The sequence below is a fragment of the Perognathus longimembris genome, chromosome 3 (assembly GCF_023159225.1).
Source record: "Perognathus longimembris pacificus isolate PPM17 chromosome 3, ASM2315922v1, whole genome shotgun sequence".
NCBI classification, from domain to species: domain Eukaryota; kingdom Metazoa; phylum Chordata; class Mammalia; order Rodentia; family Heteromyidae; genus Perognathus; species Perognathus longimembris.
The window spans coordinates 47,822,594-48,092,629 of NC_063163.1; the positions used below are offsets into that span (position 1 = coordinate 47,822,594).

At 39.5% G+C, this 270,036-nt stretch overlaps 1 protein-coding gene across 1 annotated transcript; it reads left to right on the forward strand.

The window, feature by feature from the left end:
- The first annotated feature begins 7,925 nt into the window (after positions 1–7,925).
- On the forward strand, positions 7,926–214,451 carry Lhfpl6 (LHFPL tetraspan subfamily member 6). The gene is made up of 4 exons (XM_048341460.1): positions 7,926–8,221; positions 10,292–10,876; positions 186,155–186,253; positions 213,334–214,451. The coding sequence occupies exons 2-4, from the start codon at positions 10,492–10,494 to the stop codon at positions 213,450–213,452; spliced, it is 603 nt and encodes a 200-aa protein (XP_048197417.1). The 5' UTR covers positions 7,926–8,221; positions 10,292–10,491; the 3' UTR covers positions 213,453–214,451.
- The last annotated feature ends 55,585 nt before the right edge of the window (positions 214,452–270,036 follow it).

Genomic DNA, 270,036 nt, shown 5'->3' on the forward strand with positions numbered 1-270,036 from the left:
ATTTTTAAAGATTTCCTCATAATATAGTCTCATAATATAATATGTTTTAAACATTTATTTAATTTATTTTTGACAGCGGGAATAATTCTCTAAGGAGAGAACCACTGTATGAAATTCCTAGGGCAGAGCCTCTAGGTTGGAAGACACTAGGTTCTATTTTGGGTGTATGGTATTGATGGGCTGACAACAAGCCCTTTCCCTTGTCTAAGCCATCAGGAAAACTCCCACTGGGTGTTGTCTCTTCCCTTCCAACAAAAGAGAAGTCTTTCTTCACTGGAGGTTGAGCAGGAAACTGAAGGGAAATGGACATGGGAGCCATAGCTCAGTGAGAAGCGGCCAGAGTTTCTCTAAGACATCCAGAAGTCTTTCGTACAGATCTAGTTTGACCTAGAATGAGGCCTGGGAAACCTGACAGTCTAAAAGATATCAAAGCAGCACAGGTGATTTTGAGTCCTTCCTCCTTTTCCTCCACCTTCCCTCCTTCCTCCTCTTTTCTTCTTTCCCCTCCCCCTTCTATCCTCTTTCTCTTCCTCCTCTTTCCTTTTCCTCCTCTTCCTTTGCCCTTTTCTCCCACCCTGGTGTTGAACTGTAAACACAGCAGAAGCACTACGTTTTGTTTTGTTGTTGTTGTTGTTTTTAATATTTTACTATTGTATCATATGCATCCTAGCTTGACCAATAGCTTTTTTACCACACAGAGATATTGATCTTCCAAAGACTAGGGAAATCACCTTCCCTTCTTCTCATCCATCCACTCATTCATACTAGTTAGCAAGTCAATAAGTATACTATTTCACATTTAATCTTTGGAAATACAACTCAATGTTTCCTGATTAAAAGTTAGTATTCGTCTTTTTTGTATGGTCCATTAGTACAATCCTGGTGTTGCTGGTACACTGATCAAACAAAAAAAGCAATGTTTAGTTAGTATTTTCGTGTACATGGTATCATGTATTTTATGATCATTCCTATTAGGGCCTCTGGATGGAGTCAGTAAATAGCAGTCTTCTTTCTTATCTGCAGCACACATTCTGTCTTACAGAGGGTGACTACTGGGGGAAGTGCAGCATAGAGATGGGAACACAGACTTGAGGACAATCACCCAGAGAAGACCAGAGTTCACGTGTGCGCATGAGTATATGTCTGTGTATGTGTGTATGTGTATGTGTGTGTGTTTCTGCTGGATTCTCCTTTTGTCCCCCAGTTCTCAGATGACAGAACAAGGGCCAGGGTGTCCCAAATGAACACAGAGCACTGGGCATAGCTAGATTATTTACTTCAGGAAATTTAGTGCTTGTTAAACCTCTCTCAAGCTACCTTGGCACATTTAGTAGCATTTATCTAGCAGGAGTGAGGCCTCCCAGTATTACAGACAAAAATTGTAGCATTAAGCCATGTTTTCCTTTTTCATATCACTCAGTTAGTGCTTTTGATCTGTTTAATGTACTTTATTTTGGTGATGGGGAGATTTAAGATTTTAAAATACTATAGAATCAAATCTTTGTGCACTCCCTTAAAAGCTGCATAGTGATTGCATGCATGAAAGATAATTCTTAAATTTTTGTAGTGCTCATGACAGACATTTGTGTGTGTGTGTGTGTGTGTGTGTGTGTGTGTGTGTGTGTGTGTTTGTCAGTCCTGGGGCTTGGACTCGGGGCCTGGGCACTGTTCCTGGTTTCTTTTTGCTCAAGGCTGGCACTCTACCTCTTGAGCCACAGAGCCACTTCTGGCTTTTTCTGTTTATATGGTGCTGAGGAATCGAACCCAGGGCTTTGTGCATGCTAGGCAAGCACTCTACCAGTAAGCCGCATTCCCAGTCCAACAGATAATTTTTTTTAACATGATGTGAGAAAATAAAAACAAAAACACGGGCTGGGAATATGGCCTAGTGGCAAGCGTGCTTGCCTCCCACACATGAAGCTCTAGGTTCGATTCCTCAGCACACATATATAGAAAATGGACAGAAGTGGTGCTGTGGCTCAAGTGGCAGAGTGTTAGCCTTGAGCAAAAAGAAGCCAGGGACAGTGCTCAGGCCCTGAGTCCAAGCTCCAGGACTGGCAAAAAAACAAAAACAAAAACACAAGTTAGTCATGATACAGAAAAAAAAAATCTGTGGTAGTTTTTGATGCTGGAAGGAAAAGTTAAAATAATTTAATAGTCACTCAAATGTGACACAAATTCAATACTAAACATAATCATGTTCTACAGTGAAATGCATACTGGGTCATGAAGCAAAAGTATGAATTATGGTCCTTTTCCATATAATGGCTTAATGTAAATATTTGTTATATTAAATGTGATTTGATGCCATACTTTTTCTTCTTATGAATAAGACATTGATTTAAAAATGTGTATGCTACTGGAGTTTATAAAAGAACACTATGTAGATATTATATGGCACTTTATATTCCCAAAGCAATTTTCTAATGTTGACTGAGTAACACAGACATCACTACTGGGAAAGGTCACAAGCAATGCAAGCTTATTTCCATGGGAATTCCAAGAAAATACATTCATACAAATGACAGTGATTAGAAATTCTATGTAACTAGGCAAGTACAACTTCTAAGTGCAAGGGTTTCTTGTGTCTATCAAAAAACATAAAAGAAAGTTCATAGAAAATGAAATAAGCAACCCCAATTTAATAGGATGTTGTAGTAGCTGTGATAAATATATGTATGTAAATATAAATATCAACAGGAGAATTAGCATTCAGAAAGTAATACTTTTTCTCTCTCATAGACCAAAAACCCAGAGGTCCCTTGTCACTCATTGTGTCTTTTCCTGTATATACCATGACATAGTGAAATATCATAGCATTATTTATTTAAACCTATCCTACAGAGAGATTTTTTAAACCTATCCTACAGAGATCTTACAGAAGGGGAAGGGTAATTTAGAAATGAAGGAATGAAGAAAATGGCAAAAACACATACCACACCAGAACTTACCATGATCTCAAACTACTTATTTTAAACCTTGTTGGCTACTTCCTTTCTGAGAACTGTGTGATGGTCATTTTTCCAATAGTGGATCATCAGGGAAATTATCTCCGCATCTGCTGAAGACCTAGCCATCTATTTCCTCATCAATAAAGAACTGATGTGCTTCACACCAAAGAGCAGCTTTGGGAAATCTCTCCTACCTGCCCCTATTAGAATCTCTCTTTTGTGAAACACTGGCTCCCTTTTGTACCTTCCACCTTTCTTCATCTCTCCTGGCAGTCTATATTTCAGAGAAATCTCTTGGTATCAGACTATTTTTTTTGCCAGTCCTGGGGCTTGAACTCAGGGACTAAGCACTGTCCCTGGCTTCTTTTAGCTCAAGGATAGCACTCTACCACTTGAGCCACAGCACCACTTGTAGCTTTTTCTATATATGTGGTGTTGAGGAATCGAACCCAGGGCTTCATGTATAGGAGGTGAGCACTTTACCAGTAGGCCATATTCCCAGCCCCCCAGACTATTTTTTCTAATAACTGTCTCTGAATTGCCAAACATCAAGACATGAAGAAACCATTTTCATAGCTGTCCCTGTTTCTATTGCTACATTCTGTGTACCAGCCACATTGCCCTCCCCCCATGGTCTGTCTCTAAGTTCTGTGTCCAACCCATTCTAATCAGGCACTGGTCCTTGTCTGAAAGAACAGTTAGTAACAGTGACCTAAATACAAAAAGGTTATTGATTGCATTCAAGAATTCCAAGGGTAACCAAACAACCTAACGAAGGTATTGAAAAAAGCCCTGGATTGACTCCTCTCACCATTTTACTCCTTCATTCTTAGTAGGTTAACTTTGTCTTCATGCCTGTCCCCTTCTGCTATAAGAGTCCATCACATTATTTTTTTTTTTCTGGGTAGGAAGAACAAGGAAATGTGTGATGGTTCCAGCATCCAGAATATGAAGAAAGACAGCCAAGGTGGTGAGAGAATTGCCCTCTCATACTTCCTATTTTATCAGACAATATCATCTTCCCAAAAGGTTTTAGAAGACTCCTTGGCTAGAGAGGGTTAAACCAGTGACTATTGGCTTTTAGGGAATCTCCAAAGAGTGTCCAATGAGCAAGAGAAAAAAGAATTAATATTAGGTAGTTAACCAGGTATACTATCATAAAAAGTCTTCCAACTTTTCACATGCTTTTAAATTTATGATCTCATCTTATGACTCAATGAGACTGCTATGCAAGCATACTAGAAGCCCAAAACTAGAACAGGAAGCACAAACAACATCTGCTACATGGGGACTTCTGGCTGAGAAGTAATGTAATGATCCTCAGAAGGTGTAAATTTATTGCAAGGATCTTAGAGATATCATGTATCTTGCTTATCAAATATGCAAGCAAGACCACCCCCCAAGGTAATTCGAAGATTTTGTAGTTTGGGAAGATAATGAAGGAGTGGAATGAAAAGAGGAAGCAAGATATATGAACTCTGGCCTCTGTGTGGGGTATGATAATAGAAAAATACCTAGTCTGTTTCCTCATCTATAAATTATGTACTTGAACAAGATTAGATGATGTGAAACTCCTTTTCCAAATATAATATTGCCGGTAGAATCATCAGACTGAAAGTCAGGAGCTCAAGTAGCATGAAAAAATATCCAGCTCAAGCTCGTTTTTTTTTGTAAAATGAGGTAACTTAGGCTGAGCATGTTACTGTGTAAATGTACTCATGCAAATTAGAAATTTGGGTCTCAGAAGCTAGCACATGGTACTTTCACAAATAATTGATATTGTTTCCCTGAGAGAATTAAAAAAAATTGGTTTCTTCCTTTCTTTTTTTTAATGTTTCGCAGAATCATTATGTTGTCATATATTATAGCTTCATGAAAATACAAATGATAAGGTTTTGTGAAGTTCTCTTTTTATCTGTAAATTTGGGGGTAAATCACTTAACTTGTCTATACAATAATAATTGTACCTCTTTTTTACTTTGTGTATAATTAGATGATCTATTAATAAACCTTCGTGTAGTGACTAACAAAGTAAAGACTAAGTGAGGTAGCCATGATTGCATTAACATCTCCCCAGTCATCCATCTCATGTATTTAAAGCTTCTTCAAGCTTGAGAAAATGTCCTGGACCAATTTCCCTAGTGGGTTGTGTGGGAGTGAATCTGAATCTCACTATCATTAGTTTGTCTTTAATACGATCCTATCTCCTACCTTCACATTACATAGATAGGAAGACTGTGTAATAACAAAGGGTGTGGCACCTAACTGGAAGGCAGACCAATCATTATGCTGCCACCCAGCTCAGTAAGCTGGTGATTTGAACTGGAATTAAAACAACTGGAATTTGAAAAGACAATCCTTAAATCAGAGATTCTGAAGCTGGGATTCATGGGTGGGCTTGAGGTATAGAACCATCTGACATTTCATTCAAATGTCAAGCCTTCTCAAACTTGCACTATTGACACTGGGCAGGCTCACGATGGGGGCTGTCCTATGCAGTGAGGTTATGAGGATGGATGGCCGTTACCCACTAAACGCCAACAATTCCTCATCAGCCAGAGATCACAATTCCCTAGGGTATCTCTAGATTTTGCCAAGTATCATCCAGGGCAGAGTACTGTGATAAACTTTTAATGTGTATGTGTGCAACTCATTCCTTTCCTTCCCATTGATCCTCCTCCTCCTCCTCCTCCTCCTCCTCCTCCTCCTCCTCCTCCTCCTCCTCCTCCTCCTTCTCCTCCTCTTCCTCCTTCCCCTCCTCCCCTCCTTCCCCTCCTCCCCCTCCCCCTCCCTCTCCCCCTCCTCCTCCTCCTCCTCTCTCTTCTTTCTTCTTCCTTTTTTGATGGCACTGGGAATTGAACTCAGGGATTCTAACTTGCTAGGTCTAACTTGTGTACCATTTGGGCCTCTCCTCCAGCCCCTTCATCATATTTTTAAAAGGTTTATGATCTCAGAGACATTTGAACAAATCATTTAAAGCCTTTCAAATTAATTGTGAAAGAACTGGTATCTCCAGGTACAGCAAACACACAGCTCCAGCTGCAGTGGTGGAAAATAATGTACACTATCATGGCTACATCAATGGTGTGGTTTGAACATTTGTTATGAGATACATACCTACTATCCACTTATTGCTTGCAACTACTTTGGAAAGGCACACCATTGCAAAATCTGTACTTGGGAAAGTGTCTACTTCAAAAAGTGCTATTCCCAGATGGTTCAATTCTTAAAATATGATCTTCACAGACTCCCACACTCACCTCCTCTGACTTCCAAAGGAGTTAGTGCTAATGACAGGTTTCAAAAAATGAAAACAAAAACCCTCAAGTCCAGAGAAGAAATCAAAATTAGTTGTTTTCCAGAAAAGAAATCCAATGGTATAGAGTGAAAAACAGATTCGAAAGATGGATGGGGAGGAAAGGAGAAAGAAATGAAAAGAGGAGATGGGAAAGGGAAGAGGAGGTGACAGGGGGGAGAGGAAAGGTAGGGAAAAAGAAAGGACAGAAGGAGGAAGAGAGGGGGCAGGAAAAGACAAAGAAAGGAGAGAAGAGGGAGAGGGGAAGGAAGAAAGGAAGAAAAGAAAGGAGGGGAGGGAGGAGAGAGGAATGGAGAGGGAGAGAAAGACAGGAAGGAAGGGGAGGAAAGGGATGAGAAGGCCAAGAAGGAAGAGAGGTAAGCAACAGGGAGGAGAAAGGAAGGAAGAAGAGAAGGAAGGAAGGGGGAAGAAGGGTGGGAGAGAGAGGGAAAAGGAATAGGGAATGCAGAGAGAGAAGAGAGAGGAGGAAGAGAGGAGGAGGAGGAGGGGGGAGGGGGAGGGGAAGGAGGGGGAGGGGGAGGGGAAGGGAGGGGGAGGGGAGGGAGAAGGGGGAGGAGGAGGGGGAGGGGAGGGGAGGGAGAAGGGGGAAAGGAGGAGGGGGAGGAGGAGGGGAGGAGGAGGAGGAGGAGGAGGAGGAGGAGGAGGAGGAGGAGGAGGAGGAGGAGGAGGAGGAGGAGGAGGAGGAGGAGGAGGAGGAGGAGGAGGAGGAGGAGGAGGAGGAGGAGGAGGAGGAGGAGGAGGAGGAGGAGGAGGAGGAGGAGGAGGAGGAGGAGGAGGAGGAGGAGGAGGAGGAGGAGGAGGAGGAGGAGGAGGAGGAGGAGGAGGAGGAGGAGGAGGAGGGAGGAGGAGGAGGAGGAGGAGGAGGAGGAGGAGGAGGAGGAGGAGGAGGAGGAGGAGGAGGAGGAGGAGGAGGAGGAGGAGGAGGAGGAGGAGGAGGAGGAGGAGGAGGAGGAGGAGGAGGAGGAGGAGGAGGAACAACTCATGGGGGAGATAGGAGGGTGGGGAAGGAAAGAAACCAGAGGCAAAGGGCAATGTCTTGAAGCATTCCCAAGCCCAGCATCTGTCCCTGGGGAAAGGAGTTTTGGCTGGGCATCCCTGGCTTCTCCCGGGACAGCCCGGGAAGGCAGCTTGCCCGCCGGAATCCTCCGGCCTCGTGCCCCCTTCTCCCCTCACCCCTCAGCCTACACCCACCCGGCGCAAGGCCTTCGGAGTCCGCACTTCCCACGACCCCCTCCAAGCTCCGGGAGGCCGCTCCCGAGGGCCCTCCTTCCCATCCAAGTCCCTGATGGCTCTGGGGACCCCCAGAGCTCGCAATCCAACTACTTGTCCTAGACAAGCCGACAGCATCGGGTCTGGTTTTCGTGGTCCTCGGGGAGCATCCGAGTAACTTTGGTCCCCTACTTTTTTTTTTTTTTTTTGTCTGTCTGCCTTCCCCACTCTCCCCTTTTGCAGGGGGAGGGCGATGAGAAGGGGAGGTGGCGGGAGGGAGCACCCCTAAAAGCTGCCCCCCCGAGATGGGTGGACTTGGGGCCGCGTGGGCAGCGGGGCGAGCCCGTTGGTTCCCCCCCCTCCCCGCCCCCTCGGTGCGCGCAGGGTCCCGCAGGGCGAGGGGAGGGGACGGCGAGCGGGGCGGGCCGGGCCGCCGGGTGGAGGCGGTGCGTGCCTCGCCTGCCAAAGGCGGAGAGCAGTTCTGCGGCGCGCAATCCCGGACTCCCCGCCGAGCCGCCGCCCCACACTCGCGGCCCCGGGGAGGTGGGAGGGGGGCAGCTTGCCACAGCGATCCCGGGCAGCCGGCACCTCCGCGAGACCCTCGGTCCGGGAGGCTGGCGGTGGCGGACAGCGGCGGAGAAGAGAAGGTCAGCGGTGGATGTGGCCGTCCGGGAAAGATCGCAAGTTGTGCGTGCGCGTCCCGGACCCCGGGGAAAAAGGTGGCTGGCGCCCCCTCCTCAGCCATGTAAGTAGAGTGATCGGCTCCCCAAGCGGGCGGGAACCCCGCTTCTTCCCTTCCATCTCCCCCGATCCACCCTTCCCCGGACACCCGGAGTTGAATCGCTCCGGCTGTGGCTGTGCCAGCCGGCCGGGTCCGCTGTCGGCGTCGGCCTCCGGGGGGTGCTGCCTTCCCACCCTTATCTCCTCCACTCATTCCCTCAGAGCCCGCTGGGGTGACTCTGCTTTCCCTCCCTTCTTCAAAGGAGGGCTCATTGTGTGTCTCCTGGGTGAGGTGGGGGGAGGCAAAACCCGGGGGCCTGAGAATGAGCTCGTGTTGAACCAGGGCGCCTCACCCCAGCTGCAGAAGAAGGGACGCCCTCCTCTCCCCCACGCAGCTCCGGCGGCGGGTCTTCCCCAGCCGCCCGGCCCAGACACACCAACTTCAGCCACTGCTCTCAAGTTCTGTGTGAGTGACATCGAGACCTGGGGATAGGGCCGTCGACGTGTGGGGAGAGGATAGGTAAGGACAAGGGGTTTTCCGTGGGCTTCACGCTGGAGTTAGGAAGTAGCTCTGGGGATGGAACGCGAGGGCGCCCGGGGCTCTGGGCTTCTGTGTCCATTTCTTGATGGAAACTGCAGGCAAAGGACCCCCACCCCCACCCCAGAGCCAGGTTTGAAGCCTCAAGAGTGGACATAAATGCACCTGGAACTATTTCAGTGACGCGGGTTCTAGGCTGAGTAACTGAAAAGTGTGGAGTACTTATCAGATTAGACGGTTGTTCAGCAGGAGAAACGTTTGGCCACGTGAAATCCTCGGAGCCAGTGAGTCAGAACAGCTGATGTGGAAATAAAGCATGCACGCACAGGCTTTCTTTGACATTAGAAGATAGGTGTCAATTCTGGAAGAATTCTCCAAAACTGTGGATGGAGTACTGGGAGCATCTGATAACGGTTTTCTCCACTGGATGTGCCTAGACACTTCATGTTTGTTAAATTTATGGTGCTTTGCAACCATGAAAGATTATACTAGTTTTTTTGTTTGAGGCTCATCTAGAGAGTTAAGGCGCCCTTAAAGGGGCACACACACACACACACACACACACACACACACACAGTTGCTACAAACTATGAGGGTGAACTTGCCAGCCAAATAAAACATGATATGGTTCGTCTTATTTTCATATCCCGAATTACATTGACTGCCAGTAAATATGCTACATTGCTTTTAATATGAGTGTGTGAAATGAATTCACTGGCTTGGCAAATAGAAGTCATGCATTCCTTTAAGTAAATAGCTGTCAGAGTTAATTTGGGAGCATTTATAGGCGATAAAAACATGAAGAGGCACTGAGCAAGTTTGATAAAACTTGAACTTATCAAAGAGTGTATAGAGAGAATCAGTTCTTTCCCTGTTTTAAAATTCACCATGACAGTTGGACTAGAATGCATCTTGATCAGTGTCACAATCCCTTCCATCCTTCTCCATGCATCTCTTTCCACTTTTGAAATGTTGAAGCAAGTTTAAAATGTTTAATTTTTTATTGTCTTTAAGTAGTTGTACAAAGGAGGTGCCATTTAATAAAGCAGTTTATGAATACAATACATCTTGATCAGTGCCACCCCTTCAACATTCTCATCCCTCCTTTTCTATTTTTAATTTTAAAAATTTAATTATATTGTCAAAGTGATGTACAGAGGGGTTACAGTTACATGCATACGGTAGTGAGTACATTTCTTGTCAAACTTGTTACCCTCTCCCTTATTTTTCTCCCACTCTCCCTTCCCCAGCTTCCCCCCCCCCAAGTTGTACAGTTCATTTTCTCACCCCTCTTGACCCATCACTTCCATTATTTTTCTTAATTTTGTGGTATATGCAATGAATTCTTGACTATATTCTTCCCCCTCCCTCCTCCATTCAGCTACCCCTTTCCTCTTGGCTATACCTCCCCTCTTGCATATATCCCTTTCCAGGTGCTTATTTTGTGGGGCTTTGATCTAATCAAATTTTTCATAACTGAAAAATTGTAGAGTGACTGCTATGTGTAACGGCTTTTCTAAAAGTCTAAAGTTGTAATATTTCCTGTTGTTTTACCAGGGGTCATCATCCTTGCTACAGAAGATGGGAAGTTGACTTCCAGTAGGACCAAAGGCATCCCTTTTGCTAAGAGACATACCCTCAACCTGGTTCAAGGAGTGTGGATTACCTACGGGCTGCTGTCCTGACTTCATACCTTCATTCCCTCCAGTGGACCCTGAACGCTTCCTTTAGGCCCCCATTGCCTTGTTTGGTGAAAGATGGCCTCCAGCCTGACATGTACAGGTGTCATCTGGGCTTTGCTCTCCTTTCTCTGTGCGGCCACCTCTTGCGTGGGGTTCTTTATGCCTTACTGGCTATGGGGATCACAGCTGGGCAAGTCCGTGTCCTTCGGTACTTTCCGGAGGTGCTCCTATCCTGTGCATGATGAGAGTCGACAGATGATGGTGATGGTGGAGGAATGCGGGCGCTATGCCTCCTTCCAGGGTATCCCCAGCACCGAATGGAGGATCTGTACCATAGTGACAGGCCTGGGTTGCGGTCTGCTCCTCCTGGTGGCGCTCACTGCACTCATGGGTTGCTGTGTGTCAGAGCTCATCTCCAGGACCGTGGGAAGAGTGGCTGGTGGAATTCAGTTTCTGGGAGGTAAGTGACTTGTTACACTGGAGTTGTTTATCGCCATCCCAAAGCTATATGGAAAATGACATGTTCCATTTATCTCCTGAGATGACTGACTTTCGATGTGTCAATCATGAGAAGTAGATATGAAATGGTGCTGGTGACGTCAATGATTTTTATTGGCATGCTTTATAGCTTTGAGGGCTCGTCATTTGTGTACATTGTTAGACTTATATGTCTGGCCTCCTGAATACCACTAGGGTGAAATGGTAACAGTTCGGTTGTAATGTATCCAGAAGACAGCTTCTTGTTGGTTCTGCCCAACAATAGGCAATTGAATTATCTTTACTGGAATTTTGGGTTTGGGGAGGTAAAGGTTTTGTAGGAAAGTACAGAAAGATTTTTATTTAAAATGTGATCATGAGTCTTTTTTTTTTTTTGCGTAAACCCTTAGTATTCCGTGGTGGAGGTAAAATTGACCCTTACTCAATAGTAAATTGCATTTCTAAGTAAGTATTACTATTCTAAATGGGAGATGTGTTTTATATAAACTGCTGGGGTACTGGTGGGTCATGGCTGTAATTCTAGCTTCTCAAAAGGCTGAGATCTGAGGATCACAGCTTCAAAGCTGAGTTTAAACCCCAGAACAGGAACAAACAAAACAAACACACACACACACACACACACAAGACCCCCCCCCCCCCCCAGCCCCAAACCCTATAAACTTCACTATGCTACAAAGACAACTATAGGCTAATTACCATGATAGGAGCTAACTTCCCTGTGTGCTTTTGCTTTAAGGCTAAGAAAAGACACTGTATTTAAGGAAAGAAGAATGCTTGTCCCAAATGGACTGGATAGTTTCACTCACACCAGAAAAGGTTTGATTTTTACTTGGCCTGCCTCCAGCAAGTATTGCCTCAATATCTCTGGTCATATGGTTTTAATTGCACTTCATGTGTTTCCCACTGTTCCTTTCACCTCTATTCTTCAACCTGGCTGGCTGAATTTGTCTGATTTACAATCTGCCCCAGTGAAATATGACAACCTCTGAAGATAGTGCAAAGTGACAGGAAATAAGAAGCCTGGAAAACTTTAAAAAAAAAAAAAGGATTTGTAGTTCATGACAAAGTACAAGTCTCCCATTTGGTGTTTCCTTACAGTCTGTTGCAAAGAGTTCAGAAGACAAACCATTAAAAAAAGGAATATTTCTGATTTCAGGTTATTTAATATGAAAGTTTCAAGCAACATTTTATGTGAAATGTGCTAAAGATACAAAGGAAAAACTGGCCTTTGGAAACAAGTGGTAGATTTGTGTGCAGTTCTGTTTCTTTATCTTAAGTGAACTGGCTTCTTTTTACTGTGATTGTTGCATGTTAGCCTGCTCTGGGAGATGTGTTTGGAAGAGAATTGGCTAGCAGTCTTGCCCTTCCTGCTTTAGTATTTGCCACTGACAAAAATCTTTCCTCTAATATGTATATTTACACAGATATACAGCAAAGTTATTATTTGTTATTTATGACAACATAAAGAGGTTGCCATTGTAAGTGGAAAGGACAGAAATCCAGGGTTTTGAAAGCTTATTGGCACCACAGATTTTTTTAAGGGGGGGGCATAGAACTAGTGCCAGGAGTATTTAACTTAAAAAAAATACACTGGGTTTGCTTTTGTTTCACTTGGCTCAGGAAAAATGCTTAGGCAGTTTGATTTTCTCCTCTTATGGAAAATATTACTTTCCATTTTTTCTTCATTTTGGAGCAAAGACTGCTCGTCTCTGGCAGAATAGAAAAATGCTTACAAGGAGGAATCAGGTTTTATTGATTATCTTGAGACATATAATGAAGGAAGGCAACAGGAAGTGGATCTGAAGCCCAGGAGATTTATACTTTCCTCTTGAAGCTATGTATAGATTTTCGGGGGGCATTATATAGAGCTAAATGTTCTACTTACTGAATCCCAAGGGAACAGACAATTGGAATAGTGTGTGTGTGTGTGTGTGTGTGTATGTGTGTGTGTACACACACTTTATCTCTATATATGCTTTTGATGAAGTCTGTCTGGCTTCATAAGAGTTGCTGACCTAAGTCAAAGATATAATTTGTTCCAAGGAGTTGATATTCTCTTTTTTTCCCACTGAAATGTCTATCCTATCAGGCAAAAATAATTCTCAATTATTAAACCTCAGAGATAAATGTCTTCTATTCTAACCTCTTAAGAGCATAAGTAAATGCATATGCCTATTAACCTGAGATACAAGTAAATTTAAATTGAAAAATTAACTTGCCATTTGGAAAAATGTTTTTGAAAAGTTGCCGTTTATCACTCTCAGGTAATAATTGGCCAGATGACCAAACAAAAACCTTCCAGAAGCTCTTCTCCTATTCTTTGTGGCATCATTGTGACCAGTCGTTTGGTTTTCCTAAAAGTTTGTTGTTAAATGGGTGGATTTTTACAAAGACAGAAATGTCAAACCAGTGAGTTCTGTGTCTCTCCTCAAGTGCTTCAGAAAAGTCATCTGCAAACAGGGTAGGGTGCAGGAAGCTGAGTCTCTTACTAAAAGCAATTCTCTCAGGAGGATTATGTTTAGCTCAAGTGAGGGTTGCTCCAGAAACAACAGGAAGCAGAAGAATGGTAAGACACAGAGGCATCCTGCTCAGCCCTGCCTGCTCTCTCTGGAGTTTGCACATATGGTGAAGCATCAGGCAGGGGAACCCCTGCAGCACTTTGGAACAAGTTAAGGGACAAAGTGTCACTGTGCATTTTCAGTCTTCTTGCTATGGTTGGGTAGAGGTCAAAATGTCACCTGTCTATGGACAGAAAACATAAAAAGAGATGGTTGTATAGAGACATTGCTTCTTGTTGCAGGACTGTCTTAAGGCATCTACAATGTCCACCTTTCCTGGGGTGACTGGTGCATGAATTTGAATGCTGCCATCTCTGTCTCAAATGCTAACTCTTGTCCATGTCATTAAAAAGCAAACAGTATGAATTGTTTTATCCTTAATTGATTCATTGTGTGTGTGTGTGTGTGTGTGTGTGTGTTTGTGTGTGTGTGTGTGTGTGTGTGTGTGTGTTGGTCTTGGGTCTTGAATTCAGGGCCTGCATTTTTCCTGAGCTTTTTGTTGTTGTTGTTCAGTTTTAGCACATCTGTCATTTGAGTTGCTGGCTCTACTTCCAGCCAGCCCCGGCTGGCTTGGAACCATGATCCTCAGCTCTTCAGTCTCCTGAGTAGCTAGGATTATAGGCATGAGCCAACAGTGTCTAGTCTTAATTGACTTTATTTTCAGGAATATGGAATGTCTTTGGGAAATAAAATGTGTAATAAAAATGTTAAGTCTGTGTACCTGGGAAGTATGCTCTGAAAACATAGGTTTTAAAATTTTTCACAATATAAAATTAGGTGTTTCCAAATGCTGTTTTAGTCTTTATAAAGTTCATCAGAGTATTTGTATGTGCTTTTTTTTTCTTTTATGAGCCATTATTGCAACTTGAACTCAAGGCCTTATGCTCTCACTTGGTATTTTCACTTAAGGCTGGTGCTGTACTTCTTGAGTCACAGCTCCACCTCTAGCTTTTATTTATTTATCTATTTTTATTTTCACTATGTTCACTTTGGGGGATTGAACTGGAATCTCTCTCACACACACTAGGCAAATATTCTTCCATGGAGCTGCCCGGCTCCTGCTCCCAACCTCAGGACATTAACAGAAGTTTATAAAAATAACATCAACTTTTTTGGTCTATGGATTATAAGATGCTGTATGTCTACAGTGTGAATGGAAAAAGTAAGAACATTGTAGGTCCGTTAAATCTGTTTGTAAGTCCTATCTGTTTAGTGCTTGTTAATGTCAGGACTTGAATTTGTGGATTTCCCCTTAGGAAATTGTTGGTGCTGTAATGAGGGAGTACCAAAGCCAGCCCCACCGTTACAGTATTCTGTGTTCAGTTTGAATGTGAGTGGTATGTGTGCATCATATGTGTGTGGATTGTTAACCAGACGCAAACTCAATCTGCCCAGTTCATACTGTTCTGTTCTAAGTCAGAGGACATCACTGCCTCAGCTAAGTGACAGAGATGTGCTGCTCAAGACATTAATGATGGGTTGTGTCTTTGAGCATCCTTTTCTCTGTGTGCAGAAACATCCTTGCCTCTGTAGAGTAGTCTCACCGCAGAGTCTCACCTGGGCATGTTTTTCATCCTGTTAGAATGAGGATAGTTGCCTGGACTCTCCCTCTCTTGCTTTACTTCAAGCCTGACCTGTCATCCCACGCCATGGTGTGCTTGCCATTACACATTACATCAGGCTGTCTGGGAAGTGACCACCGAATAATTAGATGAATCATAAGTGTCAACATACTAATGAAGTAGTAACAGAGTCATAAGAAGATCTGGAATTCTTTGGGCCAGTTGGGGAAGTAGGTATGAGTGCATTTGCTGCTGCTGCTGCTCCTTTTCTCCCCTGCTGAGGCAAATCTCCAATCCGTTTTTGCACTTTTGTGATTGTAGCTGCAATGATAGTAATGTACCACCAGGCCTACCATTCTTTCTCTGAGTTTGAACCTCATGGACTTTTCTGTCTGAGTTGGTCTGAAATTACAATCCTCTGATCTCAGACTCCTGAGTAGCTAGGATGACAAACTTGTGACATTATGCCCAGCTGTTAGTTAAGGAAAGGAGAGTCTTGTGTATACACCTGGGCCATCCTCAAACCACAAACATCAGGATCTCAGTCTCCCAGATAGGTAAGATTACAGGCGTGAGCCTCCAGTGCTCAGATCTTTTTGTTTCCCTTTTAAAAATTGTGTCTTGTAGATTATTATTTTTGTAGATTATTGTTTCATCTAGATACCTCTAGTTTATGATATAAGGTGTAAGTAAGCTGTCTGGAATTTGAAATCAAGTGTTTTCAAACTTTAACACATATCAAAATTGCCTGTAGTACTTTTGACTGCTTCTTACCAGAATGCTGGGGTCCATCCAAGAGATCCTGAATCAGTAGGTTCTGTGGGAGATCTGGGACTTCTAACAAGTTTTCAGGTGATACTGATGCTGCTGGATCTGAGGCCAAACCTTGTCCTTAGCTGAGAAAAACATGACTTTTGGCATGTGATTGACCTTCAAGTCTTGTGGTCCAGTATATCCTATCTAATGGTGTATGAAAGAGTCCCACCACTATAGTTTGGTATTGTTTGGGCACACAGTAGTTCAATTCCTCCTTATTCTCATCTTCTTGCTCTGAAGTTCTTTCTCAATACAAACGATACATGTATTTTAACCTATCCATTACATATAAAATTTCCTTCCCTTTACTATTCCCTTATGCCAGAAGCATTTATGGATAGAACACTTAAACCCTTATTCCATCTTCTGTAACTTTCAGGCTCTGGGTTTCCAGTAAAGAACTGGTCATTGAAAGATAGGATGACCGTGTGATAGGCTCCAGGGATGGGCTCATGTGGTCTGGGGGCAACTCCATCCAGCCATGGACATCTTGGAAAAGCTGAACTTGTAGACAAAGAGGGCAGCTATGACTTTGCTGTTAAGTAGGATGTTACTCAAATCGACTCTGACTAGCCAAGACAGGTCTCCTGCCTTAAACAAGGAAAAGGTGAGGTGCCACTTTCTTGTCAATAGTAGTATTCTGGAGGGACACAGAGCAATTCCTGTATCATAGCTATGTGTGACAAAACAGAGAAACAAGTTGGAGCTGGTGGCCTCATTAAGGCAGCCACAGGAGCCTGGCTTCACCAGGTAGGGATGAGAAACCCTCATGTAGCAGCAAAACCAAGGTCGCCACAGCAACCACAGCAAAGTTCACAGCTTCCATCTCCTCCAAACTCAGTTTACTAAAGGCAGGCTTGGCCACAAACTAACAGAACTTTTATAAAATCTGGAACACTCACCTGGGTGTAAAGGTAAAAACCTATAATCCCAGCACTCAGGAAAAGGAGGCAGGAAGACCACAAAGGATTTCAGGGCCAGTTCCGGCTACATGGTGAGACTGTTGCCAAGAACAAAGCAAAGCATGAAAGGAAATCTAGGACACCAAATTGCATATGCTTACATTGAATAGTGTTTATAAATGGCATTTCCAGGTATTCATTGACAACAGGTTTATTTATTTATTTAGATACTTTCTTTTTCTAGAAGAACTGTTCTTTTTTGTTTAAGCTTTGATCTATGAAATGTTTTCATTTTCATACTTTCCTATGAAGGTCCCAGGTTCTTCATATTTGGACTCAATGTATGTCTTCTTTGAATTCTCTAGTGGGCATAAGTATTCACTGGAGAGATGGCACCACACAGAGAGCCCAGGAACCTGGACTGGAGACTGTGTTCAGTAGTTCTGGTGGAGTACTTCCTGGTGCTCTAGACTGAGATGGTACGCAGACTTTATTGTGGAAAACAAACCAATGTTATGTATTTCAGGACTCATATCACATGTCAGCCTAAGAAGGAATCATCAGACTTGGTGTATCATAGCTGTTATTGGGAGCAACGATACTGAAGGTGTCAAATATCAGAATTCATGGGCATGGACCTGTTAATATCATGGTTGGTTTCTTCTTTATTCTACCTGATTGACTTTTGGCAATGGCTAACCTTATGTAGATAGTCAGAAAGCTGCAAATAGTTTGTATCCTTTCCCTGGAGATAATATGATATTGGATGGCTCATGTTCAGTTAGAGTGTCCTCACTGTACTCAGTTGTTTTCCTATTTTGAGTTACTATGATTTTTCACTTTCTAACACACAATCTCTGAAGTCAATTATGAAATTTATTTATCCATTGGATTTGGGTCCATTACATTAGCAGGTCTGCAGGACTTTTTCTATAGAGTTATTTCCCTTTGTTTGTTGACCTGGCCCAGTCCTCCATTATACTTTTGTAGAGCAGCGTCTTTCCAAGAGAGTCTTCTGAATTCTCACCTCCTTCCCTTTGTCCTCATAGACATAGCCAGAGAAATGCTGTCATCAAGGTTGTCATGAGTAGTCAGTTTCACCAACACCTAGACTACAACTTGATTAGTTGTCATAACAAAACATTTTACTAGTCACTGGGGGATATGAATCATGACCACAGAAGTAGAGAGAAATCAAGAGACACATTCAGGAGGTCTTTACATTGTTCTATAGACTAGTACAAGATGCATAAAATTATCACTCCACACAAAGTTGTCATCGTACACTATCAGGACTTGAATGCTCCCACTTGGCGAGGGTGACTTACTGTGGGTGTTCATTATAAGCAGAGAATAAAAGCGATTGCTCTGGAAGTTATTAGAATTGATTGTGTGGCTATATTATGGTGGCTCATTTCATCCTGAAGTGTGTTCTGAGGAGCACTCATTTTGGAGTCTACCAATATGTGGTAACAGGTTGAAGAAAAATTGTTGTAGGAAAATATCTCTGAGAAAGACTCAAGTTGATTTGGATATAGTTATCTGTGATACTTTCATCTCCAGTTAACCACCAAAAGTCCATAAGTGGAGCTATGGCTCAAGTGGTAGAGTGCTAGCCCTAAGAAAAAAAGTAGCTCAGGACAGTGCCCAGGTTCTAATGTCAAGCCCTAAGGGCAGCACCAAAAACAGACAAAAGAGAAAAGAAGATGAAGAAGAGAAAGATTGAAATATAGGAATGTTTCCTGAACAAATTTGAGCTTAGCAGCCAGAAGAGGCCTGTGAATCAATTTTCCTTTCACCTCAGGAAGTAAGAATTTAATCCTTTTAAACAGATGACAATTCAGTTTGAACAAGTGATACCCAGCTTATGTCATTAGTTAGCAATTGAATTATGAATGTTATCACCACAATGTTAAAGTGTTTGTCAAAATTCTACTTTGCATGATATTTGAAATTCAGATCTTTTGTCTTCTCTACACAAGTGAGTATTATGATTGTGTCTTTTGCTGTCAGTTTGTGTTTCTAGTACTAGAAACACCAATGATAATAGGAAATAGCAACTTTGTGACATTTTTCAAAAGAATGTACTACAGTTTCATGTTAATAGTGCAGTGTATAATAGAATAGTAAATTCTCCCATTAGTGTAGAATGCCAAAACAAATATATTGTCTTTTACAAATTATTCAGAAAAGATTGCATACTGGTCAATTTTTCTCTTGTCAGTATCCACTGTAAAAGATCATTGCAGTAATCCTTTCTTAAGTCTGCAGATAATGTAAATACAAGAGAATACTTACCTTTGTTTGCGGTTACAGGGGTTCAAACTCAGTCTCAGGCAGGCTAGGCAAGGTCCCACCATGTGAGCCTAGCCTCCAGGCCTTTTGTTTCTATTTTGCTTTTGAGATAAGATTTTGCTAACTTTGCCTGGACTGGTCTTGAACCCATGGTGCTCCTGCTCTGCCTTCAGTGTAGCTGAGTTTACAGGTGTGCATTACTATCCTATTATTTGATGCATTATTTAGTTTTAATCATTGATCAATCATGCTTCTTTAATGAAAGCATAATCTTATTCTTCTGTATCTCACAGGAACATTCTGAAGACAATACAATGCTACTGTGGGATATTGAAACACTGGCACTTTAACTGACACTCATTTGGAGTGCTAACTCTTTGAATGAAAACATATTCTGTAGTTGTATATGTTGAAATGATGCTGCATAAGACATCTTCCCTCTCCAAGCTCATTTTAATAATGGAATAATTTTGCAATTAAAAAAATCAGCTAAACTTTGTGCTTCAGGAAACAACTTAGCAATGGCAGAGTCCCACTTACCTGCAACATCTGCGAATATCTCTCTGAATTAATGGCCATTGGTATGAACATTGGGAAATGCCCAATTAAAGCATGTTTTAAAACCAGAAGATTGGTGGTGGTAATTGGCCTTTACTTATTAAAAGACTACTATTCATTGAATAATGTGGTAGCAATTGGAATCAAAGCTAGACACTGTCCTGCTGTTGCTAAGCTCATGGTCTTATGGGGAACCTAATACATGTGGGATATAGTGACCATCCACAGGACTCAGGATGTGTAACAACACACTTCCATGGTTTGCTTAGATAATGATCATCTCCTGAGGCTCACTTAAGCAGCCAAGTGTGGGGCTGTCAATCCTATACATTGTGTGCCTGTTGTTTTCCATTCTACCCTTCTTCTGCTTAGCTGTGTATTATGAGGAACCATAGGTCCCAGATGCCTCAACATAGGAATCTGGGTAGAAGTAGACACAGAGAGAGGCTTTAGGGAGATGCGAGGCAGGGAGAAGCCAGGGTATTCTTCTTTTCCTGTTCTTCCCTGGGAAGTATTGTGAGCATCAGTTGTCTCTCCTCCTGGAAAGCTATTTTTCCTGATCACCATTAGAAAATCTCTGGCGTGATGCCGCCCTTATCAGAAAGCCCCATTCCTCCACTCACTAACAGTGCCATCATCTTCTACCATCACTGCAGTCTAATGGACAGCATTAGTTTCCAATTACTCCTAATTTCTGAGCCTTTTTTCCCCAAATTGTATGTGACTTTTTAGTTCTCCTAACTTTTGTAGAGCCCAACTTTTTATATTAAATTCTCTGTATTTGCAATACTTTGGATGGTTTGTGCTTTCTCAGGTAGATCCTGTCTGAAAGATGATATATCATTCAATTTTATCCCTCAGCCAAATGAAGGGTTATAAGCTTTTTTCCCCCTTTGTTGAATAGACAAAAATCACAGATGTTTGCTCGAGGAATTTTCAGGGTCCACTGAATTTTGAACAAAGTACTGCCTGCAGTTGTATGAGTGCCGTGCTGTTAGGGAAATCTTTGTAGCAGAGATGCTTTCTGAGCCAAATCTAGAAAACAGGAGACTCCCTGGGCCTTGGGGCAGGAAAACACTCAGTACTCAAAACCAAGGAGCTGTGAAAAGATATGATGTTCATTTAGGGAATGGCCACAGATTTACTGCAGAGTATTGAGCAGGCGTGATAGCTAGGGATACTGGAGGAAGGGACAGAAGGAGGCAGGTTGTGAAGGTCTCTGTTTATATTCATTGTTATGGATTCTAGACCTCATTTAAGGGAAGTTTTTCACTAGCTATCAGTAAAACTGGCTTAGGAACTACATAATTTTGTAGCAGAGAGGAACAAAGATTGACTTGGGAACAACCAAAGCCAGAGAGGACAAGCAATTAGAAGTCAATTAAAGCTGTACCAACTCTCTCTGGCCACCAGGGTAGTTGTGACCTCCATGAGGCAAGGACTAATGAAACAGAAGGGTGTTTGAAGATGTTTCTGAAGTGAGGTCAACCATGCTTTGCAGCACTAGGAATATTTTTAGATGAATAGATGTGTGGTTCAGTAGTTTTGTTTCTTTTTATATAGAAGAACTATATATATATATATATATATATATATTCCCTTTCTTTTCCCTCAAGTTAAAAAGAAAAGAAAATACAAGCTGCCAACAGCTGTGTTTTTGCTTATGAGAAGTTATTTTTCACTGTAATAAATATTGCGACCATTCTCTGTCACAATAAGCTGCAGGCTGCGTTGTAACTTTACAAACGCTTTACAATGCAATTTTTCTCTGACTTTCTGGTCCTTTGCCTCTTTCTCAGTGTGTGAGTGCAGGTAACTGGTCACCCAGCACATGGAGGAGGTGGGAACCGCCAAGGTCATTGGGATGAGAGAGAGGTAAACCACTGCTAGTGTCAAGGAATGTCACTGGCTTGGGGTACGTGGGGATTTTTCCTTTGCTCACCCTAAACACCACAGGAAATGAAGTCTGTAAATATGTAAACAATAATTAGATGGAAGGTTAATTTTATACCTCTCCCTTTCAGAAAGTTTTGACATTTTCAATTATGCTTTGGTTTTTATTTGTACAGAAGTAAACAAGTATTAGTGATTAATGAATGTAACTGACAACTACTAGATCTTGTAGTTGAAAGTTTAATAGATTACTGTCATGGCTTGTGTTAGTCATGTTACGGTTGTATATGTAAGTAAGGAAAATAAACTAATCTGTTGATTTGCATTCCAAGAGCAATTGCATCTAAGGTCATACATGATTTTGTTGTTGTTGTTTTGTAACGGGTTGTGGAGACTCAATCCAACTACTCAGGAGTTGGAACTACGAGGACTGCAGTCTGAAGTAGCTTCCTTAAATGCCTGAGATACTATTTAAGAAATAAATTGGCTGGGGATATAGCCTAGTGGCAAGAGTGCCTGCCTCGGATACACGAGGCCCTAGGTTCGATTCCCCAGCACCACATATACAGAAAATGGCCAGAAGCGGCGCTGTGGCTCAAGTGGCGGAGTGCTAGCCTTGAGCGGGAAGAAGCCAGGGACAGTGCTCAGGCCCTGAGTCCAAGGCCCAGGACTGGCCAAAAAAAAAAAAAAAAAAAAAAAAAAAGAAAGAAATTGAAGCTGGGTAATAGTGGCTCATGCCTGTAATCCTAGTTACTCAAGAGGCTGAGATATCAGAATGGTGGTTTGCAGCCAGCCCTGGTAAGAAAGACCTTCTATCTCTAACAAACTACCCAAAAGCCAGAAGTAGAGCTGTGGCTCAAGTTTTAAAGCATTAGCCTGGAGCAGAAGAAGCTCAGGGAATATGCCCAGACCCTGAGATTAAGCCCCAGGATCAGCACAAAAAAAGAAAATAAATAAAATGAAAGCAGAAAGAATGTGTGGCACAAGAGGTAGAGCACTAATGCCAACAGTTTAATCCTTAGTACCATTTTTTTTCTCATCAATCCAGGGTAATTTGTAGTTTCTTCATATTTGTTGCATCAAATGTTTTACAAAAGCAATGGGCCTTTATGCTCTAAGGCCTTTAAGCTCTAAAGTGTTATAATTCTGTGATTGACTGTAATCTGCATATGATGTGTCCCTCCACCCAAATGCCAGAATTTATATCAAACACATAAACTTGATGTCATCTTACCGTGAGGTGAGGCAGCTTGTCTTCAGTAATCTACCAACATACCCTCGATGTAGGTGGAACATTGCAATGTGTAATGTTGGAATTAGACGCTGGATCTTTACAGGAAAACACATCTCAGCCTATGTGTGTCTGGGAAAGGGGAAGCATGGCCCAAGTCACATATCTTTGCTTACTCTTGGTAACATCTGGCTCCCATCACAATCCAAGCTGCCCGTATGATTTCTCTTCCTCTGCTAGCTATGTCTTGGACAGAAAGATATTTTCCATGTTCTTTTAACATTTAGAGGAGAACTCTTTATTCTTTTCTCCTTCCTTCTCTCCCTCTAACTTTCCTTCTCCCCTCACTCTCTTTACCCCTTCCTTCTTTTTCCCTCCATCCCTTCTTCCCTTAATTCCTCCCTCCCTCCCTTCCCTCCCTCCCTTCCCTTCCTCCCTTCCCTCCCTCCTTCCTTCTTTCCTTCCTTCCTCTTTCTCTTTCTTTCTCTCTCTTCTTTCTTTATTTTCTTTTATCCACAGTGAGGAGGATACTTGGTCTTGAACATATCGGGCTAACATTCTGCCATTCAACTACATCCTCAGCTTTCTCTTTCTTTTCTCTTAAAAAAAGAAAAATATGGCTTTTAAATCAAGATACTTCCTTTTACATTTGGCTACCCTGTTTTAAAGGTGGCTCCGCGCTGTGTCTCACTTAGTGATCAATTTTCAGTGTCCACTCTGGCGAGGGGCAGCTGGTTGACAGTTACCCTGAAGTGGACTAGGCATGGGAGAGGCTTGTACTGTATAGGGATGCCCTTTATTGTCTGGAATAAAAGCCAGGAAAAATCTAGAATCAAAGATGCTGAGTCACAAATAGGTGCATTGAGGAAAGCAAGCATCTAGAAGGACCATGTACATGCACAGAAACAGAGTTGCAAGGGGTGAATACTTGAACATCCTTCTCCTCCCCTGTTTGGTCTCATGCATAAAGATAGCATGTTATTCTGATCACCTGGTGGAAGAAAGTGGGTTCATTTATCTCATTCCCCCTACTGATGGCTCTCCTGATTATAGCCTTCTGGTAGGAACCACTTAAAATTCAGTTTGGTTGCCTGTACCTTCTGTGCTAAGAAGGCTTCATTAAATTGCGCAACAACGAGTTCCCTTTCTGTGGGTGGCATCTTGTGATCAGCATTTGACTTTGGTGTCATTTCAGCTCTGTCTGTCTTCTGCATTTCCCTGATTGGTTTGTGACCTAGTAATACTCATAACAGCAGGTGCTCTGGAAAATATTGGTTGTTAGATGTATTTGACACTCACTTGGGATGTGATATAGTTGTCTATATGGATACACTCAGTGCCTGCCAACAGACTTGTTTTTGTTGTGTTTTACATCTTCCATCATGTTTGGATTTTCTTATTCAAGGTGGCTTTAAATATTATCTGTTGTATCTATAAGACTTCCTTCCTTCCTTCCTTCCTTCCTTCCTTCCTTCCTTCCTTCCTTCCTTCCTTCCTTCCTTCCCTCCTTCCTTCCTTCCCTCCTTCCTTTTCTGGTACTGGTGGTGGAACTCAAGGCTTCAAGCATAGTAGGTGAATGCTCTACTTTGGAGCCATATCCTTTACCTGTGACCCTTCCTTTAGCTCCCCATCTCTCTTCCAGTACATTCCCAAATATGTATAGCCTGGCTGTTACTTACCAGTAAAATTTACATTCTTACTCTTTTTTATATAAACACAGAGATTAACTGAGGAGTAAAATGTGTTCTTTAAAATTCTAAGTCATCCAGTGTCCACTACTTTTAATATAGCTCTTGTATAACATATGATACAATTTCCCCATGTAAAGTCAAGATTGTCTGTATGTGAAACTATGACAGATGGAACATAAGAAGTAAACAGCCCAGGTAGGAGCCTTGAAAATTTTATAAATTTATTGCTTTGGTTACTAGACTATTTCTCTTAGAAACAATTATTGTTATCAACCAACAGCAAGCTTCAGTTTCATGTTTGAGAGCCTGCCAGGGATATTTGTAGGTGTATATTACAGCAGCGATTAAAACTCAATTAGAGTTTTTGGGAGCTTTTGTTTCTGATCCTTGGGGGAATTGAGCAAAATAAAAATAACCTATGTTTGATGAGTACATACAATTCTTTAAAAACTGCAACAGGCACAACTGAGAGAGCAACAGAGTTTTTGAAGTTAGACATGTGTCTGAAAAAGTGAATTATTTTGCCAGGTGCCAGTGGCTCACACCTGTAATACTAGCTACTCAGGCGACTGAGATCTGAGTATCAAGGCTCAAAGCCAGCCCGGGCAGGGGTCTGTGAGACTCTTATCTCCAATTATCCACAAGAAAATCAGAAGTGGTGCTGTGGTTCAAGTGATATAGCACTAGCCTTGAGCTGGAGAGCTCAGGGACAGAGCCCAGGCCCAGAGTTCAAGCCCCATGAGCAACAAAAAAAGTGAATTATTTTGAAGCCAGAGGTCAGGTTGTGTAGAATAAGGAGAAGTTTTGCTCTGAGTATAATTTGTGATAGTTACTTAGTATTATATGCAACTCTATATAATTCAAGGCTTCTTACAAAGCCATTTTAGTTTTAAATATTGTCCCCACTTAGTGTCATGATTCACTAGAATAGTCTTGATTTCAAAATGTCAAGAGACATGACTTGGATAGAGGTTACCCAAGTATCCTCCTTGGCTCCCTTCCTTCATGTTTTCCTCCCTCCTACTCCTCCCTGAGCTTCTGGTAGTGATTGTGTCTCTTCATGTCCATGCCTTAGTTGGTTCTATTGGATGTAGACCTTCAGTGAGTTCCTTATTTTGCCTTCCATGTTGTCCAGACTAGGCCTTCTATGTTTCCTTGTGTCTTCTGTACATCCTTTCATGTGCATGCTTTAACACCTTCATTTTTCCTGTCTTCATAGAGCTAATTGTACCTGCCCTTATCAACCACCTGAAAGTGCTGACTTCTACGTTGTGTCTGCTTTACCTGCACAGCTTGTAATAGTCCTCTCTCTCTCTCTCTCACTATCTCCCTCCCTCTCCCTTCCTCTCTCTCTCTCTCTCTCTCTCTCTCTCTCTCTCTCTCTTTCTCTCTTTCCCCCTCTCTCTCTCTCTCATTCTCTCTCTCGACTCCTGTAAGATCATGGTCTGGGCACTGTCCCTGAACATTTTTGCTCATGGTTAGTGCTCTACCACTTTGAGTCACAGTGCCACCTCTAGTTTTCAGATGGTTGATTGGAGATAAGTGTTTCAGCCTTTCCTGCCAAGGCTGGCTTCAAACTATCATGCTCAGATCTTAGCTTCCTGAGTAGCTAGGAAGGTAGACATGAACCACCTGTACCCAGATTAAGTCCTGTAGGATTTTTATCAACATTTTCTAATGGGGATTGAGAAGAGCACTATCTTTCTTGAACAATTGACATACCCCACTGCCGTAATCTCTCAGTATACCTTGTGCCTGCCACTATTTTTCTTTGTATTCAACTACTCACCCCTATATAATTATATAGTTCTGGAACATTTTGCATACATGTACTCATCTGAGCAAGAACATGACATGCTCAACCTCTGCCCCTGATGTTGTGTTGTTCATTTCCCACCTTTCTCTTGGTGACTTCACTTCATGTGTCTATCTATCACTCTCCTACCTCCTTGCACAATGCAAGTGTAATGGAGGATTTTGATTTGCCTGTTAGTAGCTCCATGCTTACAATGAAGACTTGTTTAAATGGAAAGATTTCTGATCAGATTAGTATTCAAAGATGGTCTATTATCTGTTCCCAGAATCAACAGCTGGAAATGCTCCTTAGACGATGGACAGGTGTGATTTCATACTGATTCCATCCTTCTTGTCACTAGTCTTAAGCAGTGCCTTGAGGATTGAATCATCCATTTGCTTTAGACAAAAACTAACTGGGCTACTCTTTTCCTGAAATAGAATAAAGAAAAATTACCAGTGGTATTTGTTGAGATTTTTTGTTTGTCTTTGTCTAAAAGGAGGCAAATGCAGTCATTGTTGATTGATCCCATGTCTTTCGCAGCAAGTGGCCAGGAAAATCCAATCTTTTGTGAACTGAACATTTCTATTTCAAAATCTTTGGAAATCTAGACAGCACTACTGAGTGACTGGAAGGACATCCAAAAGCCATCAGTTCCTTAATGCTGGGACTCTTGTTCTTTCATCAGGATCACTATGCCTTACATCTTCAGTGGGATGATAAATATACATTTCATGGAGCACTAGCTCATGAGGGTGCTTGGGACGACTTGGTACTTTGGAGAAGAACGGAACTACTGAAGTATGTGCATTGACTTGTATTCTTTTAGCTTGTACTTGGACATACTTATGCTCCTTTCCAAAATGACAACCTTACCAAATTTTGATGATACTTTCCAAGAACTGTTCTACAATGGACCCTCAAAGACTTACTACTTCAGGTTTTCTATGAGCATTGCTGTTGTGTCTCTTGATGTATAATGTGGTACAGAGAAAAAGTACATGGGAAGACTAAAGGCACAGCAGCAATAAGTGGATTTGCTCTGTTTAGGAATGTGTGCACTTCAGCAGCTGAGTAGATTTTTGTTGCTGTTCAAGTTTCTCAGATCAGCTTAGGGATTCTATCATCTAGCTCCTTAAAAATGTGTCTTGTCTTTGGTCTGTTAACCCCAGGGAGGTAGTGAGTATGCCATATGTGTCTAAGAGGAGTTTTTGGATTTCTAGCACACGTAATTTGTTGACATTAGTCCACTGATTGATTAATGAATGGATGGATGAACAAGTGCATTCTATTGCATTATTAGAAATGGAATCCTATTCTTTGGAGTAGGACAGATGACATCATTTGGGAGCCTGAATATGAGCACACAGGGACCTTTATTAAAAATTACAACAAAATGGCCATGAAAGAGCATTAAAAAGAAAGAAAGAAAGAAAGAAAGAAAGAAAGAAAGAAAGAAAGAAAGAAAGAAAGAAAAAGAACAGTTACCTTGTGTGGCTTCCAGGTTGGACCCCTGAGGCCTATTCTTCCCTCATGCTGAACAGAAGCAAAGGACTAGCTTTTCATCTTCTATATTTTCTTGTGAAGTAAACATACTTTCTACTTTGATTTCTAGTTAATAGGAAGCTTTGCTTCATGGATTCATAATATAACAGAGGAGTGAGTACTTAATACTAGTACCTGTCACAGCACAAATTAGAGTTAATGCCTAATTTACCGTCTTTGAAGTCAGCCTCTGCCAGTTTTCATAAGCACAAAATTTTAAGCAGTTAAAGCTTTGCCAACCTAAGCAATCTATTCTCATTTACCACTCAGGTATTTTTTTTTCTTTTTCACAGATTTCTAAATGTGCTGTACAAATAAATCATTTTAACCCAAATCTAGTCAGTATGAACTCTGGTAAAAATGATTATAAATTAGAGTAGCAAATAAATGAACTGATTTCCTCTCTAGTTTTGGAGGCAGAACAAATTTAAAATAGAATTTTCAGAGTCTGTGATCTCAGGCAGAAGTCACAGGAAACTTCACTGTTAAAAAACCAATCCCGCCCAAGGGAGGTCTGGTTTACATGTGAAATTGAATTGTAATAAAGCAGAAGGAAGAGATGCCTCCTCCAGGGCTACTTGCCTAGTACATAAACCTGAATGGAAGGTAAACATTGGGAAAGTGAACTGAGAATTTCTAGTCTGACCCATTGCTCATCCTTAAGCCTTTGATAACCAGTGTGAGAGTCAAGAGCAGGGCAATCAGAGGCCTTTGGCCTGCTCTTCCTTGTTTAGAATGGAGTCATAAGAGAATCATGCACACTAGGCAGAAGGGAAACATAACCCACCCAAGAGAGAAACTTGTTTCATACATCTTAGACCATCCTTCATATGTGTGTATACATATATATATAATTTCTTTTAAAATAGTTGTACAAAGGAATTGCCATTCAACAAAGCAGTTTATGAATACCATGTGTCTTGACCCATGTCACCTCTTTCAATGTTCTCAGCCATCCCTCCCCTCTCCATCCCCTTCCTTCTCCTTTTCTTATATTTTGTAGGATATGCATTGAATTTTGGATTGGACTCACAGATTACTGGCTAATAATATCCTTATTACTTCTTATCCTTGAACTAGCTGCTTGTATGCATGTCATTCGTTACTCAGAGGGCATTTGGAATTCAAAGGAAAACTAAAAGCATCGATCTGATCATTTAGACTTCTACATGCCTGGACGTGGAGAGTGAACTAAAATGATAGTTTTAAATTGTTTGTGGATTTTCACTGTATTCATTTTTAATTTATGAAGGCTGGCACCTGGGAAAATGTATGCAAAAATAGTTTTCTGTCTGTGTGCTAACACCCCAAATGCAAGTTAAATGTACCCATAGTTTCAAAAATGATGGCATTGCGGGCATTAGCACAGTCAAAAACCTGTGTTGATTAGGGTATCATTTCTATATCTTTGCATGGTGCTCTGCTAATCCAAAGAAAAGCCTTACAGCCATCACTTAGGTATGGTCATGACTTGAATTTTCATTTGATGGGGTATTCCATGGAGCAAAGACAGCTGGGAGTGATGGTTGAGAACTGGGGACCAGCTGTTTAACCCAAGCAAAATGTTGGTGGTTATTTCTTTAATTCCAGCTAGGCAGGAAACAAAGGTAGGAGGATTGTGGTTTAAGGCCAGCCCAGGCAAAAAAACAACAACAAAACCAAACCATGATCTTAAATTAAAAAGTACTTGGTTGGAGGTATGGCTCAAATGGTAGAGCATTTGCCAAGACAGTTTAAGGACTTGAAATCAAAGACCAGGACTGGCAAATAAAGCAAAACCAAAAAAAAAAGTAACTATAGTTGCTTGGCCCTAGATACAGGCATTCAATCCTAAATTTAATAAGTTTATTTATTTGGAGCAATTTTGGGGCTTGAATAGTTCTAAGGCTTGGACTCTGGGACTCTTGGCTTGCTTGTTCACAGCTGGTGCTTTACCACTTGAGCCATGCCTTTAACCCAGTTTTTTCTAGTTATTTGTAGATGGATTCTTAAAGACTTTTTCTTTCTCTGTCTGATTTGGCTTTGAATCTCAGTCCTCCAGATCTTACTCTGCTGAGTAGTTAGGATTACAGGTGTGGGCCACTAGTGCTAAGCCACATTTCAATATATTTTGATGATTATTGATCCTTTAAAATGACTTCCTGCATTGTATATTTTCATTAAGGTTCTCTACAAGAACAAATTCTACTTGAAAAAATTTTCTTAAGAACAATCATTTAAAAAATACTTTTCTCTAGGGGGCTGGGAATATGGCCTAGCGGCAACAGTGCTTGCCTTGTATACATGAAGCCCTAGGTTCAATACCTCAGCACCACATATATAGAAAACGGCCAGAAGTGGCGCTGTGGCTCAAGTGGCAGAGTGCTAGCCTTGAGCAAAAAGGGAGCCAGGGACAGTGCTCAGGCCCGGAGTTCAAAGCCCAGGACTGGCAAACAACAACAACAACAACAACAAAAAGCAACCTTTCTCTTGAAGACCCATTGAAAGATATTCATATTTAAATTGTAAAATAATCTATTCCAGATATTTGGCAATTTTTTTGCCACTTCGTATTTTTCTGGATAGAAATCAGTGTATTGAAACAAGAATGCATCTTTTCTCTCCCCATTTTTCACCCATATGATAAAGGGAAAATCCTCTCAGATTTGTTTAGTATTCAAAATACTGTATTATTTAGAACTATATATCATATATTTTTAGAAACTTTCAAACAGCAGTATAAGTTTATAGTTCTCATGGGGCTAAATCTTTTTTTAATTTTTGCAAATATAAGCTTAGACACTTGGAGTAATCAAACATTCTACTATTGGGCTCAATATATATATATAGTGGCCAGTCATGGGGCTTGAACTCGGGGCCTGAGCACTGTCCTTGGCTTCTTTTTGCTCAAGGCTAGCACTCTACCACTTGAACCACAGTACCACTTCTGGCTTTGTTTATGTGGTGCTGAGGAATTGACCCAAGGGCTTCATGTATATGAGGTAAGCACTCTACCACTAGGCCATTTTCCAAGCCCTGGGTTCACTTTTAACCTCGATCTATTTAGTCATTACCTCCCTGTGAGTTTAGATCCTCTTACCTGTAGCCTTTTGACCCATAATACTTGAAAAACCACAGGACCCTGGCTGACTTGGAGGAAGGACAAAGAGCAAAATGATTACTAACAAAAATGTCCCAGACATCCTTCTACTGGGGGAAAGATGGCTTTTTCCACCGATTTTTTTTATAGACCCCAAAGGTTAAGATGCAGCTATTTGTGTAATGGTTGAAGCTTAAAGTGTAAAGTGACACAATCAGCAAATAGTGGCTAAGCCAGGCAGGCAAGAAGAGCTCAGACATGGGATGATCATCAGCCCACTTAGGAGGAAGTAAGTCATAATCTTGCTTTGTGTAGAAAATTGGACAATGAGGTGTTTTGCTTTTCTAAAGCTGTGACAATTAGGGATCCATTTTTCACATCTTAGTTAGGCTTTGGAAATAATACAGACACATAGCTGTATAATATTATTTACTGAGCATAGAGCAAGGACCTCTAAATTAGGGTTTCTTGTTTTATGCTTTGTAAAGAGCTGTGTCAGGACTCGATATCTGTGCTTGTGCTCATAGCTGTGGAATGTGACTTATCAGTTCATCTCTGATTCCCAGGGAATTCTGTCATCTGGGACACAGAGTTACAAAAAACACTACTACCAGATGCTGGTGACACAGGCCTGTAATCCTAGATACTCAGGAGAGTAAAAAAGAACTAAAGATCATGGTTTGAAGCCAGCTCAGGCAGAAAAGCCTGTGAAACTCTTATCTCCACTTAACTAGCCAAAAAGCTAAACTGGATCCATGGCTAAAGTGGTAGAACCTCTGCCTTGAATGAAAAACCCAAGTGAGGTCCCCAAGTTCAAATCCCAGAGCTGATGACACACAAGTACACACACACACACACACACACACACACACACACACGCACGCACACACACACACACAGAGTGCTTGGCTCTGTTGACCTAGTTGTTGTTTTTTAAACTTTTTATAGACTGAGTTGAAAATGATAGGTAGAATCAACATTTTCAGAACCGAGCAAGTCACTACCCTGCAAAAACAAAAACAAAAGACTTGTGTGAAGACTTATCAATGTTCATATGCCCCAGAAGAGTGGCTTCCTACCTAAGTTTCTATTGAATATCTTATTGTGGGGCTAGACTATTTAAGCTTCACACTGCAGTTCTCCAACATTTCATAAAGACATTATTGCCCTTTCTCTGCTCTTATAAAGACTATGAAAATGCATTTGAACTATTTTAAGAAATAAACAATTGTTTGGAAGTTTTCTCTACTTAACCCTAGTTTTATATACAGAATTTATTACGTTTGATGTATATGGTATTTAATGTACAAAAAATAATTAATTAATTAGGAATATTCAATCTAATTCTTCCTATAGTGGAGAGGGATATAGAAAAATGATAGGTATAAAATTCAGTGCTTATCTTACATTTTCTCAATATTTTAAATCACAGGTATGATTATAAACTCCAATTTTTCAGCCAAAGAGACCAAGGCACAAAGAAATTTAGTAACTTATCCAAAGCAATAGCCAGATAATGATAGAAACTGACTTTAACCTATGTTTGGGCAAATCCCTCCAGTAGAGAGAGGTTTTAGTCAATTTTCCTTCAATGTCATTCAAGGTGAACTCTTTATTTCTTAACACTGCACCAATCTCAGTACTCTTCTACAATTGATGCTGCAGAGATAATACATAGTGAAAGCCACCCATACATACTTTCTAGGAATTTATGAATATCTCACAATGATGCTTGTAGTGTATCAATTAGATAAAAAAATCCAGCTGTCTAAATAGAATTTAATAACAACAAAAAGAGAGATTTGAAAATGAGCAGTCCTGTGCCCCTTGGTTTTTCTTTACAGCTAAACACAATGTCTACTCCCTTAAATAGAGGGTGGATACCTATTAGAAAACATCTTGTTCCTTTTCCTTCCCACTTTTTCCAACAAGGTAAAGTCATGTTTAAGCCAGATACTAGTATTTCATGCTTGTAATCTGAGCTGTTCAGGAGGCTGAGATCTGAGGATTGTAGTTCAAAGACAGCTGGAGCACAAAAGTTTGTGACATGCTTTCCCCCAATTAACTAGTAAAAAGCTGTAAGCAGAGCTGTGGCTCAAGTGGTATAGTGTCAACCTTGAGCTTAAAAGCTAAGGGAGAGCACAAAAGACTTCAAACTACAGTGTCAGCACACACACACACACACACACACACACACACACACACACAATCATGTCTGGTACTTTGAACTGAAACATACTTTGCCATAAAAAATATTTAGTTTCTTGTTTTCAGAAGTCCCTAGTATATTTGTTTGCATTTATCTGTCAATTTTACCTTGGGGCTTAATTTCAGAGTTGAATTAAATATTAACAAAACAGCCTTATTGCTTTTCTTTTTCTTTTTCTTTTTTTTTTTTTTTTTGCCAGTCCTGGGCTTGGACTCAGGGCCTGAGCACTGTCCCTGGCTTCTTTTTGCTCAAGGCTAGCACTCTGCCACTTGAGCCACAGCGCCACTTCTGGCCATTTTCTGTATATGTGGTCCTGGGGAATTGAACCCAGGGCCTCATGTATATGAGGCAAGCACTTTTGCCACTAGGCCATATCCCCAGCCCCCTTATTGCTTTTCTATTGTTAATAATACCTTTTTTATTTTATAGCAAACTTTCTTATTGTCTTATTTCCCACATAACTCTTCTGAGCTGCTTGACCCTGCCTGGAACTCAGAGACAAAGATAGTGAGTCAAGGACTGAAATCTGCACATTGCAGGGACAAATTCTCACACAGATTCTTCCCAGACTCTCAAAAGAACTTGTCAGCTTCATACTTTCAAATTGACTCTGCCAGGAATTTACTTTGCTATTAAGTTATACAGAAAATTCTTTTTTTCTGAAAGGTAAGTGTTCATTCAGAAATAACCTCAGTCATGCCAATGGAACCCCTCAGCCCTTCTCTGCAGTTCCTTGCAAACACGTCCATTGTGTCCTTTAGTCATCTCCTTGCTCAGTAGCTGACTTTTTTCCTGTGTGATAGCTACCCAGAATTCCATCTTACTTTAACAACTACACAAATATAAAAACCACAGCACCAAAATTGCAGTTGGAACTCTCTTTTGTACTATTTCAGAACTGTATGTCATATGTAATTTGCAATAAACTTGAACACAGTGAAACTTAGAGAAGCTTTTTCTGCTTGTGTTGTTTGGAAGTGATATTCTTTCTGACCAGCTAGATTTAATTCTTTCTAAAGGACACTTTATTACAAAAGAGGCAAACAGTCACTAGCCTAATTACGTTTTGTCTTTCTCTGGCTCTACTCCTGCATTTTTATTATTTTTCTTCCTGATTTTCTCTCTGACTCTTGGTGTGTATGTGTCTGTCTCTTACCCTCCCTCCCTCCTTTCCTCTCATAATCATCTTGGCTTGGCTTCTAGAAACAAAAGGACTGATAGACATCTTATGATGTCTTGTTTGCTCTAGAGTTTTGTACTGCATAGATCCCTTACTGTATTAAAAATGTTAATGTAATGGGTACATACTAGGGGCTCACACCAGTAATCTTTGCTATGTAGTGGTAGTGTTCACAAGGATAACACAGATAGATACATTTGGTAGATCCCGTCTTAAAAGTAGCTGGACATTGTGTTGTGTGAATGCCATCACAGCTGCACAGAGGCTGAGATCAGGGGGATCATGTCTCAGACTGGCCAAGGGAGTAAAATAAATCCCAAACTCAAAAATTACCAGAGGAAAAAGGTGTAACTCAAGCAATAGAATACCTGACTAGGCAGAACAAAGCCCTGAATTCAAACCCTAATTTCCAAATGAAGATACACAGGACTTACTATGTATTTTACAGTCTGGATGGATTTGAAATCAGTAGAAAAATGACTTTTGTATTTATTGTTTCCTTTTTTGATTACATTTGGAAAGAATCCAAAGAGATAACCTTATTTATTCCTGTCAGTACACTTTACCAAGTTTTAACAAATACTTATTAATAAGCTTGTTACATCTAGAATGCTGGGCTGCATTTCATATACAAAGTATACTGACTAGAATTTGTGCCTGGACTTGTCTATTTATTTGGTCAAATCTTTGCTGTTTCTTTAAAAAAAAAATTAAAAACCAGTTGCGCAAAAGTCATTTTCTTATACTGTTCTGAATTTAATGACTCTTGATGAGAGGAATCTTTCCAGTGCAGGGTAAGCACAGCTCATATTTATCCAGTGCTCACCATATCTCCAACATGGCACTAAAGTTTCACGTACATAGTACATGGTCCTGATTGCTTTGGGGAATCCACGGTGAATGTGTATTCTCCTGCATGGTAGACCTATCATGTGCAATATCTACTAAATGTGTTTGACAGGGGAAAGAGCAGAAGCCCTGAAGAGAAAAGAAGCATGCTACACCTGGTTCTTAATTTTGTGTCCAATCCCTCGGGTTAGTACTTTTGCTTTTTATGAACTGAAATCGTGTCTATAATCTACTACCCTGGCAGGAATAATAACACACAGAGACATGACAGTGGATTCATAAAGAAATGATGAAGAGCGAAATCCTCCCAATCACTTTATGAAGTGCTGCTCCCAGGAAAGCAGAATCTATGTTCCAATTCCTCCACCTCTACTTGGTCTGTCTGCTTCATTCTCATTAGCCAAGAAGGCATTAAAATACCAAACAGTTCTGCTCTTGAGAATATCTCTATATTCCTGACTTCCAAGCTTTGCCATCTAAGAATGTTTTGGTCCCACATCTCATTACCTAACACTACATTGAACTGCCTAAGTCACTTATCAACTCCTTGAACTCATTTAACTTTCTAATCACTTAAAAATGTGTTTGCTTTTTCTTTTACACCAGGTATTATTCTGCATGTTGTTTCTTGTCAACAGCAGATTCAGTGATTTGGGGGAGCATGAATGGTTACAAAGGAGTTTTCATATATGACTCATTCTTCTACTCGAATCTTTCTCGCTTTGTGCTTTCCATATGCTCTTCATGGTTCCAAGTTATTTTATCTCTTTCTTTTATTTCATCCTGATTTTCATTTTCAATCTATGTAACTCTGAAAATTTAAATGCTAAGCTAATGTGTGTATCTGTGTGCATGAGTACATGTATAGAGTGTGTGCACAGCATGTGTGTATGTGTGTGCATGTGGGAATGTATCTGTGTCTGAACATGTGTGCACAAAGAAGTATGTGTATGTTTAATATTTCCCCTTGATCTTTATAACTCATATAATGAAGAATTAAACAATATGCTATTATTCCAATTTCATTATCCTCCAGTTGCCATTTCCTGTCTGCATAAAATATCTTTCCTTTAAATACCCTCTATTTCCCCTCTGTAAGGAACTTATTTTTCCCTTGCTTCATAGGGACAAATTCTGTTTATAACATTCATTGCTGATAATGGGAAGAGTGTGTAAATCTTTGATGCACTAAAAAGGAATGATGCCCTGGTGGATCTTTTGCTCTTTTACCTTTTGAGAGTTTGTTGTGCAGTAGGCTTTGTAAAGTGTGTGTGCCTTCGGTTGTGTAATGTGTGTTTTATTGTGTGTATGGGGGCATGCCTGTGTGCCTGAATGCAGGCGCACACATGTGCACACACACATGTTTGCATGCATATGAAGCATGATACTTCTCACCCTGGGTGAAGACTGTTGCCTATTGAGGGTGGGAGGTAATTTGTTTTTCTCTCTTCTTTATGTTTAATACTGAGCTCACAGGAGGAGCTCAGTAAGACTTCAATGCCTCCATGAACACAAAAACAAGTGACTGCTATCCTAAGCAAAATGCTATTGCTAAAATAAGTGCATTTTATGGAAGTTGAATGCATCAATATTTGCTCTTATTTATAATGCATGGGACAATGTACAGAAATGACAAGAACAGAGAATTTGAATGGAGAAGCTTTGGGCTTCATATTGCTATTCATTGGCTGTGCAGCTTAGGATGTTTGTTTTCCAAGTTTCTTCGGTTTTCTCATCAGTCACAAGATGGAAGTAACAGTTCCTAAATCAGGACCATTGCCAGGATCCTGGGAAAGCACATCTTCATTTTGGCTCAACAAACCACTCTTGCACAGCCGTCTCCTGGGGCTTCTATACAGCATTCCGAGGTTAAGACTCCTGACCCTTTATCCTGATTTCACAGACTGAGTGAGAAGCTCTTCTTAAAATCTACCATACACATACCTTCCTGGGGATCATGTTAACAATGTCAACTATGAGGCTGTAAGTTTTGGAATGGTCTGAGATTCCTGGGTAACCCTAATGCTGTGGGTACACAGAGCACAGCCTGAGGACAAAAGATGTAGGGCAAGGTGAGCAATAGATCACAATGATGAGTGGTAAGTGCTGATACCGTGTTTGTGTCCTGAAAGTGGAAGTGCCTAGAGGTGTCATTCCATGGCAGAGCATAGCATGTACTTAGCAGGCACGAGGGCTAGGTCCAATCCCCAGCACTACTAAATAAAATAGAACATAAAAGCAGAATGAGACAGCAAGGAGGAGGCACCTCTGCTGGGAAGAGGCGACAAGGCAGGAAGGCTTCCTAGCCAAGGGCAATGGATTGGTTCACCAGGCAGAAAGAGATGGGCTTCGGTCAGCAATGTAGGTGTAGGCAGGAGCTGATTCCAGGGATGAGACTGAGGAGGGTGGAAGGAGATGGAAGAGGCCTACTTGGGACCTGGTGAGGAAGGGTTAATCTTCTTTTCCAGGCTAAGACTAAGATTCAATGCTGGAGTCCATAGGAAAACATGAGGTGCAGCAGACTCAACCCATGGTGTATTTAAATCATCTTAAAAAAATTCTATTTATTGGCTGGTTACCAAGTAGTTGCACAAAGAGGTTTGAATTCTATTCGTCAGGTTATGGGCACAATGCATCTTGATCAATGTCTTTTTTGAGAGTGGTCAACACAAGTGCATTGTGCTGTAACATTTTCTTAAAAGGAATAAGACTAGGGTGAATGTCTGAGCTTCCAGAGGCCTTGGAGAAAGAAAGAAAAATCATTGAATTCTGACCTACTGTCCTCTACCTTGTGATAGTTAATTTTTTCTACTTTTCAGTACTGTGGTTTGAACTCAGGACTTTTGTGCTTGCTAGGCAGAAGCTCCACAACTTGAGCCACATTTCCACTCATTTTTGCTCTCATTATTTTTGAGATAGGTCATGCTTTTTGCCTGGGCCAGCCTAGAATATGGAAGTCTTTATTTGACCATGGAAGTCTTTATTTATGCTTCCTGACATAGATGGAAGATGGAGTTTGGGGAACTTTGTTTGCCCAGGCTAGACTAGAACTGTGGTTCTTCCAATTCCACATTCCCATGAAAATTGAATGATAGGTTTGAACCATTGTGCCCAGATAGTCATTGAGATAGTGGGTGGGACTCCCAAGTTTTTACCTGGACTGGCTCGAACCTGTCTTCTTGATCTCAGCCTTCCATGAATCTAGGAAGGACTGACTACAGATGTGAACTAGTTGTGATGGCTCACATGATTGTCAATTTTATTGTATTGATAGGCTCCTACAAGATTAATAGAACATGCTTCTGATGGTGTCTGTGGGGGTGTTTCTAGAGCAAATGATTTCTCTCAAGGGGCACCATACCTTAGGGTATCAGTAAACAAAAAGAGGGGAAAAGAAGATGGTACATACAGATATACATTTCTCTGCTACACCCTCCCAGCTATAGTGTCCTTAACTAAAATAAATCTTCCCTTCATTTCAGCTGTTTGTAAGGTATTTTGTCACAGGGACAGGAAAAGCTAACTAACTTATAGCTGTATATCCGTAACAAAATTAATTGACTTTGCAAATCTCACTTTTCTCATCAGCACGGTGGAGGTGATAAATCTATGACGTGTTCTACACCACAAAGTAATTGCAAAGATGAAACAAGGACATTCAATTAATTTGTTGAAGGACTTTTATTTATTGATTTATTTATGGTCAAAGCATATGGTTTGGCATTTGAGACATAATTATTATTATTATTTTGTAGTAGTAGGGTTTGAATTCAGGTTCTCATACTTCTTAGTCAGGCACTCTACTACTTTAGCCATACTTTCCTACCCTTTATTGGCTTAGTTTTCTTTTGGACAGGGTTTCATATTTTTGCCTAGTGATGGCCTCAGATTTAAGTCTTCCTTCCTGTGCCTCCTATTATAGGTGTGAACCACCACTCCACTGTGGTCGTTGAATTAGCATCTTGCTAACATTTTGCCTAGATTGGCCTACTGTGATTCTCTCAATGTCCACCTCCTGAAAAGCTGGTGTTATAGGCCTACCTCACCATTCCCTGCCTGAAATCTTATAATTATTAATAAGATTAATTTGGGGCTTATGTACATTCTTGCCTAGTATATAATCTGGTAGGTTTATATCGACTGAGTTCATAGATTGCTGAGTGGATTTTCTATGTGGTCTTCTGAGACCAGTACTCAGGCAGTTTGTGACTGGGGATCAGATCCCACAATGCTGAGAGAAAACTTAGAAGGTGCTCAGTAAAGAGTAGGAAGAACTTTTTTATGTGTATGTGTTTAGTGGTAAGAAAATCAAAGAAATGTTTCCTGTCTAGGGAAGACACACTAGGCTACAGTCACAGTACTGCCTAGAGTTGCAATTGAGCAAAGAGTTAAGAAGATTTTCCTGAATTAAGCAGATGTAGCTTAGGTAGTTTCCTGGTACTCTAAATTAAGCAGATGAGCAGATGTAGCTTAGTAGCTTCTTGGTGCTTGACACGGTGACACTGTAGAACTAACACTTTCTGCCTCCTCTGTTAGTTTGAGCTTCCTAAGGTGGAAACAGTTATCTTCCTGTTTTTGATTTCTCGCTGCCTGGAGCAGCGACAGACGGTTGGTTTTCAATAAGTGCTTTGCATGTTCCTGCTTGTTCTTTAAGTTACATTCTCCTTGCTAGCAATGAGAGATAGTGGGAGATTGGGATTTGAGGAGCCCCATCCTATTACTCTGGGAATCAGTATTGCTCTTGGGGTCCAAAGGACTTCTTTGAAGACTGTACTTCATCTGTATTGTGCGCCCTGGTCATTAGGCAGTCACATTAGAGTGAAGAACTTGTCTCCTCCTACCAACTCTTGTTCTCAGAAACCAGACCTTGTTTCTTAATTCTGGCCTGAGGAAGGCAGTCACACGTGTATGTTATCACATGGAAGGTGACTCCACTCATACCTAGGGGAAAGGTATTCTCTTGGCCTCCAAACTGGTCATTCCCCTGCTGTTCCAGGCTGCTCTAGGCTGCTGGGACTTCCAGGGGCTGCCCTTGCCGTCTCCTTGGAGGTGGTAGTAGAACTCCACTCAGCTGAAGATGCAGTCTCTGTCCTTCAGTATCTCTCCAAGGGGGGATTTTGGCACCACAGTCTGCTACCTTCTAGTCTGTGTTGCTCAATTAAACATGGATGGACCAATACCAAGGTATTACTCAAACACAATGTTTCTAAAGTGGGATTGGTTTCTTGGAATGTCCCTTTTGTTTTCTAATAAAAATTTTAAAAGGTTAGTCCTGGCTGGGTGCTGGAGGTTCACCCCTGTAACCCTAGCTCCTCAGGAAGCCGAGATCTGAGGACAGAGGTTCAAAGCCAGCTCAAGCAAGAATGTCCATGAGACTCTTATCTCTAACCACCAAAAAGGCACAAGTGGAACTGTGGCTCAAGTGGTATAGCACCTACCAGCCTTGAGTGAAAGAAAGCTTAGCAACAACTCCTAAGGCTCTGAGTTCAAGCTCCAGGATCAGTACACACACACACACACACACACACACACACACACACACACACACACACACACACTTTTGCTTAAATATATGTGAAGGTGGTAGGTAGCTTTAAGAAAATGCTAGATTCTTCTCTTCCTAAAACAGAATATCTTGCCTAAAGCTGGAGAGAGTAGGCAGATCAGGGCTTCTACTTTCCACAGTGTTTATATTAACCAAAGATATTATTAGATATGGCTTTACTATTTATGCACCAGTACATAATAATTTAAGCCAAACTTGGATCAAACTGATTTTATGAATAAAATAAGTTCCTTAGCAAATCTATGAGCAGAGGAGGCAAGTAAATTCAAAGAAATCACTTTCCATGAGTGTGTGTGCCTGTGTGTTAGGGCTCAGCTCTTTGGCCCACAGCTGGTGCTCTACCACTTAAGCCACACCTCTAGTCCAGCTTTTTGCTGGTTACTTTGGAGACAATGTCATAAATTTTCCTTTGTGTCACTAGACTCCCATAGTCTCCATGTTTATTATTATGAACATTTGTTATATATATTTTTGCAATACAGTACTTACTTGCAATAAAGTCATGTTTAAAAAACTCATTGAGGTTGATTGCTAAGCTAATTTTTGACATTCATTTTATAGATAAGAAAGTAGTGACTCAGAGAAATTAGGAGACTGTACTGAAGTTCACTGACTGTGCTTATTTTTAGAAGAATACTGTCTGTGTGATTCCAGACCTCTCTTCTGAATGTAATAATCCATGTCTAAAAGTAGCTTTCAAGTGAGTCCTGGTAGCAAGAAGATGACTTCTTTCTTCTCTATAGAACTAAGCTGGGGCAGGGGAGGGGGAATATTTAACAAGGCTTGCTTTACAGAGAGCTGTTTTTCAATGATTCACTGTAGTCAGAAACACCTTCCCCTTCTCTGATTTCCACCAAATATGCCAGACAGATAAGACTGAGGATAGAAAGGTCTGGTAACATTTCTGAGTCTCGATTCTAACTGAATTCAACACGGTTGTCAGTGGCAGTTTGCTGAGTGGGAGTGAAGCTGCTGCAGCTGTTATTGTGATACTGAAGTTCAGGATTTTGAAGGAGCCCAAAGCTAACATACTGTTGTGCATAACTTTCCATTTCGATTGTGAGTCAAAGGCATTAATTTGCTCTACATTTTGCTTTATTTCTTGACCAAAAAATGAAATTCCTTCGGAATAAGTCTCCTCTCTAGAATTCCAGAATTGACAGTGCATTGCCTGTGTGAGATGGAACCTTGTGCTTTATGTATGAGAGGAGCAAAGATTCCCTTGCTATGCTCTGAAAGAATTTACAGCCTTCTAGCACTTAGCCAAGTAAGGGATAAACAACCATGTGAATTACCATAACAGAAGTACAGTTAAGATCTTAAGAGAGGAAGACTTGTAATGCTAGCTACACCAGAGGCTGAGATCTGAGGATCATAGCCAGCCCAAGCAGGGAAGTTGGTGAGACTCTTATCTCCCATTATCTAGCAAAATGAGCTGTGGCTTCAGTGGTAGAACACCAGCCTTGAGTGAAAAAGCTAAGCAATGGCACCCTGGTTCTGAGTTCAAGCCCTAACACAGGTGTACACACACACACACACACACACACACACACACACACACACACACACACGGAAGATAAATCTACTCAGGCCCCAGGAAAGGGGATGGGTGTCAGGGAGGGCTGCAAACCTATTGGAAAACAGTATCAGTTGAAGCAGCTCGCTAAGAAGCCCAATAACTGGGAAAGAGAAGGGAAGAACATTTTAACGCATAGAGGTGTGAAAGAGCACGGTCCACATGGGTGCCGATCCTAGTTTGATTGTGACTGAAAAGTGTGAGGGTTGTATTTGGAAACAGCTAGGAGGAAAAGTTGGAGTCAGATGATGTAACGTCTTGAGTTCTATGCTAAGCTATTCAGAATGTTCTGTAGGAAACTGGGAACAATTAAAGTGTCTATTTTGTATTTGTGAGCTATGTCCTGACATACAGTTTAGTAAAACAATGGTTCTGATTTAGTCAATTAGTGACTACAGAATGTATTAAGGGGGAAACTTGAGAAAAGAAGAAAGAGTGTGACTCACGGCAATCTATACTAGTGGGGTGGCAAAATGAATAGAGAATACGAGTGAATAGCTGAGATCCACTTCTATGTGGAAACTACCAGGTAGGTAATGGGAGGTACAGAGGCTAGGGAGACCCAAGGGTATTGATTAATTAGAAGTCATAGAATATTTGTAACTGAGAACAAAAGGGAGGAAAGCAAACGTTACAGAATAAATTGTAAGGAACAATTAGAGGAAATTGTACCAGCCAAGTATCATGTTATGTAGCAAACTACCCCTAAAATTTGTCATTTCATGTCTTTCTTATCTATCTATCTATCTATCTATCTATCTATCTATCTATCTATCTATCTATCTATCTATCTACTTTTACCTGTCCCGGGGTTTGAATTCAGGGCTTCATACTCCCTCATCTTGCTTGTTTGAATGGTACTCTATCACTTGACCCATGCCACTAGCCTGTTTTTGCTGGCTCTTTTGGAGATGGAGTCTTATGGACTTTTGTCCTGGGCCAGGCTTACAACCATGATCTTGTGGATCTCAGCCTCTTGAATAGTGAGGTTTGCCACCATGAGCTACTGCAACATGGACTATTTCACACCTTAAAACATCCACATATTGATCGAACTTACAAGTTTATGGCTTGGTGGAGTGGTGCTGCATATCCTAAGAATCACCTGCTCTTTTTTTTTTTTTTTTGGCCAGTCCTAGGCCATGAACTCAGGGCCTGAGCACTGTCCCTGGCTTCTTTTGTGCTCAAGGCTAGCACTCTACCACTTGAGCCACAGCGCCACTTCTGGCCATTTTCTGTATATGTGGTGCTGAGGAATCGAACCCAGGGCCTCATGTATACGAGGCAAGCACTCTTGCCACTAGGCCATATTCCCAGCCCCCCACCTGCTCTTATTTATGAGTTGGCAGTCTATGGAGAAGGCGGCTGGTGATTGGCTGCTATGGGATGGCCTGAGCTGAAATGGCATCTTTGCCTGGTTGTCATCCCCATCCAGGCCTGTCTTCATGAAAGTGCAAGAGTCCAAGGTGTGCCTGGTCTTTTTCAGATCAGGTCTCTGGACTGACTTAGTACCTGTTTCCAGTTCCTGGCCTAAGCAAATGGCAAAGCCAGTGTGATTTCAAAGGGTGAAGCTGCAGATTCACATTTTCAGGTGTGTGGGTAGAGTAGAGGCAGGAGTAGAGAATGAGAATCTTGCTATAATCTGTCTACTACAGTGACTCATAATCACAGAGTATGATCAAAATAATTTAATAATTATCTTCTGTTATTCGTATTCATCTCTTCCCAATCAAAATTTATTTATTTTTGTTGATTGTGGGGCTTGAACTCAGAGCCTGGACATTGCCCCTGAGTAATTTTGCTCAAACTTAGCACTCGACCCACTTTGAGCCACAGCACCACTTCTGGTTTTCTAGTGGTTAACTGAAGATCCATGATTCTCAGATCTTAGCCTCCTGAGTAGCAAGGATTACAAGAGTGAGCCCCTGGTCCCAGTCCCAATCAAAATTTAAAATGAATATTGTTTAATGTAAACATAACATTGTTGAAGTCTTTGTTTAAATTTCCCTTTTTCTTGGAGTTACAGGAATATTCTACTTTCCCTTTCTTTGGTGTCTGCAGCTTTACATTTCTGCCCTTAATTGCATTAAAAATATTAATAAAGTTTTTTCCCTTTATTTAATGTTACTCACAAAAGAATAATAGTACAAATACACAACCAGTTCTCCAGTTGAAATATCTCAAAGCATTATCCCCATTCTTTTTAGTCTTTACTTTGCAAAGGGCACTCATTAAATGAAAACATTAGAATAAAAGGGTCATTGGGTCTTTACTGTCCCTTGATGGAGACCTTCCTTTCATGGCTTCAAAGCTTCCTTGTCTGTTTTGGCTCTTTTGCTGGTGCCTGGTAAAATGTCACCATGGGCAAGGTATGCTTTGTCTCTGTGATTCTCCTACATCATTCTTATTAATGATGTTTTGCTAACCCCATGCAGAGTCTTTAAATTGCTGTCCCAGAAAAGACCACCCACGGCGAAAATATTAAGCCCATCCAGTGGACTCAAATGTGTCTCTTATGAAATGGAATCTTTATGTAAAGTAGACACTTGGGAAGTAATTATTATTAATTATGGACCCTTTCATTGCGGCTTTTGATCCTTTACATGCACCAATACACTCTCCTGTATTCCTAATGGAGATACTGTGTCATAGCCTAATAATAGCTTCTGTGCCAGGAAGAACAAAGGGACTTTTTGAAAAATATTAAGTTTACCAATTACTGCCACAATCATAGGCTTTGAATATGGTCCTGTATATTCCTCTTAGTTGATGAATTCTTTCACAATACTGCTGGACTTTGCCTTTGTCACAGGCCTCCAGGGAGTGTCCTTAAGCTGCTCTATTGAGACAGAGATTAGGTGGCTCACATGTATAATTTATTTTGATCAAAAAAAGTCTGTGAATAAGATAAAGTCATGTATTTCTGCTCCATGAAGGGGACCACCCTGAGCACAAAGAATGTTTGAAATTTTGTGTCCTAATGAAATTTTTGTTTTCTGATGTCCAAGTAATAATCTTTCTCGAATAAAAATTGTAGGCCAACTATGTTAGCCTACTCAAACATAATTAAGAAAGTTAACTAAGGTATTTTGAGTCACTATTAAAAAGAGGAAACTTTAAGATACAAGGAGCTATCTGATGTTGTAGCTTATGTTAGTAACCATGTTGACTTTATTCAGGCATATATTAAGCACGTTCTTTTATGTGGGAGAAATTGACTTTGGGGAACGGAGTGAGGGATAGGCAAAGATTAGAAGAAAGATTCTAGAAATAAAAATTGTATTTCCCTTTAGAAAAAGTGACATATGTAAGTCTGTCCTTGTGTGGACAGATTCAATATGGTTACGATGAGAATCCTCTCAGCTGACCTGCAGATTAATTGCTTCCCAATCTGGATCCCAGCTGGATTTGTTCATGTTGACAAATTGATTCACAAATGTAATGGGAAAATAATGACACTAGAATAGCCAAAACAAGTCTGGGAGAGAAGTAATTTGGAAGCCTCATACTATATGGTTTTAAGATTTACTGGAAAGATATGTTCATAAAGGCTTAGTAAAGGAGACATACAGAGATCAAAGGAAAGGACTATCCAGTGCAGAATTAAACCCATATATAATAGAGAGCAAGCCACAATCCATGTGGAGTAAAGTCAGCAACACGTGAACCTGGGTAACCTGGGTAAATGCTACAGAAATGGCTGCATGACATTTTCATTGTAGCAGGTTTTTTGCATGTTTGACAATTTTTTTCTCATTTAGAAATCCTACTTTCTTAGTGGAGAAACATAATACACTTATAAAGAGAAGTACTCAGAACTGAAACAATTCAAATTTGAAACACTTCTCATAATTTTAGCAATTAAATTTCCCTCTGCACATGCTTCTCATGAATGTACAAAACCTATTGTTAACACAGTAAGCATATGTAAATGGAATTTATCTTATTCTTAAAACCATCATAAAGAGAGTCAGACTTAGTTAATAGCTTGTAAGTGTGACGGGAAATGCACATGACTGCATTACCTCATATTTATTCAAGAAATTTAGAGTATAGTGAAACCATTTGACTTATAAAAAATGCAAGCTAAATATTTTCAAGTTCTCTCCTTAGCAGTGACAACCCACTGACAATAAGGTATCTAGTGGCAGGTGACTAGTCCTACCATGCCAGCCTACATACTATACACCACAATATTTTATGACTGTTCTTGGAAAATACAACTTTTGAGTGTCAGGTTCAGTAAGATATTATTTGCAACAAAATTTACCCTTTTCATTTCAAAAAATCCAGATATACATCACCCTTGTAGTCAGTCCTACCATTCACTCAATGATGTGTTGTCTATTTCTATACCTTTATCTTTTTACCAGAATGCCTAAGAGATGAACCAATGAAATAGGTGTTATTTAAAAAATAGATGTAGCTTTACTGAGATAAGGTTGGATTCACATATAGTTTTCATTTGAAACTGTACAAATTCCAAGCTATTTTTAGCATATTCACAAAGTTGTATAGTCAGTTTTTGGAAATTTTTCATCCATCAAAAGAAACCTAATGTACTGACATATCTAGTTGATAAACCCAACTTAGAGATAAACCCAATTTATTGATAGATCTCTTTATTGATATTTCTATTGGCCTACTATCCCCTAGGATACCATAGCCCTAGGAAACAACTGCCGTCATCCATATAGTGGGAAAATGTTTTTATAGTTTACAAACACGCAGATTATCCTTCAAGGTGTGATTCTACTACTATTTTTGGAATTGTAACAGGTACGTATGCAGCTTTTGCAGAAAAGCACTGACTCCTTACTTGGGCCCACGAAATAATTAAAAGTAGGAGAAAAGCCTGATGGCCATTTCTGCCTCTATTTTGCATTTGTCTTTGCAATCACCTTAACCAGGCAAGACAGAATGAATCACCAGTACGTGTTTACAGGAGAGATGAAGGAAAATGACCCGTAGGAAGGCATCACCAGAACCTTTCTTGGATTGTGATAATGACATCTCTGTAACTAATACTTGTGACAAACAGTTTAAAGGAGGAAAGATTTATTTAGTCTTGTAATTTCATAGTGTTTAGCCCATCATGGCTTGCTTGGCCCTATATTAAGAGTGGGCAGAACTTCTTGACAGCAGGAATATGTGGTAGAGAAACTTCTTTACTTCATAATAGATAAGAAGAGAGAGACAATGAGGGACTCAGGACAAAGTGTAGCCTCAAGTGACCTACTTCCTCCTGCTTGGTCTTTCTTCTGAATCTTGCCAGAACTTCTCAAGTAGCACCATTGGCCCATGTGGAACTAAGCCTTTTTCTTTTTTGGATGGGTGGCAGGAGAGAGGGGTAAGGCCTCTTCATATCCAAACCATGGTAGTCTTCACTTCATTCACTCCTGGTTGGTTGTTTTTCATTTCTAGTTATCCTTACTTCCTTCTTCAAATAGAATTGGCTGATCTAAAAAGCAGTCTGTTGACTTCTTTGTCCAAACATTCAGAGAGGATTTTTAAAACCATGAGAGGCTGGGGATATGGCCTAGTGGCAAGAGAGCTTGCCTCGTATACATGAGGCCCTGGGTTCAATTCCCCAGCACCACATATACAGAAAACAGCCAGAAGTGGCGCTGTGGCTCAAGGGGCAGAGTGCTAGCCTTGAGCAAAAGGAAGCCAGGGACAGTGCTCAGGCCCTGAGTTCAAGGTCCAGGACTGGCCAAAAAAACCCATGAGAGTTCTTCTGTTGTCAATGTATACAAGCCAAAGCCATCTGCAAAATAAATTCTTCCTTTGTAAGAGAACTGGACAGATATGATTCCTCCTTCTTTTGCTGTATATTCACTTCACTATGTTTTTAGGGAAAAATAAGCCTTATTTCTTCTGTTCTTGAAAGATGGTAGCTATACAGTCTGGCTGTAGCTACAAATGATATCTTCCTTGGAACAGAAATGAAAGTAGATGTCTATGTAGTTGAAACATCAAGATGTGCACAGTGGAATTGTTAGAGAAGTGTAAATAAACTGCTTCCATTGATTTCAAAGATTTTTAGACATTATATGTGTCAGAAGCATTGAATCAGTATATTGCTTTGTCTGCTTTATGTTAATGGGCATGAGGCAGTTTCAGAACTAGACATTTAGATTGATTATTTTAGGTTATAGCCCCAGATTCCTGAGGCCCAAGGACTTGTGACTCAGTGTAGCTGTCCTTATTAAATCCAGAATTCAAGCTCATGTCCATTGACTTTCCAGGAGGCACCATTAGTATTTATCCAGTTAGTGCTCCATGACCCTGGGGTCCACCCTTGTTAACTCAACCAAATCACATATTGAAAAGAGTACATTTGGAAGAAAGAAATTGCTTCTCTACTTCAGAAACTATAGATACTGTTTTTTACATGTCATTTTTTCCTTCAAAAAACAGCTTTTTACATGACATTTACACTGTATTTGGTATTATAGCAAGTCAGAGATCATTTAAAGTGTGATGGAGGATATGTATGGGTTGTATGCAAATATGACTCCATTTTACATAAGAAATTGGAGCATCTGGAAACTTGGGTATCTGCAGCTGGTCTTGAAACCAATCCCCATGGATGGCAAAAGCTGACTATCATTTCATTAGTTATGCTTTTCTCCAGCCTTAGTAGAGTTCAATAAGTATTTGTGTCTGCAAGGGCTAGATGCTGCTGCTTGTATGCCGAGTAAAATGAGTGTAAGACCAAAGGTAGAGGCTGCAACTAAGTGGAAGTAACTTGAGAAAGAGTTTTCTCAGGTGACCTCAGAGAAAGTTGTTCATTCAATCATAAGCAACAATGGAGTGGGTGCTTATAATGATTAAACATGCCAGAACCGTATGATCCACAGAGAAGTTGAAGACATCTGTCTTTCTTGCGAAGACAGAGTATCATATATATTAGAGTTTGAGGTGGAGTAGACAGACTTTGGACAAAGATCTGCAAACTAGTAGACAAAAGTTGACATAATTCTCTGCTGCATAGTAAATGCAAAAACAGGACATAGTGAGCAAATAGACAAAAATGTAGTGTGTTACCAGCTTCAGGTGATTCATGCTTCTAATCTCAGCTACTCAGGAAGCTGAGAACAGAGAAGATTCCTGTTCAAAGCCAGCCCAGGCAGGGAAGTTTGTGAGATGCTTATTAATTAATTAACCAATTAACCATTTAAAAAATCCAGAAGTGGAGCTGTGGCCCAAGTCATAGAGTGCCAGCCTTGAGCAAAAACGCTAAAGGACAGTACCCTGGCCCTGAGTTCAAGCCCTGGTACTGGGACACATACAAACAACAACATCATAAAATACAATGTTGAATCTGGGAATATAGCCTAGTGGTAAAGTGCTCGCCTTGTATACATTAATCTGTGGGTTTGATTCCTCAGCACCACATAAATAGAAAAATCCAGAAGTAGAGCCCAATAGCTATACCCTTATGAACACAAAAGATGATGCTAAGTGAAATGAACTCCATGTTATGGAAACGACTGTTATATCACTGTTGTAATTACTTTCAACATGCGATGTGAAACCGTAGCTTCTATTATTGATGATCCTCTTGTATCCCCTTCCTGTGGTTGTACCTGCACTATCTCTGTATCTTATCTGAGTACATTGGAAACCGTGTATACAGGTATTAGAACTAGGAAACTGAAAGGGAATACCAAAATCGAGAGACACAGGGTCAAAAGGACAAACGATTACAAAAGCAATACTTGCAAAACTGTTTAGTGTAAATCTACTGAACAACTCATGGGGGGAAAGAGAAAGGGGGAGGAGGGAGGAGGGAATAAGGGAGGAGGTAACAAACAGTACAAGAAATGTATCTAATGCCTAAAGTATGAAACTGTAACCTCTCTGTATATCAGTTTGACAATAAAAAAAAAAGAAATACAGGCTGCCTAGGTGCTGTACACAGGCAGAAGCCCTTTAAAATGACAAAAGAAAGAAAGAAAGAAAGAAAGAAAGAAAGAAAGAAAGAAAGAAAGAAAGAAAGAAAGAAAGAAAGAGCCAAAATTGGCGCTGTGGCTCAAGTGGTAGAGTAGCTAGCCTTGAGCAAAAGGAAACCAGGGACAGTGCTCAGGCCCTGAGTACAAGGCCCAGGACTGGCAACAAACAAAACAAAACAAAATACAATGTCTGCATTACAGTGGAATGTTTTTTGGCATCAGAAATAAATGACGTTCTGATACCTGTCACAATATGGATGAATCTTGAAAACATTGTGCTAAGAAAAATAATCCAGACACAGAGGAAGAGATACTGTCTGGATCCACCTGCATAATCTATATCTACAGTCAGCAAGTCTATAGAGACAGGAAGTAGGATGGTGCCTGCCAAGGCCCTGGAGAAGGAGTGTAGTGGGGAATTATTTTTGTGGCTACAGTCTGCTTGGGAAGGTGAAACATTACAGAAATAGTAGTGGTGATTGCACAACATTGTGGTTAAACTTAATGCCACTGGTAAATGTATGTTTTGCCTAATGTACAAATATCTAGAGGGATGCCTTTTCAGCATCACAATACATTCTCTAGCACTTGACAAATAACTAGCTCAACTAGGGATTTAACTAAAAGGAACCTTGTGCCAAAGGAGAAGGAACTGGAAAAAAAATGTACAATGTATAGAATTTCTGGGACTGTAGAAATTTACAGAGATTTCACCTCAGTTAGGCAGACTAGAATCCCTACAACAAAAGATGGGACTGATCATGGGTTCCGAGGAATCACAATTATCATCATCAATTGAATTTATTGTATATGAGCTAGCATTGTGGCTTGGTCTTGGGGCCAGGTTGCTGTCCCTGAGCTCTTTGGCTCAATGTTAGCACTCTACCACTTGAGCCACAACTCCATTTTTGCCATTTTGTGTTTAATTGAAGAGTTGCATGGATTTTTTTTCCCTGCTTGGGCTGGCTTTGAATTGCAATCCTCAGATTAGCCCCAGAGTAGCTAGCAATTATACATGTGAGCCTCTACCGCCGGGCCTGAAAATATTATTCTTACTACATGATGAGGCTGGACCATCTTCCATTGGTACCAACAGGAAGCACCAAAAAAAAAATCCTGTATTAATTTGGATGTCATTTTATTTCTTTCACAGTCATTTATTCAATACATTTTTACTGGATAATTGTCCACACAACTACCATTTAGACGAAGATTTACAATACAGTCAGAACACTAGGAGTCTCCATAATTCTTCCTTCCAGTCAGCCTTTGCCTCTCTCTCATCTTTTTTTTTTTACTACCTTGTATTTTTCATAAAGAGTGAATATGGAAAGGCAAGTGTAGTTTGTCTTCAAGCTGTGGTTTTCAAGTGATTCAAACCAAACCCTACCTAGGTTGGTGGCCCATGGGATCCATTTATTCAGCAATGGCTCAGCTGGACTGTGGAGATAGAAGATGTTCTGAGAAGCAATCTTGGGCTTTGCAGAGGTAGTTCACAGTCCCCTGCTGCTCACATCATGGCTACCACTTATACAACCTCCTAAGTTAGTGGAGAAATGTACTCATTAATTTACTAATTTTGCCTAGCTTGTCTCATGTAGACAGTATATTTCTAGTGTGATTATTTCTCAGTACTTGTGATTAAAGAGAGTATAGTGTCTTCTTATCCATTTTTATGGTAAATGTTTTCAAAGAACAGATACATATCTATGTCTATATCTATATCTGTGTGTGCAAAGAACAGATATATGTATGTTTGTTACACATGTATTATGTATGCATTATATATAATATGTGTATTATGTATGTAATATATGCTATATATGCATATATAATATATACATATGTGTGTGTGCACATGCACACTCATGTACCAGTCCTAGGGCTTGAACTCAAGGCTTGTGTGCTATCCCTGAGCTTTTGTGTGCTCAAGGCTAGCACTCTACCATTTGAGCTACAGCTCCACTTCTGGCTCTTTTTTGTGGTTAATTGGAGATGAGTTTCCTTAACTTGCCTGCCTGTGGTGGTTTCTTAGCCTCTTGAGTAACTAGAATTATAGATGTGAGCCATCGGTGCCTGGCAAGATATTTCTTTAGCCAACTGTCCTTGATCCAAGTTGGTGCCAAGGAAAAAAGATGATCCCAAATTAGCAAAACACACATTTGATAAACTATTTTCAAGAGAGTTTACTTTTATTACATATTTTGTCATTAGCACAATTATTTCAGTTCTAGATAGGTATTGTTGTTTGATGGAAACCTATTTTATAGAAGAATAAATCTTTTATGACTAGCATATTAATTACCAACCCAAGGAACTCCCACAATGAGTTGAAACCTCATTATGTTAAGCAGACTTCATATATCCTATTTCCCATTAAAATCATTTTTCACTGCATTAGGACAGAGAGAAATCTCACCTTCTCTCAATACATTTCAAAAATATTGACATATATTTCAAAGCACAAATTATATTGTAAACACACCAGTAGTTCTAATAGCATGTGTATCATGCCCTGGGTAGATAAGTGATTCAAAGTAAGGGTTAAAAAATAATGTATTTCTATAAATAATTTTCTAATAAAACCTAAAGCTGGTCATTTCTTTTTTATGCTGTTTCTGGTCTATTTAAATTAAGAACCCAAATAATACTTAGAATTAATTAGAAGAATCAGATGCAGTATTATTTTTATGAGTCTCCTACTTTACTGCCCAGTTTGAACCATAAAGTATATTACCATGAAAAATGTGGTCTTATCGATGTATAAATATAGCTTAGTATTCTTTTTCAAATACTTTTATGACCTTGAAACTTGGCAGGAATTCCAACCTTCCACCTCTTTCCCCCATTTCCCAAGAATTTATAAGCTCTCCTAACTCTGTAGGTTTCAAAAAGAAAATCATTATTTGGTTTGCTTTTTACTAATATAGAATCTATACAGTGTGAAGTTTTACTCATTTTTGTATGAAATTCTTTGAGAAATGAAATCTATTTAACTTTCCTGACATTTCATATTCTATATTCTGTAGTTTTAATAGCAGCGCACAGAACTGAATGGAACAGAGCCTTCTATAATAGGTAAACCTTTAATAGGCAATCTGAGCCAATGGTACAACTTAATTAAATCTCTAAATATTTAATGCTCAGTTCTATATTTTTAATGTCCTCTTGAGGAGTGATGTGGGTTTGTGAGAGTCATTCTTGAGGACTGATCACAAATGAGCGTCTCGAAAGACAGACATGTCTGTTTTAATTGGCTCTGTACCTGAGCGATAAGGGGCCTTAATATGACCTCTGAAGCATGCAGGTGAACCATTTCACTTTCCCTGGTGGCTCTCATGGGCAGTTTACCCAGAACTACTGGGAACCCACGTTTACTCTCCCAGACCATTTCCATGGATAGTGCATTGTACAGAAGAAGAAAAATCCTGATTTTCCGACTAGTTCTGTTTCCCGAGAACCTGAAGGAATGAGATTGGTTCCAGTGGTCAAATGAGGCAAAGGCCCTTAAGACTTTCCAACTTACTTTCCTAAGCTTGCTGCTATAGCTCATCTCTGAAATATCCCTTTAAGGCCTGGGTGTTGAAGTCTGGGGCTCCAGTTTTGCACTGTTGAGATGTGTTGGACCCCTTTAGAAGTGGAACCTAGGATTAGGAAGTTAGGTCATTGGGGAAATTCCTCATAGAGGCTTAAGGGACCCCAGTGTCTTTCCACTGTCTTTCATTCCCCCCATGGAGTGAAAGGGCCACCTCTGCCAGGCAACTGCCATGATATATTGTGCAATCTGATCCTGGAAACCTGTGAGCCAAAGCAAACTTTTCTTCTTTCTTAGGAGTATTGATTTCAGATCTTTGCTATGATCGTGGAAAGATGACAAATGCACTGGTCAAGTGCTAATCAGCTCGGAAGCCAGAGATCCATGGTGCATTAGTCTATAGAAGAATAGTTTTTTTTTCAGAATTGAATTTTATTCCAATGTGATTATTTCATAATATGCAAAAGCATATTGCTCTTGTTTTTAAAATAAAATCTCTGAGACACATGATGATGAAAAGACTAGTGCTGTAGGCAAACACTTGGCAGACAATATAGATGTCAATGTGATAGAAACCATATGTTGCTGCTGTGCCAATGGAAAAAGGAAAAAAAAAAAAAAGGACTGGAAGACAAAGGTAATGTCATCTTGTGTACCAGGGCCAAGGGCTATATTCATCATGAGCCCAGGCATCTATTTTTAAGTGAGGGAATAGAGTAGGGGCTGGCAAACTATAGCCTGCAAGTCCTTGTTTGTTTTTGGAATTAAGTTACTATTAACACCCAGTTATGCATTTTCATGTTCTAATTGTCTGTGCTTGCTTTCATGCTATAAGGGTAGTGGTAGGTGAATCAAAATAATAGATAATCCATGAAGCCAGATACATTTGCTACCTTGGCCTTATCAGAGAAAGCTTAACAATATCTAGGATAGATGAATAAATCGTATTTTCCATTGAGATATTTTAATGTAAACTATAGACATCTTTACACTCTACTTCTAATTTCCTTCCTTCTTTTCTTTTCTTTTTCATTTCTTTTCTTTTGTGTGTGCCAGTATTGGAATTGGAACCCAGAACCTGGACATTGTCTTTTAGCTTTTTTGCTCAAAACCGTTCCTCTACTACTTGAGCCACACCTCCACTTCTGGCTTTTAGGTAGTTAATTGGACATGAAGTCGTCTGGACTCTCCTACCTGGGTGAGATTCAAATCAAGATTCTCAGATCTCCTGTGTATCTCAAATTACAGGTGTAAGACACTGGCACCCGACCACCGCTAATTTCTTTGGTAAACATCTCAAAAACACAGTATTCTATAGACCCCAGATCAAATTAAAATTATTATCCAAAGGATTAGTAGTACCACCTTAATATAACTTGATATCCTCGTATGAAAATTTCTCAATTATTTCTAAACTGATTTTTTCAAGCCAGAGTTTATCAGACTATCTTTGCATCTGGGGTCTATATCTCCCAAGTCTCGTTTATTTAGAACATAATGCCTTTGTCATGATACTAACTTCCTGAAAAGGTCATGCCATTTGTCTTGTGGATAGTATCTGGAATACATCTGATTGCTCTCAAGTGGTATCATCTAGTATGTTCCTTTTCACTCTGAGTTTACTTAAACTATAAGTTAGAACTCAGTTGAATTTCGGTTAAACAGGGGAAAGAATTTGTGAAAAATGATCTTCAAATCTGTATCAGTTCTGAAGATTTCTTCCATGGATGGTGACACTAAAATTGACCATTAACTTAGTCTATAAGTTACAATAATAGAAAAAAATGGCAGTCAGAAGGTGAGAAGTAAAACAAGGAAAGTGGAACTTGCCAGTGCAACCTGACCTTGATTCTCCATCACTTGTTCAACAGCTTTGTGCTTGAATTCTATTCAGACTCAATGAAATCCTGCTGTGGTAGCTTCATGGAAAGGGCTCAAGCCTATTTTCTTGATGATTGTGCCTTGTTTGGGTTCTGGTTTATGGAGAGTTTCATATTTGTTGCATTTATTTTCAAATGAAATAATATCAAGGGGACATAACAAAAGGGTAAATGATTCTCTATCTTGGTAGTCACATGGGGAAGAAATCTAAAATGTGGTTATGGAGACAGAAAAAGTAAGCAAGTTGTAAGTCAATAATTATGTTTAGGCAACTGCAACCACTATAAAACCTCAATGCAGTTTTAGAGTTCAGAAATTTCTTAGCGTAGCAGGGTACAGAGCCTGCACGTTTAATTGGTATGAAATATACCAGATGATAAAGGATCAATCTGCCTGAGGCAGAGACATGCTTGCACCTGCAATCTTGTTGAAAGATTTTTGATGTTTGTTAGTTTAGAATATGTTTCTGACTTTACATCTGTGCTTTACAGCCCAAGTTTAGATTTTGACACATTTTCCCTAAAATTCTGTAGCATAGTTTGGTGTGTACTCGAAGGACTGCAAACTTAAATGCAAGAGGAAGCTTTGAGTGAGAGATGATGGGAAGACACTGCAGGCAGAAGAATGGGTGAACTTAAAAAAAAATTCCCACCAGGTTCAAAACAAAGCTTCCACCACTGCTGGCAATTAATCAAAATTCCAGGCTCCTCTGAGGAAATATGCTTAACAGTACCCTCAGGACCTCAGGGAAATCGCCCAGCTGAACACCCAGGTCACCAAGCCACTCATCTGTATTGAGTTCAGAACAGAATTTAAGAGCAAGGAAAAGGGCTCCATAGAATGTAACATATGGTGATAGGAATTATAATATAGCACGGTAGGTTGAATTGTGTGACTCTTCACCCAAAAAAAACATAGTAAAGCCTGGACCTGAGTTCAGAGCCAAATTAAGGTACAGGGACAGGAGCTCCATGTAGGGTTCTAGTATAGCATTACAGGTGGAATTATGTTCTCCCCTTTGTCCCCCCAAAACAGCTTAGGCCAGTCGCCAGAAGTTCACTTCTGTAATCCTAGCTACTCAGGAGGCTGAGATCTGAGTATCACAGTTCAAAGCCAGCCCAGGCAGAAAAGTCCCTGTTGAGATTCTTATCTCTAATAAACCACTCAAAAATTGGAAGTGGTGATGTGGCTCAAGTGGTAGAGTTCTAGCCTTGAGCACAAAAAGGCTCAGGGACAGAGCCCAGCCCTGAGTGCAAGCCTGACAATCGGAAAAAGAAAAAAAGAAAAAAAAAAGCATAGTAAAGTCCTGACTTCGGGTTCCGGTGAATATGGCCTGTTTTGGAAATTAGTTCTGTGTACATGAAATCAAGGTAAGATGCAGTCATTTGAGTGCGTCTGCAGCTAAAATGAAAGTCATCCCTGTGAAATGGTATGCTTGGACAAAGTACACTGAGGAGTTAACTTTGGCCAGGTCATTAGACATTAGAGCATCAGACTTCCTTGTTTTCAGAAAAAGAATCTGCTGTAAAAGGAACTGCCAGGGACTGGAAATGTGGCTTAGTGGTAGAATGCTTGTCTAGCATGCACGAAGCCCTGGGTTCGATTCCTCAGCACCAAATAAACGGAAAAAACTGAAAAGGAACTGCCTACTACTTACTTGTGAGGGCTTAGAACCAGATTCTGAGAATGTTAGAACTGGCTGCATGACTGACTGGTTTGCTATTACCCTTATGTAAGCAGAATCATAACCCCATTCTGCTGATATTTGAAGATATGTGAAGGATTTGGGTAAGGGAAAGGAAGTGCTGGGAAAAAGATTGTAGGGGCAGGTGAAGAAAGCTGCTAAACCAGACTGTAGGCCTGCCAGTGAACTGAGGAGAAAGAAAGAAGGTTTGAGTAGAAACAGTATAGGCTTCAGTGTAGCTCTATGCAGTTCTTAGTAGGGAGTCTATGAGTAAGAGTTGCCAGTTGGGAGAATCTGGAGTTGGGTAGGAAGGTTCACATGTAGATCCTAAAAGAGCTCAGTGATTGGCTGGGGTCTCCTTGTAAGAAACATAGCAGGATATGCATGTGGAGTGCCTGGAGATGTGGGAAATGATGTCCATCTGTTTACTGTATGCCCCTCTTGGAAGAGAGCTGAGTGGTGTAACCCCATGACTGCCACCACCACCAATGGTACATGACAGCAAGCAAAGTCAAGTCTCTTTTTTTTCCTGCTTGAACTCCATGTCTTCACAGCAGTTACTTGGATGGATGAGTAACTGTGCTCAAGAATCTCAAAGAGTGACCTTTTGCATATTGCTTTTAACACTTCAGAAATCTCTCCAAAGGAAAATGTTTTTATAGTGCAAAGTTGCTACTTACTGCTTATGAATATGGCGCTGTCATCTGACAAACAGATTGATGTTTGCCAACCAGATGATAGACACTTAATGCACCAAGAGAGAAGATGAAATTACCCCATCTCCTTTTTCCTTTCCTACACAGTGTCAAGTAGAAAGCTGAGACAGGTAATCAAGCAGGCTTCATGTGTGGTTGAATCAGTTTATTCTTCTCCTCTCTATTTACTTGAATTATTTATTTAGAATGCTAATGGTTTCTGCCAGACCACAAGCCTCTTCTTTCTTAGGTTCTGAGCCTGACTGTTTATTCACTTTAATAACTGGGAACAGGTGATGAGGATGCAAAAGAGGGGTGAAATTATAGCACAAAGATGTTCTTTTGGTGCATTATAAATCTGTAAGTTAATTTATTATTAGCTTTAATTTTGCTATAAAATTTAACAGCATACCAATCTGTGTAGGTCAACTTCAGGCAGATAAAAATCTATTGTTAGTGAAACAGGGTGTGTACTCCAGTCCTTGAATTCATAAGCAACATATCAAGTACCTGATATTCTCATTTGGTGGTTAAGTAATGACCAGGTTAAAAAAAGAAAACCTGTGTTCTTTTGAATTCTTTTCTAAATTACTTTCTTATCAGAAATGAATTTTCAATTTTTACAAGGCCAACCAAATCTCTAAAGGAAGACAGATAATCTTCGGGTCACTCAGACACTATGAAAAACTCTTTGAGTTTAGAGCAAAATTAAGGGGCAGGGAAAGGAGCTTCGTAGAATGCAATGCATGGTGGTAGGGATTGTGGTCCCACTATGGGTTGAGTTGTGTTTTCCCAGAATATGTAATGAAATCCTGACCTAAGGTACCAATGGATGTGACCTCATTTAGAAATGAGGTATTTATGCCTGAAATCTAGCTAAGATGGGGTCACCTGAGTGCATCCTAATCTAAAATGAGTAATGTGCCTATACACAGAGGGAATTTTGTATAGCGAGAGAATGCTTCATATCAATGAATGCAGAGACTGCATATTATGCTGCCACAAATGAAAAGCCATCTGGGGTTGAAGGAGGTAAGGAAAGACCCTTCCCTAGAGGCTTGGCAGAAAACATAGTCTTGCCCAACCCTCGATCTCATAGTTCTGCCCTCCAGAAATATAACAGAATAAATTCTATTGGTTTACAATGCCCTAGTATGGCAGCTGTAGGAAAACGATGTAGGTGAAGGTTACATAATAACAAATACTTATTGTGCAATTTATTTGGATTGGTGATGCATAGATGTGCTACATCTTTGTTAGTGGACTATGCACTCACATAGAATGCTTAACACTTGTTTTGCAAACTACCATGTACCAGGTACATTGCGAATGGTTTACATAGTTTATTTAACTTGTTCGTGAGTGGAGGAAGACGGATTAAAAAGAAAGCTTCCATTTCCTCAGCCTAAAGGATATAAAAAGAAGTGTTTACTCTGGGAACAGGATCAAGTTCCATTTGTACTGTAGGCTCCTGAAAAGAATAAAAAATGGAAATTTTTATAGGTAGTCAGGATCACTGCCAAATGGCCTCAAGTGAAGTCTCATGTTAAAATACTTACTTCTTGTCTTCTACGTGTCAATACTGAAAAACATATTTCTTTGGTGTTATAAATAATGTCTCTTTGTACAGAAATTAGGCTCAGCAACAAAAAGACTTGCTTTGAAATTTTTGAATGCTCCTTGTTAAAATCAAAACACAAGTACGTGTTTTATGTTGAGGTTGTGAGCCATTATTATGTTCAGCTCAGTGTGTTGCCCTTTGTTACAGATTACTATGGCTGTCACCACCACACACTATTAGGCAGGGGCTCCTCTTTTCCCTATTGATATCTGTCCATTGGAAGAGTCTGGAATGTTGTCTATGGTGGCAAAGGGGAAGGGATGTATCTGTGACACTGGTGTCATGCTAGAGACACAGACATATAGAAGATGCTTCCCAATCTTCCGTAGAAACAAGTGCGTAGCCAGTTCTTCCAAAAACACATCAACTGATGTGGTGAGGAGTACTCTTCTCTAGTTTACTTGATTATATCTTTGTCAGAGACAAATGGTAGCTTAGACTGATGGTTTTCTATCAGGTTTTCTATTCAGGTGCTTCGCAGTGAATTGAGGTAGGTCATCAAGTCTGGCCAATGAGAAGTGGGAGTTGCAGAGAAGAGAGATGGCAGGTCCTGGTTTTCACTGAAGAAAAAAATCAGAATCTTTAAGAGAGAAGATTTCCTTAAGTAAAAGCTAGACCTACTAAAGTAGAAGTGATTGTAAAGCCATGGTACACTTCCAAAAGAAATGGAGGGTAGACAGGTTGATCAAGCTGTTAAATATCCCGAACCTTATTAGTTATGTTTATGGATGGGTTTAATAATCATGCTAAGGATATGCATGGAATTGTGGAGTTTTACAAGAAATGGAGAGCATTTCCAAAAACCAGGGGATGGTGAATAGTTTACTGAAGGAAGAGTCCTTAGAAGCAAGGTAGGGATTTGAGAGGTGGTGTGTGCAGGAAATCACAATTGTAAAGTGATAAAAATTGGGTCTATATGATCCTCTGAGGGGAAAAGCTCTGTTGAGATTGTTGCTGGGGACCACTGACTGGTATCCCAAGAAGTAGCTTTACCTACAGCCAACTGTTACTCCAGGACAATGATAGAGCAAGATACTTGGCAAAAATGTACCTAGACACTGTGTCTATTTCCTTGTCGCCGCTTCTTCTTCTTCTTCTTCTTCTTCTTCTTCTTCTTCTTCTTCTTCTTCTTCTTCTTCTTCTTCTTCTTCTTCTTCTTCTTTTTCTTCTTCTTCCTCTTCCTCTTCCTCTTCCTCTTCCCCTCCTCCTCCTCCTCCTCCTCCTCCTCCTCCTCCTCCTCCTTCTTCCTCTTCCTCTTCTTCCTCTTCCTCCTCTTCCTCCTCTTGTTCTTCTTCTTCCTCTTCCCTCTCCTCCTTGCTCTCCTCGCTCTCCTTCTCTTGCTCTCCTCCTCCTTCTCTTCCTCCCTCTCCCCCCTCCTCCTCCTTCCCTCTTCTACTTGCCTACCCATATCAGGAGACTTTTGTGGTTCTCAAGCCTCAGTTTAGTTACTTAATGCACTGGTGCACACCGCAGCTGCCACCTTGACCTCAAGAGAGAAGTCACATGTTGAATACCTACCATCCTGAATAGTCCTTAAAGGAGAAATAAACCTCTGGGTCTCATTTAGGTTCCTTTATTTGAGGGGGAATTATTTATTTCAGCCACATCAATTGTGTCCTAACAAACGCACGTGAATACCCTATGATTGATAGGCCACCTACATTTCAACTATATTTTGGAATTAAATATTTAACCTCTAGGTGACTGATTTTTAAAAGCAGCCTGCAGCTCAAAGTTGCAGTACATTTTCTAGTTTTTATTGATTCTGTTTCCTGTTTCAGAAATGTCTGTTAAAATAGAGACAGGTAAGGAGCAATGTAGTTCTAATAGTCTTTTCCAACATGCTTTTCAGAAAATTTGAATTAATAAGCAATTATACCCCATCCTCTCTTCCCCCCCCAAAAAAAAAATATGGAGTGGAATTGCAGTCAGAAAATTTGCAACAGTACTGGGTCTAATGACTTGCACCAGTTTCTTCAGAGCATTCAGTGCAATGTGAACACCCTTAATTTGGTAGCGGGAGGAACTGTTGTGCATGGTATTCTTATTACTTGGCCTTGAACCTCTCTTTGGAACACATATTTGTTTTGTGGAGCCAAGTGCTCCTTGTAAGCACAGCTCAGGATTAAACACAACCATATGGCAGTTTGCAAGTCTACAGAGTACTCTTTTCTCTACTAAAGACGACTATGAATCTCACCCCATTCTGGTGGATCGAAAACTTTAACTTATAGAAACAAATGGAGGAATATCCTCATTGGATCTCCTGGGCTATGACACAAGTCAATTACAAAGTACTAGTGTTGGTCTTTATGTGAAACAATTGACATAAATCTAAATTATGAGATAACATTGGGACAATAAAACATTTTACATGTTTTCTATTATTTGGTCTGTATGTAAGATTTTGTTGAGGGGAAATGTGCATTTGTGCAAGAAACTAAGTTAACTAACTAAGTTAAACTAACATCCTTGTTGTAGAGTACCATTAGATCCAAATACACCAATTGGACTGTACTGTAGAGGAGTGTGGATGTATACTTAATTTAAAAGGCATCTGGGAGCCACAGAGGGTTTTTGAGTAAGGTAGGAGTAAGGTTGGCCTTGTTTTTTAAAAATTACTCTGACAGAAGATAAACGTTTGGGGTGGGCAAATGTTAGAGGGATGCAGGATTTTCAGGCAGGTGGTTTCTAAACATCTAGGAAAAGGAAAGATTTTTCAGGAGTGATTTCCAGAATTTCCATGTTAGAAATGCCGTCATTGGCATTAAATTTCATGTAGATTTGAAATATGGCTTTTAGAGCCATCAGTGACGAGTAAGAGATTAAAAAGTCAAAGCACACAAACTACCTTTGTAAACACTTGTGTCCATAAGACCTTCAGGTCTGCTTTAACAGCTGTTGTCGTGGGGTTTGGGACGTGTCCCATGACTCTCTTTTCCTAAGTGTGCAAGTGCAGAAGAGTTGAAAGATGTCATTTGTCATTTGCTCTCCAGTTGAATTTCCTGTGCTCTTAATACAGTGATGGAACTCTGTTCAGGAAATCTGTCCAGTACCTAGGCTTGTGTTCTGGGGACTCTTGGCGACCTTTGGTTCTCATAAGGGGTCACATGAAGCCTTAGCAGCTTCCTAGCCCTCCTTCTCTCCTCCCTCTTCCTCTTTCACGCTTTATTCTTTCTATTTGTTTTCTTTCTCTTTTTCCTTTTTCTCTTTCTCTCTCTTTCTCTCCTTCCCCACTCTTTCTTTGTAATCTGGGCTAGCCTCAAATTCACAGTCCTCCTAGGACTGGGATTATAGGTGTTTGCTACTGTACCCAGCCTACACTTTCTTAAAGCTGTACTTCCTTCTACACTTCTTCCTAAATGTTAATTCGTGTGCTTTAGCTTCACAAAGATGTTTTGGCTTGTGTTGTCTGAGATCGTAACAGAGACTTTAGATACATTTTATTCATTTAAAATAACCTCTTCCACTGTACTAAAGTGCACCCTACATTTTTCACTGTTTTAAAGTGTTTATATGTTCAAAGAGGAACAAAACATAAGCCCAGTTATCTCTGCAGAGATAATGGAGCTCATTCATTCTCTTCTGCAAAACAACTCATTTCTGCTAGTGCAGTCTCTTCTTCAATTACAAACAGCATGCTATGTATTCCCAAAGATGTTTCCTAATAACACGCCGCTAGGGAATGGTCCACATCTAGATTGGTTTTAATATTTCCTCTGAAGTTCTGCCAATAAACTTTCCTCATACCAATCATTGGGAAAAGCTGTTGTTTGTCTATTAGCTAGGATGCCAACTCCTGGCATGAGTTAACTTAGAAATAATTACTCTGTGAAAGCAGCTGCAGTTAAATGTAGACTGCCCATGTTGCTTTAGATACAGGTGAGTGCTGTGCTTGTAACAAAGGTGAATTACCTGACGTATTTGCAACTGCAGGTACTGTAGGTCTATAGTTGGGAGTTGAATCTTCCAGTGAATTCTTGATTCTTTCTTTCAAGTTGATTCCTCAGGTTCAGTCAAAAGTCAAAGTACCATTTGTTTATCTTGCCAGGACTGTTGCCCACTTCTAGGGAGGGTTACCATTTATTAAATGGTAGGGAACTTTATTCTGGTAAGAGTCACTTGGATATTTATAACACCATCATAGACTATACAAAATGATTAGTATGGGCAGATTGGCCACAGGTAGCTGATGGAAAGCATGCCTGTCTTTCCTGTCATGTACCAAATGATTTTATGGGGCTTATGCAGCCTGTGAGCCTGACCTTCTCCACTCCTAGGTGCCTTCTGAGTTTGTGGAATGATGATACTGATCCCAATCGCACCCATAGGGAACTTTCCAGTGGCAAGATGTTTCCACATTGCCGGCCAAAATCGTTCAAGGCCCTAAGTACAGGCAGTTAGGATGCCCCAGTTTGCCCTGCCCTTACTTCTAGATGCTTCTCTTTCTATTCCTCACACCTTCTTATAGCTCCTGGAGGGGTCTCAGATTCTCTGAGATCTCCATGTAGTGACGCAGGCTCTTCTTCTTTTGTAATGCATTTTCTACTATATTCATCTGAAGAAATCCTACTGGCTGAATAAACTATTCCACAGTTTACTAAGTACCTAACTCTCTATATAATACATGGTGCTAAGTATGTACTCAATGCTCAATTACAGTTTGGGATAGGCTTGATTAATCCTTGAGTAAGCCTAGTTATCAAATTCCTGTTTGTGTACTGGAGATAAGAGCATCCAACAAAGACATATCAATGCAACACAGTCATTTTTCTTTGCGTTTGCTCTGTCCTTAGACTCTAAACATCACATATGAGCCCATGATTGTGTCCATCCATAAGTAATTCTCTCCTCCCCACTTCTTAAGACTTTGACAGTAACAGGAATGCTTGAGTATCTATTGAATAAAACTCATGGCACACGAGCTCTACCACTAAATACAGTTTTGGGTGGAAATGAGGGAATTGGCATGAATTTTGTATATTCTTTCTTGACATGGGTGTCTGTGCTGACTGGGCATTGGAAACAGTATACTCACTCCTCTGATGTCTTATACAGAAGCTGTTCTGCACTGTCTTGGCCATCTTTCTTCCTGTTGACAAGATACAGTAATTCTTTGAAAATCAAGTCATACATATTTTTTCCATTCCAAAGAGTTTAAGCAACACAATAAATAACTTTATTATTCACACTGTGTTGTATTAATCCTCCTTGCCAAAGGGGATAAATGAATTTAGAAGGAATTTCCGGAAGGATATCTGGGGACCTAAACATAAAAAATCATAGTTTTATTTTAAGCTTGTCAACAGGGTGACAAGTGCATGAATTGTAGCCCAGCTGTGCGGGAAGCAACTCATAAATTCTGTTCCCCACTGTGTTTTATCTTGCCTGCCACTTTCCCTAAAATGGAAATAATTTTTAATATCATAGAGAGAAAGAGATGGGAAAATTCTACTTTCATTGGTAGAAGTGACAGTGTAGTGGGCGTTCAGAGAGGCTGGTGGTCTATTTCGGCAGTTGGCCTCAGGGAGAATGGGGTGTCCTATAGCCTGCCTCTTCAGGATACAACTGTGCTTGTCTCTATTGTTGCTCAGAGGGTCTCTAAACTCTGCTTTTAGAGACATTTGGAGGTGACCATGGAACCAGATAAGAAAGTTTTTAGTTTTCTATTCTGCCCAGCTTGTGCAATATTCTGAGGTCAAGTTCTTTTCAGGCAAAGAGAAAGGACACGTTTGTAAGTTAAGATTGGTGTACTATGCCTGTTAAGAAACAGATCCAGCTTAAGATCTGAACCGCACAGGACGAGAGCATATACATATTCACAAATGTGGAGTTGGTCGGGGTTCCAGTGTGCCACGCTGTCCCTCTGCTTGAGTTCTGGCTTGCTTCATTCTGTGAACACTTCCCTTTCACCAAAGTCAAAATGGTCAGATCCCCTCAGTGGGAAGGAGATGAGACTGTGTATAACTTAGAACTAGAACATGATCTAGCAAATGTGTTGAAACTTTTTTTTTGCCAGTCCTGGGGTTTGAACTCAGAGCCTGGGCACTGTTTCTGAGCTTCTTTTACTCAAGGCTAGCACTCTACCACTTTGAGCCACAGTACCACTTTCAGCTTTTTCTGTTTATGTGGTACTGAACAATCAAACCCAGGGCGTCATGCAGGCTAGGCAAGTTCTCTACCACTAAGCCACATTCCCAGCCCTGGCTTAAAACTTTCTAACTGTGAATTTTGCAGAAATTAGATAGAAATTATGGATTAAATCAGAAACAGATGTAACTAGAAGGGCTTGAGTCTGTTTTTCTGACAACTTGGTTAAAGCTCTGTTATCTCTAGGGAGGTTTCTGTGATCAAAATGAAGAGTTGTGTAAGAGTAGATGCCTATCCTATGGACCTTCAGTTCTATTTGGGAAAGTCGAAAGCAACTGTGAAGGGTGAGCTACCAGCAAACAAGAAAAGAAATATATAACCATAAAGGCCCTTAGCTCATTGTCAGCATGAGGAAGATCTTGGGTTTAGTGCAAGATGTGAAACCTCGAATAGTCTACTCTGGCTACAGAGCATTAAGTGGCTTTTGTTTTGGGGGGAACACACTTTCTATGGAACTGACAGCTATTTGGGTCCAAATGTACCAAGGTAAGAAACAATCCCAGACATAGTGTCATCCCTTCCTCAAGGAGCTAAATTTAGGTTTATTAGGTTGTGCATTTACCTTTTCTTTTAAACAGTAGGTGAAATTATGTCATGAATAGTTCACAGAAGGACAGGAGACTGAAATCTATGAATATGAAGTCAGCCTCAAATAAAGCTATTTGTCTCTTCTGCTCAGTACTCTCCCAGCATTCCATGAAGAGCCTCTGGCAATTGAGCTCATTGCATGATATTATCTTGGCTTTGGTTGGTTAGTTGGATGCAGACCTCCTCAGGCAGCAGCCTGGTGGTCAAAGGCCTCTTTGTGAGGGATAGAAGTGACCTTTGGTGAGTTGGGGATCAGTTGTGCAAAGGAAAACAATCGGGAGCATGCAAATATCCTAAGTCCTTATTTAATGAGAAAGATTTATGACTGGAAAGGAAAAGAAGGAAAGCACAAAGCCTTTTTAAATCAGACAGTGAATTTTTTAGATATACTTTTTAGTGGCTTAAGTGTTGCTGAGATTTCCATGCTGGGACCATGCCCCATAGGGGCCAGTACTTTTAAGGGGAAGTAAGCAAGATTGTTATCTTAAGGAGATGGTAAGTGGGGGGGGGGCAGGCATGTTCAGGCTGAGATCTGAGAATCTGAAACCACTTCAGTCAGGAATTCTCCAATTAACCAGCAAAACCGAAAGAAAACTAGAAGTAGAGGTATAGCTCAAGTGTAAAACACCAGCCCTGAGCTTCAAAGCTAAGGGGCAGTGCCCAAACTCTGAGTTTAAGCCTCAGTACTTGTATAAAAATAAAAATATAATAGGTAAGGAAAACCTGTAGGAGAATTTAACAGATTTGTGAATAAAGTGATTCAATATGCAATTTTAAAATATGAGCGCCTATGTAACTTAAAGGTTAATAGAAATGGAAAAAAAATGTAAGGTCAAGGTGCTCTCAATATGTAACTGCTTGATTCTTGAAGGTATTCAACTTAAGATCATGCATATTTCAGCATCTCAGTTTCTGCCAATGGAGATTCACTTTAAGCCTTCAAAATTACAGATTTAAAATGAGGCTGCACAGAATTTTAATGGTGATGATTATTACTTTGACACAAGATTGATGGGTCCAAAGGCAGAGTGAGCTGGGTGGAAGGAATGTATGTCTGGCTTCATGAAATGCTGCCCTAGTCTCTAATCTTGTTGTGTGGAATCAGTAACTCTGATGGTAAACACTCATGTGAAGTAGCTGGTGGAATGAAAATGGATGCATCTGAGGGCTGGACAGGCAGGAAAGATCCAGAATGCAAACCCAGGGATGTTTCTCCATCCTCATTGAGTTAGTTGCAGGTTTACTTTCATTACTGATTGCAGTTAAAGTGCTTTAAAGCAATTCTCAAAGATGAGAGTAGCAGAAAGTGTTTCTAAAACATTTATGTTTATAGTGTAACTGGGATTTTTGTTTTCTCATTTGGATACACAACTGATATTCTCCCTTCCCCCTTTTTATGTGTACCTGTATCCAATATATGTCAATGTCCATATATTTGCCATAAGTCCTGAGGAAATTTGAAATGGGAGGGAACATCTTGTTTGATGGAGTAGAGAAGGCTTCATCTCAGTGAAATCCACATGCAAGCTGGACTTGAGAGGGGATGTGGAAGGCTGTCTAGGCCATTGGAACTTTGCCTGCACAGGTAGCTAGGACAGGTGTACACTCAGGTAATCACTGGCTATCTATCACAAGAGAGTTAATATTGACAGATTGGGTTATGGCTCCAATGCCAAATATCTTGGATTTGACTCTGGAACCAGCCTTCTCAACCTTTGAGTACTGTTGTACTGCTTATTAGTGACATACTTTTACTGAATTTACTAAAACCTTCTGTACCTCAGTTTCACTATTTGAAAGATGAGGTAAAATATTAGCTACATTTAAAGCAATTTTTGTTTCTTTTTGTTTTGATTTATTTTGTGCTAGTACTGGGGCTTGATCTCACCGTCTTGTACTCTTGCTTGGTTTTCTCCATTGGAGGCTAGCACTCAACCAGTTGAGCCACATCTCCACATCTGGTAATTAATTGGAGATAGTGTTAGCATTTCCCTAGCCTCAGGTCCTCAGCTCCTCCCACTAGCCCCCAGATCCACCCATACCTAATGAGCCACTCCTACTCACTACCTAACTACTTCCTCCTTTCCCCCCAGAGAGAAGCTGCCACTTGAATAAGATGCAGACGCTATATAGCTCCCTCTCCCGTGGGAACGATGGCCCCACTAATAAACCTCCTTATGAACCTTCTTCTCTTGCCTGTGATTATCTCCATATGGTCCTCTGGGATGTCTGGGACCTATGCTTTCAGATAAGAGTCTCTAGAATTTGTCTATTCAGGTTGGCTTCTAACTGAATCCTCAGATCACAGTCTCCTGAGTAGCTAAGATTATAGATGTGTGCCACCCACACCCTAATCTTTTAAGGCTTTTGAGAGGGGTTAACTGGATTAATATTGGTTAAATACTTGTACAGTAACTCACATCTGGTAAATAATAAGTGTTTGCTAAAAAGGTGGCAGATATATTTTGTCTTTAGAGGAAGAAAGTGATGTGTAAAAGTGAGACGGCCAAATGCTGGCTCCTGTGGTGACAGAGGATTGGAAGAAATCAGGATGTGTTTTGGAAAGGAGTAAGGTGTGGGCTATGAGGAAAGCTGATAGAAAACCAATGGAGTAACGAGGCAAGTATACAAGAGAATTGTGACAGGGTAACTTTTAGGATTCTACTCATTTTCCCTTCACTAATTAGCCTATCAATGTTGGTTGATCAGAATGAAGTCATATCACTTGCGCTCTTTCTTTCTCTCTCCCTTTTGTTCTCTTCTAACCTTCACAGAAAAAAATGTCATCAGAAAAATATTTTTTCAGGTTCTCTGTAGCAGGTACAGTGAAATATGCCATTAATATTTACATTGATAAGATTCCTTATCATAACTTCATTTTGCTTCTTTCTCTTCCTGAAAAAAAATTAGCAAGGATTTATTTTAGCAAGGAGGAATGGGGGAGGGAGGAGAAAAACATTTTCTGCTTTCCTGCAGCAAATGTGAGGTCAGATTTTACTTGCATTATCTGAGAAAAGTATTGTTTTCTGTGGAGGTTTGACTAATAAACAGTAGTAAATACACACACAAGACAAACCCAGCATGCAGCAAATCCTATCAGCAGTCCCACTGCTATGGAAAAATCTTGTAGTTGGTTGATCAAATGTTGTGAACCTGATAATCAAGCCAGAGATTGTTCAAATATTGTAGAGGTGATCTAATCTTCATTCTTAATCTTTAATCTCCTTTTGAACAGAGGAAAAATGCATGAAATACATATACAGCAAATCATGGGTTAGCAGTACAACCTCGATATGTGTAGTGTGTGATATTTCAGGACCCTCTGAAGTTCTGCTGGCTCAGATTCAATTCCAGATGAAAGGAGCACATAGGTATTGCACAGTGAAGCCCTGGATAGTGATGTCGTTAAAAATAGGGCATCTTCCAGCTCGGGAGAAATATTGACTGCAGCTGTGGGCAAGAGCCTTTTTTCTGATTTGTTTAAATGATCTCCCTCAAAGGCTGTAGGTAGCTTGTGCTACCCCAGAACTATGAAAGTAAGACAGCTGTCAGGGAAATGGAAAATAGTTGGTCTATTGGCAAAATCTTGAGATGATTAAAGTGGAAAAAGGAAAGGTTAATTTTAGCTCCTGGTACGCATGATTAGGTGAACTCATTGCTTTTAAGGCCTATAGAGAGGCACTGCCTCCTGGCTGAAGCAGATGGCAAAGCAAAAGACAACTCAAGTCCAGGAAGTGAAAGAGAGAAGAGAAAGGAGCCCGTGTCCTACAATCCACTTTGAGAATATACCAGTGACCTATGTCTGACTTCAACCTAGGCCTCACTCCTTAAAGTTTCTACAACTTCCGAATGGCATTAATTACTCTAGTGTCCAGGCAAGCCTTCACCACATGGCAAATAGAGAGCCTAGGGAGAACTAGCCGATGGTTGCTGCATTAAAATAAATAAATAAGTGGATTGATGGATCGATCTATTGATAGATAGATAAATATGATCTTCAGTAATATTTTGGCTTGAGATTTGTGTTGTTTCATTTCTTTTTTTTTTTTTGCCAGTCCTGGGGCTTGAACACTTCCTTTTGCTTAAGGGCTAGCACTCTACCACTTGAGCCACAGTACCACTTCTGGCTTTCTCTATGTATGTGGTGCTGAGGAATCGAACCCAGGGCTTCATGTACTCGAGGTAAACACTCTACCACTAGGCTATATTCCAAGCCCCATTTTACTTCTTGATAAATGGAAATATATCTGAGAAACTTATATTCACAGATGCTGATGTTTCTAGCTTACCTCTGTGAGGTTTTTAGAGGGTTATTTTGACCTTCATTCTTAGCCAATTCTTAGCAAATTAGAAGTATTGTTGCAATAATAACACATTTTCCTGTCACCCTAGCTTTCACAGCTATGTATATTGTCTTAAAAGTGAATAATATTTAGTTGAGAGCTCATGAATAACATATCTTTAAAATTCAGTTTGGCCTGATTGTTATCATGAGCAACGTAATAAATAAAACTATCTTTGTAATGTGAAAAAAAATTCAGGGTTAATTTAGAAAGACAGATTGAACTCCAGTTCCAATTTTCTCTTAACAGCTTTATACTTACACATATGGATGACCTCCTTACCACTACTAAATGCTTAGTATAAACAGGCATCATATTAGGATTATGTAAAAATTCAACTAGCTTACAATGCATGAAGAAGCAAACTTATTGTAAATAAACTCTAATAGATTTGCTTACATATTTTGAAATGCTGAACTCTGGCTTTACAAGCAGCTTAATTTCTAGATTAATTGTTTACCTTAATTTTGACTCTAAATTATTTTGATTTTGCTGGTTTGCTTGTATGCTGAGTTTTCCTGTCATGTACTAGATTCTAATCATTGCTGACCACTTTAGCAGACATACCTGTTCTTCGTTAAATTATAGGTAGGGGCACCTGAGCATCTATACTTTTAAAAGTGCTCCATGTGGTTTTAGTGTATTCAAAGCTGAGAAATGCTATCAGAGAATAATCTAATTATCATACAAGTGTGCCTTAATGAGGACATTTCTAGCCTAAAGATTTTTAACACATGGGTCTGATGTGGACCACCAGAAAGTTTGGGAAAGTATTTAGAAAACATGCAGTTATCGAAAGAGGAAAGATATTTTAAGAGAATTCCTTCCCATTCAGAAAGGTTTTTCAACAGGACAATTTCAAATAGGAAGTTTCTTTAGTACATTCAGAATATAGATGTACTAAAAACTATCCATTTGTTGAAAAATATCTCATGGTTGGTATACAGGTTTGTACAAATAATAATAATAATAATAATAATAATAATAATAATAATAACTGAGAGTTATAGCCAAGACATCTTGGATCATTTACCATGTGCCTGAAAGAACATTTTTTTTGCAACCTAAACCTGTTGGCACTTCAGCCTGGGAAAACTAACTTTTGCCACAATCATTGTTAATTAGAAAAGGCCAGTGTAGTTGTATACAACATATAAGGAGAGTTTTACCAAATGAACAAGACTCTAAAGCATTGAAACTTTATTCTGAAAACAGGGGAAACTATTGAAAATGAGGGTTAGATTTGATCTTATAAAAGATCACATGGAGGGAATAGATGAATGGGAGGAAGGGAAGGGCTTTATGAGGACAGGAAGTCTTGTCAGTGGATTTTTTCAGTGCTCAAAGCTAGTACGATACCGACCTGCCTATGCTGGGTATAGGATAGATTGTAGGAGTCAGGAGATATGAAAATGTGGAAATGGTGACCACAGAATTTATTTTGCCTATCCGGCTTATTGTGAAAATGAAAATAATTATTCATTAATTAAAAAATCAATTACTCCAGGACAAAAAAAGAATCAAAGAAACTGCCTTGGGCAAATAGCCACATGCAATGGTTCTCAGTAAAGTAGAGGGAAAGTAGAGGCAGCCTCTAGGGATTTGGATCAACACACATGGTATTTATAAACTGCTTTGTTAAACAGCAACCCCTTTGTATACCTACTTAGAAACAATAAAATAAATAAAAGTTCAGGAAATTTGGATAAGTATTTGAATGTAGAGGGCAGAAAAATATGCTTGGTCCAGAGACACATATTTGAGATCTTCAATGTAGATAACGGTGATAAAACAGGATGCCTGGATGACCTCAGGTTATATCAGATTTCGTATTAAAAAAAAAAATAGAAAGCCAAAATGCCAGTGTCTATTTAGGAAAAGAAAAAAAAAAACTCAGAACAAGGGAACAATTTTTCATTTGATTCTCTTACAAGTCTTCCATGCTTGGAGCATAAGCTTAAGCTCCTGTATCTACATTTGTTTTCTTTATCCATGCCATGGAATGTTCACTAGATGAATGAGTATTTATCTTCTCTTAGCCTCTTTGAACTTTATTATTTGTTTCCTTCCCAATCAGCAAATTGCATTTTAAATAGTCTAAATAGTCTGGGGTGCTCGGAACTAATTATATAATTTAGAGGTGTGAAAGTTCTCATTTCCCCCCTGGGGCCTGCTGCATCTTTCTTTGGAACCTTTTAGGGCAAGCATTGGGAAAAACCTTTCCCTTTAACACCATGGTGGAATTTCTTTGAAGCAACTTTTCAGAAAGGTATTGTTTGAGGGTCCCATAGAGAGATCAGCATTTTTAGCCTATTTGAAAACTACAAGACACAACATTTCCAGCATGAAAAAATTTTAAATTACCATCACATGGTATGCTTTCAATTAATTGAATGCTACACAGGCTGATGTAAGAGGCTTCATGTACTATATCGAACACCACTGATAGAACTCCCGCGTGTGTTGGCTCTTTGGATATATGCTTTGTGTTTTGACTATTGTCTTTGGGATTAATAAATTACACAGGCAAGCTCATCAGAGTAAATTAAATTCAGCATCCAATTTTCATCAAGGCTCTTTAATCCTTTTTCAGCTTCACTGTTCAGCTAATTGAGGCTTACCGAGGTCAAGTGCCTTGGCCAAGGTCTTCTGGTGTGTTAATGTCTTAGTGGAGACATGTTTTCTTCTTTTAGTTCCTGTTGTTGCTGCATTATATATGCATCTGTCTGTTCATTATCATCTTGTCTTCCTCATTGCTCTTCTCAACTGGCTATGTGCAACACCAAGGAGATCGATGGGAAGTCTGTATGCTTATGAGTTTATCTGAAAAATAAAGAATAAATAAAGATTCAGTATGATCATCTCCTGTGTGACAGGTATGGGAGCTCTCTAGGGATTTGTTACCTTAAGCCAGCATCATCAAGCCAGGGGATGCTCAGACTTACCACCAGGATTCTTGAGTGGAGTTGGCTGATACAGTGCATACTGTCTGCTATGTGAAGCTGAAGTGGTAGAAGGTAGAAAAAGGCTAGAAACAAATTACCTTATTCCAGAGGCACAAGGTCTTTGGCAGCACTAAAATTTTACATACATTTCCAAGAGGCCTCTGGAAGTGTAACATAGCTACTGCTATACTGCAGGCTGTTGCTGTAAGGCTTTGTCCAGAGGCAAAAGTTGAAGCTCACAGAAGTCAAGCTAATAAACTGTTTCACTAGGATTAGACAACTGGAATCTGTAATTAGTCTCCACAATCTTAAGCCTCTTAGGATATACAAAAATGCAAAAAGGCTCTGAACATTCCTTCGTTGAAACTTCATTAATGAAATTAAATTGCCAGCCATGTGTATAGGGAAGGGGACATTGAATTATATAACTTGAGAAATGAAATTATATAGTTTAAGAAATGAATTCCTCTAAAACTATATGTAAGCTGGGTTTCTTTTTTTGGAGACACAGTTTTCCCACAGTAATTTTTTAAAATTATATATTGTTATTGTAAAGGTAATTTAAAAGGGGTTACAATTACATAAGTCAGATAAAGAGTATATTTCTTTTAGACCATTGTCAGCCTTTCCTTTGCTCTTTCCCAATTTTTCCCTCCCATGCCCACCCCAAGTTGTATAGTTCATTTTCAACATAGTGCCTAGTGATACTACTACATTTGTTCACTCTTTGTTCCACAATTTCTGTGCCCTCTTGCCCTCCCAAAGACAGATAAACAAATGAGACAAAAGGAAATGCAAGGAAAAAAACCTTGTTTCCACTTCTTGGAGTTCATTTAAATAAAGATTATTTTTGTATAGTTAGATGCATATAACTATTGTGCCTATATGATCCTCTCCTAAGAATATCCCCCTTTGGTCTCACTGTGTGAGTGCCCAGAGATCTGTATAATTTATCATGCCCACGTGTATTTTTTTCCTTTTATCATCCAGTGTGGTTATAAGCACATTCCAGTTACTACAAATAAGGGAAATTAGGCAACTATGTTTCTTTGGGTCTGATGTACTTTACTTAATATAATTTTTTCCAAGTCTTTCCATTTCCTTGTGAATGGTACAATATCATTCTCTGTGATAGATGAGTAGGATTCCATTGTGTATATATTCCACATTTTCTTAATTCATTTGTTCATAGAGGGCCACTTGGGTTGATTCCACATCATGGGTAGATAAACAATGCTGCAACAAATAAGGTTTGCTGGTAGCTGTAGTGTGGCCTTGTTTGTGGTCATGTGGGTAAATGCCCGGGAGGAGAATTACTGAATCATAAAGGAGCTCTATGTTTAGTCTTTTGAGGAACCTCCATATTGCTTTCCACAGTGGTTGAACCAATTTACATTCCCAACAGGGTAGTAGTCTTCCTCTTTGACCACATCCCTGCCAGCATTTTTTATTGTTAGTTTTCTTGATAATGGCCATTGTAATTGGGGTGAGGTAGAATCTCAGTGTGTTTTTTATTTGCATTTCTTTTATGGCCAGAGATGTTGAACATTTCTTCATGTGTGTTTCTTAGTCTTTCTTCTTCTTCCGAAAGTCTTCAGGCCAACAATGAGAAGAGCAAGACTGAAATCAGGAAAGCAACTCCATTTGTAATAGCCTCAAAAAGGAAAAAAAAATAACACCTAGGAATTCACTTAACCAAAAATGTGAAGTGCCTCTATTGTGAGAACTTTAAAAATCTGAAAAAAGAAATTGAAGTAGATCTAAGGAAATGGAAAAAACCTTCCATGATCCTGGATTGGAAGAATTAACATCATGAAAATGGCTATACTGCCCAAAGCAATTTACAAACTCAATGCAGTGCCCATCAGAACCAACAACATTCTTCAGTGATATACAGGAAGCAATCCAAAAATTCATATGGAATAATAAAATACCCCAAATAGCAAAAACAATCCTTAGTAATGCTGGAGGAATATCCGTACCAAACTTCGAACTCTATTACAAAGCTATAATAATAAAAACAGCTTGGTGCTGGCACAAGAATAGGCCTGAGGCCCAGTGGAACAAAATAGAAGACCCAGAAGTGAACACACAGACCTACAGCTACCTAATATTTGATTAAAGAGCTGAAAACACAAGTTGGAACAGAGATAGCTTCTTCAACAAATATTTCAGGCAAAATTGGCCACCCACATGTAGAAAGCTGAAACTAGACCATTTTATATCATCCTGCACCACAATAAATTCTAAGACCTCAATGAAAGACCAGATATCCTGAAAATATTACAGGAAGAGGTATATGAAACACTAGGGCTTCTAGACATGGGTTAAAACTTTCTGAGTAAAGATGCATAATCACAATAAATCAGAGAAAGACTGGATAAAGACTGAAGGTTTCTATGTGGCAAAGGATATAGCTAACAAGATAAATAGAAAGCTCACAGACTGGGAGAAGATTTTTACCAGCTATGTATCAGACAAGAGCCTTATATCTAAAATATATTTAGAGCTCAAAAATTAACTCCCCCTCAAATAAACTCTCAAAGAACCCAATTAGTAAATGAGCTAAAGACTTAGAGAGACTTCTCATTGTAATTAATATTATTATTAGTCTTACCATTTAGTGAGTAGCATTTATTTTTTAATAAGCAATTCCTTCAATGTGTGTCACTCCCTCCTCTCATCATGCCTCATGTAGCAAGATGGCTGGAAAGACTTTATGTCACATAGAGACAATCAGTGAGCCAGTTAATCACCTTGTTCAGAAGTGTAGGAGCTGCTTCACTGTGGGACAGAGATAAATTAGAAATCCAGAGTGATGATTTGAAACAATGCCTTGAAATGATTATCAGAGGTAAGCATTTAGTGAGCTGTTAAGCAAAAGAGAAATCCCCAGAAAGGAGAAAGAGACAGTCTCTATCTTACACTAAGGGAAAAATGGTAAAAAAAAAAAAAAAAAACAGTCTCAGCCCAGACACATTTCACGTCAATTTAAATAGCTAAAGGCCAATTTGTCCCTCAGTAGGTTTGGATCCTCGTATGAAGTAAAACGCATGACCTTGTTTCCTGCTGCTGATTAATTGCTTGGTTTTTCCTCAGTTGAAAAAAAAAATCCTCCACAAAACAAAGAATCCTCCAGTTTTGATGGGGAAGATAAAATGGTAAGCCCCAAATAGGGCCAGGAGTCTGAAAATGTATGGCTTCTTGAAGACAAACACATCCAGGCTCGGCTTGCCTTGTAAGTAGAGCTAACAGCCAGAAACAGTATTGTGGTAGAAATAACCATGCAGTGTAAAACACAGAGAGCTTCTTTGCCAGGTGTTGTGGACAGAGCTGTCAGAAATGCACCACTCCATCTAGAACACATTCAGGTCTCATCAGGATCAAAGGAGTGCAGTTCTACAGCCCAGGGCTTCGATGAGCCTAAAGGGGACATTTGGAGGTGAGTTGGTGGTTATTTATTGATTTGATCTATTCCTGCAAATGCCTAGCACATTCACATGTTCCTCTTACACACTCCTTGAGCTTGTTTTCTAACATGTGACATTACTTGGGGGGATAGGAGTCCCTATGCTTGAGCGCTCAATATTTTCCTAATGGTGTTTTGGCTGGAACTAAAAGGTGCTCACCCATCAGCAGGTCCCTGGTTGCCTTCTTCTGTGCAGGGAATGTTCACATGCTCTCTTCTGTGTGTGTGTAAGGCCACAGTGCATTTACATTTACTCTGGTGCTTCCTTGCCCCCTCCCTGCCCCTGGTTCAGAGGGAATCTCAGTGCCTTTCTCTCCTTCCCATCTGACAGCATCCACTTATCCTTGTATGAATAATCATGAGCTACACAGGCAGGTTTTGTGGCTTATGTTTTCTGCGCAAATCTTTCCAATTGTAACATGGTGTTCTTGCTAAGATTATTGTGGTATTCTGTAACTAATTGAGAACAATAACCTGCTTTTTTGAGCAAGTACCAACACAGCACAAGGCAACAGACTGGATGCCAGGGACCCTGTGCTTTATCAGTTCAAACAGCCAGAGACTACAGGCCAGACTTTAAGACCTTGGACTTCAGTCCCTGACCTCTGACCTCCCAAGGCAGAGAGAGAACAGGCTTTTGCTTCTCTGCTTTCAGAAGGGATCCTGGCACTTAGAGTTTTGTCACTGTGACTCTACCTTCCCCTTACTCTTTTATTTCATACATAACCAGGAAAATAAGGTTGATGCTGAAAGAGCCTTAATTAGTCCTCTCTCTTTTATGTAGTTAACATATGAAGGGACTTAATCTTGTTACTTTACTTTTGGATGATTCAAATCATCAGTCAGTGCCTAAGAGAAGACCAGAATGTGGGTGTTCTAAGGCCTATCACAAACCTTCTTAGACTCTGTCATTCCACTTTTTACTAGATGATTATGATTTTATTAAATGAGCATGGATTATGATGATTAATTATTGGATTTCAAGACTTTTGTTAGAAAGAGTAGGCTCAGGATGGGCTCAGTGGCTGTTTTTGACATGTCCTCAGAGCTACATCAAGATCTAAATATTAACCTCTGTAACACTTCAATTTTTCCAAGAAAAATTGACCTCTAGTATTTACTGTGATAAACAGACACATAGATGTTTCTGGGCACATCATTTGTTTTTACTTATGCAGTTGGTTTCCCCTTGACTTCTACATTGTCTCGTATAAAATCAGAATGCTAATATTTACCAGCACAGTAAAAGATGATCTGAGCATGTTCACTCTGCCCTAAGTTTCTTATATAAGAAGCAGTTGGATATTTGGAATTGATCAAAACTAGTGCCTCTCAAAATGCTGTCTCCACACTTTCAACAGCAGCATATTTTGGGAAGTTATGACAATGCCAATCCCTGTGTATTTTCCATGACATAGTATATCACCATGGTGGAACAAGGTTGAGCAATATACGTGTGTGTGTGTGTGTGTGTGTGTGTGTGTGTGTGTGTGTGTTGGTCCTAGGGCCTGAGCCTCTTTTGCTCAAGCCTACTGCTCTACTACTTGAGCCAGAGCTCCACTTCCAACTCTCTTTGTGGTTAAATAGAGATAAGAGTCTCATGGATGTTTTTGCCTAGGCTGGCTTCCAACTGAGATCCTCGGACCTCAGCCTCCTGACTAGCTAGGATTACGGGGCCATCAGCATGGAACCTGCACTATGTTTTAATCTCAACTGATTCTAATGTATGCTGGAGTTTGAGGACCACTGATCTGAACAATTCTGCCTATCCTCACTTTAACGTAGAACACAGAGCTGTAACTTAAGAGGTTAAAAGAAAACATTTATAAGAGAATTATCTAAGGCCCACAGATAAAGAATTAGCCCTGAAACTTCATGAAGGAGAAACATGTGTTCTGTAATTTGAGGCTCTAGTTCCTAAGATCTACATCCAATTTATGAGCTTTGTGAGGCAGGGACCACACATAGAATATTCCCTATTAGTTGACCAGCATCCATTACATTATCTGGAACACACTTGAGTCTGGATATTTATTGAAGAATAAATGAATGAGTGAATGAGTGAATGAGCATTGAGAAGGCTTTCGCACTGTATTATAGTAGAAGACAAAGAATTCGACAAGGGACAATTCTAAAGTTTAGAGTTCGGTGCTTTTTAGTTGTGTAAGCATGCTTTTGTTTTATTTGCTCTGGGTATGAAGATTCTTATATTTTGGATGGTAGGACTGAGTTCAAGTGGACATTACAGGACTCTCACTGTGCCATTTTGTGAAAAATGAACCAGGAAGTAATGGGTGCTGACAGAAATCTTAAGCTCCACTAAGACTTATTTTAATTAGCTCTTTTCATGAGATTTCCCATTTCCCTATCAACATCTCACTCTTCCAACATATTGATTGTGTTTTTCTCTCTCTGCAAGTGTATTTCTCTCTTACCCCAGTGTTGTTATAATCTTGGCCCTTACTAGGAAAAATATATTCAGACTTAAGCTTCTGACAAGAGGAACAAAGTTGTATATACTATTTATTCAACAAAATACTTAGTATGGTTAGGATTCCACAACTCATAGTCCATATGTAGAAGGGCATTGTGTGAACTAAAGCAAGCATCTATATGTTATGGAGTCATAAAAATAGGGTTTTGATCTTGGCTTAGAAGATGAGTAACCTTTAACTATCAAATGTATGCTCTCCAAGTTTACTTTTCCAACTTTAAAATGGAAATAAACCTAGTTTATGGAATTATTATAAAGAATAACTGTGATGAAATGAAAATCTCTTACTATCGTGTCTGGAACATAGCAGGCACTCAGCCAGGTGCAACATACTTTTTTTCTTTTTTATTAATTTGGACCATTTCTCCATGACTTAGCTTACTGAGCATCTTGTCAAACATTTATACTTATTTCTTCTCTCTCTGGCCTTCCTTTGTATGGTTTTAGCCCTTATGAATTTCAGAATATAGTTTGAGAAAGAGACTCATTAAAAAGACTACTAGAATATGTAGAATAGAAACATAAGTCAAAACTTAGACTGAGGGTGGATGACACAAACTAGGGAATACTGAGGACAAGCAATGAAAAATCTGATGAAATAGAACAAGGCTGCATTAGGTCAGAATTCCACAGAATTCCAACAGCAGAGTCCATCTTTCTTACACAGCTTGAACAATTCTTTGAACAAAAAGTTACTTCATTTGGTCCAAAACTATCACTTCTCACTAGGACAAGCACTAACAACTACTATTTCTAGTGAATACATTTTAAGTTACCCATTATGATTTCATTCCTTTTGGCATTGGAACAAGAATGAGAATTTGGAGCTGATAAGAGTGTAGACATAGAGCCAGAAAAAATGATGAGGATGTTTCTTCTCCATAAATACTCAGCGCAGCTTGATAGGTCCTCATGGGTCCTAATGTGGTCTTCCTTATGGTTAGGCCCAGAGAGATGAAAGACAAAACAATGAGGCTGTGCTGCTAGATGTTCCCAGTCCTTTCTATCTAGGTTGCCCCCAGAACAAGGTGACACTTGTGGAAAAACAATGTTCTGGGAAAAGAGGTTTTATAATTGGAGAAAAAAAGATAAAAGAAAACTGGTTTTCTTGCTTTCAGGCCAGTTCTGCTCAGCATGAATAATGTGACAGGGTTGGCTCTGTCTCAAATGGATGGTGCCATCTTCAGTTCAGTTTTAATCTCTATCAAGGTACTCTGACCATGGAAGTGTCTAGAATACTGCTCATTTATTGTGTTACCTTTCACTGTTACCATCTGTATAGCAAAGGAATACCCCCTACTTGTGGGTTCCTGAGTGGCATCCAGCCTCCCTAATAGATTCTCATTGAGCATTTTGAGTTCATTTTCTTTCTTATAACCTGTAAGTTGTTATTTTAACATTGGGTGATTTGTGATTTGTAGCATTTACTTTGTTTTTTGTCTATTGGCAAAATTAGGGATTGAATTCTGAGCTTCACTCTTGCCTAGGGCAAGGTCTCTGCTACTGAAGTCATGCCTCCAGTCCCTTTGCTTTTATTTTGCTTTTCAGATCAGACCTCTTGCTTCCAAGCACTGTTCTCTTATCTCTGCCTCCCAAGTAGCTTGGATTTGAGACATGAACAACTACACCTAGTTTTGTTTTGAAGATGGATTCAATAACTAGCTAGACTTGAACCTGGACCCTCTATCCTCAAAAGCTACTATCACAGACATTCTTACCATCTTTATTTTAAAATCTTTTCTTTGCTGATTATTTTGATATTCCCAAATTATTTTGACATTTAATATTGTGATAATCAAAAACTTAAAAGTTGCAGGATGCTAGTGATTTATGCCTTTAATATTAGCTACTCAGGAGGCTGAGATCTGAGGATTGCAGTACAAAGCTAATCCAGACAGAAAAGTCTGTGAGATTATTATCTCTAATAAAACAGCAAAAAGTTAGAAGTAGAGACATGGAAGAACATTATCCTTAAGTAAAAATGCTTAGCTAGTCAGAAAGCTGAGATCTGAGGATCACAATTCAAAGCCAACCCAGGAAGGAAAGTTCATGAGGCTATTATCTCCACTTAACTACCAAAATAGCAAAATACAAGGTGGTCACATGCATAGGTATAAAGAACTCTGTCTCACAATTATGTTGAAACCAAGTAGACCAAACAAATAATACATATATTGTGTAATTCCACTTTGATGAATTTTTTTAACAGCCAAACTGGTCTATACTGGGAAAAAGGAGGATGGTGGATGGGTAGCAGAGAAGGAAGTAAGGAAGAACTGAGAAGGGTTCTGAAGAAAGTTGAACGAGTCACGAATATATGTGTGTGTGTGTATATATATACACACGTATATATATATATATATATATATGTTTATTGTCCTAATTGTGGTGGTAATCTGACTTCTGTACATATGTAGAAATTTATTGAATTGTGCAACTCAAGTATATTTAGCTTCTTTTATATTAATTATATTTCATTAATGCCGTTAAGAGAAAAGAAAGGAGACGAAAAGGAAGCTGAGAAAAAAGAGTAAAGAAAAGAAACTGCGAACTCAGTTTTCTTTTCTTGAAAATGAAGTTAGTATTATCCAACTCTGCAAGACCTATTTGTTATTATAACTGCAATTAACTATTTCACAGACAGATGATATAATGTTTAGTTACTTAGTGGCATTTTCACTGATTTTTTTGGGAGATATTTAGAGTTCTTTGAGATGGGAGGGGTGTGGGGAGGAGAGAAATGGGATGGGTGTCTCTTGCTGGGAGCTAAAAGACAGATCCTGAAATCGGTGAGACCTCCGATAGCATAGGAAATGCATGCCAGCTGCTTCTTTGGGGGCAAGGGGAGGGGTGGCTCAGGTCCCAGAATGCAACAGTGCAATTTAATGTGGGCCACAACATTCTGCTTGTAAAGACTGGCAGTTTTTGTGAGCTCCCCTCAACCAAGAGGACTTGAAGCACAAACATGCAATAAATTCTTAATGCATTGAACACATTAGGCCTCCTGTTATTTTTAAACAACAAAAAAGCATGCTATGCATTTCTCCCAGTTTGCTAGAATGTGTATGTTTACCCAAGGGTGACAAGCCAACTATTGCTTTGGATCACACCAAGCGCTTTTATAAGCATAAACATAATTATAAAAATGTTTGTTTATAAACATGGATACACTAATCAAAAAGTAAAGCATTGCAGTTTCTACCAAACATCTTCTTGGCCAGTCCCAGAGCATGGATGTGTAACGCACTAAGCCATTTAAAATCCAAATCAGACTTTAATAAGGGAATGTCATGTTTCATTTAAAAGCGTCTCTTCACCTCCTTTTCTTGTGCTGTCAAGTGAGAGAAAAGCTAGTTTTATAATTACACGGCTGCCTCAGGTTCGGAGTCTGTGTGAGCTCTCACATTATCTTTTCACATCTTTTCTTCCTTCTCTCTCTCTCGCCCCATCCCACCTTTTTCCTTCTCTGACATCTACCCCTCCTTCACCCTCCCATCATTCTTCCACTTCCTTTAATAAGGACCTGGCAGAATGATGAAGTTCTGTTGATTAAGCTGCTGAATGACAGTGTCTCTTATTAATTTAAGGGCGACAAGCAATAAATAAATAAATAAATAAAATGAAATAAATGACTTTAGTATGAAATGTTTCTCACTGTCGATTATCATGCTAGCCTGGCTCAGTTGAAAATTAGGTGATTTGGGTTTCTACTGCTCAGGAGAGCATGAAATCAGAGGGAACTTAACCGATAAATGTTTACTCTCTTCCCTTTGGCCTTCCTACTGCTATTCTCTGATCCTTCAGGCCCTCTCTCACAGTTGATCATAAGTGTCTGTCACTGAACACCATTAAGAACTTGAACAGGTCCCCATTCAGATGTGTTTTATGATTGCTTCTTATTTTTGTTTTGAATCACAACTATTAACTGCACTGGTGATCATAGAATATTAAGGAGCTGAATATGGAAATCATCACATTATTCCCTAGAGAGTGTTCTTGTAAGAAAGATAATACAAAATACTAGCTGTATCATTTGGACCTCGAATTTCCCCACAAAGTGCATATATACCTTTCAAGGGGAGGCCCAGAAGTGGAGGTAAAAAGGGTGAACAAATGCAGCAGTGGTACTCACTACACAGTATGTTGAAAATGTACTAAAACAAATTGTGGGTGAGAACTGTGGGTGGGAGGACTGAGATAAAGCAAGGGAAGGGGTGACACTGTCCAAAAAGAAATATACTGTTTACCTTACTTATGTAATGGTTACCCCTCTATACATCACCTTTATATTAATAACTTTTTAAAAACTTGCATGTCTTAAAGATGTGATTCCTAGCTGGTGGACCTCTTAGGACATAGTGAGTAAGACCTCTAGTGTTGTGCCTAGTGGGAGGAAGTTAAGTTATCGGGGTTGTGCCCTTCAAGGGGGTACTGGCTTTCTGCCTCCTCCCTCTTTGCTTCCTGGATATGATGAGGTAAACAGGTATCCTCTACCACATGCTTTTATATTGATATCCTGTACTACCACAGGCCCAAGGAACAAAGTCAAGTGACTGTGGACTTCTGAAATCATAAGGCCAAATTTATCTTTACTTCTTGTAAGTAATTTGCCTCAGATATTGTGTCATAGTGATGGAAGGATAACCAATATAATCTCAAGGTGCCGAATAAAATGATATCATCCTAATTCTTTTTTCTGAAACACTGTACATAAGGTTATTTTTTTGTGTGTGAGAGAGAATATAACACTGGTTTAGTCGCCAGTCTGCACAAAGGTCAGTCTTCATTGTAGACTGCATTGTAGGATGAGGGAAAGATAGTTCCAGAATAGGCAACACTGTGACTGATAAGGGCTGTTGGTAAGTCCTTTGTGATAGGAAAAGTATCATCTTGTATAGGTGGTGGTACTTTTATTGGTACTGTAGCCAAAATATTAGAGCATGTACAAAGTAATCACTGGCTTTTGCTCTATTTCTGGAAAGCTGTAGTAGGCATGGAGCTAACAGAAGATCCTTAGCTTTGCAAGAAGCTGAGGAAGTCATCTCATCTGTACCTGAACATGGCTCCTTTTACATCACCACATATATTATTTGACATTTTGAGCAAGTGGGAACTTATTACCTTCCTCTTAGTGGGTAGGTCTGTTAGAAAATCCATGCTTCTTTTTTTGCCCAAATTAACTTCTCCCCATACTAACAGACAAAACTGGACGGTCTGGAACTCTGAGAATAAAACAAATCCTCCTTTCCACTAAAGATCTTATTTCATTTTAAAGGCAAACAAACCTCACTTCTTGCAGTAGATCCTCTCTGAATCTCCTCCTGAGTTTTGCCCAATTCCTTTTCACATTGCAAGGAAAAGTGTTCTGATACCATCATATTCTGAATTCCACTGAAGTTGTACTGCCAACTGCATTCCCCTGGGACTCTGCCATGCAGTCTGTGGAATAGCAGCGATGCCTGAGATGTTTTGATGTCGATGTCATCTCTGCACGGTTCATTTTAAACCATTCATTTGGCTTCATGTTTCCCATTAGGTTGATTGGCAAAACTTCCCTTCCCTTTCTCTTGTTAATTTGCACCAATGCCCAGAACAGAATGTTTAGGAGAGAAAGACATGCCTGTACAAACCAATTTAAAATGAAAACCGAAGCTTGGGAGAACTGTGAATGCTTTTATTATCCCTAATTGAGATGAGCAATGAAAATATTTCTATTGTAATTAGTCAATTCACTTATAATTATTAGCCTGTTTATTTCTAATCTCATGAAGATCATATACATTTAATAGGAAATTCTGTAGTGCTCTTAACTTTTGGTTCCATAAACAATAGTAGATTAAGATGTAAAGGAGGGGCTGGGAATATGGCCTAGTGGCAAGAGTGCTTGCCTCATATACATGAAGCCCTGGGTTCAGTTCCCCAGCACCACATATGTAGAAAACGGCCAGAAGTGGCACAATGGCTCAAGTGGCAAAAAAAGAAGCCAGGGACCAGGACTGGCAAAAAAATAAATAAAAATAAAATGTAAAGGAATTTGTTTATTCTTGAGTGTGTTTTTAAGTACTAGAATTAGGAATGTTCTTAAGTTGAAATGCTACCACCTCTCATCTCAGGATATGCTTATGGAGGTGGTATTTAAGGAGATGGTTAAGTTCAAATGAAGTCATAACATGGTCTTGGGTCTGGAGTTCCCAAGATGGGAGATTAAGTCAGGTAGAAAACCAGGTAAAGACAGGGAGCAGGTAGCCATGAAACCCTACCAGAGAGTCTCAGAAGAAACCAACTCGCCCAACACTTTTAATTTTGACTTCTAGCTTCCAGGACTATGAAAAAAATGCCTATTCTTTAAACCACCTAGCTAGCATGTCACTTTGTTTTGGCAGCCGTTGGAAGGAGAAGATGTTTATAGAAACATTCTGAAATAAAGCCAGGTTAAGATTAAAGACCATATAAGTGACAAGATTTTACAAGCTAAATCTACAAATATTTGGTCACAAGTGATTGTGTTGGATCTACTGATCTTGTTTATCTGAATTTATGTATCTGAAATAAAACCAGTACTGCTATTTATATTCTGAAAGGAAAGTTTACAAGGTATGGTGATTTAACTGCATGCTTTAAAACATTAATCTGTTAAAACTAAATTAACATAAAGTAAAACATGTTAGAAGTCTTCCTGGTGATTGATGCAGTGTCTACTACACACACACACACACACACACACACACACACACACACACACACAATTATTTTCATTTCTGGGGGTCAAACCCAGGGCCTTACTCATTCTAGGCAAGCACTCCACCATTTATATTTATAGTCTTTTACAACTTTGCTATGTGCCATCAAGGCTAATTGTTGCCAAAGGAATCTTATGTCATAACTTCTAATTGTATCACTTCATTATATATCTAATTATCACACATTTTATTATCATATGTAATTGTTGACCTATTCAAAGACTTGTAGACGTTGGATTTTTTTTTCTCATTATATTTTTAATTGACCTGGTGATCTACACAGACACTTTCAGATCAGTGGGAGGATTCTGGGAATTCTAAACTTCTGGGTTCTGGGCAGATGATTCATATTTGTGAACTATAATAGATAATATATTTGTTACTGTGGATCTCTGGGGGGGGGGAATAAAGACTTGAAGAGATGGCTGTACTGTCAGGAATTCTGTAACTACTGTCAGACGGACCTTCTGTTTTTTAATGTGTTGGGAATACGTAGAAAGCTTTTTGGGACTGGTTTACTAAGCTCAAACAGTGACAAGAATCTCTTAGAGCTTTTCCAAGATCATTTTTTCCAGTCTTACCCCCAGACTAGCTGGATCAAAATGTATCTCTTTAAAAATCAATCCCCATGAGTCTTCTTTAATCAGGAGTATATGCAAGTCACTTACTTTTTGAAAAAATATCTGAGTTCAATTGCTGCTACTTCCTAGTAAAAAGACATTTGCCAGGTTACTTACCCTGGACCCTTCGCACCTGCCTGAAGGTGAATGGATGGATATGTTGAAGTGATCCTCAACAACCTACCAAACTTTCTGGAAACGCTGTGTAAAAGAGAGCCATATAAGTCTGGGGATGCTTTTATGGGTACCACTTCTGAGAGGGAATATCTGAGAAAAGATTCTCAAGGGAGTGCTTTACAAGAAGACGAACTCTGCTCATGCACAATTAGTCATCCTACAGTCTATTGGCACCCTGTTTCCAGAGCATTGCTTGGGTCTGATGAAATCTGTAACCCAGGTTCCCCTTTGATCTGGCTAATTAAAGTAAAGCATGAAAATAATGTTAATTGCTTGGTTTTTGGTGCATGTTTTCTTAGCATCCTGCCTCCTTTCCCTGACTTCCTCTGAGCTAGTAGCTTGTCAAGTTTTTTTTTTTTTTGGCCAGTCCTGGGCCTTGGACTCAGGGCCTGAGCACTGTCCCTGGCTTCTTCCCGCTCAAGGCTAGCACTCTGCCACTTGAGCCACAGCGCCACTTCTGGCCGTTTTCTGTATATGTGGTGCTGGGGAATCAAACCTAGGGCCTCGTGTATCCGAGGCAGGCACTCTTGCCACTAGGCTATATCCCCAGCCCGCTTGTCAAGTTTTTGACTCTGTAGTTGAAGACTTTTCAACATCTTCATCAGCGTGATCAAGTTCAGGCCTATGCTCTCATAAGGTAAATGGAAAAGGAGCAGAACACAATGAATAATTTATCATTCTTGGTTTCCTTCTTTTCTGTAATTTCCTCTTCCTCTCCTTCCTTTGCCTTCTCTTCCCCCCTTTCCTTCTTCCCCTTCATAATAGGGTTGAGAATCTCAAAGATAAATTGTATGAGAACCTCAACGTATTTTATAGGAAAACTTAAATATTGTTAGTAAGGGAGGAGAAGAAGGTATTCTAGGCCCAAGTACTAACTTTTTTTAAGGCAAAGAGTTTCTAAAAGTTTAATTTTCTTTGACTTAGTCAAGCTAAAGGAAAAAACTACATTCTATAGTATAAGGAAGAAATTCTGGGCTGTGCAAAGAAAGATAGTTTCCAACACACAATAGAACAGAAGAATAGACTAACATGTGGAGAAAGGTAATCTTAGAAGGCAGTTCTATAATGAGCTCACATGAAAGATACTGTGGCTGAGCTAAATATCTGGACTGGGACTCTGAACTGGGAATCAGGAAACCTTTGGGCTAGTTCTGTGTGAGATCTCAATTTCCTTTTACTAACAGCAATGATGCAACACCGCTCATAACTGTAAAAGCTGACTGTGTACTAAATATGTGTTGAGTTTTTTGAAAACTCTATCACTTTAAACCCTTCTCTGTGAAATTAAGTCCCATTACTGCCTCATGCTACCCACCAGTAAATGAAAGCTTTCTTAAACTTCTATATTTTTCCCTTTTGGTGGTACTGTGAATGGAGCCTAGGGTCTTGTGCATGCTAGACAAGCGCTTTACCACAGAGCTAATCAAAGACACCCAAAAATAAGATGGGGAGCTGGGCACCGATGGCTCACACCTGTAACCCTAGCTACTCAGGAGGCTGAGATTTGAGGATCATGATTCGATGTCAGCCTGGGCTGAAAAGTTCCTGTGAGACTCTTATCTCCTGTTAACCACTCAAAAACCAAAAGGGGAGATGTGACTCAAAGTGGTATAGTGATAGCCTTGAGCAAAAGAGCTCTAGGACAGTGCCCAAGGCCTGAGTTCAAGCCCTACAACTGACTATATATATACTATATACATATATATACTATATATACATATATATGTGTGTATATATATGTATATATACATATATATATATACATTGAGAGCATTGAGAGATGCAAAAGTGAGTTTGAGTCAAATGCTGGTGGCTTGCACCTGTTAATCCTAGCTCTTCAGGATGCAGAGATCTCATGATTGTAGATCAAAGCCAGCCCAAACAGGAATGTCTGTAAGGCTCTTATCTTCAATAAACCAGCAAAAGTTGGAAGTAGATGTATAGCTCAAGTGGTAGAGCACCAGCTTTGAGTGAAACAAACAGGAACAGTGCCTAGAGCTTGAATTTAAGCTCCAGTACTGGCATGTGAACAATAAATAAATAAAATTGGTGGTGGGGGGGAAGGGCAGGGAGTTGAACAACACTCTGAGGCAGGGCCTACGAGACCAAGGCATAGTGAAAAAGAGAGAAAAACTGACTCATTGTTAGGTAAAATGACCAAGTAGGAATGAGGGAAGAGTTTGGAAAGACAGCATCTCTTTCTTGTGGTGATGTTTTATTTTATTTTTTAAAAATTTATTTATTAATTAAACAAAAACTTTTTGACAAGGTGTTGTGCAAAAAGGGTACAGTTACATAGTAGGGCAGTGTGTACATTTCTTGTGATATCTTACACCCTGTTTTTCTTTCCCTTCCCTAGGTCAGGTAGACATATATACAATACACAATGTACCAAGAACATATACAGTAGCCATGGGGCCTATGCCAAAGAAAATTTGCCTAGGGCTTTAAATGTAATGTCGACATTAGACAATATGTGGACAGTAGAAAAGACAGCATCTTTGAAGATTTCTTCAGTTCAGGTATCTGTGCAATGATATCAGCCACAATCATTATTCTGCATGTGACAGCAAGCCCCTTCAAGGTGCCTAACCAAAAGAAGAAGAATGTATTGGCTTATGCTGCTGAAGCTAAGGATACCCTGGCCAAAGTCAGTGCTGATAGGTCCTCTTCTTGCCACCTCTGACCCCTTGCTCAAGGAGGTTACCATTCTTGTTCCCTCTGGAAAAGGGATGATTAGGGCAAGGCCACTGACTCCTAAGAGTGGTGGAAAGCTGGGTCCAAAGCCAACAGGGCTGTGGTTCTAAAATGGAGTGTGTCCTCTGGAGAGTCCACGCCATAGAAGAGAGGATCTAGGAAGGGTGGAGGGGCACCATGGAGGCTTCAGGGTGCAGGTATAGATTAATACAGGTCAGCATGTAGTCACTTCTGAAGTACTTGAGGACAAACTGACCATCCCTGTAGAGACATAATCCCCAGGACTTTTAGCAGCTCATTATCATGCTCATGATATAGGGAGGTGATTAGTTGGTGCTTTTAGCACAAAAGATGGAACTAAATTGGATCTTCCACAGTCACCCTGAGAGATCTAAGAGGAAGTTTTGCAGCTGGTGATATCCAGCAATGTGGAACCATGGGCTTCACTAACCCTTGCATCCTTTATCCTTGATTTTTAGCTGAGAGCTGAGTTGACAGTGATGTTACCCATGAAAATTTAGAATGTTTATACTTGTCTATCTTTTCTCAATGTAGCCATAAGCTTTAAAAAGCCAGCTAGGTTTGAGACTTCCTAACTAAAGCTGCAATACTGGAACTTTACAGACTTGCATTTAAGTTTGTGTTGTTAGTTAGTATAAAGGTGATATACAGAGAAGTTTCAGTTACATAAGTTGGATAAAGGGTACATTTCTTTTGAGACAGTGTCACCCTTCCCTTGCTTTCTCTCAGTTTCTACTTATTTTTTAGTCTGTCATTTTAACCTTCAAAATAAATAGAGATACACCCTCTTTTATATATAGATAGATGATGTGCAAATTATTGAAAACACTTTAACAAATGGGACATAATGAACTCATGTTAGCCAAGGGTCAGCTCAGCCTTTATGAAGCAGGTGCTTTTAAATGTTCTTAGCCATCATGCAGCAGCTGACCAAGAAATGAGCATGAGTTGAGCGCTGAGTAGTACCGACATGGGGAAATATGCTGATTTCCTGCAGGTCTGAATTAGAAGCGAGCCATTTACCCTGGATGGAGAGGTTTGGGAAGAATCACCAGGCAATAAAGTGAGACTAAATTGCTAACTGTGCCACATGGTAGCAAAATTTGAGAGCAGTCTAGAAACATGGATTTTAGACTCATGACTGATAGGACCCTAGGTGGGCTGATTTATGAGCATCATTTCATGCAGAGGCCTCAAGCTGTAGCTAAGCAGAGCAAAGCTTTGCTAGTGTGTCCTAGTGCTGAAATCAGAGAGTTGTCTTCATTAGAGTATTAATCGTAGTAGAAGTGGGAATTAAACTTGGCAAGATGACAAGGAAAGCTGACATTGGAGTTATTAAATTGAAAAGATTGCCACTCAAACCAAATCAGATAATGCTATTACTGTCATCTCTGGCACTCTCAACACTAAAGAGAGTGGAGCAAATAAGCCCGAAGTTAAACAGCTGTGCCCCTCCCCCTGTCTTCCAGACTGCTCTCAGAATCCCAAGAGATTAAATATGAAATAAAAGCAGGAGGGTTTCTCCCTGATTGACTCCTATACAAATACTACACATTCACTAGCTACAAATTGATTTTCCCCCATGGTTGTACAAAGTGAAAAAAAAGAGCATTCTACCACTGGAAATGAGATGATTATGCTACTAAATTTTAGCCAAGTATTCTTTTGAAAATGCCCACTTTGAGAGATAAGCTTGTTCCTTCCCTCTCTGTAGCATAAAATCGGCATGAGAAATGACACAAAATTCCTACGGAGAATTGGGCACTTTTGGGAAATAGAAGCATTCTGTATTCTCTCCTTGCTTTCCTCCCTAAATCAGGATAAAGACAGTAAAGCTTGCACTCTCTCACGGAGAGAGAATAAAATCAACTATCAGACCTCTCCCCTTGATCTTTCACCTCACTATGTTCAAAGTCAGTGCCAGTAACTAAAGCTTTTTGTGGTTTGTGATTACCCGGTGTCCTACTGACTTTTGTTAAGCATTACCATAAAATCTGACATCCATGGCCCCATCTGCCTCTTGTGGGGACTGCGGATAAGTGGGGTCTGGCTTAAAGCCCATTAGTACGTTCTGAAAGTCATTTCCTTGCTCAAGATGATGGGCAAAATGATTTATCACTGAATCCATGCTCCTTGTGGAAGATAACCATTCCATTTTACTTTCCTGGCTCTACCATTTACTGCCCACAGTTAGGACTGGTACAGACCTTTGCATTTTGGATTGCAGAGGGCTGTGGTTTGAGTGCAGAGGTTTCAGTGAGCCACCTGCAGCCTGCAGGGAGAGGCTGCCAATCTCTAGCTGTCACCTCCAGTGACTGAGTTACACACAAGTTTTGCTGTAATAATAACACTTGTCTCCCAGTGGTCATTACAAATCCCTCTGGCATGAGCGACTCCTGGATTTCAGTGGTGACCAGTAGAGCAAACATTTTCTGAAATGGGATGTAATTAGCCTTTTCTCTAATGCTGAATTGCCTGCCTTCCTGACTGTTTCTGGTTGAACCATTTGTGAAGCTGTGTGCTCTTTTCTATGGCTCTGTGCTGATGACACACTTATTCGGCCTTGTCCAAAAAAGAAGTCTCTCTTTTTGACACTCAGTCAACCTGACCTGTTCTGCATTTAGGAGGAGTAATGCCATGGCATGCATGACTTCTTGGAGGACTGGGGTCTTGTTACATTACATTTCATTAAACCAGTCTCATTAAGGTCTTGTGGTGTTATGGTCTGAATATATGTGTCACCCAACCCCTGTTAGAATCCTAACCCTCCATGATGGATTTGAGGTGAAGCCTTTGAGAGGTGGTTAGATGAGGACAGTGGAGCCTTTATGAATGTGGAGCATGCTTTTGTAAAAGAAAATTACCTACATTTCAATCATTTGCAGAACTAGTTTTTAATTATATTTTTATTATCTTTAAGAATTCATATAAAGGAGTAACCATTCAACAAATCAGTTTATGTGTATAATGGATCTTGGTTGAGTTTACCCTTTCATCATTCTCCCTCCTTCTTCTCAACCCAAACACTCCCTTCCGTTTTCCTAGTTTCATAGCATATGCTTTGAATATTATGGCTACACCCTCCCACTTGGGTCTCATCACTACCTTTGTGGTTCATGATGTTATAAAGAATACTTTAGAGAATTGCTGTGCTCTTCTTAGCATAGGAAGGCACAGCAAGTAGATGGGTTCTCTCCAACTTCCAGATCTGACGGGCTTAGCTCTACCACTCCATCCACGTGGAGGGTCTAGGCTTGTCTGCCTCTCCCATGTGGTCGTGTTTCGCTCTCTTGCTCTCTCGTGTCCCCTGGCCAGTAAGGATTAATCGCGGGAACGGAGACCCCAGGTAGCCTCGGTCAACGTGTGGTTGCAGGACCCCCCATGTCCTTCAACCAAGGAAGACAAGGAAGTGTGGGAGTCCCGGAGAAGGCCTCAGGGGCGTTCTGGTTTAATAAAGGGAGGGGCCAACAATTTATACCCCCAGAGGCGCGCGCAGGAGAGGGGCTACTGGATTTTAACGATTGGCTTGATGGACTGTCCATCAGGTGATGTCACGAGAATTTCTCTATGGGCGGAGACCACAACCCCCCATGGGCCGGGTTTCTGGGGTCCCCGCCATTACACATGTGGCCTAGCCGAGAGGCAGAGGCTGCTTTGCTTCTCTTCTGGTTGAAGCCGGAAGGTGGGGGGACGGGCTAAGTGGGCCGTCCCCTCTTAAAGGCACAGCTGTCCCCAACATCTGCCTCCCCCCTTTTTTTTTAAATTAGCAGGGGATGCTGTAAACATATGGCATATATAGGCATAAGGCAAATGGTGACATAAGACATATATATTTGGCTCAGTCCAGAGAAGTTGGAGTCCTTAGCCTGTTTCCCCGCCACTCCGGATAAGTGCAGACATCATTCCTCTTTTGGCGGTGAGGTAGAAGCAGGTTTAAGTTCTGGTGACTCTGGTAGTCCACTGCAGCCAAGGCACTGGTAACTTAAGCACATGTGGTTACTAAAACATTCTTTTTTTGTAAACATTGAGGCGAAGGTGCTAAACCTTTGCGCTTTTTAAAACATTTTTATCATGAAACATTGAGGTTGAGTGTCAAAACCCTCAGCTCCTATTTCCCTCTAATGGGACCCCCCTAAGATAAGCAACAGGGGGAAAGGAGAGGAATTAACATGGTGCAAAATTTCTTTAGTTTTTGTATGAAACTGCAAGCGACATTGCCACAGCGAAATATTGCGCCACGAGAAACGCTCAAGGAAGAGTTTAGAAAGCAAACAGATAGGGAAGGGAAGCTGGCTGCTTTTTACCGCTACTGCTGTTGTTCAGGCATGCTTTCTATGTTCTCTTGGAAGAGCAGAAGAAATCCAGTATGGTCCTTGTTTTCCTAGAGAAAGCAAGAAGAGACATTTCTTCAGAGCAAGTGCTCTGTGTTTAGTTTTTCAATCTGGAAAGGCATATACAATGCTCCATCCCACTGATTTGGGATGATTTAAAAAATTTTTTTAAAGATATTTCTTAAGATATTTAATATAATCATAACTATTTTTAATTAATCACGGGGGCTGCTCCTCCTCTTTTGTTTTTTAAAAATTATGACACAGGTGGGCGCCAGGCAGGGAGTATGGGTGAAGGTCTTTTCTTCTGGAGTTACTTCCTGCTGAAAGGGGGCGAGCTGGTCAAGGGCTCCTGGTCAGCCTGGCACCGTCCAGTGTGGCTGGCAAAAGTTCCCATCATTACCATGAAAATGGAACGGCTATGGGGGCCAATGGGTGTCCTGGTCTCCTCTGGGCACCCTGTAGTTTGGCACAGCAGTATGGAAAAGATGATGGCCTTGAACCGCAAGTTTCCAGGTGGTGACTTTTAGTGAGGGATGTTACTCTGTTAAAAGAGACTTTTGAAAAGATCAAGCAAAGGGTTGACAGGTTCTCAGAGCTAGTTGGCATGACTGACATTAAATATACCCTGGGCATAAGCCAGAAAAGTTCCATTTGGAGTATAAATCCAATTGTAAATTGAACAGGTATTATTTCTCTTGATTTCCCAGCTCTGATCAGTTTTGAAAGGGTGAGATAAAGCAACTCCATTTAGGATATGTCACCATTCTCCTCTCACTCCTCTCCCTTCCTGTTTTTCTAGACTGTCTGAGTCCTAGGACTTCAGGCGCTTATTGCTGGGATGGCATGCTCCCATCTGCATTCACGGGTTTTGAACTCGGGGCCTGAGCACTGTCCCCAAGTACTTTTGCTCGAGGCTAGTGCTCTACCACTTGAGCCACAGCACCGCTTTTAGCCTTTTGCTGCTTCTCTTGAGCCAAGCTCTCAGTCTGGCTCTTTGCTGGTTAACTGGGAGATGGAATTTTAGAGAGATTCTCTTTTGCCTGGGCTGGCTTTGAACTGTATCCAAGGAGTTTTAGACACAAGCCTTTTTTATTTCCAATTGAGCAACAGGAAAACAACAGAGATAATCCATTTGTAACTTGTTGAGAGCTGCTTGTTAAAGTTTTGCTGTAACACTTAGAGAACATGAGATCTATGTGCCATCAATCTGAATCACACCTTTTGATCTTACTGGCAGGTGAAAGAGAACACATATAAATGACAACCGAGGGCAAGGGGTTACAATCTGAGAGTCTTAGCTTTAGCCGTGGTTGTATCTTTCATTCCAAATTGGCAGGTTCCATGCCATGCAGTGGAGTCAGGCATGAGAGATCTGTGCAAGGCTGCAGTCGCATCTCTGGATAGACTGTCACATCTCCTGCTGGCTGGCCTGCAAATTCGACACAGACTGGTTAAGATATTTAAAATCTCCAAGCATTCCTGGCTGTTGTAGGCTGATGTCCTTCTGGTTTAAGCAGGGTAAAGGGATTTTCTTAATCACAAAATCCACATGGCCAGCTCTGTGACCACCAACATAACTATGATGTTTTAACCTGGAGTAACTGTTAGGATAGGACTATTATGAACCCAACTCTAATCTTAGGAGAAGATCATTAGTAGTGAAACCAGGCAGTTTGGGAACAGACTGTGGTGGCTTTTTGCCATAGTCCATGCAGCTAATATACACGTTGGATCTGTATCCTAGGAAGCAAAATGTTAATTTTGGGTCAGGAAAATTTAGGTTAATAGTCACATTTATATGAAACTATTCCGATTCCTTGATCTTAAGAGTTTATGAGAGCACAGGAGAGAAAAAAATGGGAAGGTAAATCTTAATTTATACCAAAGAATTGTCAGGACTAGATGTACAGTTTACTTTTAACATACTGAATATAAAGAATAACACACTGGTTTTATATCATTGTACTTATACCACATGCTTTATATTTGAATCTTTTGGAGTGGACACATTTGCTTGTACCTGAACATGACCGGTTTGTGTTGAAAACCTATTTTTGTTTTGCTTTTAAGTTTTACAACAGACAGACAGACATACAGACACATAGACAATACATATGAACTTTGAGCGCTCTTAAAATTGCTTTTCTGATTGGCCATTTAAGTTTTCTGGAATTCCAGTGGCAAATGGTATTATTTTACCCATAATAGAACCACGTGGTTGATTAAAACAAAAGGAAACCTCTCAGACTCACACAGATGCACGATGCAGACTCACAGTAGGACGCCGGGACGCTTTTCTCACAGATCGTCCGCTGGGCCGCCAGCCTCCAGGGATTTGGCACGCCCATCACCTGGGGTGAGGGTGGGAGGAAGCCACCCAAAACCCATCGCCCATGGCCACCAGAGGCTCCAGTGCTGCCGCATGGCACCGCTGGTCTCCCGCCCCCGCTGCCACCGCCGGGTGCTCCAGACTGCTGCCGAAGCCCTGCCTGGCGCCAGGAGATGCGCAAAGCTGCACGCCGCCCAGGGCTCACTTTGCGCCCATCCCCGCGGGCTGCAGAAATCCCTTGGCCCTTGGTCCGAGTGTCTGAAAAATCCGATTTGGTCTCTTGGAACACGGATGGATTCTGCCACACCATCTCTGCCCTGTGGGGTACCACACCTCCCGGAGAATTCAAACTCACTCCAATTTCCCGAGGGCTACCGACAGCTCCGGACTTGTCTCCCCGTGGGCATCAAGCCCCACATCTGGGTCGCCATTTGCCGGGCTTAGCTCTACCACTCCATCCACGTGGAGGGTCTAGGCTTGTCCGCCTCTCCCATGTGGTTGTCTCTCACTCTCTAATGTCCCCTGGCCAGTAAGGATTAATCCTGGGAGCGGAGACCTCAGGTAGCCTCGGTCAGCGTGTGGTTGCAGGACCCCCCCATGTCCTTCAACCCAGGAAGACAAGGAAGTGTGGGAGTCCCGGAGAAGGCCTCAGGGGCGTTCTGGTTTAATAAAGGGAGGGGCTAACAATTTATACCCCCAGAGGCACGCGCAGGAGAGGGGCTACTAGATTTTAACGATTGGCTTGATGGACTGTCCATCAAGTGATGTCACGAGACTTTCTCTATGGGCGGAGACCACAGTCCCCCATGCACCGGGTTTCTGGGGTCCCCGCCATTACACACGTGGCCGAGCTGAGAGTCGGGGGCTGCTTTGCTTCTCTTCTGGTTGAAGCCGGAAGGTGGGGGGGACGGGCTAAGTGGGCCGTCCCCTCTTAAAGGCACAGCTGTTTCCACCACAGATCCACCTTGACCTTGGACTTCCCAATTTCCAGAACTATGGGAGAGAAATTTCTGTGGTTTACAAGTTGTTCAGTTATAGTATTTTTGTGGCTGTCAGAGAAGACTTGAGATTTAAGGGATGAATGTGACTGAACTCTCTCTTCATTTTTCCTATTAGGTATTATAAATGATCTTATCAGTAATTTAAAGTATACAGTAGCATGTTTATAAGTTGATTGCATGCATGAGCACCTCAGAGGATTTTGGTATCTGGAGGTCCTGGAACCAGTCTTCTTTGGGTACCAAGGGACAACTGTACTTAGAAAAAAATGTCCAACACAGTTGTCAAAAGAAGCCACATCCATGTAGATGAACTCAAGTACTTTCTCTGTGGGGACCCACAGTGCTTATCTTCCCATTCCTACTCACAAAAATGGGTACATTTTCTTCTCATGCCTATCACTACAATGTTGTGATAACTCACTAAATTCTTTGAGAACTACAACATACAATAAAAATGAAAAATATTATTATTATAAAATGAAATGAAAATAGAAATTCTATACATGCCTGACTAGATTCACTGTCTCCTATTAAATGAGAACAATTGGTCAGCTTGAAAGAGGTTGTAAACTGGAATTATAACCTAACAAAGAGATTCTTAAGACCTCTCCTACAAAACCTGGGTGGACCTATTAATTTGAAATATCATTTTTCATGCTGATGAAATGTATTGCAAGGTCTCAAAATAATATAGAGTGAATATACTTAGTAAATCTACTTTTCTAAGTCTGTTCTATCTATAACCTACTTCTGAAGGCCTACTTTTCAAGACTAAGAGTTGATTGAGATTCCTGTTTCTTATTATTTCTATCTGCAGAAGGTCAAATCAGGAGAACATGAGATGGAAATGGGGTACAGCCATTTCATGTTGCTGCTGAATACCGAGGGTAGAGGTGAAATGGAGTGGGACATTCTAGACCTCTCATACTTCCATAGTTAAATAGCTGCTTCCAGCTCATGTTAGCAGTAGTCCAGGGAGTCTGTCAAAGGACAGAGGAAATTCTGATCTATGTAAATTAATTAGATAAGTAATACCCATATACTTAGAAAAATAATTTATTTTAAAATTCCATAAATATTTCTATTCTTCTGTGAATATGTCAATGCAGTTAAATGTAGCATATTTGAATTGACTCTTAAATGACTTGAACTAATTCAAGTTAAATATGCTAGCAGAGCTATAGTTTCTTGATGTGTGGCTACGCAAAGGCTTCTGTGAGTATTTTTAAGCTTTGGTATTATTGGGAGAACTTTTCATATTAGCTACAAAGTTTTTCTGTAAAGTAAGTATATGTACTCCAATCTGATTATGTAAATACTATTCTGAGCAAAGGTTAAGAGCTTGGTGGAGCTGTATGGAAATGAGGCTGGGAATGTAAACATCAGGCCCTGGAGCCCAGCAGTCTGGAGGGAAACCCCATCTCTAATGCTCCTAAAGGAAGGGACCTCACTCAGATAAGTTACCTTCTATGTCTTTCAACTTACCCTGTGTAAAATGAGGACTTTAACAATCTTTACTTGGCTATTTTTTTTCTTCCACAAAAGGGAATGAGTTGTGAAAACAATGAGAACTGCTAAGCAGAGCTCCTTTCTTCCAGACAGTATGAAAAGCCAAAAAGCACTAGCAGTCATCCAAAAAATGCAGCCATGGCCCTGGAGGCCAAAGTGCTCAGCAATACTTTCTCCTCTCCAGATGGGTAGTTGCTTCCACATGTGCTTATGACCATAAATAAACAGCACATGCCCAAAGTGTTGGGTTGGCGTCATGGAGGACGAGTGGCAAGATTCCCTACACGGGGCCTGAGTCTCTTTGATACAGCAATGTACTGATTTCTTTTTCTAATAGATTAAAGGATTATATGCTGCCCAAGGATTAAAGATGGGATGCGAAGACCTTGCATCCTCTCAGAAGCAGGATGAAAACATGTCCTGTTTTAACTCCTTTTGAAGTCTTTTTTTGCTTAGAAATCATGTTCACTTGCTATTCTGTATAGGTATGAGCAGAGAGAAAATGGACTCACAGTGTCCTAATCAATAGCAGGAAGTTATTGGATATCTTCAGGGCCCTTGCTGTCTTCCTTGAGCACATTGGTGGCAGTCAGAGCCCCCTATGTTCTTCAAACCATCATATGTTCCTGCTGGGAATGCGGCTTCAGTAGTAGAGTATTGGTCTAGCATGTGTAAGGCCCTGGGTTGAGTCACCAGTACCAAATACCAGAACACCCCACTGACTTATTTTGTAGGACTATTGAACGTGGGAAAGCAGGGCTGAGGGTAATGGTGGTGGTGGTGGTAGCAAATAAAGTTATAGTTCCATTGTGTGGTCATGAATATTAATTTATGTTAATGCATGCATTCATTTATTCATTCAGAGTTGATTGTTGCATATTTCAGTACTTGGTATGGTACTAGGGATAAGGAGAAGGAAAGATGAATGAAAGTGATTCCAGTCTCCCCACTGAAAGACACAGCATGAGGTATCTTAATAAGCACTTGGCCCATGCAAAAACTTTTGAGTAACTGCCAAAAGTAATGTAAGTTTCCATCTTCCGTTATTTCAGGAGAAACAGTCTTATTCCCCTTGATTTACTTGATGTCTTACCCATGGCTATACTTAATAGAGTGGTTGCTAACTACCTGTCATTTTCAAATTTTAAAGAAGTCAACATTTAAAAATGAACATATTCATTTCTTTGTTTCCCTGACCATACTTCAAGTACTTAGTGTCTGCCTCCTGGAGGCCACATTGGACAGGGCAGGTTGTATTGCACCATTGTGCCATAGGCGCAGGTGTCCCTGCTTTTCCACCATCCCCCACTCCATGTTTTACCAGCTTATCATATTGTAGAGAGAACCAGGTGTTTCCCTTGCATTGATCTTGTACTTCTTCATCAGACAGGTAATCCTTACAGAACCATAATGAATCTGTAGCTCTCCAGTTAAATGTTGTGGTTTGCTTTACCTCTTGCCTTTCAGATAGTATGCAGAACCTTGAGGCAAGGTTTCAGTCTTCTAAAATCTGTCTTTCACCTCTCCTTCAGGCTTTATCAACCCATCCCATCCCCCAAGCTTCTCTGGCTCCTTCCTGCTTTGAGTTCTCTGTCATGCTAACCCAGCTGTCAGAAATGTCATTTTCCTTCCTTGTACAGACTAGGAATTACTTCAAAGGCCATTTTGCCACTTGGGAATCCTTTGATCCCCATCAGAAGTCACCCCTTCCTCCTCCTTGTTGCCTATAGCTTCACATTTCTGACAGGATATTTGGCTCAACATTTTAAAAGCTTGATATTTCTGTGTATCGTTTTGTCATTCTCTAGATTGTAAGAGCCTGGTTTGTGCTTAATACAAGAGAACTTCACAAATCTTTGTTAACTAAATTTAGGGGCACATTGCAGCCATTGTCTTTATTTTCACTGTACCGTTTAAGTGCACAAAATAGCAGAGCAGTCTTCATTCCAGCACAGTTTGTGTTGATTGTCCATGTTAGAGAGCTAATGTTTTGCCCATTTACCTCATATAATTGGAAGTCCTGGGATTTCATACTGATCTTTTTATAGGACTTTCAGGGATACCCAAGTTCATTAAATACAGGAGAAATTTACATTAACAATAGAAACCCCAAGCCATGTAACTTGCAATGAGCATCGAAAAGCTGTATTTTTAAGAGCCCTCTTTTCCATACCTATTTTTTCAGACTCAATGAATGATTAAAGCTTCCTTAAGACTTTGGGGTTTTATTGTTTTAATTGTTAATGTTATCCATTCATATATCATAGTTGAAATTTTGTGGCAGATACTGAGCCATATAGCTAATAGCCTGGCCACAAATGTAGTAGTTTTAATCACACCAGCAGCAACAACTGACTCATTGTAGTCACAGTCTTTCCCTAAAGACTTCACCAATCAGCTTTCATTGCCTCCAACATCATATTCTTCCACAGTGGAGCTGACATAAGAGGTAGATGTACCTGAAAATATACATTATCATTAGCATGACTCAGACTTCCTTCTTTGGGAGTGTCCTACACCAGAGATTCCTGTTTATGTTCATCCTGCTTTGTTCTACTACCAAGCTTAGATGGGCCTCTCCTCTCTTCTTCTGCCCTACCTCCTCTTCTCCTACTCTCCTCCTTCCCCTCTTTTCTCCTACCCTTTCCTCTTTTCCCCTCCCTTCTCTGCTCCCCTCTCCTCTTCTCCCCTCCTCTTCCCTCCTGTCACATCTCTTGTCCTCTTCTCTTTCCTCCCCTCCCTCCCTTCTACTTCTCTTTTTTTTTCTTCTCTCCATCCCCACACCGCTCTGCCTCAATGGATTTGACAAGAGACACAAAGAAGCAGGAGAAACAGACTTCTTCCCCAGAACTACTTTCCTCCTCCTCCTCCTCCTCCTCCTCCTCCTCCTCCTCCTTCTCCTCCTTTTGTGTTATTAGTTGCTACTTATAATCAGCTTTCTAACTGCAGGTAAAGAATGACAATTTAGATGTGATTTAAATTGACACTTTCTTTTCATTTTATATCTACTGCATTTTATTGTTTGTTATACAGATTTTTGCTTTTGTGGATCTCTAAATGAAACTCTGCACTTTTCTCTTCCTTTATAAAAGTTGGATAGAGAGTTTAAAGTAAGTCATTTGAAAAAAAACTTAGTGTATTTCTTCATTACTTTGGTATGCATTGTAAATGAACATGCATATGAAGAGTCATAAAATCGAGCTCTTTCATATGTGTTAGGAGATTAGGAAGACAGTGAATGATCCTTGCCATTTTTCAAATCTTTTGAACTTTAGAGTTGGTTTGGGAACTGAAGTACTTTGTCCTAGGACTGCCCAACTTTCAGATCAGTGCTGCATTAAAAACATTTCTTCATTCTGGAAATAGAGGAAGCCATCATCATAATTGTGAAGCAATTCCTCAAGGGGTGTACCTCAAATTGGCTAGACCTTCCAATGTCCAGAATGAAGGCTTGAAGGCTTTACTATTACTCTTCAGTGACCTTTGTACAACATTTGTTTTTGTCAGTCATGGGGCTTGAACTCAGGGCCTCCCACTGTCCGTGAGTTTTTCTGCTTGAGGCTAGCACTCTACCACTTTGAGCCACAGCACTACTTCTGGTTTTCTGGTTGTTAATTGGAGATAAGAATCTCACACGCCTTCCTGCCTGGGCTGCCTTCAAATCTCAGCCTCCTGAGAAGCTAGGATTATAGGCATGAGCCACCAGTGCCCGTCTATATACCAGTTTTGGTGTGGACATCAAAGATGCCACAAAACCCTCTACAGAAAATAATGCATTGGACAGAATGCTTTGCAGAAAGATTTTTTTTTGTTTTTTTTTTTTTTACAAGAGAGGAGGCATTATGTTGCATAGATCAAGCATGAAAGGTCTGATAAAATGAGAGAAAACTCCACAGATAAAAGAAAGGAAGAGGATCCCTCTAAACCCCATAGGTTTCTGTTAAGAATATTTAAACTCATCATGAATGACACAGAGTGAAAGGTGATAAGGTCAAAATCATTTGTTGAGTCCAGGTGATGGGTACAGGCTGACAGTTTGCTTTTAGAGCCTTTTGCTATAATCCTTATCTAGGAATATTTTAAAGCTCATCAGTGCCATTTATTGCATAGCCCCAGAATTACAAAGCGATATACTTGGCTTCATGTTACTCTATGAGACACAGGAACTCTGGCCTTGCTCTTAAGCACTGAATATAACAGAATCATTTATCAACATAAGCTTCATTGCAGTGAACTATGTATCATGTGACATAACATGACACAATCACAGCTTGATTTGTATTTAAGATTTTCTTCATGTGGTGAGGAAGATTTGTCTGGTCTCAAAAGTTAGCCTTGAACGTTGCATCTCTGATGGGGAAAAGGGTAGAAGGTAGTGCACTGTAGGAGAGAAGTAATTGTGAAGGCAGGACTGAGGAAAAAATGGATTGCTGGGAATGAAGGAAAGATGTTTTTGTCATGTACCAAGTGCCTATTTCTTCTCAGGGATGGCCTGGAAACTCAATGGCTGACCTTTAACTTGAATGATTTCATAAGCTCATATTACGCTGGATAATGCATTGGTCTGTTCAGGGTGCTATAACAAACTTACTAAACATGGGGTGGGTTATAAATGACTTACATTTCTTTCTCACAGTTCTGAAAGTTGGGGACTCCAGGGTTAAGGCCTGGGCAGACGTAGCTCCAAGTGAGGTTACTATTCCTCACAGGTAGCACCTTCCTGTAGTGTCCTTGAATGGTAGGGCAAATAAACTCCCTTGGGTCTCTACTAACCCTATTCATGCAGATGGAGTCCTTAAAACCTAATCATCCCTACTGGCTCCATTTCTAAATACTACTCCATTGAACGCTAGGTTTCAACATACAAAATTTAAAGGACTACAAACATTGAACCATAGCATTAAATAAAGGTTTTTTAAAAATCATTTCTTCCTGGTCCTCCCAGGTAAATAGCAAAAGCAATTAAGAAAGGTATGTCTTTCAACATCACCGAAAGCATTGACCACAAAGTAACCTGAATGCACTTTACATTCCAAGGTCCCTGACGTAATTCCATGGACCATATATATTGCATTAATATAGGAATTTGCTAACTGTTGTCAAATGCTTTTAAAGCATAAAAGCATGTTCCAAGCCTGGAATGATTAATTCATAAAACACTTCAGTGAGGTATGGAGGTGTGCAGAGCCTTATTATTGTTGTTGTCATTATCTTTCTTATTTCACAGTTGGACACGCTAAAATGAGAGAAGGTTAAGTGCTTTACCCAAGGTCACTGAGGAAAGCTGTGACACAAATGGAGGAGGGCAGGACAGCCCTGTACTGGAGCATGATCCTTTGTCTACTGAAAATCAAGAGATTGCTCATTTTATAATCTACTAAAAAGTCAAGCCTAAAGTGTGCTACAGAGCTTGGAAGAATAGAAGACTCTCCAATCCAACACCATTTGTTTCTTGAATAATGTCAGAGTGCATACAGAATTACCTAATTGGTTTTTGGCCCATTTATCACCTTTAGCTATTTCCATAAGAAATGCTTTTCCAGAAAGGGCCTTTTTGTTTATGATAGTTCCCCAAACTTCCAAAATCATTATGTTTAGGTTGCAGGAGACAGCTCCTGTTTTCACATATCAATGACATCACTACATCTTCCTTTGGATTCAGAAGGTAAATTTCCATTTCATCAAGTTGCATTTTGACTCTTGGGCGAGATGTTGCTGTGTCAGAAGACAGCAGCATTTATACTGAAGTCTCTGACTTATGATTAAGTATCAGTGAGTGAACTCACAAAATATTTGAACAGCTTGTAGATTTTTTAATAAGTGGAGGCACGATTTCTACAGTCTTTTTTGCAGGGCTACCCACTCATTTGAAATATTATTAAGGCAGTTGAAGAGTTGAATTATTTTCTCTTTTATATGAATCACCTTTATATGCTAGTATTTTCTTCTAGTCTGTGAAAAAGGACCTCAAAATGACTCTTGCTTTTCAAGCTGGTGAGCTAGCACTTACCCATGGCAGTGACAGATTGCAATGCTTCTCTTAGTGGTAAATCTATCTTTGGGAGAAAAGCAAGACATCCTTACCACAAACATTGTACTGACAGTAATAGTAAGTGCTTCGGATAATGCAGTGTATACCATTCTGTTCTTATTTAGTGACCTGCAGTGCCTCTGTCTGCCTCAGAGATTTCTGGTGTGTGGGGAACCATGGAATTTATGTGTGTGTGTGTGTGTGTGTGTGTGTGTGTGTGTGTGTGTGTGTGTGGTGTGGTGTGGTGTGTGTGTGTCCTATTTTAAAATGATAACACTAAATTACAATTCATTTTAAAAATAATTGTCATAGCTGCCCTAATCTACACAGTTGATAGCTAGTGCCTGGCTATCTCCCCATAGAGTAACCGCATTGCCACAGCTATCTCTTCTGTGCTAGCAAAATGGCACTAAAAATAACAGAAATTCCCCAGTAAAACAGGTCCAGTCAATAGTGCTTTTTTTGTGAGCACACTACTGGAAATGGTGACTGTCATAAAGATAGGACCTCTTTCTCATCTTCCAGGAAATATTGTACCTCCACCCACGGATGCCAATCTCATTAAGAAAGAGAATAAGAAAGATGACACCAGGCATTGACAAATCTGTGTGGAGTGGGTTTGGAGGTCAGTCAGTCTTGGGTCCAAATCTCGTTGACCACTGGACTTTGTAGCCTTCAGCAAGTTACTTGCTTTTCTTCTAAATAAAAAGAGAGAAATGAATCCTGTTTAGAGGGATCCTGGTTTTTAACTACTATCTTGGAGGGGAGTTACAAGGATTAGAAACACTGCAAGGTATCTTAAATAGTCTAGAACTTGATAGCTTGAAAGGTATAGTTCTATTATTACTAACAATAACTCAGTGTGTGTTAAGTACCAAATTTCTGTTACAAGTAAAAACACTGTAGAAGGTCAAAGTGATTTAAATTTCTTTCACTATAATTTCTAGATGTAAAAATTGAGCTCATTCATCAATTCCTTTAATTCCATTCTGATTTCTTTTGTTCCTTGAAAATGTACTTGTTTTCCTAGCTGCCTTCAATCCGCTGGTGCTTGATTATGCACCGTGGTGGAAGCCAAGGAACATATAAATAATTGAAATTCCAAGGTAGAACATTGAGTAACCTTATTTTTTTACTTTAATTTTGCATTTACTAGAATTCTACAAAATACCAAAAAAAACAAAGTCCACTGATTTGCTTGAACTCAGGGCCTGAGTGCTGTCCCTGAGCTCTTTTGCTCAAGGCTAACACCACTTCCAGTTTTCTGGTGGTTAGTTAGAGGTAAAAGACTCATGGACTTTCCTGCGTTGGCTGGCTCTGAACCACAGTCCTCAGGTTTCAGCCTCCTAAGTAGCTAGGATTACAGGAGTGAGCAACCAGCACCCAGAAACACCCATTTTTATCTTGGTTGTGTTTCTGCCCCATTAATCCATGGTGCTTCTGTTGACTATGTTACAACTAAAAAGGATGGGAGAAAAACAGATTTGAACTGAGTTACTTGAGAATTATGCAATAAAGATACCTGAAAGATGACTGAAACCATTTCTTTGAAACTACTTTACAAATAAATATTCCAGAAAGTGTAAAGATGGGCATTGTTGAGTTGATATTGAGACCACAGAGTATGAGATACAGATGAAAACGGAGATTCCTAGTTGAGCTTTGAGTGCAATGTAATTTTTCTTCTTTTGTATTTTGATTAATCTGTTATTAAACATAGTTCAAATTTCCTGAGTAGTCATTGACTAATGAAGAAAAAGTGATCCAGAAACACATGAGGTGTTAGTAGAAACCTTTTCAGAACTGAAAATGCAATGGAAAATCTACAGGTTTACATGAGGATAATTGTGAATTGTCTACAGCTGAGAACACATGTGGTCATTTATTTCTATACCTGTAAATATTAGTAAGTTCCCTCTACCTGAATTACGAAGGGGAAAAGTTCATCAGTAATCTGAAAATTAAGACAATGGTGGGCAGTTGAACACACACACACACACACACACACACACACACACACGGCTACACCTCCCCCTCCTTCATTTTCTTTTCTTTTCATTCTCTTTTTTCTTTTTTGTACCATTCTTGGGACTTGAATTCGGGGCCTGGGATCTCTCACTGAGATTTTGTGCTCAGGCTAGTGCTCTACCACTTGAGCCATAGCACCTCTTATGGTTTTCTGGTGGTTAATTGGAGATAAGAGTCTCATGGACTTTCCTGCCTGGGCTGCCTTTGACCAGTGATCCTCAGATCTCAGCTTCCTGAGTAGCTAGGATTACAAGTGTGAGCCACTGTCACTCTACACCTCCTTATTTTCATATTTACCTCTTCCAGTAAAAATATCTGCATGTAATGAGACATCTTCCTGATTATTACAAATGTCCATGAAGTACAGGCTGATATTACCCAGTATTTAAAGTCTTCACAGCAGACTGCAGCCTCCTTGTATAGGTGCTTGATTTTGTTCATAGAAGTTTGAATTAATGAAAAGGAATTCAACAAGGGAAATAAATCAGCCTGTAGTGATGGCAGGGAAGAAGCAATAGAGGGAGGGAAAGAAGGAGAGAGAGGAGAATCTATATTGTTTATAAGTCTGGATCATGTAGTCACTGAAAAAATATTTGCTTTTTCCCTTATCAGCCTTGTTTTTTTTCTCACTAAATTTTCTAAAAACTACAACAAACTAAAGAGACAACGAGAATGAATTCAGAGTTTTGAGCTAAGGCAAATATCCAAATGACAAAGCCATATTCTGATGATAGCTAAGAAGGGAGAATGTGTTGGAGAGAACAAATATTGTAATTGGGGGAGAGGGGTGATGTGAACACCTCAGAGTTAATTGGCTACAGAGAGAGAATAGGATTGGCAAAACTAATAAGAATTATTGGTATATAGATGACATTACTTCTAGGTGGATAGCCTAAAAATAAATGTAAAATATAGAATATTCTTGAAGAGTCCGTTTTATAATGGACTTGTGTGTGTGTGTGTGTGTGTGTGTGTGTGTGTGTGTGTGCGTGTGTGTGTGTGTGTATACTGGGGCTTGAACTCAGCGTCTGGGTGCTGTCTGTGAGCTTTTTTGGCTCATGACTAGGGCTTTACCACTTGAACCATATCACCACTTTTTGCTTTCCCTGAGCAGTTTCTTGGAGATAAGAGTCTCACAGATTTCCTGCTTGAGCTGGCTTGAACCCCAGTTCTCAGATGTCAGCCTCCTGAGTAGCATGAGCCACCAGCACCTAGTCAAGTGAATAATCTTTTTAATCCCTCCCCCCATCTATTAAATAAAGAACATAAATAGTATTTCTTATGCCCCAATCAGTAATATTCTTCTTCCTTTTGGAAAGATTTTACATTTCCTTAAACACCCAAAGTCTCTTACAGACATTAAGAGGGTAAGTTGAAACTAACCAATCTCAAGTAATCCTCCCCTCTCAGCCAGACTCAGGAAGTGCTGACTGAATTATTTTATCCACTTTGTGTTTATCAGTCAATAAGCTCTTTACATTGACTGTTCCATCTTCTTTCGTTTGCATTGATTTTGGGGGCTTCAGTAAACTCCTAAATTGGGTCCACTTGGATTCTGAAGCCAATGGAGAAAACTACATCAGTATTTCATCTCAGGAAAATTAAAAAAAATCTATACCAATGTATTGTGTGTTTCATGACATCATAAAATGCTTTTGCCTGAGGCAGGATTGAATGAGAAGCAGAGGGGTGTGGTTTTACTTATTTATTTATTTTTACTGTAACCAAGAAGGCAGACATTGGGATAATCTAGACCTATAGTTTCTGTATGGGTGACATTTTTATGTTAGACATGAGTTAGGAGACACAGAAGTTTCATTTTCTCCAAGCTCCAATATTGATACTGTTGCCCATGTTTTTGCTCCACACTGAAACCCAAGAGGGAGGCAGGAAATCAGTGGTGAGCATTTGACAACTATGGAGCTGGAACAAGGCAGAGATTATTCCACAAAAAGTCTTCCTCTTTTTAATGGATCTTCAAATAAGTCTCATATGTAACCTTACTATATACACAAATTTCAACTATGTTTCCAGTGTAATTTTTAAGTCTCATTCAACAAATAGTGTTTATTTTCTTAATATGTATACATGGTTATGATTCAAAATTTGAAGAATTTTTTTAAAGGGTGTAAGCCGCATGCCAATGGTTCATGCCTGTAATTCTAGCTAGTGAAGAGGCTGAGATCTGAGGCTCATGGTTTGAAGTGAGCTCAGGCAAGAAAATCCATGAAACTCTTACCTCCAACAAACTACTCAGAAAAAGCTGGAAATGGTGCTGTAGCTCAACTGGTAGAGTGCTAGCCTTAAGCACAAAGAGGCTCAGGGACAATGCCCAAGCCCTAAGTTCAAGTCCCAGGACCAGAAAAAAAGGATGTAACACTAAAATTCAACAATAAGCTATTAGATATTACTATGTATACAAACACACACACATACATATATGGTTAGAAATACCTATCTTCTATCATCCATATCTATTCATCTATCTATCTATCTATCATCCATCTATCTAAAACAGAGAGAGAGAGAGAGAGAGATCTCTAATAGCCTATTTATTATTATATTTGCAGAATTAGGTCATGCCATTATAGAGGCTAAGAAATCCCACAATCTACCATCTGCAAGATGAAGGCCTGGGGCAAGCTTGCCATATAATTGTACTTCATGTATAAAGGCCTGAGAACTAGTAGAGCCAAGAGTTCAAATCTCAGTACATAGTCCAAAACAGACCTATGGTCCAGATCATATAAGCAAAAACGACTCCAAGAGAAGGACACATGAGGATTATACTGTTGATGTTATCTTTAAAGTTCTAGGTGAATTTCCTATGGTGTACCCTACTGTATATGATTTTGGTACACTGGATATTGTATATATGTCTACCTGATCTAGGGAAGGGAAAGAAAAATGAGGGTGTAAGATATCACAAGAAATGTATTCACTGCCTTATTATGTAACTGTACCCCCTTTGCACAACACCTTGTCAATAAAATTTAATAATAATAAAAAAACCACAGACCTATGATCCAGCTCAGGTATAAAAGCAAGAGTGAAAATTTCCTTCTTCTGTGGCCAGGATTAGGGAAGGCCACCTACTCCATGAGAATCCACAGATTCAAATGATAGTCTCATCTACAAACACCCTCACAAATGAACTCAGAATTTTTTATCAGTTAGAAATAAAGTTTAAAATGTAAAATATAAAGTATTTTTGGGCATATCTGATCTTATTTCTCATTTTTATGTCCATTAAATGGATTCAAATCCTGTTCAAACTCTTATCCACAGCTATCAACTCTTGCCTGTCCTCTGCTGTCCTCACCCTCCAGTTTCCCAGACATTCCGAGTTTGTGCTCACTGCCCTACTTTAGTCTCACAGATGGTTCTCTCTGCCTCATATGCCACTCCCGCCCCTTCTCCCCATCCCATCTGTCTGCTGTGTGGTGCTCCAAACAGAGTCCTGGGACTACTTGAATCAAGATCAAATGGAAAGCTTATTTGAAGCCCAAATTTCTGGGTCACATCTGAGATGCACTGCCTATAATTCTCTGGGAAAGCAATGTCGGACTCTATTTTTAACAAGTTTAATCTAAAATGTAAGAACCACTGAGCTCCAAAATGAATGCCTCCTTTGAAGAATCCATCCTACCCTGGTCCATCTAAGAAGCCCTCTCACTCCCAGAATACTCTCCAGTCTCTCCTCTGCACCTGTGTCTCCCACATTGTGTGTGGAATAGAATATACTACTGTTTGTGGTACTTGCCTGGTCTGGCCACCTGTCCATGAACTCCATGCGAGCAGGACATCATTTCACAGCTTCCTTTGAACTCTACTTATCTCCAGGCCTGACGTAAATAGACTTTAATAGGTGTTTGTTTGCTGTGTTCATTGCCAACTCAGCCTTAGCATGTCATGATATTAAATTAAGCTAAGAATAGCTTTTAAATTAAAATTACTTGACTCTGTGAGGGAGCAAAAAAGAATGCAAGAAAGAATTTCTCTTTCTTTTCTAAAGGAAATCCTGTTTAAGCAACTGAGGGAAAATGAAAAAGAATGGCACTTTAAATTATGAACCCAAAGCCAAATCTGAAAACAAGAAGTCACTATCAATTTGTCCAGTGAAATTCTCTTCTTGAAATGGGAAAAAACAAACAAACTGGTGTTTGTATTTTAAATGAAGTCATAAAATAGGAATGCTGTATATTGCAAGTAGATGGTTTCTCCTTTTCTTTCTAAAGTGATATTACTTAAAACATTCTCTTATTATAGTTTTCACAGAATGCAAGGTAAAGAAGTTTAGTATTGGATCATAAAAGAAGCAAATCCACAATGTATCTGTAAACAGAGCCCTTGTGGCAGAGTTTTTCTGCTGTTGCAATTGCACTTTTATTTGGGAAGATAAAGAACCCAATATGGCTCTCAATTCAATGGCTGTTTGTTGTATGGTTGCCATTTTTTTCAAACTCTGTCCTAATATATTGGGGATATTCTGTTTAATTGAAAATTTATTTTTTTTAACTTTTATTATCAAACTGATGTACAGAGAGGTTACAGTTTCATACATTAGGCATTGGATACATTTCTTGTACTGTTTGTTACCTCGTCCCTCATTCCCCCCTCTCCCCTCCCCCTTTCCTTTCCCCCTCATGAATTGTTCATTTACACCAAACAGTTTTGCAAGTATTGCTTTTGTAGTTGTTTGCCTTTTTTTTTACCCTATGTCTCTCGGTTCATTGGAAATTTATTAGAGGAGAATCTCATTCTGGGAAGGTTTTCCCTCCTCATTTCTCTGTCTTTCTAAAAGAAGAAAGAAAGAAGTTAGACTTGACATTCTTCATAGTCATATTAAAAGAAAAAGAAAGAAAATCCAAAGAAGATTTCAAAGTAACATTGATGGCTTAGTCCAGTTTTCAGGATACTCTTTTCCAGGAATCTAAGTTATACATTTCCAATTATAAATTGGTATCTGTGGAATTTTGTATTGGCCAAAAACTAGCCTAGGGATTATCCATAGGTATGTACCCTATGTAAGCACCATTTCTATTTACTACCGTCCTCCATCCACTATCCTTAGATCTCTCAGCCTTGCAAAGTGCATTTTATTTTACAGGCCATTAGCACTGGAATTGGACTAATATTTGGCGCTCATGGATTGTAAATAACGTAATTGTTCTGTTTTGTACCTTATACTCCTGCCCATTGAAAAGCTATTTCATGCTAGGCATGAATATTCCCAGCTCCTTAGGAGGTAAAGGAAACTTAAAGCCAACTGAGCTTAGTATAAGACCTTACCTAAAAAAATAAACTGAAAGATAGGTGTCCATGGATCATGACTGTAATTCTAGCTACTGAAGAGGTTGAGATCAGAGAATCATGATTTGATATCAGTGCATTGGGATGTTGTTAGTAAAGTAGAGAAGTTCACTAAGAAGAGAGAAATGTTCCTGTTCTCATGACTGAGCTTTAGCATTTCCCCCAGGAAATAAACCGAATAGAAGCTGTATGTGGTTCATCAAACCAAAGCATGAGAACAATGAACACACCAAGACAATGAGAAAGGCCACACCCTTGTTTCTATATTTGGACTCATTATAATAATCTACCTTTACTGGGGAAAAGATCCTTGAAGAAGTGAGTGGGAAAGGAAGGTAGGATGAAGTTAATCCCTGAGAAAGGAAAGGAAGTTTAGATTGGATTTAAAAGAATGAGTGATTTTCTTGGTCCTATTTGATTTTTTCCTCCTGTGCAGACCTGGGAAAGAATACACAAAGTAAACTACTACAAGTCTAGGGTCAGGGAGATAAGATGAGAGAAAACTGGATAGAGAGCCCAAAGAACTGGAAGTCCCAACTTCTAATCTCAGCTCTGTGATCCATTTGCTATGTGGTTTTCAGAATACTTCATTACCTGCCTGGAGCATTTATTCACTTCTTATGATAGCAGGTGAAGAAGAAATATATATATATATATGTATATATATGTGTATATATATATACATATATATATATATTTTATGCATCTCACCCACATCGTCTTACAGAGAAAGATTAAGAATAATTTGATGTTGAATTTGATGATGTAAATTAATCTAAATATTAGATTAGTTTACTGTTTGTGCCTAAGAAATAATATCTAACACCAACAAGATAATCTTGGTTAGTTCATCAGCAGGGTTGATCATCTGGTCTCTAATGATATAGTACATATGGTAAAACCCATGTGTGAGCAATAATACATAATGATAAGGCAGCTGAAATTCAATTAAGCCACAGATCTGTGTGTGTTTTTGCTAAATCCATATGCAAGACTTGGAGATGAGACAGGGAGCCTTGAAAAGAGTCTCTGAGACTGGACACCAACTTTATGGGACTTCCTGGGTAGGCTTTTCTGGCATGGGAGCTATATACCATGGCACAGGGACCAACCACTCCTTTCCATCTTCATTAGGCCTCAACAGGGTACCTGAAACACCTTGAGTAATTCCTTTACTTAGTGTCAGGAGACTGGAATGCAGCACTGGGTAGAGAGGATGGAGAGGAAGAAAGAGATTGGTATGTTCAAGGTATAAAGGTAGGAATGATAAAAATCTGTGCCTCCTTTTGGCCTGCACTTCTCTGTCTAACAGGCTTGCAAAATTCAGCATTGTCATCATTTCCTCCAGAAAATGTTCTTCCTCAGTTTGTTTGATGCTGCCCTAGCATCCAGTCTCTACTTGCATGGTGGTTGTCGGGTTTCCTGGCTGATCTCTGAGTCTTTATTAAACTCATTGTGAAACAAATGTTTTAAAGAAAATCATTCAATTTATCTTTAAATTTAACTTCCAAGCTTAGGAACTTAGAGGGTGCAGAATTAGGATTCTCTCTGTAGCTTGACATGTTTATCTACGTTATTAGCAATTTATTGTAAATAAATCTATATGACCTGGAATATGAAGTTATGGTAGTATAAATACTTGATGTTGGTAAATTAGAGGCATATACATGCAGCTGCATTATAATCATATCACCAAAGAAAATAACAGTACATTTTGATATTTTGTGATTTTTAAGAGCCTTTACTTGTAATTAAAAGTGTTATTTTTAAATTTAGTTCTAGTGTGTATGTACAATAGTAATATATACAATATAACTAATATACAATAGTAACTTGAAAGTTGAAAGCATGAAAATAGAATATGAAAAGAGAATAAATTGCTAAATCTTACTAAAATTGAAATGAGTCTGTTTTTGAAAATTAGCAAGAGCTTTCTCATCAAATTAAACACTAATGAGTTTCTCATTGAAATCCCACAAATACCTATGATGGATTTATTCCAGTAGCCCATATTTTTTTTCCAAATTTTTATTATGAAACTGATGTACAGAGAGGTTACAGTTTCATACGTTAGGCATTGGATACATTTCTTGTACTGTTTGTTACCTTGTCCCTCATACCCCCTACCTCCTCCCCCTTTCCCTTCCTCCCCCCGGAGGTGTTCAGTTCACTTACACCAAACAGTTTTGCAAGTATTGCTTTTGTAGTTGTTTCCCTTTTTTACCCTGTGTCTCTCAAATTTGGTATTCCCTTTGAATTTCCTACTTCCAATACCAGTAAACACGGTTTCCAATATACTCAGATAAGATTACAGAGATAGTGTAGGTACAACCACAGGAAGGTGATACAAGAACATCATCAATAATAGAAGCTACAGATACACATAGGACCTTGAAAGTAGTTACAAATGTGATATAACAATTGTTTCCATAACATGGAGTTCATTTCACTTAACATCATCTTATGTGTTCATAAGGGTATAGCTATTGGGCCTTGTAATGCTCTGCTATGACTTGCCTAAACCTGTACTAATTATTCCCTATAAGGGAGACCATAGAGTCCATGTTTCTTTGGGTCTGGCTTACTTTACTTAGTATAAGTTTTTCCAAGTCCTTCCATTTCCTTAAAAATGGGGCAATGTCGTTCTTTCTGATAGAGGCATAAAATTCCATTGTGTATATATACCACATTTTCCTGATCCATTCGTCTACTGAGGGGCATCTGGGTTGGTTCCAGATTCTAGCTATGACTAATTGTGCTGCGATGAACATTGTTGTGCTGGTGGCTTTACTGTGATTTTGTTTGTGGTCTTTTGGATAGATACCCAAAAGTGGGGCTGCTGGGTCATAGGGGAGTTCTATATTTAGCCTTCTGAGGAATCTCCATACTGCTTGCCAGAGGGGCTGAACCAGTTTACATTCCCACCAACAATGAAGTAGGGTTCCCTTTTGGCCATATCCCCTCCAACAATTGTTATTATTAGTTTTCTTGATATATGACATTCTTGCTGGGGTAAGATGGAATCTCAATGTTGTTTTGATTTGCATTTCTTTTATGGCCAGTGATGTAGAGCATTTTTTCATATGTCTCTTGGCCATTCTCATTTCCTCATCAGAGAAGTTTCTTTGTAAGTCTTTAGCCCACTTGATGAGAGGGCTATTGGTTCTTTGCGGTTTTGTTTTGGAAAAAGGTAATTTTTTTAGTTCTGCATATATTTTAGAGATGAGGCCTTTGTCTGTTGAATGTCCGGTAAAGATCTTCTCCCAGTCAGTGGGCTTTCTGTTTATCTTGCGAGCTATGTCCTTTGCCATGCAGAAGCTCTGCAATTTGATGCAGTCCCATTTGTCCAACCTTTCTTTGATTTGTGTTAGGTCCTCTCCCTGAGGGCTACATGCAGATGCCCCACCTCATTCAGTCTCCACCCAGTTACCTGGGTAACCTGCAGACCTGGAGGCAGTTACCTCCCCTTTCCCTGAGGTCACCTCCTAATCCACCTGGCCACACCCCGTGCCCCTGCCCTAAATAAAGCAGGGCTGGGTGGGGTCACTCTCTCTCTCTCCCTTCTCTCCGGCCATGGATCATCTTGGCCACAGGCCAGCAGTTTGGTAATAAACTTTCTTTCCTGCCTGAATACCGCGTGGCGTTCTCTTTTACCGGCTACCTACTTTAAAAACCTAACAATTTGTAGCCTTTCTGGGTCTTTGTTAAGGAAGTTCCGTCCTGCGCCAAGGAGCCCAAGTGTTTCTCCTACTCCTTCCTTTAGTGTTTTCAGGGTGTCTGTTTTGATTTCAAGGTCTTTAATCCATTTGGAATTGATTTTGGTGCAGGGTGATATATAAGGATCTAGTTTTAGTTTGTTGCATGTGTTGAGCCAGTTTTGCCAGCACCACTTGTTAAAGAGGCTATCTTTCTTCCATACTATTGTTTTAGCTCCTTTATCAAAAATTAAGTAGGCGTAGTTCTGTGGGTTCAATTCTGGGTCTTCAATTCTGTTAGCCCATATTTTTTGATGTGCTTCATTCAAGGACTGGCATCTACCACCAAGGGACCCTGCTGCTCACCTTCTCCAGGAGAGGCCACATTTCTGCCTTTTACCCCTAATGCCGACGCCCCTTGCCAGCAGGAAGCAGCCAGAGAGAGTCTTCATCCTTTTTCATTACTATTAAAAGGCTGGAATGTTAGGTCCTCTCCCTGAGGGCTACATGCAGATGCCCCCACCTCATTAAGTCTCCACCCAGTTACCTGGGTAACCTGCAGACCTGGAGGCAGTTACCTCCCCTTTCCCTGAGGTCACCTCCTAATCCACCTGGCCACACCCCTGGCCCCTGCCCTAAATAAAGCAGGGCTGGGTGGGGGTCTCTCTCTCTCTCCCCCTTCTCTCCGGCCATGGATCACCTTGGCCACAGGCCAGCAGTTCGGTAATAAACGTTCTCTCCTGCCTGAATACCGCGTGGCGTTCTCCTTTACCGGCTACCTACTTTAAAAACCTAACACTTTCTGGGTTTAGTTTTGGTCCTGACGCATACCTATTTGTTTGTCTTCACGCAGAGCTATCATAAGGAAACAACTGTGATTTGGGGGACAGAATCTTCTTAAACAGGGGAACATCATCTGTTCCACATTTTATATGAGTGAAATACAGTGAGGAAGGATGGATCTTACCATAAAGGAAGAAAGGAGCCCGAGGGTTGTGTGAACTATGCGGGTAAAGTGAGACAGGACTGTAGTGGGTACTTTGCAAAAGAGTGAGCCAGATGGAGCTATGAACTAACTTGCCCCCAGCTTCTGAATATTTCTCAACTGCCAAGGGCGAAAGTATATGTGTTCTAAAGTTGAGTATGAGAGATGGGTGGGTGGAAAGGAAAAGAATCTTCTAACAAAGTTGGGAGATGAAAGACAGAGTCTGACTGAAAGAGCTAGGAGCTACGAGCAAAAGAGCTAAGAGATGTCATACTGAGGAAAGTAGTAAGTTACAAATGAAATATGTTATGAGGCATCCTCCTAGTACAACAATTGGAATTGTGCTGGCCTGAGGCATCCAAATCTAGCTGAAGTAGTTTTTAGCACAGGAAATAAAACCTAGGTATTTAATTTATATTTGAACCTGTTACAGGTTTGGTTCTTACATCTGGACATTCTCCTGTCACATAACAGAAAGAGGGAGGCTGGGCATACCAATTAATTCCCTTATGAAATCAGGATTGAGCTTTGGACTTAGCCTCCTCTGAGAATTTTTATCCCAGGGAGAGAAGTGATAAGTGTCTGGTAATGAGAGTAAAATAATAACGTGGGATGTTTTCAATCAGGAAACAATATTCAGGTCGATTTCCTAGCGAGTAATAATCTTGATGGACTTCAGCGTGAAAATGATTACATTATTTTTAAGACCTGGTCAAAGATGAAGAACGTCTTGCTGGCATTATGCCAGTGACAAAAGTGGCAAGGTTTTATTTCATGGCTCTTGTCCCATATTAAGAAGTCAGCTAGCATTTCCCATCGTTAACTACTCAATACTAGGTGATCTGCCAGATGCTTAGTGCACAGGACATCAGATCTCCGCTGCCTTCACTCAGCTCACCTTTGGGAATCAAATAATTAAAACCATTTTATTAAATAATGAAATCCTGGATCAGTCCCAGGAATGTAGAGGAAGCCACCTTGGATCGTCTCTAGTTCAGTCTTCTAAGCAGTGTGATAGAAACTCATTTAAACACCTTACTAGGTCGTTGCTGATCTCTGTAGACCTTTTACAAGGAACTCTCCCATCAGGCAGATAGGTGACTCCTTTGCTTTCATGTTGATTTAAAACCAGGATCCTTTTTTTTTTTTTTTGGCCAGTCCTGGGCCTTGGACTCAGGGCCTGAGCACTGTCCCTGGCTTCTTTTTGCTCAAGGCTAGCACTCTGCCACTTGAGCCACAGCGCCACTTCTGGCCGTTTTCTGTATATGTGGTGCTGGGGAATCAAACCCAGGGCCTCATGTATACAAGGCAAGCACTCTTGCCCACTAGGCCATATCCCCAGCCCCAGGATCCTTTTAATGTACTACCTTTTCTCTTGGAAGTCACCCAGAAATCCATGTCTTGTAACTTGGTAGGATTAATCTCTTTTGAATCTCTATTTTCCCTCTGGATGACTATTTCAGGCATTTTTCAGGCAAAGTTTTTTGTTTCTTAGTTTGTGTTTTCTATCTGACCATTCCTAGTTATGTGATGGACCCTATTTTAACACCCCTGCCCTGGAATTCAGTGCCCAGGACTGGAAGCAAGAAGTTTGGTTGGATAAGATCAGAGAAAAGCAGAAATTTCACTTCCTTTTGCTTAGAATTTCAATAATTGGGAAGTAGTCATTTGAAACTTTGATGATTATATTGGGAAAGTAGTCCTTGGAGATCACAGAGATAGAGGCTTGAATTTTTTGAGCTGTAGTCCAGGTTTTGTACACATGTGACCTACTAAGTGTCTTTTTTAATGATAGGTTAGCATGCTACTAGCTTTTTTTGGTCATTCTAAAAATTAGTATTCATAAAGCCATTTCTTCAGATAAAAATCAACTGCAAAAAATTGTTTTCTACCTAGTTATGTTAGTTACATGCAGAACATATTCTCTATACAGTTTCTAATTCCTGTGAAATCCCATGAGAATAAGGAGTCTTTCTCTCTCTCTCTCTCCATATATATCTATATCTATATATGTATATGTATATATATATATATCTGTGATAACATCACCAACTTTTCTCTTATTTCCACAGCAACTAAGTTTGTTTTTACTTTTCAAATTTAGCTATTCAATCATGATCTTTGATTTATGCTGTTTGACAGTAGACAAATCCCTGAAGATTATTGATCCTACTCTTCTTTAGTAAGTGCCCCTATTAGAAGACAGTATTCTCAGATACAATATACAGTGAAATATCTGAAGGGCTGCTTTGGTATGTGCATCTGAGACCTCATTTCAGGATAATTATCTTGAGTAACAGTTACAGCCATGATTTTCCCTATTATATGTTATTGACTAAGACAAAACCAACTACACAATTCTCAGATTTCTGGCATAGGTCATCTATTTTATTTCCATAGTGACCAACATCCAAGTTAAGATGGTAGGTTTGACAAATGATTTTACTGATTTTTTATTTATTTAGAGTTTTAAAAATTGTTTAATAAAAATAAGAAATCATAGTTAACTACATGCTTAGCTGGCATGAATAGAATAAAATAAATCGCCATTGGGTCTTTGGGTATTAAAACATTATTGTATTCCTTTTTCTCTTATGTAATGAGTGACTTCAGATAATTCCCATGTTCATAGTCCTTAGCAACCATTATGGTGATAATACATCTTCATTTCTTTTGACTTTCATCTCTGTTTAGTTAAGTATTTTTATTTTGATGGTATATTCAAATGTAGAATGATAACTAGCCTTTGGTATTTTATGTAATGACCATTACCTAGTTTCCTTTCTCAGTTCATTATTTTTTATCAAAATTACCATTTGAAAGATTTAATTGATATAAAAAATCCATTCTGGTTTCACAATATTCATTCTTTTCTCACTGGTGTTTATTTTTTTATCATTATTTCATTTATCTTTTATTAAAATAAATTTCAGGGAGTAAAATGATATAGTGGCAAAATAATTTCAAGTTAAACTTTTCCTACTTAAAAATCTCACAATAGAGAGCTACATTTTGTAATGGGAAAGATTGAAAATACCTTATTGCTATTAATAATGTCATTAAATAAAAGAAGGTAATACAGTTCTACATACAGTCTTACTGGGAATTGAAACATGACACACAAGTGTATCATACATGAAGTTGTGCACCAAGGGGATAAAAATAACAGATTAACTGCAGGATATATCTGCATGTGTTGATTTTTATATGTGTTATTTGCATATGGTCAATCAAACCTGAGCATGGGGCCACAGAACCCTTTAGGAAACCAATCACTGCAAGAGAATTTCTTCCTATGAAGAATAATTAATAGCGAGGACCCCCAACTTCTTTCTCTTCTGTATCCTGATTTCCCTAATTGAATATTTCTAGCAGAAATCTTGAGACTTTCTCATCGAATGGTAAAGTCTCTATACTTACAAGGGAGGCTCATGGGTTGCTGTAGACACTTACTTGAAAATTAAGGTATTATAACCCTTAACAATACTCAAATAACTCTGTGTAATATATGTTGATAGGGAAATCTGATAGATAGGATCATTTCATATTGGAGATACTTTTGCTTTGTTCAATAGTTTTATTAATAAAAGTACTCTTCCACAAAGGCTCTCTGATCAGTTTCTATAAATTATATCAAAACCAGGGGAGTAAACAGTAGGGTTTAAAACAATTCTTAGTTCTACCTCCCTCAACCCATATTTCCACAATATGAACAAAGAATAGAATGGTTGTGTGGTTGGGGAATAGTGGTAGGGATGATGGTAAGAGACTGAGGTTATACAAGGTTAAACTAATTTTGTCAAACACATAAATGGAAGAAGGGTAATGAGCACTGGTTAATTATTCTGCATGTTGTCATGGCCCAGAATCTCTTCAACTCATCATTCTTTGTAGAATATCTGAGCATTGGCCAGTAATAGGTTGGATTATTATAGCCTGGTCTGGCTAATTTGTCTATAAAATGGGGAAAGTAATACCCACTCTCTGCTTCCTAGGGTAAGATTATAATGAACAATGTGTGACATTTATTTGTTGCTTAAGACAAGGTATGTTCCACTTCCTGAATTCCTTGAAGACATATAACTTTAGAGAGTTATGATAGTAGAATTTGGAAATATGTATAGAGGGAAATGACATTATATTTTTTGAAAATGACAATTATATGACAGCAAAAGCCAGATATTTTCTCTAAACATTCTGAGACAGTGTGTGAAATAAGGTAGCATGCATATTTAGTTTTAAATCCGAGGAAGATAAGGAAATGTTAGCTATTGTCTGAAAGAAACACTGTCAAGGGGATACTGATTTTTAGAGTCAAAGATGGGCAATAACGATTCTTCTATTAACACACTGATAATTAAACCCTTGGGGAAGTATTGCTAAGAGTTGACCAGCTCTTCTCTTCCTTATGAGGTGCTGGTTAGCACCAATGTCCCCAGGCTTATGAAAAGAGATGAGCAGGGAAAAGGGATCTGCTACAAAGAGCCTGTGCTTTTCCTCAGAGAGAGAATACATACTTCAGAGAGAGAGGGTGACCTCTGTTTGGCACATTTCCCAGTGCTCTTTGATGGACTAGTTTCAGGAAAGTAAGTCCTAATTCTGCTGTTTTGTGCCTTAAGATGGGGGCTGACTTCTCAAACCACTAGAGTATAGTGCAAGCCACAGGACTTGTTCTACCTCCTTTCTCCTCTCCCTCCCTCCTTCCCTTCCTCCCTTGCTCCCTCCCTCTCCCCACCCCTCCCTTCCTCTCCCACCACCTCTCTTCCTTCTTCGCTCCCTCCCTCCCTCTCTCCCTTCTTTCCTTCCTTTCTCTCTCCCTGCCTCCCTTCCTCCTTTCTTCCTCTCTTCCTCTTTTCCTTCTATACTTCCTTTGATCTCTTCCTTCTTTTCCCTTTCCCTCTCCCCTTCTCCCACCTCCATCTCTCTCCATTCTACTTTTCAGCTCTTTTATCTATTGTGAGAGATTTCTAACTCTAGGGCTGGGGATATGGCCTAGTGGCAAGAGTGCTTGCCTCATATACATGAGGCCCTGGGTTCGATTCCCCAGCACCACATATACATAAAATGGCCAGAAGTGGCGCTGTGGCTCAAGTGGCAGAGTGCTAGAAGAAGCCAGGGACAGTGCTCAGGCCCTGAGTCCAAGCCCCAGGAATGGCAAAAAAAAAAAAAAGAGAGATTTCTAACTCTAAAAATAGAATGGTAATTGAGGCCATGACAAATGCCTCAAGGAAGCTCATACTAAGGGAAGAAGAAAATAAGTTGAGTATACCATTGTACACTAGGTTGAGACTATCTTATTGATTGATTGATTGAGGCAAATACTTCACCAGCAAGTTTCTGGGTAAAATTTCAGTTATAGAGCTTGAACTCTGGAGCTGGTCATTGTCCCTGAGCCTCTTTGTTCTCAAAGCTAGTGCTCTACCACTTAAACCACAGTGCCACTTAGGTAAATTTTCATCTTGCCTTTTTCTAACTCTGTACATCTGTTTTTTTTTCCTATTGGTAAAACAAAATACTCAAGGCAAGGTAATATGTAAAGAAAAGATCCAGCTCAGTTTTTGGAGGCTGAAAGTCGGTCAACTGAGGCTGAAAGTCTCTGATGAACCTCTTATAAGGCAAATGGTCCTAACAAATAATCATAGATTTTCCTTCCAGCATAGAATATCCTATCTATCTGGATATAAATCATCTTCAGTGATATCCTGGCTGTAAGAAATAACTTGCTTCACAGTGATTTGTGATAAAGTTCTCCAGATTGGCAGTAGAATGGATGACATACTCTATGCATACTTGTCCTTGCATGTGTAACATGGTTGTGAACATTCGCAGATGAGAGAAAATTTTGTTACAAAAGCTCTGGCAGAACCCAGGAGAGTTTCCTCCACATGATGTTTCCAAAACACTATCTACTTCCAGGAATCTAGAAGTGAGAGGAGTTCAAGCCATTCAGTGTTAGAGCCTCAAAATTAGCCAACACTGTTTACATTTGTTTTGCAACAAACACTGTTCACAAAGTGCCCAGAAATGTATCCTGAGTTCTGTACCAAGTGTTTCAAAAGAAGCAATTATTGCTTTTTAAGAAACCATAATTCAGAATTGTTGAGAGAAGCTGTTGAGCGATAGGCTTGTTTATGTTGGTGTTATTTTTTCTTTCCTAATTGTGGACTGCAGTACTAGAACTAGAGTTCCTACAGGCCAGCACCTCTAATGTTAGGACCATTGTTCCTGGAGGTGGCTCCCCTTGGGATCTTAATGAGGTTTTTTTTTTGTTTTTTTTTGGCCAGTCCTGGGCCTTGGACTCAGGGCCTGAGCACTGTCCCTGGCTTCTTCCCGCTCAAGGCTAGCACTCTGCCGCTTGAGCCACAGCGCCGCTTCTGGCCGTTTTCTGTATATGTGGTGCTGGGGAATGGAACCTAGGGCCTTGTGTATCCGAGGCAGGCACTCTTGCCACTAGGCTATATCCCTAGCCCTTAATGAGGTTTTTGAACATGCAGGGAAATGATCTTAAATCACAATTCCTTTCCCCAAAGAAAAGATTTGTTGTTTATAGATTTGATTATAGGACTTTGCAAGGTTTTACTTGAGATAATCAGTCCTTGGGTTGTTGACCTTTGACTTGTGTAAAGGTAAATGTGAGCTTTGTTCTTTCTTGAGCTGGCCAGGTCTATTGGGTTTTATCAAGTGAATGACAAAATCTCTCATGCAAAGTTTTGATTGAAATGCATTTTCCATAGCACAAAGAGAGAAATTTCTTTTAATGCCCAAGAGATTCAGTAAATTGTATGAAGTGAATTCAGGGTCAATGTATAAAGGCACATTATCTTGTTATTTAAAAAAGAATCTGCTTCATAATTTTTTTTCTGATTAAAGGAGTCTTCTAGAGTTGAAGGTACACCAAGATGCCAACAGCAGTTAGTAGATTTTCAAACCTTCTCTGTGGAATTTTGTACACATCAGTCTTTGCCCCCCCCCAAAAAAAATGAGGCACATCTTCTGAGCATGCTTATGTTTGAATTGTTGGCGCTTTTGTGTTGCCATAAATGGTTATCTTTAAATTCACGATTGTGTTTATATCCTCAAGTACCAAGGATCCTTGGGCTGTCTCGTCAAGCTGAGTTTCAAAATTCCAAACTAAAATGTGAATGCATGACATTTAGTAAATGGAGAGATAAATAAGACTACATGTCCAGGAAAAAAAAATATGTATTGTGTCCAAAGAAGGCCTAAGTTCTCATGGGAAAGAAAGTCATACCTTTATACTTGAAAGGAATGACATTAGAGGTCAGAAATTTCCAAGTCACCTCTCTTTACAGTGAAACTATTAAAAGTTACCAACATGGGGCTGGGGATATGGCCTAGTGCCAAGAGTGCCTGCCTCGGATACACAAGGCCCTAGGTTCGATTCCCCAGCACCACATATACAGAAAACGGCCAGAAGCGGCGCTGTGGCTCAAGCGGCAGAGTGCTAGCCTTGAGCAGGAAGAAGCCAGGGACAGTACTCAGGCCCTGAGTCCAAGGCCCAGGACTGGCAAAAAAAAAAAAAAAAAAAAAAAAAAGTTACCAACAAGTCCAGATCTTGAGCCTAACTGAACCAAATATAGTTCTGTGTTCTTGGCAGTGCCAAAGGACCCAACCTACACACACACACACACACACACTCACACTCATACACACCACATACATACATACATACATTTACAGACACACTATGCATACACACATACATACACAGAGGCACTGACAGACCACAGACCGGGAACTAAACACAGGATCATCATTCATAATCTCTCTCCCTGCTCCTCTTTTGCTTTGCAGTGGGAAAACATTTCATAAGCAGTTTTGAAATCCTTAAAGAGAATTATTAAAATTAATAATCCTTGGAAGGAAAACCCTGTTTGGAGTTATTTAAGTTTAAAGGAGCCAAATAACATTTTGAAAGGTCCCCAAAGGCCACATTTCATAGATGAAAAAAAATTTTTTTTGTTGGAAACATTTGGAAAGAAATTCTTTCATTTATGTCCTTGGCATTTCCTCATGATTGCTTGAAGTTTACAACAAAATGTCTCGTATTTCTATCCAAATTTGGACTTCTTGACCTTTTTCAACTATTTTTTTTATATTTTCCCCATTTGACTCAGTTTCTGACTGCTTGTCTTCCAATTCTTTCATATGCTTTCTTACTTTTCCATTTCCTGAGCATTTCCATTGTCACCATTCAATTTTTCCTTGGCTTCCCTTCACCTGTATTTTTCCTTGGTTTCCCTTCACCCTGGTATTTTCCTACTGCTTTATTCTCATTAGTGTTCCTCCTTCTTCTCACTCTTTAGCTGTTTTCTTCCATTCTTTTCCCTTCCACTTTCCTTCTCCCACTCTCCAAAGATTACTAATGGCAGACTGTCAACTAGAAAACTGTGATAGAACTCATTTTTCTCCATTATGCAAGTGAATATACATAGAAACAGTTATTACTACTGTTCTTTCTCTTAATGAAACTATTTTGCAAGACAAAAGCTAGTTGGTATGACTCAGTAGCTTTTGTTAAATACTCTCTTTGTGCTGAATTTGATATTTTAAGGTCTGGATTTCTGATTGTTCTCCTCTCAAAATTTAAGTTGTATTATTATTACTATTATTATTATTATCGTTTAGAACTATTCTATGTTATTGTTTTATTCCCCTCTCCCACACTGTGGATAAATTAGAACATTGGTATAACTTTAATTTACTGAAGTATTGTTTCATATAATATAGAGTATCTATTCTAGTGGAATGGCATGATAAATTTTGGTAATATATACAATTGTTTAACTACCACCAAGATACAAAATAGTTTTCTCACCTTAAAAATGTTGACTTATAATCTTCCTAGTCAGCTTCTCCATGATACGTTTCTGATGTCCTTTTGGTTTTATTGTTTGCTTGCTTATCTGTTATTATTGTTGTTGTCTGGGCAGCACAAGAATTTAAACTCAGGGCCTTGTACTTGCTATTGCTAGGCAGATGCTCTATTGATGAGCCACACCTTTGTTTGTTGGTTTGAAGGATTGAATTTAGGGGCCTGTTACCTTTGTTTGATGGTTTTGCCATAGTGCAGATCTAAATTTTCATTTGTTGTAAATAAATCCCTTGGAATAAAGTTGCTGGATCCAGTAGTAGGTGTATTATGAGAAATTGCCACACTGTTTGCCAGAATACATGTGCGGCTGTGTGTTCTCACCAGCAATCTGAAAGGGTGCCTTGCTCCCCATCTTTGCTAGCACTTTTAACTGCCAACTGCCTAGTAGCTCTATAGGGATATCTTATTGTGGTTGTAATTCTATATTTCCTATCGAACTAAGTATGTTAGACTTCTCTGTGTACCTACACTCCATTCATAAACTCAATTTAGTACAGTGTCTCTCAGAATTTTTTGCTCATTTCCCATTAGATTGCCTTCTTGAATTATGACTTGTTTGTCCATTGCTGAATACAAAGCTACTTGTTGGACATAAGCTTGGCAAATATTTTCTTCGGTCTGTTGCTTATATGTTTTGTTTTCCTAACTCTATTCTTCAAATCATAAAGTTTTGCATTTTGATGAAATTCATTTTAGCAAAATGTTCAGAATTTGTGTTTGTTAAAAGAGTCTCTCACTGTGTCTCATTACCTGTAATCGTAGTTGCTCCAGAGACTGAGATCTGAGGATGATGGTTCAAAGTCAGCTTGGGTGGGAAAGCCTGTGAGACTCGTATCTCCACCTAAACCCAAAAAATCCAGAAATGGAGCAGTGAATGAAGTGGTAGAGTGCTAGCTTTGGGCAAAAAAGCTCAGAACAGTGCCCACGCCCTAAATTCAAGCCTTAAAAGTTTGCAACACATGCACAAAAAATTCTTGCCTAAACTGGTGACAGTGGCTCACACCCATAATCATAGATACTCAGGAAATTGAGACCTGGAGGCTCTTGACTCAAAAGAGCCAGCATGGACAGAAAAATCAGTGAGCTTCCATCTCCAATTTACCAACAAAATGCTGGGCTGGAAGCTTAACTCAGGTTGTAGAGCACCAGTCATGAGTTTGAAAAGCTATCACATACATTGTCTTTTATGTTTTAGCTATTACAGTGAGACTCACAATCCATTTAGACTTAGTTGTTGAATGTAGTTTGAGGTTCTTTGATTTTTAAATATATACACAAATATCCAATTGATTCATCACCATTAATCCAAAAGTCTATCTTTTCCCCAATTGAATTATCTTGACATATTCACCAACAATTTATTAACATGGTGAACTACATTTATTGCCATTCTGATTTCTGATTTAATTCTGATTTCTGAGATAATCCCCACTTGGCCACAATGTGTTGCCCTAACCATATATTTTTTTATTCAATTTGTAAAGAGTCTTCTTAGAGTATTTTGTTTATTGATCTTTGTATCTGCTGCGTTTTAGCTCCCTTTGATTGTGACCTTTGACTTATTTCCACATTAGGAGGAAATAACTTCATGAAGTGAATTCCTCTATTTCTAAAGGAATCTCTTAGGATTGGCCTCATTTCTCAATTTGCCTTTGCACTACAAACCAAAACCCAGTGAGAATGCTAATGTTGATATTCAATTCCTGCCAAACGGTTTACATGATGAGCTTCAAGAAAAAAAGTTGATATATTAAAATATAGCCAAGCAAGAAGATATCTTGATTCCTTGGCTTTTCCCAGTTTATCCAAGTGTATTTTCACTATCTAATGTCAACTTTTGTGAAATTTGAGAGTATTTATTTTTCTCTAAAAGGGCTCAGTAGTCTACTAGTCAGTAAGTTGTCCTGGAAGATGTGACTCCGGATGGCTTATAAGCACTTTCAAGAAACTGACATGAGTCCAAGCATATTAACAATGGCTTTTGCCCTTGAGAAGTTTGTGACCATTCTTGCTTGTTGCTAGACTGTTCCTCTTTGCTTGGTAATCAGGCTGATTACTGTGTGGCAACTTCCATTCCCTTCAGCCTCTGACAGTCAAATCTCTAAGAATCAGTGAATTTTCATCCTGTCTTTTCTATAGAAGAGAGCAATGTTGATTTCAGACCTTCCTTCTATTGCCCTATATATGATATGGCTTCCTGAAATGTAATCAAATTCCGGTGAATTATTTTTTTTGTATGTATTCTGTTCATTTCACAGTAATATTGGTTGTTTGACCTTAATGGGGTTAGCAAAACATCTCTTTTTCCCTTCTCACATGGTAATCTTATTTTTACCACTGATGACTAGAGCAGACAAAGTAACTGCTTCATAACATTTGATAAATACATTAAAGTTACCTCAAGAAGTAACAAGAGACCGGAAAGTTTGTCCCCAGTGAAATAAAAATCAAGTTACTGTTCTCCTAATTCCACCTTCTCCCCTAGGCTTCTGAGCAGTCTCCTTACTGCTGTGATTTGCATGTACACTGTCTCTGTAACTCAAGAAACTCTTGCAAGTTTAGACTACAAGCCATTATTTTTGACAGCTTTAAAGGAATGTTATACAAATGATATAATTATTATTTTTTAATGTTAAAACATGAACCGTATGTGGTAAGAAAGCCATATAGGCTGTCTTCGATGGAATTAGAGTATATATTTTAAAGCCATTTTTTCCAAGCATGCTGTAGAAACTTAGCTTTTGGGCATCCTTTGGTCTTCAATGACTCCTCCAGATTGCCATTCTGGGTCAGCTGCCTGTTGATGCTATTTGCTACCATTTCGCACAGCCTGCTGTACATACTCTGAGTGCTCTGTAAATTTTAGTTCATGCTTTAGAACAAATGAAACACACTAGACTCTTAGGAACACATTCTCAGAGTGAATATAAGAAAAGTAAAATGCCAGTGCTCTACAAAAATGCTATAGAAACATTTATTTTTCGAAATAAGCTTCCATGACAGCAGTTATATGCATGGTGACCCATAATAGGGTGAAAATATTCTATTTTCACTGTTTAAACAGTATCTTTTGGAAACTAAAAATGATGACTGTGTATAATCATACATTCATTTTACCTTCAAATGGCGCGCGCGTGTGTGTGTGTGTGTGTGTGTGTGTACATGTGTGTGCATGCATATGCTGGAACTGAGGCTTCAGCTCGGGGCCTCGAGCTCTCGCTTAGCTTTTTCACTTAAGGCTGGTGCTGAGCCACAGCTCCACTTCCAGCGTTTTGATGGTTAATTGAAGATGACAGTCTCATGGACTTCTCTGCTGCAGCTAGCTTTGAGTCACTTTGGAGCCCAGACTGGCCTCAAACTCATGTTCTCATGTCTCAGTCTCAGAGGTGCTGTACATAACCACTTACTGTCACAGCTGGCAGCATTCAGTCCTAAAATATGAATACCTAGTTTGAACAGTTTTATGTCCACTTTGCTAGTTTCTTCTTATTTCTTCCAGAAGAAATAGGCCTTGCAACAAAGAACTGTTAGATTAGAGAAGTGGTCTGAGATCCACTGTTTCCTAACTTTTCAACTTTATATAAGTTCATTTTCATGGAAGGAAGTAAAGTTTTATCATTCAAGATGGCAAAAAATGGGCTGGGGATATGGCCTAGTGGCAAGAGTGCCTGCCTCATATACATGAGGCCCTGGGTTCGATTCCCCAGCACCACATATACAGAAAATGGCCAGAAGTGGCGCTGTGGCTCAAGTGGCAGAGTGCTAGCCTTGAGCAAAAAGAAGCCAGGGACAGTGCTCAGGCCCTGAGTCCAAGCCCCTGAACTGGCAAAAAAAAAAGAAAAAAAGAAAAAAAAAAAGATGGCAAATAATTATGGAATCAGTTACATTTGCCTGGGGGAATGCAGTAAGAGGTTGTAATTGGACTACAAACATCCACGCAAGCACATGCAGACATTCAGATTTCCTGTCCTTAACATTGACTTGGCCCTCTCCTAATTCTCTTTTGCATAGATTAATATATTGAAAAGAAAGTTAGATTTTTTCCCTTTAACTACAATGTATAAAGAACTTGCTTGTTTAGTTTTGCTTTTTTACCCCTCAGTCATGATGAAAATCATTGTGACAATCAGTGTTCTCTGACTCATTGGTGTGGAATTAAAGGTGGGAGGAAGGGACCACTACCTTCCCTAGGAAAGGGAAGTGACTCACTTCTGGTGATGTGGTAAAGCAGAAATACTCCTTACCAACTGTATACCATGATTTTTATTGAAATTCTTTTTATATCAACTTCTAGTCCATAACTTGCCTCCCAAAAGGCAACTATTTTAATGAAAACCAAATACTAACATGAGTTTAGAAATTTAAGCAGCATAGGATACGATATAATAGTTTTTAGTTTTCGTTTTTTATTGTCTGTAAGTAGTTGTGCAAAGGCGATACCATTTAATACAGCAGTTTATGAATACAATAATCCTTGGTCATTGTCACCTCCTTCAACATTCTCACTCATCCCTCCCAAGCCTACCCTTTATCTCACTTTTCTGAATTTTGTGGTATATACAATGAATTCTTGACTGCATTCAGTTGTTGTTTGTCCGTCATGGGGCTTGCACTCAGGGCCTGGGAGCTGTCCCTGAGCGCTTTTGCTCAAGGCTAGAGCTCTTTCCAGTTTTTGAGTGGGTAATTTGGAGATAAGAGTCTCATGTGAACTTTTCTGCCTGGGATGGCTTCGAATTGTGATCCTCAGATCTCAGCCTCCTGAGTAGCCTAAGTCATTGGTACCAAGCATCCGTTGTTCAATTTTTTAATGTAATAGGTTTTGAAATTTTAGATGAAAGGCAATATGCATTTAAGTAGGGATCATGATTTATACTTCAAAGCTTACCAACAATAAAATACAACAATACTGCTATCATATAAGCATAAAGTTGAAATAGCCTAGTTAATTTTTCTAAATTTTCCCTTCCTTATCTGAATAAACATACAATGATATGCTGCTTAGATGTTTTATCTGTATAAACTGGCCTTATTTAAGACAGAATTACCATGTTATCACTTGATGTAGTTCTTCAAATAAAGTGAGTGGAATTGTGTTCTCAGAGATGGAAGAATGACTCAAGACCCAGGGTAAGTCTAAAACTGGAATGCCCCTGCTGTGTTCTCTGCGTAGTGTGTGCAGATGAGTAAAATAGGCAGGCTTCTTGTTCTCCCAAGTGTCCGTAAAAAGGTTGTAAAGGTCAAGATTCCAGGGAGACCTCTTTGTTCCTGGCATCACAGTTTTTCCCAGGCTGCCAAAGTCGCATGCATTTATTGCCTTTTTTTGCAGAGTAGCAATGAGGTCACATTCTTTTTGGGGGAATAAATTGGGACAGATGGACAAAACCAAAGGTTGGATCAGGAAGAAAGAAAACAAGACCAATGAGACAGGAGTGGCCATCTCAAAAGGAAGGGAATAAAATGTGCTTTTCTTTGCACTGAGTGGCTGTACCAGGTAATATAATCAACAGATATGCCTGCTTTTTTTAAAATTTTCTTAGGCATTTATGCACAGGCCTTGATTCCTGCTATTTTTCCTTCAGTCTAAATGATGTCTGCTTAACCCCAGCATTTGGAGAGACTTACAGGAGCAGCACAAGAGGAATGTGTGTGAAATGATTGTTATATGGGGACCATCATAATGGGACATGTCAAACTCTGTACAGTTCTTCTGTAAGACCACACTGCAATCGACATGTGAGACACCACTAGCACTTGTAAAGAAACAGTAGCAAGTTTCCCCTCTCCCTCTTCTACTTTATATTCTGAGAACATAAATCTGTGTGTGTGTGTGTGTGTGTGTCTGTGTGTGTCTGTGTGTGTCTGTGTATGCATGTATGCATGAGACAGTAATGGGGCTTGAATTGTGGGCCTCAAACATTTGCTTGGCTTTTCTGTTCAAGAGTGGCACTCTACCACTCAAACCATACCTCCACTTCCAACCATGCAGCATAATTGGCCATAAAAGCCTCCCACCAACTGTTTTGCCTAGGCTAGATTCAAACTGGGAGCCTCCTATCTCAGCCTGCCATAAAGCTAGGGTTTTAGGCATGAGCCACCAGTGCCTGGCCTTAAGGGTATTATTATAATATTGCTAATTGTGGTTTTGTATTTGCATTAACCAAAACATATGAAACCTCACCTCATTTTGCGTTTCTCAAGTTGAAGGTTCTATTTCTGAGGTACTGCAACTCATACTAAAAACTCTCACTGGCTTAGTATGTAAGAGTTTCTCTTTAAAGAGGAAACATTTCAAATATGAAATTCTAATAGCATTCCATAATCTTGGAGGGATGCTGATTCCTTTCCAGTGTGTGTGTGTGGCTATGTTTATTTCCTTCTTCCGTGAAGCTTTGTCTGGATTAAACCTCAGGTATCCTCACTTCCCTCTGCATTCCAGCGGGAGTGGGACCGGATGCTATAATTCTATTAACCTCTTTTAAGCTCTCTGTCTTAGGCTTCCTCCCTTTATCTTAAAAACAACAACAACAACAACAACAACTTGTTGCTGCATGTAACACATTTTCTATAGAAAGCATTTGCTCCTTTAATGTATAGAACTTGCTTGTTTCACTTGTTTCTCCAGTCATGATTAAAAACATGTGGCACTCTGAGCCACAATTGAACCACATTGAACCATTTTGGGGCTCTGTGACGTCCCCATTCATTTGGTTCTTGGAGCTTGTCTTAAGCCCACCTATTCTCAGAACAGTAATACACCCCCCACACATATATATACATATACATACAAATATTCCCTTTAGCCCTTTGCATCTTCTTTCTATAGTTTTATCACTGTGCTTTGATAGTATTTTTCTCCATTTCACAGAAATGGTTTGCACATACTTGAATCTTTAAGAATACTAGTAAAGACTGTAACTTGATGGAGACCAAAAAGGGTGGGTGGGGGGATTAAATCCACTTTGGAGACTGCTTGGGAAAAGAATATTAGCAGTGTGTACTGAAAAGATTAAACTCTTGTTCTAATACCAGGCTTAGTTGCAAATAGCATTTGCATACTTTCAAAATGTTCTCCTTTCATTTTTCTGAATAATACATATTTAAGTACAAAACAGCTCATTTAGTAGAATTCAGATATTCTGTGGTTCTTTGTGAGCAGCTCTCTCCCTTTGCCTAAGTTATGTAATAAGCTAAAAACAGGTCAGTTGTTTCTTCAAAAAGATTATCAGTGATTATAAATCCTGGTTTTTTAAAACAACAAAAAAGTACATTTTACTGAGAAGAAAATTTGCTTATAATAAAGTCCTAATGTCAGTGTTATTCTTTTGTCCATTGTTAATAACCCAATACCTAAATCACTAGAATAAAACAAAAGTTGAGGCATTTCATTAGGAATATGAACAAAGTTAATAATGTTTCCATTGGCTCTACAAACTAGAACTACTTTTGCTCCATGATAAAAAAAACAAACAAAATGAATTCCACACTTTCTAGAGAAACCTAACAATTCCCACTTTCATTCAGTGCACATTTCTGAGTGATCATAAACTAGCAAGTGGTGCTGACACACCTTGTAATCTTGTGGGTAGTAAAAACCAAAGACCCACACGATATAGCAGGAGTTAGGATTGAATCTTTTGTGGTAGGTTTATGGTATTAGAATGTCCTAATAGATGACCTCTCAAATGTTAGCAGGTTTCTATCACTATTGTTTCTATTAGAATGTTAGTCGTAATTTTCATGCAGACATGAGTCCCCACTAGAAAGCAGACTGACCATATACTTAGTCTAGTCTTCTTGTATATTTGAACTCTGTAAAATATAATTCAGTGAAAATATACAAATCGCAAGAAGGCCCATGATGCTTTGAATTGTTTTGTGTGAGCTAGCATCATAGGATGGTACTCATGTATGACTATTTTGGATCTTCCAAAGTGCCATTCACTAGCTGGGTATCGGGGTGGCTCATGCCTGTAATCCTATCTTCTCAGGAGATTTGAGGATCACAGTTTAAAGCTAGACTTAGCCGGGAAAGGCCATGAGGCTTTTTATCTCCAATTAACCACAAAAATAAAAGCTGGAAGTGGAGCTGTGGCTCAAGTGGTAAAATGTTAGTCTTGAGTGAGAAAGCTAAAAGACAGCACCCTGGCTCTGATTAGAAGAATTATGGCACACACAAAAAGAAAGAAAGAAGGAAAGGAAACGAAAAAGGAAAGGAAAGGAAGGAGAAGGTAAGTAAAAGAGAAAGAATGTCATTTGTTTATACCAAAACCATATTCTTTAATGATAAAAATGAAGACACTCACTGAGTATTATGGAGTGTATGAGCAGCACCCTGAGTGCAGGCACCATCACTTAAAGTACTGAGAATCTATGCATTTCTTGGTGGAGAGATAAATAGAGATGTGTAGCGGCTCCTTTATACATCCATAATTAGGTGGGTATCTCATCTCCACCAGTACACTGGCTTGTACATGCACACATGCATACACCTTCCCCACACCCTATACCTATACAGATTGTGTTAAGCCTTTTAAGTGGGTAGCTTTCTCAAACGAGTTAGTAATTGTGTAACATATTAAACTGCAGGGAACAGAACGAATCCAATATGAGATGAAAAACAGTTCTGCTATCATCTACTACCTGAGACCAGTGGGACCTTATTAGTTACATTAGGTCTATTGCTGTCTCTCTAGAACATTGTGCTTTACAAACTTTGGTTAGTTTTGGTGGATTTTCTCTTTTCTCTGTTAGTGTTGACCCTATCTCCCTGATCTCATAGGACATAAGGTAAGAGTTCTAGCCTGATTTACTCATATGGCTTTTAACCCACTTTGGATTTGGAAAACAGGTCACTAAGCTTATAATACTTTTTAGGGAAAGCATAAAAGCAAATAATCATTGACATGAGGATTTTTCCTTGAAGACACAGTAAAGAGTTTGTTTGCTTAATTTCTATGTCTTGGTTTATTGACTCTCAGTATGTTTCAAATATGCATGATTGAAATGTGAATATATTTAAGTAAGTAAGATGTCACAGTAGGAAATCCGAAATGAAAAATCTGATGCACAGATGTTGGAAGTAACCAATTTATTTCATTTGAGTCTGAAATTCCTCTTGTTCCTTCTCTCATGTCAGAATCATTGGGCCCTTTACCCATTGACCTGAGGGAAAACTGGAGATAGAGTCACACATATTATTATCTTTAGGTCAGCTTAGCACCATTTAATTTTCAGCATACGATGGATCCAATGGTGCCCACAGTAATGAAATCTTCATTGCTTGAATAAATTGTATCATTATCGAGCTAACATTTTGTCCTTTGCAAAGTTTCATCATATAAATTAAGGATAGGGCAGTGTGTTGTGTTCAGTGAGTTCATTTTAAAGTCTAAACTCTTGATGTGAATGTTAACTATTTCACAGACACAGTAGGTTTTAAATGAAAAAATTGTAAATTAACTTCTATAAGTGATTATAAGAGACAAAAAACAGGCATGGTGGTGCAGGCCTGTAATCCCATCACTCGAGAGGCAGAAGCAGAAGGATGGCAAATTTGAGAAGAACTTGAGCAACCTAATGAGTTCCAGTCCACCCTGGGCAATAAAAACAGGAAAAATGGGCTGGGAATATGGCCTAGTGGCAAGAGTGCTTGCCTCATATACATGAAGCCCTGGGTTCGATTCCTCAGCACCACATATATAGAAAAAGTCAGAAGTGGTATTGTGGCTCAAGTGGCACAGGGCTAGCCTTGAGCAAAAAGAAGCCAGGGACAGTGCTCAGGCCCTGAGTCCAAGCCCCAGGACTGGCAAAAACAACAACAACAAAACCAGGTAAAATAAGATAAATTGTTAAAGTCAACAGCTCCACATAGAGTGTCCATAAGAAAATTATTTAATAAGTGAGTTTTTAACCTCAGAAAATACTTTTTCTAGCAACACTACTTTTCTATGAATGCCAATACTTTGTCCATCTATATTCTGGACCATGACACAAAAGAGAACAATGATTATAACTCTCAACCTTTAAAACTGCAAAAGCCAAAGCTACTTTAATAATTTGTCTGACTGAGAGTTAGTTGTCAGTTTCTTCTGTCATTAAAATAATTTCAAATATATGGGCGTAGTTTCTATTTTACTATAACTGTGGGAAAAGAAAAGAAATATCCTTTAATGAACCCAGAAGGTAAGCCTCTAGTAGGTCTGAACTTTTATATTTAGGAGAGGTACAGGTATGAAGTAAAATTGGAAATCTCCCTCATGCTGTGACGTAAGTAGGCATTCCTAGCTATAGTAAAGCAGAGGGTAGAAGTAAGCTCCCACTTTCACATGCATGTAATTGAGTCAGGTCCATAAGGTGGCACAATGCGTGGGGATAAGTTAACACTTGATACATCTCTTCATGTTGTTTGCCAGCTTCGAACTGGCCAAATTCCTCTCAAGTTTTCTTCATTGTAAATCTAATCGTATTAGTTGGTTTTTCCCTCCTTTTTTTTTAAATAAAAAAGCATTACTTTTATTTTTGTGCTTGAATAAACACATCAAGGAACTCACTATAGTTTTCCAGTGAATTGTTTCTGTTCTAAGTACTTTAGATACTGCCAAATTATCTTGTTGAATTCACGTCAGAAAATGAATAGAATATTTCACCTTCTGGGTTGAATGTTTTCTCATGAATGATGCCTTAGAAAACTAAAAACACCATTAAAATTAATTAGTGCCATGTGGTTTCTCTTAGGACTACGTACCTCCCACACCTTTCTGAGATGGGATCTTGACATGGGTCCTGGATTTGAACTATAATCTCCTGTTTCAAATTTCTTGGTTGCTTGAATTGTAGATGAACATCACTATGCTCAACCTTTTCTCTTATATGTATCTCTGATCTCACACAAGAAATGATCATAGTGATATTTTACCCTAAGCAATATATTCCCTACAGGATATAAAAGTAGAGATATTGGAATGAAGAATGATTTCAATAGTGCCTAATGCCTGGTTTTATCTTTATATGCACAGATCTTATTATAGAACCTATTCAGATGTGTCAGATTCTTTAGATGTCATTGTTCCTGTCTCTACAAAATGCACTTCCCATTTTCCCACATGATAAATTAGTGTGCACAACACAGTGTAGACAAGGCTGCCACATAGGAGCAAGTTGACTTCCCAAAATATTTCCATCTGAAACTCAAAAATGTTACAATACGATATTTAGGCTACAAGGGCAACAGAAAGCTTATTTAACTCCAAAGATACCTTGAATAGTAGTATTTTTTTTCCAGTTTTAGGGCTTGAAGATGCATTTGAAAACCCAGAAGCAACAGGTTAAGAATGAAGGACTCCTTTGTCAGGCTCTCTGGGCTTAGCAATCTCCTCAGATACATGTGAGGACAAACAGGGAGTGGAGGCATAACTCAAGTGTAAAATGTCACAAGCAAAAAAGCCAAATGAGAATATAAGGCTCTGATTGCAAGCCCCATCAAAACACACACACACACACACACACACACACACACACACACACACACACACACGACCATCATTTAGGACACTAGTAACCTTTGTTGGATACTTTCCAACTCAGGAATTCTAACTGGTCTTGCTGGCTTTGTGGAGTTCAATGAATCTGATTGAAAAATTGGTTATTTGGCCAGAGTTCCTTTAAAAGGCCTGACTCCTAGGTTATATGTCTTGTTTTCAAAGCATAAATAGGTGTAGTAAAGCTTAGTCATTGTTAATAGAAGAGAATGCTTTCAAATGATAATTTCCCTTATAATTTCATCTTCTTGGCATACTCAGAGGGCCTGCAATATACAATACACAACATATTAAAAAAATCAGTGCATGTTAACTCTGTGCTCCTAAAAAGTCAGCTCAGATTTTCATTTTGAAGGAACTTGGGCTCTAATTTGTTCATTTAATAGTCTGTGACTAATTAACTGACTTGGTTAGAACTCAGCCCCAGAGAGCCTAAGGTCAAGAGTTCAATTTCCCCGGTGGACTAGTTCTAGTTTATCGTCTCTGTTTCATGGTCATTAATTGCACACCTAATCCCTATTCAGTGACTTGCAAAGTTATGTTATTGATTACAGAGAATTAAGTATGCTTAGATCAAAGCAAAGCCTTTACCACAGCAAAATTTTTACATAGAATTGACAGGTCAAAATGGCATGCTAGTTAATGTTTGCTGTTGGATTAGATCTCACCAACATCTTGGTTCTGTCTACTTTTACCAGAGTACTTAGGGCAGGACATGCTACTTTGCCAAGTCTCTATCTACAAATGGAAAATAGTAGTAGTTTATAGGGAAGTTGTGAGGGTTGTGGAGATTATAAGGTTTGTTGTTACATGGTGGAAGAAGTCCGATTCTTGTTTCCCCCAATTCAAAACTGCTTTCTTAGCCAGGTGCTGGTGGCTCACGCCTGTAATCCTAGCTACTCAAGAGGCTGAGATCTGAGGATCGTGGTGGTTCAAAGCCAGCTGGGGAAGGAAAGTCCATGAGATTTTTATCTCCACTTAACCATCAAAAAAACAAGTGGCACTGTGGCTCACGTGGTAGAGTGCTAGTCTTGAGCTAGAGAGCTCAAGGATAGTGCTCAGGCCCAGAGTTCGAGCCCAAGGACTGACAAAACAAACAAACAAAAATAACAACAACAAAAACTTGCTTTCTTCATGCTCTGCATCTGGGACCACTTCTGCCCTTATGTGTTCTGAAGATGCTATTGGCTCAACAACCCTCAATGTCCTTCCTGCAGCTGGTGCCTCTAGTTACAGACCAGAAGAAGGTAATTTGTTTCATGATTTCATTTGTTAAATAGCACCTTTAAAATAAATAGTTCTGAGTATTGGGAGTTTCATGGCAACAGGAGAAGATGAGATTTCTCCTAAAGACATATATGAAAGATGAGTAGAACCATCTCCTTGTAGAAAATTGTATGGATAGGTCTGGAGTTGCATGTGAATCCCCATATATCCTCCTCTCTATTGACCCTTTCCAATTCTAGTTTGTAGTCATTATCAAGTTTTTGTGTCCCTAAATAACAACCCTGTTCATTTCCTTATTTGTAAATTTGTGCATCTCATAGGAGAGGGCTGAAAGTAATAGGCATCATAAAGAAGGCCTGGCATGCAAATTATAGATAAGATCAATAAAAATATGATGGAATGATGCTATTTAATTCTTCATCCAAGATTATTAGCTCTTTTTTTGTGCAGAGAAAAATGCAAATGTGATGCTAATTATGGCAATCCATCTGTTAAAGTGCCACAAGGGGAAAAAAGCTTAAACTTAAAGCTCTTCTATAGTTCTTCGCCATCTTTGAAGACTCATTTTGGTGGGGCTATGTCCATTTCACATAAACTTTTGATGCCCTCTGAGATGGTGTGTTTACTTCAAAGGCTCTAAGCAGCCATTTGAAGAAGCAGGTTATTTTGACGGTTCCATTTCCTGGTTTTGAATTGCTTTGTTTTGTGGCAACTGTATTAGCTATACCAAATATCTACTTAATTGACAATAATATAACTACTGGGAAAGGGCTGAGAAATAAATTATGTAAAACAAGTCTTAGGTAATTGTGACTCCTGGAGTATTTATTCAGAATGTTTGCTTCTTTTAATATCCTACTCTGGCAAGGATTCCAGAGAATATTTTTACTAAAAGTTCTTTGAAATCTGTTCTGTACTAAAATTGGGCATTCTCCCAGTAATTTGGGGTAGGTCCAATTTAGTAGCTGGATGGGTAATTAATCTGAATTCTCTTATCCTCTGTGTGTGTGTGTGTGTGTGTGTGTGTGTGTGTGTGTTCCCTTTTTGTAAAATTGGCAAAGTTACTTTCCAGAGGATCTTTGTAAAGTCTTGGGTTAAAAATAAGTATTTGTTAAGGTCCCAAATCTGTGTTCTTTCCATTGTGTGGTCTGACATCATCTGGTCTACAGATAGTGATTTGTAGATTATCAATATAATGAGTTTAATGAAATATTCTTTATATTGTTAATTATCTGAAAGAAAAGAAATGGACTGGGGACAGAGCATGTGGGAGACTCTGAGTTCCATGGCACAGGCCAAGGTGGAGGGGGTCAAGGGGTTGAATGGACAGAGACACACAGCAGACAGAGCTTAATTTAGTTCATGAATTGAGCCAACCAGTCCTTGACTCACCATAAGAGTTAGAGTGAAGTTTCAAATAGTGTCAAATGAATGCTGAAGGAAAATCTGGTAGGGTAAAGAGAAAATGTCATAGTGCAAGAAAGAAATTAAAGGCAGATCTTTTTCTCCCCCAGAGTACTTCTGAGATCTTCAGATTCCACCAACAACATACCACAGAAACATAGAAACAGAGGTGAAAGCTACATAGCTAATAAATAGCAGATCCCAGGTCCATTCCACCTCCTGAGTGTAGCCCAGGGCTTCTCGTCCATTAGCATCTTCTCTTCTTTTGTCTATGCCTCTAGTCAGTGTCCATACAGACCAGACCCTTTGGTACATCCCATAAGTTTTTGTTTTTGTTTTTGCCAGTCCTGGGGCTTGAACTCAGGGCTTGAGCACTGTCCCTGGCCTCTTTTTACTCAAGTCTAGCACTCTACCACTTGAGCCACAGCTCCACTCTTTTTTCTATATATGTGGTGCTGAGGAATCAAACCCAGGGCTTCATGTATGCAAGGCAAGCACTCTACCACTAGGCCATATTCACAGCCGCCTTTCCCACAGTTTTTGTTAGAATGTTTTCAATATCAGCACAAATCCTTCAAGAAAGCTTATTTTTTCTTGTTCTGACAATAGAAGTGTTCAATATTTTTCTGAAAGCTTTCCCAAGAGCTCTGTGTGCTCTAGAGCTCACATATCATTTCTGAATAGGCAGAGAGGTGTTTATGGTAGAAAATAAATCTGTGATGAGACATTTATAACAATCTAATAGGATACTTAGAAAAATATTCATGTTTTTTAAAGACCCATTTCTCCTTAAATTATGGAAAAGTACTTGATCTTTGAGGCATTTATGAATGTTATCTCAGCCTAATATAGGTAGATCTTGGCTCAGTTAAGTACCAAGGACAGAAGTGGAACCCTATCTTGAAAATAAGTACAAAACTCAGGGCTGGTAGCATGATTCAGCACTTTCCTACATAAACATGAGGCCCTGAGTTCAAACCCCAGTACCATCCGAACAAAAGGAAAAAAATACTTCCTATTTTTCTCAAGAACTATGAATTTTACTGATGAGAAAATCAATAAGGATGGGTACCTATAACCCTTGCTCCTCAAGAGGTTGAGATCCAAGGTCTCCAATCCAAAGCCATCCCAGGCAGGAACGTCTGTGAGTCTCTTATCTACAATAGCTACCAGAAAAGCTAAAAGTGAAGCTGTGGCTCAGAGTGGTAGAGCACTTGCTTTGAGCAAAAAAAAGCTCCGGGACTGAGCCTAAATCCAAGCTCTAGGACCAGAAAAAGACAAAGAAAAAAAAATGAAGTGATATATCAGGAAGGGGAATAAACATTTTCTCCATATCAAAAACAATGTGTAAGTTGAACTTCTGTAGACTTATAAATTATTGTTTGGGATCTCTATTTTAATTCCTGTGGTTTTGGCTGGATGTCTGGGTTTTTGGTCTTTGTTGGGCCTTCTAAAAATTTCCTAGTTAGATGAGAGCCTAGTAACTAATGCCTTTAAAAATGAGTAACTAGATGTTACAAATAAAATTAAAAGGCCCAGTTATTTCATATCTGGTTTTCTAAACAGAATATAAACCACTCCTAAGGTCTGCTCTTACACCCAACCCAAGTTTAAACTATGGAATTAAGAAAATTAATCTTGTAGCCGGTACACTATTTCCCACCTCACTATGCTCTTTTGTTCTTAATGAGACTGATACATCATTGTGCCATCTTCCTGGACCCCTCTCTCTAAAGAGACTCCTGGTCTTACACATTATGTGGCCTCTGTCCCTGCCCTTTTAAGCCATGTTGCCACTTCTTCATCTAATGCTTTTCCCATCAGGCTCTGTGTATTCACCAATGAAACTTAAAACAAGTTATTCAGAGAAGTAGAGCTGGCTTCCACCCTCGATTTTCAGATCTGTTTTCTGCATAGCTAGGAATACAGGTGTGAGGCAGTGGTACCTGGCTGTACATGGCTATTTTTTCCAAAGGTTTTTTGTAAAAACAAAATCCATGGGCTCTTCATATTCTGTTATATGTGTGTGTATGCGCACGTGTGCACACGCACATGCACACACACGCTTATGTAGGTATTAAATCACCCACATTAGCTTTCATTTTAAATAACCTTTACTCACACATACTTTTAAAATATCATACATTAGATAGACACTTGGAAAAAATTGATTTACTGAGTTGTGTAGATCTTCCAGATTTTGGTATGTATCTCATTATATGTATATATATATATATATATATATATAATGATATTTATTGATATCACTAAATGATCTCATCTGAAAGGTTTAAATGTTGAGAAACTGTCAAGCATACTGTGACAGAAACAAATTTTCCAAAATACTTTTGTTTGCTTGAAAGCTCATATTTTAATCATTGGCAACAAATAACTGTCAACACTGGGCTCACTCTCCTCATTGTGAAGGAAATATCTGCCAAACACTCAAGTCTGAACAACAGGACTTTGTCGTTTATTGCTTCATGTAAAAATGACATTTTGTGAGTGATTTGAGACTAGTTCAGCTTGAAACTCAGAAACTAACTGCACAAATGCTCTATCTCAAGATAATCATCCAATTCCCCTGTACATTCTCTGTGTTTTACCAATCAGAATATTAAAGACCCATGCACTATAGGGTTGGTGTTAATAAATTTGGTTACCTTTACTTTGTCAAGGATGTTCTTGACATGGACATGTTTCTTCCATTGGAATCGGAGGGTGGAAGACTACATGGCTGTCATAGTTTGATGTCACTTACTTGGCTTATGCTAAAGAACATACAAGTTTACCTATCTCTGATTTTATGTCATCATTTTTACATGTTAGTGCAGTGAATATAACCAATAATATTTTAGTGTAAAGAAGGCACATATCACACTTTAAAAACTACTGTATTACATTGAAACTTCATCTTTATTTCTGTCCTTCCCTTATTGTTAGGGAAGGAGGTTTTTGTTTATTGTTAGAACTCCGAGGAGGGCCTTTGGGGAGTATATTTTTTAAAAAGGAAATAACATCTTAAAATAAATACGTTTCCAAACTTTCAAACCATATTGTTTGTCCTTTAGAATGTTAGGCACACACAAGAGCCTCTTAATAGTGCATGTACTTTCATACATTCTTGCAATGTCAGTATATGGATACCGTGCTTAGAAAAGTTAACATGGTACCAAACTGATGAGCACAGCTGTGTCTGATCAGCCACTGTATAATATGCAGAGGGGAAACTGGCACTGGACTCACTCATGCTGTAAATACAGAGAAACTGTCAGAGCAGAGAGCATGTACTCTGCTGTCAGTCCCCTTTGCTCTCTTTGTATATTTACTAGCTATGTGGCTTTGGATAAGTCATTTGACTTCTCAGCTTCTTTGTCTATATAAAGTTAAATTGTGTTTTTCTCACAAAGAGCTGGTGGAAGTTAAAAGCCACTACATGTGGAAAGTGCCTGATATATACTGCTATTACGTGGAAGCTCTTATAGTTTATATTAAGGTCATGAGAAAGAGCTCCCAAAACCCAGAGCTGAAGCCAAGAAGCCTCTTATCTAGAACCATAAGCATAGCTTTTAAAATTATGATTACCTTCAAATAGTTGTACAAAGGGGATTCAATTAAATAAATCAGTTTTTAAGTACAGTGCATCTTGATCAATGTCACCCCTTCCATCATCCTTTCCCGTCTCTCCTATAACTGCTTTAGAGAGCATAAGCCAAATGGGCAGATATAGTGGCAGGAACTGTGATGCGAAAAGAGAATCCAAAAGTCTGGTGTGTGTGTGTGTGTGTGTGTGTGTGTGTGTGTGTGTGTGTGTGTGTGTGTGTGTGTGTGTGTATTTATGAGTCCATCAATATAGGAAAAGACTCAGACATAGATTCAGAGAGTCACAAAACAGAGTAAGAAATTAAGGGGTTGAAAGGATTAGAGGAAAGAAAATTATCCCAAAGGAGACAATAATCCAGTAAATGCAGGATTATTCGAGCTATTTGTGGTTGAGGGCTGGGGTAGAACAGTAGGAATTCTTATACTTCTAGGTCGAATGAGAATATCTTTCCAGCATTACAGTTTTGAGCAGCAGGTTCATGGGCCTCAAATTACCAATGACATTTAAGGTCACTCATTTCTACTTAACTGGCAGATTTTTTTGTTATCCCTGTTGCCATATTGGATTTTCCATAATAATCATTTGTCATTGAATTCCAGATTGGTACTAATTCTTTCTCTTGGGTCTTCTGTACAGATCAATGACTTTTGAACAGATGTGCATGCCCAGATGTCTGCAGCTATCTCAGGAGTTCTTACTGGCTTAATTGCTGCTTTTTATATTTATTAAGTGTCCCTCAACCTGGTCGATCAGTAAAGAATTATATGTATGATGTACTTTTGACTTGCTACAAAGTGCATTAAATACAAAACTACACATATGCATCTAACATATAAATTATAAAACTTTATTGATTTATAGATTTAGACATTCATTAGTTTTGGCACAGAGGATCAAATCCCTGCCCTTTCACAGGCTAAATATTACCTGTATAACTGAGTTATACCACTAACCAAGCTATAAAATTCTTAGCAATGCGAAATATTTTATTAGGAGCTGTTCCTTTTTTGCTTAGTTTGTTGGTTAAATAGTTAGTGAGAGTTAGGTGAAGGTCACAATGAAAAACTACCATTTAAAAAGGAAGGATTATTCAACAATTAGTCATTTCTAGTGATTTATTTAGATTGTATCGGGGTTTGAACTCACACTTTCTAGGACGATGCTTTATCACTGATGCTTTTCCACCTCTGTTTTATGCTGCTTGTTTAAGATAAGATCTAATTTTCTGGCCAGGCACATGCCTGGATTATGATATACTTACTTCAGGCTTCCTTTAGTTGCCGAGATTATAGTTAGGGGTTACAGCATCCAGCTTTCTTCATGGAGATAGAGTCTTAAAGAACTTTCTACTTGGACTGGCCTAGAACCAAAATCCTCCTGATCTTGGCCTCCTAAACAGCTAGAATTACAGTTGTGAGAAAATGGTACTTGACTCACATTAGCTGTTTCTGATACATCATTATCAGATCATTATAGCAGGGAGGCTAGTTTAGTTGGTCAGTATTTTTAGTATTGCAAATAAATAGTATAAGAGGAAGAAGATGGATTTTCACACAGGTATGTAATATATTGGAAATATAATCTCTATAAGCTTGTGAGTGCCAATATATAAATGATGTCCAGCCAGATTTCTTAGGAAACAGGTAAAGACTTGTACCCAGAAATGTATTGGCATGATGCTCTTGGAATGAATACTAGGGGAGAGAAAGGAAACTGTTGGGCTGCAATAGATCACAAATACATGCTTCTACCAGTCCTACAAAGAACTCTAGAACTTGAATGACTGTACAGACCTTTCACAATTTATATCCTCTATTTTTAAAAGGTTACTTAATGTCCAAGAGTGTGACTTAAGCTGTGGTCAGTTGCTTGAAGGTGATAGGGAAAAGGCTGAAAACATCTTAGCCATCAACACTCCCAGCAGTGGGGCAAACAGGTGCTTTACTCATCATTAAGAAAAAAGACAAAAGGGCAAGTGCCAAAATACTAGAGCAGGTAGTATTTAAATCTCTAAGATGACAAAAGAAATGAGTGTTGTTAGATTTGAAGTTGTTTAAAGACTGAGTCTTGATCCCCAGTGCATTAGGAAGTGAACAGGTGGAGGTGATCTGGTGTTCTAAAAACCAAAGAGAGGATAAGCATGATGAGGATGAGAACTGACCTTTGGCTAGAGTTTGACAACAGAAGTCAGGTACCAAGACTGAAAGATAATTCATAAGAAAAAGAGAGAATATTTAGAGACCACAGTGTGCACTACTATTTTGAGGGATTTTATAATAACAGCTTACAATCAAATTTCATATAAGTGGTCAGTATATTGATACTGGAAAAAAATCACTATCAATGATAACATATTCAGGGCAAAGATTGTCAGGATGGATAACATTGAAAGGCATCTGTATGTAAGAAATATTCTCTAAAGGCAGAAATTCATTAACAATAAAATAATTTAAATATATATTCCAAAAATAATCAAAGGAAGACTACAATGGCTGTATTGAGAGCAGAAAAATTAGAGTAAAGAATGTCATAAGAAGCAGGAAGTTCATCTGAGGAAGAGAGGGATTGATTCATCAATATACCTAACAATACTAAGTATCCATGTGCCTAATAATAGAGATTCAACAGAGATGAGGCAGCATTTGGTAAAACTGTATGGAGAAATACAAGAATGCACTCTTGCAGTCAGAGGTTTCACTATCTAAAGAAAACTAGCAAGGAAATGGAAGGTTTAAATGATGCTGTCAATCATCCTGACCTAATTGACATTTGCAGACCACTCACCCCACAGAATGTTAGCAGAACACATTTTAAGTACAAAACGAACGTTTAATAAGACCATAAAACAAGTTTCAACAAATGTTAAAAGATTCAAGTCATATATTGTAAGCTGTTTGATCAAAATGGAACTAACTTAGAAATAAATAATACAGATATCTGAAAGTCCTAATCATTTGGGAACTAAGGTATTTCTAAATCACATACGAATCATAGATAAAGTCACAAGGAAAATTAGAAAGTATTTTGAACTAAATGAAAAGAAAGATAAATGTGTTGAATTTAATGGGATTCAGATGCAACAATATTCAGAGGAAAATTTACTTGAAAAAAATATTACTCTAGTCACACTTGGTGGCATATGGCTATGCTCCCAGCTACATGGCCCAAGGCCTGGGAAAAAATAAGAGAGTTTATCTGAAAAATAACTTAAATGGGCCTGATATATGGCTCCAATGATAGAACACTTGTCTACAAGTATAAGGCCCTAAGTTCAAACCCTAATATTGTTTTTTAAAAATAGAGTAGAAAGTGTCAAATCAGTTAACTCTACTTCCAAGTCAAAAATCAGAAAAAAAAAATCCAAGGTAAAGGAAAGGAATAATTGATTTATTTGAAAACAGCATGTATTTAGTGGAAGTTAGGAGGTGTCTGGGAAATATAAATCAAGAATTAATATAGGACTGAACTCTCTGCAGCTTGATAATTCACAGTTTTTCCTTTGTGCCAGTCTCCATATAGTCATGAATACTAAGGGTCTACTATGATCTTAGTTTCAGCTCCATGAGCATCTTGAAGAAAGCTTGACATTAAATTGAGGCCTAGATTCATCTTTAGGTAGGGGGAATGGAGGAGGCTGTGGCTTGAACTTGATGCCTAGGCACTATCCCTGAGCTCTTTTTGCTCAAGGCTAGCTCTTTACCACTTTGAGCCACAGTGCCACTTCTGGTTTTCTGGTAGTTAACTGGAAATAAGAGTCTCATGCACTTTCCTGCTCAGGCTGGCTTTGAGCTAAGATCCTCAGATCTCAGCCTCTTGAATAGTTGGTATTACAAGCATGAGGCACCAGCATCCCATTTTGGATTCATCTTCTGGTTTAGTATCCTCATTGTGGATCTAGCCTGTCTACTTACCTGTGTTTGGTAACTCAATGACACATTTAGCCACGTCTGTATGACCATGTAGAAGGTGGTGGTTATGTGTTCATATTGACAGTCTAGTCTACAAAACAGAGATAAGAATACTTTCACTAATAATCTAGGAATATAGTTTTCCTACTTTGGTGATGGACAGAAAGTACACAACTGTCAGACAGATACAACTGAAATTTTGGTCCCTGATAACCTGGTAATGAGGTAGAGAGTTCTATTTTCTGTTTAGTTCAAAAAATTGAAGATGATTGTGGTTGCCACAGATGCACTGACTATACTAAAAATGAAAAAAATCTTATTGGTACAATTCTTAACTATAGAAAGTGGCTGAAAATGGTACCATATATAGGTAGTCCAGGTGACCTTGAATATTTCATTGCATTGTGTATATGAAAAGTATGTACTCTACACATTTCTGAAGCAAGACTCATCTAAAATCATTTTGTATATGATAATGTTGCTTATATCCTGACCACATAAATCTTTGTACCATGATTGAGATAATCTGAGTACTGAAAATCTATTTAGAAATTATACACATGTAAACGATTGTTATATCACAGTTGTAACTACTTTCAACGTCCCATCTGTATCTGTAGCTTCTATTATTGATGATGTTCTTGTATCACCTTCCTGTGTTTGTACCTACACTATCTCTGTAATCTTATCTGAGTATATTGGAAACCAGGTATACTGGTATTAGAACTAGGAAATTGAAAGGGAATACCAAAATTGAGAGACACAGGGTAAAAAAAGACAAACAACTACAAAAGCAATGCTTGCAAAACTGTTTTGTGTAAGTGAACTGAACACCTCATGGGGGGAAAGGGAAAGGGGGAGGAGGGAAGGGGTATGAGGGACAAGGTAACAAACAGGACAAGAAATGTATCCAATGCCTAACGTATGAAACTGTAACCTCTCTGTACATCAGTTTGATAATAAAAATTTGAAGAAAAAAAAAGAAATTATACACATGTAAAATCCTTTGTTTAATTCTGGCTTCATTAAAAAGCCATGCAAATGAGGCTCCTGACCCAAAATAAATTGCTGGGGGAAAAGGGCTGGCATAAGAGCTTTCTAGATAAAAGAGTATGTTTTAATTAAGAACTTGTAGCCATTGCCCACTGTGTTTTCTTCTTGAGGTTGATCACACCAGGATTATTTCTTCAAAATTCACAATACCTACCATTAGAACATGCCAGGAATTCTGCTGCCTCCTCTATAGAAGATATCACAGGAACACAACTTCCTTTACAACTTTCCATATTCAAACTATGCCTCAAGGTTACTGATACATGATTATCTCTGACAAAAGCTGATGAAAAATTAAGCAATAATAATAACAACAGCAACAATAAGCTTAACAAACCTAAACCAACTATTTATACACATTCCATATTTTGTATTATTGTACAAGTCAAGAATTAAGACAACTGGTCTATCAGATTGTTCTCTATGATTATTCACATTCCTTGGGTTGGTTTTCTGTGTGTATATTTTGCCAAGTTCCCTTAAGGGAACAGAATTCATGTTATGTAAGAGGATTTGTTCATGTAGCCAAACTTCAAATTAAGTCTGTCTCAAAGGATTTTTTTTAACTTTTCCCCATCTTCCCTCAAAGCTCTTCTAATTGAACTACATTGAATAAGCTAAAACAGATGACAGCTATGAGCTTCCAAAATGGCTCCATCAAGTTCTCCATTGTTTACAGTGAGATTGAACTTGGAGCCTTGAATTTGCCAATCTATTAACAAGGGATTTCACCAGGTGAATATTCACTTGGAAAAGATGATAATTCTTAGCATGAAACATGCGATTTCATGCCTTGTAAAACAAAAAAGTGGAACAGCAAGCTGTCATTCACCCAATAAAATATTCTAAATGACATTGAGAATGTTATTAAATTATTTCAGTATGTTAGATCAGTTAAAATGCTATCATCTATTTTATCATATTATAAGCAATGTAAGACTTAAAGGTGTAGAGTTCAATATCTAGTAATTCTCTCCATAAATAATTTTTAAAATATTAGTTATATTTTTAAAACATTTGGAAGGCAATATTTTTATAACTGGAATTTTAAAGCAGGAAGTTAGCATAATAGCTAAGTATCACTTCACCATTTTTTGAAGTTTTACTTCTAATCATTTGGGCTTTCTCTATGATTGACAGTGTGACTTTTGAAGAATAAATAGGAGCATAATACTGGCATGCACATTTATGATTAAGGTTTTGTTATCTGATACACAGTTAATAGATTTTGCTACCATCTGGAATAGGAATGATGCTGTAGCAAGACAAAATAATAAATCACAATTCCTTTTCAATGATATTCCCAAACCATTTCATAGTTTTAAAGAAAAAAATAACATGCAAAATTTAGAGACAAGATATTGCTGTTTATCAGAACAGTACTATAGGAAGGAGGAGGGAGTTCTTTACAGCACAAACAACATCCAGACTATCAGAAAAACTGGACAAACTGCTGGGCTAACCCAGAGCATAAATTTCAAAACGCTTTTTCTGGGCACCAGCCACTCAGAGGGCTGAAATCTGAGGATTGTGGTTAGAAACCAAAATCATGATTACTTCTTTGGAAAAAGTATTTCTTAGTAATGGTTATAAAACAACACAGATTTTAAAAATATTATTAACATAAATGTTGTTAACTAACATTGTTAAGCCTGGCTTTTTGGAAGGACCTCTAGGAAAAATAGAAAAATGGTGTATGAATTCTGCAGACATCAAACATGATTCTTTCTTTTTCTTTGGGACTGGTATATGCAGAATTTATCATGTTTAGAATTTTTAATTTAAAAAAGGCTCTAGAATGTATTATGAAATCAGACCATTTTCCAAAACAATTAGGAACATAATAACTTTAGTAGAACATAAAACATTTTAATTAATTTCAGAACACCAGCCCAAATCTTGCCTCACAAAGACTGAATGAGACATTATTGTTTGTAAAGCTCTTTACTTAAAAAAATAACTTTTCCATAGAAGAGGATGAGAATACCAACTATGATTTGAAAACATTTCATCTACAGCTTTCTGTGAACATTTCTCCCTTTCTTTGTTGTACCATATGTAAAAGACTTTGACCTTTGACCCAGTGTGTCACACCAATGACATCAACTCAAACTAACTAAGGAACCATGGAATTATGCTTGCACTTTGCAAGATGAAACAGAGGTCTTTTCAAGAAATTCCAGAGGAGAGAACATTTCTAGTTATCTTTTTTCCTCCACATTTTCAGTGTTTATGGTTTTATGAGAGCCAGATTAGGATCGATACAAATGAAGTATGCCCTATTCTTGGATTTTGCAGAGCTGTCTGAGTAAGTTAAATATATGGATCCTCGACACCTAGCATTTGCCCGGTAGACTCATTCACTTGTCTGGGCATTGGGATTCTCAGTCTACAACATGTGCCACTTCCCAGACTTTCGGCTAAGTCAAGAGTAATCTACACCAAAATTATCTCTTGAGAAAAAGAAAAGAAAAGAAAGGCAATATTGCTAAGACAGTTTTAGAAAAGTAAATTTATTGAGTGCTTTCTCTGCTCATTGGTTATTATCTTATGTCACTAAATACTTGATCGGTTTTCTGCCTTTGCTAGACAGCTCAGGATGAATGAAACTCTTCACATGCTATACAATCCAAAGTTGCTGATCAGCTAGAGGAGAAATTTTATGTTAATTAGCCAAGTTTAGAATAAAGGTAGGAAAGGCAAAACTGTTTAAGTTTCCAAAGATAAGCTAATATTGTGGGGTTTCTGCAACCAAATCAGATATTTTATTTGTGTAACTGGAGACAGTGCACAGCTGCTATTGGAAGATTTAAGGAATTCTGCCTTAATGAGAGGTCTTGCAGATGTCTGTCATTTAAAGTATATGATAATCATTAGTGAGGCACATTCAAACTGATAAGAAGTTCTCCCCTGCTTTTAATATGCAGCTATCTTCTCCCAGCTGCCACTTGCATTATAAACAGATTCCTAGATAAAATGTACACCCTACACTGTTCTTTTAAAAATAATGAGAAAAGTAACCTACTTATTTTCCTCACATATTTCTTCTATTATATCTCAAAACAAACAACAAAGCTTCTTCTCCTTTAAAAAGCTTTGGTTAGTGATCAAAGCAGATTTCTAATCAATTATCAATGATTTGGCTTTGAATGTATTATATATACTTCATGTGTAAACTTTGGTGTATAAATGGGGAGACCTGATAAACATCTCTAGCACTTTTTTCAAATGCCATAAAAAAGAATTAACAGCTATTTAAGTATGTAACTCTGTAGTGCTTCTAAGAATGAGAAAGCCTAAAATTGAACATTGTCAAAAAACACATTTACTTATTTCATTGATTGATTCATTCATTCATGTTTTCATTTATTCGTATGTTTATTCTGCCTAGACAGGATAGTAGTGCTCAGAGGTGCTGAAGGCTTGAATTGTTTGTGTTTTAACGTAAGTATATTTTAAAAGATACTGTGAATTGTCATTTTGGCTTCTTTTGATGGGTAATCTGCCTATAAATAGAGTGCAAAGGCCCAAGACTAAACCTTCTGTCTCTTCCCTTATAATGCTCCAAACTTTCACCAATCTCGACTCCAGATTCTATGCCCTTGTCTTCCTTTCTTTCCCTTTGTAGACATGTCTGTATTATCAATCACACTTACACCTAGGCCCACTTGGAAGCAAAGGCCACCTCACTAAACTGGAATGCAGCCTACAAAGTCATCCCCAGCCCAGCTCTAGGAGCTCAGCCTGGCTGGATGAGCGTTCACTGATGTGTTGAATATCACAAAGACTTTAATTCTGCACTAAAAGGTTAAAAAGGAAGGGGTGGGAGGGCCTAGGAGGGAGGAATAAAGATGAGGTCTGTGAAGAATGGTTTATTCAGCTAATGAATTTTGCTGTATGGCTAACAATGAAAACTTTTGCTGAAAAAAAGATCAGTCAGCGATGTGATGCCTTTCTTTCTCTTTATCCTGGTGAGGGGGGAAAAAGTAAGAGGAACTGTTAGTTACATGATAGAGAGATACAGAAAGATGCATTCTGTAAAGGCAAAACAAAAGCTCCCACTTTGGCCTCCAATTCCAGCTTGAAATAGGGCAGCTCCTGGCTCATTTAATCATGCAGGTGGGTAACTTTGTTAGGCCTCACTATGACACACAAGTCCGAATTGTTGAATATCCCAAGATTCTTCTATACTATGTCTGTCTACAGAAAAGGCCTTCAGGAAAAGGGCTGGGTGTTTTTTTTGTTTTGTTTTGTTTTTTTGTTTTTGACAAGTCCTTTCTGCCTTGTTTCATCCCCAAACAGACATGAATTAGCCAGGATAATGTCATTGGTAGCAGAGACCCTGATAAAAATACAGTAATAACTTGCTTATTCTACGTTCATGTCTTCCTAGAATTAGGCATCATCTCTCTATATCTTTGGGCTCCTTGAAACCTGTAATAGTCTTACGTGTACCTGGAGGATAGAAGGAATGCGTACATGTCATTTTAAAACAAAATACTTTCATATTTAGGAAAACAACCTTGCGTGAGTGTATAAAATATATCCATCATTTGAATGTACTTTCTTTGACAAATATCCACATGCCTATTACCAGCAAGAAGATAATAATAGGTGCTGAGAGGAAGCAGAATTGAGGTTTCTAACAAGTTTAGGAAGAACATTTGGTTTACATGCCATTTATAAATTATTTCTGCCACCTCTGACATCAGAGTTATAAAACTTTTAAAAGAAATTGTACAATGACTTTATAACTTGCTGATGTTTGATTTATGCCCATGCAAGCTGTAGAAAACAGAAAGCTAGCTCTGTCTTTTCTCCCTTGCAACTAAATAATGCATCCACACATTAAGTAGCCGAATCTGATTCTTCACTTCTCCAGCTACAAATTTGTGACTTTGTTGCTCAGATATTTAAGGGATTGTGTGTGAAAGAAGCCCATGATGGAAAAATGATCTTTTTTTTAAGTTTTTCAAAGATCTTTTGCTCTTAATCTTTTTATCATTTCACTGGAAGTAGCATTGAGTAGCTCCTCAGTTGAAGGAAATGTAGAGCAAATGATGCAGGCAACTAATGTCCCTGGGGAGTTGAATGCCCCTTGCCCCCTGATTTTTTTAGATGTTAAGATTTTCAGTTCGTTGAGCAATATGGATCAAGCATCTATAGGTGCCAAGTGTTGCTCTAAACCCTAGGGATACATTGATGAACAAAACATGTCAGTTGTCCTGGGGTTTAGAGGCTAGGGAATGATCCTTGTATGAGTCCTTGCTACTAATTGCTTGATTTTTTCCCCCAAATATTCTCAAAATTCTTTCTCTCAATGAAGAACTTCAAGACATATGTTTCTCTACCATTCCCACTGATCTATCTCTATTGATCATCCAAGTTGCCTAGAATCTTATTTCTTTGGACAATGCTTCCTTTCTGAATATCTTTACCATAGGTCAAGGAAATAACCCAGTTATAAATAAGAAAATTTAGGGTTTCTACTCTTCTGGTTTAGAATGTAACCTATGAACATTGATACTTGTTTTAATTATTCTTCTATTTGTGCATTTGTTTGTTGATTCTTCATCCCATCAATTCTTGGTTAACACAAGCTATGTGCTGGGCCCTGTCTCAGCCACTGAGGAGAGCAAGGGTGTGCCTGACAGCCATTGTCCCCCAGAACTGAGACAGGTAAGGAACCAGATGCTTTCTTGCAAACAAAATTCCTGGCTAGAAGTCATGAAGAACTTGAATGTTTTTCCTGCCTGCCTAGGCATTTTAAGTGTTTTCTATGGAAAAACATCTTTGCTGTTTGAAGCACAGGCTGCTGACATGTTGAGCACAGATGGGAGTTGTTCAGCATATGCATATGCACATACATGGCACACACACACGCCAAGATTTATTGTTCCTCAACTTTGATGAACTATTGTTCCTTCCATCTAGTGAGGCAATATAATGATATACAAGTCTCCCTCCCACCCCCCCAAAAAAAGAAAAACAAAACCCAGCAGGATTCTTGCCCAATTGAATTATTTCATTCTCCACTCCATGTCAGTTCCTGGAAATTAACAATAGGCTTTTTCACTTTGGTCTTTGATCCCACCAGCCCAGTCATGGTATTTTTCCAGATGTTTCTGTCCAGGGTTGGTATTACAAAAAAGCATAGCACAAGTTAAAGCAGGCTAAGTTGGACTCTCCCCAGCTGAGGAATATGTATTCCACCAAAAACAAAAAACCAAAAAATCCTAGTCTTGTACTATATACAAGTTATAGAGAAGTGAAGGCTTTCATTTTTAAGAATTTCTTCAGATTGTCTTTTTAAGAAAATGACCCATGCTCAACTTATTTGTTTTATTCAAAGTCCTGCAGCTTCCAAGACATTGATTTGATATAGACCTAAGTAAATTATTGATGTCTTGAAGTAAGTCACCATGCTAATTTTCTCTCAGTTTAATTTTCTTCAGCCTCTCTAACACTCTCAAGGGTCTAAATACCAATAGGTATGGGGAAAACTTAATCATTAATATGCCATTTAGATAGCTGGGCAGAGATAAGACAGATAATTGGCAGCATTATGCTTCTATCAAAGTTTCATAAGCAAGACTGTCATAGCATGGTTAAAGTAAGTTCATTTTGCCTGCAGCTATATGAACTTGAAATAGCATTGTAGGTGAAGTTCTTTGACTAAACTAGAAATAAAATGAATGAGTGGATGCTGATCCTCATAGACTATTCTCAGAAAATTCATCTCACCAAATGCAGTGAGACACCTTGTTCTACCTGTGGTCAACCCAAACTGACCATGAGAACGCCTTTGGATATTTCAAGCATATACCTCAAAGCTCAGGGCAGTATTTTAAAAGTAGTTTTGGGGAAAATGACAAGAGCCAATGCCTATGATATGCTGCCACTGAACTGGAGCTAAAATTTCACTCTATAGTGAGTAATTAGAAAGAATATGTCATGGGACCATGGAAACGTCACAACCCATACCACTAAAGCTTTCTACTTTGGTTTTTCTACTTTGATTTGGTGCGGCATTTCACTTATACTCATCATCATTGACTAAGCATTAGTGAATGCCCACATCCAGTTGAAGAGAAGACAGAAAATGCAGTTGGACATTGTTTTCTGGGCTTACCTTTCAGATATGGAATATCCCTCCTATCATCTAGTATTGTCACTCCTCTGCGTATTCCATTCAGAATGTATGGACATATGACTGAAAAGTCATGAGAATATTCACAAAATTGGAAACCATCCAACAGGCTATCAACAGTACAAGAGATAAATTGTGGCATGCTCCTGAAACAGAACACTGCCACCATGTAAGCAAACCAATAATGATTACACTCAGCACTGTAGACACCTTTCCCAAATGTAACTTTTGCATGAACAAAGCCTTCACAAAGGAGTTCATAATTGATGATTCTATTATATAAGGCAAAGACATTATATAAGGGCAAAGACAGACAAAACCAACCTCTAAGAAGAAGTTAAGATAATGATTACTCTTAGAAAGGGGTGGTGATTAGAAACGAGCAGAGGGTGCTGGGTGCTGGTGTCTCATGCCTGTGATCCTAGCTACTCAGGAAGCTGAGACCTGAGGATCATGGGTCCAAGCCACCCAGGGCAAGAAAATCCATGCAACTCTTATCTCCGATTAACCAGAAAATTAGAAGTGATGCTGTGGCTCAAAGTAGTAGGGCACTAGTCTTGAATACAAAAGCTCAGGGACAGCACCCAGGGCTTGAGTTCAAGTCCAATGGCTGACAAAAAAATAAAAACAAAAAAGAAAAAGAAAGGAGTGGTAGGATGGCTTGTTTCTGGGACTCTGGTCAAATGATTTTGTGAATCTGAGTAAATGTTTCATAGTGTATTTGGTTTATGAAAACTCTGTACTGTTCCTTCATAGTACACATTTCAATGTGCATGCTAAGTTTTATTACATTTGTACAAATGTTAACACATGTTCACTTATAAAAGAGTCATGGCAGAAAAACTCACTTCAAAAGAAAAAAAGAAGTTCTGAGTTTGTTGTATAAATAGAAACCTAACTGATGAATTCAATCTTGTTTTCCTTCTTTAAAAAGTGGGATTTTTTTTCTGAGTGTATATGACTGGATACATTTTGTATTTATTATTTGACTACAGAGTCTTTGAAGAGTTGGAAGAAAAAGTACTCAATAAAGTATGTTGCATTGCATTAAAATGATCAACAAGTGCTGTTTTCCTGCATAAATAATTCCAGACTTCTTTCGTTAGGAATCTTCTCTTTGTTTTTTGAAAATCCACAAAATTTTTGTGTTACATTTCATGGTGCCTAGGTTGCTACTTTACATTGCTTTATATCTGCAGACTTTGTATTATTTTTGTAAACTCTTTGGGTAAGTTAAATCCATTTGTCTTCAAATCCTCTGTGATCTTTGCGGGGTGGAGTGAAGAGATTGAAGAAGTGCATGTTGGTGCCAGACTGCCTGGGCTCCAGCTCCCTCTCTGCCACTTACAATGTGTGATAACTTTGGAAGAACAGTTAGCCTCACTGTTCCTAAGTCTCCTTATCTTAATCTTGAGGGGGACAAATGTGACATTTATCTCTTAGGGCTATTGTAAGGATAAAAATGAATGAGCTTTGAAAGACAGTTCCCAAGACATGATAAACGTTCAGTAATTATTTTCTTTTATGGACATGGGGCTTGAACTCAGGGCCTGGGCACTGTTCTCTGAGATCTTTTGCTCAAGGCTGGCATTCTATCACTTTGAGCTGTTGTGCCACTTCCAGTTTTCTGGTGGCTAATTGGAGATAAGAGTCTCACAAACTTTCCTGCCCAGGCTGGCTTTGAACTGAAACCCTCAGATCTCAGCCTCCCAAGTAGCTAGGATTACAGGCAAGAGCACCTAGCTAAAGCTCAGCAATTTTTAACTGCTACATTTATTCATCTTGATAGCATCATCGTAATTCTTACATAATTCTTGAAAGAACAAAAAAAATGAAAAGAAAAGCATGTAAAGGACCCGGAAATAGTGAGTGGTCAGTCAAAAATTATTTGTAAAATACAGAAATGTTTAGTAAAGGTCCGTGTGTTAGTTCCTCAATATGATTTTCTGAGATATTCTTCAAATACTGTATATTAATTATTTGTGATAGAATATATTTCAACTGTTGTATACCAGCCTGGTCATACACACTCACTAGGCTTTATTTTGGTAAATGTTAGTAGTCTCCTGATTCAGATAGGTAAGCATAGGTAGTTTATGGTAACACATACAGCCAAGAGTGCATAATAGCTAAAACACAATGCTTTTTTCTAACTCGTATTACAGTTCCAGATAGATAGTCCAAGTAAGCTTCTCAGTGATGGATGGCATCAGCACCCAGGCACTATTGGTAGTATACTATTCCCCAGCCAACCAATGGGAGAAAGAGCGTGGGGGAGAAGAGACAGGTGAATCCACTTTTAAATGCAAGTAATGTGAAATGGTACTTGTCTCTTGGCTTCATATTCCTTGGCTGGGTGTCAGTTAATGCCCACATTCAGTTGAAAAGAGGCTGGGTGGTGTCTCTCTCTCAATTGCACTCTGTTAAAGTGTGCCCTAGCCTTTCTGTTAGTCTGTCTGCTTTTTGACTGTGTGTCTGCTTGTTTGCTTGCTTACCTACTCAGTAAAGCTCTACCGAGTTTTCTCACCAAACAAGCAAAAACATGAAAAGAAAAGAGGCCAGGAAGAAGTGGAGTTTCAGAATGTGAAGATGAAGTTGAGTTTTGTACAAGGGCTAGTAGTGCTCTCCATTACTGGGAGGTAAGTAAGGGTTGCAGCTCTCCTCTTTGAGAATTCTGCCGCAGATACAGAAGCATGCTTAGGGCAGATTACCCTTCATACATAATTATTAGTAAGCAGTTGTAATATCTTTTGTGAACCTTACAGAAGTTTCAGTTCTCTGTCCTTATATATACTCCAATCATAGCTGACACGTACATTCAATTGGCCAGGATTCAGTGAAGCTTAGAGGTGAACTCAGCCAATTTAAACCATATGAATCATAACTAGATACACTGGATTCAAGCTGGAAAACTATTCCAAAAGATATACCTCCACAACTCTTTTCTAAATTCTAGTATGTGCATAAAAGGTAGAAAATGTCTGTAGATTTTAACCAACTCACCTACCCAATGTAGTAATATATACTAACAAAGCCTTCATTTCTTTTTGATCTTTCAAATTATAAAAACTTCTTGAGTTCATGTAGACATAAAAGTAACTGAAGAGAATGGGCACCATGCTGGAGGGTAGCCTTTAATGAAACACTAGCTAACTATATTCAAAGTGCATATTCTTAGTATGGCAACTATATTTGAAATGTGTATATTGAAGTGTGCATTCTTCGTAGGGAAACAAAAAAATAGCAGGACCTAAACATATTATTCACAGTACATATCATATTGCCTATGCAAGTGTATTATAAGCAACATAACTTTATGAAAAGCAAATGTACCCCTTTATTCAAATTTCTCAGTGGCAGATATATTCAGTGGGAAAGCTCCATTTAATCATATTATGATGTTCTAACAATCATTGCTTGAAATATGAATGTTGACTAAAAAACAAGAAAGTTGTAGATTTCTACCATTATGATTTTCCCCTGAAAAGACTCATAAAAGCCAATGACTTCCTGACTCAAGAACTTCTTGCAAAAGGAGAGAAATTATAGAGTTCTTCAGAGACTTTATTTTTCTGGTAAGCATACATAAGCTACTATGGGCTGATGGGTGTTTTTTTTACAAAACATTCCTAGTTTAGTTGTACTTCAAGAATCTGCTCTTCTGATGTGAATATTACTACTACCTTCTTTTTGGTAAGATACTGGAAAATCCCTGTCTTTCTTGATGATCCATTGTTAGTTTTGTGTCTTTGTTACCAAAAAAAAATGGAGACAAAGAGAACTGTTCGTTCCCCTGAAGTAATATTTGAAGTGTGATTTTAGAGTCTAGGCAGAGGTCTTGTTTCTAAGTTCTAATATGGTTTTCAAGTTCGGTGGTAGTGACAAAGAAAACTACTGGAGACCACCCCACTTGTGCTGACGGTAGGCGGGGGACTGCTATCTCCATTCACTGGGATTTCACCATGGCAATGGGAATAGAATTTCCAGCTCTCTGAACTCTCTTCTTCTGTGTTCTTAAGTAAGCTTGCATAATACTTCTGGGGACAAAGCAGTTGCCTGCTGAAAGCCAAAGGAATGAATAAATTTTGTCCAGGATTTTTGAACTGTTGTGAAAGAGTTTTTGTTTCTTGGCGTTTTTTTTTTCTTTCTCCAAATCACAGAACATTCTTTTCTTCAAATGATATCCCTGTTACACAAATTGTGACGTGCATATAATTCAGTTAGATAAGCAATTTGAACACAAAAAATAGAGTTTGTAATATTTAGATACCTGAGCATTAATATCTAAAAGCATATATAGTCTTTTAAGAAACTGATTTTAAACTAAAGCTCTCCTTTTACAGTGTTGTGTGGCATTTAAAATGATTATGAGGAGGCTAGAATTATTGTTTCTGGATTAAAGCAATAAACTCTCTAGAAGCCAGCATAGAGACCCTGACAGGGATATGTGTAGCTTTGAGCAATACTGAATGATTATTTTTCTTGAGACTAGATCCAAACTGAGCCTATTACAGAGTTGTCAAATACATTATTATTTTTCCCTTGTCTTTGTTTTTTTATTTGTTTGTTTGGTTTCCTTTTTAGAATACTGGGAAATGAACTCAGGGCCTTCACCTCCTAGGCAAGTGCTCTACCGCTGAGCTACAGCCAAAGCCCTAGAACAAATTATTTTGTGTTGATTATGTGCCCTTACCAGAAAACATTGTAAGTCCTACCTGAATATTTTAATGGCTTCTTTAAGGAATGAAAAGAGTTACTACATGTATTGAACTATTCTGTTTAGGAAAGCATTTGAAACAACCAAGTCCTATTTGGCCCAGAGACATACACAAGCTCTAAAGCTCATCAGAGCTGAGAACATTATTACCATAAAGAAAGAGATTAGCTGGGTGCTGGGTGCTCCTGCCTGTAATCCTAGCTACTCAGGAGGCTGAGATTTGAGGATCTTGGTTTGAAGCCAGACCAAGTACTCAGAAAAGGACAGAAGGAAGTACTGCTGTGCTTCAAGTAGCAGAGCTCTAGCCTTAAGCAAAAGTAGTAGAGGGACAGCACCCAGACCCTGAGTTCAAGCCCCAGGACCCGTGCCTGCACAAGGAAATGTGTATGGGTGCACACACGTGCACACACACACACACACACACACACACACACACAGACAGACAGACAGACAGTTCTTTTTTTTAATCATATCAGTAAAAATTATTTTTATTATCACAGTACATTTCATTTTGAACTGCAAGGTATATATCAGGTCAGACGAACCAAGGAGTATGCCTTAAAAGGAAAATCCACTTAGAATTGTAAAGTGACAGCCATTTGCCTCTGAACGAAACTGGCTGATGTCATCCAAGTACTTACACATTCTTCTTTCTCTGTATTCTAAGCCACTATCCCACCCTACAGATGACCCACTACTCTTTTCACCACTGTGATGACTCCTTGCAAAAGACTGAGGTTGCTTTGAGTGGAACAAGCTAAACAAATGAAAAATTCTTACTCATAGACAACCAATTCAGCCAATTAGTAGTAATACAAAGTTCTTGTTCCTTCATTACTATTTAATTTTTTCTCTCAATATCATTTTTGGTTATGAGATTCCCCATCTGGATGACCTTTATTTGCTTTGGCAGGTAGCTGTTACTATCACAGAGCATGAAATCTTTGTCATAATCGACTTATATTTGAATTGGAATTTTTTTTAAACGACTCAAGCTATAGCAGTTCAATCTGGGCAGTGGGAGCAGAGGTTAAAGATAAGAAATATGTGTTTGGAGAAAAATAGAAGAAAGCATCATTACTAAAAATAGGACAGATACAAATTAAGAGAAGATGCATTATTTATTAGAGTACTTTAGTTTCCTGTAATGAGAACCGGAAACTCTCTGGATATTTATAATTGGTTGTATGAAAGCAGTAATCTGGGAAGATGTGTGTAAGGATAAATGAATTGCATTTAATTAAACTGATTATATCACGAACGTTGTGTCATGACTTTACAATCTTCATAACTATGGAATAATTCCCTGGCCCTCTGGTCTGACAGCTTGCGGTGAATCCTCCCTGCATTTAGACAGTTAAGTGTAATGTCTAGCAAATTCAACTACCCAGATACTGTCATGAATAAAATAACAATCTTACTTTATGTAGTGACTTTTTAATAAATTTACCTAAAACTCTGCTGTTTCTTATGACGTATTCAAGTTTTGACATTTTTAAGAATGCATACTTAACATTTTTGCTTGTTTAATTTCCATTGTATTTCAAGAGCAATGTGAGATAGTTGAGTGTAGACATCCTTCTCTGTACTATAGCAGGACAAAAGTGACTGAGCATTGTCTGTCCTTCAATTTATTTATTCAGTTGTCAAGCAATAGGGACAGAAGATTCTACTGATCACTGCCCCCGGACAGAAAGTCACCTCCTGTTCTCAAAGAGTAAGATCCCTGTGGCTTCCCAGAGGAATATACTATTGTTTATCTGGTCCTAATAAATAGATTTAAATCCACATTTGTTACCAATATTTTAAAGAAAAAACAAACAAACAATGAAACCAAGGTTAGCAGTGTATGTTTGTAACCTGCACCACTTTGGAGATGGAGTTTGGAGGATTCTGAGCTCAAGGTCAGCCCAAACAATATTAAGTGAGAACTTGTCTTGGAACAAAATAAAAGCATAAAGTCTGGGAATGTAGCTGAAGTGGTAGAATGCTTATCAAGCAAATGTGAGAAGGCCTTGGGTTTAATCCCAATTATCAAACATACAGATATAGGTGAAAGGTCAAATAGGAGTAGAAAGAGGAAAATCTGTGAAACCCAAAGAAAAAAATTATCTGTGGGACTCAAAGAAAGTCAAGTGAATACAATTGAAGTAGTAAAAGGTATTAGCTCAAAGCTTCATGGGGGAGGGGGGACAGCTGCAAATTTTGTAAATAGGAGCAAATTAAATCAAGACACAATTTTAATCTGGCAACCTGTCCTTTAAAAAGACTACCTGTGCCAGTGCTGGTGGCTCACACCTGTAATCCTAGCTACTCAGGAGGCTGAGATCTGAGGATCACAGTTGAAAGCCAGCCCAGGCAGGAAAGTCAGTGAGAGTTATCTCCAATTAACCATCAGAAAACCAAAAATGATGCGGTGGCTCAAGTAACAGAGCACTACTAGCCTTGAGATGAAGAGCTCAGGGACAGTGCCCAGACCCAGATCAAGCCCCCATGACCAACAAGAAAAAAAAGACCACCCATGTGGAGGACATGGTCTTGAGATCCTTGTTGATCTAATATTTCAAATATAGTTGCTTTGGTTGCTGTGAAAGCTATAAGAAAATTAACCAGTATTCCCTGCAATCCCAGAGTTTACCTCTAAAGCTAAAACGTACTGTCAATTTTTGACTACTCATAGGACAGAATGTGGCTTCAAACTTTTACTTGTTAGCACAACCCCAAAATTATTGAAGGTAATTCACTTGCTGTCATAATGAGACAAAATAAAATGCACAGTGTTTAAAGAAATGATCCTATAACACTAGTATTTGGAAATGGATATAGCATCTTAAGTGTTTGAGCATATGCATTAAGCATTTTGATTGAGTTTAAATTAGATCTTTGTTTTATTAACACAAAGTTGTAAACTCAACTTTGTAGAAAAAACTATTTACTTCTTTATTTCATGGTGCATGGTATTAAACACAGTCTTTTGCATGCTCATCATATGTTCTATCACTAAGCTACCCCTCAGCTTTTTAAGAGGAACTTTTAACTAATTTATAGACAATATGGAACCATTTGAGATCAGATACTGTATGTTTAAGCTTTACTCTCTTGTATTTACAGGAACTACTTATGTATGTAGGAGGGTTTGTAATGAAATGATGGAAGCAATTAAGGAAAACTAAACAATGAATTTATCAGTGTAGTTCCAAGTATTTAAGACATTTGACTCAACTAGTAGAGGTGACCAGCTATTGATCAAAGGTAACCTTAAAGAAACTGTTATTTCTTGTTAAATTTGAAGAGGATAACACTATTTATAAATTTGACTTAGAAACTTCATTTTGAAAAAAAAATTCTAACTTCTGGATAATCTTAACTGTGTGTACAAAGTCACACATTAAAACTCTCCTGGCTCAGTTCTTCCCCAAATGGTGCATTGTTTATGGAAAAGAAAAGGCTAACATAACCAGACAATGTTTTGCATAACAATCTCAAGCCCAGACTGGGAAAGACTATCTGCTTTGGGAGGGGAAGGACAGAGCTGGGCGAGGAGCCTGACTGCACTGAGAATGCCTTATTGTCATATTCTATTCAACCCTAACTCTGGGGAGCTCAGTTACAACACAGAATAATAAATTCATGTCAGTCACACCCAGGAAACCTCTTTAATGTTGTCCTGGGGAGGAGGGGCAGATAAATTGGACAAATTCCATCCTTTCCCTTAATAGGATGAGTTCTACCATTAAGTGTGATTTAGCTTCCCAAGAGGACTGTTGCTGCCCTCCAGCAACTGGGACTAATCTTCTGGTCCTTCATTAGTACCTCTACCACAAGTCTTATTCAGCCTGGAGCTCCCTAGAATTTATTTTCTCTCTTTTCTCTGTGTGTGTGTGTGTGTGTGTGTGCGTGCGTGCGTGCGTGTGTCTGTCTGTCTGTCTGTCTCTCTCTCTCTCTCTCTTTCTGATGAGGCCTTACACTTTTCCCTTAATTTGTTGCACCTGCTATGTTAAGAAGTATTCCCCCCCCCCCTTGGTCCATTTTTGTGTGTGTTTGTGTGTGTGTGTGTGTGCACACACCTCAAAATTTTCAAGAATGTGTATTGCTCCCTTGCCCCCTGTCTCCATTCTAGGTGCTTGCTCTGAAGTTATCTATTCATGTAAGCATGCAGGAACTCTAGTCTGTACCCAGAAAATGTTTACATCAAGGATTTGGGTGGAAGATAAGGATGTAGAGAGTAAATATTTTAGAACACATAAGCAAATCTGTTGCTCAGAGCACAACTCTGTGATTCATCAGCCTAATCATTTAAATATTATTCAAATTGCTTGATCAAAATGAAATAAGGCTGACTGCCAACTTCTAAAATAGAGCTATTGCTTTCACATTTTGTGGGAGAGTCTGGTTTTCTGACGCAGATAAGCAAAATCTGCAATTGTTGCATAAAGTTCAGGAGGACTTGCTGAGTAGTGAAATTAAAATATCTGAGAGCTGGGTGCCAGTGGCTCACGCCCATAATCCTAGCTACTCAGGAAGCTGAGATCTGAGGAGTGCAGTTTGAAGACCATTAAGTATTTAAGACTCTAATCTCCAAGTAACCACCAAAAGAAGCTGTGGCTCAAGTGGTAGAGTGAAAATGTTGAGCAATAAAGCTCAGGAACAACACCCAGGCTGTGCAGTCAAGCCCCAAGACTGTACAAAAAAAAAATCTGAAAGGCAAAGTTGCAGTTGAAGACGATAACAAAAACCTGGATCCTCTGACTTATAACTCAGTCTATGCTCAAGCTCACTCAAAATACCATGCAAACAAGTGTTCATGTGTTCAAATTACTCCTTATCAGCTTTGCCAACACTGCCATTTTATTTAAATAATTCCTTGGTTTTATGTATTCTGCCTTGTCCAGCTCTCTTCTGGGTAGGACTTTATGCATCAGTCCTGCTTACAAAGAAAGTACAGATTCCTTACTGTCTTTCTAGAGGTAATTTCATATTAAAAGACTGACCAAGAGATATTTTGTTGTTTATTTAGTTTTAATGAGTGAGAGTATCTAAACTCTGGAATTTATTGATTAGTGAATTTTGTACATTTTATACAAACACATCAAGGATCTCTTAGGCACTGTACTGTTGACTCAGATGCTGAAATGAGAAAGATAGATAAGGTTCTTGGCCTCAGAGTGCACAGTCTTGAAAGCCAAAACAAGGATGTCTCAATGAACTAAAAACTGAAACTCTTGGAGTGCTACGCTATGGAACAATGGCACTTACAAGACAGACTAAATAGAGTGACTAGAAAAATAATATTGATACCAGTGGTTTCTAGACTTGGCAATTTGAGGAATCACTTGGAGATCTCTTTAAAGAACAAGAAAAAGAAAGAAAAAAAAACACTATTGCAGAGTTCCTGCCTCCCATTGTTCTTACATTTTGTTGGAGTATGATTTGGGCAGAGGAACGTTTAGAAGCTTAATTCTAATATTCAGCCAAGTTTAAGCACCAATGCTTTATTTGAGACCGGAAGAGTGCATCACCATTTCCCCTGATGGAGAATGTTGATGGAATGTCACAGCCCACTTGAGATTGGAAAAACTGTACATCCACTACACCCAAAGAGGATTTGCTTGTTGGGTTAGAGTGAAAGATGGAGTCATTGCTCACATGTAACAATGATGATCATTTCATTTTTTTAAATTAACCTCAGTTGCTTAAGCAACTAAGAAGTTTAGAGTAAGTGAGAGAAAGTTAATCCATATCACCTGGTATCTAGGGTTTGTATGTTGTTTGGTGGTGTTATTTTGTTTTGCTTTTGTGACCAACCTGGAGCTTGAACTCAGGGCCTAAGCATTATTCTTCAGTTTTCTTGCTCTACCACTAGAGCCACATCTCTACTTTCAGCTTTTTGGTGGTTAATTGGAGAGAAGAGTTTCCCAGACTTTCCCATCCAGGTTGGCCTCGAACTATGATCTTTAGGCTCCTGAGCAGGTAGGGTTACAGGCATGAGTCACAGGCACCTGTATGGTACTGAGGTTTCAAACAAATGATATCACACAGTTATTTAATAAACAACTTGTTAGTAAAGCTGGCACCAAAGAGTCCATGTAGTGAATCTAAGCTCAAGACAGTTTTAGCTTACCTTGCTGTGTGTGAAAAGTTGACTTGGCCGGATTCCAAGCCTTCTGCTTGGCATCGGAAATAAGGAGTCATCCTAGACCAATGGCTGGCCCAGGTCCAAGTAGAGATCAAGATGTAGAAAGCGTATTTCTCCAAGAGGTGCAAAACCAAGTTGGCTGTTGCAGGATGCCAGGCTGCTGGGTACTTTACATGTTCTCACAATGGCAGGGGATGTCCTAACATATTTTTAATTCATGTCAGAAACTTTGATGATCATAAAGGCCACCTGATGAGAACTTGTTGTTAGGATAACCATGCATCTCATTACAATACTGCTTTCCTCCAATAAAACTCCACTGTTGATATTTATTTGCAATTGGCCAACTTTCTGGCTCTTGATTGGTACATAGATAATAGAAAGGATTTTGGCTGAATCGTACCTTGCCACGCAGGGTTTGGCATTCTTCACAGTAAGGTAGCTTGCTGACTCCTGGCCATGAAGGTTTAAATGAACTGGTATATGCACAATGTCACGGTGATTGTATTGAAATAATTTAAAGTAAACCACAGACTTTGTAACAAAGAAATAAATGACCTTCTCTGAGCCTGGAAATATTATAAAGAAGGCAAGGAGAATATTCTTTTTTGATGAGAAAGCAGATAGTGATTAACTCCTTTCCTTGCCTACTTAAAGAATACAAGAACCAGGAATGTGAGGAGGGGAGAAAGAGCTACGTGGATGTTTCATTTTCTACCTGGGATTTCCTTTACTATAGAGCTTTCTGAGTGACCTGAATTGTCACTTAACAGAATTACTTCCCCTGTGTCTTATATAACACACGGATTCTCATTTATCCTTATTTCTTAATATCTGAATATTTAAATATCAGCCAGGAAACTTTTGATGTGATTATTAAGTGACCCACCAATCTCCCTGGGTCATTGTTTATCCTGCTGAGGTGGAGGAGGGGTGTTGGGAATCCTTCCCAAGAGCCCTTGGCTCTTTTTCAATAATGAGGCTCCATCTTTGATCAACAGAAAATCAAAGTGAGGATTTGAGAACTGCGAGAGTCACAGCCCTCACCTCTAGTAGCCTGGGAGAGTTACTTTCCCACAGCCAGTTCAAAAGACAAGGCAGGGATTTTGAAAACTGTGTTTGATTTCTTTTTGATACTGCTCGATTATGCAGTGTTGGCTGCTGGCTAGGCCTTTATGTTGTTCTCAATAGCAGAGATATTTATGATGCCTTCTACAATTCCAGCCACTCTTTCTGTTGTTCCTGCCAGAGGATTCTTTTGCCCTCAATGCAGATCATTTTTAGGGTTGCTTTTCATGAGTCAGCATTGTCTCAGCTCTTTTGTGTTTCAGACCATGTCTGCAATCATGCCATACACCTGCACCTTCAATAGAAATCACAGGTGGACTGTGTGTCACTTAAAATTCCCCAGTTGCAATATTTAATAAAGCAGAGTCAAATGAACCTTTTAATCATGTTTTTTTGTGTAATCCAAAATATTATCATTTCAACTTACAATCAATATAAAAATGATTAACAGGTCACTTTATATTCCTTTATTCCCACATACATTCTTTCTGAATAGTAATTTTAATACCTTTAATATATTTCAAATCTGAACAGTCACATTTTATATATTTAATAGCCACCCACGGTTGGTTTCTACCATGTTGAGTACTACAATATGTAATGGTACATTATATAATGTATAATGGTAATAAGAAAGCCATTATCTAATAATTCATTCTGTTAGTATTTGAATAACAATTTGGTTTTTAAAAATGTGGGCTCTTCTATCCATTATTGATTCCGGGAAAGATTTAGAGTTGGGCCTTACATATGTCAGATGCTTGTTTAAAAAAATGTTGCCTTGGACTAGAGTTTATCTCAGTGGCTCAGTGATTTCCCAGCATGTACAAGGACATTGTTTTAATTCCTAGCAACACACACACACATGCACATGTGTACGCACACACATGCACATGTGTACGCACACACATGTGTGCTGTCCTCTACTAGAAGCTAGTGGCTAAATCTAGTCATTGGACAATATTCAAGATGATGAACTATTTGCCAACAATACTTATGAAGCTAGTAAGATGTATCAGCCCTTTGCAGAAGCCTTTTAACCCTTAGGCAATCAAGAAATATGTCATGATCCTCACTATTTGTACAACTCTGGAGGCAGGAAAGGAATTGAGGAGGAGGGAAGGTGGGAGAAAAATATGGGAGGAGGGAACAAGTTTGATAATAAATGTATTCACTGCCTTATGTATGAAACTGTAACCTCTCTGTACATCACTTTGTCAATACCTAAATCAATTATTTTTTTAAAAAGAAAGAGCTTCACAAGTCTTGCCTGGAGAACTCAATGTTCCATAATGTTTTTTTTTTCTTTCTCCAAAGAGCTCAAAGAAATAGAGTGTTCTATCACATTCTGACATTCGTGAAAGTCTTAAGGACTAGCTCAATAAGAAAGCAAAGGAGAAGGGAGAGTTAGGGACAAAATTTTTTCTTATGTTTCCTTGATTACTGCTCCAGTACATGTTCTGGTCATGCAGTCCTCAAGAACTGTCCTGAAGGAAACATGTCCTTAATAGTGACCAGATGTGTCTGATGAAATGCTGAGAAATTGCCTCTACTCTAAAACACCATCTGTCACCAGAGAATGGTCCATCTGTACTATTCTGCTTCTCACAAGGCTGGGTCTTCTCTCTTGGAATGCACATATCCAGGCATGCACATTCTGAGATTCCTGAGATCTCCAAGAAATTCAGGGAAGCTTTAAAAAGTGGTAACTTCAGGCTAGGCAAGATGGTGCACACCTGTAATACTAGAACATGGAAGGCCGGAGGATGGTGAGCATAAGGCCACATGGGGCTACCTAGTGAAGCTCTATCTTAAACAAAAACAAATGGAAAGTTAATTTCAGAGTAAATTGTTCCTTTTTTGACAAGCTTCAGGTAAAAAAAAAAAGCAATGGATACTATTTTTCTTCAACTAAGCAGGAGAATCCCAAAGAAATATGAAAATGTCATCTTCAAATTAAAAGTCCATTGAAAAAGGGAAAGCAACAATCCTGAAAAGGAGAATAATGAGGAGAACAAATGGCCAAACCTTGAAATTCTGAAGGAAGGAGGGATATATGACTCAACTTTACCTTCGTCATGGATGGCTTGCAAGGATTCATTAAGTAAAAGTCTGTAAATTTCTCCAAGCTCTTTGCATGAAGGAGCTATTTAAATATAAATGATGATTATGTAGTTTGCATCTTGCTTGTCAGGCATGCCTGGTTAGCTGTGTCTGAAATATAAGTTATGCTTTCTCCAGGTTGTAAAGATGAGGATTTCCCCCATCGACCTCTGTCTTTGACCCATAATATAAAAGAGATTTATGCTACTCAATGTAACATCGGGGCACAGGACACTTCTTTGAACTGTGACACCAGAGCCCCAATGTGTGGACCTCATGTTGGAGAGGGGGGGTGGAGATGTGGAATAGGAATTTATATTTTGAGAATAACTTTTTATGTTTTGTAATTGATTTTTTTATTGTCAAAGTGATGTACAGAGGGGTTATGGTTTTATACATAAGGCAGTGGGTACATTTCTTATCAAACTTGTTACCTCCTCCCTCATTTTTCTCCCCCTCCCCCTACCCCTCCCCATTTCCCTCCCCCCACCTCCGAATTATACAGTTGGTTTACAGCATATAGTTTTGTAAATATTGCTGTTTTACTGGTTCACCTTTTACCCTTTGTCTCTCCATTTTGATGTTCCCCTCCCCTTACTTTCTGTTTTTTTCTTTCAATTTCTTGTATTAACTTATTTCCCAAAAGAGTAAAACAGCATTAAAGCATGAGAGGTCATATCTTCTGAGTGGGTGTTTCAGTTTCCTAGGGCCAACAACCATGTAATGTAAAAAACAAATATTTATTCTTACAGTCCAGGAGACAAGAAGTCTGAAATACAGATGTTCACAGAATTCTGATTCCCACCTTACCAGAAAGAAAAGAGTCTTTACAGCTGGGCTCCAATGACACCTATAATCCTAGCTACTAAGGAGGCTGAAATTAACAGGCCAAAAGCCAGAAATGGAGATGTGGCTCAAGCTGTAGAGTGCTTTTTTTGAGTGAAAGAGCTAAGGGATAGTGCCTAGGCCTTGAGTTCAAACCCCAGGACAGGAACAAACAAGCACATAAAAAAGATCCTTCACTCGCCTTTTCTAGCTTCTGCTGGCTCCAGGAACGACTCAAAACTGCCCACTTCTTTAATGGTTGTCTTCCATCTGTGTCTGTGTCTTCATTTGGTTGTCTTCTTACAAAGATAACAGTCATACTGAGTTCAGGAACCATCCTCCTTCAGTATGGCCTCATCTCATTATAACACTTCTCCAAATAAGGTCATTTTCTGAGGTCTGGAGGTTAGGACCTTGATATATCATCTTTCCTGGGGAGGAAGGGATGAGTGAACTCTTCACACCAGGTTAGGGCCATCTTCAAATACTCTGAGGAGCTGACCCTTGCCCTCATATAAATTAGCATATGGCAGCCTCTCAAGAGAATAAGTCAGAGCAACCCAGCCCAGCTCCCTGGTCCTCCACTCCTTCAGGTCTCCTTGCTCCTTCCCACATGTGTGTGTATGCTCATTACACACCACAAGGAATTCCCACCCCCAGGCTCCATACCATAGATCACCCCTGAGTCATAGCACTAGGACTCCATGTCCCATTGGATCCCTTCCTCAAGTAAAACCCATGCCCATAGCAAGTAGTTTCAAGGAACATCAATCCTGAATATTTTCAAGACAAAGCCTGTGTGAAAGCAGTTTGCATTTTCTTTTATATTGGTTTTACCATATATATGGAAAGCAAATATCCTCCAGCATCCTCTTAGCAATGCCACCATCAGTCATTTCAGCAGAGCTGAGAGCCTAATATAGATAGAGGCTGATTCACCTCTAACAACTTTTGAATATGTACAAGTACTAGAGCTGAACCTGTCCGGGTCCTGTCACTGTTCCTTAGCTTTTCCACTCAAGGCTGCTAGGCTGGTGCTCTATCTTAGAGTTTTGTGGTGATTAATTGGAGATAAGTTTCATGGACTTTGCTGTTCTTGAATCTCAGCCTCTTTTTGGGGGTTTGGTGCCAGTCCTGCATCTTGAACTCAGGGCCCGAGCTTCTGTGCTCAAGGCTAGTGATCTACCACTTGAGCCACTGGCTCCACTTCTGGATTCTTTTGGTAGTTAATTGGAAATAACAGTCTCATGGGCTTTCCTGCCCAGGTTGGCTTCAAACCTGGATCCTCAGATCTCAGCCTTCTGAGTAGCTACGATTACAGGTGTGAGCCACCAGGGTCCAGCTTGCCCCAGACTTTTAACAGCTATGGAGAACTGTAGCATACAGCTCAGCCTAGACAATCTCATGCATTGAGAGGCTGGACTGAATTCAGAATCAGCCCCACTTGTTGGGTGGTGTCAGGTCCAGCCAAACCAAGTAGTCCCCAGTGGAAAGTCTGACAGAGGTCAATACAACCTCCACCATGAATGATGGCCCCTCAGTGACAGGAGTACATATCTGTGGGAAGAATGGAGACTTACCACTTGGAGTCTGTGCTCCCCAAGCCAGCAGGAATTGTAGCTGTCAGATTCTAAATCTTGGAAGAAGGAGGATCTGGGAAAGCACGCACAAAGCAGCTCAAGGGGGAGAGTTCTAACGATAACTCCTTAAAAGGAGGCTTTAAATGGTCTCAGCTGATTCATATTTTTAGAAAATTGTTTTGACTCAGCCTGCCTGACTGTAATACTATTGCCAGAAACAGCAATGAAAGGGAGATAAACAGTGCTGAGATCTCTCCTTTTCTGTCTACCAGGAAGCCCTGGCTAGTACAAATCACTTTGACAGCCTTTGATTAGCAGCTGCTCCTTCTACTAGGAAAAGGAGGCACACTTATCTGCAGCATGGTTTTCCCTTCATAAATAAGCTAGGAATTTGCCACTGAGGACAGTCCTCCTGGAGGAAGTCTGGCCACAGCCATCTCTGTCATACCTCTGGAGATGTTCACATGACAGCTTCCCAATGTGGAAGAGTGGCCGGCCGGGGAGTGGCAGGGCTATGGGCCCCACTGAGAAAGTCTTTGTCTCTTGAGAGATACACAGTGTCTCTGAATGTCATCTTACCTCAGTACATATTATGTGCTTGTTTTTTCCTCTTCTTTTTCTTTCTCTTGTAGAAAACATTTTGGAGAGAAAAGTCAAATTTTTATTCCATTTCTGATTCTTTTTTCCCCACCTAACTAGATGTCTCTAAATATCTTCAAATCACAGTTCAGATTTGTTCTTCTAATACCAAGTGATCCTTCCGGTTCAAAAAGAAATGGGTGTCATCTCCAAACACATAAAGACATGGCATAAACTCTAAACATCTTATTGGATTATCAGTGTTTCTCTAGCATGTAGAAGAAAGCCTGGAAAGATGGACAGACAGACAGATGGACAGATGGACAAATGGACGGACAGACAGATAGACAGACCAATACAGAGACAGACATTTTAAGGGATTATCTGTGGAACCAAATGGAAAATTCTATGGACAGTTTTCAAATAGATGCAAGAAAAATTGGTTTCAGAGGAGGGCTGATTTAAAGCCTGTTTCACTCTTCTTGTAGGAATATTTTGATGGCAAAGCTTGAGAAGCATCAGATCACATCATTTTCCAAGTCTCTTTCAGCTACTGCATTTGGGAATTCAAGCCCTAAACTTTAAGGTCTCTGTAGTGAATCAAATTGTTTATATATTGCAGCTCTAATTCCCAGTATCACAGAATTTTGACTGTTTTTGCATATTAAAGTAGTAACTAAGAAGATGAGGCCTGCTGGGTACCAGTAGCTATCGTGTGTACATATTACATATAAATATTTTTATTTAAAACTATCTTTCATTGTTTGAACACTGGGTCTGAATCTGTTCTGCAGGGTTTTATTTGTTTAAAATTTTGTACTTAGAAAATTAAGGTATCAAGCAATGAATGAGAGAGATGTAGCATTTATTCATTTTAGAGTTTGCTTTTACTTGTAGTTCACTATGCTAGTTAGGCAATCTATTTTTAAAAGATGTAAGTGGTTTCATTATGACTGCTTATTTATTATTATTATTGTTGTTGTTGTTGGCATTACCTACATTTGAACTCAGGTCCTCATATTTGCTTTATTTGCTTGTTTCACTGGCATAAGCCACTCCTTCAGACTAACTTTTTGCTGGTTATTGGAGATGGAATTTCATAGACTTTTCTCCCTAGATTGGCTTTGAACTATTATCCTCCATGTTTCAGCCTCTTGTGTGGCTAGGATTACAGGTATCTGCCACTGTCACCTAGCTATCACAGTATTATAAATAGAACATTTCTTTTTCTACTTATGAAATACATGTTAAACATACTTCAGTGTATGTCTTTAATAAATACATTTTATCTAAAAGGGAAAAATACCACCACTACTGATAGAATATAGTAGTTCCAAATTTTCAGTTAAAAAAGTAAAAATAGCAAAAAATTGACTGGAACCAAAATTCTCAAATACTTTCAGAACTTATTTGAGACTGATCATTAAGTCACAGATGGAAAAGTAAGAAATTTCAGTTCTCCTTGACATTTTAAGAGGGAAGGAAAACAAAAAGGAAAATCATTCTAGATGTCTTATAAGAAATGGCTTCCAAATTGTTGTCTGTCAGCTATTCCAGATGGCTGTACTGTTTTTTTTTTTGTTGTTTCTTTTCCTTTCTCTCTCTCTTTTTTTTTTAGTGAAATTGATGGTATTTTAAGAAAAGACCAGAGAAAAATAGCTGTGGTACTTTTCTTTCCTGATGTTCCAGAAGGTAAATGAAGAAAAAAATATATATCTTTAAAGAAGTCTGAGCTGAGTACCAGTGGCTCATGCCTGTGATCCTAACTACTCAGGAAGTTTGAAGCCCTCCCTGGCAGGAAAGTCTATGAGACTTTGATTTTCAGTTAACTACTGGAATGCAGGAAATAGAACTGTGACTTAATGTTACCCACCATGCAACATTATTGAGAGTGGATGTCAACAATCTTGTGATGGGTTTATATTTTGTAAATTTTTTTTTTAGTGGCACAAAAGGTCATTGGTGAATCTTGACAGTGAAAAGAGTTTATCCTAAGTTGAAAAGTTACTGGAAACTTACCACAAATATCATCTATGCTTGATTCAGACACATGGGAATATTTGCATTTATTATGATCAGATAATAACTGCAAACATATTTTATATATAATTATCTACATAGCTTGTTTGTGTGCTTATGCACATACACATATGCATATGCATGTGTTTACATCCATTCCATGGATATATTAATGCTTACTATGTATGTCTTTATGATAAGAGGGTTTTTTTCCCCTTATTTTCTGTTGAAGAAACATGCCCAACAGAAAGGCAAGAATATTTCCCAGAATTGCAGAGTCAGAGGAAAATGTGGTGCCAAGAGACAAAATAAGGACAAATTCAGTTAAAGATCTAGTTGGATTTTATTTGTGATCCCTGAATCAGGACAGCCTCTATTCAACAAAATAGATTGAGAATCCCTTAGAGCAATAGCAGAACCCTGTGTTTTGTAAGTGGGAACCAGAAAACAGAAAAACAAATTCATATCCAGGATTTTAGTTTACTTTCTCCTAGAATGAGTGCAGAGGAGACTTCTTTTTCATGCTAGCTATGTTGTGGTATTTGATTATCCTTCCCTCCAGAGTTCTTGGAAGGTCAGGAATGACTTTTTCTCTTCTTGGTGGTATGGAACTTCAGAAGGAGCCACTCTCTTTTATTCTGGTCTGTTGTTGCCTGGTGGAGGAGCTTAGTGTGAACCTGTGGTTTGCTATATGCTGTATTTAACAGTGGCCCCACCTCTACAACTGTGCTTTGAAACACCACACAGATATTGCTCACTATGGTATCCAACTGAGTAGAAAAGATCTGGATTTAAGTCTAGCCTCCCTTATGGTAGTTTGTCAGGACAAAAATACATACAATCTCAGCCGGGCAGTGATGGCTCACACATGCAATCCTAGCTATTCAGGAGGTTGAGATCTAAAGATCGGGATTTGATGCCATCCCAGACAGGAAAGTCTGTGAAAGTCTGTTATTAACCACCAGAAAACAGTAAGTATTGCTGTGCCTCAAAGTAGTAGAGCACTAGCCTTGATCAAAAGAGCTCAGGGATGTGTCCAGGCCCTGAGTTCAAGCCATATATATATATGTATATATATATATATATATATATATGCAATCTCATATATATGCATGAAATATATATATGCAATCTCATATATATGCATATATATGCATGAACTCTCATGCTTTAATTCTCTTGTTTGCAAGCTAGGGATTATCAGAGTATCTAGAGATTAAAAAAGTGATATACCAAAGTATGATATGTTTTTTACATTACTGTATAGTATCATTACTTGATATGCTCTACTTTACAATGTTGAAAATAGTTTTAAATTCTCTTTTCTACTTGCCAAGCTTCAAGTGGCTTCTTGTGACAGATCCCAACACTCAGAGATGATGGATAGATAGACAGACAGACAGATAGATACAATAAACAATATATATTTGACATCCTCCTTTAGTGTTGTGGTTGGGCTCTGATTAAATTACTTAAAGGACTTAAGGGCTTTAGAACTACATGGAAATGAATGAGCAGGGAATCTCTATCCTTGGGCACTTAATGTTCAGGGCCTTACAGGGGAGAATGGGTCTTCATAGATCTCCAGCAGCTCAGTTTCACAGTCCTCTCTACTCAAAGCCACACAGTCAACAATCCTGATTTAACCCACCCCAGTTCTTACAGGAAAGTATATGTGGCAGAGACTGTTCTCCAATGACTCTGCTGGTGCAATGCCTTGGTCCTTGATCCCATCACCAGTGATTATGATGTCAGTTCATCTGGGGTCTCGGAGAAAACTGCACAATGAGCACATCTGCATAAATGACCTTATTTCCCATGCACAGAGCAAATCACTCTGCAAGCCCAGGAGAAGAAAAGAAAGAGCCAAGATGTATGAGAACACTTTGGCTTGAACCAAGTCCCTACATGTCAGGCCTGGCTACTCATTCCAGTGTCCTGAATAAAGAGATGGGTAGTAGGGAAAGCAAAGAGAAGACTTTGATTCAGTGGCATGGGAATACTCAGGAAGAGGCACAGTAAACACTTCAAGTGCATCTTCCTGGGCACCAATGTGAGCTTTAGGTTTAAATAGAGGAAGAAGTAGGCAGTGAGTGAGGGGTATGTGTAATCCAACAGTTCTGGTCAAAATATGGTGTGGTTGACTGTTACCTCAGTTTTGTTTTTGTGAGGACTTCTAGAGGAGATGCCATTATCACGAGCCTCATTTGAGAGGAGTAATCTGGACCTTAAGATAATTGCTTCTGCACCAACGAGCAGCTTCTTCATTATCCTCTTTTGCGGGTTGTCTGTCCCAAAGACTCTGTTGGTCCTTTTTGGGGTTTCTGAAGGCTACTTTTCAGTCTGTCCTCAGAAAAAAAGTTACTGATCAGAGCTCTTTTTCCCAGAACCCAACTTGACTGCAGAAGAGAGACTCAGAGTAGGGGAGACAGGTAGAAACCAAAGGTAGAAATAGCATCTTTTCTTTGTTTTTAGTTAATTAATGAGTCCATATATAAAGTCAGTGCTTTGCTATTGTTTGTTTTTGTTTGTATTTTTGTAAAAGTATTGGGTGTAAGGCCTAACAAGATTCTTGATTTGACTCTTTTTGTTGTTGATGGTGGTCATAAAGATAACTCGTCTTTTTTCTTTTTCTGGTCAGTCATGGGGGCTTGAACTCAGGGCCTAGGTGCTATCTCCAAGCCTTTTTCGCTCAAACCTAGTGCTCTACCACTTTGAACCACAGCGCCACTTCTGGCTTTCTGGTGGTTAGAGTTAAGAGTCTCCTGGACTTTCCTGCCATGGGCTGGCTTTGATCTGCGATCTTCAGTTATCAGCCTCCTGGATAGTTGGGATTACAGGTGTGAGCCACCGGTGCCCAGCTTTGATTTGACTCTCAGTATTAAGTACTATTCTTACTATCTCATTTAACCATTGCCAGCATCCCTGAGAGGCAAATGTTCCCCCCAACACACACACTTTGAAGAGGAGGAAACCAAGTCCTGAAGAAGTGAAATGTAGAACTGAAAAGCTAGCAACCTCCAGGGCTAGAAGATACAAATTATGAAATCTCTCCCAATATTTAGTTGTTTGAAACAACTTTTTTCTATCAAAGATTGCCTGGGATTCTAGGAAGAGAAAGATGACAAGTCACTCAAGGCTGAAATTAGTTTGTGATTTTTTTTTTTTTTTGCTTTGAGATGAAGAGCAGGTATTCTTGTGCCTAACACATTATATCTAGTATATCTGTCTTTCCTGTCTTCTATCACATGAGCTGGAAAAGGGATAGAAATGAGACTCAATGGATTTTTTTGGAAAACATTTTAAGAAAGTCCAAAGTATACTGACTGTCTTCAGCAAGGTATTTTTTTTTCAGCAAAGAAAGTCACATGATGATTTGATAAGATATTTTATCAGCCAGGAAAGAACTTTATTTCGATTTTATTTATCAATGTTGAGATTCACTTCCTGATGCCAAAGAGCCCTGTTACTCTTCTTCATTCCTGAAGGTTCTTCATGGGTAGAACTCACAATTGGGGTTGACATTCAGGGACGGGGGATTCACAGGGCCCCCAGAAACCTATACTTTGTCATTGATTTCAGGCAGAAGATTGGCTAAAGCAGTCACTCTTGAAGAGAAGATGTCTTGAAATCTATCTTGATTTTCCTCCCTATTTTTTTTCTTTTCCATGTATATACAGACTTCAGGTCCTATATGAACATACAAAGCCCTAAGCTAGGATAATGAATATTTGGGGTGTTGACAGGTATTGGAAGACAGAGGATAGGAGCACTGGCTTAGGGCTCATATAGATCTGGATATGTCCTTGTATCTACCAGTTAGCAGAGTTATAAATGTAGGCCTTCTTTTGCTAAGCTTTGATTTCATCCTCTGTGAAAGGGAGGCAGTTGCATATTTTATGCTATCTGTAAGTAACTACTATATAATTTTTCTTAGGCTTTGGTAAGTACCTTATAATACTATTAGTACCATTTAACATGTAACAAATATCATACATACATGAGTTGAGTTGGATGCAAACAATTGCAGTAGAGTTTCAGGCCTCCCAGAGATAGAATGCATAGAAACAAAGTACAAAATGTCAAACCTCAGAAACAACAGAGGGTGCAGCACAGCAGAAGCCTGATGCTGGCATAACAGGGGAGGCTGTATGTTGAGGTCTCTAGTCTTTCATGGCCACTATTTTCAAGGTGGAGTCTGGTCCTTAAAGTGAGAGACTACTTTGTCAGAGAAAAAAGGAAAAAATTCAAGAAAATAATGGACCATCTCAAAAAAAATCACTGGAAAGAAACTCAGCATTTGTTATTTTCCTTGGAATGTTTTTAGCAAAGAAAGATTTATGCTAGGATTTAATAAAGTGTGTGTGTGTGTGTGCGCGCGCGCGTGCGTGCCAATACACAGGCTTGAACTCAGGGCAGATTTTTTTTTTTTGCTCCAGGCTGGTGCTCTATCACTAGACACAAACCTTTACAACCACTTTTTGCTGATTCTTTGGAGAGAAGAATCTCTAGGATTTGTCTGCCAGGGCTGGCTTCGAACTGTGATCCTCAGATTTCTAAATCCTTCAGATTTAGATTCCTAATTACCTTTTTAGAATGTTTATGACTCTGCTGGCCCTTGGTTGTTCTGTTCCCTTTCCTGCACTCCCTTTATTTTGCAGTTACATTTTGTAAAGGGACCCTTATCTGAAGATGAAAATGGCAGACTGCTGTGTGCATAAATTAGCATATGGAGACTTGGAGATGGAAAGGTGCCAACCCCTTTCAAAGAGAAGTCCAGATAACAGGCTACAAGATTGAGCAGATTTCCTGAGAACAGAAATGCACACAATTTCTCCTCAGTGCTCACCAGTGAAAGGGAGATAAAGGAATCGTAGGATAGATAAATGCATCCCAAAAACATAACAGATGAATTGATGGAAAACATTGGAGTGACCACTAGAGGGGTGATGGATGGAAAAAGCCATTCTAATACAAAAAGTAGTCATAAATAGTGGGAAAAGAATGGAGCAACAGTTATGGGAGAAAAAAAAAGTGAGATCACATTAAGAAAAAGAAAACTTTAAAAAATAGCCTGGAAGAAATAAGGCTTTATGAGTTTAACAGGAGAACTCTATTCTTACCACCTGTGGAGTGTAATTGGCCTGGGCTGACTGCAGGGTTTTTTTTGCTGTCCTTGTCTGAAGCTGGATTGTGATGTTAATACTTCGTGGCCTAAGTGTTTGGGGCTGAGTTGAATAGAAAGTGTTTTGCAGAAAAGAAAATTCCCAGCCCCAGGTTTGCTCTTAGACCACTGGGCTCTTTCCAGACCTCAAGCTTCGCACTCAAATTCTAAGAAACAAATAGTATCATGGCAGATGGTTTCTAACATTTTGTGAGAACTAAAAGGAACCACTACAAACTCTTGCTTGTAGGTGGTTTGTGGATGGGTAGAGTGAATCCATGCTAAGGGTTAGGTCCAGAAACTCAGTCTGAGCTCTTGAAAGAACAGACATCTTTTATAAGAGTTATCATGGCTCAGCTCTCAAGTGTCCACCTCTTTCCTTTTTCTTTTCCATTAACAGTGGCTTCCTCTTAAAGGTCATTCCACTGACTTGGCTCTGAAAATATGTTAAGTGTCCTGGAACACAGTGTGAGCCATATAGCCTAAGTACCCAGGAGGAAGTGGCTAGTGGCAATACATTATTCAATATTTTTAAATTTCAGAAGCACACAGTTATCAGATCCCTCCCTCCCTCTTCCCTCCCTCCCTCCCTCTCCTCTCTCTCTCCCTCTCTCCCTCTCTCTCTCTTTCTTTCTTTCAGATAATTACTAATGCATTATTTTTTTAATTTCAGAAGTATTGAGTCATCTTTTGGATTTCTCTTCTTTTGGGCTGGTTGTCAAATTTTTTTTTTTTTAACATTTTAGAAGTATTGAGTTTTCTCGTGGATTGCTTTTTAAATTTCTTTTCTTTTCTCTTACCAGTAGGGAATATCTCTCTACAATTCTCTTATAAAATGACCTTCCTCGGTGTTGTTATCTGGTTGCTGATTGGTGAGGCTGTGTGCAAACTAAACACTGAGCTAATTTGCAATTTCTGATTTACTCATGACCCCTTAAAAACTGCAGTCTTTGGGGCTGCACAAATAGATTGCCTCTTAATTGCAAGGGAGGGAGCACGTAGCTGCAAATGATGTCTCACATCCTCCAGTATCTCACCTCTGTTAGTGCTTTCTTGAAGCCCACACATGAGTTCACAGTGCCTTTCCACACGTCCCCTCCTACATGCTCAGGTTTTCAAAAATGGTGATAATTGGGGCTTTTTCCCCCCATGAAGCCTTTTAATGATGTGATAAAGAGAACTTGGCTAAAATTAAGCTCATGTGGTAACCACAAGATTATAAAGAAAATCCCTGTAAATATTATTTAAGTTAGTGAGTTCAAAATTGGGTTTGGGACACCTACTCCCCCAGGAATGTCTTAGGCAACTAGAGCTTTAAAACCCTGTCTGGAGGACCAGCACCAGTGGCTCATGCCTGGAATCTAGCTACTCAGGAGGCTGAGATCTGAGGACTGAAAAGATATGGTTCAAAACCAGCCCTGACAGACACATTTGAGAGACTTTTCTCCAGTGAACCAGTAAAAATGTGAACATGGAAGTGTGGCTTAAGTGGTAAAAAGTTAAGGGACAGTGTCCGGGTCCTGAGTCCAACCTCTAGTGCTCTTGAGGTCATGCACCACAAAAAGCAAAGCAAAGCAAAACAGCCACTTCTTGGACAATCACTTTAAATTCTAGAATATTCTGTAAGCCTCATTATAGCATGGAGCATAATACCCAAATAGAACATGACCCATGGATTTCTAAAATGGGTTTCTGTCCACTATTGATTTCCACATCATAGTCTGAAGTTTAACAGTGCTAAAACTGGACAATAGAAAAATTCTTTCACTAAAAAGATGTTCTCATCTGGAGATTGGAACTATGGAGTTACAAAAATTTTGCAGGGCTCCATGATTCTGTGTGCCAGCCAAGTGGGAAGCATAAATAGAAGGATGGAGTCTAGGCCAGAGACTCTAATTGAAAAATAAATAAAGCAAAAATATTTGATGGTGTTTCTTAGTGAAAGTGTCCTTGTCTAACCAGAGTTCAAACTATAGTGCAGCCACACACACAAATATTCTCACTTTCACATTTAATTATCTCTACTTTACAATATCATACTTTCCATATAGCTTGTAAAATGCTAGTTAACTTTAGTCCACAACTCTGCAGGCACTTGTTAACATCTGACATTGTCTCTGAAACCAAGCTCCTAGAGAGGTTAATTAGCATGTTAAATTCCATGGGCTGAGACCATACCACTAACAGAGTTAAAGGCAAAGCCATTGTGCTTATCTATCTCTACTTTCCCCAGAGGTTGAAAAATTAGCATAAGTTATATTAGAGATAATTTTAATTGAGGATATGAGTAATATTCAGGACATATTAGAGTACATAAAGATTTCTATCAGCCTCTCTGTCCTAATATGAGCTGGACCTGAGCCTAACAGGCAGGAGTGAGTCAGTAGAAGAAACCACTGGAGACACCCCAGAAAGGGGGTAGCCCTGGGTCTGAAAGTTTTACACAGCCATGAAAAGATCTGGGAAAATAAAGAAGCTGCCTCAGAGAGTTCAGGAATGTGAAGCTGATGATGTCCCTCAGTGGAGAAGAAGGAGAGATTCTGGGGGCCCCTGCCCCAACCTCATACCTAAGGCCTGCAGAAAGGCATTGACCGGGCTGCAGCTGCCAATGGGGATGAAGAGTTCAAGGCCCATGAAATCATTTGGTATATGATGAGTCAGACACACCACTTCTTTTGGATTTCCCAGGGCCTGTCTGCCTGCACTGATAATTTTGTATGACCCACAAATGGTGCTATAAATATCCAAATGGTCCTTGGTAGCAAAAGGAAAAAACAAAACAAAACAAAGTTCCCCACCTCTGTTACATGAAGCCATCATTCTCTTCTTTTCTTCCTCCTTTTTTTCTTCCTCCTTGTTTTCATGGTTCTGACATTTGAAATAAGGGCCTTGTTCTCATTCTACTTGCTTGCTTGGAGCTCTACTACATGAGCCACACTACCAGTCCAGCATTTTGCTGATTATTTTGAAGATAGAGTCTCATGGGCTTTTCTGCCTATGCCATTTTCAAAACTCTGAGACCCACAGGATCTAAGTATCTAAGATTACAGGTGTGAGCCACCCGTGTTGGACTTGATTTTGATTAACAAGCAACTTCAGGCCTAGGATAAGAGAAACCCAGCTTCTTCCAAAGTGTGTCTTAGGACCACAACAGCACATTCCTTTAGACCTTCTGCAGTGAGGAAAATGGTTCCATTCCCACCAGAGGACTATTAAGCACTTGAAATGTGGATAGTGTAACTGAAGAATAGAAATGTTGTGTTTTACTTACTCTTAATTCACTTTAAACAACTGCCTGTAGCTCATAGCTGCTGTACTGGACAGTGTAGATGAAACCTTCTTTAGTCACTATCTTTTTCCCCTTCACTAAATGTGACATATTATGGCCTGATAGGACCTGAAGTTTCCCTGGGTGTGGTCATCTGATATCTGTGACAGGTTGTTGCTTGTTGAGAATTTCATGCAAGGTACTTGTGAGGATGATTACATGATAGAGTTGTTTGTGTATGGAAATGTATCCCTGAATTTTATCGAATTGATTTTTCTGTGTTTGGTACTTTCTTACTAGAAATGCACATTAAAAGTTTGGTGGAATCAGGCTTGAGATTTCCTCTCAACATAACATGGAATGGTAGTAGGCAAAGCAGTGGAGAGGCCACTGATATGCCTGTGGCATAGACATGTCACAGGAAGACAGCACTCCATCCCATGTCTGCCATCTTGGCTGTCTTCTCCTTAGAGCTTGTCCTTGGCTTAAACAGAGAGAATTGGATGGCTGATTGGTGGGTCTCCTTTCTGTTTCCTGTAAGGTTGTGGCACCCAAGGTTGAATACACTTTCCTTATTTCTTCATGCTTTTGACCTTTTCACTTCCTCATTCTTATGGAGTCCCTTACCCCCATTTCATTGTCTAACAGGTTACAGTTTACCCTTCCATCTTCAAGTTGTTATGGGCTATCATTCTATAACTACCTGCTCTTCTACTAACTTGTATTACTTTTTTTTTCTTACATGTGGATATTTTCTGCCCAAATATACTTTTGTATTTGTCATCCTTAAAAATTACTTGCAGAATTTCAAACAAGATGTTAATCATTAAGAATGAACAACATGGCAATGATACATTATTTGCCAAAAATTGCCGGGATTCAATTTACAGAAAGCTTGGCATATTCATTAATTATCTCCTTTTTTAATACTGGGTAAACTAGTTTGCAATTGTCTTCAGAATACTCAAATTCTAGTCCAGAGGAAAAAGCCCAAGGAAACCCACCAGGCAGGCATTTGTCCAATGAGTAAAACCTGATATTCCTGCTTTCTGGATTAGCCTCAACACGGCTCCCATTTATGCAATAGTTACAGGATATTTCAGAGCTAAAATTTGTAGTTTGAGTGATTCTGGACCCTCCCTTGGATCTGGCCCTTCTATGCTACAGAGCTACTTTTCTATAGATCAGGGAAGGGGTGTCAGGGTCAGAAGTGATGGGTGTTGGTGGGTGCCTGTGGCTCAGGCCTGTAATCCTAGTTACTCAGAATGCTGAGATCTGAAAATTATAGTTTGAAGCCAGCTAGACAGGAAATCCATGAGACTCTTACTACTCAAAAAAGTCAGAAGTGGAGCTGTGACTCAAGTGGTAGAATTTTATCCTTGGTGCATAAAAAGGACAGCACCCAGGCACTGAGTTCAAGCCTCTGGACTGGGAAGAAAAAGAAGAGGAGGAGAAGGAGGAGGAAGAGGAGAAGGGGGTGAGGAGGAGTAGGGAGATTACTACCTAACATGTTTCTCCTTAGGCTTGGCAGCTCCTTCTTGGGTTCATGTTAGAGACATATTGTTTGTACTCAGTCACCCACTAACAGAGGGCAGGGGAAAGCAGAAAAAGGACATGATAAGAATAGACAAGGGGTTCCACATAAATATGAAAGATAGCCTTTGCTAGATGCATTTGGATCCTACTTCCACATTTCCATGTTAATGGGTTTTGCTATTTGGGGCTCCCTTAGTGTGCACCTGACAACCCTCATCCCCCCACCCCCCCAATCAGACTACTTATATAGCAGTCCTACTGTCTCAGCACATTTGTGATACTGCCCAGTGATGATAATGCTCACTGATTGACAGGACAAGATCTTACTTTCAGATTAGCCGGCAGAATCAAATAGTGAGTATATAAATCTCATTCCCGTTCTTGTTAAACCGTATTAAGATTTGATGCAAAACTAAAGACGCCTCACTAATCTCAAGCTGTCAGCCCAGTGTGCTGCCCTGATAACTTAATTTATCATAAAATGAAACCATCGTTTTCTTCATTTTAATCAGTTTTGGTTTTTTGCTGCAAAGAGGATTGAGATTATATTGTGTCTTCTAGAGTATTTCTGAGTGTCGTGGGTGTGATTCCTAATGAGGAAAGAACGTGATTTCATAGTCCAACTGAGAAGCTGAACTGATTCAAGAAAACCTTTCTATTCTGGGTAAAATTTGACAAAACTGAAACCTTCTGTTTTGATTTTTATATAGGAAACAAAAAATCCTAATGAATGATGAAGCATAACTTACTAGAGACATTTGGTTGCTCTTGAATACTTGTTTGCCTGGATTAATGATGGCTTGTGGGTTTTGTTTCCTAAACAGGACTTGCAAGGTTCTTTATGCTTTGCAAAGGCAAATTAGGAATCAAACTGAGCTGCCAAGTTTTTTCTTTTTTGTTTTTCTTTTGCTGTGCCAGTGCTGAGGTTTAAACTCAGGTCCCTGGGCTTGACCATTTTTTGCTCAAGGCTAGCCATCTACTACTTGAGCCACAGCCTCACTTCCAGCTTTTTTGGTGATTGATTGGAGATAAGTGTCTTCTAGGATTTGTCTGCTAGAGCTGACTTTGAATTGTGATCCTCAGATCTCAGCCTCCTGAGTAGCCAGGATACATCAGCCACTGGATACAGGCTCTTTTTCTTTTCCTTTTTTTAAAGCAGACTTTATATTGTTACTTGATCCAAGCTGACTTTAGATTTCATAAGGAACTTGGGGTTGGTGCTTTAAAAAAATAGGCATCATGGTCTTGTTACTACAAAATAACAGTCCCCTTTATCCAGGGGTGCATGGTTAAGCCCTCTTGTCTTGTGTCTTTGCAGGCTTGTTGATTGGTGCTGGTTGTGCTCTCTACCCCTTGGGCTGGGACAGTGAGGAAGTCCGACAGACTTGTGGCTATGTATCTGGCCAGTTTGATCTGGGTAAGTTCTCTTCCTGGATGGCACCATTTGTTTTCTAAAAGAAAATATGTATGGTAAGTAGAAGAGACAGAAAAAGAAAACATAATCCTGTCTTGTGGCTGGTGATATGTAACGGTATATGTACATTCATGTATTCATTTGTTTACTGAAGATTATTATAATGTGTTTACCTGGCACTATGAACTGCACTGTAGATACAAAGAAATAGCCCTACTCACAAGAATTTATATCCAGTCATTAATTCACTCAAGTTCATGTATTTATTACTCATTGCACCTACCCAAAACAACTCTCATTGTGGAATTCACAATCTATCTCAGTAGCCACAGCAACCAAAACAATTGAGGAACGGAGGACCACTACAAAGAATCCACTGAATTTCACTCCACGCTTATAGAGCACTTTGGAAAAAGGTTGAGAATGGAGCTGTAGCCAAACACAGTCAGGTGTGTGGATTTTCAAGAATAGGCAGAGGCATCTAGAAGATGAAGAGTATGCACTGCAAACAGATAAGGAGAGGATAAGAAAGGCTCCTCAGACCCTCAGGAGCCTGGGGGGCACTCGGCATGTGCCAGGGTGGAGTGTGAGCGTCTCTGTGTTGGTGAAGGGTGCTTTGTGAGTTTGCTTCTCTGGGTACAGAGAAAAAACTAGGGATGTTCCATGTACAGATATAACATATTCTGCTTTCTTTGCGATCCCCATAGTTGTTGTTGTTATTGTTGGTGGTGGTAGTGGTGTATGTGTTTACAGATTACTATGTAGCATGCATCACTTTTATTTGTAATAACTGGGGAAATCTTTCACTTGGCTGATAAATTTACATTTGCTGAACCACTTCCTTATTTCCCTCTCTGGGAATATTTAGTTTATTTCACTTTCTATTGTTTCTAAGCACATTCTAATGGGTTGTGTAATGAATGTGTTGTTTCTATTGTTATTTTTTGGAGTGTTTTGGGATTTGGTGTCAATAGATCAAAGAATAGGACTCATTAATGACAAACGTTTTCCTCGCTCCTTGCTAGGCACATGGCTAAGAACCCAATAGCAAAGGGAAGATTAGCAAAAGTATAGACATTTATTTAACTTCAGTTTTCTAGGACGTGAAACTCAATATAGGTCTTGATATAAAGAGCAGACATCAAGGCAAACCTGTGGACTTGTTATGCAGGTTTCATGAAGGAAAAGTGGGCAAAAGGGAGATGATCTAATGGTAATAAACCTGGAAAACTGGACAAATCTTTGTGTGTGCATTTCCCCTGGGGCTTGAACTCAGGGCCCAGGGCAATGTCCCTGAGCTTTTTGCTCAAAGCTAGCACTTTATCACTTGGGACATAGCTCCAGTTTTGCCTTTTTAGTGCTTAACTGAGGAAGAGTCTTGTGAGCTTTTCTATCTGGGATTGGCTTCAATTTTTGGCCCTCATATTTCAGCCTCCCTAGTAGCTAAGATTACAGATGCAAAGCACCATCACCTATCCTGATAAATCTTTTTGCTCAGATCCCTTTGTGCCCCTGTGCATTCAGAGTTAAGAATGACACCCCTTTCTTTCAGTTGTAGAGATGGCACCTCTCTAATAAGGAGCATATGTCTTGCTGCAGGGGAAGTTCACACCGTCCTTCCTCAATTTTATAACCTACCTCAGTAGTGCAGGACATGAAAAGTTTTTCTGAAAGGCCAACATGCTCTTTTGGGGGACAGCATGAACAATGTGCCCATCACTGCCAAGTGATAGCAAATATATTTTCCTATTATATAGATAGACTGTGTCTGACATTAGTGTATCGCAAAATACTGGATATCTACTTTTTTCACGTGAAATATATCACCTTAAGAAGAAAAAAGTTTTAGCTGGGAGACAGCTAGAATTTCTAGACTGCAGCTATCATCCTAGCTACTCAGGAGACTGAGATCTGAGGATCCTAGTTCCATGTAAACCCTAACTGACAAATCCATGAGGGTTTCATCTCCAATGGATTAGCAAAGAGCCCCAAATGGAAGCATTTGGCTCAAGTAATAGAGTACCAGCCTTGAGTGAAATAAGTTAAGTGAGCTTGCTAGGTCCTGAGTTCAAGCCCCAGGACAGGAATAACAAGCATCTGAAAACTTTTTGGCAGTATTATTATACCCATGAGTCATTTGAATTTTTATTTTAGAACATGTGTAACTTCTTTATTAAGATGAGAAACAGAGATGTGATGCAAAGGTCTATGAACTAAAAAGTGAGGCCCTTTTATTTGATTTAATAGATCAGCCATCTCCCTGCTTTCATTCAAAAACAGAGTGGTTCTTTCTATATGTTCTAAATATCACATCATTAGCATGGAAAAATGGAGGGATTTCTCTGTGTCTTTTCCTCCTACTTTGAAGGCAAGGCTGTCCTAAGTCTGAATTCAGTCTATAATTACCATAAATGTAGTCATAGAAGAAAAGGTTACTGCTAGCCCAAAGTTGATTGTGAGAGGTTTTTGTTTTTCCTTTTGAAAGCAAACTATCTTGGGGAGATATTTTAACGCAGTTTTTGGCAGTTTTTCTTTCCCTAGTGTTTAAGTCCTTGCTTCTTAACACAGGTCCCAACTTGATTACTGTCCCTACCTGTTGTTATTGCACATTGCCACATTAATTAGCAGATCTTAATGAAATTCAGATCCTGTTATAGTTTTCATTACTGCACCCAATATTTTTAATCTTCTCAAGATTGTAGATTGAGAATTTGATTGTCAAATGAAAACCTAAAAAATGAATGAAAAACCCATTTGCATTTTAGAAATTCTAGAAATTATGGTAGCCTTTCCGTTAGGTTTGATGAGGAGGAGAAAAAGACATTGATAGATTAGAAGGGTCCTTGGTCTCCTGAGTAATTATAAGCTTGTTTACCCAAGCTCTTATTTTGTGGACTCTGCCATTTTGTCTTTTTTTTTTCTGTCTCTTTGTTCCCTTGTTCCTTTCCTCCCTCTTTCCCTCTCTCCTTTCCTTCCTCCCTCCTCCCCCTCCCTCCCTCCCTTCCTTTCTCCTCCCTCCCTCCCTCCCTTCCTCCCTCCTTCCTCTCCTTCCTTCCTTCCTTCTTCCTTCCTTCCTTCCTTCCTTCCTTCCTTCCTTCCTTCCTTCCTTCCTTCCTTCCTTCCTCACCCCCTCTCTCTCTTTCTCTCTTGTATTCTTAAAAAAATGACCTAACAAAACCTCTGTAGCTCAGAGACCTCTGGTGGCACATTAGTGGCACATGTACCATTTATCTTTCTATTTTTCCAATACCTTCTTCCTTGAGAAAGTTACTCTGACTGCTGTAACCACTGAACTAGACAGCTAGATTGAGAGAACTCTTATGTCTGGTCTTGGTGAGTTATGTAGGAGTTTGTGAATGAGCATTCTTCACAATGAAGGCTCAGGGCCCCTGTGCAGTACCACATACTATGGCAGCCACAGTCATACCTGTCATTCCACTTCTGAGAATCAAACTCCTTTCTCCCTCTTCTCAAAGAAGACCATGTGTGGTCCCAACTTGTCAGGATCTGATGGATCCCTTTCTCCCCGATCTCCCGGGGAAAATGCTTGAACCCCAAAATCTATGAAAGAGCACTCGGCCTTGCCTTCCGCCGGCAGAAGGCCAAGGTGTACTCTCATGGACTTGTGCTAAGTTGAGGAAAGGTTGCTGAAGCCTCCCCTCCCCCCAGTCCCCTCACATGTTACCAGGACGTGGGGGGGGGGGGACGGGAAGAAGAAGGCATCAGGGAAACGCCACGATGGTGGGATGCATCTCAGCCCCCAGAGGGCAGGCCAGAGAAATTTATTACGATGACAAAGGTGGAAGGGGAAGGACTTGGGGTGACTGACTGATTGGCTGACTGGGCTGCCCCTCAAGTGGTGTCATGGCACTTCCTTTGTGGGCTGGACAACCCTATCATGGTGGCATGCACGTGTTCGCCTCCTGAGGGGCAGGGGCTTCTTTTCCGGTTGAGGCTGAAAGGTGGGAGGGACTCCCTCCCACACTGTCCCAGGGCTGGGGGAAGAGCAGCGTCTCGCTCTTGGCGCCCTTCCTCCACCAAGGCCAAAACAGTCACCAACACCAACTTCCTGTTAAAAGTTGAGACACCATAATGGTAGTTAACCATGCTTCTTCAGTATGAGTTATGGGTCTTTTTCTTGTCATGTTGAGAATTTTTAGTTAGATGATTGGTTGACGCATGGTGCTAGGAATCCAGTCTAGAGTCTTGTATATGCCAGGGAGGTACTGAGCTACACCTTCAACCCTGCCACGGCCTGCTGCTCATGAAGTGTGACCCTGTCTTAGCTAGTGCTTACTGAAAGAAATATTGCTTTGTTTGTCTGTGGCAAAATATTAAAGGAGTGAATTCATTTCATTATTCAGCAAGCAAGCATGTATGAAGTGACTATAAGGCTTCAGGTCCTGTGTATGCTAGGGGCTGTGGATATGGCATCAGCCAAGAATAAAACAACAGCATATTTGCTGCCCTTGGGGAATTTAACATTGGCAAGGGAGGCAGATATTCAGAGAGATAATATACATGTGAAGTATGCTAGACAGGAAAAGTACAGGGTACTACAGTGGGCTTTGTGGTTGACTTACTGACATTATTCTGCCCCAGTGGGTGAGATTAAGCCAGAGACTGGCAAGCCTTGCAGGAAAGTGCCAGATAGTAAATATTTTCAGCTTTGTAAGCCAGATGGTCTCAGTTGCAACACTCAACTCTGCAGTTGTAGTATGAAAATAGGATTATTGATACATGGCTGTGTCCCAATAAAACTTGATTTACTAAACAGGCAATAGGGGAGATCATTTGACCATGTCTGACCTGAGCCAAACAATACAAGTGGCATACCCAGAATGATTTTCTTTCAGATGTGCTCTTTTCCTGGTTCTTGTGAGCAGCTGGTCAAGACTCAGTTCCAGAGAATACTAACAGATCATCACTCTTTCAATGTTCAGTATCATATGAATACTGTTATTGCTTGAGTGCTGGTGAGAAATAGGGAGACAGCATTGTAAATCAAAGTTGATTACCTAACTCTTCACTGACATGGACTGGGAGCTTTCAACTGGACCAGTCATATTGGAGATGTTCCCAAAGGATTCTTAGGATGGTGTCACATATTGAGGGGAGAGGTACCAGAATGCATGGCCTGGTCCCCTGGCAACCTTCTGAACAGGTGGATTGGAGGGAGTAAGCAGCAGATATAGCAGAACTGGGGGTTGGGGGAAATGAATCATAGGTCATTCATCCCTGATTTCATTAGAAGGTTTCATTAAAACCTTCTAATAATGCTGATACTGTGTAATTTATTTCTTTACTGAGGAGGGTGTAAACCCATGTTCCCCTTGCTTGTAGCTGAAAACAGTAGAATGGGTAGTTACTACTTACTCAATTACCATTTAAGGCCACCTGACCCCTCTTGGGGATTTTACAAGAAGACAGCACTTTTAGCTGAGCCCTTAGAAGTGTATGGGATTCAGGAAGGTCAAGGGTGAGTGTGAATATATTTGAAAGGAAGAGACAGAATGAATCTCTTTTATGTACCATCTCGCTGTTTCAGCAGGGTTTTGTCTCAAGTATCAGCCATGGCACAAGGTACAGGTACAAGGTAATCTTTATTTAGATTAGAGGTTTAAGGAAGAACATTTAAACAGGGTCTGAAAATGTAAGTAGTAGTTAGACAAGAAGGAAGTTCACAAGGCTTCTATTTGTGGCTGTAATTCAATGTGGTAAGAATCTAAGGTAAAAATATCTTCTTTGCTTAGCACATGGAGGAAAAGGGTATTTTCTTTTGCATGCCTTATTTTTCTCTATCAATAGTTTAGCAGTTATTTGTATATGGTGTGCAGAGCCTTGAAGCACTGTGACAAAATTGCCTGTTTTTACAAATCAAAGACGATCACTGTGCTTACCTTTAAAACATATTTATAAGGTAGAAAGAAAAATTAATGAATTTACTCATCACAGGGAATCAAAAGCCCAAAGAGTCTGCACAATGACTGTCTAAATTCTCCAATTAAAATTATACTTGCCTTGTAGTAGCTCTTAATCTCTAAGAATAGGAGCAGAATGCCTTTAAATTTCTTTTTTCTTAAGATTATCTTTAAGTAGTTGTACCAAGAAGTTTCAATTTCACATGTCAGTTCATGAGTATATCACATCTTATTTTTTATTGCTATTGTAAAGCTGATATACAGAGGGGTTATAGTTACATAATTCAGATAAAAGTGTATTTCTTTTTGAACAATGTCACCCCTTCTCTTGCTCTCTCCCAGTTTTTTCCTCCCCTCCTCATCCACAAGTTGTCTAGTTCATTTTCAACATAGTATCTACTGAGTACCACTCTTACATTGGTTCATCCTTGTCCCACCATTTCTGTGCCACCCCCTTTGCCCTCCCCAAATCAGATAAACTAACAAAGAAGAGAAAAGAAAAAGAAAACAAAAATGGCAACAAAGAAAAAACACCACTTGTTTCCATATCTTGGAGTTACTTTCAATAAATATCTTATATGATCAGAGCACCTAGCTATTGCGCCTTTGTGATTCTCTCCTAAGAATGTACATTGCATCTTCATCCATATAACCCACTCTCCCATCTTTCCTGAACCCACTCTGACCCTCAATTTCTTAATTCCATTTTCACATATATACACTGATTTTTTTGAGTATATTCACCCACCCTTTCTCTATTCATCTGCCTCCTTCCCCTGGGCCTCCCCATAGGGTCATATGCTTATTACACAAACTTGTTAGCAAAAGGGTGACATAAGCAGGTGAATATTCCATTCCAGTGGTGCAACTTCATTGAACAACTAACTTATGGTTTAACAAAATGAACATCAAGAAGTACTCATGTCAAGAATATACGTGGATGTTTAATTTCTACAATTGTGTTTTTAAAAGAAATCATTTGTATCAGCAAGGATAGTTTTATGTCTAGGTTACAAACATCTGATTTTAAACTGGCCAATATCAGGCTTCCTAAGACAGAAAACCCAGAGCAAGGTGAGCTTCAAACTGTATCTATCCAGGTCATCAGATATGAGGTTGAGTGTTCATGTTGGAGGGCTATCCACATGTTGGCTTCATCCTAAAGTTCCCTCCACAAAGGAATAGCGATCGCTCTCTGTATTTCATTCATTTCACCACCTTTGTTGAGTGTCCACCTCTTGAACGTGTAACTACTACCAGGAAGATGCCTTCTATTCAACTTCTTAAAGTCCAACTTAGATATGCTTAGAGATTTGGGGCTTTACTAAGAACATGTGGAGTTTGTATGTTGCTGATGAGGGTAAAAGTCATATCAGCCTGTGTCTTTTTGGTCTGACTTTAATGTTCTATGCTTCTTCCATCCATGCAGCTCATGGTTGTAGACAGTGGTAAGTAGTGATTAGTGTTGTGTAAGTGTTAACTGTGATAGTTTTATTTACTACTTTTGGAGTGACTAAGACAGTACAAGCAAAAGAAATAATACACACTACTATATCACAACATCTGCCACATAAAGCCCAGTACATATTTGCTTTTGGTTGGGATCATTTTATTTTTACTTTTATTTATTGTAACGGTAATGAGCAAGGGGGTTATAGTTACATAAGTAAGGTAATGAGTGCATTTCTTTTTAAACACTGTTACATCCTTCCTCATTTTCTCCTGCTTATCACTCCCCATCCACCCCACACCCCCAATTCTATTTATTTCCAACATAATGTCTAGTGAGTATCATTGTTGCATCAGTTCATCCTTTGTCCTGCTGTGTCTGTGATTGCCTTTCCTTCCACAGATCAGATAAATTTATATACAAGACAAAGGGTACAGAAAACTCAAACAAAAAGAAAGAAATAGGAATAATTACATACAAAACATAATAAGAACCTCTTATTTCCAATTCTTGGAGTTCATTGTGATAGGCTTTGTTATATATGGTCATATGCACTTAGCGATTAAGTTATTATGGTGTTGGGACCATTTTAAATGAACATATGCTGATCCATCTTCATTCTTTCTGTTACATTTCATAACAATAAGTTTGGATTTACACATTAAACATAAGGTCTTTATAATCAAGTTGTCCAATTGACTTAATTTATGCTGCAGAGATATGTTCATCCACCAAAGGCCTTCCTAATTATATCCTTATGATCAAAAGTAGTGTCTCAATTAATTTGTCTGGCTAATTTACCAAGTACATGTGAGTAATTATTGCTTTCATTGTGCTATTTAATTTGATCAAGAAGCCATCGTGTTTCCTGTTCTTGAAGTCATGCTGTTGGTATTTTAAGAATAGTACCATAAATTCAAAACACAGAGTCACCCAGTATTGGAAAAGATGAGAATCTATTTCTTCACATTTTCAATCTGGGAAAGCAAGTCTTTCTATTCTCATTTGAACAATAGCCAACCCATATGCCTTTGGGCGTCTTTTAGCTCTCCAACCCATACTTTCCTTCCTCAAATCTAATCATCCTTGATTGGCAAATTATGCAGTGGATAGTTGAATAAAGATGGAAATAAAATAGTACGTTTCCTATTTTTCCTTTTGAGTTTTTGGAAAGTTGGTGTTCATGTGTACCTCTGAAGCTACATGACCCCATATTTCCTGTTGACACAGAGAGGCCTCTATTACTGGAAACAAAACCAAGAAAACCTACAATTGGCCTCTCTGACATTTAATATGTCAAGCATTGCTTTGGCCCAACATTAGGAAGCTCCTGTCTCATGTGGCCTCTTGTGACTGCTTCAAGCTTGGGCAGGCCAGTCCTCTGAGGGGCTATAAGACAACTCTTTGTGCCACAGCAGAGCTTGCCAGCCTCAAGCAGCAATCAGTTCCTGTCGATCATTTAGCAAAACAAGACGCCCTTTGAGTTTGATGCAATTGTCATTTCTTAAACTAAGCGAGTTATTTCAGGATGAGATTTGGGAGATTAACAAATAGAAGGGTTGAGTACACATTAGGATTTAGCCACATTTAAAGTCTTGAAAATCACAATTGTGTCTTGTCTTCTATGTGGCAGTTAACTGGGCCTCGTTCAGACTTTTGGCATATGTAAGTTCAAGGCACAGGAAATCAACTGGAAGGTGCACCAGGAACCTGGATGCTTTAACCCAGAGCCCAAGTAGAGGTGCATGACAGAGCAAAACCAGGAAATTGCTGCAAATTAAACCAAACTTGGCAGCTTCAAGGAAACCACGAGGAGAACCCCTCTGAAGCTAAACTCCAAATGATGCTGAGAAACGTCTACAGGTCCAACTAGACCAAGGGTGACATGGCTGAGGAAGGTTTTTCAGCAGCTCCATGGCACCAATATAGCTTTTATTCACTCAGGCTTTTTTCAAGGCCTGTTCCCATGTAATGCACATTCCTCTTTCTTCAAACATCTCAGAAAAAGAGTATGTCAGTTGTTTCTGGGACATTCGTTCAACCTCCTCATTTTAGTAGGCTCCATGATAACCAAGTTAGAGCATGAACATTTGCACACAGTGATGTGATGCTTTTTAAAAGACTATAAAACCTGCTTTACAAAAAAGTACCCCAAGCTGTTAGAATCGTAGATCTAATTCTGTCTGTTTCCCTACCTCACAAATTTTTACAAGGTGAAGTCATCAGAGATTGTGTGGTAGGATTATTCCAACTATAGTATTTAGCTTTCTGCTTGGTTCAATAATTCACTCATGTATTCAACAAATATTTGTTTATATACACTTGAAGAACCAAGAAGTACTGCATACATTAAATTCTCAATAAGAGAACCAGGACCCTTATGTGCATGTTATGTATATGTTATCTATTGAATGGTTAAAAGAAGGCAGGGTGGAAAAGCAAGAAGAAAGGAAGCATAATAAGAAAGAAAAAAACTTTACTCTTGGGGCTGGGGATATGCCTAGTGGCAAGAGTGCTTGCCCCGTATACATGAGGCCCTGGGTTCAATTCCCCAGCACCACATATACAGAAAACGGCCAGAAGTGGCACTGTGGCTCAAGTGGCAGAGTGCTAGCCTTGAGCAAAGAGAAGCCAGGGGCAGTGCTCAGGCCCTGAGTTCAAGGCCTAGAACTGGCCAAAACAAAAAACAAAAAACTTTACTCTTAATTTTTTCCCACTAAATAGGAAGATGCTATCAGGTTTGTATCTATATTTGGACATCACAGTATAGGGACTAACTGCTTGGATACCTCATAACCAAGGTCAGAGGTCAGGGGTCATAGTTTACTGAGCCAAGTACTCTGATAGGTGAAAAAGGAAATTGTGTGAAGTTCTTTTTCCTTAAGGTCTTTTTTCATTATTATTTCATCCCAGGACCATTCCCATACCTGCATTAATGCCTTTTGCAAGCTCAGTAGTTTGAAGCAATTTATCACAATGGAATCCAGCAATTGCAGGTAAAAAGAAAAACAGGAAGTTCTTTAGAAAGTCTGTGGGAAATAGAAATTCTTGAGATATTGCCACCAAAGTATTGAAAACCATATGCTAGTCTCGGTTTTAAAGATTCTACTTCACTTTTTTTTAAGTGCATTTTACTAAGGAAAAAAATAAAGATATAAGTAAATGGTATACCCTAATAAATAGAGTATAAAGTATGTACTCAGGAAAAGAAAATTTTATTCAAATTATTATTCTTTTGTATTATGTGTTCTGGACTATTTTCTACTAAGATATCTCCCCTTCCCCCTCCTCTTCTTTGTGTCCTTTTGGTGGTACTAGGGTTGGAACATAGGCCTTCCTGTTTGTTAGGTGGGTACTCTATCACTTGAACCATGCCTTCAGCCCTCCTTGTGTTTTCTAGTAAAAGATGGGGCGTAATTACTTTGTACTCTTTCTGCATTTTCTACACTTTGATGGGGAATAGCCACTTCCTCCATTGTTCTCCTTCTCTAGGGAATTTTTTTAAAGGACTAAGTGTGAGAAGTATTTTGCAAATAAAAGAAATACCACAAATTCTGCCTTAATATCCACACAATCATTACTTTAGTCATATTGAAATGCTTTGAGGGTGTTTATATAAAACATAAAGCTTAAAAACAAACAAAAATCACAAGTGCTTATACATCATCAGGAGTCATTCCAAAGAGCCAGGGACACTTGTAGAGTGTCACTAGACTTTAACTAAATGACAAAGACTGGAAGATTGTCTTAGTTCTTCCTGGTTTTGTTGTTTTATGTCCTATTGTCATCAGTTATTCATTGCTGTTATAAATTATGCCTTCTATTCTTACTCTCTCACTTGTAATGTGTGCCTTTCCTAATCATCACAAATCATTTTAGCAGCGTGGTTTAATGCAGCACTGTTCAGTTCTCTGTGGCTATAGACTTGGTATCTTTGTATGCTCTTGCTAGTATTTTTTATCTTCTTGATTTGCGGGTCATGCTTCAGACAACTAGATGTGTCAGTTGCATTTCTAGTTGAATACATGGCTTTGGATCAGTCTCTGGTAACAGATTTTGATGTAGGGTAATTCTTGGTCCATGGATTGATTTTAAGTGGAAGTTTCCAGATCATTCAATGGGCCCATAGTTCATCAATAGGCTTCAGAGAATTTATGGTATGTGATTTTATGCACTATACATATGGGTTCTTCATAGTTTTTTTTTTAGAGAGTATTGAAAGCTTTTAAGTATGGTTTAAAGGAGTTTGGGGTTATCTAGAAACTTAGAGCTTCTGGAAAACTTTATAATTAGTCTGACATTGAAATGCTTCAAAGATCTTCTAGAAATAACTCCTCTAACAATCCTCAAACCTCCCTCGGAGTTAGAAAGCTGTGGTACCTCTGTGACTTGATTTCATTATCTGTGAGTTGTCAGAATATTTAATATATTGTAACTTATGCCTACTTATAATAATATACATTATACAAATAAGTACTTCAAGTCACCATTCTAATTTGAAGTCATATCTGAGCATATGAGCAACCAAGCTTTCCAATGAGTGCATACTTCCAAGTAGGACCTAAGCCAGTTTCATTTGTGTCTCTTTTGGAGACATTCCTCTATGGATCACATCCTGTATAAACAGAGGCATTTTGCTCTGAACATTCTTTTCAAAGATACTTGTAGAATCAGCAACCTTAGAAGAGCCAGATTGTTTATTGTATAGTATAGTGAATATTACCTCGTTCTAAGAAAAGAAACTAGGCAGATTTTCCTGTACCCCACAACAGAAGTTTCAAATTCCTTTTAGGGTTCCTGAACAGAGACATAAACTGAGATACACTTGTATGCTGTATCCTACTGGGCTTTGCTTCAATCTCTGTGTGATGTGAAATGCAAAGAAAATTCATGCAAACATGGAACTCATGTCTTGCTGTGCAGCAAGTGATGTTCTTCTGCCTTTGACCTTGAAATCTCTTCTCTCGTCAGCATCCATGAAATCATGGCTGTCTAACATGTTAGCTTGCAAATGGAGTAAAATCTCATACTTATATAGTCCTTGACACCACAGTTACACTGCATATAATTCATTTTATGATACTTCAGTATAGATAGTGATATGTGTGTGTACTATTTAGGGGAAAGCACAGCTCAAGTGTCCACTCTTGATTATATACTCAGTGCTGTTAGAACAAGTATGGTTGTTATTTATGTCTTGATAAACACCATAGTAATGATCAAATATGAGTTTTTATTGATGGAATTTGTGCCTTATTTTTTTAAAAAAAATTTTATTGTCAAACTGATGTACAGAGAGGTTACAGTTTCATATGTTAGGCATTGGATACATTTCTTGTACTGTTTGTTACCTCCTCCCTCACTCCACCTCTCCCCCCTCCCCATTTCCCTTTCCACCCATGAGTTGTTCAGTTGATTTACACCAAAAAGTTTTGCAAGTATTGCTTTTGTAGTCATTTGTCTTTTTACCCTGTGTCTCTCAATTTTGGTATTCCCTTTCTGTTTCCTAGTTCTAATAACAGTATACACGGTTTCCAATGTACTCAGATAAGATACAGAGATCATGCAGGTACAACAGTAAGGGGATACAAGAGGATCATCAACAATAGAAGCTATGGTTTCACATCACATGTTGAAAGCAATTACAACAGTGATATAACAGTCATTTCCATAATATGGAGTTCATTTCACTTAGCATCATCTTATGTGTTCATAAGGGTATAGCTATTGGGCTCTTGTGATCCTCTGCTATGACTAGCCTAAACCTGTGCTAATTATTCCCTATGAGGGAGACCATAGAGTCCATGTTTCTTTGGGTCTGGCTCACTTCACTTAGTATAATTTTTTCCAAGTCCTTCCATTTCCTTACGAATGGGGCAATGCCATTCTTTCTGATAGAGGCATAAAATTCCATTGTGTATATGTACATTTTCTTGATCCATTCGTCTACTGAAGGGTATCTGGGTTGGTTCCATATTCTAGCTATGATAAATTGTGCTGTGATGAACATTGTTGTGCTGGTGGCTTTAGTGTGTTCTTGTTTTTGGTCTTTTGGGTAGTTGCCCAAAAGTGGGGCGGCTGGGTCATAGGGGAGCTCTATGTTTAGCCTTCTGAGGAATCTCCATACTGCTTGCCAGAGTGGCTGAACCAGTTTACATTCCCACAAACAATGAAGTAGGGTTGGAATTTGTGCCTTATTAATTAAGCATAGTGAATGATTGAAAATAAAATCTCGTTGACGAAATTGAAGATAGCCAAGGTCAGAGAGTGGCTAAAATAACTAGAGACAATTCTTGTCCTTGCACCAAAGGATTTAAGTATCCAGGCATTGAACCATAACTCCAAATGATATTCTGCACATCAACTCATATGGCAGAGGCTCTGAGCTATCTGAACCCTAACAAATGCTTCAAACTAGGCATTCATTCTTTGTTTCTGGGACATGTGACTAGGATTCTCTTCCATTCCCAAGGGAAGAAAGGAACAAAGGGGTGCTTGTGGAATATAGGGAAAAGGCTATTTCCTTACCAGTACAGAGATGCATAAGTTTGTAGCTTACAATCAGCACGGCCTTATGGGTCCGTTCTAGCCATGGCTTTACTATTCTTAGGATAGGCACCCAACTCTTGGTCATCCCTAAAAGGCTCTGTTTCTAGTTTTGGGCTTGAAGTGTTCAGGGATGTTTATTTCTAAGGTAACAAATTCCTACCTGGGAACCTAGCTACATTTGCCTAACCAGGTTCTGTCACAGACAAGTTTTTGGTCTAGACCCTTAGTAGGGTAGATCTAGGAATCAACTAGCACCCAGATGCAGTTGATGAGCTATTTTGTGCATGATTGTTTTCATGGCTGTTTGTTTAATAAGTGAATACATGAGCCACAGGATTTGGGGCTGAGACTTGCTTTCATTTTAATTTGGAAATGAAGTTAGCTCTTATCAACTCTCACAGGTTTTTTTTCCCCACAAGTATTAGAATTCACCAGAAGGAAACACAAGGTTGAGTTCAACCAGATTAACTCTATTCCTAAGAGCTGCCTTGTAAGTGAGGAGGGATCAGAGGGAAAACTTCTTAGACTCAAGAGCTTCTAACCAGCATTGAAATAGAGCCTTCTGCAACACAGTTCCATTAAGTAGTATACTTAGACCGTGGCGAGGCTGCTTGGTGGCTGATAGAAGCGTGACAGGTACAGACAGGGAAAGGCAGATGAAATGCAATCCCAGTGGAATGCAACAGCCCCTCTTCACACAGATGGGTTAGAGCACTGGCCACAGCCCCAGTGTTCCACACTGAGGAGCAGCAATTAGAGACAGCCTAGGTGTTTTCACACACTTGGGCCAGCCAGGAGTCAAAAGAGCTCTGGTAGTCTCAGCCTTCATAAATAGCAGCTACAGACAGCAGCTACAAGATAATCTTTATCACCTTGATCATCCAGTCACTGAATAAAGCCCTGCTGGTTATCTGAGCCACTCTCCCATGGAGAGGGGCTCCTGTGTCAGCTCACAGTGTGAATTCTGGACATTCTGTCCATAGAGCCCATGCAATCTCAATACAGATTATCCGCTGTGAAACTTTAGGGTTGGCTTCAGTGCTAGGGGGCAACGATGAATAGCAACTGGGCTACACAGACACTCAGCTGGCCCAGCAAGACAAAGGGGAACCTGCTTTGATTGTGTGAAAGGTGTAAACATGTACATGAAGAAAGAGATCCTGAGGCTCACAGCATGTTTGTGGGAGAATAATGATTCAAAAGCTGTTCCACTCCTCTGGCTTTCTTAATACTTGCCTGAAATAGAATTATCTTTCTGGAGGAACTAGGCTATTTTTGCGCTTTTTTTTTTTTTTTTTTTACATCCCTTTGTGTTCAGAGAATGCTAAGCAGATACTTTCCTTTCCTTGGCCATGTGTTTTTCACTGGGATGGACTGATGCAGGGCCTTGATTCAAGAAGTTTAGGAGGAAGGACCCTGGATGGACCTGACACAAAAGAAAAACAGGATGAGCCTGCCCCCTACACCTGTAATTCCAGCTACTTGGGAGGCAAAAGGCAAAGGTAGAAGAATTGAAGTCTGAAGCTCGTGTAGGCAAACATGTGAGACTTTATCTGAAAAAGGAAATAGGGTAGAACTTAAAGTACTTGAGAACTTGCCCAACAAATTCAGGGGCTTGCTTTCAATTTTCAATATGTAGGGAAAGAGGAATAGTTTTAGCTTAGGTTAGGTAAGGTATGAAAGAGGAAAACTCCCAGAGGCTGAGGTCTGAGATGAAATGACATTGAAGTAGTGTTTATTCCTATGCAGAAATACCTGGTGATATCAGCTGGATGTCCAGTTCTTAGGTCTCTGATTGGTCCATCTCTACTGTCTTGCCTGCCTATTTTACTCCTATACCTTTTGTTTTATCCGGATTGCCTTTCCATTTCAGAGTATACTTATATTGACATGAAGTACATACACAGCTATTCTTCAGTATTCACAGGAGGCTCCAGGGCACCTCACAAAGATGAAGCTCTGACAATGCTCCAGTCCCTTGCATAAAATGTTGTAGTACTTGCATATTAACTACTCACATTTTCCATATACTTAAAGTCACCTCTAGATGACTTATAATAGATACAATGCAAATAACTACCTAATAGTCGAAATACTACATTGTGTAGGGAATAATGACAAGAAAAAATGTCACTACATGTTTGGTACAGATGCTGAGGTGTGAAGACTGCTTTAGATCTACAGTAGTTGTACTCTGTAACTAGTAGATATTTAGGTTCAACTTTATTTCCAGATGTTGACTTAATGTTCAACCTTATGGTTTCCTCATGAAAGATGCTGTTAGTTTACTTATTGATTCATTTAGTGAAATCATAACTTTATACTTGGTTGCTTTGGGTACATTAAAATCACCTGTAAAAATGCAGGTAAGAATAATTGGCACTAGATGTTTGGTTTAGGATAATCCAGCAACAGCAAGTTGTCTTAGCATGGGAACCAGGAAATTACATAATTATAAACAAAGCCAGTTGGTCAAATATTGAAAAGATTTGGGACAAATAGTCATTGGAATGTCCTAAACAACTGTACTTATGAGTGAGACATAAGAGGTTGCTTAGATCCAGAGTTGGACAACAATAAGCCAAGACTGGTCCTCACATTTCTATCAATTAAATAAATATCTTTTGTATGTGTATGTGTCGAAACTAGACCTTGAACTCAGGGTCTCTCGCTCTCACTACTATTCATGAGTTCAGAGCTCTCACAGCTCTGAACATCTGTTCAGGGCTGGTGCTCTTCCATTTGAGCCACATATCCACTTCAAGAGTGTTGCTGGTTCACTGGAGATGAGAGTCTTTCAGATTTTTCTGCTGAGGCTGGCTTTAAATGGAGAGCTTCGGATCTCTCAGCTAGGATTATAGGCATGAGCAACCAGGACCTGGCTCTGTACATAAAATACCTATTTATTTATTTGGTTTCTGTAGTGACTTTCAAACTAAAATTTACTGTCTGTGTCTTTTCAGAACAAGGTTGCCAAACTTTGACCTATGTGAACCTCCTCTAAGGTCACTTTGGGTCTAAAGTCTTAGATGTTGTGATGTACTTCCTTACAAGCAGGAGCAAAAGAAGGGTAAAGTCAAAAGGACACAGGGCCAGGGGTGGGAAGGGAAGGGATGTAATAGGTTCTCAACAAGACTTGAATTTAAAAAGAGGCTCTATTCTGTTCAGGTTTAATCCCTCCATGGTAAAATCCCAACTCCCCATTCATCCTGCCTTCCTTTCTTGCCTTAGGCATTCACAGCTGGAATCGCCCAGGGAAATCTTTGATTGCACATAAAAATCTTGTAGTCTTTCTCTGTGGAGCTCATGCTTTACTTGTGTAAAATCCTTCAAATGTATCAACTGGAAAAACTCCATTCGTTCCCAGGGAAATATTGTCTCCCACATGGAATATATAAGTACTTAATCTGCCAGCTGAGAGCATTTTGCTGGGTAAATGAGCAGTCTTTGCCTCTGCATACTGTCCTGTCTCTCTGCATGCTGTCCTGACCCTCTGTGCAGGCCCCAACTGGAGAAGATGGATTGGTGCTCTGTTCCCTCCCACAGGGCACATGGGTCTTGCACACAGATTGGCCTCATCTATCCTTTCTCAGTCAGACTGCAAGGTGAATGCCAGGAGGCCCTTCTTGGATCTGTAGACTGTTTGCTTAGTTGGCAGTGGTTATCAGGAGTGAGAGGAGGTTTGTTCTTAGGTGAGATGAAGCCAGAGGGCAGAAATCACCTGAGCTGCATCATTGGATCCTCTGCTTTAGAAAGCCATGCTTGCAAAGGAAGGGCAGAGGGTAGACGCATATTTTTGTCAAGAAAAATCAAAGGATAAAGGGGTTGATGGGCTGGGAATGTGGATCAGTGGCAGAATACCTGCCCCAAATGCACAAAGTCCTATGTTCCATCTGTAGGATCAGAATAGCAACAGGGTGGGGGCTGGGGATATGGCCTAGTGGCAAGAGTGCCTGCCTCATGTACATGAGGCCCTGGGTTCGATTCCCCAGCACCACATATACAGAAAATGGCCAGAAGTGGCGCTGTGGCTCAGTGGCAGAGTGCTAGCCTTGAGCAAAAGGAAGCCAGGGACAGTGCTCAGGCCCTGAGTCCAAGCCCCAGGACTGGCCAAAAAAAAAAAGAATAGCAACAAGGGAAAGAGGAGGGAAGAAGGGAGAGAGAGAAGGAGGGAAGGGAGGGAAGGAGAAAAATGGGGAGAGTCTAGGAGAGAAGGGGAGAGGAAGGGATGGAAGGGAAAGGAAAGGAAAGGAGATAGAAATGGTCATTATACCGTTTCTCATTTTGTATGCTCTATGGTCCTCCCTGCTTATTGATTCCTATATACTTGCAAGTATAAAATAATCCTTCATTCATTTCACATATATACAAATAAATACATGTTTGTACATTTATTTGAATTTGTTTAATTTTGATTTTGAAATGATTTCAGATATTTTTAAATGCAAAAACAATACCAATAATTCTTGTACACCTTCCTCCCAGATTGCCTTCATATTAAATTTCTCCACAGTTGCTTTGTCAATCTCAGCCTCATTCTCTTCCTCTCAGACATAATGACCTTCCAGCCCTAGATACTAGAAAATTCTTTAAAATAATTTTCTCTTACTAAATAGTATAATTATCGACATTAGGAAATTAGCATTAAGTGTTATTACCCAATTTATAGGCCTTATACCAACATTATGTAGAATGATTAATAAGGGAAATGGAATTTATTTCCCATTTGCTTGATATAGACCTTCTTTGTTCATTCTGGTTTTCTACAACAAGTACTATTTAAAGTCTCAGGGGCTGAGGGTGCAGCTCAGTGTAGAGAGAACACTTTCCTAGCATGATCAGTGTTAAAAAATGAAACTCTCTAGATTATTAAAAATAAAAAGTTTGCTTGGCAGGCTTATATACTGTTGGAAATGGGTGATTTAAAAAAAAATTTAATAATAAGGAGTAACAATGTTCAGTGTCTTCCCTCCCTCAGTATGCCACTTGGGCTCAGTCCTGCCACTGAACTTCACATCAAACTCCAGTTCCTCTTAGTCTCTCGCCTTTTCCTGAACTTGAACCTTTGTGCAAGGAAGAGAGCTCAAATTAGTACTCATGGGTAAATTCCTGCACTGATGGTTCTCCACACTGTTTCCTTGGGGACCATAAACAGTACTAATAAATGGACAAAAATTGATTATATTTTTCCTAAGACTTTCTCCCCCTGGATGGAACTAAACATTTCTGTGGGAGCAAGGCAAACATAACAAATTAAAATTATGGCTGCTCAGCAACATTTTTGTGAGAACCCAGAAGGGAAACATATAACACTAAATGTAATAGAATTAATGTGTTATTGAGAAAGCTTTTTCCTCCCTTCTTTTTAAAATCTGAGACCTATATAACACATACTCATATTTACATACAGTGTTTGAACAGCTGGTCATTGCACCTAATGTTCTTTGTGCTGTATAATCCTCTACTTATTCCTTTCATTCTGGCTATAGAATGAATTAAGCTGCACTGGATAATATTTACAAGACTGTTATATATTTCCTCATCACACTTCATCCCTAACATACCTCTTCAGACATAGTGCTGTGTGAGCTTATTGTAGCTACATGCCTAGGTTTTTAGAGCATGAATTTCTGCTCCATTTGTCATGTGTAGTTATGGAAAATGCCAAGTCTGTCATAGCTCAAGTGAACCACTCTTCAATGCTGGGCACATTTGTCCTGTGTCTTCTGACTTTCAGCATCCTGGTTAGTTCTGATGAACAAGTAGGGCACACAGCAAAGATGGATGGTGGAGTCCTTGCTCCAAGCTAGAATGTCATGTACTGGGTTTGAGTATTACCATGGAGGAAAGGTATTCAACTTCACAGAGTCCAAATCTTATGGTTCAGTCTCCTAAACTTAGGAAAACATTGACAGGATAGTCAGAAAGATCTGGTCCACCTCAAACACCACAGAAGTGAGTTTTAGTTCTTGAGGAAAAATTCTGGACTCACTATGAGAACTTAGAAAGTATAAAGTTGGTCAGTGCCCCCTGAAACATTCTGTAAATAGACTCAGTGTTTGGAACTTGGGAAATTGGACCATTACATGTATCTCTTTACCATTTGTACTTATTGGGGAAAGGGGAGGAGAAAAAAGCAAGTCAAACTCCCATTATTTACTGAGGGTAACCCTTCCTTGACACCTTTAGGAAGTATATAGAGAATGGAGCCATAGGAGTTGAACACAGAATAACCCTGATAACCATCATAAGTTTATACTTTGGCTGTTCCTCTACCACTTGAGCCATGCCCTCTGCTTCCCCTCTTTGCTAGTTCATTACAGGTAAATCTCTTGGATTTGTCTTTCCCAGCTGGCTTCAAACTTTGATCCTCAGATTTCTGCCTCCTGAGTAGCTAGTATTGCAGGCATGAGCCAAGCACAGAGCCAAGTGAATTTATACTTTTAAAAACAGACATAAAAATGAACAAAAGAGCTTTAACAAGAGGTACAGCTAACAGTCCTCTCTTAGCTCTTTCTACTTCAACATTTTCTGCCCAACAACCAAGGTTGGGTGTTTTTCTATTTACAGACTGAATGGTATGGTTTCTATTACTTGTTCCTTGCAACATTTGAATGGAAGTGCTTGTATGTATTTTTAGGTCAAAGGTTCAATATCTATTTCTTTTATTACTTGTGACACTTTTGTTCAGTAATTTCACAAAAGAACAAATGGAATGGGTTCCCATGACATACTCTTTGTGTTCTTTATTTTAATACATATGCAAAAGATGTCTGAATATAAGGAGGCATGAAAGGACTTTATTCAAGAGGAGAAAGACCTATCAAAGTTTCATCCATAGTATTTGAGACTAAAGAAGCTTTTTAAAATGTGTCTTTCCATTGAAACTTTCACCTTCCTGCCTTCATTATCTGTAAAGCAACAAGAATAAAACCTAATATGGCTACTTGTTTTCTACCAAAACTTTACATTTTTATATATTAAGATTTTTAGTAATTTTAAAAATGCCACAGATAAAGAGATTCTGTGCTTTGACAAAAGAGTCCATCAGCCAGCTTACTCTGTGTGGAGTCAGGCATTTTGTGGCCACAAGGCATAATGGAAGGTCAGCAGTAACTCCTTGAGGAAAGAAAAGTCAAGGGGGAGGGGGTAACTCCTGAAGCACAAGTTCAAATTACAGAGCACAAGAAGGTTCAGCAAAGATGGAGGTTCTGTATGGATCAGCTCTGCATTACTAAAACAAAATGCCTAAATCAACTAACTTTATAAGGATAAAAGCTTAATTTAGCTCATAGTTTTAGGGGTTTAAATCTAAGGTCAGGGAAGTCCCATTGATGTGAGGGTGACACATATGGCAGAAACTGATGTAGTAGCAAATATTTCATTTGAACAGAACACAGAAACAAAAGCGACACTGGGGTTCCATCTTCCTTTCTAGGGCATATCCTCAATGACTTCAAGATCTCTCATTTCTCTAAAAGTCTATTAATGCCCAATACTGTCATTCTTTGGATCAAGCCTTTAATTAAGATAGACCCCTTTCCTAAACACAGATGATGCAGTCAGAGGACAGGGTTGTCAGAGTGGACCTGTTTTGTGCCATACTTAACAAATTACACTGTCCATGGTGGAGGACCCACCACCAGGGTCTCAGATGAGAGTTAGGATGGTGTGGTGGCTCTAGACAAACCACTGAGGGTTCACAGTTGGCAGCATCTCTGGGAAAGGGATAACCCGGAGTCTATCCATGACCCATACTCCTGCATCAGTTAGGGCTCAGATAGTCAGAGTCAGGTCCAAAACTGTTGTTTGAAAGCAAGTGAAGAGTTTAGCTCTCATCCAGGGACCATCTGAACTCCTAAAGAAAATTTGTGTTAAACTTTGCTTCTCCACAACTTCTGGAAAATGTGTGGTTCCACAGAGGTAGGAATTTGAAGAGCTGTATCTGCTTTAACAAGTAGAACCATTTAGATAAACCAAGGGATATAGTCTTCAGAGAAGACTGGCAAAATCAAAAGAATACAATATTTTTTTCTCAGCATATAAACTCTGGGGAAAAAAAGAACAAATGAGAAAAAATACATTCAACTTAGATTTTCCATTCAGATTATCTGAGCACAGAGCAATATTGTAGAATCAGTTTGACCCAAGTTCAAGCTCAAGCTTCATCATTTGCTTGAGGTATGGGTGAGTTTTCTTCTCTTTCATGGAATTCTATTTGTATTCCAGGTACAAATCATGTGGAGGAAGCACAATTAGATTTGCCTCTCTAATTTCCTAAAAGGATTATAAATTTAAAAAAAAATGAGTAAATGAAGTGCCAGTTCTTAACAGTATAGTTTTTTGCTTGCTCTCTTTTATATGACAGCTATGATATAATCATTAATGTTAGATTTCCAGACACAGCACAAGTCCAGTGTCTGATCATGGCAACATTGGGTTGATTATTGTTAGTGTGGTCCAGGACAACTTGAGCACCAGAATACATAGCATGTGTATAGTAGTGGTCTCAGAAACATGCATTGAACACATTAAGGAAAAGGCAGAAGTTAAACTTCAATGTTCTTAAAAGATGTCAAATCACTGGAATTCCAGTGTTAATTTGGAGTAGTTCTTCCCCTGTCTCCATTACTTCTTAAAGCTTCAGTATAAATTCATGCTGTACTAAAGAAGGAGAGAGAAAAAAAGATTAGCCACACCTTTCCTCACCCTCTTTCCCTTTCTAGAGCTTCCCTGGAATGCAGCCACAGAGCCTTTGTCTGGGGACTTGGCAGGTGACTGTGGTATGCTGCTTTCTGTCCCATTAACCTCTATTTTATCTGTCAAGAATAGTATTCCCCATTGTTGAAAGCAGCAATTTGCCAAGCAAGCAAGCCTGGAGTTCTGTTTGATGGAGCATTACAGTGAGCAAAAGGGAAAGTTTAAACAGATTTGCCTCTCTAATTTCCTGAAAAGATTACAGAACAAACTTGCCCTCTGGCAAAATGCTTTCTGTTTGCATTATAACCATATGCATTTATTGGTATGACAGGGAAAGTGAGAGGCCAGGAGAGAATAGACCCATATTTCCTGGTCCCATTTAGTTCCATTACAACTTTTTGGACATCATGCTATTTTAAACATGCAAACTTAAAGAGCTCCATTTCCTAATAGTCTGAAGTATCCAGAAAGACTTTCCTTCTTTCACTGTAAAGCAATCAGTGCTGATTTTTATATCATTATTAAGCATATGAATTTTAACGAGGAATCATACACAGAAAGATCTACTTTCCCTCTTTTTGAAGAAGTTCAAGGTATAGTATCAAGGGTATGGAGAATAATCTAGTCTCTCACAGACTGCTAGGTGTTTTGTTTTTACATTTATAAGTTCATGAAAAATAATTTCCTCATATTAGTTTATTTTATTGAACTGGTTGTATGCATGTGGGTATATGTGCGTGTGTGTGTGTGTGTGTGTGTGTGTGTGTGTGTGTGTGTGTGTGTGTGTGCAGTATTAGGGCTGGAACTCAGGATCTAGGCACTGTCCCTTAGCTTTTTCACTAAAGGCTGGTGTCCTACCATTTGAGGTACACCTCTACTTCCAAATTTTCGGTGTGTAAATGGAGATAAGAATCTCACAGACTTTTATGCCCAGGCTGGCTTAGAGCCATGATTCTTAGATCTCAGCCTTGTGAGTAGCTAGGATTATAGTTATGAGGCATTGGCAATGGCTCATTGGAATGAATTTTTGTACAACATGAAAATGATAAATAAACATTTGTTGAATCAATGAGTATATTGGAGAGGGAGAATAAGAAAGGGAGAGGCTTAAAGAGAGACGGAATTGAGAATTATGTGTTTACATGCAATGCTGGATGGGCTTGTGTGCTCAAACCTGTAACCCTAGCTACATGGAGGGTAGAGTGAGTCAAGGCAAGCGTGGGAAAAAATTTTCAAGACTGAATTTCAACCAATTCAGGCTGGGTGTGGTGGTGCACACATATATTCTCAGCTCTTTGCGACATGTAAATAGGCTTATTATGGTCAAGCCTGGCATAAATGTGATACCCTGCCTCATAACTTGAGCAAAAAGGGGTGGAGGTATGGCTCAAGAAGTAGAGTGCATGCCTAACAAGTATAAAGTTTTGAATTAAAATCCTAGTACAGAAAGAAAGAAAGGGGAATGAAGGAAGGAAAGAAAGAATTAGGTGTTTGATAATGACTTAAGAGTCATTCATAAGTATGACTCATAAGTCATATGAGTGTCATTGTCCAAAAAGAAATGTACTCTTTTTAAAAATTTTTTTTAAATTATTTTTATATATTTTTATTATCAAACTGAATTACAGAGAGGTTATAGTTTCATACATTAGGCATTGGATACATTTCTTGTACTGTTTGTTACCTTGTCCCTCATTCAAGAAATGTACTCTTTAGTTGACTTATGTAACTGTAACCCCTCTACACATCACCTTTATAATAACATTATTGTTATTTTTATAAGAGTCATAAATATTTCTACAGATTTACTCAAATCCCATTACACACATTTCTTACTGGGCTGACCGTACCATGTCTTGCTTCACAAAATATGTCTGTGTGTATAAATACTTGTATATATTTTTGAGGCTAAATTTGTAGGCTAGTCATAGTTCTATTTAACCCAAAATGCTAGACCAAATCCATTTTAAATCATCTGTGACTTCACTCCACCACTGTTATTCAAAGGAGTTACACTAGTGGCGAATCCTCCCCTCCTTTAGTTAATACTTCTGTGTATATAGATACATGTGCATGCACAATTTAGATATCTAACTTTCACATATGAAAGATAATGTATGTCCTTTGTCTCTGAGCCTGACTTACTTATAGTGTTTTCCAGGTCTGCCCATTTCCCTGCAGATTTGATGTACTGTTATATCTTGGATAATCATCCTTGCTGGTGTCTTTTTCTTGAGAAAGTGTCCAGTAATTAATGAGTAATGACATGCTCTGCTTTTCATGTGAGGTCATAGAACTACATGTAGGTCAATATTTGGTTCGTAATGAGCAATGGATTAGATTCCCTATTAAGAGTTGTGTGTGGAACAGATAGATCACATATTTTGCTGACTCTCTAAAAGGTTCTGAACCACTGGCTATCTATTAGCTGCCTATTAATTCTCCCTCCTAGATTTACTTAATCAGCTAAAGAGTAATTCAAAATGGAGATGGTTCCCAAGACTCAGAGTCACATTAGCTATAGGTTGTTAGCAAGTGTGGTCCAGGAAATGGACTCTGTTACCCTTGAAAAATGCTTATTCTATCTATCAGTATTAATGGAGGTCATTGTGCCTCTGAGACCTGCCCCAAAGTGGAGATGTGATCCTTCAGAATCTATTATCTTGTTCAATTTTAACACTCTCTGTAGGAGGCTGGAAATGCACACTTGGTTTGAGAATAGCTCTCCAAAAGTTCAGTGACAAAATAAGACTAGAGTTATTTTTAAAATAAAACCCTAGAATCACTCTGTTTCTCAGGAACTGACTTCCTGCTTGCTCTGTGTCCATTTGCTACTCTTTCTTTTTTCTTGCCTTTCATCCAATGTGATTTCTGGAGCACTAGGGTAGGCCAGGCACTGTGGAGAGGGCGTGGGAGCAAGTAGAGTGGGTAAAAATGAATACCAAAGCTTCCCCTTATTGAAAGAGGTGGAAAGTATCCTTAAGAGGTACCATTTGAGAAGAAGCGGCTCTCCAGGGATCAGGAAGTGGACCTTTCTAGGTAGAAAGAAAGAAAGGAAGAGGAGGGAATCAGAGGGAAGAGGAGGGGAGGGAGTGGAAGGGAGGATGAGGAGGAAGGGAGGGAGAGGAGAGGAGAAGAAAGGAGAAGAGACAGAGAGGGAGGGGAGGGGAGGACAGAGGAGGGCAGATGAGAGGAGAGGGGAAGGAAGTGGGTAGAGAAAGAGAAAGGAAAAGAGAGAAGTGAGGGAGGGGAGAGGAAAGGAAGGGATGGGAAGGGAAAGGAAAAGAATGGAAGGGAGAAGGAAATGTAAGGAACTCAGATAGGATATTTTACATTTATGACTTCTTATTCTTAGCTTCAGGAAGCCAGGTTGAATTGTGACTTAGTTCCTTAGCAATTGTGGACATATAACTTTGGATGAATCACCAAATTTTCTAAATTCCAACTTCTTTTCTGGAATAGTCCAGCTTGCAGTGTTGTTAGAAAAATCAACAGAACCAATGTAAGAAAGAAAACTTACGTTTTAAATCCTGGTGTCAATACTAATAATCACCCAACTGTGAGAAATCAGGACCCATTTGGATCATAGTCATTATGTGTCCAATTACATGTACCTTCAAGTAAAAGTGAGTGTTGGCACAAAGAGAATCTGGGATTATTTTGTTCTCTAATTTAAACAGTAGAGTGTAAGTCATTTGACAATTTCATGGAAATAGCTATATTTAGTATTATCCTTCAAAGAGCTCTCTTTCTTGGAGAGGCTATTCTGTAAGACTACATTTATTTTTTTCCTCCCATAGGACTTGTTCCTATATATGTCAGCTTGAGTTAAAGATGTTAAACTCAGCCAGGCATCTGTGGATCATGTCTCGAATCCTAGATTCTAAAAAGGCTGAGAGTTGAGGATTGAGATTCTATGCTAGCCTTCACAGACAAATACTCCAGATTAGTATCTCTATTAACCAGCAAAGAACCAGAACTAGAATTGTGGTTCACGTTGTAGAGCACCAGACATGAGCGAAAAGGTGAAGTAAGATTAGGAGGCCCTGAGTCCAAGTCCAAGTACTGTCTCTCTCTCTCTCTCTCTCTCTCTCACACACACACACACACACACACACACACACACACACGCACACACACACACACACACACACAAAATGTGTTGAATTGGGGTCCACACCTTTGCCTCTCCTAACCTGGTTTTTGTTGTTCCTCCTTTGATTCATCCAGGGATGTGGACATTGAGGAAGGGGAACAGAGTTCTGTCTGTCAAAGACCTCATGCTTTCTTATTTTCTATATAAGCTTTCTTGCTTCCTTTGCTCTCAAGATGGCATTGACATGTTACCCTTCCACATGAGTGAGAACACCCTGTTCTTGTGGGTATCGCAAAGCACACAACACACTGGAAGAAGCAAGCCTCCTCAAAGCCCTGCTTACCTTCTCCCCTTTCTTTGTCCCTAGGTAAGTGTGAAATCGGCTGGGCCTTCTACTGCACAGGAGCAGGTGCGGCAGCTGCCATGCTTCTGTGCACCTGGCTGGCTTGTTTCTCGGGCAAGAAGCAGAAGCACTACCCATACTGAGATGGAGCCACTGGGAGAGGAGAGGAGAGCAGAGGAGAAGATGGGCCACAGGGGCTTGAAAGGGCCAAAGCATCCAGCAATTTTCAAAAGGTGTACTAGTGCTTCTAATCTAATGCACTGCAAATGAAGGGAAACCAGGAACGTATTACAGGAAGAAAAGATGGTGAACGATTTATGGAAATAATGGAGGATGGAATGAAGGAGAAAAATGGACCAAAGGCTTACGTTCGTGCAGGGTACCTGCTGTTCCTATTCCACAGAGTATTGTGGTATGTCACACAAAGCAAACCTATATATGCAGACAAAGGTCTAGATATGTTGTTGTTGTTTTTTTTTTTAAGAGACTCTGGAAAATCCAAAGGGCTAGGAGGAACAGTACTATCCTGGGAAGAAGGGTACCCCACAGGTGATCCCCTGAGGTGAGGATGCTTCTGGAAGCACACGAGCACATACACACCCATACCCATACAGCCATGCACACACGTAGCTCATCACACAGGCAGCACAAGAGGCATAGCTGTGCATTGCTCCTCTGTTATTTTTGTTGTTGTTGTTAAGTATACATTGAAAATACAATATTATCACTTTAGGAAGCAGCCATTGAACTTAGTAAATGGACCAATACGCCATTCATGTCAGTATTTTGTACCTCCTGCATAAACTTGTCAAACCCTCAACCCATCTCCAACGTTTATGCAGACTTTTAGAGTTAAGACTTCCTATTTCAATTTATTCAACGATATGCAATATTTCTCTGAGTAGCTTCTGCTTTGATATTCTTCTGAAGAAAAAGGGGTAATGTTCTGTCCACTGTAGGAGAGAATTCAGTTGAAGATAGGAGAGTAAAGAGAGACATTTTCAGTCATTAGCTCTTTTGTTCATTATGTACTGTGCTGTAACCATATTTAGTTCCATTTTGTAAAAAAAAACAAACAGTATTAAAGTGCTATTTTGTTTGTATTTGAAAAAGCTCTGTGAATAAATTCTCTTTGATCAATAGTTGAATGAGTTATAGTGTGTTAATTCAATTATTGAATTTACTTCTTTAATTTCTTTAAAATAGCCTTCTCATGGCAATGGTGTCCTCTTAATCTTTCTTTTGCCTTTGAAAGCTTCTCATTAATTCTGCTAACTATCCACTAGGCATTGTTCTGGACATATAATATATTGAAAGTAAGGCATGGCTTCTGCTTTTTGATGAGATGCTTTATGATTGTATTACCTCTAGGTGGTTGTATCAAGGACTTACCTTCAGCAAATCAGTTTGTGAATGCTATGCATCTTGATTGCTAAATTCTTTGCAATCAGAATTCTAAAATTCCTAGAAGAGTTTGGAGTCTCTTTTGTATTAAGTTTGAGAATATAGGCAATAAGAGATAGAACACATTCAGGAGGGGCGGGAGGAGTATGAGAGAGTCCCTGGGATGATGACAGAATTGTCACACGTTGCCTTTCCATCTTCTCTCATTGTGTGAGGCGAGGGTGTCCGCTGTCCTTGTGCATCAGGGGTAATTTCACACCACTGTCATTTAGAGACTGGGCTACTTGAGAATGATAATCTTTCAGTACTGATTCCACCAGAAAATTTTGATTAAAAGAGAAAGGCTTATGCTCCTTAATCACCCCCTCATGTGATGATGTCAGTTCTTTGTAAAGCAAAAGAAAATGCATAGTAGAAGATGGATGTATTCTGTCCTAAACAAGTCTGATGTAGCAAATCCATTTTTAAAAAAAACAAAAACAAAAACAGTTTTAGTTGAGTATTGATGGCTCACCACTGTACTTCTGGCTACTCAGGAGGCTGAGCTCTGAGGACTGAGATTTGAAGCCAGCTTGAGCAGGAAAGTCTGTGAGACTCTTAATCAACCACCAAAAAGACAGACATGGAAAGACAGAAGTGGTAGATCACTGGCATTGAGCAAAAATCTAAGGGGCACAGAAATGGAGAGATAAAGGATGAACAAATACAGCAATGATACTCACTGGACACAGTGTTGAAAATGAACTATACAACTTGTGGATGGGGATGGAGGGGGAAAACTGGGAGAGAGTGAGGGAAGGAGTGACATTGTCCAAAAAAGAAATGTACTCTTGACTTGTGTAACTGTAAAACATGACCTTTATAATAACAATACATTTTTTTAAAGCTAAGGGACAGCAAGCACCCAGGCCCTACATTCAAGCCCTAGTTCTGGCATACACACATAGAATATTCAGCTTCAATTCTTTTCTAAATTGCATTTCCCATTCAGAAACTGAGCATTCGAGTGACTTATTTCCTGATTTTCTGCATTCTCTACATGCATGTACTCATTTAACTTGAATATTTGAATTATCACACTTGCTTCTGATACTTTTCTTCCTTCCAGGTCAAGAACCTATGCTACTTTGGAAGAACAATACAAGAATTTAGCCCAGAAAACTCTAGATTTCCAGAGTATTTGCAACTGTGGAGAAAGTCATTCTGCTCTGAGATGCTTAATTCATATTGTGTTCAGTGTCATCTGATTATGTTTCATTGTCTGCAGAGTAAGTGCCGCTTCGCTTCACTTGGTGATTTCCTGTGGCGAATGGAAGATTGCACTTTGCTTCCTCAATTAGCCCATCATTTTCATGAATTGCTGATGCTTTTCAGTTTTTTTTAAACGGTACCTTCCTGTCAGAATAGTATAGTAGCTTGCTTGCATTATCAAACTGGATTCTCTATGGAATTCATTACGGTCTAATTCCTTAGACAGACATAGTGATGACATTGTCATTTCTATGTTTCGTATGATTTTAGACTTTTGTAGGATTCACTGGAATAAAAATTGATCTCTCTTACACAATGAAGTCAGATGATAAACTCTTACCAGGCAAGGCTTAACTAGTCATTTGTACCAGCATTTAATGAGGAGCATTTAATTTTTTTCTGTATATATCCCAGTCCCTTTGCTTGAACTCATTACCTAGCCCAGGGAAGAGATCAAAATTCGAAATTATAAATACAGCTTCTACTAGACACATAGCACTTTTCACATCATATCCACATAATAGCCAAGAAGTCAGTACACAGGCATAACTAATACACAGTGACAGAAAGCACAACAGTGGTGATCCTCAATGGAGTATCAGGACCTGCTATTAAGGTTGCAGGGGACTTCCTGGGGGTGATGAAATGCTGTTTGGAGGTGGTAAGTACACTGGAGATTACAACTTGCCGAAAACCACAGATGTTTGTACTGCAAGTCAGAATCCTGTTGAATGTCCAATGAAATGGGAAGGAGGGAGGTCCAGTGGGACTGTGAAACATCCCCGTGGGGCATGGAGGGTGCATTTCTGGCGCAGTGGGACATGAGGCTTGCAAAGGGTGAAAGGCACTTTGGGTACTGTAGTAAAAGGACTAACACAATCGCCCCAAAGCAGTAGAAGGCTGTGACATATGGGAGATGTGGTGTGAACAATTTGAATCTTTTAGAAAGATTTCTGGAACAAGTCTAGTGAGTCACCGAGTAGCTGGTTCAGGGAGATGAATTATGAACGTAAGTAGTATGAACAATGATAAACATATCTTTTTGATGATCTGTGGTCTGAATGGTTGGGAAAGGGAGGTGAACAATTAAACTGATGTCCCTTGGGACAAAAGGATAAGGCCAAACTTGGCAAAATGAGGGGAGGTAGGGAGCATGGGAGGAAAAAAAACTCAGTGGATCTCCAGAACACAGAGAGTGAGATGGAGTGACGTGGGCCTCTTCTCTGAAGTGCGTAGCTAAATGCATATGAGTGTCATGAACAGAAACAGGATAGGGGAGAAAGAACATGCTATTCCACGCTGCATACCTCTGTGAAAACCTTGTGTAGTACTCCACAAATAAGTTCAACTTATTTTTTTTTATGTGTGAGATAGTACTGAAGCTTGAACTCAAGGTCTCTCTCTCTTGCTCAGCTTTTTCATTCAAGGCTGGCACTCTACCACGTAGCCATGCTTCCACTTCCAGCTTTTTGCTTGTTAATTGGAGATAACACTCTCTAGGATTTGTCAGCTTGAGCTGGCTTCAAATGTCCATCCTTAGACCTCAGCCTCCTGAGGAGGTAGGATTACAGATAGGAATCACCCATGCCTAGCAATATGTTTGATTTTTTTTTTTTTGGCCAGTCCTGGGCCTTGGACTCAGGGCCTAAGCACTGTCCCTGGCTTCTTCCCGCTCAAGGCTAGCACTCTGCCACTTGAGCCACAGCGCCACTTCTGGCCGTTTTCTGTATATGTGGTGCTGGGGAATCGAACCTAGGGCCTCGGGTATCCGAGGCAGGCACTCTTGCCACTAGGCTATATCCCCAGCCCAATATGTTTGATTTTTATTGGTCAGTTAAAAAGAAATTAAATAGACCACCTAGAATTCTATGCCCATGAAAAATCTTTCAACAACCAATATTTTCAAATAAAAATGGAAATAATTTTACAGACATATCAGGACAGAAAAAGCCAGGGAAGTAGGAGAGAAGACAGAAGAGATGGGAAAAGGGAAGAGAAAGGAAAAAGGAAGGAGAAAAAGGAGAAGGGAAAAGGGAGGGGAAGAGAGAGATGATAATGAAGGGCTTGTTCATGGTTCCTGTAAGATACATGGGTGTAGATGCCTAGTGGGTAGTTGAAAATTCAGGTGGGATGCAGCAGGAGAGACGTTTGATACCCAGATGACATACATGGGCAATTTCTGTGTGAATTTAGAAAAGTCATAAATGCAGAAACAACCTTGAGGGATATTGTCACTTAGCATATACACAAGGAGCCACCAGGGACATCAGAGGACATTCAGGAGAAGTTGTGGTGACAGTCCAAGATGACAGAAAAGAGAATTTCAGGAGGAAGAGAGTATTTACAAGTGTTTGCAAACTGAATCCATTGGGATGAATAAGACTGTATTTGAAGAAATGGCTCTGTGGTTAAAGGGGTAGAGCACTAGCTTTGAGCTAAAGAGCTCAGGGATGCACCCGTGTCCAGAGTTGAAGCCCAACCACCAACAAAAAGAAAACGAGGGGCTGGGGATATAGCCTAGTGGCAAGAGTGCCTGCCTTGGTATACCCGAGGCCCTAGGTTCGATTCCCCAGCACCACATATACAGAAAACGGCCAGAAGCGGCGCTGTGGCTCAAGTGGCAGAGTGCTAGCCTTGAGCAGGAAGAAGCCAGGGACAGTGCTTAGGCCCTGAGTCCAAGGCCCAGGACTGGCCAAAAAAAAAAAAAAAAGAAAACGAAAAAAAAAAAACCCAGACTTTTTATTTGATCTGTCAGTAGAATGTTAACAATGACCTCAGAAAAAAGCAGTTTCAAGAAAGTGGGGGACAGTAGTGAAGTTAGAGTTAGAAGAGTAAATCAGAGATTAAATAGAAGAGAATTAGAAAATCATCTTTCAAGAAGCTTAGCTCTGAAGAGAAGGGGAAAGAGAATTAATTTCACATTTTCATTGGCCATGAAACTAAATTTTTTTGGTGAATACTGTTTTTGTCATGCTTAGTGATTATGGGGTAAATTTTGCAGGACATAAATTCATGGGTATAAGACTACTAGATGATTTTAATTTCATTCTAGTCAGCCCACAGGACCTGGAAGAAATTGTCTGTCACCAGAGTAATTTAGGTTAAGGGGAAGGAGTTGGAATAACTTCCCACCAACAGTGAGGGAGGACATCGGGAAGGGGCTGCTCCAGTGCACAGCTATGGTGGATTTCATCCTGGAGTTGCTTGTCTCAAAGAAAGAGGATGTCTCATGATCCAGCCTGTCTTCAGCACCATCATTTTGCCAGTCCAGTTTTCTGTGCTCAAACCATAAGTCAACATTTCTATCTGGCAGTAAATGTTTTGCAATCATTTTTGTGACAGCAAGGAGAGAGCTTTGCACTGGTGAGCCATCTGTAGCTACACAGCTACATGCATTTCTTCCCCTAGCAGATGGATCAGCATCTATACTTTTGGAATTGCTGCGTCTCTGGATATAAAGAGGAAACGTGGTTCATCATACTCAGAAACATAGGCTGCACCCGCATCTGTGATAGTCTGGAAGTTTAGGTTGACATACCCAGGAGGCTGCCATGCCTCTCTCATATCCTTATATTTTTCCTGTGAACATCCATTCCTATAAACACAGTTCACTGATCATATACCATGCATGAGATGCTATGATAGAATCTACCACTGACATAGTTTGACTTTTTCTATGACTCTTACGTTTTCTATGCATTTTAATTCTTTGAAACATGAATTCTTTGTCGTAATTTTAGGCATAAATTGTAATACCAATATAATAGCTTTTAAATACATGTTTAATTTGTAATGCATGTAGAAATAAGTTTCATTAGGAAGGACATTTTATAAAAGGGTATTCTTCTGCACATATCTGTAATGACTTAGGATTTGTTTGAGGCAAGTGATAAAGTGATTACTTGCTAAGCTACTTTACTGAAAAATACCAGGTATTAAAGTCAGCTCTGTAATCTTATCTGAGTATATTGGAAACCGTGTATACTGGTATTAGAAGTAGGAAATTGAAAAGGAATACCAAAATTGAGAGACACAGGGTAAAAAAAAAAAAAGACAAACAACTACAAAAGCAATACTTGCAAAACTGTTTGGTGTAAGTGAACTGAATACCTCAGGGGGGGGAAGGGAAAGGGGGAGGAGGGAAGGGGGTATGAGGGACAAGGTAACAAACAGTACAAGAAATGTATCCAATGCCTAATGTATGAAACTGTAACCTCTCTGTACATCAGTTTGATAATAAAAATTTGAAAAAAAAATAAAAGGAAAAAAGTAAAATAAAAAAAAAATAATTCCAGGCCTAAAATAAATAAATAAAGTCAGCTCAGATTAAGGATACAACTGACACAAAGAGATAGGTCAGGTGGGGCTGTTGTCTACTATGAGTTTATAGTCTGTTATTTGACAAAATTTCACATCCACATCTACCAGTTCAGGCTTCACCTAAGAGAGGCCAAGTCTGAATCTTAGTTCCATTGTTTATTAGTTGCATGAGCTCAGGAAAGTTTCTTAACTTTAGTTCCTTCATATTCAGGTTCTGAACAATTATATTTGTGTGTGTGTGTGTGTGTGTGTGTGTGTGTGTGTGTGTGTGTGTGCGCGCGCATGTGTGCGGATTAAACTCAGGGCTTGGGTACTATCCCTGAGTTTTTTGGTTCAAGGCTAATGTTCTACCACATGAACCACAGCTCTACTTCTTAGTGGGTTTTTTGCTCTTTTTTTTTTCCCCCATAGTACATTGGAGATAGAGTTTCATAGGCTTTCCTGGCTAGGCTGACTTTGATCCTCAGATCTAGGCTTACAGGCATAAGCCACCAGCACCTGGTTGATTTTCTTTCTTTTTTTTTTTATAACTTGTCCAAATATATTTATTTGGAAAATTGAGATTTGTTTGATTTTTAAAAATTTTTTTATTGTCAAACTGATGTACAGAGAGGTTACAGTTTCATACATTAGGCATTGGATACATTTCTTGTACTGTTTGTTACCTCCTCCCTCATTCCCCCCTCCCCCCTCCCCCTCCCCCTTTCCCTTTCCCCTCCATGAGTTGTTCAGTTGATTTACACCAAACAGATTTTCTTTCTTTAATAAAGTTTTCTGAGGATGAAAAACAACACAGTCTACAGAGAGCTGTTTGGTTCTTAGGTATGTATGTAGACATTTGTATCCTTAGTCAAAACTCGAAGTTCAGAATAAAAAATCTGGAGAAATAACGATAACAAAGTAAATATCTAAGTATAAGTCTGTAATGATACAAGAGGAAGGAAAGAATTCCAGATTTCACAGATGATCTAAAAAGGATATGTCATCAATACAGGAGTACAATACTTGATCATAAAAGCTAGGCATGAAATAATTCTGAGAATTTCTGATCCCTGCTTTTATTTCTTCCTGGGATCACCTTTTGCATGGGACTGCTATTTCAGCCTGTCTTCTCTGTGACCCACACTGTCATGTCCAGTGTGGTCTTAGAATGACTTCTTCCAGATCACAGCTCTCTACTCCTAACTCTTTTGTAAGTTTATTTTTCTAGGGCACTGTGCTCTCCAATGATCCAGAAATGAGTAGCTGTGCATTTGCTGTCTGAAATTCTCAGCTGAGCTTTGTGAGTATCAACTTGTGTTCTCTTGGCACCAATTTGCACCATATCTGACCTCTTTTACAGGCAAGAGAGTTTTAAAGAAGGGGATTGTAAACCCTTCGGGACAGAAAATTCATTTTGGTTTTCCCATATGAGAAGGGACAAAAGAACAAGCCATTGCACTGGTGGATCACATCTGTAATACTAGCTACTAAAGAGACTGAGATCTGAGGATCAGTGTTCCAAACCAGCCTGAGCAAGAAAGTCTATAAAATTTTCATCTCTCTTCAACTACCCCAAAGCCAGAAGTGGAGCTGTGACTCAAGCAGTACAGTGTTAGTCTTGAGCAAAACATAATGAAAGAAAAAGCTCATGGACAGTACTACCAGTAGGAAGGTTGTTAAATAAAATAGAGAACATCCATAAATCGAAAAGTATGGAGTCTTTTAAAGGGCAGACATTCTCTATCAAGATGCAAGAGCACCAAGGTCTATTAAGAAAGAAAAGCAAGATGCAGAAGAATTCATAAAGTACGTCCAAATTTCTGTGAACATTTTAAAGAATATATGTGTAGAGGCTGGGACTATGACCTAGTGGCAAGAGTGCTTGCCTCATATACATGAAGCCCTGGGTTCGAGTCCCCAGCATCACATATATAGAAAATGGCCAGAAGTGGCGCTGTGGCTCAAGTGGTAGAGTGCTAGCCTTGAGCAAAAAGAAGCCAGGGACAGTGCTCAGCCCCTGAGTCCAAGCCCAGGACTGGAAAAATGTGTGTGTGTGTGTGTGTGTGTGTGTGTGTGTGTGCGTGTGTGTGTGTGTGTGTGTGTGTGTGTGCATTTGCTTCATCTCTTTCAAGGATTTCTGGAAAAATAAATAAGAAGCCGATGATAATAGAAAGATAATTAAGAAATAGATAATACTAATAAATAGATGACAATGAATAAGGAAGGATGGGAGGCAGATTTATTTGCAATGTTGTTTTGCAATGCTGAACTTGTGACAATGTGTGTTCAAGAATTTTGTAACATAATAGAAAGGAAACTTTAGAATGTATAGCTGAGTGATAATTGTTAGGTCTGCCTGGGGAAAAAATAGCCCCTTCCCTTGTTCTCCCTCTATGCACATGGGGCACCAATTCCCACCCAGCACTGATGTAACCTGGGTAATGGTGCCCCTGGGGACAGTGGGAGGTCCTCTAGGCTCTGAGGTCATTGCTGTGGCCACACTTCCTTCCTGCCCTCTCCCTATATTGTCATTCTCCATCATTAGTTCCACCCCTTGCCCCTTTTCTATCTTCCCCTTCCCTCCCTTCCCCTCTCCTCCCCTCCCCTCCCCTCCCCTCCTCTCCCCTCCCCTCCCTTCCCCTCCCTTCCCCTTCCCTTTCCTTCCCTTTCTCTTTCTGCTTTGCCCACTTTCCCTTTCCCTTCACCTTGCACCCCTTGCACCCTCTGCATATCCCTATTCTCTGTAGGGCCAGCAGGTTCTGTTCTCTCCTTTGCCTGAACACCCACACCTTTATCCAGGACCTTACATATAGTGCATTGGCCAGGAAGGGATAGTGTCAGGAGTTTCTGGACACCCTCCTTTCTCAGTCCACCTCCTGTTTCCTCTCCACGGACACAAACTGTGAAGGAGCCCCACAGCCTGGACCTCTTGCCTTTGTCATTGCTACACATGCATTCATTACACAGACTCAGGACTCTGGTCTTCTGCCGATGTCTGGTGAGTGACTCCCGTTTAAGAGTCCCACTGTTCTGTCTCTCATTCTGTTTCCCCTATGCCTTTGGCCTACTTTCTGGGTCCACAGGGACTTCCAAGTCCACCAGACACCCTCTAAATGACTCTATAAAGCCAAAACACCTTTTTTATTGCTGTAGTTTCTGCCAACAATATCGTAAATGGCCAGAGGTTCTACACATTCAGGCTCTCCTTTCCCCTCTAGAAAGGTAACTTTCCTTGTCTGGTAGGAGTTCAATCTGTTCCTCTCTCTCTGTCTCTGCCTCTGTCTCTCTTTCTCTCTGTCTCCCTCTGCCTCTCTGCTTGTGCCCTTGAGAGTGAGATACAGGTTGGGTCCCAGAAACACCCCCCACCCCCCATCCCCCGCTCCCTTTTAAAGGCTAGCCATCCTGGGCTTGAATTCTCTTAGCTAAAACTCTCTCTCTCTCTCACTCTCACTCTCTCTCTCTCCCCCCCCGTTTCTCCTGGAGATACCCACATTCTGTAATTGTGTACCCCTACCTTTCCACTTGTCTGTTTGTTTGTCTGTTTTCTTGCTTGCTTACTTAATAAAGCTCTACCAAGTTTTCTTACTGTCATGATTTGTCCAAAATCCAGCATCTTAGTCATGTGGTGAGTTTTCTTGTGACTCCCACCCCTTTGGCAAGTGTTCAAATGCCAATTTGTATGCTAATGAGTCTCTTTACCAAATTATTTTAAAGGTTTTCTGGTAACTGGCTCTGCCAAAGGGAAAAACAGAGGGAGGGGAGGGGGGCTGAGCAGTTTTAAATTCAAGCTGCAAATATGCCCATCAGATTTGAGTGAGAACAAATGTGTCTGATGTCTGTTTTCCAAATATGTGAGCCACCTACGATACAGAACTGACAATGGTTTCAATCTTAAGTAGTACCCTAAAGTGCTATAGTCAGTTAACCATTTGCTATTTCAAAACTCTTATCATATCTATTATTGAGTTTTTGTCATTGCAGATTTTATCTTTTGCAGCATTTAGTCAGATCCACAGAGGGATAAATAACTCTTGCAAGTATTTATTGGTCAATTCTTAACAAGTTCCAGGTAAGCCCTGCTTAAAAACTATTTCTATTTATCTCCTTGATGTTTCAATTTAGAGTAAAAAGGGTTTCATGGCAAAAAGTCTCATTTGACCTGAGGATCATAGTTCAAAGCCAGTCCTGGCAGAAAAGTCCATGTGAGACTCTGATCTCTAATGAGTAGAATGCTGGAAGTGGTGCTAAGGCTCAAGGTGGTAGAGTGCTAGCCTTGAACAAAAGAGCTCAGGGACAGTACTCAGGCCCCAAGTTCAAGCCCTGTGACTGACAGAATAAAAATGCCAACTGGTATAAGCCATCCCAGCAATGACCCCCTAAACCCCCCAGGAAAAATCTAGTCCCAGGGACAAGGGATCGTGGAGAGGAGTAAGAAGGAATGGTGTCCCATCCTAAATGGGGTCACTTTGCACTTGCCCTTTCAAAACTAACCAGAACTGGGAGATCAAAAGGAAATAGTTAATAAGCATGACCCTCTAATGGCAAATGGACAGGAACTTAAAGTGAGCCTTAGTCTCAGGACAGTTTTCCTTGGCACTTTCCTGGGCCTCCCATTTCTAATCCAGGAAATGTTCAAGACTTCCTTCCCATGGAGCCCTTAACCAGTCTAACCCTGCCCCAGCTTCTGATTGCTTATTCTTAGCCAGTCCACCATGCTCTCCCCTACCCAGCTGCCAGATGTCAGAAATAGTGAGGGACATGATCCACCAACTCCAGGACTGCCTGGAATTTAGGAGACAGGAACTAGCCAAGTCATGCAATTTTTAATCCAAGTCAGCTAATTTTTGTCTTCTGCCATTTGTGTGCCCTCTAATAATATTTTTTTCTTATTGCTCATTCGCTGCCTTGTAAGACTTTCTTCAGATTTTATCCACGTTCTCAACCAAGGAACTCTTACTGCTTCTTTCTCCCAGACTAGATGGCATCTCCATCTTCTACCCGTAATGTCCACACCCCCTGCCAGCAGGAAGTATCCAGAGAGATTCAACGCCCCTTTATAACTATCAAAAGGCTGTAATGTTTGGTCTAGCCAGGAAAAATGGCTCCTTCCCTTGTTCTCCATGTACATATGGCAGTCTCATTGCAGTGAGCCTTACAAAAATGTGGTAGTAATGCTTATCCCTCAACATATAGAGAAAACAAATCCTTTAATCACCGAGTTTGAGTTCAAAACCAGCCCACAAATATTAGGCAAATCCTTAGGGGATAACTTCATCAGCTGCCTTAGCCACTGTGGTGCCATAGACCCTACATCCTCTTTGACCCTATGCCTTTGACCTTGACTTGGAGCTCAGCTTCTTGGTTTTCAAAACAAAACAGATCAAAGGTCCTCACAGCTCTAAGATAATGTCATAAACAATCAGAAGCAGACAGTGGATTAACCTCCTTTTCCTGCACCTGCACTGTGAGGCTGGAAATCCATTCTGGTAAGCCCTTCATGCTAGCCCCATCTTATTGCAGTGCCTCTTCTGTTCTCCTCCTTTTCTTTCAAAAGAAAAATAAGTTATTTCAATCTCTTTCATTGCAGTTCTGTGATCCGATTCCATCTCTTAAAGACATCATTGTAACATATTTCAGTGCACTCTGGCTCTGTTGGCTTATCCAAGTGTTTTTCCAAATAAAGACAGCTTACTGGAAAAGGACTTTGGCTATCAGTTTTTAAAATTATGGGAAGTGACAGCTGGGCGTTGGTGGCTGAGGCCTGTATTCCCAACTACTCAGGAGGCTTGGATCTGAGGATTGAAGTTCAAAGCCAGTCTGGGGAAGGAAAGTCCATGAGACTTCTTATCTCCAATAAACTACCATGAAAGCCAGAAGTGGACCTGCTGCTTAACTGGTAGTCTGAGCCCTAAAGAGGGAGGTCAGGGATAGCTTCCAGAACCAGCAGCAAAAGAAAAAAATAATGTGAAATGCCATATATGTACTAATGTAATATCTAAATCACTACTGTGTTTTGTGCTCATGAACTTAGCCTCTAAATGTCAGGTTCTTAAGGGCCATTATTCCTCCTATAACACAATTACATGGATTCCTAAGACTTCATTGGCATCTATTTATCACGACCTCCCAATGTTGATATATTTGTGAGTTGGCTAAATGCAAATGTTGCATTAAGTTTTTGGATATGAAAGGTCTGGGCTTAAGATGCATAGAACTTCTAAAGGTGGGTAGCTGCTGGGATCACCCGTACCTCAGAACCCTATTCAGAAGGGCAGAAGGGGTTGGACAATAGGCCAGTGTCAATTTACTGATTTTTAAAACCACTGATTTCTCAATGAAACATCCTATTTCATATTCTTTATGTCAATCAACAAACTAATGAAGAACTAGTGGTGCTATCAAAGTCATTTGTTGGAGCTACTTCCTCTGATGAAGGTATATTGGCTGTGAAGTAACCATTTCCAGGGTGGAGATTATAAAGAACTTACATATATTTGCATGTAATATACATATTATATGTAATATAAATAATACTCACATATATCCACACATATACACATATTTATTTACCAATCATATTTGATTTACATATTTTATGTATATATACTACATGTTTGTTTATATAGCTTATTGAATATTTATATATTTTATATTTTACTTAAAATTCATCCCTTCTTTATTTAGAGGAGGTTTAATAAAATATAATATTCTTTTTTGGGGAAAGGATTTGAACTTAGTGGCTCATGTTTGCTAGACAAGGATTCTACTCTTATCATGTGAACCACATGTCCAGCCCTTTTTACTTCAGTTATTTTCCAGATAAGATCTCCTATTCTTTGCTTGGGACTGACCATCTTACCTGTGTCAACATACTCAGCCCTGAAATATTTCCTTTTGTATCAATCTACATGTTTCTAACTCATCTTTCTGATTCCTGGTCTTAGTGATTCTTAGCACCTATCCTCTGACAACTTTCGTATATTTTTTGCACTTGACTACAGAGTCCTCCTTTCTGTTCCTTCAGTTGGCTATGACCTTCTGCTCCTGTAGCACTTTTTCCTATCCTGTGTCCCTAGAGCATTACTGTCTACTTCTCGGGACACCAGAAGTCCCGGTGCATAATTGAGGTCACAGTTGAGGGGTCTTTGTTTAAGAAAGCACTGTTCATTCCTTACCCACTTCAGATGACATAAACTTCCCGATAGACTCTTGTTGTGAGCAAAGTTACAAGTAATTAATTGTCAAACATGTATTTTCTGACTTGAGTGTCATCAACACAAACACAGAGTCTCTCTGATTTGCTTTGCATTGCTTTTGTGTCATTAGTGTTCAGTAAGCGATTTGTTGCATGACTGAGGGAATTTAGTGAACTGTATCTGAGGAACTTTGATTATAATTTGCTTCCAGTGGCAACATGGGTTGCTTGCTGTTGTGTCTGGGAATATTAATTGATATAGTTGTTTTCATGATATTCTATTTCTCTGATCAATGACATGACATGACATGACATGACTCCCTTGATTTCTCCAACTACAATGACATATATATATATACACACACATATATGTGTGTGTGTAAAATGGACATAAAAAGAATATGTGTGTGTGTGTGTGTGTGTGTGTGTGTGTGTGTGTGCGCTATCCTTTTGGAGATGTAAATCCTGAGTCTTCCTTAGCTGATTGCTGCTAACATTCATTCAGAAGCAAAAACTACATCAGAGTCAAGAATGAAGTAGAGATAACCCCATACCAAATTTGGAAAGAGTTTCTCCACCATGTCTTTCAGTGTAGCAGATGTCAAAGGTGGGGACAGGAAGACCTTTCAAACAAGAGTGAAAAATGTTTCCCAGCAAACAAGGTTGAAAACTGTGCTGTGAATTACTCCATATGGGGAAATATATGAAGTGCAAAGTCTATTTTTTTCTGCTGTGCTCCAGCAAACATAAATTAAAAGTCTATTTGCTAATATTGCAAGGAGTGCATTTTTAATGGTATTACTCTATGGTGTCTTGGAGGCAATGGTAGAGATAGTTTATGCCCTGAAAGACGACCAATAAGTTCCTAGGCATTACAAGGATTGTGCTGTTTTGCCCCTATTTTTGTGACTTGCTGAAAATGCAGATGCAGGATCCTAAGTATTGGATGGTCATTCAGAAAGTAGAAAGGATAACCCAGTACTTGCATTTTAAATTGCATAAAGACATGGAAAGACAGAAGGCTAGTAGTGTAGCTTAGTGGTAGAGTATTTGCCTAGCATGCACAAGGACCTGGGTTCAATTCTCTTGTTTTGTCTACAAAACTAAAATAAAACACAAACAAATATATTGAAAGAAAGAATGCCATAAGGGAGATACAATACTCATGTGTGTGTGTGTGTGTGTGTGTGTGTGTGTGTGTGTGTTTACTCATAAGTATAATAACTGATACATCTAGTTTAGAAATAATAGGAAACAATATTTGTCATTATTTTTATATTTTCCTAGGTTTTTGAGATAACAGTGACAGAAGGTAATTCTAGATAATTATTAGTTATGAATAGTAATTCTTTAAAAAGGTGGCAATGAAATACACAGTAGAACTAACTATAAGCAAAGCTTCAGAGACCAAAATGAGTACTGGGGTAGACACAGCATTGATTAATTTACAAATTAGCACTGTGCTGGATGAAATGTGGCCAGCAATCCATGGAGATATGAAAAGAAGGAAGGAAGGAAGGAAGGAAGGAAGGAAGGAAGGAAGGAAGGAAGGAAGGAAGGAAGGAAGGAAGGAAAGAAAGGAGGAAGGATGGCAGGCAGGCTGGGAGCATAGCTTGGTGGTAGAGCACTTTCTTTCTGGAGATCTTTTGTCTATAAATGATTGCTTTTTCAAGCAAAGATTAATCCAGAAGAATTTGGAAATGAAATTCTGCTTTATTGGACAGCTTGAATTAATGAGATAAAAGGTCATGGGCCTTCTGAGTGTTTGCCAGAGGCATTTAGTTTCCCATCCTGTATTTTTTTTGTCTTTTCTTTTTTGGTACTGGGGATCGAACCCAGGACATTGCACTTGCTAGGCAAGTGCTTTGCCACTGAGCTACATCCTAGCCCTTAATTTTCCATCCTAAGCACATACTTGGTGTGGTCCAGTGTTTGTTCCTCTATGGGTCAGGTGTGACAGATGGCTGTGCGTGTTTCTCCACACTGTCATCTTTGGCTTTGATTGCTCAATCTCAAGTTCCTGGACAAGATTACTTTGACCTTTCCTGTTATACAATTGGGCTTCTTTGGTTCTTTTTTGGACTAAGTCATTCTTTGATTATTGTTTTGTTTTACATTGTAGCTAAGACAGGGCACTGGTGGCTCATGTGTGTAATCCAAGCTACTCAGGAGGCTGACATCTGAAGATCACAGCTCAAAGTCATCCTGGGCAGGACAGTCCATGAGATTATTATCTACAATTAACCACCGAAAAGCTATAAGTGGATCTGTGGATCAAGTGGTAGAGCATTAGCCTTGAGTAAAAGAAGCTCAGGAACAGTGCCCAGACCTTGAGCTCAAGCCTCAGGACTTGCACCTACATACATACATACAAACAAATAAATAAACAAAAAAATAAATAAATTACAGCTAAGCTTCAAGTTTCAAAGCATAGAATCTTATCCATGTATGTCTGGATATACAGGCTTGTGCTAGAGCTCCTTTCTGCCCATAGTAAATGGCCAAGTGTTGTCACCTCGAAACCTCAGTTTTCTTATCATCAATTTTACCTGACGGGGCACTCAAGACATAGAGAACGCTTCACAAATGCTATTGCTACTTCCACATTCTGAAGTCCTGAGGTTGTTATAACAATATAACGCATCAATAGAATCCCTTTTTTGTTGTTGTTTTTCAGCAGTGGGTCAAAACCCAGGACTCCACCTACGAGGCAAATGTTCTACCACCGAGCTGTATCATCAGCCCTAATTGCCCTGTTTACACAAAATTAAGTGCTTGCATCTGAATCTGACCTGGAAATTTGTTATCCACATTGTTGTCAACGTCTCTAGTAATTAACTTCTTTGGACAATATTTTAAAGTCTATAAAAGGCTCTCTAGGGTGCCTAATCCTAGGTACTGAAGATCTTCACTGGATTATTACTTAATGAATAATAACTGTATAACTCTCCCATAGGTGTTATTTTTAATAATATTTCCAACATTCATCTCATTAAATGTCTGCTCTAAGTACATTTTTCAGTTGCTATATAACAGTCCAGACGTATTTTGTCCAATCTAGTGCCAGAGGATAAGATTGGCCAACAGTAGATAGAATGTGAACACAGTGCATGGCTCTCTCAAGGGTGTTGGAAGATGGGACATAGAAGAAGCTGCCATTGTGGTTACTCCTGCCCATATGTGCTCAAATAGAAATAAGATACACCCAGCAAAATGTAAGGCCTCCAAGCTAGGCACCTCAATGCTTCTTGAATTTATGAGTGTGAATATTTCTCAGAAGCCAGTCTTCCCCTCCTCTGCTTCTAGAGACCTTCATCAGTTATTGCCATAGAGCCAGGGCTGCCTGGGCTTTGAATAGGTTCTCAGAGAGCAATTCCCACAAGCTGTTTTTTGTTAAGTGTCCATCACAGGACATACACTCTTATTCTCCTCCCTCCCCTCTATCCTTCCCCTCCTCCTTTTCCTAGCCCTTCTTTCCCTCTCCTCCTCCTTCCCCTCCCACTCCTCCTCCTTCTCCTCCACCTCCTTTTCCTCCTCCTCTTGTTTCTGGGAGGTAGTATTGAGCTATTTGATGAGAAGAGAAGGGGAGAGAGGAGAAGAAAGAGAAGAGAGGAGGATGAGAGGAAAAGGAGGTTGAGGAAGAAAAGGAGGATGAGGAGGAGGAAGAGGACGAAGAGAAGAAGTGGATAAAATGTTAGGAAAGAGAGGAGCTAGAATACATTGTTTAGACCCTACAAGGAAAGTGAGTAGATCATTGTGTTTTAATTGTTTGGTTATACTACATTAACTAAGTGTGTGTGTGTGTGTGTGTGTGTGTGTGTGTGTGTGTGTGTGTTCAGTTGTTGCAGGCAACTTTACTAGGGAAACAAGAAATCTTCATTATTAATGCTTATTAAATAAACGATTAAGAAAAGAGTAACATTTGAAATATCCTCATACATATTCCTTTACCTCCTCTCTCTTCTTCGTTTCTCTTCTCTTCTATCCCTCTACTTCTGAAGTCTTACCATGTGTGAGAGGATATGATACAAAAAAACAGTCCTGCTTTCAGGAAGCAGTCTAACCTGGGGACAGACGGTCGGGTCCACTGGTATTCCATGAAGAATGTGGTAGGAAGTGGGCATTCCCCTTCAAAGGGAGGGTAAGGTATGTGGGGAGAGCCCACTCAAGCTTAGTTCTTTAAAGGAAAGACAGCCATTGAATTGACCACTTGCAAGACTTTATTATAGTCATGTACACACACACACACACACACACACACACACACACACACACATTCACTGAAGTAACAGAGATTCCGTAAGTATCACTGGTTTTAGGCAAAATAAAGAAAAAGTATTTATCAAGCCCGAGGCTATGCTGAGCTAAGTGAGGAGACTTGGGAGGTTGGTTTGGTCTTTGAGTTCAGATCCAACCCTGGTTCAGTAAAGCACGTAAACTTTTAACTTCTGTAAGTTTTGTTGTTGTTAAATCCTTACACAGCACAAATTAGCTACAGGTTGTAATTAATTTACAAAATCAGCAGTAACACACATAGTGTTAATATTTGCCAATTCTTCCTCTGTAGTAAGGATGACTCGATATTCATCAGATAGATGGGAGAGAGCTGGCAGTCTAGAAAGCCAGCAAGAAGGCAAGAAGTCAAATATCAGTCTATGCTGGAAACATGGATATGGTAGAATGACTGTTTTCATCCATTTTAATATCTGTAACAAATGCCTGACAAGAACAGTTTAAAGTAGAGACACCCTAGAGCATGGATACAGCCTTGCTGACCGGTGGGGCTGTGATCTCTGAGTCTCTCTGGTTATCTGGCCTGTCTGCCATTTTGCTTATTGCTACTAGTGCCATAGAGCTTCTATCCCCTCTCGATTACTTGTCACTCATAGTTATTCCTTTCCACAGTGCCGTTAGACATAAATATCCTCAGGCTCAGATAGAGCTTCTCATCGCATGCCTCTTGCCCTAAGAAGATGACCACAGTTTATGAATCAGACCTTGGTCCGAGAATCATATTCTACTTCTACCACATTGTCACCCTTACTCTATTAGCAGTGCTTGGCTTCCTGGTGTAGAATCTCTTCCTCCTGAGCAAGCTATACTGGAAGCAATCAGTATTGTCAGTTTAGAGCACCTGGGGCTGAGTCCTCTGTGAATGTGAGCTGAGTAGGAGAAGGTTACTAAGCCTACCCTGAACTGGTTTTTATTTTCTTTGACACATGAGACAGTGGAAGATGAGAGATGCTAGCTTTCTGTCCAGAGCTCTTCTCCAGAAAGTCATTTTTTCTTTTCTATGGTGTCACCTGGAGATGGTTTTAAAATATAATCAATGCATATGCTGTTCACTAATTTCTCTATCAAATGAGACATGTCATATACTTTTAGGGAAAAAAATCAAATTCTCAGCCATTATTCTGCTATTTCTTGGCTTCTTCTCCAGTACTGATACCACATTCTTAGCAATGGCTTGAGATGTCACCTGTGAAGTCACAGTTTGGTCTGTTTGGTGTTCATGATGTACTGTTGAGCTGTGAAACTTTAGCAAGTTCCATGAAATTAGAGAAGTTGATTTTAGAAGCCTTGAAAATGTCATAGTGAGCTGTTTTTAAGATAACTTTAAGTTTAAAAGCTGATGTGAGGGGCTGGGGATATGGCCTAGTGGCAAGAGTGCTTGCCTCGTATACATGAGGCCCTGGGTTCAATTCCCCAGCACCACATATACAGAAAATGGTCAGAAGTGGCGCTGTGGCTCAAGTGGCAGAGTGCTAGCCTTGAGCAAAAAGAAGCCAGGGACAGTTCTCAGGCCCTGAGTTCAGGCCCCAGGACTGGCAAAAAAAAAAAAAAAAAAGCTGATGTGAGCATCTGAAAATGCGCCTGTTCTGTTGGCTCAGTGGACTGTATCCCTAAGGTTTCTCACACCATAACCACAGAAAACATCACTTATTGACGGTCAGCTGCTAGCTGCCACTGAGTAAGATGGCCTCTGATGACTACTAAGACCTTATCCTTGTTGAACTTTGTCTGCTTTGTCAAAACTGTCATGTCAACACATTTTTTTAACCTGTCTCTACCATGAAGTACAAAATAATCCTCGACTCCAATGAAGATTCTCTTCTGGAAACATAGCTTCAGTCCTGAAGAGGTCACCATGTCTTCAAGCTCATCATGTCTAATCACAGAGTGGACACAAGCTAAGAACTGATACTACATCCAATGCTACAATTCTCTCTTGGCCCTGACTATCTAGAATTAGTGTTGGCCACATCGTTTTAAGATGTGGTTCCCTACTACGATTGCACTCACTTCAAATGCTGCCTATTAAGTAACACTCACCCCTGGCCAACTGCTGAAAATTTAGGACTTCTTTTTAAACCCCTCAAGAATAACTCACAGAACTTTCTTAAGCACTGCATTCACATTGATTAGAAAGAACTCAAATCACAACCAGCCAAAAGAAGAGGCCTAAAAGGCAAGTTCTGTGCAGGTTTTCCCCTTACTGATTCCAGCTGCTTCCCCTTTAGGGAATATCAATATGTTTAACCAACATGCAAGCTCAACTGAGCTTCAGGGTCGAATTGTTATTGGAATTTATGATATGGGCATGAATAGTTGAATTACTGGCCAAGTGACTGAATTCAATCTCCAACCCTACAGGCCTCTCAGAAGGTAGATCTGAGGAGATCACATGGCTCAAAGCCCCAACATTCCACATTTGCATAGTTGACATTTCCAGCATGGCCAGGCCCTCCCTTCTGAAACTATCCAGTGGCCACTATAAGTCACCCCATTAGTATAAAAAGCCCTACCATGAATAGCAAAGACACTCCTACATCTCAGAAAATTCTAAATGTTTTGCCGCTCCATCCCAAGCACCTATGACAAACACTAGAGGAATTCTTATTGCTGTCCTACTATAGTGTGAGGTTCATACCAGCAGATGTGTATATCTCCATGGCCAGTCTTCCTTGTCTGTCATTTATAATAATGATAACCATGGTTAATGATAATCATCACTCCATATGATAGAGAGCTTTTGAAAATATCTCTTTTTCCTTTTGCTTTTGGTTGTATGGAATTTGAATACAAGGCTTCATGCTTGCTAGGTAAGCCCTCTCTACCACTTGAGCAGTATTCGAACTGTTTTTGCTTTGATCAGTTTTCAGGAAAGTATCATATTTTTGCCCCACTGGCTTGGATTGAAATGCTGCTCTTCACACACTTCTAACATAATTGGAATGACAACAGGGCTAGCTTATTGGTTGAAAGGAAGCCCCACTAACATTTTGCCCTGTGGTGGCCTTGAACCTCATTCCTCCCAATATCCACCTCCAAAGTAGCTGGAATTACAAATATTAGTCACCATGCACAGCTTTCGGTGTCTTATTACACTATTTCTCTATCAACTAAGATTTATTTTCATTAAAAGAAAACATTGGTTAAAAATTCTTGAAATTGATGTAGGCAAAGTTCTTTTTATTTAATATATTACAAAAGTATAGGCAACAAATGCAAAAATTGACAAATAGGATTTTATCAAACTAAATATATTTTTCCCAGCAAAGGAAACAATCAACAGAGTTCAGAGACAACCTACAGGATGGGAGAAAAAATATTTGTGGGCAATACCTCTAATAAAAGGATAATATGAAAAATACACAAAGAATGAAAGCAACCTAATAACAAGCAAACAAATCATCTGATTTAGGGTTAGGCAAATGACCTGAAAAGGTATTTCCCAAAAGAAGACAGAAATTGCAAACATTTACACAAAATTTTTTCAAAGACTTGGTATCACTTGTAAGTACAATAAAGTAAAATCACAATGAGATACTATCTCCCACTTATTAGAATAGTTATTATCAAAAAAACAAGAGATAAGGCAGGTTGGCAAAGATATGGAGAAATGGAAACAATTATACATTGTTAGTGAGAATGTGAATTAGCATTACCATTATGGAAAAAGCATGGCAGTTCTTGAATGACTAAGATATAAATACAATTTTATTTTTTTTGCTGTTCCACTTTTTATATAAATGTCCAAAAGGAAATGAAATCAAATTTAGAGATATTCACTTTTTAATGTTCCTTGCAGTATTATTCACAATAGCCCAAATATGGAATCAACTTGGGCTTATCAGCTTATGAATGAATGAATAAATAAAATGTGGTGCATAGATATGCATGGACTTCCATGCAGCCTAAAAAAACAAGGGAAATCGTGTCCAACATAGATAAGCCTAAAGAACATGTGTTTAATGGAATGAAAAAGTCAAAGGCATAGAACAGAAAGCAAATGGTGGTGACTAGAGGACTAAGGGAACAGAATTGGGAGACACTGGTCAAAAGACAAAAACTTTAGTTAAGAAGAGTGCATTCAGGAGATGATGGTGATAACAGTTAATAACCATGTAAATAACATATTAGAAATTTGCCACGAGAGCTGGTTTGAAATATTTTTTGAAAAGTAGGCAAGGCGATGGATAGGATAACTAGCTTAATTTAGTTGTCTCCAATGTGTGCATGTTATAATATTTTATAACATTATATACTATAAATGCATGCAGTATTTGTCAAAAATCCTATATACAAAGAAAACAGCTCTAAGTTGTTGCTTCATTCTTCTTTTCCTATTACTTTGAATTAGCAAACTATTTTTCTGAGAGTGGAATGAAAATTACTACCATGTGTTGAATGGGCACACAAGACATGATTGAGTTGTCCCTTCTATGAGTCTGAACTCTTTGGTTTGATAGCTGCTAATGCCCATGTCTCTTATTCTTGTTCATGGATCTCAGCATTGTGCATTCACTTCGTTCTCCTAACAATTCTATAAGATTACATCCCTATTGGCACCACTACGTACCTCAGGAATGGCTGCAAGAGCACCTTGTGCCCAAAGTAACTTGCACAAAGTGACAGGTGGGACTCACGTACAGGAAGTCTATTTTCACCATGGAGTCCTCCCCCTTCCACTGTATCATTAGTAACCACAAAAGCATCAGCTTTGCACTGGAAAGTTTATGGTAAATGCAGTTGGTGTACAATAAAGGAAATAGTTCTTCAATGCAAAAGCATCAATGGTTTAATGTGATATTATGATAAAGTTTCTTTTTAAAAAATTACTTATTCATTGTCAAAGTGATGTACAGAGGGGTTAGTTACAGTTTCATACATAAGGATATGGGTTCATTTCTTTTCTTAAAAGAGAAGGCACTAAAGGTTCAAGGACAATATAAGAGAATCTAATAAAAGCCAGATTTCTTTGTATTTCTATAAATTCACTATCACTTATGAATTTACTATCTTAGTACTTGCAGAATCTAATCCATTAATTACCTCTTCATCTTCATAGTGGAGGTCAAATACAGAATTCACACACAAACAGACCGAACACACACACACACACACACATCACACACACACAAATACCACACACAGACAAACACACACACACACACACACACACACACACACACACACATTTCAGGGCATTTGGACTCATTATCCTTCTATAATCTTTTATCACATTTTACCATTTCAATAAAGACCCACACATTACCCTTTTTAAAATCACAATTTCCCTTAGTCCTCAGTTCAACAATTCAGTTCTTGACAGGCACCAATGGCTCACGTTTGTAATCTAGGCTACTCAAGCACCTGAGATCTGAAGAATGGTGGTTCAAAGCTAGCCTGGGCAGAAAAGTCTGAGACACTCCATCTCCAAAATAACCAGCAAAAAACTGAGCCAGAGGCATGGCTCAAGTGGAGAGGAATCTATGATCAAGCCCTATTACTGGGGCATGGGGAGAGAAGAAAAGAAATCCTATTTTCTCTAAATAAGCCCACTTTCAATTTACTCTTGTTGTATGGGTAACTTACTGACATACTAATGACATACCTAGCTTTTATTTCTCATTCTGTCTCTCATTAGAAGGTATAAACTCAATAAAAAGCAAGTATCTTTGATTTTTGATTTTCATTAATGTACCCCTAATAATAACACTGCAAATAACAGATATTAGAATCAATAATGTTTTCTGATTGAATTAAAAAAAAAAAAGAATCACAACATAGCCACTGGCTCATGCCAGCAATCCTAGCTATTTAGGAGACTGAGAGCTGATGATTTCATCTACAACAAACTACTCAGAAAGAGCTGGAAGTAGAGTTATGGCTCAAGTGGTAGAGCCTTGAATGAAAGAGGCTCAGGGACATGCCCATATCCGAATTCAAGCCTTGCACTACATCCATCCATCTATCTATCCATCAATCAATCACATCCTCAATTTTTGTGCCTAGTTGCTTGAGCCTGATTGCTTCAAAATTCACAAATGCAGCCGCAAAATCCTCCAAGCTGTTACAAAAACAGTAAACAAAAACAATACCCAGCTCTTGGAATTGTGCCCCCTCCCCACCAAAAGCCCATCACAAGAGCCTTCTATAGATTGTCCAACTATTTTTTAGTCAAAAAGAGAAAAGAAGGAAGGAAGGAAAGGAGGGAGGGAGAAAGGGAAGGAGGAAGGGAAGGGAAAGAAAGAGAAAGAAAAAACAGAAAATTCTTTTTGAGCTGAAAGTGCTTTTTCAAAGCCAAAAGTTTGTGATGTCTGAAATGCAGACCTTTAGAATCTGCTTGTGGTCCAGCTGAGTAGGAAGTACACCATGTAATAAACCAAATAATCTGCTTTAAGACAGTTCATGGATGGAATTTGGGCTCTGCCCAGAGAAGTCTAGAACAGTTCTCCAGCCCTCATATGGCTTTGCCATGCCCTCAGCTTCTGACTTGTTCTCCCCCCTTGCAAGCCATTTTTCTTTGCCATGAATCTTTCTTTCTTCTTTGGCCTATTCCATGGTGTTTAGATATACTACCCCATATCAGAAAACCAAAACCTACACCCATGGTGCTGGGCATTGAAGCTCAGTGTTAGAATGTACCCTGGGCCACTGCTTACAACTGCTACTAACCAAGATAAATTGCTTAACTTCCCTCAATTTTTATTCCATTAGCTGTAAAGTTGAGATAGTACTATTTCTTTTTTCTTTCTTTTTGTGCAACACGTTGAACTCAAGTTCTCACGAAGCAAGTGCTCTATTGTTTGAGCCATGCCACAGGGTTCTTCTGCCTTACTTTTCAGATAGAGTCTCACAAACATTTTGTTCAAGTTAGACACTAGTCTTCCTGTCTCCACCAATCAGATAGTTGGGATTACAGGTCTGAACCACCATTTCATAAATATTTTAATGAATGGAGTCATTTATATAAAAGTCTAAGCATGAAGTCCAGCACACATTAAGGCTGCTATTTCTTCCCACTGGATGATTTCTTTTCAATGCACCCAAGAAAGAGATATTTTTGTAAATCTATGGAAATGTCTTCTGGCTAGAGTTCCATGATATCTGACAAGATACATGTCAGCCAGTGGGCAGATAGCCATCACTTTCAGGGATAAGGGGAGGAGTACTAACATGTGTTCATTCCCACTTTCTTTTCTGCCTCAGCTGTATTCCTTTCTGCAATATTATTCACCCATGCAGATGCATGACTGAAAGTGCATGCCTGCAAATGCAAGACTGCAGGTGCATGACTCCAAGTGCATGACTGCAGGAGTATGACTGCAAGTTTGTGATTGCAAGTGCTTGACTACAAGTGCATGACTACAGGTGCATGACTGTTGGTGTATGATTGCAAGTGCATGGCTGCAGGTGTATGACTGCAAGTGCATGACTACAAGCGCATGACTGTCCAGTCTTTGTCCAAACCCACATCTTCCTGTCCTGCAAACAGCTGCTCCTTTCTGATCTCTTCCATCTAAAGGCTGCATCCAAAAAACCTTCCCCAGGAAGAGTCTCTTACAGATTTAGGAGTGACTTGTAAAGCCCCTGCCCCAGCCCCAGGCACAGCTGGAAGATCACCAGAGTCAGACACTCCAGGAGCAGAGCCCAGAGCCCCAGATACCTGGAGTTAATCATGTTACTGGCAGAACATACCATGCTTTAGTATGAAAGAGAAATTTCCCTACTCCATCTCTCTCCAAAGCTTGAGATCCTTCTGCCCAGGTCAGTCCCAACCATGCCATGACTCCAGCATGTGCAAGAGCCTGCCCCTCTTATCAAGGCCCTACGAATTACCAAGAAGCCCACAGGCTGCTTTTTGTTTTTTAATGTCAAGATGACATTTGTACCAGCCCTGGCAGATGCAAACTCCTTGAAGTGCTCAGTCTTTAGTGTGATGATGTCTGGGCTTCCTTGAGAAGCCATCTCCCCCTCCACCCATAAGCTACAAGCCAGACTTTGCTTCTCCTCCCTCAAGTAGAAGCTCATATAACACCGGGAGAAACTCAGATACTGGAGACCAGAAGGGATGTGGGTGCAGCAGGAAGGAGGTGTGTTTCTTGATGGTAACACTGACTCCAGGAACCCCAGAGAGAAAACCTTTAAAGTCTGCATCCCTTCTTTCTGGGGAGCGTAACTCCATCTGTTCCTTTAGAATATATGGCTCTGTCTATATGAGCAGCTTTTCTTTTATTGCAGAGACTTCCAGCATCCACATGTTCTGTGTATTGATGGGGTGAAGTGCTAACTCACTGAAAATTTATATTTATTTGTAGAAATAATTAGGCAAGAAAAACAGTTACGGTGTGTAATTCAATAACCTAATGCACAATTAAGATGGAGCACATGTGGTAGGTAGTAAAGCTTCCCCAAGAAAAGGAAATCAATGCTTTTAAGCATGATCTGTCATTTGGAATTTGCAACCTGAGCCACAATGTCATCCTTGGGTGTGGTAGAATTTAGTGACAGAAAGGGAAGCTTTGTTTTTTTATTTTTTTATCTTTTTCTTTTTTTTAAGGGTTAATCATTTATTTTCCTTAAAGAATACTTTGTGTCCATTATATTTTTCCAGCAGTTAAGTTCCAGTAACATTTTTTATCTTTTTCTCTTGAGCAGAAGTATTTCGCTTTGGTGATCTAAGGGTGCAAGTCCATGCAAACAGCTCCACTAATACACAGTGTCTTAAGAACTTTCAGATCTGTAATTTGTTTTTTGTTGTTTTGAACAAATAAAACATTTGACTGATGGTCCACTAAGTGGCATTCAGAACATGAGTTTCTTATGATGTTAACAGAGATGGTGATGGAATTAGGAGACGGGCCTTTTAGGAGGCAGGGTAAAGCCCTTATGAATAGGATTAGTGCCCTTATAAAAGGCATACTAGGGGCTGGGGATATAGCCTAGTGGCAAGAGTGCCTGCCTCGGATACATGAGGCCCTAGGTTCGATTCCCCAGCACCACATATACAGAAAACGGCCAGAAGCGGCGCTGTGGCTCAAGTGGCAGAGTGCTAGCCTTGAGCGGGAAGAAGCCAGGGACAGTGCTCAGGCCCTGAGTCCAAGGCCCAGGACTGGCCAAAAAAAAAAAAAAAAGGCATACTAGGGCTGGGAATATGGCTTAGCGGTAGACTGCTCACCTTGCATGCATGAAGCCCTGGGCTCGATTCCTCAGCACCACATAAACAGAAAAGCTGGAAGTGGTGCTGTGGCTCAAGTGGTAGAGGGCTAGCTTTGAGCAAGAAGGGAGCCAGGAACAGTGCTCAGGCAGTAGGGCACCATCCTTGAGCAAAACAGCCAAGCAAGAGCTAGAGGCCCTAAGCTCAGCCCAAGTACCAGAACATGCGTGCACGCGAACACACACACAATTCTGTTATTTATGTTACTCTCTTGGTTATTACAGTAATCAGAATAAAGACAGGACAATATAAACAGAGTTCTATCAACATATTTGCCAAGTTTGGTATTCATGACTGTAGTCCAAGCTGCTTGGGAGCCAGAGTTTAGGAAGATTGTTGTTTTAGTCCAGGAGAGGCAAAAATGTAGAGTGAACCTATCTCAATTAATAAGCCCAATGTGAGTTTGCAAATGCCATCCTGCTATATAGATAAGCATAGGCAGGAGGCTTTTCAAAAACAGCTAGATGATACTGAACAACTCATGGGGGAAAGGGAAAGGGGGAGGGGGAGGGGGGAATGAGGGAGGAGGTAACAAACAGTACAAGAAATGTATCCAATGCCTAAAGTATGAAACTGTGACCACTCTGTACATCAGTTTGACAATAAAAAATTTTTAAAAAATAGCTAGATAAAGGAAGGACTGGTAGTATTGCTTAGTGGTTAAGCCCTTGCCTTGAAAACATGAGGCCCTTAGTTCAAACATTTGGGAAATGTTGATTTATAAGCAAATCTGAGCATTTTGTTTTCACTACAGAATATTTCAGAGATTTTTATTACATTTGAGCACAATATTATTTGAAATGGGAGGCTGTAAAGCGATTTTTTTCACCATTTAACAGCTACTGGTATAGATCATTTTTTATACTTTGATCTTTATTTCCTATCCTCTTCCTGGATCAATTTTTTAGATGTCTAAGTCCAAGAATAATGTTGTTTTGAAGACACAATCATTAAACATGTCCCATGGGTATGGGGGTCTAATATCACCACAAATTGTCCCTTTAAGAAAAAAAAAACAAAACAGGAAAAACTCCTGCAAGGCTTCTTCTGGAAAATCAGATGCAGGGGAGCTACCGGTCATTCATCCATTCCTGTGTCATTTATATGCCACATAATTACACAGCTCAGGAGGGACCACCCAGAGCTACCATCTCCATACTTCATTCTAGGTTTGCCCTAGGTGTGGCTCCCACAGTTCCCAAAGAGCCCTCTCCTAAGAAATCCATCCACTTACTGACACTTATTAAGAAGGGATTGGAATGTGTGGATAATTACAGCATTTGGGAAAACGCTTGAGTTTTCTCACTACACATCATTATTTAATCCTTCTCCTTTTCTTTTTCTTCATTTAGTTCCATTGATCAACCCATGGCCCCAGAAGCAGATTGGCCTTGTTTATGACACCTGGGGCTATTTTCTTTTGCTGGCCTTCATGAACTCAATGGACTTGCAGCCTCAGAGGAGCAGGTTTGATTCAGAGAAGGGGAAGAGCTGAAAAGTAAACCCTGCCTCTAAGCTGAAATGACAGGTGTGTCTTGTGCACGTTACCATGTCAAAGATGGAACCTACTTTTGGACATTACAGTTGAATTACAAATTCTGTAAGTGTGGTAGTCATAGTCCCCACCCGGCATGGTGACACACTGTCATTTCCAAATTGCTTACTCTTTCTGAGATGCACACTCATCTTGTTTAGTCAGCAATAGACTTTTATTAGAAGAAATTACTTTTTACCAACTCATAATGAAATTCGGCTTAGATATTGACTTATGTGATTCCACTTTGTATTTGCATCAAAGAATTACAAATAAGATATCTTTTTCCTTTTCATTTTTTTTGTTTTGTTTTGTGCTGGTTCTGAGGCTTGAACTCAGGGTCTGGACACTGTGCCTGAGTTTTTTAACTCAAGGATAGCTCTCTACCACTTGAACTACAGCTCTACTTCCAGTTTGGGGTAATTAATTGGAGATAAGAGTCTTATGGACTTTCTGCCTAGGCTGGCTTTGAACCACAACTCTCAGGTCTTAGCCTCAGCCTCCTGAGTAGCTAGGATCACAGATGTGGGTCACTGACACCCGGCATCATTTTCATTGGTATAAAGAACTAATTCTTTTAATTAAACTTAGTCCACTCAACTAGTATTTTTATTAATTTATTTATTTTTGGTGAGAGTTCAGTTTGAACTGAGAGCAAGGCAGGTGCTCTACCTCTGCACCGTGCTTTCAGCTCTTTTTTTTTTTGTGCAGTAGTTATTAGTCTATGTCCAGGCCTGCAAATGGAGGTGGATCAACTTATTTTATGCTTTTCATCATGTCTGGGATAACTGGTAGGGATAATCATACTCAGCTTCTGTTGAGATAGTCTTGTGGACTTTTCTGCCTAGAATGGCCTAACAATATGATCTGCCCTATCTCAGCCTCTCACAAAGCTGGACATACCATGGACAGAGTTGACAAGGGGGCTCATGTATATACCCAGGCTGGCTTTAAACCACAAAACCCTGCCAGTCTCAGCCAATGACTTCTTGGTCTCTATTACATTCTTCTCTACATTTTCAAAAAATGAGTCATACACTTATCACTCATTTGAATCAATGAGGAAACACACACACACACACACACACACACACACACACACACACACACACTCTGGAACATTGCAAATGGAGGTGGGCTACATCTGGCCCACAGGTCATAGAAGGCCCTTGAAGTTATTTGGTACCTAATGCTTCTTGACAGCTGCCTGTTGTCCACAAGCCCGTATTGATAATTTTGTAGGGCCTATAACAATGTTAAATTATTTAAATGGTCCCTGGTCAAAAAAGTTCCCTGCCCTCTGCCTGAGATGCCTCAGTGCCACGATTGCTGATCAATCTATTCCAAAATCCAACTCCCTGGATGTCCTGTGGTGTTTGATAAAATTTTAAATTTTGTTGCTGCTTTCTTGTTTTTGGTTTGCTGTTTAAGAGGCACTGGTGAGCATAAATGCAACCACCTAGCCAGGAGGGACAAAGGATTGTATGGTACAGAATATGCTCAGTTAGCTTCCCCTCTTTGGTCAAAGTTAATCCTAGAGTTGGAAGAAACAGGCATTGGAATCTGATGACATATAAGAAATTTGACCAAACACACTTGTGAGATGCTCTTTTCTCCTTCTTCCCTTGGCTTTGCCCTATCCAAGGTAAAACCCAGGCCCAAAATGCTAACATGTTTACCTCTGTAAGAAATGTTCATTTTCCTTGCTTTTCAAATCACTGTCAACTCACTTCTGGAAGCCTTTTAATTTTCACTTCATGGAGTGGAAGGGAAATTCTATGTCTGCCACTGTGACTGATTTAGTCACTTACATTTCATCACTGAAAGTACCACAGGGCAGAGGTGGACAAAATCAGATTTGGGTACTTTCGCCCACTACTGAGTTCAGATCACTGTTCCCCAAATCTGAGGGTGTATTATTATCACCACCTTCGAAGTACAGAGGTTGACTCAGAATCTCTGGGGCCGGCAGTAGAGTACTTGAACATTTAGCACATTTCCCAGATAATCCTGAGTGATCATCTGATCTATGCTTTCCACTTTCATGCCTCTCTAAGTCCCATCTTGTATATGTAGCACTGCCATTGTGGATAAAGAACTTGGAATGCCTTTTAATACCACTAAATCCACCAAGCTATCATTAAAACATACTAAATTTACTAAGATGTAATTAAAATAGATTCTAATGTTCAAAATGAGTAATGATCGTCATATTCACTTTCATATAACAGTCTATATTCAGCTCATTACTTTTCATTACTGAATGTAAAATGTGCTGTAGAAAGCCAAATTTCATGTATTTTAGAACTTAGATGAAATCTTTATGGGGCACATAGCTCATCTTAAGAGTTGTAAAAATATGTTTTCTTTGGAAAAATATGATGCATATGACAGCTCTTTGTTTACTTGCATTTCCTTCCAATAGGATTATGCCAAGTGTGTTGTGAATATAAATGATACATTCGTGACCAAAAATATTTTGTAAGTATATCAACTTTCTTTTCTTTCCTTCTGTTCTGGTGCTAGGACTTGAACTTGGGGTCTTTGTTCTCACTTATGAGCTGTCTTGCTCATGGCTGAGGCTCTATCCCATGAGCCACACCTCCAGACTGGCGTTTTGCTAACTAATTTCACTGACTTTTCTAGCTATTTTCACTTTGAGTAGTAATACCCAGATTTTAGCCTCCTGAGTAGCTAGGATTATAGGTACCAGCCCACTGGTGTCTGGCTTAGTATACTAACTTTTTTTTTCTAAAGTATTTAGTGATTTTTGAAGAAGATTTGTGCAATAAGTTTGTTTCTACATGATGAATGGATTTCATTGGAGATGACCTCACTGGTTTAATCTTTTTTCCAGAGTCTCTATTCATTTCACAAATGCTTACTAAGATATATTTCTTGTTCAGTTTCCTACATATTCCTTACATAGAGTTTGCAATCTATTGATGGTGCTAAGAATTCCTTCCATCAGAGGCTGGGAATGTGGCTTAGCGGTAAAGTGCTTGCCTAGCACAAAACCATGGGTTCAATTCCTTAGCACCACATAAACAGAAAAAGCCAGAAGTGGCACTGTGGCTCAAATGATAGAGTGCTAACTGTGAGCAAAAAGAAGCCAGGGGCAGTGCTTAGGCACTGAGTCCAAGCCCCAGGACTGGCAATTAAAAAAAAAAAAAAAAGCATTCCTTCCATTAACAATTAGAGAAGAATGAAGGTGTATTTGAAACTGTAGCCCTTATGGATGTGGTTTCATATGCTTTCTAGGTTCCTTGGTGAGGCAGACAGACATGTAAATAATGACCACAGAGGGTGACAAATGCTGGGAGACAGTGACTAAGGTTTCCCTGATGATTCTGGACAGATTCACAAAGGAGATGACATGTGAGCTGAGACTTGCAGTTATTAGGGGTTGAAAGAGGAAGCTCCAGGGCCTTTCCAGCCCAGGAATGAAACTGGGGCACCAGACTGCACAGGAAACATTTACAAACTACATTTGAATGATAAATATGCTCATATTATGTGCACAGAACTGTGCTTGATACTTTTGGGAGGAGAACTCGTGACAGTGCCCCTGTAGTAAATGGGTGCCTGAGACTTGTACATATGCAATACAAATACCATCCTGCACTACAGATATTAAATGTGAAGATGTGAGATGGGTGCAGACAGGAGTGTTTTCAGAAGACTTTCTGGTTAAAGGTACTCAGGCAAACAAATGAAGCAGCAATTTAACAAGCAGAGTAGAGGACAAACACCATAGGAGACAGGAGAAAAATCCTGACAGAATAGAGAAGGCGACTGAGTATGTGGAGGGTGGGAAAGAAGGAGGTGAGAGGTAAATTTAGGAACCTGACTCAAGTCTGAACTGATCTGGTCTTTGAGGGAAAAGAAAAAACTCTTACCTACTCCAACCTGCAGTTTCTTTAACCATAGAAGAGTAAGAGAAATACTTATGATCGTGAGGACTCAATGAGGAGGCAATGCCTGTAAAAGCACTGGATGGACTATAATGCCTTACAACCACAGGTTGTAAAATTATATAAGATTCATTATGTATGGAGTTCTTATATGATGAATCCCTATCTCCTTGACAATGTTATTTTCTAGCTTATGTATGTTGTGCCAAATTTGATTTTATTCCCCACTGAGATGAGCAAACCCAGAACCCAAACATATCTGATTGATCCTATACATATCAAAAGTTTAATTTGATTTTTTTAGTTTGTTAATATTGTCGGAAATTTGTGTGGATGTATGTGTTTAAGGATTCCACACTCCCTAGGGGAAAACTATCTGTATATGTATACCTATCTGTATATGTACAAGTTTTGCTTTAAACTGAAAAAGTATGAATCGTGGATCTGATTACTGAATGTTCTTTAGGGAAGTATTGTTTTGAAATGAAGACAGCATTGCTGATGCCAACATAGCCGTAAATGAGCTGAGTTTCCTATTCAACCAAATAGCAGTAGCTAAAATAAATGAGCCGGATTCTACCCAGTGTTCTACAAGATTCTATTGGCCATCCCTCATTCTGCCACCCAGCTCTGGCCATCGAAGTGACATAAATATCATAAACATAGCTGTAAAAGCCCTTTGGTATGTCATACAGTGACATTTTAAAAAACATATATTTTACGAAGGTAATCTCCTCTATATTTGCACAAGAAGATAGTTTCTGTAATACATTTCAATAATATTCACACTTAGACAAGTATGTTCTTTATCACACAGAACCCTCAAAGCCTCTCCCCCTCTACACTCCTGAAGCACTCACTGTTATAGAAACACCTGAGAATGAAGCCATTAGTTTCTTCTAGGCTTCATCCTCAGCCCTTCTCCAGACACTTATGTCTATTTTGAATGCACATCTGTTCAACACATGAGGACTGATTACACTCCACTTTTTAAGTTTCATTGCATTTTTTGGTGGAACCACCCACTTGGATCTGACAAACAATGTGTTGCTAGGTTTCTCATCATCACAGGCTTTCCCCATCCTAGACATATCTGGAATAAATATAAATACAAATTACATTGTTATATTTGAGGAAAGCAAAATAAATAGTACATAGCTATCATATTTCATTGTAAATTACCAGAAATACTTCTTGATTTGGCTACAATTCTTCACATTTTTAGAAACACAATGGAGTGACTTCAAAGTCTCTGGAGATCTTATTATTGGGAGATAGTCTGGCTTCAGAAACATTGAAAGTGACATTACACGACTCACAAATGAGTTGCAAGAAGTCTTGTTACTCCTGCCTTCATTCCCTGGAGCCCTGAGATGTCTAGCCTCGCAGTAAGTCACCCTGCTCTGGGGCTGCCATTCTCTAGAAGCCCCACATTTGACAGTCGCAACTGAACTTCACAACGTTTGGTTGCTTACTTTTTAGCCACCTTACCAAGACACAGAATCTAGAGCAGACCATCTTGTCAGCACCAAATGGAGCAAGAGAATCACTTGATGGACAGCCTGGATCTCTTAAGGAAGATAATTGTACTAAAATAAAATAACATGGTAGTCAAAAATAAATAAAATGGTGGTATGACCAATGAGTGATGAGCGCATGGAGAGGTATGCAGTTCAAGATAGATTCTCATCTACTGTTTTCTTTCCATTGCCTAATGACTAATGTTAAGCGGCATCTCTTCCCAATTCTCACAATTATCTTGTGTTCTATGTGGGTAGATTACTGGCTATGGCTGCCTGACTCACTGCAGTTGGGAAGTCACCCTGCATCCTCTAACGATGTACTTTATTGTACATCCATGCAGTCACTCAGCAAACACAGAGTGTGACCTGACAAGCATGCCTGGCAATTGTGCATATCATGTTGTCTTTCTATTTATTTGTTTTCATTAGTTTCCATTTCCACCTCACATCTCTGGCAAACAGTTAGCTATTAGATTAGCTATAAGCAAATGGATTCCAGAAATAAACATATCCTATTCAACTACTGAGAAGGAATACAATTATTTGGATCCAAAGTAAAATGCTTTCATTTTCTTTCCTAAAATATCACAAAATACTAGTTTTTCCACTTTTTCCATTTTTTGAGACCTAAATTAATGTTTATATTACTAGGTCGATATAGTCATTTCCAACTTTCCTTGTGTTGTTTCTTTATTATTAAAACTTCAGCTCTCTAATTCTCATTTGGGCAATTCAACATAAAATATGCAGAGACATATGACGGATCTGCGTCTACCCTAGTTTACTAATAGAGAACTAAGAATGAAATTTAATACTCTCTCACACACATTCCAGCTGTTCTGTTCTAGCAATGGAGATTTGTACATTCTTGGAGGAAACCACAAGCCACAGTTGCCCATCTCTTATGACATGCATATGTTGCTATTTAAATTCTAACACCACTGCCTCTTCTGGATAATGTGTTGTCTTGATGTTATTTATTCAGGCTTATTGGTAAAAAGCCAGTCATTTAGAAAGACAGTGTCCGTTTGTTAGTCACTAGGATCATCTTTTTGTGATATCAACTGTGCCTAGTTGATTATTTTGATAGCAGAATACACAGTATTGGATTTCTCATCTCTACATTGCTCCTCAGTCTTAGAGATCTTAAATAAATTATATAACTCCTCCTAAGAACTAGGAAACAGTTCTGTAAAAAAAATTTACTCCTTGGGGTCCCGAGGAAGACGGCGGAGGAGAAGCAGAGCCCTAGCCGAGCTCCCTCTGACATCGCAGTTTTCTCACCCCATAGGAACTTTTATTCCTAGAAAGACAGCCAAAGTAAGTTCTAACAGTACAGGGATTCTGACCAGGAAGGAAAAATCGACTTTGCTGGTCTGAAAACACAGATTTGAGCTCCGGGCAGCGTCCCCCCCGCCGCGCCAGTGCCGGCACCGGCACAGCACCCAGCACAGCAACCCGCACTCCACGCAGCTAAAGCGAGAAATACTCCAGACGGCGGCTGAGCACGGACGGCCTGACATCACAGAGACAGCGTGAGTACCCCACAAAAGATATTCTCACTCGTGCCCACAGACCAGCTTCTGGAAGGCATCCCTGTCCCCACCGCCATAGCAAAGCGCCATCTTTTCCACTGGCATAGGGTCAGACCAGATTGGAACTGAAGCGGGCCTGGGGAAAGCGAGGTCAAAAAAGCCATCTTTGGGCTGGGGATATAGCCTAGCGGCAAGAGTGCCTGCCTCAGATACACGAGGCCCTAGCTTCGATTCCCCAGCACCACATATACAGAAAACGGCCAGAAGCGGCCCTGTGGCTCAAGTGGCAGAGTGCTAGCCTTGAGCGGGAAGAAGCCAGGGACAGTGCTCAGGCCCTGAGTTCAAGGCCCAGGACTGGCAAAAAAAAAAAAAAAGCCATCTTTGAAAAGGGCAGGAGGGCCGGAATCAGGGAGAACCAGCTCCGCCCTGAAGAACGCCCCCTGCCCTGGCGGGAGGCGAGTCCTGGGCCGTGGCTTAGCCAGAGGTGCCCGTCCTGCCCGCCGGAATTTCTAAATTTAAAGCAAAAGCTGTGAGCAGCTACCGGTGGCACAGAAACACCAGAGGAAGGAACAAACAGTTCCTGGGACACCTAAACGGTCCCGTCACAGAGGAAGCCCAATTCCCAGCCCAAAACGGAGCTGCATTCCATAGCCACCTATGCCAAGGAGGCCGCCTCCCTCAGGCAAGCAACTCTCAGCCGAGCTAAACCGGCCAGAGGTGCCCCGCCCTGCTGAGTCCACAGCCTATTCAAATCCAGGCAGCAAAGGCAGCGGCCCCACAGCAGACAGAGGAGCCACAGTTCCTGAGACTGCTCACGTCCCTATCTACAGAGGACGTCAAGGCCCACCTGCAAGCTGTGCGAACCTCAGAGACCCACGATTGCACCAACAGGGGAGTAGGGTCAGAACAGATCCACCCCTTGCAAACTGAAATCAAGTCAAATCAGCCAATCAGGAAAATAGACTGCAGACCATTGCAGGGAAACCAGAGACTGGGAAGAAACCACCCAAACAAGGAGGACTCCATTTTTTTTTTTCTTTTTCTTTTCAAACATTTTTTTAAAACTTTTTTTAAAATTCTCTTTTTAATTATTTTCACATCTGAAACATCATTGGTTGTTTTTTTTTTGTTTGTTTTTTATTTGTTTGTTTGTTTTCCATTTTTACCGGTTTGTTTTATCAAGTTTTTTTGTTTGTTTATTTGTTTGTGTTGTTCCTTTTCTGTTTTTTTTCCCTTTTTAGTTACTTTTTCTTCTTTTTTAAATAATTTTTCTCTGTTTTGTGTATCTGTCTTCCAGTATTTTTACTTTATTTCTCTCTTTGCATTCTCTTTCTTTAAAAATTACTTTCCTATGAATAACACCTCCACTCTTTTCTGCTAACCCTCCAGTGTCTGTCATTTTAACCTTGTTCTTTCTACTGATTCTACTCTTCTCCACATTTCCACGTCACTGAAACTAAACCAAAATCACCACCACCACCCCCAATACATTTTACTCTATTCTCTTTACTACCTCCAACTTACCCTCCTGACTTACTGCCTGGACCTCCAGGTTCCATTGACTCCTGGTTATTGGATAGAGGCTATCCCAGCTTAATACGAGTGAATCAAAGGGGTTCATAGAGAAAGCCAGTCCTAAAAGAACTTAATATAAAAACAAGATTTGCGTATAGGGTTGTAACAGTAAATAAGTAACTACTGAATACAGGGCCCAGGATCGGTTGTTATATTGAAATTGTATTCTTTAGGAACACCAAATCTAACTTTATAGACAGGTATATAAGTTATCTGTATATAATTGTGAACTTGTAAGATTTACACAACAGTGCTTGGTAAGGGCTGCTTTGGGTCTTAAACGGTGCTCACAGGTGCTGGTAGACTGGCATTCCCAATTCAAATGGGCAGAAGAAACACAAGAAAGATGGCAAACAATGAAGTCTTATCCCTCACTCAAAACAAGCAGGAAGCAGAGCAGTCAATCAAAAACATAGAAGAGAACCCCCAAAATGCTCTACAAAGTCTACTGATAAACATGATAAATGAAAACTTTGAATCTCTTCAGTCAATTATGTTAGAGTGTGAGGAGGCAAAGCAAAAATTAATGGAGAATTTCATGGCATCCACAAATAGAAAGATAAATGAGCTTCAAGAGTCAAATGAAAAGATAGCTACCCAGCTTAAAGATTTGAGAGACAACACTCAAAACCAAATTAATGAAGTTAATGAAGTAAAGAAGTCCATACAGGACCTAAGAAATGACATGGAAATCATCAGGAAAGACCAGTCAGAAGGAAAAGAGATTTGAAATCAAGTAGCTAGCCTAGAGTCCCGACTAACTGAAGCAGAGGATCGAATCTCAGGAGCTGAAGATTCCTTAGATTCTATGGAGAAAGATCAAAAATCAATACAAATCCAGTCCTATCAACAAAACAGATCGCTACAGGAGATTCAAGACACGATTAGGAAGCCCAATTTAAGGATAATAGGTATTGAGGAAAACTTGGAGAAAGAGGTTAATGGCATAGGCAACCTATTTAACAGAATATTAGCTGAGAACTTCCCAAATATCCAGAAGGAAAGGCCTATACAGATACAAGAAGCATTTAGAACCCCAAATCGACCAGACCAGAATAGGACATCCTACCGACACACTGTGATCAAAACAGCTTCAGCAGAGTGCAAGGAAAAAATACTCAAAGCTGTTAGGGCAAAGAAAACAATCACATATAAAGGAAAAGCAATCAGAATTACCCCAGACTTCTCAGCAGAGACCATGAAAGCAAGGAGAGCCTGGAATGAAGTATACCAAACTCTAAATAAAAATAACTTACCAACCAAGAATTCTGTACCCAGCCAAACTCTCCTTCATAGCTGAAGGTCAAATAAAAGTCTTCCACAATAAGGAAAAACTGAAACAATATATCTCCACCAAACCAGATTTACACAAAATCCTTAAAGATGTACTATACAGGGAAAATAATCAAGATCCCAACACAGACAGAGAAATGAACCCTAATTAGTAAACATCAGATCATGAAATGGGAAGACACAGCTTTAAACAAGATAGTGATAATGAAAGGAACAAACGATCATCTCTCAATCCTAACTGTCAACATTAATGGACTTAATTCTCCAATCAAACGACATAGGCTCATGAGTTGGATCAAAAATCAAGATCCATCTTTCTGCTGCCTCCAAGAGACACATCTATCCAGCAAAAGTAAACATCTTCTAAAAGTGAAAGGCTGGAAACAAATCTGTCAAGCAAATGGCCCCCATAAGCAGGCTGGAGTTGCAATCCTAGTATCAGAAAAAATTGACTTCAAATTAAGAGAGGTAAGAAGAGACAAAGAAGGTTACTACATACTAGTAAAAGGATCTCTCCTACAGGAAGAAATAACCATCCTAAATATCTACACACCAAATGCAGGAGCACCCAACTTCATCAAACAAACACTACTGGCTCTAAAAACACTCATAGATCCAAACACATTGATAGTTGGGGACTTTAACACTCCACTATCACTTCTGGACAGATCAACACGCCAAAAACTGAACAAAGAAACCACAGAACTAAACAATTGCATAGACCAACTAGACTTAATCGACATCTACAGAATATTCCACCCAGCAAGGACAGAATACACATTCTTTTTGGCAGCACATGGAACATTCTCCAAAATAGATCACATCTTAGGGCACAAAGAAAATCTGTACAAATTCAGAAGTATCAAAACCATTCTCTGCAATCTCTCAGACCACAATGGAATAAAATTAGAGCTCAATTCAAACAGCCACCACAGAAATTGCTACAATTCATGGAGACTAAACAACACACTGCTGAACCATCAGAGGGTCATTGAAGAAATTAAAACGGAAATTCAAATGTTTATGGAATTCAACCAAGTTGAGGACACAAAGTACCAGCTCCTTTGGGACACAGCAAAGGCAGTACTCAGAGGAAAATTTATATCTCTGAGTGCATACATCAACAAACTGGAGAAACAGCAACTCAATAATTTAAGGAAGCACCTTAATTTCCTTGAGAGAACAAGCCAAACCCCAAATCAATAGATGGAAGCAAATAATTAAAATCAAATCAGAATTAAATCAATTAGAGACGAAAAAAACATCGAAAGAATCAACAAAACAAAGAGTTGGTTCTTTGAAAAAATCAACAAGATAGACAGACCCTTGGCAAACCTGACCAAAAAACAAAGGCAGCACGCTCAAATAAACAAAATAAGAGATAAAACAGGTAACATCACCACAGAAATAACCGAAATTCAGAAAATAATAAGGGACTATTTTGCAAACCTTTACGCCAACAAATTCGAGAACTTGGAAGAAATGGATGATTTCCTAGAAAAAAATTCATATCCCCAAACTGAACCATGAAGATTTAAACCTCCTAAACAGACCCATATCCAGTATTGAAATAGAAACGGCAATAAATGATCTCCCATCCAAGAAAAGCCCAGGTCCAGACGGATTCACGGCAGAATTCTACAAGACCTTCAAAACAGAACTCACACCAATATTTCTCAAACTCTTCAATGAAATTGAAAGAGAACATTCACTTCCAAATTCATTCTATGAAGCCAGTATAACCCTCATCCCAAAACCAGGCAAGGACTCATCATGGAAAGAGGACTATAGACCGATCTCCCTGATGAACATAGATGCAAAAATTCTCAACAAAATTCTGGCCAGTCGACTTCAACAGGTCATCAAAAAATCATACACCACGATCAAACTGGATTCATCCCAGGGATGCAAAGTTGGTTTAATATACGCAAGTCAATTAATGTAATCCACCACATCAACCGGAGCAAGATAAAGAACCACATGGTTTTATCTCTGGATGCGGAAAAAGCGTTTGATAAAATCCAGCACCCATTTATGCTAAAAGCCCTGGAAAAACTGGGATTCCAGGGAACATTCCTGAATATAATCAAGACAGTTTATGACAAACCAACAGCAAGCATAACTCTTAATGGTGAAAAACTAGCCATTCCCTTTAAAATCAGGAACAAGGCAGGGATGTCCACTCTCTCCCCTGCTCTTCAACATAGTACTAGAATTCCTAGCCAGAGCAATCAGGCAAGAAGAAAATATAAAGGGGATCCAAGTAGGTAAAGATGAAATTAAACTCTCTCTCTTCGCAGATGACATCATCCTATACCTAAAGAATCCCATAGACTCTACCCCCAAGCTACCAGAACTGATCCAAAACTTTGGCAAAGTTGCAGGATATAAAATAAACCTTCAAAAATCAACGGCCTTTCTCTATGCTAATGACCCAAAGACCGAGGCTGATATCAGGAAAGCAACGCCCTTTGCAATAGCCCCCCAAAACATAAAATACCTAGGAATAACCTTAACCAAAGAAGTGAAAGACTTCTTTGAGGAGAACTTTAAAACCTTGAAAAACGAAATTAAGTCAAAACTAAGGAAATGGAAAAACCTCCCATGCTCCTGGATTGGGAGGATTAATATAATCAAAATGGCAATATTGCCAAAGGCTATCTACAAATTCAATGCAGGGGCTGGGGATATAGCCTAGTGGCAAGAGTGCCTGCCTCGGATACATGAGGCCCTAGGTTCAATTCCCCAGCACCACATATACAGAAAACGGCCAGAAGCGGCGCTGTGGCTCAAGTGGCAGAGTGCTAGCCTTGAGCGGGAAGAAGCCAGGGACAGTGCTTAGGCCCTGAGTCCAAGGCCCAGGACTGGCCAAAAAAAAAAAAAAAAAAAAAAAATTCAATGCAATACCCATTAATATCCCAACACCATTTTTTGATGAAATAGAGGAAGCAATCGGGAAATTCATATGGAATAATAAAAGACCTAGAATAGCAAAAACAATCCTAAGCAGAAAGAACAGTGCTGGGGAATTACAATACCCAACTTCAAGTTGTATTATAAAGCTATAGTAATAAAAACAGCTTGGTATTGGCACCGGAACAGGCCTGAAGACCAATGGAACAGAATTGAAGACCCAGAAATGAACCCACAGAACTACGCCTACTTAATATTTGATAAAGGGGCTAAAACAATAGTTTGGAAGAAAGATAGCCTCTTTAACAAATTGTGCTGGAAAAACTGGCTCAACACATGTAACAAACTAAAACTAGATCCATATATATCACCCTGCACCAAAATCAATTCCAAATGGATTAAAGACCTTGAAATCAAAACAGACATCCTGAAAACACTAAAGGAAGAAGTAGCAGAAACACTTGGGCTCCTTGGCACAGGACGGAACTTCCTTAACAAAGACCCTGAAAGGCTACAAATCAAAGAAAGGTTGGACAAATGGGACTGCATCAAACTGCAGAGCTTCTGCACGGCAAAGGACATAGCTCGCAAGATAAACAGAAAGCCCACAGACTGGGAGAAGATCTTTACCGGCCATTCAACCGACAAAGGCCTCATATCTAAAATATATGCAGAACTAAAAAAATTACCTTCCTCCAAAACAAAACCGCAAAGAACTAATAGCCCGCTCATCAAGTGGGCTAAAGACCTACAAAGAGACTTCACTGATGAGGAAATGAGAATGGCCAAGAGACATATGAAAAAGTGCTCTACATCACTGGCCATAAAAGAAATGCAAATCAAAACAACATTGAGATTCCATCTCACCCCAGTAAGAATGTCATATATCAAGAAAACTAACAATAACAGTTGTTGGAGGGGATGTGGCCAAAAGGGAACCCTACTTCATTGCTGGTGGGAATGTAAACTGTTTCAGCCACTATGGCAAGCAGTATGGAGATTCCTCAGAAGGCTAAATATAGAACTCCTCTATAACCCAGCAACCCCACTTTTGGGTATTTATCCAAAAAACCACAAACAAAATCACAGTAAAGCCACCAGCACAACAATGTTCATTGCAGCGCAATTTGTCATAGCGAGAATCTGGAACCAACCCAGATGCCCCTCAGTAGACGAATGGATCAGGAAAATGTGGTACATATACACAATGGAATTTTATGCCTCTATCAGAAAGAATGACATTGCCCCATTTGTAAGGAAATGGAAGGACTTGGAAAAAATTATACTAAGTGAAGTGAGCCAGACACAAAGAAACAAGGACTCTATGGTCTCCCTTATTGGGAATAATTAGCACAGGATTAGGCAAGCCACAGCAGAGGATCACAACAGCACAATAGCTATACCCTTATGATCACATAAGATGATGCTAAGTGAAATGAACTCCATTTTATGGAAATGATTGTTATATCACAGTTGTAACTACTTTCAACATCCCATGTGTATCTGTAGTTTATACTGTTTATGATGTTCTTGTATCACCTTCTTGGATTGTACCTACACTATCTCTGTAATCTTATCTGAGTATATTGGAAACCGTGTATACTGGTATTAGAATTAGGAAATTGAGAGGGAATACCAAAATTGAGAGACAAAGGGTAAATTTAGAGAAACAAAAACAAAAGCAATACTTGCAAAACTGTATGGTGTAAGGGAACTGAACACCTCAGGGGGGGAAAGGGAGAGGGGGGAGGGGGTATGAAGGACAAGGTAACAAACAGTACAAGAAATGTATCCAATGCCTAACGTATGAAACTGTAACCTCTCTGTACATCAGTTTTATAATAAAAATTTTTAAAAAAAGAAAAAAAAATTTACTCCTTGTGCTGAGTCCTACAGCAAGCACAAATTCAAAGCATGCCTCTAACAGAATATTCTTAAGGTTTTTAGATAAAAGGCTCAAGAAAAGGCTTGAAGGTTGAGGTATGGTTTAAATACAAGTGTTACATAAGCTTAAAATGTGATAGTTATCTCTAATCTAAAGGATTAGGTGAAAAATGTTTTGTTTTATATTTTAGTTAAAATATTTTAAATTAGTGCCAAAAATGCTCATAAAATTGGGCATATTTGTGGGCCATGAGGACTTATTTTTGTGCCAGTACTGAGGTTTGAACACAGGAATGTGGCACTCTCACTTGGCTTTTTCACTTGAGATTAGTACTACCACCTGACCACATCTCCACTTTCAGCTTTTTATTGATCGATTGAAGATAAATCTTATGGACTTTTCTTCCTAGGCTTTGAAACATTATCTTTATCAACCTCTTCAGTAGCTAGAATTACAGGTATGAACTATCAGAGCTTGTCTGTATATCACGATTTTTAAAATACATTGGCATTATATAATGTTTGAAACAGGTTAAATGTATCTATCTGGCCAAACATCATTCTGTATTGGTAAGACATTGAAAGTTCTTTTCTTTTAGCTTTGGAAAATACGCAGCATGTTATCATTACGTAGAATAACCCTACTATGCAATAGCACACCAGAATTTCATAGTCTCATCTAACTTTGTACCCATTGATCAATCTTTGCCTCTCTGTTGCTCTCTTCTTATCTCCTAGAACTCTGATAACCAACATTCTATTCCAAATTTCTTAAGAATCCATGAGTGGGATCATATGGTAGCTGTCTTCCTGAGTCTGGCTTACTTCACTTAATATAAATCCTGAAGACAACAGGAATTCATTCATATATTTTTGTGGCTGACGCACACTGTGTTATGCATATACACCACATCTGCTTCATTCATCAGTTGACTGACACATATATTGTGTCTAAGAGAGATTTATTGTGTATAATTGTCATGCATCTTTCTCTGAGACAGTTAAGTGAACATCAGAGAAAGTACAAGACAATTCCTCTTAAGGACGTTGAACATAAATAGCATTCAGGACAAGATGTGATTGACGATAAAAATGGACATTTGGAATATTTAGTCTTTGCAAGATTATTTTCATGGAGACAGAAAGAAATCAAGAAACAGATTTGTCATGGAATGAAGGCAATGCTGGTCTTACAGGCGACCTTATGCTTCTATGTTTTTTTCCATCAAATGTACACTTTCCCATGGCCATCAGATATCATGTCAAGCATGGACCATTAGCTACATGACTACTAAATACTTACATCAGCCACACAAAATTTAGGGGTTAAAAAGTTCTTGTAGAAAAAGTATTTGAGGTCCTCTGATGAAAGATAGGTTACAAACCACAATTTCCCACAGAACTCTTCCCAGATTCTTGACTTTGATGTAAACCAGGTTCTTTTTCTTTTTAATTTGATGAAACGGATGCTTTGAAGGATGAGCCAAGCAGCCTGTGATAGGAGGGTGATATTTCCCAATGGACACCAAGGAATCATCCAATGCATTTAATGCGGTGTACTCTGGGAACTTTGAAAATGGCTCCAAATCTACCTGGGTGGCAGTGAAACATCGTTTTTAGAGTCCCGGATGGCTTCTCCTTAAAAACATTTTCCTTCCTTCCTTCCTTGTTTGGATGTTTGTTTGTTTTGTCTACTGTAGAGCTTGAACTCAGGGCCTGGGCACTGTCCATAAGCCTTTGTATGTTCAAAGCCAGCAGTCTATCACTTGAGCTACAGTACCACTTCTGGTACCTAGGAATTACAGGCATGAGCCATCAGTGCCCAGCTCCTGGCTCCTTCATTCTTAAGTGAAGTCTCCCTAGCTTTTTCTTTTTCAGATAGTCATTTCTTCTGCCTTTTAATTTATTGGATTGCCCTGCATCGTTTTCTCTTTTATTTGGTCATGAAATCTCATAGGAAAACTTTCAAGGAACTGGGCACCCGTGGCTCACACCTGTAATCCTATATACTCAGGAGGCTAAAATCTGAGGATCATGGTTCAAAGCCAGCATAGTCAAGAAAGTTGGTGAGAAGAAGAAAGATGGCGCCGATGGAATAGGGAGGCACCCCGACTCGCTCCAACGGCATAGTGAGCTGGGAACCCCAACACCCAACACCCCATCAAGAACCCAGCAAAACCAGCAGCCAGAAGCAGTGGAGAAACGCAGGAAAACAAAAAGGAGCAAAAAAGAAGAACCGAAAACCTACACGGAGCCGGAGATTCACCGGGGCACCCTCCCCCCTCCAGCCGACCCTGGCCCAAACAGGGTCAGGCTGGGAAAGGGGAACCCGGCGATCGGCAGACAGGCTGCCAGGAGCGCAGAATTCATATAGGGGGAGACCCCACGGACACAAGGCAGGGTGCGGACCAAGACACACCGGCAGCGACGAGAAGTTCGGGTCCACACCGGGTTTGGACAAGGGAACCCAGCGCGGCAGAAATCGGGAACCAGGGAAGCCACCACGACACTTAGCCAACCCCTGGAGGGCCAACGGCTGCGAGGGACACACACACACAAAGCAGCAAAAGGGACCCCATCCAGGTAACCGAAGCCTATAGGACACCTGGCAGGCCAGACCCCAGGAAAGCCACCCCAAGGCACATAATATTCAAGACTACAGACCTCAAGATTAAAGAGCAAATTCTGAATTCAGCCAAAGCGAAGAAGGAAACTTTTTTCAATGGGAAGAGGATTCGAATAACATCCGACTTATCCACACAAACTTACCAAGCTCGAAGCGAGTGGAAGAACACCATCCAAGTACTCCAGAATAACAATTTACAACCTCGGATCAAATATCCAGCGAAATTGGAGTTCACATTCGAAGGGAGAACCAGATCTTTCCACACCAAAGAGAAGCTAAAGGAGTATGTGAATAAAAAACCAGCCCTACAGCGAATATTAAGAGGGGAACCCCACCCAACAGAGATCGTAAAAGACACACAGACAGAATCAGAAAGAAACTTCAATAGCCAAAGTCCAGCAGAAACACAAGCTCACTAAAGACAAGAAGAAAAAAAAAAAAAAGAAGAAAAAACAGCCCACCAAGAAAATGGAAGGAGAAAAAACACCCTTATCCTTGATCTCTTTAAATATAAATGGTTTAAACTCCCCGATAAAGAGGAGCAGACTGGCAGAATGGATTCGCAAACAAAAAGTTGACATCTGCTGTCTACAAGAGACCCACCTTACAGCAAGGGACAAAAACAGGCTTCGAGTGAAAGGATGGAGCAAGATCTACCAAGCAAATGCATCCACCAAAACGGCAGGTGTAGCCATCCTGATCTCAGACAAGCTTGACTTCTCTTTAAAGTCCACTCAAAAAGACAAAGAAGGACACTACATATTAATACAAGGAAAAATACAGAATCAAGAAATCACGGTGATAAATGTATACTCACCAAACAAAAGAGGCCCGACATATGTCAAGCAAATTCTCAAAGAATTACAGAGCAAGATAGACGCAAACACAATCATAGTGGGTGACTTTAATACTCCTCTCTCTCCAAGAGACAGATCCAACACCCAGAGGATTAGTAAGGGAGCTGAGGACCTAAATAACACCATTTCCCAAATGGATCTAACAGACCTATATAGAACCTTTCACCCCACAGAGACCCAATACACCTTCTTTTCAGCAGCCCATGGATCATATTCCAAAATAGACCACGTCATAGCCCACACAAAGAACCTCAGCAAATACAAAAGTATTGACGTCATCCCATGTATTATATCTGATCACAGTGGATTAAAGGTAACCCTCAACAACAAAGGATACCACAGAGCCTATACACACTCTTGGAGGCTAAACCCCATGCTGCTATCCAACACTTGGGCTACAGATCAAATTAAAGATGAAATCAACGAATTCATAAGCCACAATGACAAAGAAAACACATCACAAAGAAACCTATGGGACACAGCTAAGGCAGTACTGAGGGGCAAGATCATTGCACTCAGCACCCACATTAAAAGAATGGAAGCAGAGCAGGTGAATACCCTCACGATGAAACTAAAACAACTGGAGAAACAAGAAATGAGAGAATCTAAAACGACTAGGAGGGGGAGAGATCACAAAGATTAAAGAAGAGATAAATCTGATTGAAAATAGAAAGACCATTCAACAAATAAATAAGACTAAAAGCTGGTTCTTTGAGAAAATAAACAAAACTGACAGACCCCTTGCAAGACTTACAAAAAAAAGAAGAGAAGAGACTCATATTCGTAAAATCAGGGACTCCACAGGAAAAATTACAACAAGTACACACGATATTCAAACAATCATAAGGAGCTATTTCCAAAACCTCTACTCAGCAAAAAACAATAATTCTACAGAAATGGATCAATTCTTAGAGAAGTACAAACTGCCCAAACTGAACCAAGAAGAAATAAATCAGCTAAATAAACCAATAACTTACGGTGAGATACAGGAGGTAATCAAGAACCTCCCTACTAAGAAAAGCCCAGGCCCAGATGGATTCACCAACGAATTCTACAAAACCTTTAGTGAGGAGCTAATTCCAATACTCCTCAAACTCTTGCACGAAATAGAAATGGAGGGAGAAATCCCAAACTCATTCTACGAAGCTAATATCATACTAATTCCCAAACCAGGCAAAGACCCAACAAAAAAAGAGAACTACAGACCAATATCACTAATGAACACAGATGCAAAGCTCCTCAATAAAATATTAGCTAATAGGATCCAGAAAGTGATCAAGAATATCATACATCATGACCAAGTAGGCTTCATCCCTCAGTCACAAGGATGGTTCAACATCCGTAAATCAATCAACGTAATTCACCACATAAACAGAACTAAAATCAAGAATCACATTGTTATCTCAGTCGATGCCCAAAAAGCCTTTGACAAAATACAACATCCATACCTATTAAAAGCTTTGGAGAGAACAGGAATAGATGGAACATTCCTCAAAACAATAAAAGCCATATACAACAGACCAACTGCTAATATCATGTTAAATGGAGAGAAACTTAAGTCATTCCCCCTAAAATCAGGAACAAGACAAGGATGCCCACTCTCCCCACTTATGTTCAACATAGTGCTGGAATCCCTAGCCATAGCAATAAGGCAAGAGGAGGACATCAAAGGGATCCACATCGGCAAGGAAGAAATCAAGTTATCCCTATTCGCAGACGACATGATCTTGTATCTGAAGGACCCAAAAACCTCAGTACCCAAACTCCTACACCTAATAAACCAATTTGGCAAAGTAGCGGGATACAAAATCAACCCACAAAAGTCAGCAGCTTTTCTGTACACCAGCAATAGACAAACAGAAAAGGAAATTATGGAAACAATTCCATTTACAGTAGCCAAAAAAAGAATAAAGTACCTAGGGATCAACTTAACCAAGGACGTGACGGACCTATTCAATGAAAACTACAAAAATCTAATAAGGGAAATCAAAGAAGACACAAGGAGATGGAAAGACCTCCCATGCTCATGGGTAGGCAGAATCAATATAGTGAAAATGGCCATATTGCCCAAATTGTTATACAAATTCAATGCAATACCTATCAAAATCCCAGCCACATTCTTCACTGAAATAGAGAAACCAATCCATAAATTCATATGGAACAGCAAAAAACCTAGAATAGCCAAAGCAATTCTAGGCAAAAAAAAGCAATGCAGGAGGTATCACAATACCTGACTTCAAGATCTACTACAAGGCCATCATAACAAAAACAGCATGGTATTGGTATAAAAACAGATCGGAAGACCAATGGATTAGAACTGAAGACCCAGAAATAAAACCGCACTCTTACAGCCAACTGATATTCGACAAAGGAGCTAAAGATATACAATGGAATAAACATAGCCTCTTCAACTACTGGTGCTGGGAGAACTGGGCAGCCATATGCAGAAAACTCAAAGTAGACCCAAGCCTATCACCATGCACCAAGATCAACTCAAAATGGATCAAGGACCTCAACATCAGACCTGAATCCTTGAAACTACTGAAGGACAGAGTAGGAAAGACACTAGAACTTATAGGCACAGGAAGGAACTTCCTGAATAGAGTCCCAGGGGCACAACAAATAGGAGAAAGACTCGACAAATGGGACTACTACAAATTAAAAAGTTTCTGCACAGCTAAGGACATAGCCACCAAAATAGAAAGACAGCCAACGATATGGGAAAGGATATTTACCAGCACAGCAACAGACAAAGGCCTGATATCGGTCATCTACAGAGAACTCAAAAAACTAAGCCCCTCCAAGCCCAATAAACCTATTAGGAAATGGGCAAAAGAGCTAAAGAGAGACTTCACAAGAGAAGATATAAAAATGGCAAAGAAACATATGAGGAAATGCTCAACATCCCTGGTAGTAAAGGAAATGCAAATAAAAACAACCCTGAGATACCACCTCACCCCAGTTAGAATGGCCTATACTCTGAACTGTCTCTCTCTCCTCTATCTCTGTCTCTGTCTGTCTCTCTCTCTCTCTCTCTCTCTCCTGTTTCAAATCATTTTGAAGGGAGGGACCTATTTTGTACATACGCCAAGAAGTGTGTGTGTGTGTGTGTGTGTGTGTGTGTGTGTGTGTGTGTGTGTGTGTTGATCCTTTTGCATTTCTGGGTGGCATGCCTTAGTGATGTGCAGAGTTGGGCCAGAAATTTTTGTACATTACTCATGGAACACCTGTCCTCAATTTGTTTCTTCCTACTTTCCCTTCAGAAGAAATTTTAAATCATTTAAATTTTAAATTTTTTTAAATTTCAGAGTAAAAGGAATGCAAGGAAGGAAAGAAGGAAAGAAAGAAAGAAGGAAAAAGTGGAACCTACTGGCAAGTGTATACATGTAATTGTTCTTTTTGTTTTTGCCAGTCCTGGGGCTTGAACTCAGAACCTGGGCCACTGTCCCTGAGCTATTTTTGCTCATGGCTAGCACTGTACCACTTCAAACAGCATCATTTCTGTTTATGCATGCAAGGCAAGCACCACATTCCCAGCCCTACATGTGATTTTTTTGAACCCTAGAAATTCTTGTGATATAGCAGTTTGAGGCATTAAGATGGACATGGGCTAAATTATTTAATTAACTTCCTGCAAGTCATTAGGAGCACAGGCTTTTTTTTTTTCTTCTCTCTCGATAAAAAGAGGATTGAGGTTTTTCTACCAGGTGTTGATAACAGTTTATGAAACGCTAAGTTTCCCTTCAATACAATGTCTCCCCATTGACCCATAATTTCAAGTTTGGGCATTTGAAAGAATTCTTTGATATGAGATGAGGATGACAGAAACTGTTCTGTGCAAGCAATTGTCCCATTTCTGTTCTAACATTTTGATGACTTTTAAGATGATATATTATGGTATAATTTTGCATTTGGAATTGAGATGGATTTTCTCTAAAGCCATCTATTTATGGGGGGAAAAGTAGCATTGATAATTGTCCAGTAAGATAATCCCTAACAGCTTCTAAATGTGCACAGCATATAGCTGAAAGTATCTACTCATAATGTAATGTAGAGCACAAGATATTCCTGGATTTTAGTCTTTGTATCAATTTAGACAGGTCTACTTCCAGGAGGGAACAGTAGATATTTATATTCTACATGAAGATTTAAGATACACATTTCAACTCAATGCAAAGGAAAATCCTCCTTGGAAAGAACTGAGGTAACAGCATTTACGTAAAAATATCCTACTGGAATTCATTTCTAAGGTAAATAAGATGTTAGGAGCTCAAAATGAGAGAGCCAACCCAATTTTGATTTTTAGATATTGATTTTGATATTATGCTGTTAGTCAAAAAAACGTTTCATTTAGGCATTAGCTCTTTCTTGTACTTCTTTACTAAACAAAAAGGTATCAATGGACTATGAGGACACGTCAGACCATTTTCATATCTTATATCAATTCATGTTAACAAAGCTGAAAAGTAGGTGCCATGTACACTTTATAAGTGAAGAAAGAGCATGACAGACATGAGCTTTTCTTGGCTACACAATGGAGAAAGTGATAGGATTATTACCTGAAAGGAAGTTTGGCTTTCAAATTTGGGGATTTTTTTTCCTTTTACATAGTTCTACCTCTTCATCTGTATAATTGGTGCACAAAGAAACATTTTCTTAGTCATTTCCCTGATGTATGAGCTCTATGAAATGCTAGCAACTGTTTTCAAAAGGGGGGTTTCTATCTCAAATCGTTGCTGTATTGTTAGGTTGTACTCGTTTTCTCAGTTGCCCATGTCCTCATTCCACTGGAGGGCATCATGCACCTTTGCCAGTTGCCACGTGACACACAGTGATTCTTAGGGAGAAGTGAACATCATTGTTTGTCCCATCACCTGTGGATTTATGTGGCATGCTTTGGTTAATACAATGCTCACCTTTTATTATGTTGTTACATTTATTGGTTCAAATATGGTTATGTTTTGTAGAAGAGTGGTAGACTAATCCCTTCAGTCTGAGCCTATAAGAAGAGACTTGTATCAGAGCTGTGGCAACTCAAAGAAAAAGTTATATGCTGCATCCCTGGCTGTAAGTAAATGCAATTCAACACCAAGCTGAGATTCCAACTCACTCCAATCAGTATGGATATAATCAAGAACAGGAACAACCAATGTTGGTGAGACTCTAGGGTACACTGTGGATGTGGAACGTAAACCAGTGTAAAACCCATGGAGCATCCGGCCCCCAAAAGCTATTAATAGAACTACCCTGTGTCCAGTGATAATACTCTTAACAACTTATTCAAAAGAATATAAATCAGGATATTATAGAAATATCAGCACCTCCATGTTTATTGCAGCACTATTCACTTTCGTTTAACTATGGAAATAGCCCTGCTGTTCTAGAAATGATGAATGGATCAAGAAAGGGTATGTGTATGTTTATGTACATATGCACTTACACATGTATGTATATGATTAACATGTGTGTATGCATGTGTATATGTATATAAATACACACAATGGAATATTATTCAGCCATAAAGAAAAATGAAATTATGTTATTTGGAGGGAAATTAACAGTTCTGGAACCCATCAAATTAAGCAAAGTAATCCAGGTTCAGAAGGACAAAGTCACATGTTGTTTTTTATATATGTAGATGCTAGACTTCAAATATAAACACAAATACATACAGGATTGCATGTGATTATAATCATGTGTGTAAAATCAAGCTGAAGAAATGACAGTACATACATGTGTGAGGTACCATGGTGAGGCTCCTTTGAACAATTGCCATGCACTTTAACAAAAAAGGTGGTCAGGAAGCTGAAAAATGTTTTGCCTGCAGTATAGGTACTAGTGGGAAGGGGAAGATGAACCAAGAAGGAGAAGGAGAGGAAATATAATCAGAATGTTGTATGTATGTAAGTAAAAATTGGACAAGGAAATTGCTGAGACTGGTTTGGCAAGGGGAAGTGGGAGGAAGGACAGTGATGGAGGGAATGACTAATCAAGATACACTGTATACATAAATTTATATGTTAAAATGAAACTAGCCTGTACAACTAATTGATAGATGCATAGATCCATCATTCAGTCATCAACAGAGATTAGATAGTCTTTACAAAATAAGAGCCATGCTGTGAATGGAAAACTTATCTTTCTTGTTTTGTCAGTTGATGAAATTGAGGGATTGTTTGTTGTAACAACAAAGTCAGGGTGCCTAGTAGGACGAGGTTTGATGACTGGGGGTGTGGCCTTGGAAGAAATTTGCACAGTTGTTATGGAACCCCATAGTTCCTACAGAGTGAGATGTTGGGTGGGGGGAGTGAGTTGTCCCTTCAATTATTCTGTGTCTTGTTTTACCACATGAAACTCTTTTCCTCTGTCTTTCTTTTGCTCTCTCTTTCTCTCTCTCTCCTGCCATGATGTGTGCTGGGGAAAAGTTGGCTTATCATTGTCCTGTTTGGCCTTTTCATCACTCTCCATGTGTACTAAATAATCCCCTATTCTTTATAAAGTTCCAAGACTCAGATTATTTTATTTAGCAATGGAAAATAGAGTTAAACAAATCCATTCTCAGACTTTCACAAGGAAGCTGAGAATATGTTAGGTTCTGAGAATCCCCACAGTAAAACAAACAGCAACAAACACAAAGTTTTAGAAAATACAGTGAGCTAACCACAGCTGTACTTACATGTGCTCCCTTATGCATTACTGTGAAAATATTACTTAAAAGCGTTTTAAAAAAGAAACTACGGGACAAAGGAAACAAGGAAGAAGCAAAGAACAGAGCGACAAAAAAGGCATCAAAACTTTGGAAACTGTGAAGCAGAAGAATTAGTAATATTTAAATATCCTAGACCAAACACAGAGTCCTTGCAATTTCTAATTTCCCAAAGTCTCAAAACTGTAAACACCAGCTACCTCTGAATGGGAGAGTTAAAGCTGGAGGCAGGATGTGGGTTTAAAAGCTTAATATAAACAAATATTACAGAGCCAGCTCTCCCTTCCTTTGGCCATTCAACAGGACTGTCTTTCCTCTGATATGTCAGAAGGGAGGAGTTATAACATCTGCAGAAATTGAATCAGAGGGGTCTGATCTTGGAGACACCAGGAACAGCTGAAAGGCAAGGTGACATATGGAAACAGGGATTAAATGAAAACTGATACAAATTCGGTGAAAGCCCAGCTTTCCCATTTGACTGCATAAATACTGACAGCCAATCTTATATCCTCCAAAGAGACTATAGGAGGATACTGGAGAAGCTGATCAGTCCATGTGCAAGAACTAGCAAAAGAAATTTGGGTACACCAAGAAAAAGGCCACCATATCAAAAAGCCTACAGGTAGACATTTTTTTCCCCACCAGCAAGGCTACATTCATGACATAAGAATATTTATCAGAGTCAGAATGACATCTCAACAGCATGTACTGAATAACAGTCAAGCCATCTCTTCAAAATGCTAAAGGAAAGTAATTTCCACTTTTTACTTTTATCATCAGGAAAAGTGTTAGTCAAATGTGAGGTCAGGATGAAGGTGTTAACAGAGAATTAAGATATCAAATCATTTTCTATTAGGCGTAGTCAAAAGGTCCTTAGAGCATTTGCTCCAGCAAAATTAACAAAACAAGAAAGAAAGAGCTATACTTCAGGAAGAAGGGTTGTTAAATTCCTAGGGAAGCAGAGAGGATTCTGGGGGCTGATGAGAATGTCCCATGCTTGTAGCTGCTGAGACGCTCCCAGAGCTGTTTAGGTGTAAAGAATAGCGGGATTTGGGCAGGAAATCTTTAAAAAGAAAATTACAGAGTCTATTTAACATGTTTGAGTTAATTCAGAGAAGAATTGCAGTTATGTCAGAGAGTTTGATAATTAGTTATTGATTAACATGGAAAAAGAGCAAACAAAAATGTCATGTATAGTTCTAGGTGATAGAAGAAGTTAAATGCAAAATGAATACTGGGAAGTTGAAACGTGTTGTCAAGAGGGAGTACAGGAGGTAAAAGGAGGTGGGCAGATAAATGGCAAGAGAAAGAATGAGTGAATACAGCCAGTAAGCAAAAGAAAGTGGGAAGGGCTGCAGAACTATTGCCTCCTTCAAGAGGTCCAGCTCCTTAAAAGTGCTCTCATTTCCCTCACTGCCATGGGCTGGGGACCAAGCTGCCAACACTTAGGAGACATTTAAGATTCAAAGTATTAAAATAATAATAATAATAATAATAATAATAATGACTCATGGCTCAGCCAGTAATAGTTATATAGCCCTACTTAGATAAGCTAACTATCTGGAAATAGTAGGCAGGCATGTTGCATAGATTAAATATGGCTAGAAACAAAGCAGTAAAGAACAAGTATTTGAAGTTATTGGGTGTATTAGGAAATATTCCAGCATTAAGACATGGATGGAATTTTGAAATGCAGGGGGAAAATGAAGAGTTGAAAGTTTTAACAGAGAGCCAGGCACTTGGGTGTCTCATACCTCTAATTCTAGCCACTCAGGAGGCTGAGATCTGAGAACCATAGTTCAAAGCCAGTCCAAGCAGAAAAGTCCACGAAACTCTTATCTCTAGTTAACGACCAAAAAGCAGAATTGGGAGTGCTGCTCAAATGGTAAAACACCAAGCCTGAGCAAAATAAGCCAAGAAAGAGCACAAGGAAATCCTGAGTTAAAGCCTCAGTATTGGCATAACAATTAAAAAATACTTTGGGAGGGTTTAAAATCAAGACTTATATGCAGAGGATTGCATGTGAAAAATAATGAGGTAAAGTATCACTACTGTTATTTAAGCCTCAAGTAGAACCTGGTTTTTAAAATTATGTGCTTTTGAAAAACTTGGTAATAAATAAAACTTCAATTTAATAGGAAAAAATATATTGTGAACTCAATACGCGCACTCATTTGAACACAGATTACATCTTTCATGGCCCTTGAAGGTCAAATAGTATATGGATTTCATTTTGCAGAAGGAGAAAAGCCAAAAAGAAAAACTATGTGGGGGATTAAACACCTAACCATGCCCTTTGCCTTTATGCTACACACACACACACACACACACACACACACACACACACACACACACACACACAACCAACCACACCACATAATGGAAAGTCTTCCTAGAGTCCAAATACACTGGCCAAGAAGAACTCACATTTCTTTTTTCTCCTCTCTACTGCTTTTGGTGATGTCAGCAGCATTCATTGAGGACTCACTGGGGGGTGGGGAGGCAGTACTGAAGAGGTCTGTGTAAAACCTGATCTTACCCAAGCATTTCAACAGCTGGTCTTTAATGATGGTATTCCAGATACCCAACCCACACCATCATTCATCAAGGAAATTGCCAATGTACATTCCTTCACTTCAGAATTCCTGTGACCTTTGGAGTTTTCCTTTGCTTTGTGAAGACTCTAGTTTCTAGAATTGCTGGTTACACAC

Bases quoted from the DNA above. Each gene is read 5' to 3' on its own strand.
- Lhfpl6 (XM_048341460.1), top strand. From the start codon at position 10,492: ATGGCCTCCAGCCTGACATGTACAGGTGTCATCTGGGCTTTGCTCTCC. The intron at 10,877-186,154 runs GTAAGTGACTTG...GTGTCTTTGCAG, and splicing joins TGGAATTCAGTTTCTGGGAG to GCTTGTTGATTGGTGCTGGT. The intron at 186,254-213,333 runs GTAAGTTCTCTT...CTTTGTCCCTAG, and splicing joins ATCTGGCCAGTTTGATCTGG to GTAAGTGTGAAATCGGCTGG.